Source organism: Callorhinchus milii, unplaced genomic scaffold (assembly GCF_018977255.1).
Source record: "Callorhinchus milii isolate IMCB2004 unplaced genomic scaffold, IMCB_Cmil_1.0 Scaffold2, whole genome shotgun sequence".
Taxonomy (NCBI): Eukaryota; Metazoa; Chordata; class Chondrichthyes; order Chimaeriformes; family Callorhinchidae; genus Callorhinchus; species Callorhinchus milii.
In genome coordinates this window covers 103,668,623-103,956,980 of record NW_024704743.1, presented here as the reverse complement: position 1 = coordinate 103,956,980, position 288,358 = coordinate 103,668,623, and the positions used below count along the sequence as shown (strand labels likewise).

Below are 288,358 nucleotides of genomic sequence, written 5' to 3'. Positions count from 1 at the left end.
CACCTATTAATATATAGAGGGCTAGTGGGAATACCAAACACTCAGGCAACTTTAGATGCTCTCTGTGTATGATCACACTTACATGCATCATAAGGTTCTGCTTCAGTTTACCTCGCTAACATTTTCAGGCCTGAATTATTTTTAAAGTGTCTGTTTCAGACACTTGTCGTAATAATAGTTTTTTTTCCCCAAACATAAACTTTACATATTTTGAAAAATCAGATTTTTTTTCCTGAGCCTTTTGTGGTCTGGAGCGAACAGCTTGTACCATGTTGACACAATCTGACACCTCTTCCCATGCCTAATTTATTTGCTCTAGGGAAGCAGGGGTGGTGGAGGGAGAGAGGAGAGGAGACCAAGTGGTCTGAGTAAATGCACTCTATTGTAAAGTCTGTCTCCTTTGGAATCTGCTTTGCTTCCTCATTACACTTCACCTTCCTCAGCTCCTGTTGCTCCATTTTTGTCTCCAGATGTGACTTGCGTCTATTATATAAATGTCATTTAAGGTAACTGAAATTTGTGTTCCCCCTGTATTGCACAATTTTCAGAAGCAATATTTAACTCACAGTTCAGAAAAGGCTTTGTCATGTTTGTATGAACCAATATATCATAATGGTACATGACAGGTCAGAGGTGAAGTCTCAGTCTTGATATTTATTAATTGCAGAGTGTGTTGAAACTGCTTCTGCCAAGACTGTTTTAGTTGTCGTGGTAGATACAGTGAGAGGAAGGTTCCAATGCATCTTGATGGCTTTTTCAACCAACATCCCAGAACAAAAGAAACTCTTAATGGTGAACTTCAAGTCTGACATCAATTAATTTTAAATCATATCTTTTATTTCACTGTAATTTCAGAAGTACTTTTGTAGTACTTTTTATGTACATATGAATAGTTGCTATTATATTGCACTAACTGTGGTTACTTTAGAAATATTAATAAACAATAGTCATACTGGCAATTGGATCCAACATAAAGTTAGCCTGAAGTCAAAAATGTGTCCTTGATGCTTGGGATGGGTTAGAAACCCTCATGCCAAGTGTGGGATCTGGGCTTCAATGCACCCAGATGGAAAGGATGAAAATGACGTTGCTGGCTCTATCCTATGTTGGTCGTTACATATTGTACAGAAGTACAGTATGTTAATGTGGTTGAGAGAACACTCCCTATAAAAATCTTACCACCTATCAATTGCAACAGTTTTCCACTCAAACATTTGGCTACCTCAGTGCTGTTGAAAGTAATGGTGAAAACTGAGCAGAGTCTAAAAACAATAGCAATATACACCAATAATAGATCTGTCAAAGAGATTAACAATCACATTATTAATAAAATAAAAAATAATGTCTGCATTTGATATTGCGCCTTTCATATTGCGCCTTGATATTGCGGAAGATGTCCCAAAGCACTTCACAGGTTTCACCGTGTGGTGTAATTACTGTGTATTTTGTACGGAGGATGTGGCGGACAATTTGCACATTTGTAATTTTGCATAAACAGCTATGAAATGGATGACCATTTTCATCTGGGGGATTGTTGGCCAGGATATTGGGAGAAACTCCCTTCTCTTTTCGAATAGTGCAGTGAGATCTTTAACATCCATTTGGACAGTCAAATGTGATATCTGTTTAACACCTGATCCGAAAGATGTCACCAACAATGCAGCCCCCTCCCCCTGCAGCTTCAGCTTAAAGATTTGAACCCACATCCGTCTGACTCTAGCAAGAGGGCAACCATTTCAGACAGGTTGATGTCTATTTATTGGATAAATTGTGCATGTTGCATGCGATTCAGATCTTACTTTGAAATGATAGAGGTAAATTTGTGAATATTTCATAATAAAGTTGATACAATGGTAATCGCAGTGAACATAACTTCAATGGGCAAAAATGTGTGCTATGTGATTCCATTTCACATTTGATAAGATCTCAGAGTTTGATTCTGGCTTCTTTAGCTGAGACCACAGGAGAGGTACCTGGCCCATTTGATCTCAATTTTCTCAGACAATAATTCTTTGTGAACTCTGAAGTAAGAGATTTTAATTAAGAGTTTGGGCAGTACTTTAGTAAGAGATTTAAGAAGTATTAAAATGATCTAATAAACTGGTGGAACAAGCTTGACTGGCTTGACACTGGCAAAGCCCATCTGCAAAACTCCTCTTATTTTGCTGATCAATTAAGGTGTTGGAAACAAATATTTTATGTGCTGATAGTTCACAATGATGCACATTTCACTCATAATTGTTTTTATGCTCCTAATTTCAAAGCATGCATTTACCATCTCGGTTCCAGAATTCAACAAAACCAGAATTTAGTGCTGTATTGATAGTGTCAATAAGAAAGGAGGCCAGCCATACGGTAAATGGATCTGGTAACATCGCTCTGCTAATGGAAGCAATGTTGTATTCTGCCCTGAGACTCCTTGATACAGAAATAACAAAAGACAAATTGATTTATTCTCCAGTGATGTCATTCACCTTGAGCACAATCCATCTTAGTATATTTTTTAAAAAGCACATCTTTCAAAAAAAAAAGTCTTCAGTTCCTTTCAAGGTAACTTGCATACACAGTAAAGTACTGGAGACAATAGAGTACCCAGTACAAATCAATGTAATGCTTCTATTGAAATATCTATTTGTATAGTTCATAACAGCTTTCATTAAGGATGTTAAAATGCTTTTGTTGCAGATGTTGGATTAATATATATGAGCAAGATTTCATGAAGCAACTGACAAAGCGATTCCATCGGTGATGTTAAAAGCTTTTATGTATTACTATGTTACGCAATAAATGTTTTACCTTGAACTTCAAAAATTGTGCGCAATGTGTGTGATACATTCAATTTAAATTCTTGGGGCTAATTTTCAAAAGGTTTCTGACAAAAGTATTTCATCCTCACAATGTGAGCTTTGCATTTTTCTTTTCCGCCTTCTTCGACTTGTACACCTCCTCTCTGAAGCTGGTGACTCATGCTGGGGGGTAACAAATGCAATAATGCAATGTGTGGGTCTGTGTGGCAGGCCTCTGATACCTCAGCGAAGTGACAATTCCTTGTGTATGAGGCTAGGCACGGCTCACCACTCAATATGTCCTCATTTGACTAGAAGTGCGTTCACAGTATGTCCAACCCTGCCCTTATCGCACATTCACATGCATCTAGTTCACATGGTGATACGAGAAGCTTGGATGTACCAGTTGATTTAATAATAATCCTTGCATTTGATATAGCACCTTATCACATCTTCATAGAATATACTGTAAAGTGAATTGACTATAATTTGTGGGCGAAACACGGCAGCCAACTGTGCATAGCAGTGTCCCACAAACAGTCGTGGATTGAGTGACCAATTTTTTTTAAGGAATTATTACCCTCGGAAAAGTGATCCACCAATCGACTAACAACTGGGTTCCAACTTACTGCTAAGTGAACAGAGGAGCGTGCAGTAAGGAAACTTGTCCAATGTTTCACCCTGCCAGGAATTGAATCCAGGTCACATCCTTTCAGAATACAAACCCTACTGTGTATCCATTATAGATAATTGGATAGTGATCAGGAGAAGAAACATAGATACCTTTTTCCCAGGATTATTGAGGTCAATTGTAACACTCTATTACTTGAAGTTGATGATTACAGTGCAGACCATAGCATATCCTATGGTCCATTTAATGACTGAACTTGTATCTATTTTCAAACAGTATATCTGCATTGTATCAACAGACTAGCAGGAGTCGTGGAGTCCTGTAGCTCAGTGGTTAGAGCATTCGCTTTGCAAGTGAGAGACTGAGTTCAATTCCAGGCAGGGCGAAACCTTGGGCAAGTTTCCTTACTCCACATGTCTAATAATAATCCATCCAAAACAAAACAATAATAAATTGGTCATTTTCAATCCACGACTCTTTGTGGGACACTGCTGTGCGCGATTGGCTGCCGTGTTTCGCCCACAAAATATATACGGTCAATTCACTTTACAGTCTATTCTGTGAAGCGCCTTGAGACATCGCGAAGAAGTGAAAAGCGCTATATCAAATACAAGGATTATTATTATTATTTATTACCGATTAGAAGGCTGGAATGTACTGAATTTATTTAGATATATATTTTACAAGTTTTGAAATTAGTCATTGTGTTCTATATCACTCAGAATAGTTGGAAATTCCTTCTATTGTCTTGAGAAAAATTCAATGAGTCCCAATACCTTGGTGATGAAGCTTTGGGAAAACAACTAGCTGGGAGATGCAATTCACTGGTGTTATTTGCGTTCATCTGGAATAATCTGTGTTTTCAGGGTGGGGGATGTACATGGAGTCCTGCAGCATAGCGCGCTCATATCACAAGTGAGAGGATCCAGGATCGCTTCCTGGCCAGGGCGGAACCTTAGGGAAGTTTCCTTACTTCACACACACGTCTCTGTTAACCTAGCAGTAAATAGGAGCCCGCTTCTTAGTCGACTGGCGGATCGCTTTCCCGGGGTAATAATCCTTCCAGAAAATAATAATAATAATTTAGTCACTCAATCCACGACTGTTTATGGGAAACTGTGCACAATTGGCTGCCGCGTTTTGCCCACAAAAGACACAGACACTACACTTTACAATATATTCTGTGAAGCATTTTGAGGCATCTCGAAAACGTGATAATGTGCTATATCAAATGCAAGGATTATTATTTCTATTATTATCTATTGTTAGATTTGGTCATGCAGGTGAGAAAAGAAAAACAACATTTCCAAATCACTTTCTCATTCCATCCAAGAGGTTAATTGGTCCAGTTGTCTCAAGCCTGAACTTAAGGGATGTAGCTGTAAAGTCTATAAATAGGATATAATAGTATCAGTTAACAATACGTCAAGGGTAATTTCAATATTTTAGTTGCAAATGTTTCCTTTTTTCTATTTTCTTCTATATAAAGGCATTTGACTCATTTTTCCTACCTGCTGGAGTGGGACATTCACAGAGCTGGCCATCTTATAGTAGCTTGGCTAAGTGGCCATTATCATTAACGTGTTGGTTGTTATTCAACCATTGGAGCATCACTGTTAAGTCTAATCTTTTCCTCAACTGATGTGACTACAAGTAGAATTTAGCTACAAAGATCCTGTATAGTAATCAGGAGCAGGAACCTCAGCTGATTTGCCCCTTCCTAACCTTAGGATCATATATAATTGCTCATCCTTAGTATTGGCTGGACATTGAACCCAGGTCCTCTCACTTGCGAGGTGAGTGTGCTAGCCACTATGCTATGGGACCCCATGAATGTGCAACCACGTTGCTAGTATTTTGTATGTGTAGAATACTGCCTTATGCAATGTGTACTGAGACAAGAGCTTATTTGCCTCTACTTTGAACCAAATGGCTAAATGGCTTACTCCTGTTCCTATTTATTTTGATGGCTTGGAGACCTGCCAATGTAAATGTGTTGGCTAAGATGTTCTTAAACAATATTAATTCTTGCATTTGATATAGTGCCTTATCACATTTTCGAGATGTATCAAAGTGCTTCACAGAATATACTGTAAAGTGAATTGACTGTATATTTTGTGGGTGAAACAATGGGTTGAATAATGGTAGAGATGGCATCCTAGCTAACTTGATAGAAAGTAGATTAATTGGTGACTGAATGAATGTATGAGATGGGCATTGGAGTGATGAGGACAGGATGCAGAAGCTGGCAATGTATATATTGGAGAAGAGACAATTGTGCGGTGATTTTATTGAAATCTTCTTGACTTGAAAGAGTACAAAGCAGCTAAATTCCAATATCCCAATATCTTATTCAATGTAGTCGGGAGGCCCCCATCCAGGGTCAATATCTCAAACTCAGAAATGAGAATGGTGAATAGACAGTTTAGATTAACTACACACTGAACAGTTAACATATGGAACAGCTTTCCCAGGGATATAGTGGAGGGGGAAAGCATTCATAGTTTCAAGGGGGAATTGGATATATTTTGGGAGCATCATTGAGTTCCAAATGAGCACACTGCTTATCAACAAGGAATATGAAGAAAAATTAGGACATTAAGCATAGTTATGTGTTACAGGCTTATTTGAATGATTTTCATGAGGTCCGAAAAAAGTTCGGAGCATTTATAAAGTCATTTAAATGCTAATCTTCTGATATTCCATCTCTGATCCCATATTTTATATAATATGTTTACATCCTTCAGATGCAACATTAATCCAAGGTCCTGCCTACCTGCCTGTTAATAATCCAATGACATTATTCGAAAAGAGAAGGGAGTTTCCCCTGGTATCCTGGCCAACATTCTTCAATATAAAATGAGTCATTCACTTAATGATCATTTGTAGCACATTGCTATGCACAGATTGGCTGCTGTTTTTGCCTTCAAGACCTGAAGACTTTTCTCTTCAACCATGCCTACAGTCACTTCTCCTTTCTCCCTGGCTCAGTGTCGAAGTTTGCCACCGTTAAGCACTCAAAGATGCTACTCCACGTGCTATATAAATGCAAGTTGTTGTAGTGTGAAAATCTCATTGAGCCCATTTAATAATATCAATGAAAACAATACATTGCCAATAAATCTCAACATCTCAAAGCTCTTCACAAGAAATTGATGTCAAAGTGAAATTGTAGGTAAATCTGGCAACCAACTTGTATATAACAATGTTCCACAAAGAACCATGAAGTGAATAATCAATTATCCGGAGTATTGTTGGCCAGGAGACCATGAGATGATGTCATGATATCCTTAAAGTATATCTGAATAGGAGGATGGGACCTTGGCTTAGTGTCTCAACCAAAGGAATAGTTAGTAACAGTTATTTTGCACACTGAGCCATCATTTCATTAATGGTGTAATCTCACTGCAAAATGAGTTTTGAAGTTTGACTAGTTAAGTAATCCAACAGGGCAGTGCAATTGGGACCTGGTCTGTCAAAGGAAGCTTAGATGTAAATTCAGGGTGATGATTTTCCCAGATGCTGAGTTACTAATCTTAGCTGGATTACAATAGGGACTCTGTGACCAGACACTAAACATTTGCTTAACAGGCCAAGGAGGAGCAATTAGCTTGCGAATCTGATGTGTTTACATGCACATCCAAAGTCCTGGAAGCAGGTTGTATATCTGCTCTGTTGGTTGCTGAATAGTGTGCGTACCGAGGGGCATAAAGACAGAACTTGAAATAACCAAATACATTTATGAGATTGAAATGTAAGGTAATGAAGGAAATAGGTGAGGAAACTATTGCATTAAAAGGAGGCAAATCATTGTGACACAACATAACTGGGGAGACCAGATTTTTGAGTACTATTTGTAGTGGATGATACATATAAACAAATACAAAAACAATTTGCATTTATATAGCGAAACCCCCCCACCAACACCCACCTGGGGTAGCATCTTGGAGTGCTTAACAACGGTGGAGTTTGACAACAATTGTATGTTCTAGATATCAATAAGACCCTGCAGTCATTAGAATGTTATCCCTTGATTTTTAAAAGATCATGTTATTCCTCTTCTTTAAAAAGAAGTACTCTTGCCGAAATAAAATTAGCAAAATATCATCCTTTGCCCCCACCCCACACCCTCATTTATTCTAATGAACAGACTGAAAAGACAGACAAGAAACCCTATCAACAGTTCACATCGGACATGGCACAGTGAGAGATTTTGCAGGGTCTCGATCATGTGAATGTTACGTTGACACAATATCCTCCAGTTGTGAAGCTGTTTATGGGAAATAAGCATTGCATATCATGTGAAAACACTGCCAGATGCTTAGTAAATCACCAAAGAATAATGAGCAGTGTATTACCAGCTTTAGCCAGATTCTCATTGTTATGATCTAACACATTCCTTTAAGTTGATATTGTATCCAAATTTGGGCACGAAACCTAGTCTCGATCAGTTGACCTGGCCCATGTGAACTATAACTAGGATCAGTGTGAGCATGAAGTAAAATACAACTCTGGTAAAGGTTTAAAAAAAAAGTGTTTTTTATGTTTAAAGATTATACATATTGTAAATTTGGAAGCACTGGTCCATGTCTTGTCTTCCAAACTATCTATCTGTTCATGCTTTAAGGACTAGTTAAAACATTTTATGTGTTAAACAGATGGATAAATCCTTCCATCTGGATTTGCAGAATGCGGGACAGACACTTCATCTTCCTCTCGTATCATCCTTTTAATTTAGACACTTATAAATCAAAAAAAAATCTAGGAAGTTCATCATGGCAGGAAAAGAAGTCCATTTGTGTACAAAGCGAGTTCTGTGACCGAGGACCAGATGTTTTCTCTGTTTCTTTGTTGCACATATTTTACTAATTCTTCTTTTTAAGTAAATCACTTTAGTGTTAGTTTTGCATCTTTGTTTCTTAGTACCAATAAATATGTTTCTGATTAAATTATGGAAATGGAAATGTTTTTTGTCCAGGGCTTCTCAATTTAATAACTTCCAGAACATTTTTTTACCAAGTTAGTTATGGTTTCTTATCCTCATAAGTGCCTGGAGTAGTGTGATGGCACTGCATTGCTAAATATGTAAAGAAAAATGTTGGTTTATTTAGAGATTTATTTTAGGGGAAAACCAACTCTTTGATTTGGTTCTTTCCTTTGTTCTTAAACCTCACTGTGCCGGGTGTAGGTTTAATCCTGTAACCAATTCTTGTGTTTTTTTCATTGGATGCAATGCTAAGAAGCACCTCAGGATAATATGTTTCCTGACCAGTTAGTAACATTGATATTATAGAAAATAATGTCCAGATGTTAAATAACAATAAGAAAAGCCTGCTCCATTTATTTTTTCCACAATGCACAATTTATGGTTGATATCCTACAGCTTCCCTTGAATGGAAATAGTGAGAGTGCTGGCCATGGACCAGCAGAGATTGAGAATTAATACACAGTGAACGTCTTATTAGATATCCCCCACCCATTCCCACCCCATATCAAACTATGTTCCCTTTAGCCAATTATTCATTCTAAGTATAGGCTATCAAATAAAATGTGCAACTGATTTCAGTTGGCAGCAAGGTGTCCTGTAAATGCCCAAGAGCTAATGCCGTTAACTCATCAATAGAATTAGACCTGCAGTAGTTATAACAAGATGGAAAATTGAGCCACGTAAAAAAAAGCCTCGAAAAAAGAAATGGCAGATTTTGTAAAATTTAATTAAACAGGTGTTGTGCTGCTTATAATAATAATCCTTGCATTTAATATAGCACCTTATTACATCTTTGAGACGTCTCAAAGCTCTTCACAGAATATAATGTAAAGTTAATTGACTGTATATTTGGAGGGAGAAACACGGCAGCCAATTGCACACAGTAGTGTCCCACAAACAGTCGTGGCCAATTTTTTTTGAAGGAATTATTACCCTTGGAAAAGCGATCTGCCAATCCACTAACAACGGGTTCCTACTTACTGCTAGAGGCATGTGTGTGGAGGAAGGAAACTTGCCCAACATTTTTAACCTGCAATCTAAATGAAGAGATTCTTCAAGATTCGATAATGAATTGCACAGATGGCCTGGAGGTGGATTCTCCCCTCCCCCATCCCCATCACCAACCAGCCACCCACCCACCCACCCAACACTATCCTCAACGCTGATCCCACAAATTCGCAGTCAGAAGGTGTAATCCATGAGCTGGAAGATGAATATGCTTCAGGATGTTGACAGTGAGAACGTTGTTGAGGAAGGGGGAGGGGGAACCACCAATGGCATGTCTGACTAATGATCTCTTAATTTAGACCATATGTTGGACCCAAATGCCTATAAGGTGGCAACCCTGGTCTGAACTGCTTTCAAAACCTATTGCTTTTTTTCCCCATTTGAACATCCAGTTCCCTTTAAATAGATGGCATCATTAACAGCGTATCTGGAGCTGCTCAGGCGTGAATTCAGTTTGAAAGATAGAGTGACAGAAACATTTCTTTCCTTTAGATTTTGTGTGGCTTAGAGAAAGGCCAAATAATCAGGGTTCTACAACAGCACTAAATCAAAAACAAATAGCCCAAATAACTGTGAAAACAAAGTGCCATTATACTGTTCAGCTGTTTGTTTTTATATGTGTCTAAAATCACTTCATGATGTGCTTAGCTACACATTGTCATTAATAGTTTGGAAACATCTGGGAGATTTCTGAATGTGTGGGGAGTTGCTTTTCCAACTGTGTTACCTGCTGTTCCCCATGCATGCTAGCTTGTTGTGTGCACTCACACAAGTGGCATAGTTTACTGTTGGGGTGGGTGTACTGTGTTAACTGGGTGATGTGGTGGCTGTAATTGCCGATGCGCCTGATTTTCCACGTTCAAGACTGCTGCAGTGATAAAGGTAAACAAAGACAGCCCAAAATCCCACCAGCCAGTAAAATATCTTTAACATTATCCATTTTTAAACAGTTAGCCTCTCCTCATCGAGACTCTATTTGTGTGAGATAAAAGCAGACATGAAAACAGGAATTTTTGGGGCAAGAAAAGGTCATTAGAGGCCCCAACACAGTTAGTTTCTGATAGTTCTCAACTCCATCTACTATGCCTACCTTCCCACCAATTACTTGTTTCTTTGGAAATCCATTTTGTTGCTCTCGTTTGGGTCCAATTTGTGGCATTCACAATAGGATTTCAAGAGACAGTCTTATAATAGGTATCCAGAATGGTCTTGCGATTACCCACTAGAACTCTGCTAAGATGGTCGTGAAAGTTTCAGCTTCTGTGAGGTGAGATTGTGGCTGTAGGAAGCTCCACACATCTAGCAGACATTGGTGGCTGGAGAGGACATCCTACAAAATAAACAGTAACTTTGCTTTGAGTCATCTACCCAATGCGAAAGGTGCTTATATCAAAAGGTAAGGATCTGATATTATTACTTTTCAGTAAATTGTGTGAAATGCTTTGAGACATATTCCCTACATAAAATGCACCATATCAGTTATTATTATAATAATTCCTCCATCAGGGAGCCTTCACAAGTAACTTATTTATTATGCCTACAACTCTTTGTGCTTAAAAACACAACACCTGAGTTCCCTTCTTTAATTTGTGTCTCGTACTGTTTGACACCTTCAACATGTTGAATAAACTGCCCAGGATAATCTTGTTGATCCACTTGAGAATCTAGAAAACTCTCCATCCAAATGTGTAGCTGTTCTATTCGTTGTTAACGTTCTATCAAGACATACCCCATTGCTGGGCTGGATGTCTCTTTCCCTCCCCCCCGTTTCCCCCTCCCCTTTCTCCAAGTGTGCAGGTGGTAGTGCTCAATTGTCAATGGCTAGACAAGAAGAAAAAGCGAGGGTAGAATTCTTAACCTCAGATCTGGTGACATCTTAGGACTGACTTGGAGTCCTGCAGCTCAATATTCAGAGCACTCGCCTCACAAGCGAGGGACCTGGGTTCGATTCCCGGCAGGGCAAAACGGTGGGCAAGTTTCCTTACCCCACATGCCTCTGTTTACCAAGCAGTAAGTAGGAACCCGGTCGTTAGTTGATTAGTGGATCGTTTTTCTGGGGGTACAGGGTGAAACCTTGGGCAAGTTCCCTTACTCCACACGCCTAATAATAATCCCTCCAAAACAAAAAACAATCATAAATTGGTCACTTCAATCCACGACTGTTTGTGGGACACTGCTGTGCGCAACTGGCTGTCGCATTTCGTCCACAAATATACGGTCAATTAACTTTACAGCATATTCTGTGAAGTGCTTTGAGATGTCTAGAAGACATGAAAAGTGCTATATCAAATGGAAGGATTATTATAATTCCTTAGAAAAAAATAATAAATTGGTTTCTCAATCCACAACTGTTTGTGGGATAGAAAATATACAGTCAATTCACTTTATAGTATATTCGGTGAAGCGCTTTGAGATGTCTCAAAGATGTGATAAGGTGCTATATCAAATGCAAGGATTATTATTGTTATGTACATGCCGACATGGGGTCAACTTCCACATGTATACAGATGACACCCACTCTATCTCTATGCCTCCACCTTCGATTGCAGAACCAGAACCAGGATCTGCAAGTCCTGGATGAGAGCTAACTTTCTACAGTTGAACAACAACAAGAAGATTCCATTTATAGAGCGCCTTTCACATCAGGAGGACGTCCCAAGGCGCTGTAAACGTCAACAAGACCGAGGCCCTCCTGATTGATTCCCATCAATGCCTCCATGCCTCAGGCACTGGCAGCATCATCATCCATCGATGCACACTTCACCTCAATGAGCCAGTCCAGAAACTAGGCATCTTGTTTGACCCTCAACTGTACCTTCTATCCCACCTCCATGCCATAACCTGTTCTGCCTTCTCCCACCTCGCAAACATCAGCCAGCTCTGCCACTGCCTCACCCTCAGGTCTCTGAAACCCTCATCCACGCATTCATCACATCTAAGCTCGACTACTCCAACTCCCTGCTTGTCAGCCTTCCCAACTCTTACCTCCACAAGCTGCAGAACTCCGCAACTCATGTCCTCTCCTGCACCAGGCACCGTGATCCCATCACCCCCACCCTAGCCTGGCCTCCACTGGCTCCCCATTCCCTTGAGGATACAAATTAAATCCTCATCCTTGCCTTCAAGGCCTCCACAGCTTTGCTGCTTTCTTCCTCTGTGACCTGCTAACCCCATATCAACTTATCCACTCCCTCCCCTCAGCAGGCTCTGGCCTGCTCCATGTCAACGACCTGGCCCGCCCCACCATCAGCATTTGGCCCTTCAGCCTTTCTACCCAACCTTTGGAACTCCATCCCATATTTCCTTCCCTCGCTCCCGTCTTCTAGGCAGGTCACAAGACCCTTCTCTTCGACTGCACTTTCGGCCACCAATTCTGCCCTTCTTGCCCTCCAACACCCACCCCCCCACCCTCCGATTCTAACATAACTGTTCGGGTTCAAACCCCTGACAATCCCTTGGGATGTCCTCCCAACGTGAAAGGCGTTATACAAATGTAATTTTGTTGTTGTTGTAGATTACTGTTGGCTTCTGAAATTTTGTTTTGTCTTCAGCTCGTTTGAAACAACCTCAAATGAGAAATCCTGCTTAGCTACATGATCAGTATCTCACATGGCATCTTTCAATAAATAGAATTTCTACAGCATATTTTCACGCTACTTGTTTTTCTTTTTGTTTCTAATGATCTGTTAAAATCTGAAGGAGGTTTTCAACAACAATAACAATTTGCATTTATATAGCACCTTTCACATAGAATAATGTGCCAGAACGCTTAACAATAATGGGGTTGGCAAGCAAGAAGGGGGCTGGGTAATGCACATTATAATGGCAGAATAACTTCCTTAGAAAATGATACCTTTCAAAAAATTTACTTGTCAGCACATTCCCCTGAGCTTTGCGTTAAAACCAACTTGTAACACTGAAATTTTTATAATCAGCAGAACTGCATTTTCTTTCTGAGTTGGATTCCAGGTATGATTGTATAATTACAACTTTGTAGTTGTTTATCTCAATTTTCCACAGAATGTTGGCTCATAGGTAGAACTTTTGTATTATGTGCGTATGTGGTGTGTCAGCATGTGTGTGTGTGTGTGTGCCAGCCTGTGTGTGTTTCAGCGTGTCTGTGTCAGTGTGTGTGGGTGTGTGGGTCAACAATTGTCTCTGCCCAACAGCATTTTGTAGAAATTAAACAATTGGATGATGGCAATCAAGAGGACACATTTGGAGCGTGGCTGTTCAATAACATTGGTGCCTCTGGGATCAGTCTACATAGAGATTAATCATGGGGCCATTACTTTCTGGTGTCTGCATTTAATTCAAAGTATTTACCCTTTGAATATATATTGAGATATTTTTGACAAAATAATTATTATTGATTTTTGAGGATGAATATATGGATTTAACTGAACATATTAAAATATGTTTACAATTACAGGATGTTTGCAAACAACAGTGACCCGTTGCACAGGCGGGCTAACCTCCAGACTTGGTGGGACATTAGTTCACACCCACTTGTCCCCTGACTTCCATGTGCTTGAAAGTGGCTGAGCTGAGGAAAATGAATGAACAACATATGTTGTTGATAAATAAATGAATAGCTTGCCTGATATATCGTATATTCAAATTATGATTATATGTTTTATGGCATATTGTTATTGTAATTGTGGAAATAATTTTTTTTAAATCTGATTTGTTTTGTTCCTGTAGAAACTAGTTTAGTTATTTCTTCAGTCGTGGATTACGCTGTCTATTATAGTCCCAATACATAGATAAGATCCTGGAAGATTTCCGAAATGTAAGTGATACAGACAGGGGATGCCAAATAATCCATGCTCCTCACTTCCTTCCCATTCACTTAAGAAGGTTTCTTTTAAAATGAGTTATTTACCGTCGAGAGGAAAAATAGACAATTTTACAAGTTTGACTCGGGGGATTTGGCTTTGGTGGATTATTTCATACAATATTCATATCTTTGTAGATCCAGTTTTAAATATTGAAGAAATACTGCGCTAGATGATATAAAGTCTGATGTCTTTAGTCTAGAAGAGTAACAGTATGTATGTAGGCTGAACAATCTCTATCTGTAGCACTAGCTTCATAACAAACTCACACTTTCTTTAAACCCGGTGTTGTCACAATGAGTGATTGCGATTTTTTAAAAGAGGTCCTTTAGTGAATGCAAAGAAGGCAAGAAGCATACAGCTGCCACCTGGGGAAACCGCTTGGAATGATAATAGGGATCAGTAAACTCTCTTAAATATAAATGAATAACAATTACCCTTACATTTCACATAGCACCTTCCACATCAGGGGGATGCCATAAACTACTTCATGGGATTATACTGTAAATTGCGGTAACTATATTTGTGGGCAAGCACGTGATGTATTTTCATATGCATCAAAATAGGTTGGGATTTTAAACAAAAATGAGTGATGCATATTTGACCTGGTGCTTATTGGTGAAGAAGAGATGGTGTTAACTATCAGCAGTAGTAGTAAGAATAAAGAGAAGCTGCAAACTACGCTGTTTAGGATCCAGTCTTAGGCTTGTTGCTGGATATCAGGGCTGATGGAATAAAATTCTGGGTATGAGAATAAAACACTGTGTTAAGGTACAGTTCATGTCCAGGGGGTGGTAATAATTATTCTATTATTGACCAACCAAGCAATGCCTACTGCAGGATCCAGCAATATCTACATTATCTAAGGCAGTTTTGTGGGTCACCTCAAACTGAATGAGGGCTGTTATACACTGAGCTGATCTAACTAAGTCATAGACGGATTGATGTGTGCTCTCCATGTGGAGCCAAGAAGGAAGTGGATTGAGAACTGAATATTGGGACACTATAATTCATTCAGTAAGATCATTGACTTAGGTAAGGAGGATCAAGCTCTGACGTTAGACAGATATTTTTACTTGAAGTCTGAGACATGGCCTGAGGCAAAGTCTTCCTCATAGACACATCAACCAGACTAATATTTTGGACTGTCTCATTTGGAACTATATCATCTAATCTGATTTACACTTAAACATATATCTTTTTTTTTAAAAAATGAGTATCTACATAAAGATCAGATGCTCTGTATTTATCTCTTTTCTCTCTTGTCGTTTTTCCCAATTACGGGATTCCCCCCTCTCCCACCCCAACCTCTCGCACCATAATAAGTGAGACTTAAATCATCTAAATTTCATATAATTCATAATGCATTCATCTACAACAGCAATCATGTAAAACAACCAACTAATGTATCTTCTTTTTACAATACAGGACATCATAAAAGACCACAATAGAAATATACCAATTGTGGTAAAAACAACTTACCTATCAAAAAATGGTTATTATAATCAAAAAAAACTATCCAATTCAATTATATCTGGCTTTTGAGCTCTGCAGCTTATTTTCTGCAGTCCACCTCTCTGAACATATTCTTTCAGCTTAAAAAAAAATTGACAACCACCTTCATAAACAAGAGATGTTATATTTTAATTACAACAACAACTTGCATTTATATAGCACCCTCACACAGGGTAGTGTCCCAGAGCACTAACAGTGGCGCAACACAATGCTGAGCCAGCAGGAAGGGGGGTGACTGTAGGCACGGTCAAAGAGGAAAGTTTTCAGGTGCGACCTGAAGATGGGGAAGGAAGGAACAAGACGGAGAGATAGAGGAAGTGTGTTCCAGAGTTTTGGCTGAAAGTGGCTGAAAGCACGGCCACCAATGGTGGAACAGAGGGCACGAGGCACATGCAGATGGCCAAAGCTAGTCGAGCGGAAGCAGCGGGTTGTGGGTTGGGGGGTAAGCAGGTCGGACAGGTAGGGAGGTTCCAGGGCATGAAGAGATTTGAAAATGAGTGTGAGGATCTTGAAATCAATCCGTTTGACGATAGGGAGCCAGTGGATCCTGGCTGGAACTGGTGTGATGGGGGTACGGAGTTTAGTGTGAGTGAGTATACGGGCGGCGGAGTTTTGGATCAGCTGGATCCTGTACATGGTGGAGCTGGGGAGACCGGCAAACAGGGCATTTGAAAAGTCGAGTCGGGAGGTGACGAACGCATGGATGATTGTTTCGGCTGCGTATGGGGTAAGGTACATCGAAGACTGGCAATGTGGCGGAGGTGGTGGAAGGCCTTTTTTTATATTATATTTTAATTATAATCCATACATTTAGTAAAATGGCAGTAAACGTAGTTCCTTATCTTGTCGGAAGAGACATCTCAAAGTGCTTCACAGGAATTACTGTGAAATGGGGTTACTGTGTATTTGTTGGTAAATGTGGCCATACAATTGCACACATTTTATTTGAGGAATTGTTGGACATGATACCAGGAAAACTGGCTTTTCCTTTCCAAGGGAAAAAGGTGATTGGTTCCCGGAGCTTGGTGATTTCAATCTGATTTCTAATATACTTATTGATCTGAAAGATGTATATTTGTGTTGGAATATGAGTCATGAAAAAGAAATGATCTTCACTATATAAAGAAAATAATAATAGTAATTTGTGCAGTTGGTATAGCACCTTATCACTTGTGAACTCTCAAAGAGCTTCACATGATTCACTGTAAAGTGCAGTGGTTGTATTTTGTTGTGGAAAGCTACCAAATGCACATAGCAAATGTCTTTGGGATAGGTTTTTTTTTACCTGACTTTAAGGGTTTGTTATTTTCAATTCAGGATTATTAAATTAAGTGGCTTCAAAATGTCCAAAAATGTAGGTGTTCACTAACGAAATACAGTTACTATCCTTTATAGTAAATCCTGTGATGTGCTTTGAGATGTCCTCCCGATGTGAAAAGGCGCTATATCAAATACAGGGATATTTATTATTGACAAATAATTTTCCATTCAGATCAATTTAATTTATTTGACTTTGTATTTAGTTTAAAATCAGAACTATCATAATTTAGCATCAGAGATGTAGGATTAGAAAGCTTGTCTTTTTTAAACCAATGGTCTCTACATTGACTGAAGCCGAAACTTTCCACTTGTCCAGAGTTTAACGACTGATAGCTTTACTCTCTATTTTTTCAATATGAACAGACAATTAGACAGGTAGTAACTCTTTACTCTCCAAAGCCTGAATAGTCATAGTGTAATATAATAAATAAAAGTGATTGCTGTGACTAAGCATTGAAGGGTAAAAACATTCAAGCAACAATTATTTAACTGGAGGCCAATATCATAATATTTTCCAGGATTAATCTTAAATCAGAATGGTTAACTATTTGATAACATTTTAAATGTTCGTCTTCAATACAAATGTCTCTGGCTCAGCATTGGTTCTGTCACTGTTAAGCGCTCTGAGACCCCATGTGCCGTGAAGGGCGTTACATAAATGCAAAAATCCCTCAAAAAAAATATTTGGGCACTCAATCCATAACTGTTTGTGGGACACTGCTGTACGCAATTGGCTGCCACGTTTCGCCCACAAAATATACAGTCAATTCACTGTATATTCTGTGAAGCACTTTAAGACGTCTTGAAGACGTGATAAAGCACTATATAAAATGCAAGGATCATTAAGTTGTTGTTGTCCAGTCAAAATAATTGAAGTCCATCTACTCTTGCAACAAATGGCACTTGTACTCTTCAATATTAACCCCATGGGGATATAATCAATGGCCATACGAACATTAAGTGGATGACCAGAAACACCTTTTCTCTGCAGGATTGCCTGGCATTATGATGGTGCATTGTTTATGTTTCTGGTCTCTTGTGACCTCCTCTTCGGATACCTTGACAGGCATTGTTTTTCTTTCCTGAGAGTTTCCAGGTATTTTAAACTTAAGGTGTTGTTACTCGAATTCTCTCTCTCACTCACTCTCTTTCAGTCTGCTACAAACTAGTCTTTCCTTTGTTTACTTTATAGGATAGCTTTAGACTTTCAGATTTCTTTATTTAGAGCAGTCTGTCACTTTAAAAGCACAGCTTTAATCTCTCACTCTTAAACTCACTACTGCTCTCTCTCTCTTTCTCAATAGCAGAGCTATACAGTTTCAAACTACATCTTCGCTGAACTGAACACTCAGCTGACTAACTCAACTCTATCCCATCTGAAGCCTGTGAGCAATCTCTTCCAAACCACCTCCCTTAACATTCGTGAACTCATATACCCAGCCGTAAGCATTAAGTTCTGACTCCTCCCTCTTTCTCTAGGCCAAGAACTATATTCCAAACAAACTGGTTCCTGCCCATAGCCTCTTTGTTTGAACTGGTCATAACACCATCTAATGGAATGTCATGTCCACATCTCTATCTTCTGGGAGAAGAGGCTTTACTTAAAATCAACCTAATTGGCCCCTCATAGGATAATTGTCCATTATTCTTACTCAGATAACATAAAACCACAATACTTTGCGCTGTTCCTGCCAACTTGGGCTTTGCCTGAATTTAACTCTGTGTATACTGATTTATACTGTATGTAGTAACCCATTTCTGCTACCTCTGCTTTAGTTCCTATATTAGGCTCCATATTTCAGTAACAACCTTAGATTTATCTAACGATGAACGTTTGGATTTGACAATAATGTCAGCTGCATTTATTAAACTTTTTGGATTTCTGAGTAGAGAATGAAAACCGAAATGCATTTTTCACCTATAGTTGTGTTATTTGAAATAGTTATTTACTAAATCTGTAACTCTAATTCACCCATCATAAGTGCTCTTCAGAAGATTCCCTCCTCTATTACCTCAATCATTCTTGATTCCGCAATAGACGCTTGTCGAGGTTATTGAATGATGAAAGACCAGAGCTTTTATTCATTACATGCACTATTACTATCCTCTTCATTCAATGGGGATAATACATCCCAAAACCTGTTGGGAACACTTTTCAACCAGCTTCACGTAGGGCAAATGAACATGTAACCCACTGGCATTTCTGTTAATCCTCTCAGTTTGATAAGTATAAAGGTAAAGCTCTGTCATCTCAACTCCTTGTAATCCTGCATGGGCGTGATCGTGATCATAGTCGCTGTCTTTTGATGCATCCTCCTCCTACTGTGGGAGTGAGAGCACCTCAGTGATGAAGTGCCATATCCTCAGGCAAGGCAAGCAGTAGCACGGGACTGTGTTCTTGGATTTTCAAGTTCACCAGATAGAGAAGAGTCCTTTTGCTCTCTTATGTTGAGAGACTTGGCTTTCTACATACATTGTGATGTTACAGAATATGTCATGACTTATTTCAGAGAGGCATTCCCATGATCTTGTCTATAGGCCCTGACATTTAAAGTCACATTTCAGAATTACCCTCTTCTCTTTTGCACATAATATCTAATTTCCCCTTTTTAGTCAGTGTTTTGCTTCTTGTCTGTGAGAGTATATTCTTTAGCAAAGGCTGTTGGATTTTTGATTCTATCCTCTGAGGGATGGGGAGCCAGTGGAGCCGGGTGAGGGTGATGGGATCATGGAGCCTGGTGCGGGAGAGGATATGAGCTGCAGAGTTCTGGGTGATCTGCAGCTTGTGGAGGGAAGAGTTGGGGAGGCCGACAAGGAGGGAGTTTCCATAGTCGAGCTTTGAGGTGACGAATGCGTGTATGAGGGTTTTGGCGGCCTGAGGGGTGAGGCAATGATGGAGTCGGGCAATGTTGCAGAGGTGGGGGAAGACATAGTAGGTCATGGCATAGATATAGGGGAGAAAGGACAGTTGAGGATCAAACAAGACGCTCAGGTTCCTAACTGGCTTGGTGAGGTGGTGCGTGCAACTGTGGATGCGAATACTGCCAGTGCTTGAGGTGCTGAGGCACTGGTGTGAGCCAATCAGGAGGGTCTCAGTCTTGCTGATATTCAGCTGTAGAAATTTGGCTCTCATCCAGGACTTGATGTCAGACAAACAGTCTGTCAGGACGTCAATTGTCCTGGAATCAAGAGTGGAGACAGAGAGATGGTGTTGGGTGTCATCCGCATACATGTGGAAGTTGACTTATGTCTGCGGATAATGTCACCAAGGGGGAGCACGTAGAGGTTGAAAGACGAGGGGACCGAGGACAAAGCCCTGAAGAACACCACACGTGATTATGCGGGAGCTGGAAGAGAAACTGTTGGTGAAGACAAATTAGGATGGACAAAACCTTGAAGGTTGAGGTGAGAGGAGAGGCGGTGGAGGAGGATGGAATGGTCCATGGTATCGAAGGCAGCAGAGAGGTCGAGGAGGCAGAGGGAGCCCTGGTCACAGATGGACAAATTGTTGTTTGTCGCCTTGACCAGAACAGTTTCCATGCTCTGTGAGCAGCACAGAAACCCGATTGGAGGGGTTTATGAAGTGAGTGGTAGGAGAGGAATGAACAGTCACTACACTTTACAGTAAATCCTGTGAAGCGTTTTGAGACATCCTCCTATTGCTAATACAAGCATTATTCTTATTAAACAATGAGTTGAATGATCCACTTTAGACAAAGTTTAAAACAGGTGCACAACTTTAAAAACAAACTTGAGTGTGGCTGCCAACTAAACATTTATATGTACTGTTGTAAAGTAAGATGAGTAGGTAGGTACTATGTATGAAACCTATAAACCTATACTGTATTATTATACTAAACATTGTTCATGTAAGCAAGCCTGGTTGCACAATTTAAACACTTCAGCTGAAATTAAGTATACAATCCCACAATAAAGTTAATTACTTAGCTTATCAATAGATATCCAGTATCTAAACGTTTAACCAAAGATGAATTGGGCGCCTCAGTTATCAACATTTGCTATTTTATCCAACTCCATATTTTATCAACATTTTGTTATCTTTGGACACCCACATCCAGCCAATGTGCGCACAGAGCTAAAGGAATTCACCACTTTTTAAAATCCATGCATTTTTTGGTGATTTTTCATGCTTATTAAAGCAAGGTATGTCTTCACCATTTAAGACACCTAAGAGTCAGGATTGTTTCAATAGGAAGAAAAACACAAACCCATTTTACAAACTTCTTCAACTCACATTGCTTGCGCACCCAGGGTGCCAAAACTCTATGTGCAGGAAATGCGAAGTCCATTAACTATAATGGCACTGTTGTGGACAATGAGGAGGCAACTTGTAAAGTGTATTTCTCAGTGGTCATGCGCCTTGATGATCCCATTTGGGCTTATATAAATGTGACCAGGAACTATGTGGAGTTTGAGTGAATCCTGAAGTGGTGCCAGGACATTTAGTGAGGAAGGTTGATCCCTTGGCATGAAGAGGAGATGGCAGGAATGGCAGGAGATGACCACCCCATTCATGCTGTCTCGGGCTTGAAAGATGGTCTGAGACACAAATTGCACTACCTTAAGAGAAGGAAAAAGACACAGGCTTAAACCTAATGCACAGTGGGACCACATGACACATTATACTCAGGAGAGAAGCCTACCTTTTTAAATGACAAGTATTTAATAATAATAATGCTTGCATTTGATATAGCATCTTATTGTATCTTTGAGATGTCTGAAAATGCTTCACAGAATATACTGTAAAATGAATTGACTGTATATTTTGTGGATGAAACATGGCAGCCAATTGCGCACAGCAGTGTCCCACAAACAGCCATGGCTTGAGTGACTAAATTATTATTATTTTTTGTTTGTTTTGAAGGGATTATTACCCTCGGGGAAAAGTGATCAACCAACTGAGTAACAATTGGGTTCCTACTTACTGCATGGTAAACAGAGGTGGGTGGAGTAAGGAAACGTATGTTTCGATCTGCTCAGGAATCGAACCTAGCTCCTTTTGCTTGCAAGGTGAATGATCTAACCACTCTGCTACAGGACTCCACTCTCTCACACTCTCTCTCTGTGGGGTGGGGAGAAAGGAGGGGAAGGGTTGTGTATCTAGAAGAAGGTCACACAGGTGGCAGATGGGGTCAAGGGAAATGAATGTACTTCAATTAAATTATAGCTGAAATTCAGAACTTATTTATAACACCAACCATCTTTATAATCTCTCTCGAACAGAGCATTTCAGCTAATTGTGGATGTCTCTTTCTTTTGATGGACTAGAAATAAAATTGATAAAGCTGGTAGACAGTTATCCAAATGAGCCCTTCCTAAGTGTAACAAAATGTAAAATCTTTCTACTGAAGACGCGTCTTTGTTAACCTCTGAAATAATTCTAGTTTTTGTATCTCACTCCCCCTCACCCAATGTAGTCAAACCTCTGAATCATGTCATCATCACCTTCAGAATTGTTTTCCCTAATGTTCTCCTCACCAGCCATCCACAGGTTCCAATTTATCTAGAACTCCCTCTACTACACAAACTCAGGCATACTACTGGGTGTTTGACATAGCAGAAAACCATCACCATACTTAAGAGTAACCAAAACAGGCTGAAAGTTCCACAGATGTTTGCTACCAACACATGGAAATATCCCTGTGTTACGCATACTGCTTAACTAATTCTAGAAAGTAAGGCTTGGGGACCCCTGAGTGTGCATCGGGGATCTGCTAAAGATACATAGCTTACCATTGAAAACACTGTCTGGCAAGCTTCCCCCTGCAAAGGTCTTACAAAGAGAGGTTGATAGGGTATGCAATTGGGCTGATAACTGGTAAATTAAATTCAATACAGATAGATGCAAGGTACTGCTTTTCGGAAGTAAGAATAGAAAACACATGTACTCAATGTATGAGACAGAACTTGCCAAAGGGCAAGCAGAAAGAGATCTTGGGGTGTTAGTTAACTCATCGTTCACCATGTCAAAACAGCATGCGGCAGTAACAAACAAAGCAAATAGAATTCTGGGCTATATTGCCATAGGAAATAAGCGACTGCGCAGGACTAGAGGCAGTGCGGAGGAGGGTAACCTGTTCCAAAACGTTCTCTAGCTAATAAAATACATTCTGTTGTCGGTCCTGAAATTGCCCTTTACAACCCTTAACATGTGTTCTTTTGTTTTGCTGGCTGACCTGAAGGTGTTATCCTGGCTCAGTTGGTAGCACTCTGATCTCTAAGCACTGCATTAGAAAGTAGACCTGGGCTGCAAGTTCAACAACAACTTGCATCTACATAGCGCCCCTGAATTGGACGGCTGTTTCACTTGATGCAACTTGGCAATGTTTGCTTTGAAACCCTCAAAAAATTAGCCGCAGATTCCTTTTCCATTCTGCAGGCCCAATAATAGTCTTCTCTTGCTAAAGATTGCAGCCTTGTTTTGAGGGAGGGACTCATTTTGAATTTGGAGATGTCTCTTCTGTGTTCAGTCCAAGTCTGGGTCGAAAAATTTCTTTCTCTTTGGTGACTTTCTCTGAAGATGTGACGATTGAGCAGGATTTTATTTCTTGGCACAGCAAAACCCCTCCATCTCTGCTGAGGAGGCAACAAAGATTGGCACACTCAAATATGCACGGGATTGTGGCTAAGTCCTCATGAATAATTAACCAGACTATTTCCTGGTTTTAGACTTTCATCCACCCAAAGTAAAAAATAACAAGGATTAGCGAAGACAGGATATGAATGATAAAGAGAACACTGTTCAATGTGGTACAGTTGCTTCATGTTTTTTGTTCAAATGTTAGCAAACTCCGATTGCTACACTGTGATGCAATGATAACACTTTTTTTATGCGTGTTTTTGACACATTGTGTATAATGAAAATGCGTTTGTGGCTATGAATGCTGAGAAGTCAAGTTACTAAGCAACAGTGGAAAGTAGAATTTTACAAATTTACAAAATTCACAATCAAAGAAAAGCACATTACCGATTAAAAATTGTTATTTTTTTGGATGGGAAGAAATGTGGACATATTTATATTCTGCTTCAGATATATAAGATCACAAATGCGTTTGCAGTGTAGCGCATGACATTTATCATTTTACAACATATGCACATTTGAATGGATCATTAAGTCAACAATTGTACTTTCTAGCCGAACCGTTCTGTGTATGTGAGCTTCTGTTTATATGCAATTACCCCCGTGGAACTGAAAATATAAAATCCTACTTCAAAGGAGAGGAATATTCATACTGGTAAGTTAACATTGAATTTCTTTGTCAACTTTCAGCCAGACTCGCAAATTGCTATATGTGTAATAAGTACAATTTTATACTGATATGTTAACATGTGGCAGTTCTTTCCAGTCTGGTAGGTGAAACAAAGAACCAGTTGTCAGACTTTATGGATCAGATGTAAATGATATTGCGCTGCTTTGTTGAGTCTGGGGAAAGCAGCTACTGCACCTAAAAGGGAAATTATTTCCATACCAGCTCCAGCCAAACTCAAATTGAGAAAATAGGCATTCAGTTTTAAATTCACATTTTGCAATAGGTTGTTGAATTTTTTAAAAAAAAAGACATCTGCTATGCTCCTTCATTTGCTTTTCTTGCTAGGTTCTTTTAAAAGAAGTAGGTCTGCATTTGTTACATTTCTATTGTATTTCTCTCCAGGTAATATTCAGGTAAAATGATCCTAAGGATTGTTAACTTTTTTTTATTAGGAATTGCTACCCTTTTTCTCCCTACTTTTAAATTTTCCTTTTTGCCTTTTTCCACCTCAATAAGATGATCTGCATCTTACTGACTCGAAAATACCATTGTTTATACAAAGAGGCATCTTCAGTAGAATGGCAAGCCCTGCCTGTTTGCACATAACTGCAGCTTTGCCACATCGCCTTAGTTAGCGCATTATAAGAACAGCATCAAATGATATCGACTGTTTTAAAGAAAATAGCATCATGTTTTGATTGATGGAAAGTTATGTGGCAAATGTGAAGAGATGAGAGCTGATGAATCGTTTTCATTCCTACTGCAGACCGCTGCAGTGGAAACAGCCAGTTCTTGTCTGAAAGGAGCGTATTATTCATAATGAGCATGCCCAGTTACAGACCTTGACCAGGAAACTAGACATCTCTCACTTTATCCAGGGAATAAATCTTCCACAGCACTCTCCTAAAGTTACATTGAAGGAAGAATTTGTTCTTTACATATGTGCTGATTTTCCCCTCTCCGAGCTATTCTGTTGATTAATGATATGCCATCATTTTCACATTTTCTAACTATCCATTGTTTTGAGAGGCAATCATTTGGGTGTCAGTCTGGCTCAGTTGGTAGCAATGTTGCCACTGAGTCAGAAGGTTATGGGTTGAAGCCCAGCATCAGAACATTGAGCTCACAGTCTAGGCTGGGGGAGCACTGCATCGTTGGGGGTGCTGTCCTTTGGATGAGATGTTATCGAGTCCCCATCTACCTGTTCAGGTGGACGTTGAAGATCCCATGGTACTATTTGAAAAGAGAAGGATTTTTTCCTGGTGTTCTGACTAACAATCCCCCAAATTAAATTGGTCATTCGCTTCATGACTATTTGTGAGACATTGCTGTGCAGAATTTGCACATTGCTGCTGCGTTTGCCTACTAACTGCACAGACACTACGTTTTACAGTGAATCCTGTACAGCTCTTTGAGATGTCCTCCGACGTGAAAGGAGCTATATCAAGCGCAAGGATTATTATTATATATTAAACATTAACCCTCGCATTTGATATAGCACATTTCACGTTGGGGGGATGTCTCAAAGTGTAAGCAAATTAGAAGACATATTGTTTTGCTCCGGTTGACTCCCCACCTCTTCCCTTCTGAAGGCTGTGTTTTAAGTCTGCTCCTTAGTTACTTTGCTCAGTAGATATTCTTTTTTGTACGTTACTAGATAATGATGATGGCAAGCTATTCAACCATGGGGATGTTACAATTAGTCTTAGCATATTTGGGCTGGAACATTTCAACCAAGGTTTCCATTCCTAATCAAGGTCCACTGTTTCTTGTTGGAAAGTGCATTTGTGTGCATGTAGAGAAAGGAAAGAGCTTGGCTCTGATGCACCCTATGTTTTGAATAGGTTGCCACGAATCAGTGTCTTGACTCACACATGACTAATGGCCACTAGGGTGAGGTGTTGGAGAACAGCCAACACATTGCAAAATCATAACCAAGCATGACTCACTGATTTCAGGAGTGAAAGCGAGTCGAATCCTTGATTATCAGTGAAAGTGATGGCAAATGAAATCTGAACATTTCATCTCAATCCTGTTTTAACTACGAACAATGAATTAATGCTGAATGTCACAGAAGTATCCTATGCCACCAAATAATAGGGAATGGGCCCACACTGTAGCTCCCTGATATTGGACATACATTTCTGAGGGAACTACTGAGCAGAAAATCAACACTTCACTACAGTGAGGAAGGGGGAAGAAGATCAAACAAGTGAGTTTGGTTGTTGATGTCTTTGTGATAGACTCGAATGGCATTGGCAGAGACCTGGGAGGACGTCATCTTCCCACTTCGGAGTCAGGTGAATGACAGTGGCATGCTTGGTCTTAAAAAGGAGACAAGTGATCAAGTGTTTTGAATGGCAATTAATCAGCTGCTTAGATGAATGGATTTGAAAGAGGCAATTTGATGAACTCGAAGAGATTTGAAGTTAAGACCTGTAACAAATCAAAAATGGATGGGGTGGTGGTACAGAGCATTATAGTACAAATTAGGAGCCAGAAGCAGTATGGGATGAGTGTAGGCATGCAGTCTTCTATGCAACAAGTTCCCAATCTCTACAGTCAGGGGAAGCTGGGTGGTTTTCCAAAGGGAGGGAAGTAAGTCAGAGAATAGATCTGAAGGCTTTTCTTGCACTATTCCCAGGAACTGGCTGTAGAACCATTTGAGCTAAGCACTCATTCTTATCTATTCTCTTGACTAGGTGATTCACACAACACAAATATTCCAGGAAATTTCAGAGAAAAATCAACAGCAACAATTTGCATTTATAACAACAACAACAAGATTACATTTGTATAGCTCCTTTCACGTCGGGAGGACGTCCCAAGGCGCTGGACAGAGAACAGCATTTCAGACCCGAGCTGGGGTTGGGGGGGTAAGGGAGGTGAGAGGAAGGGGGGTGGCCGATGGCATGGTCAAAGAGAAGGGTCTTGAGGCAGGAATTGAAGGAGGATAAGGAGGGGGCGAGGCAGAGTGACTGGGGGATGGAATTCCAGAGATTGGGGACAGAGTGGCTGAAGGCTCTCCCGCCAATGGTGGGGCGGGTGGGTCAGGGAACGTGGAGCAGGCCAGAGCCGGCTGAACGGAGGGAACGGGTTGGTAGGAGGTTAGGAGGTCGCAGAGGTAGGGTGGGGCGAGGCCATAGAGGGTTTTGTATGTGAGGACCAGGATCTTGAACTGGATTCTCTGAAGGATAGGGAGTCAGTGGAGTCGGGCAAGAGTGGGGGAGATGGGGTCACGGAGTTTGGTGCGGGAGAGGACATGGGCTGCAGAGTTAATAATAATAATAATAATCCTTGCATTTGATATTGCGCTTTTCACGTCGGGAGGACGTCCCAAAGCGCTTCACAGAACACACTGTAAAGTGAATTGACTGTATATTTGTGGGCGAACGCGGCAGCCAATTGCGCACAGCAATGTCCCGCAAACAGTCGTAGATTGAAAATGACCAATTTATTATTGTTTTTGGTTTTGGAGGGATTATTATTAGGCATGTGGAGTAAGGAAACTTGCCCAAGGTTTTGCCCTGACCTGCCTGGAAAGTTCTGGAGTTCTGGATTATCTGCAGCCTGTGGAGGGAAGAGTTGGGAAGGCTGACAAGCAGGGCATTTGCATAGTCGAGCCTGGAGATGCTGAAGGCATGAACAAGAGTTTCAGCGGCCTGAGGGTTGAGGTAGTGACAGAGTCGATGCTATTTACATAGCATCCTTCACACAAGATAGTGTATCAGAGCGCTTAACAATGTATAGTTTGATGCTGAGCCAGAGAGAAAGGGGAGGTGACTGATGAGAGGCAAGAAGGGGTCAAGGTGGAGGGATTGAGTTAAGGAGTTCCAGAGTCAGGATATTAGGGTTAGTGGCTGAAAGCACAGCACCGATGGTGGAGCAGAGGGGTCGAGAGCTGTGCACAACATCCGAGGAAAGAAGGGAGAAAAATCAAAGCTCTCTCTCCATTTTAAAAAAAACCAGCACAGAGCTCTAATTGAACCATTTTTTCACCAGCTGACTGTATTTCAGAGAATAGTATTTTGTTCTGCACTGATTAACATTTCTACTTGCAAGTGAATACAGCTTTTAAAGCTACATGTTCAGGTATTTTAAGAAATAGAAAATAAATTGTAGGATCAGGAAATAATAAACTGGGGAAATTAAGGAAAGTATTGAGAGCGATTTGAAATCACATCTGGATAAAATTCACCGTTAATTAATAACGTTCCAAACTACAGCCAGATAACTAGAAACGTCTCATTGGAATGAATGTATTTTCTATCACATTTTATTTATTAGTTTTCTCAGTGCCTAGATTGCATACATGACTGTTCATACAAGTTTCCACAAGTAATACCTTGAATATTTGGACTTGAATAAAGTGCATGTCTTTACTTTAGTGTAGTTTGTAAAGCCAATAGGAATACATTTCAACCATTGGAGAACTGGAACATACCAGTAGGAAAGTAACCTTATCAATTCTATTTTCCAAACTTTCTCAGCTTCGATGTAGCTGCAAATTATTCCAATAAGGTCTATGGAAATGATTTCCCATAAACATTTAGGGATGTCACAAACAACTCAGAAATATACATGGCCAAAGAACGTAATATATATGCATATCAATATTAATATATATATTAATATTAAAACAGAAATTTGCAATGGGACATAGGGATATGAGGCAAACGGGTGGAACTATGGCAGATGGAGTTCGACATTGTGAAGTGTACAATTTGGACATAAAATTGGCAGACAGAAATATATTCTAAATGAGGAAGTCCTGGAGGGGGTAGAGAGCGATAGAAATCCAAGAGCTTTGATAGATGTGTTTAAGATTATGAATGGATTCAATAAGATACTTACTATTAGGCTGTTTCCATTTGTTAAACAAAATGCAAAATACTGCAGATGCTGAAAATCTGAAACAAAAACAGAAGTTGCTGGGAACATTTAGCAGGTCAGGCAAGATCTATGGAGAAATGAAAGTGAGTCAATGTTTTGGGTCCACAACTCTTCATCAGAAAGGCTCCATAGATGCTGCTTGACCTGCTGAGTGTTCCCAGTGACTTTTGTTTTTGTTTCCATTTGTTGTTGAGTCCAAAATGAGGGGTCAGAAATATAAGGTAACCTGTAGCAGATCTAAAAGACAGTTCACGAGGAATGTCTTTATGCAGAAGGTGGTGAGAATGTGGAACTCATGGCTGGAAACTGAGGTTGAAGCAAAAATATCAATGTATTTAAGAGGAAACTTGGTGCATATATGAGGGAAAAGGGAATAGAGGAGTATAGGAGAGGGGATCAGAAAAAGCAGAGTCTTATGTGAAGTATAAACACCAGCATGGATTAGTTGGGCCAAATGGTTTGTTTCCAAGTTATAAAGTTCTAGATAATTCTGTGTAAGTATATGAAACGGTGATAAAAGCTAATTTGCAGCTGCAGAAAACAATCATGTAATAAAATAGTATAACAGGCTTCATGGATCAAGTGGTCTATTCCTGTTTCCATATTCCTATGTTTCTATGTTTGAAGTTTGGCCAAACATGGTACTGGAGGCTTGAAAGAGTTAATTGTATTGGCCATTCTTGTTGCATACAATACTTGTGCAAGGATTCTCCCTGCCTTGAGTTGTGCTGAATTTGCAATGTAAATATTCTCAAACTAACATTCATTTTACAACTATTTATTATTCTCCTACAGTCAGCGCTTTACTACAGAAATATTGAAATTTGAAAGTATTATTTTATAAGGAAACATTTCATTTGATTAAAGACATATCAGCCCTTTGTCTAGTATTGATTACTTTTGCAGTCGCTTTTGACAGCTGGAATAATTATTTTCCTGTGTATTGCAAAGTAAAGAGAAACAGGTGGAATTCGGGAGACTGAAGAAGTATAGTAGGGTAAGATTTCAGAAGTAAATTTGAAGCACAGAGCAGAAAATGGGGTTTTAGTGCACATGTAGTATAGAAATGTTGAACACCGAAAATGTAAACTGAATTGTACTGATCCGCCCCACCATCGATGGATGAGTTTTTAGCTATTTTACCTCTCTGTGGAATTCCATTCTGGTTTGCGTATCACAAACTGTCCTGTAAAGTTCCTCCCACACTGAAGGCAGAAGTCCATTGAATAGCTGATGAGGAAACTCTGAAGCCTGGCATGACAGCTGTTGGAAAGCATTACATGGAATCCATGTTCCTGAACCTCCAACACTCCTGTTAACTCTACAAGCCAAAAGTCTTAACTAGTAGGGTGGTCCTTACTGAACAAGCAGTGGAAAAGCTTGGCAGATGGTGCTCAATGGCAATGCTATGCATTTTTAGCTGGGTGAACTCCAACAGTACGCTAATGCACACTCTGAAGTTTCTAAGGGTTGGTTCTCAGTAAATTTGTTAAACAGGGTGCATCCCTCCAGGGAGAGAGTATATAATCTATATGCTACACATACATATGTGAATCTCTCAGTCTCATTTAGATACTCTTAAGCATGATGATGAGTTTACATATGTGTCAGACTGTCGGCTGACCCCAAAAAAGGCGAGAGTGCTACCAACTGAGCTAAACTGACACCTATTGAGCCCGGCTGACACTTCTTAATCAGGTCAATATTGCACTTGGAGAATTTCATTGTAACGCATTTAAAAAGATTGGCAGCTTCACAGCCTGCCATTATCTCTGAGTTTGGAATGATCGCCTAAATTGTTTACAGTCAGCATTCTGTTGTCCTCTGCGACAGTGCCCCTTTAACTTTGCGGCAGCATATAGTTGTCTTGATGAGCGAATCATTCCATTCACTGTGTATTTCAACGCACAAATGGTGCAGCTGCACAGAAAAAACATTTGCCATTGTTGGAGATACACTGGTTGAGACTCTCTGCTATGAATGATGGTTGAGACTCAGAATAGAATGCAAACATTTACATATTGTACAAAGTGCTGCATCTTAGTTTAATTCCTATTCTACTTGAACCTCAAAGCAAGATAAAACAAAGTAAAACTACGAAGATGCAGCTATTCCTAGTCAACCCAGTCTGCAGTATCTTCTGATATATGATTCTATCCATATTTATGTGTAAGAATTCTTGTTCAGCTAACTATTGTAAATGTACCCTGGTTTGGAATGTTTTTGAATTCTGGGCATTTCAAAGGGGAATTTTTTGTCTAAAATCTGCAAACTTATAAGCAACTATTCATGGGTTTCTGATGTTTATAGGACTTAGTAATCTTATAAGGGATATGTTTATTCCAAACATAGTTGGCGTGTTTTCTCCCATACTCTCCTGACTCACACTGGGGTACAGTTCCATTGGTGCGGGCAGCCTTCCAATACTTTGCCCAAGTGCAGGCCCAGACAATGAACAGTTGTAGGATATGTGCAGTGATAAACGTGAAATTTGTTAAGAAGGGGTATTTCTCCCAATTTGTTCCCTACCCCCATCCCCCTGCCCCCAACCTGGATAGTCTGTGAATCAACCTCTATATTCTGACAATCTTTGACGCATTCCCATAACGTTTAGAAATCATGCAAAGATTTCAGCTTTTGTTTGCTGATATTTGATTGTACAGCATTTTATCAAGGGTGTTGCTGTTTCAGAGTGCTGGAATGTCAGTTTGGATCAGTTGGTAGCAATCTGGCCTCTGAGTCAGATGTTTGTGGGTTCAAGCCCCATGGCGGGACATTGAACTCACAATCTAAGATAACACACTGATGCAGTGTTGGGGGAGTCTTGCAATATTGGAGGTGCCATCCTTTAGATAAAAACTGAGGTCTCATCTGATGGTAAAGATCCCATGACCGTATTTGAAAAAAGAGAAGGGAATTTCTCCTGGCATCCTAGCCAACAAACCCCTAATAAAATTTCAAACATAGTTGGTGTGCTTTGTCCCATATTCTCCTGACTCACAAGGTTCCATTGGTATGGGCAGCCTTCCAATATTTTGCCCAAGTATAATCTCCTGATTGGCTCCTGTCAGTGCCTCCTCACCTCAGGCACTGACAGCACACTCCACCTTGCTAAGCCAGTCTGGAACCTTGGCGTCTTGTTTGACCCTCAACTATCCTTTCTACCCCACATCTGTGCCATGGCTTGCTCTGCCTTCCTCCACCGCTGCAACATCGCCCGGCTCTGCCACTGCCTCACACAACAGGCCGCCGAAACCCTCATTCATGCTTTCATCACATCAAGGCTTGACTATGCAAACTCATTGCTTGTCGGCTTCCCCAACTCCTACCTCCATAGGCTGCAGATCATCCAGAACTCTGCAGCCCGTGTCCTCTCCCGCACTAGGCTCCGTGACCCTATCAGCCCCATCCTCGCCCGATTCCACAGGCTTCCCATCACACAGAGGATACAGTTCAAAATCCTGGTCCTCACCTTCAAAGCCCTCCATGGTCTCGCTCCCCCCTACCTCTGTGACTTCCTAACTCCCGGCCATCCTGCTCACTCCCTCCGCTCAGCTGGCTCCGGCCTGCTTCACGTCCCCTGCCTCGCCCGCCCCACTATTGGCGGGCAGGCCTTCTGCCGCTCTGCCTCCACCCTATGAAATTCCATCCCGCAGTCCCTCCACATAACCCCCTCCCTTGCCTCCTTCAAGACAGATCTCAAGACCCTCCACTTTGACCGTGCTTTCGATCACCCTGCTTCACCCATTGCCCTCCACCCTCCCTGATCCCAACTACCAGCTCGGGTCTGAAACTCAGTCTGTCTAGCGCCCTGGGACACCTTCCCGACATGAAGGACGCTATACAAATGTAATTTTGTTGTTGTAAAATTGATCATTCACGTTATGGTTGTTTGTGGGTCAATGCTATGAGCAAATTACAACAAAATACAACCAACAATATACTTTGCAGTAAATAAATTAAGCATGCTATATTAAATGCAAGGATTGTTTTCCTAACGCAGAATGTGATTAATATTCTAATGTACTGAACTCAATTTTTGCTTCCTTAATATATAACACTAACTGAAAGCATAGTTTATTTCATTGGAGCATTGATTATTGGGATACTGGGTCATGTCAGTTTGGCTCACTCGGTTGCACTCTCTCTTCTGAGTCAGAAGGTTGTGGGTTCAAGCCCTATGTTGGGATTTGAAATTCATATAGTTGAAGATGACATTCCAATGCATTGCTGGGGGAGAACTGCATTCCTCTCTTGGAGTCCCATAATACATAACATGGATTCAGATGAAATGTTAAACTAAGGCCCTGGCTGCCTGTTCAGATGGACGTTAAAGATCCCATGGCACTATTTGAAAAGAGAAGTGACTTTCTCTTGGTGTCCTATTTAATAAATAAAATTGGCTTTTCAAAAAAGGACAAGCAATGATAAATTTCTCAGCATTTTTTTTGGTGTGGATCAGGACATTTAAAAAGAGAGGTTAATCAACACATTGTCAAATCGATCATAAGAACATAGACATCATGAAACAAGAAACACATCTATTTCATCATCACATTTTTTCGTCATTCCTGCTCCACAAATGCTCAATTATTTGTAAGAATTGGTTCCATTATAAGTTTTATACCTTCACAATTTCACAAGATTGGTTTGGATGAAGAAGACCCTTCAGTCTATTTGATTTCATTCTTGCAGAATGCCCACCCAACCGTCCCCCCATCAACATCAAACTGCTTTTAAAGGGGATCCAGCACCCAGGCCTCAACCCCCCTTCCTAGCAACCTGTTCCAGGTATTAGTTACTTTCTGGGTAAAGAAATACTTCCTGGTGTCTGTCCAGAAATTGCTTGAAACCTGTCCTCTTATGCATCTGAAATTTTTGTTCTGTGTTTTTTTTCAATCTTATTTAAATTCTCGTCCACCTCCAAACTCTGGAACAATCTCCCCCAATCTCTCTGCCTTGCCCCCACTCTCCCCTTTTACAAGTCCCACCTGAAAACCTTCCTCTTCGACCGTGCTTACGGCCACCTCCCCGCACCCCAGCTCGGAATCAGGCTCCCCCATTGTTAAGCGCTCTGGGGTGCTACCCTGCATGGAGGGCACTATATAAGTGCAAGTTGTTGTTGTCATATAAGGTTACCTTTAAGTTATCTCTTTTCAGTACATTTTAGTTGTAATATTTGTATCATGAGTCCACAATTACAAAATGTTGGACCCTGCATAGCTGCTGTTGAAAGTGTAAATATATATATATCTTCATATGAATTTTAAAGAATTTTTGAAAAAGATTGAAAATGTTCCCTTTGTGTTGATCTCAACTGCAGCTGTAATCACTTTCCTGTGTGTCTGTTGTCTGCTTCCTGAAGACCCAAGCTCATCAGTCTAGATACTCATTCCCATTTAAATCCACTGAATTAGAGAATGATCCCAGTTGTTCAGGCCTCACAGTTCCAAACTACCTCTGTGAGTTGAATTTGCACGTACAATACACCTGCAATGAGCTCAGGTGGCTAAGTCTGAGAGCCGCAGTTCTGCTGTCAGTAGATTTGGAGCCCAAGTTTGATATAGATTATTCTGCCTGAGTGAATTATCCAAAGTAACATTCAGCATGGCAGAATTGATTGAGTAGAAATTCTAAATCCATTTGAATCAAAAGATAATATTTGGTATTTTGACAAGTTTTTTTAATCAGCTGATGTATTTAACCAAAACCTGTAAAATCTGCATGGTTTAAGTTTAAATCATGATTCACATTTAGTTCACCTCCACATCCTCACACTGCTCTATCTCTACTACATTTTTCTTGCAGTTTCAAAGTACTAATTATTCTTGAATCCATTAAGAAACAGAGCATCTATCACCTCTTGTTATTAACAAAAGCCTCCATTAGCTTTGAAGATTATTTTACTTCTTATTTTAATAATGTGGTCACTCAATCCATGACTGTTTGTGGGACACTGCTGTGCGCAATTAGCTGCCGCGTTTCACCCCCAAAATATACAGTCAATTCACTTTACAGTATATTTCTTTGAAGCGCTTTGAGACGTCTCAACGACGTGATAAGGCGCTATATCAAAAGCAAGAATTATTATTATTATTACCTTGCTGTATCCCTACTTCCCAGCTACCCCTTCCAGTCCAGAAACACTGCCTAGCTTTTTGTCTTCCTTCCGCTCCGTCCACTATTGATGGGCAAGATTTCAGCTATTTATAATAATAATAATATACTAATCCTTGCATTTGATATAGCGCTTTTCACGTCTTCTAGTCGTCTCAAAGCGCTTCTCAGAATATGCTGTAAAGTGAATTGACAGTATATTTGTGGGCGACACGTGCAGCCAATTGCGCCCAGCAGTATTCCACAAACAGTCGTAGATTGAAAATAACCAATTTATTATTGTTTTTTGTTGTGGAGGGATTATTAGGTGTATGGAGTAAGGAAATTTCCCCAAGGTTTCGCCCTGCCTGGTATTAAACCCAGGTGTCTCACTTGCAAGGCGAGTGCTCTAACCACTGAGCTACAGGACTCCACCTCTGTTCTACATCTGTTCTCTGGAACTTCAACCCAGAATCCCTCCAACTCTCCCCCTCTCTCCCCACCCTCAAACCCTGTCTTAAGACCTAACCTTTCACCAGTGCTTATGATTCTTTCCTCCCCCCCCATCCTCTCTTCCCTCCCCCCACCTTCTCGGCCTTCCAATCAACTGTGTCAAGTTCTTTTAGAGACACGCTCTTCCCCATATGACAGGTGTTATATAAATATACATGTTGATGTTGTGGTTGATTTCTGCTATCATTAATTCATGATTACAGGCTAGCAGAATGTCACGAGAGTGGTCAGGCAGTTCCTCATATGGAGGAGAGGAAGGTATTCTTCCTTCATACTCCATGGCTTCCTTCAACATCTTCACTCCTGCGGATTTGACCTCTTCAACCTCTTTGGGCTCCCTCACAATCACCAAACCAGTGCGCAATTTAGGCGGATGGTTCAATCCCCACTCCTCGCCGATCTCCCCAACTTCACTATTCGAAACATCCAGCCACATACTGACCCAGACCGAACGCCATACTCACATCTCACCAGTTCTGGCCAGGCTCCACTGGCTCCCATCACAGAACAGATCCACTTCAAGATCCTCACACTTGTGTTTACTCTCTGGCACCTCCCTATTTCTCCAACCTCTTGACTCTCCAATCCACCACCTGGCGCCTCCTGCTCATCTCTCGCACCCTTGGCCCCACAATCGGAGGTTGCACTTTCAGCCACTAGGCCCCGAAATTCTCCCCTTTTTCAAGTCCTGTCTGAAAACCTTCCTCTTACATTTTGAATTCTTACATTCGAACGTGCTTAAGGACTACATCCCCCACCCCTCCGCCACCAGCTTGGAATCAGGCTCCACCACTCTTAAGCACTCTGAGATGTACCCTACATGGAGGGCGCTATATAAGTGCAAGTTGTTGTTGTTTTCAAGTTCGGAGTGGAAGGTGTTGCTCATTTTATTTTAGTGGTGTCACACAACAGAAGGAAATAGTAGAGAGCAAGTTACCTTGACTGACTCCATCCATAACCCAACATGAAGAACCTGAAGAGGAGCACTGGCCAAGGACATGAAGAATGTTTTCAACTATGTATCTGTGAGCGTGTGTGAATGTGTAAGGAGCAACAAGAAAGGATAAAACTCTGTTACGGGAGAGAAGAGGCAAAAATTTAACAAAATGGTTCATTGTGTTCCTCAAATCACTTCAATATAATATATAATCCTTGCATTTGACAGCGCCTGACCACATCTTTAAGACGTCTCAAAGTACTTCACAGAATATACTGTAAAGTTGTAGTGATTCTATATTTTGTGGCGAAACACAGCAGCCAATTGCACATAGCAATGTCCCACAAACAGTCGTGGATTGAATGACCAATTTTTATTGTTATTCTTTTTTAAGGAATTATTGCTCCCAGAAAAGCGATCCACCAATCGATTAACAACTGGGATCCTACTTACTGCTTGGTAAACAGAGGAGTGTGTGTGGAGTAAGGAAACTTGCCGAACGTTTCGCCCTGCTGGGAATCGAACCCGATCTCTCGTTTGCGAGGCGAGTGATCTAACCACTGAGCTACAGGACTAAATGTATTCCTATAACGTGTACAATTAGGTACATCTGCATTTGAAATATCAAAACTCACAACAGAAGGTTTGAAGCACATGCGTATTTGGCATTTAAATAAGGTAATCACAAAGGAATTAAAGAGAAGGTTGGAAAATATTTCTTTTGACATAGAATGATAGTTATGTGGAATTCCCTGCCACAAAATGTTGTTGTTGAATTAGAGTCCATGATTTTAAAATAGAATTGGGTAAATGTTTGAAGAGGATGAATATGAAAGGACATGAGGAGTAAGCAGCAGAGTGGGATTATGTGGGGAGGCTCAGGTGGAGAAAAACACGAGAGCCAGGTTGAGGGTCTTAATGGCCTATTTCTGTGCTGTAACACTCTTTCATTCTAAAAATGATGATTGCACAGTCTAATTGCTTCATACAGTCTAAAGGGAGGCAACTGATTTGCTTTAAAACGGAACAACAATACCCTTAACACACGAATGCACTGGAACTCTGGCAGATAAAGGATAGCACTTTTAAGGGAAAATTGATCATCAATATGCACCTGCAGAGCACAGTAGATTGCAATGAGGATAGGTTTTTGATCATATTTATTTAGCGTTCTGTCCTTAATGTTTGAAATCTAAAATTCTCTATTAAATGCATTTATAAGACATAATAATAATGCTTGCATTTGATATCATGTCTTTCAGATTAGGAGGATGCCTCAAAGAGCTACATGTGATTTACTGTTAACTTTTTTTGTGACTGTGAGTCAAACCAGACAGGCAATTTTGTAGCAAACCCGACAGCCAATTTGCATACACCAATGTCCTACAATCAGCCATGAAGTAAATGACCAATTTTGTCTGGGGGCTTGTTGGCTGGGACATCACGAGAAACTGCCTGCTCTGTCGCTCTTGATATACATCATGAAGGAAGTTCAGTGCAGATCATAGATTTACAGCACAAGAAACCATTTGGCACTAATTACTTCATGGCACATAATTTAAAAGTGTAGAAATGAGAACTGGCTATTTTACAAAAATAAACATTTCATTTGATCAGCCTCTTAACTGCGGAGAATAGAATCTTGTAAAACATTAGTTTGCGTTTAGAATAAACAATGGTGAGAACTGTATAAAGCAGCAGAATAATTTGTTTATATGAAAGTTTTAAAAATGACAAACCTAAAAAAAGCAGCAGGAAATACTAACATCTCGGAGTTATGATTGACGTTGAATAAATGGGCATATAGTGCACTACAATTGAGGAGAGAGTCAGTTTGATTAATGTGATTCACTTGCCATCTCCTCCTGAAATCAACATGTCTATCCTCAGTTGCAACCCTCTGTACCACTTTTTAATTATAGTTTAATGAGATGAATGCGATTTTAAATTCCTATGAAATCTCGCTACAAATTCACGTGCAAATGATCCTCATCTAGTAGATTGCTGGCAATGTTATCAACTCCCATTCTGATTCCTTTCAAAATTGACTAATGTTATCGTGTTCTGTTGAAAGATAATGTTGCAGGTGTTTGCTCTGTTTGTTATCAGCATATTCTCCAGTCGGAAACTGTTAGCCATCATTACCATTATATTAAGCAAAAGTGGACTACAGAATTTGGCTCAAATTTAACAGCTTCTAAGGCAGGTGTTAGCCTGGCTCAGTTAGTTGAATTCTTGCCTCTGAGACAGAAGATTGTGGGTTCAAGACAACACGTGTTGGAACTTTGAATTCACACAATCTAAGATAACATTCCTTTTTTTTTGCTCAGCTCGGTATCCGACATATGCGGAAACCCATCACCATGCTCAAGAGTACCCAAACTAAGCTGAGATTTCCATGCATCCCAGCTACACATGGAAATCCCAGAGCTAGATTGTTGGAATGGAATGCACACACTCCCTGGAGGGATATATCCTGCTTACCTAATTCCAGAAAGTATTAGGCGCAGGTTGGCAAGAGCCAAGGCTTGAAGACCCCAGAGTGTGCATTGGGGTTCTGCTGGAGTCTAACCAGCTAAAACCGCATAGCTTGCCATTGATATTGTTGTCCGGCAATCTTTCCCGCTGCTTGTCCAGCTAGGACCACCCTACCGTTAGGGCTTTGGCTTGCAGGTTTAAGAGGAGCTGAGTGGGATGACTCTCTGCCCCCAGTGACTGGTCTGCCCTTCCAGGTCCTGCCGACATGCCAGGCTGGCTGTGCTGTCATCAGCAGTGCCTGGAATACTGCGGACCGGCCTGACTCAGGAACCAGACTACCGAGACCACCACAGAGGGCTCGATTCCGACATTCCATTGCCAATGCTGTGATGCATTGTCAGATGAGATGTTAAACAGAGGTCCAGTCTGCCTGTTCAGGTGAATATTAAAGCTCCCTTGGTATGATTCAAAAAGTAAAGAGAGTTTCTTCTGGCCAACAATCCCACAGATAACATGGTTGATTGTGGATTTCTGCTGTGTGAAAATTCACTGCCGCATTTGCCAACAAATACATTCACCACATTCTACAAGTAAATCCTGTGAAGTGCTTTGAGATGCTTCAGTGTTTAAGGTATTGTACCAAAAGCAGGGATTATTTTTGAATATGGTATTTTGCTTGATATAAAGTACGAATTATTCTACTCTACAAAGTGCGTTATGAATAACAGAATCAAAGCTTGTTGTTTTTGAACATTGTATATTCCAGAAAGAACAACGTTTTTAAAGTTTGTAGAGTTGCTCAACAGATATCGCAACATGTTTCCTTATTAATTGATAGATAGATAGGAGCTAGATAAAATAAGCTGTCTCCCGAGCACCATCCGTTAGCAAGGTATTCAAGTTTACGCAGCAGAGATCAATTTCAGGAACATACGATTTGTATCCTCCTTGCACTGACCTCCCCTCCCCATGGGTTCTGGCTCTTTAATTGGCAGGAACTCGGGGGGTCAACAGTGTAATTACACAAACTGCACTTTCCTCAAGTTGACCTCTGCTGGCAAAACTTGGATATCTTTATAACTGATGTTGTTAGAAAATGCTGGTTTTAACAGCTGATACAGCTCCTAGCTGTTTACTGCAAAATGCTAATTTTTATGACAACCATTGGTCACTGCAGCTCTAACAATGTTTTATTGGCACAAGCAGTAAATGGTTAAAGAGGAGATAGATTGCATTAACTTTTCAGGGCACGAATGAGAATAGAATCTACCTTTAGTAATCGGCATTATGCGAATTTCTATAACAAATAACGTAAACTAAGAAAGGGGCTGCAGGCCAGAATTGTACCTTTTATTCCAGTCAATTAATTCAGTGTTGGCATTAGGGGGAAGGATTTTACTGCCCATTCTAAATGGTTGCCAAGGTAAATCAGAGAGGATGAATGCCTTGAGATGTGAGCACAAAAGATGTTCTCGTGTGTTACTAGCTGTGTTCTACAGTATTAGGTCAGCTGCTGATACAATAGTTGACTTACAATATAGTGACTTGCACCTGTTCCTTCAACAGCAGTATTTGGTGTGAAAGGTTTCTGTAACAACCATAGTTTCTTTCTTAAGTATAATGTTAGATAAGAATAACATCAGCTACATGCCTCGTATCAGAATCCAGTACATAAAATTTTAGGACAGATAGTATTTTTATTCTACGCAGCACCGACTGTTGATGGAAGTAATCAATAATATATGTTGTAAACAAGGAATACCTTGAGCATATATCAAAATGCTGATTTTTATCCCATCGAAAATTGTAGCCCAATTTCGCTTGTGCACCCTACATAATCTTGCATTTACCTTATGGCTGTTTGTGAAATTTGCTGTCCGCAAATTGTCTACTACATTCATCTAAAGTATCGGTCATTATACTTTACAGTAAATCCCGTGAAGTGTCTTTGAAGTGGGACATCCACCTGACGTGAAAGGCGTTCTATAAATGTCATTTTGTTGTTGTTGTCATTCCCAACATGAAGGGTTTTATGAAAAACAAAGATTATTATTAGGACTAGTAGCAGTAGTATTTATATATGCCATGGATGTAGTATTCCCCTGAAATCAATAGCGCGGTCATTAATTAAAATTGAAAATGTGAAAATGTTGCAAATGTACAGTTAGTTGCAAATGCATTAGCATTTGAGCAAAAAGAGAGTCCTGATCAAGGGTCACAATTGAACATAAATCTATCTTTATTTTCCAAAAAGGCTGACTTTAGATGTCAGCCTAACTCAGTTGGTAGCACTCTCTCTTCTGAGCAAGGAGGTTGTGGAGTCAGGCTTTGAAATCATATAATCTAGGCTGACACTCCAATACAGTGTCAGGGGAGTGCTGCATTTAATAGAGGTGCTGTCCTTTGAACGACATGTTAAATTAAAGTCCTATCTAAATGTTCAGGTGGTCATCGAAGATCCCAGGACAGTATTCAAAATGAGAACGTATTGTAGCAAAAAATCCCCCTCATCCAACATCAAGGCTGTTTGTGGGACATTGCTGTGCACAAATTGGTTACCATGTTTGCCCACAAAGTACGCAGTGACTACACTTTATGCATCAATTCCATGAAGCTCTTTGAGACATCATCTTGAGGTGAAAGATACAACATCAAATGGAAGGTTTGTAATTATTGTTTATAATTGCTGATTCATTTTTTATTCATTTCTAGCATTTTATGTTTTTATTTAAAATCTCCAGCATTAATCTTTTTATTTATCTTCATAGTCATTATTTTATTTTTGTCTGCATTGAGGGTCATTAAGGACATGAATTGTTACTAAAATGTGATTACTCAAATGTGATGACTACATTTAAAGGAAATTTGAGGAGATACAATATAAAACGGAGATAAAATATAAAGAATTTTGGGTCCTCCCAAGTGAAAGGAGCTACATAATTGTAAATTTGTTTTGTATTGAATTAAAGGGTATGGAGCAAGAACTGGGAATTGGGATTAATTAACCCATCTTTTGGATGATATGTTAAACCGAGATTCAGATGGACATTAAAGATGCCATGATACTATTTGAAAAGAGAAGGCAGTTTCTCCCAGTATCCTGGCCAACAAATCCCCCAAATAAAATTGGTCACTCACACCATGGCTGTGTGCAAAATTGCAAAATTGGCTGCTGCATTTCGCCCACTAAATATCAGTCAAACCACTTTTACAGTATATCTTGTGAAGCACTTTGAAAGGATATCAAATGAAAGGATGATTATTTTTATTAAAGTTGTAACTCCAGTGGGGTAGCTAGCACCAGTGTGGGCTTGATGGGCCAAGTGGCCTCCTTCTATATTGTTATTTCTGTGATTCTATTATCTTCATGGGGTCTAGTAATGTACTGATCACTAAATGCAGTGATCTTTGAGTTACTTGTTTATAAAGTGTCTTAAATCATGCTTCAAAAACATGAGGCAAACTGAGTACTGGCAGTCTTGCCATCATTCTCCCTATTTGTGTAAACTCAAATAAAAATTACCTTGTAAAATTTAGAGTTCAGGTAAATATGGTAAAAAGGCTTGATTTCAAGATCATAATCTCTGAAGCCAGTGTCAGCCAGGCTCAGTTGGTAGCATTCTTGCCTCTGAGTCAGAAGATTGTTAATTCCAAGTCCCACACCAAGACTTGAACTCATATAGTCTAGGCAGACACTAATGGAGTGCTGACAGGGGTAGGTTCTGCAACAACAACAACAACTGCATTTATATAGCGCGCTTCACGTGAGTGCTTTAAGTTGCATTGTCAGAGCTGCCGTACTTTAGATCAGATGTTAAATTGAGTACCAGTCTGCCTGTTCAGGTGGTTAGTAAAGATACCGTGGCAGTACTTGAAAAGAGAAGGGAGTTTCTCCAAGTGTCCTGGTAAACAATCTCTCAGGTAAAATTTATCATCTTTTTCAGAACTGTTTGTAGGACATTGCTGTGCGCAGTTGTACTGCTGTGTTCAGCTACAAATACACAGTCACTTCACTTCACAGTAATAATAATAATCCTTGCATTTGATATGGCGCTTTTCATGTCAGGAGGACGTCCCAAAGTGCTTCACAGAACACACTGTAAAGTGAATTGACTGTATATTTGTGGGCGAACACGGCAGCCAATTGCGCACAGCAATGTCCCACAGACAGTCGTAGATTGAAAATGACCAATTTATTATTGTTTTGTTTTTTTGGAGGGATTATTGTTAGGCGTGTGGAGTAAAGAAACTTGCCCAAGGTTTCGCCCTGCCTGGAATTGAACTCAGGTCTCTTGCTTGCAAAACGAGTGCTCTAACCACTGAGCTACAGGACTCCAGTAAATCCTGTAAAAGCTACAGTAAATCCTGTGAAGCAATTTGAGACTTTATGAAGCACTCCCAGTATAGGGAGTTTTTTTTGCTTATATCATGTAAAGTGGCAGAAAAAATTATCATCAACAGCTTCTTAATCACAAGTTAACATCCTAAAACAAGCAAAATTACCTAATATGTTGATAAGGAGTATTATGGTTATATGACTTGCTCAGGGCAAAACCTTTTTGTAATAATAAATAATAATCCTTGCATTTGATATAGCACTTTTCACATCTTCTAAATGTCTCAAAGCGCTTCACAGAATATACTGTAAGGTGAATTGACTGCATATTTGTGCGTGAACCGTGGCAGCCAATTGTGCACAGCATTGTCGCAAGAACAGTGGTTTTGGAACACTGTTTGTATTGAAAAAGTGCATCTAATGTGTAGCTGTTTCTACTGGCAACTTAGTAAACCTTAGTCAAGCAAATCCAAGGGAATTCCACTCTAATGTACTTCAGAAACATAGTTCCTGTTGGTTCCTGTTGATTCATGTACTTCCAGTTATTGAGTTTAGGTGTCAGCCTGGCTCAATTGGTACACTCTGAGTCAGAAGATTGTGGGTTCAAGGCCCATGTTTGGAATTTGAATTCACAGTCTAGGTTGACACTCCAATGTACTGCTTTGGGAAGCACTGCATTATTGGAGATACCATCCTTCAGATGAGACTTTAAACCAAGGCCCTTCTGCCTCTTTAACTGTGTTAAAGATTCCATGGCACTACTCAAAAACAGAAGCATCCTGATGTCTTGGCCAGTATTCCCCCAAATGTATTTGGCAATTCACTTCATGGCATTTGTGGGACACAGCTGTGCACAAATTAGCTGCTGTGTTTGCCGAGATATACAATACATATTTACATTTATATAGCACCCTTCAAGTCAGCAGGATGTCCCAAATCCAGTGACTATACTTAACATCCCCAACAGAACACGGAGACGAGACCTTGGTTTAATGTCTCATTTGCAGGACAATGCAATGCTCACTCCACAATGGAGTGGCTTTTATTCTCTATTTTTCTTTCCCAATCAACTTTTGTGTAGCTCCCCGGTATGTGCTTACAATGTTGTTCTCCCTGATGTTATCATTGTCCTCTTATAACAAGTGCATATTCTTTATATCATGGCACCTGGAAGGAGAATTCATCTCCCAAGTTTACAATGATATCAGTGAGCCTTTGCAGTTTGTGAAAAGAACAGGTAATTTTCTATTGAAAGAGCTTCGGCTTTTAAATGCAAGGGGCGAGGTTCCATGTTTTGTCCGGAGAAAACATTGAGCAATGTGAAAATTTTCATGGGAGTAAAATTCTGCAAGGCAATCCGACTCTGACAGATAGTGAACAGAAAGCAGTGCTTGTTGTTTTTTCACCCAGGTATGAACAAATGTTTAGATTATTGGATCCAATTATGGATATGATGTGTACAGTGAGATTGACAGCTCATTACTACAAAAACAATCATTTACAATTATACATCACCCTTCATGTTAGAGGCCATCCCAAAGTGCTGACTCCCACACAGGTGACTGGGTGCCTGAGCTGGGAGGGGGAACACTAAGTAGGTCTGGGTGGTGGGAGGGGTGGGGCAAAGCCGAGGCATTCTGGGATAGAGTTTCAGAGAGTGGGGTCAGAATTTGCTTAAAGCTTGCCCATCAATAGTGAGGTGGAGTGGGTGGGAGACATGAAGCAAAAGAGTGTTTGCTAAGTGGAGGGTTTGACCAGGGCAGTATGGTTGCAGGATGCCCGACAGAGGTAGAGTGGAGCAAGGCTGTGGAGGCCCTGGATGGGCATCTTGAATTTGATCCTCTGGGGGATGGGGAGCCAGTGGAGCTGAGCAAGGAAGGAGCTGATTGAGCTCATGGAGCCAGATGCGAAAAAGAAATTAGGCTGCTGTGTTATTGATGCAGCTTGAGTAGGTAGGGAATCTACTAGCTAAGACATTGGGGAACCAGCAAATAGTGTTTAACACTTAAATAATTGGTATTTATTTATCTCACTACTTTTACTTCTCAAGACATCTGTATGAAATACTAGTTGGAACTGGAATCTCCAGAAGAGCTTCTGATCTGCATTGTATATGCAAGATGGATCGCCAATGAGTAAAACATACTCTAATTTGAGAGATTTCTAGCAGGACTCCTTAATAAGGGATCAGAATCACTCAAATGGGACCTCCTTCCGGCAAATCCAAGTATGTCCCACTGAACAGTGAGAACTCCCCTCCAAATGTGAACTATTTCCTTGCTAGTCTCCTGATGGCGCTCTGAGACTCTATACTGTGTGAAGGAAGCTATATAAATGAAAGTTGTTGTTCCTGTTGTATGAAGGAATCTTATTAGAAATCATGCATTTTAGACTCATTCCAAATTTGAGATCTCACTAGATTTATAGTTAGTACTTGCATAGCGCCAGAGTATCATGTTAAAGAGAAGGTTAAGGGATTGTATGGAGTAGCTACTTTGAGATTAAACTCTTTAATGAAATGACTTTTGGTTAGCAAGGGGTTAGCAGCCTGCCAAAAAAATACTGCGTGACCTTACTTTTAACTTGGGCTGTAAATTATCATCAAAATAAACTTTTTTACGAGTTTACACACAATCAGTTCCTCATAGGACCACATAAGGTTTTCAAAGGATTTATAGCACTTCATGACTGCACAAAACTATTTGGAAAATAAATTATCACGAGCCAGACTCTTTGCCTTGGAAAGCTGTAGCACTCTTCAGATTGTTGTCTTATCATTTTGGCTTTAGGTGGGTGGTAGTGGCTGTGGCATAGGGAACTGTTGAACATGAAAAATATTCTAGGAGTAAACTGACACTATAATCTGCAAGTGAGAAAGTCACGAGAGGTTTACGATGCTCGAGTCAGGCAATGAGTTAATCAGTTTGATATTCAGTGGAGGGTCAGACCCTGGGTAAACAGTTTATCACATGAAAAATGTGGCATTTCTTGGCAACTTTCTGGCTANTTTTTTCTATCACTCAACGAACACCAATGTAAGGTAGTTCTGAAAGAATCAGATCAAATGATGTTGGATGATGCAGTTAGAATCAAGCCATTGGCATGGTTAATTTAGCAATGTTCAAAGAAGCCCCTCATTCCATTGTATTCACCAGGTTCTGGGACCACTTTCATGGTGTAATATATATCCATATACGGACACATTGTGCTACAGGCCAAGAGGAAAATAAACCAGTGACACGTAATCTGCTTCAGTATAATGTTTATTTTAAAGCACAATCTGCAATAGATCACATTACCTGGCACTGAGAACAAGTGTGGGCTTCTGTACAAATGGGCGCAGGGCGATCATGTGCAACTCATGATTAAATAGACTCTGACCAAGGAATAACCCTGTCAATCATTTTGCCACAGACATAAGATACTGGCACATCAAAGGGACATTGCCTGCCACGAAGCAAGTGTAAACATATTTTCTTTTTATAACAGCGCACATCATCGCAGAGCATCTCTAAGCAGATTGTGAACAGCCTAGAGACAGCTTAAGATGGCTTGTGCTGTGCCATTCTGACTGAATAAGATTCTGAACTGAGTCGTGAATGAAATAGTTACACCTCCAAAGGCAATGCTAGCCTCTACCTCTTAATACACTGGTTAATATTCGACCTCTGGTTAAGTGGAAGAGACAGTAAATTTAAAAATGCAGCATTCGCAAAGCTTGCAAGTTGCAATTTTGCCTCGTGACTTATGGTTTGCGAATGCTGGATTTTCAATTTATTATCAAACCAATTTATAGGATTGTAATATCTCACCTATGTGGAAATATTGAAAATAAATCTAAATTTCTATCCATGATCTACATAGTTATCCATTTAATCAGCTGCAATTATTTAGATTCGTCCAGGACAATGTTTAGAATTGTGTGCTACAAGGAAACATTTTATTCAAGAAAAAACATTTCAACAAAAAACTTATTTTGGATTGGTCATTGGCAGAGATATTGAAACATGTACTGCGGACAACCTTTAAAGTCAGAAGTTGTTGTCTGGAAGTAAGAAAGATAACACAAACTTGGCTACGCTTTAGAATAAGATAATGTAGACTATTACCATGGTGATAAGGTCAGCTCAGTACAACCAAAGAGAGTTGTAGAAATCCAAGTGTAATACAGTCTTTATTATCAAGATGTTTGAAAACTGAGATTTTTATATTGAATACTTTTAGATGTTAAGCGTGACAACTAAAGACTTTGTGACAGCTGTTGATAGAAGCACAAAGATAGGCTAGAGACAGAAGTGCTTATTATTGCATCACTGCAGTTTTAAAGTGCGTGATAGCATTACTTTATTTATAGTTGTTTCTGACCCCTCCCATCCAAGAAAGGCTATGTGACAATTAAAAGCCTAGTACCACAATGATAGTGACTTACTGTGTGCACGGTTACTTGATTAGCTTCATCAATGACCCTCTGGCTACATGCAGTCTTCAGAGCCTCCATTCCCATAAACAAGAGTATTGGGTCCACAGTAATCCAGGGCACTGCTGCTGACAGCCAACCTGGCTCATTGGCAGGACTTGGATGGGCAGACTAGCCACTGGGGCCCAGTATTGTTCCCACTTGGCTTCTGTTAACCTGACTAGCTGAAGCTCTAATGGGAAGGGTGGTCCAAGCTGGACAGGCAGTGGGAAGCTTGCCAGACAGTGCTATTAATGGCAAGCAATATAGTTTTAGTAGATTAAACTCCAGCAGTACCCCAATTGTATACTCTGGGGTTCCTTGCCAAAGCTCTTGCCAAGGCTCTTGGCTCTGCACCCAATAAGCATGAGACATCCCTCCAGAGAGAGAATGTGTGCAATCCATTCCAGACACAGAAAACCTTCCTTGTGTATGTGGCACACATATTTGGAACTCTGATTTGGAGAATCTTAAGCGTTGGGGATTGATTTCCTTGTGTCAGACATCCAGCTAATTAAACAAAATTCCCATAAATGATAATAAATATGGATGCTTGGTTAGGATAAAGGGCCTGAGAGTCCTGTGCTCACAATTAGGTGTCAGAAGAGCTCAGTTGTTATTATTATAAATTTGATCAAGATTCAAATGTGGTTAATCAAAATGGTAGAGGAAAACATTAAATAGCCATGAAATACCAACAATAACTTGTATTTGTGGAGTCCTGTAGCTCAGTGGTTAGAGCACTTGCCTTGCAAGCGAGACACCTGGGTTCAATTCCAGGCAGGGCGAAACCTTGGGCAAGTTTCCTTACTCCACACACCTAATAATAATCCCTCCAAAAAAAAAATTGGTTGTTTTCAATCTACGACTGTTTGTGGGACACTGCTGTGCACAATTGCCTGCTGCGTTTCGCCCACAAATATAGTCAATTCACTTTCAGCATATTCTGTGAAGCGCTTTGAGACGTCGAGAAGATGTGAAACACTATATCAAATGCAAAGATTATTATTATTATTTATAAAGCACCCCTCATGCAGGGCAGTGTCTCAGAGCGCTTGACACTGGTGGAGCCTGCCACTGAGCCAGGGGGTTGGAGAAGGTGACCTTAAGCACAGTTGAAGAGGAAGGTCTTGAGGCACGACCTGAAGATGGGGAAGGAGGGGGCAAGGTGGAGAGATTGAGGGAGAGCTCCAAGATGCCCTCCTAGACTGGTCTCTCCTCTTCACACTTTTTCCTGGGATACATCTGCTCAAGGTGTGACACACATTTCCTTTGGAATTGAAAGAAATGAATTGGAAAAGTCAGTATAGTTCCTGCTGAAGCTGCATGCTTTTGGATGTTGGATAAGGAGGGGATCAAGTTTGACAGTCATACCCCGCACCATTGAATACATTAGTCTGATGCCACTTGTTCTATGAACAATCAGCACTTAGGCTGGTGATGAGACTGTTTGCCAGTAAGGAATCAGCAACTTTAGGAGAAAAGAAAACAGGAATAAAAATGTTTTCTCGGCAAATAATTGCGCTACTGAGCTTATGGAATGGTGAAAATGAAAGAGCATGGCATAATATACAGTCAATTCCCTTCTCTTACAGTATATTCTGTGAAGTGCTTTGCGATGTCTCGAAGATGTGATAAGGTGCAATAAGGTTACATGAGAGATAAACAAACTAATGGGGAGAAAATCCACCTGTGTCTAGACTGACTATTTATGTATAGTATTTTAGAGCATCCAATATTTGACCAATTGATCAATTCAATACTAACCTTGAAGTTATTTTTCTGTAGTTCTTAAATGAAATGTACGGAAACATGGCTTCAAACTTGAGGCTGAATTTATGAACTTGCTAATTTCTGGCCATTCTGACTCAGGTGGAATTTCTCCCCACAAGATGTTTTAGAAAAATAAAATTGGGTTTAAAACAAATACTGATATATCGGAGGCAGTTTGTTTTACATGAACGTTAGTATTTTGCAAGTCACTCATGACTGACAATAACTATACTTTACAAAAAAGAAAAAAAGGTGATTTATTCTGCTCCAGGACACACACAGAGCATACTTGTTGAAATTGACTAAACTGCTTTCTTAGCCATTCAGTGGGTTTTGTGAATTTGTTTCTGTTCGTTTACGAATAACTTAACAAAATGTTTATACATAAATAACACAAAGTTAAAGCTATCAAATTTAAAATTGCATCAAAATTACTGTAAGTGCATAGGTGCAGAGAAGGTTAAGGGGAGATTTAATAAAGGTGTTCAAAAGTATGAGATTTTGATAGAGTGAACAGGGAGAAACTGTTTCCATTGGCGGGTGAGTCCGTAACCAAAGTACACAGATTTAAGATAGTTGTCAAAAGAATCAGAGGGGAGATGAGGAGAAATTTTTTCACACAGAGTTGTTCAGATCTGGAATGCATTGCTTTAAAGGGTGCTGGAAGCAGATTCGATAACAACTTTCAAGAGAGAAGTGGATAGATATTTGGGGAGGACAAATTTGCAAGGCTATGGGGAGAGAGCGGAGGAGTGGGATTAATTTGGACAGCTCTTTCAAGAGCTGGCATGGGCATGATGGGCCGAATGGCTGTATAATTCTATGATTCTATGTGAAACTTACCAATCGGAAGAGATTAGCATTTAGCCCACATCAATGTCCTAGGAACGCAGGAGCAAACCACTCCCCTTAGACTTTCTATTGTAAAGAGATTTAACTTAAAGTTAGAAAGGTCACATTCAAATCCATTTATTTAAAAAAAACTTTAATGGGAAGTTACCTTAAATATTAAAACAATTTATGCTAGAACAAAGTTTTACAATGGTTACTCCCCCCTCCCCACCTCCACCACCATGACTTAAAATAGGATACAACTGAAACTTACTGTGCACTGCCTAATAGCAGCGATGACATATATAACTATTGGCCATCAATAAGGATAAAGCAGATTCCTAATTCAGGTTTCATATCTAATTCACACTCATTGGAATTGGCCAAAATAAACATTTTATCCTCCAATAAATCTGCTGAGCATATAATCCTATAATATAAACCTGAATATGAGAGTCAATTGTAAGTAGCTTGTCAGTCGATATAAAGAATCAGTTTTGTCTTGTTGTCAGTTAATCTTTTACAGTATTATAGATCAACAATACATTTGAGACAATATGACATTTAACTTTAAAATTAATAGATGAAAATAAATAAACAAACAAACAAATAAATAAATACAATCATGCCTTGTTACATTCAAGTTGACAATGTTTTGTAAGCAACCGATACGTTTGGTACTAGTTGGTAGCAATTGTTTCTGAGGGTCACAAAAATTGTGTACTTAAGCCCCACCTTCTGATTTTCTACAGTTTTCTACAAGACTTAGGCTCTCCTGCTTGGCTCCTGACAGTGCCTTCTTACCTCATACGCTCACTTCATCAACCTGCATAGGTGCTCAGTCTACCTCACCGAGCTGGTGCGGGATCTTGTTTGACCCCCAACTATTCTTCAAGCACTACGATTCGGGTCTCACTGACTCCGCTTTCTCTCATTTCTGTAATATTGTCTGCTTCTGCTATGACCTCTCTCCCCTGGCTGCTAGGGTCCTCGGCCATGTCTTCATCACCTGCAAGCTTTATTATTCATTTGCTTTGCTCACTGGTCTTCCCAGCTATTCCCTACACAAGCTCCAGACCATTCGGAATTCTGTAGCCTGTGTCTTCTCCTGCACCATTGGGGCGAGCCTTCAGCTGTTCTGCTACCGCTGGAACTCCATCCTGCAGTCTCTCAACCTCACACCCTCATTCCAAGCCTTCAAACGTATAGCTATGACCATATTTTCAACCACCTTCCACCTTTCCTCCTCAGGCCCCACCCCTAGTCTTCCCAATGTGAAAGGCACTAATTAATGCTCTGATGCAGTATTAGAAAGCTTTGCATTGCCAACGGTGCAGTCTTTTGGTTGAAATATTAGATGAAGGTCTAGTCTCTTTCCTCGGGTGGATATTACAGATCTTATGTGTTGACGTGAGTTGTCAATGGATTCAAACACGAAGATAATCAATTTCACAGACTGTTTGCATAAATCACAAAAGTGTTATATTAGTATCAATTGTAGAGAAAGACATAATTACCAGTCTGGAGAAAAAAATAAGTAGTTGCAGGAGTTTACTCTTCTTTTCAGGTCTCTTCTGAATAGCAACAACTACACTGGCTATATTTACAACAACAACAACTTGCATTTATATAGTGCCCCTCACTCAGGGTAGTGTCCCAGAGTGACAGTGGTGGAGCACGACACCAAGCCGGAGGGAGGGGGAGGTGACCATAGGCACAGTTGAAGAGGACAATCTTCAGGCACGACCTGAAGATGGGGAGGGACGGGGCAAGGTGGAGAGATAGAGGAAGAGTGTTCCAGAATTTTGGGGCATAGTGGCTGAAAGCGCGGCTACTAATGGTGGAACGGAGGGCACATGCAGAAAGCTGGAGCCAGTCGAGCGGAGGCAGCGGGTGATAGGTTGTGGGGTAAGCAGGTCGGAGAGGTAGGGAGGTGCTAGGGAATGAATGGATTTGAAAACGAGTGTGAAGATCTTGGAATTGATCCGTTCAGCGATAAGTAGCCTGACCATTAATACTATATTCATGACCTATCCTTGCTCCATCCATCACACAAAGCCATCCATACATTGTTGTGACTATGACCATAAGTCCATCTGGTTATCACAAATACAGATACAATTTCCTTATCTTTTGCATAGAAAGAAAGACCCTGTGGTTACAGATCTTATTATCACACAGCACATCTGTTTAGACATCCTTTTTTCACACAATGCAACCGACATGGTCAAGGATGTTCAAGTAGTTTACAAGACACATACACAAATGCTCATTAAAAATACTGATACTCACATTTCACAACAACAAAAATTATACAGAGGTACAAGTTTCCAGTAGTTTTCCATTGTACTACTTAGCAGAAGTTCATAATACATCATTTTATATGTCAAGAACAACCCATAATGCTTCACATGAGACTGATGAAGAAGAGATGAGAGATTCTCCTCCAGATTAAAACACTGACCTGTGTGAAGGGCGCTATATAAATGCAAATGCAAATATTGCAAGTTATTGTTGTTAACTCGCCATATGGCTGTTTGTAGAATCTTGCTGCCATGTTTGCAAACAAAAATGGTTACTGCATTGGGCAGCAGTTAGTTATAAAGTGCTTTGAGATGTTTCTACATGATGAAATCTGTACAAATGCGAATTCTTCCTTTATCTGATCCATCTGACAATTGTTTAGAAACTTAATTGCTACACATGTCAGTAGGAAGGCACCACTGATAATCTTGGTAGCCTCATTTCTTACAGCTTATCAGTGTACACTTGATACACAGGAACAGATGTTTGGTCACTTTCCTAGGGGCAAAATGTCAATGTATAATCATGACCAGTCCGTATCATGACCCGTAACTGATTTTCTAGACTGAATGCCACATGACTAGACTGCAGCTAATTCTGTCGTTAGTTCATTTTGTTGCACCACACTATTCTGTTTCAATACAAAAGAACGAGAGGGAGAGAAAAAAAAGGAAAAGAAAAAAAGAAAGAGAGAGCACTCTGTGACCTTTTTAAATCATGGTGAAATGTTCACTTAGAAAGCTATCTCATAATCTAAGCAAACACATTTTTTTAAAAAAAACACACTTTGCTTTTTGGAATGATTTAAGGCGCACTTTTCATGCTGCTTTGATTTGCTTGTCAGTTTTGTTCTCCTTTACTTCTCACCCAAGGCCTTTTGACTCAGTTTTTCCATCTACTGGAACACAATTCCACAGGTGCCAGATGACCTCTGAGACTTTTCTTAATACACAAATTGGAGATGATCTGGAAAAGATTTGACCCGTTCTTTCATTTTACTTGTTGCACATTTTAAGCTTGTGCATCTAAAATACTAGTTAAATAAAAACAAAATTGCTTTAATACACCCAGGCAGCGAACATGCCATAGAATAACCTACCAAACTGTTCATGGGTGTAGGCCTAGTTACGGGTAGTAATGAAGACTCGTCATGATTATATAGTCAGTAACCGTTACCATCTGCACTTTATTTCATACTCAGTCATTGAAATAACTTATACCATTCTTGGATTGTTTGACAGTGGACTATTGTATCATATAGAGTACGCTAATTGAGCTACACCCCAATTTTATAAAGTAAGTTATCAAAACACATAATTAGTCTCTCTCTCAGTCACTCTTTCTCATTGTGTTCTATGCTTCAGAGCTGCTGATTAAAGACATAACTCCCCTGTATGCAACAGGTATCTTCGCCCTTCACATACAATGAGAACCCTCCCCTCAAGATTCCTCTCTCCTTGTGCAGTGGACAGGACTAGGAATCCTCGCTCGCTTTCCCCTGACTAACCTGGGAAAGCTGGGGTAGTTTACTCTCCCCATGCTACCCTGGCTGAGACCAGCATATTCGGCACAGAATGAGATTTGAATCAACAAGCTGTTCCTTTAAGATGTAGCTTTATCCGTTGCACATTGAAGTTGCCCTAACCCAGGGAATCCTTGATCAGCACTTAGGAAATTACAAGCGAGATTTGGATGAAGACTCTTGGGCCTATTTAATCTCATTCTTCCAGTGAGGCAGCAGTAAAGAAGGCAAACAGGATGCTGAGCTACGTTGCCAAACTGTTGAGTTCAGATCATATTAAATCATATTCAATCTGTGCAATGGTCTGGTCAAGCTGCACCTGGAATACTGCATACCGTTCTGGTCACTGTGACATAAAGGCCTAAGTGGCAGTACAAAAGAGAGCAATGAGGCTGATCTCCATTGTTAGAGAGATCAGCTAGGAGGAATGACTAGATAAGGCAGGATTCTCTGCCTCCAAAAGACATGTCTCAAGGAAAACCTTATAAAGGTATAAATTGGACAAAGAAATTAAAGCCAGAAAAAATACATTAAGGCAAGAGGTCCCAGGTTCAGAGATTTATAGGATGCCTTTAGCTTGAATGGGTTACTAGGCAGAATAATTGAGGTCAGGGAAATTGGTAAATTGTATTTTGAAAGATGAGTTCAAATGGCTCAAGGGACTTGTTCATCTGAACCTCTTGCAATTAAGTGAACAACAATTCTAGCATATTACTATAATTGTATGAATAGATGAAACCGTTCCTGTTTAAACAGCTTTCCCCACCCCAGAATTTTGTCCCAATGTCTTATAAATTTGAAAGCCTCCTTCCTGAATCACCTCTCAAGCTACGTGTTGAATTATGAAACTTCTTTCTCTCTAACTGGCCTTGTGTGCCACCAGGAAGTCAGCGTGAGGTTACTGCTGAATGTTTGATGTTTTAATGTTCAGTGGAGAGCTAGCCTCCTCAAATTCTATCCTACACTTTCTGAAGTCTTTGTAAACCAAGCATTTTGACCGTTCTTCCCCTTTTCAGGATATTTTTCACCCTATTCGTTCTGTCATCTAGAAAGCAACATATTGTTCAGGACTTCCAGGTATAGCACCCTGCCTTAAAACCTGTCTTAAGTCCCAACTCTTTGACTACAATTTTGGCCATCTTTCCTCCCACACATACAGTTGCTTCAGCTCATCTCCCTCCTCCCAATCCCCCACCGCGATGCATCTGAGAATGCCCAACATCTGATAAGCACTCGCACAAGCCACAGGATAGGCAGGAGGCCTCTGCGATGCAAACGCCATTTTATAGGATAAGTTATCCGATCAATTTTGTGCTGTATTGGAAGCTTTCTAACAGTTGCATTGGAAGCAGCCAGGATATTGACAGCATGACGACTTGAGTGATGGTGACAAGTTAAGCCAGGTTCCAGATTTGCGGAGATTTCTGTATCCATATTGCAGACCCACAGAGGTTTCCTACATTGATTCCTCCATTCTCCTCCCTCTGGTTCATTATTTCCCTGAATCTGCAGAGTGACCACCTTCTGGAACAAATGCCCCGGAAAACTTCCCTGTTCATATAAATTGTGGATTGTAGCCAGCTGGTGCTCGAGGTTGGCATTTCTCTGCTAAAGCAACACAACGTCTGACACTTCATGCATGTGTATTCCTCCAGAATAGCACATATCATCCATGCCACACATATGTTAGTTTCGTTTCTGATCCTTCTATTTGTATACTCTGTCTGTTGTAATATTAAGAACAAACTAATTCTAGAACCCATTTTCAAACTTACCTGACCTTGGTGGATTCAGACCAACTGAGGCTCAAACTCTCTCTGCTAAACTCTCTTGGCACCAGCTCACTGTGTTGCATTGTCATTCAATTGGACTCGACCCACTTTAATTTATACTCTCATGATTCTACCAGTAACTCACTGTGAGAAGCCCTCAGGGCTCTGAACCATGCCCTTCATTCTCACAACACAATCAATGCTTGATTCTCACAGCCACCACTTATTCAAGTCAATCCAAACAAAGCCACAGCTTATATAGTTACCAATACTCACCAACTAACTACAACTTAGGCCAAGTCCCTCCACTAACCTTTCCGAGTATCAACTCATTCTGCTGACAATTCACTCAGAATTTTGTGGAACAATAAAATATAGGGGATGCAATACAAATTACATTTGTATAGCGCCTTTCATATCTGGAGGACATCCCAACGTGTTGATTTGCCACAGTGAAACTATTGGTTTTACATAACCTTTAATAATTACCATAACAAAAATCAACTGTCATGCAAAAGTTGATTACAGTATCAATAATAACTATATATAAACTATAAAAACTCCACATTTAGATGGACTGAAATATTTTGTTCTGAAATGTGTTGTTTCCAATTGTATCTCAGGATTAAAAGTGTACTGCTTCACAGAGAGGGCTCTGAGACTGTGGAACTCGCTGGCAGAAGTAATGGTTGAATCAGATAGTATAGATTCATTCAAGAGGAAGCAAAACCTTCACATGAGGGAGAAGGGAATAGAAAGGTGAGGCAGTAAGGAATGAGTAGCGATTCATGTGCATATAAACACCAGCGCGGACATGTTGGGCTGAGTCACCTGTTGCCATCGATTAACCCGGTATGATATTGGTCAAGTGGTGATGAGATTTGGCACATCTTATAAAAGATTCTACATGATAATCACAATGAGTTTGTTTTAAAATGTCACAAATTTTACCCATTTGTCTACATTTGTAGATCTATAATAATAATCTTGCATTTGATAGCATGACTTTCACAAAGCACGTTGCAGGAGTTATTGTGAAGTGCAGTGACTATGTATATTGTGGCAAACATGGCAGCCAATTTGTGCAACTGCAGTGGCCCACAAACAGCCATGAAGTCAATGACTAATTTTATCTGCGAGATTGTTCAGTCGCAAACTGAGACAGTCTCCTTTCTCTTTTTGAAAAGTGTCATTGGATCATTAATGTCTACCTGAACTGGCAGACGGTACCTTAGTTTAAAGTCTCATCCAATGAATGGCACCTCTAATAAAGCAGCACACTCCCAGCACAGTATTGGACCTCAAAATCTTGACACGGGGCTTGAACCTACAATCTTTTGACTCATTGGTTAAGAGAACATTTGTATCCAGTCAGTTTGGAGGGGAAGGTGAAAATGACAAGCCTGTCAACCAACGGAAAAGCTGAACGCTTTAAAAAGTGGTTCAGTGATTTACTACTACATTTGGGAACCGGGGTCAGCAATCATTAAGATGATGCTCAATACCACTCTGTTAAATAATAATAATAATATAATAATAATCCTTGCATTTGATATAGCGCTTTTCACGTCGGGAGGACGTCCCAAAGCGCTTCACAGAACACACTGTAAAGTGAATTGACTGTATATTTGTGGGCGAACGCGGCAGCCAATTGCGCACAGCAATGTCCCACAGACAGTCGTAGATTAAAAATGACCAATTTTTTATTATTGTTTTTGGTTTTGGAGGGATTATTATTAGGCGTGTGGAGTAAGGAAACTTGCCCAAGGTTTCGCCCTGCCTGGAATTGAACTCAGGTCTCTCGCTTGCAAAGCGAGTGCTCTAACCACTGAGCTACAGGACTCCACGAGAGAAACAAGAGAAACATAAAGAGCACTTAGAATAAAACTGACAAACGAAGATAGTAAATTGGGGAGTAAATGTGCTCTGTATAATAGATATATTCAAACTGAGTTTTCACAGCATTGCAAAGAAGATAATAGCTAAGCTGCTCCTCAATGGCAAGATCTTCAAGCAGAGCCGCCAAAGTTGGCCCAAAATTCCATTGGGAAAGCAGAGGAATTAATGATGGAGTTTTGAGAGTTCAGCAGCCTTATTTTTTGACAATGCAGCAAATTCCTTAGGCTTTTTTTAATGTACAAAGTATACATTAGCATATTGATCTTGTTTAACTGTTTTCTTCTGTCACAGCATTACTTTACTCTGTAATTTGGTCTTTTTATTTGTGTTGAGATAGGAGTATTTTTGCAGCTGTTTAATACGTTGCTTACATTATGGAAGTTCTTCATAGATGGATTAACATGTTGGTTTTGAAAGAATGTACAGAATCTGGGCAGTGCTTGTACAGTAGAAGACTTATTACAATGCTGCATCTGACAAACAGTCCAGTTTTTCACTTTCCACACCCTATAGGAGTTTAGATCAGTTCAGATCCACAAGTGATAAACAAGCTGTAAAACTCTCAATATCTGTTAATTAGTGCCCAGCATGAAAACAGTACAGCAAAATAAAGGCAAGTGAGGTTAGGTGAAATGCATCACTGTGAAATGACTGGAAAGGATATGTTTAAAAAAGTCATCAATCTGGAAAAACCTTCTACACATCATGGCAGGACAACACCCACTCATCCTCTGTTGTCAATATGATAGGAGTGGGATTACCCCATATGCTGCAACTGAAGAGGAACTTCAGGCTTTCCTTCAACAAGCTGGGAACTGCGATTGTTCTCACCCCTTAATGTATACCCGCTTTATGTAAAGCGCATGGTGTGTAGATTCTTCTCTGTGACATGCAAGTTCCCTTTCTATGTGAAACTTCACTATGTGAGAATTAACACAACATCAGGTAATTCCAATGTTTGATAGTGTCACAATGAGTTGCATCAATCGGACAGTTGACATCAGCAATAACCTGCTTGTGTATCTCCCTCCCTCCTGAATTTAGCAGAGACTCGAGATGCACTTTTTAGAAAAGGCAATGGTACTTTATTGGTCCTTAAAACCCTATGCCTCACTTACACTGCCCAATAATACAATAAACAGTCGCAATGTTAAGAAATAGAAAAACCCTGATACCATAACTATAACAATAACAGCTTTACCCAAAGTTGGTAAACAAAGAAAAAACAATCCTGACTAGGAGACAAGGCTCTCAGGTCAGGCACATATCTCCTTGATGACACTAAAGGCGAAGAGCGACCCCGAGTCTAATGAGCCCCTTCCTTTTATACGATTTTATCTCCTCCCTTTTCAATGTATCTCTCAATACCTGTTCCCGCCTTTTTTTGTTGCAACACTCACCCAGATCACAGACTTTGTGTCTTCAAGGCAGAACAGCTTTAAATTATATTTTCAGTCACTAGACACAATTGCTTAAAGCGAAGCGGCTTATTTTGACAGATTTTCTGTACACAGATTATCTACAGCAAATATCACTAGTATGAGGTAGAGCATTAATAAAAACAAGATGTCCGTGACAGAACCATTTGGCTGAAAATGGATATGACATACAGGAATATCACTACGGTATTATAGAGGTATACAAAATTTTTATTAGAATTGAGAAGGGTACAACATCACTGTAATAGGTTGTTCAGATGGATGATTGAGGCCAGGATCATTTAAATTACAGTTTGATGCTGTAATTGGAAGATTGTAGGGTTAGTATTCTGGAAGGATGAGATCAAATGGCCAAAGGCTCTTCATCATTCAAACTTCTTTTGATTACCTGAGAAACAGCCACAGGAGCTGGAAATCTTCATGCATAAAATAACACAACAAACATGGGCACTTCTTCTGATTCATTTCCAATGCAGATCAAGTTTAGATCTGTGATAATTCCAATTGTGCTACTGAGTCATTTTGCATCTGGGATTTTGCAATCATAAGTTGCCCTCAAAGGCATGCTTGTAACACCTGTTTAAAACTGGCACCAAAACCGACATTCACTCGGATGGAACGTAACATTTTTTAGAATCTGACAAGTAAATCCTTTGATGATATTAAAATTATTTATTTTTTGGATTATATTACTGACGCAGAACAAACAAAGTGGGCACAGTAAGAGAATCAAAAACTATGGCCGTGGAGAAAACATACACCAATTTATAAATCAAAACCTAAGTAACAGAAGAGATCAATAACAAGGAAAGGCCATCCAACATGCGGGATATTTAGGACCGATATTGGATCTAGGTAAACCATTTGGTTTCTCTTTCGTATTGTGATTCTTGTGTGGAATACCAGCAAATGCTTTCTGAAATTATGGGCACAGTTTATGATATCAATCACAGAAGGTTCTCTCATTTGGGTTATATTTTTCATGCAGAAGGTTATTAGAGCATGGAATGTTTTGCCACAAGTGGCCATTGAACCTAAGACCTTAACAACATTTAAAAGGAAATTGGATAAATATTTGAAAAAAAGCAATTTAATACGGAACAGTGAACCAGCAGGAATAGTGGGATTACAGTGGATATCTCCAGCATAAACTCGATGTGCTGAAAGATTTCCTTCACTGCTGTAGTTTCTATGATTCTACAAAATATGCAAAGAATACTGTAATATTTGCAAGGTATGACTTGCCTTTCTCGAACTCACTTAAGTTTTTCAATTTATTGTTTTTATGCGCACAGGATTCTCATGAATTGTTTACTTTATATTAGATGTCACCATAGATATATTAAGTTTCCCACCATAGATATTTAGATGTCAACCTAACCAGCTTATAAATCCCAGGATTATGAATATGACATTTTTGAAAGAGTGATATTACTTGAACTAGCCTGTGGCTACCACCCCTTGTATCCTAAATATCTTCCAGAGTAATCCCTGCTTTTACCCTAATTTCCTTTGGTACTCCATGGATGCATTCCATCTAGCCTAGTCTTTTAAGAGCCTTGAAAATGGTCATTGCTTAATGGTGATTACTTTATTCGCCACTATATTCACTCTCTTCTCAGTTGCATTCTCTGACAACCTGTGAACAGTACCAGACTAAGGTACATTGAATACATTGAACTTAGAATTGACACACAAATGATAGAATCCTGTGTCCCACGGTATGCCAATAACATCAAGGATTAGTGTACATTGTAACAGAGATATGAGGCATGAAGAATTCAAGAAAATTGACATTCCGGGACATGTATTATTTTGATTTCAAAAGGAGAAGTCAAGGTTAAGAAAGCAAACTGTACCGCACCACAGAATATAAAGAAGTATTGAAAGACTTGGATTGGAATTGTGCGAGAGAGAAAAAAAATTAACCATTAAAGAATAAAGAGAAAAAGAAGCCTGGGAAGAAAATAAACAGGGTAGAAAATAATCTTAGAAAATACAGTAATTACATATCTACCTCTCTTTTGAGGAGTACAATTACAAGCTCCAGCAGGAAACAGTATGTGGAAGGTTATTCTCTTTGATGACATTAAAATTACAAGTTTACTAAAAGCTGATTACAAGTTGCAAAAAAAATTGAGATTGCGACAATTAAAGAACAAAATGAGTAAAAAAGATTTTATTATTCTGTTACTTTCAGCTCCACTGGCCATGGTTTAAAGATTTATTTATTTACGCACTGAGACTTACAGTCTTTAAAAACATGAGACCAAGCAAGTCAACTGTAATCTGTAGAACCAGACATAAAGTAACCAGGACTTCATCTATCTAAGGAGATCTGAAGGGTTATTCCTCTGAATATTTGGGTTTTAACGTGGACAACAAATGGAATTTTCCCTGTAATTTTGAATGGGTATTTCTTAGTGATAATTCTTTGCTGAATTTGGAAGAAAATCAATAGCTGAAAACACCAATGGCATTGACAAGACTAGAGATTCCTATGCTTAGGCCTACTTTAAAATGATGGAGATTATTGAAAAAGTGTTTGACAAGCACTCTATGGTGTCTTGGCCTATCAAATGCTTATCCATAGTGTTCCACTTCTAAAACACATTGATGTAGAGAGAAAGTACCTAAGGCACAAATTATTGTTGAGGTATACTTATCTTGAGCCTGAAAGAAAGGGACTCTTTAGGCAATGAGAAACTAGGTTAATACAAGCAAAATCTTTCTTGCTCAAGGGATAACGAAAAAGAAAAACGGATGCTTGTCTTTAATTTAAAATGTGTTAGGATTGTCACAGCCTTGCATACTGCAACACTATTAACAGTTTCTGACTGGAGTACGTGATCAGAAACTTTACACCAAGTGTGGATTTAGTGCACAATAATATGACTTTCACCGGAACCAAACAAGCAACGTCCTTGCTTTTAATAAAAATGTGATTTTTCTCAATGTCACTTCATACCAGAATTAAGTGAATATGAACCACGAGTGAACCGCTTGGGAGAAGAATGAAATGGCTGCAGCAAAAGGTACATTGCTAGTAGTACAAATGCATATTAATGTGTCACACAGTCAGATGCTGGGATGTAAAATATGTTAATGCTGTGGTATAGAGCTAGGTGGCAATATCTCTTTGCTAGTCATGGTATAAATGCCTCTGTTTTCTCCCTAGCCCATTCATGTGGCTAAGGTGGGCAGGCAATCTGCTCCCAGAGCTCTGCCCAATATCGACAACAACATCAACAACTCAAAATGAATGTGATGCAGTGCCTGTCACTTAGGACAACTGTTTCAAAACTCTTCATATATTTTAAGAGAATACTCAAATGTCACTGGACTGTAGCTAAAACCATAGGTATAAATTCAAATATTGGCATAGCCCTAAAAAGTATTTCTGAATATGCTTTAAAGAAGTCTTGATCCAAAGTGCTTGGGGAGCCTTTTTAAAGGTATTTTTCTGGCGATTTAGATGTGATGATGTAACTCTGATTCAAATGCTTAATTGTGCTGTGAAAATGACATGATGTTGCTTGCATTAAGATCACTGTTGTGAAAATTGCATAGGGGTTGTTTGGGCATAGGGACAGCAGCCTTATACACACTGGACCTTATTGTGCTATATTGGGACTGGAGCATTTGTAGATGCTTATAAATGGCCACGTTGTGCAGACACAGAAATTGTGCTTCTATCATAGAGAAAAATAATAATAATACTTGCATTTGATATAGTGCCTCATCACATCATGAAAACGTCTCAAGGTGCTTCACATGATTTTACTATAGAGTGTTGTGACTGCATTTGTCTGCGAAAGCAACAGACTAATTGCATACATCATTACGCACTTCATGGCGCAAAAGCCATGAAGTGAATGACCAATTTTATCGAGGGGATGTTGGCCAAGAAATACCATTCTTAACATTGGCAGGCTGAAATGTCAGTATTAGTATTATGTTATATTATTATATTATTGCCGTTTAGCAACGTCAGCTTCTAATAGCGTTTTCCCATTATAATTACCAATCCTTGGAGGATGAGAATATCTTATTCTTCATTGGTCAGTAAATTTACCAACCTTGGTAATAAAACATGGACTAGGAAAATCTACTGCTTTCTCCACCAAGGTCAGTTAATGTGCTGACTGGCAAGAAAAGCATGCACTTACCATTAAACTTATTACATTTAGCAATGAGCAGAGAATCATCCCATCAATATTATTTGCAAATCTTTGGTCCACACCATTGTGTTGAAAATGTGTGTGTGTGTGGGGTGGGTGGAGGGGGGGGGGTGGTTGGCAGACCTGAAAGCATCTTAGAATTGGAAACTGAAGTTGTGCCATTTTTTAGTGGATTCATGTGGAGAAATTTCACCTGGATCATGATTTATTCTATTTTAGAGTGTCCAGAATTTGGCAAATTTTTAAACACGGTACTCATTTTCTGTAAGTTTCTTTTTAAGAACTATATGAAACAGATTTCAAAGCTGAGGTTAATTTCAATAATTTGCCAAATTCTGGATGGTCTAAAATGCTACATAAATAAAGTCAGTCTAGACATGGGTGGAATTTGCCTGCACCTTGTATTAATTAACCAGGGATATCGATTAGGAGTGGTTGGATTTGTTTCTCCTTGTAGTACAGAGGTACTGGCGTCTTAAAGTGCTTCAACAACAACAACAAGATTCCATTTATAGAGCGCCTTTCACATCGGGAGGACGTCCCAAGGCGTTGTATAGTTGGGTCAGGACCCGAGCAGGGGGGAAATGGTCAGGGGGAGGGAAGGGAGGGAGCGAGGAGGGGGTAGAGAGTCGAGAGGGGAGCTGAAGGCACGGTCAAACAGAAAGGTCTTGAGACCGGCCTTGAAGGAGGAAAGGGAGGAGGCAAGGCAAAGGCACTGGGGGATAGAGTTCCAGAGCCTAGGGGCTGAGAGGCTGAAGGCCCGGTCACCGATGGTAGGGCGGTTGGGGCGGGGGATGTGGAGCAGACCGGAGCCAGAGGAACGGAGGGTACGGGCAGGTAGGTAGGGGGATAGTACGTCGGAGAGGTTGGAGGGAGCAAGGCCGTGAGTGGCCTTGTAGGTGAGGATGAGGATCTTGAAATCGATCCTTTGGGGGATGGGGAGCCAGTGGAGGCGAGCGAGGGTGGGAATGATGTGGTCCCGCGGAGGTGGGTGGTGAACCAGGGGGAGGAGCGAGAGTAGGAGACAGTACGGGAGGTGATGGGGGCAAGAGTGTCAAGTGTGGAGGAGAGGGTGTTGTGGAGGAGGGTGAGAGCAGAAGAGGGGTCAGTGAGGGTTGAAGACCAGAGGGAGAGGAGTTCAGAGGATTCCAAGGCAGCGATTAGGGATTGTGGGGGTAACTTCTTCCAGGCTTCTTCAGCTCAGGGGCTGAGAGGCTGAAGGCCCGGCCACCAATAGAAGGGCAGTTGGGGCGGGGGATGTGGAGCAGACCGGAGCCAGAGGAACGGAGGGTACGGGCAGGTAGGTAGGAGGATAGTAGGTCGGAGAGGTGAATCCAAAAGTGGATTCCTTGGAGAAAGTACTATTTCTAACAATGTTGTGGAGCAGTTATTACCAAAGAGGTATTTCTAGGTGCCACCAAGGCCAATTGTAAAACCTCTATTGCTAGGATGAAAGAGATTAGCTAACTCATCATACACCCTCGATCAAACTTTATAATCCTCACATTTGATATAGCAGCTTTCACATCTCAAGGGCTTTACTGTATATTGTAATAACTGTGCAATTTGCATACATCAAATTCCCACACACAGACATGAAGGGATTAACCAATTTTATACAGGAGATTGTTGGCCAGAACATTCTTGTTTCTTTTCTAGATAGTACTATATGATTTTTACACTGAGGTCCCAACTATCAGATGGGACCTGAGTTTAGCCTCTCATCTGAAGATGTTCCCTAGCATTGTATTGGAATATCAGTCTAGACTGGGAGTTCAAAGTCCTGAAGTGGGGCTTGAACCCACAACTTTTTGAGTCAGAGGCAAAAGTGCTGCCAACGGAGCCAGGCTGACATCTAAATCTCTGGACTCTCGGGCACTCTATATTTCAGTGCGATACTAAAGCAACACATTTATCCATGGCGCCATCAGGGAGTCAGCAACACTATGCATTCCTATGAACAATAGCCGATGTGGAACAGACACAGATGCCATGCTTACATCTAATTTATACACAGCTTTATTTTGGTGCCAAACTGGACGTTAAAATATACTTTTGGATTGTGGGAATGTCAGACAAAATATGTGCTCAACTTTATTCCATGGCCAATGCATAACAAAACCATGCACATGCCGATGAAAACTATTTTAAGACTAGTATGTTCACCTGAATGATTTCTGAATATGAACCTTTTGCATCAAGTTTATGGGAACAGATAAACAAATCCCTAGCTTGAAAATCTAGCTTTTGGCAGCACTTGGCATGGAACAATCCACTCTAAAATTATAAAGCTACAGCAATTGTATTTAATTTATAGAGATTGGATTTGTTTCTTCCTGTGACACAGAGGTACTGCAGTCTTCAAAGTGTTTCAGAGCAGCATACGCATAATGTGGCTGCAGGCAAAACACCCAGTCTGTAAACAGTACTTTTTCCAAGAGAGAGTGGAGTGAAAGTGTACTCCTTTAGTGGAGTTCTGTAGCTCAGTGGTTAGAGCAAGCGAGAGGTCTGGGTTCAATTCCCGGCATGGGGAAACCTTGGGCAAGTTTCCTTACTCCACACGCCTGATAATAATCCCTCAAGGAAAAAAAAACAATAATAAATTGGTCACTTCAGTCCACAACTGTTTGTGGGACACTGCTGTGTGCAACTGGCTGCCGTGTTTCGCCCACAAATATAGTCAATTCACTTTACAGTATATTCTGTGAATCGCTTTGAGACATTAGAAGACATGAAAAGCACTATATCAAATGCAAGGATTATTATTGTTATATTTACTTTGGACTGACATGTGACAACCTGAATCTTTATGCTTTATGGCTGTTTGTAGGACAATGGTGTGTGCAAACTAGCTGCCACAATCATCTGCACAATAGGCAGCAAATCTCGTGAAGCACATTGAGATGTTCTCCTGATGTGAAAGATGCTAAATCAAATGCAAGGTTATTATATTATTTAAATATAGGCTCATTAAAAAAAGTCACCTTCAATAAATTAATCATGTACCACACTAGAAGCAACAAAAGGTTATCAAAATAATAAAATTATAAAAATGTAGCCCCTTATCACATTGTCAAAATGTCTCAAAGTCTTTCACAGGATTTTATTGTAAAATGTAGTTACTGTGTATTTTCCGGTGCTGCAAACAAAATGCTACCTTACGTGAAGGATGCTATATAAATGCAAATTGTTGTTTTGGCAGTGCATCATAGAATTTACGACACGTTTCAGCCGTAAGGTTCATGATAGCAAAAAGAGATACCAATTCAATACTACGTGCCTTCGCTTTTAATATTTAAGTGATGTTCTTTCTGTGTATTTAAGTGATGTTCTTTCTGTGTAGCTGTGTAGACTTGATGCAAAAGGTTCATATTCAGAAATCATTCAGGTGAACATACAAATCCAATCTCTATACATTAAATACAATTTCATCAGTCAGAAACAAAAGTACAATTGACAAAATTATCCTCTTGCTATTTCCCCCAATGGTAAGAATGATCAGACGGAATGAAAGCAATGCTGTCCAGTTGAGATTTATGCTCGTTTTCCCAGCATGAAGTTTTAGCCCATTTACACTTAAGCTTGGAGTGCTTCATTTAAGTCATGTGTCAAGTCATGGATGAAGTTTATGGTTAACAGTCCTGGAGACTGTTGGAATTGACTCACACAAATATACTGGATGGGTATCAGATCCCTTGTTGCCTAGAGGCGAAAAAAAAAGGATTTGTAATATGCCAACAGTAAAGTTGATTGTATATTCTAAAGCAGACAGAAGGGCTTCTCTATTGGCATTAACAATGGGTTCTTAATAAGGAAATGACAATAGTTTTCTGGTGAAAGTTGAGGGGATCAGCCTTATTGGGGGGAAAGTGATGTAAGGTGCTTTTATAAGAAAGATTTTAAATTAAATATATAAAACTCTATTTTATTTAATACGTGGTGAACCTGAAAAGGATTTAGGATTAGGTAATGCTGATTACTAAAGCTCCAGACCTCCAGTGTGATACCCCACAGAGTGTTAAATTGTGGGTGCATGTACTGAGATTTTATTTTAGCTATGGAATCGTGGTCAGATGGGAGGTAGAGGCCAGAGATTTCCCTAAATGGGGGGTGCATCTTGTTGCATCTGGGTTCAGAGTGACATGCATAGAAACCTGGGAGCAGAAAAACATACTTCATAGTATATTTGGTGAAGGGCTTTGGGACTTCTCAATGACATGATAAGGCGCTATATCAAATGCAAGGATTATTATTATTCCTCTTTCATTCGCCAAGAATGAAAAATGAAGAATAATGGCTGGAAAGAGTTGTTGAAATAGTAAGGTGAGAAATGCACTTTCAACAATGACAAATTATATTTTTATAGCATCTTTTGCATCGGGAGAGTCTCTCAAATTAAGCTGAGGGAGAGCAATTTGTATGGTATGGTTTGTAGGGAAGTGGGGGCATAATGGCTGATCACTCACGCACCATGGTGGGTGGAAGGGGAAGGTGTGAAGCCAGCTTGCTCAGAATAATAAGCGAAGATGATAAGCATGTGGTCCGTGCATAAAGCTTTTGCCCAGGAAAGTTTCCCTGGGACCAGCATCATTCCACAGTCCTATGTCTGATTTAAACATATGAGAATTAAATATATTTGTATCCAGAATTCAATCATTACTGAATAAAGATTCAGAACAAAATGTGCAGCGATAAATGGACCGCAAAGCAAAAGTTGGATCAAGTTCATCAAATTTCAGTCAAATAAGATGCCATTCAGTCAAAACAGAATGTACGAAAACAGTATGTCTGGCACCCGCAAAATAACACGAAACAAGGTAAATGTTCATTTTGTTTGGCAAATGTAGTTCCTTCCTGTAAAAGGAATAACACCTTTGGCACAAAATGTTATTCTTCGTTTAACAGAAATACATTGAAATATTAATGTATTCTATGGAGCACTCTCAACTGCAATGGAAAGATTTGTGGACTATTTGATAATGCTAACATAATTGTAACTTGTTCTATTTCAGTGCAGTTTCAGCACACATTTTTTCACATCTTCCATGCGTGACATGATGCAAAACATTATTGTAGCTAACGTTTATTGTGTGTAATCTGGGGATTGAGAAAATAATATTACACAAGAAATAAAAGAAAACAATATTAAATGATCAAAAGTGAATCTAGAACCCTCGTCTATTTAATTTCCACAGTGTAATCGGCCAAGCATGACTTTCTCTGCTCTTTTCAGTCACCTTCTAACTCCAGAGTCTATATCCTAGTGTATCTGCACTATATCAGTGTTTAGAAAAGTTACGGATCAGTGTTTGTGCTCAAGAGAAGGCAGCTTTTATTCTTAAAAGGCTGGACAAGTTTAGCAAAAACGTTTTTAAATGACAACAAAATGTCAAAAGAAAATTAAATTAATAGTACAACTGACTTAACATACAAAACTGCTACAGACAAAGAGAATAATTAATAAATACAGCGCGATAACACCATCTCAGAAAGTGAAGTCTTGAGGTCAAGCAATGCCACTCCTCTCTGGCTCTGCTTTTGTCAAAGCTGCTGCATCTGTCTGGATCTGTTCTGTCTGATAGCAAACTCTGGACCACAAGGTTGGTTTGGATGAAGAAGGCCCTTGGGCCCATCTGATCTCATTCTTCCAGAATACCCACCCTACAATCTTCCTATCACAGCATCAAGGTGCTTTTAATCTGTCACTCTTGTCTGGATCCACATTCATGAAGCTGTCATTCTTTTGTAGCTTCATAATTCCTGATCTGTCATCCTCCAGGATCACATGAACTTTGATTCTCCTCCAGTTAACCCAGTAATACAAAGTCCAATTGGGTAGCGTGGCCTTATCTGGTCAAACAGAGAGAAACTTACCAGTATTCCCACAATTTGACTGGTTACACTCCAGCAGTACCCCAATGGACACTCTGAGGCATCTAAGTCTTGGCTCTTATCAAACTGCACCTAAATGCACCAGGATTAAATAGGCAAGATGAGTCTCTCAGGGGAGAGAGTTGGACCCCCTATGAGACTAACAGAAACCGTAACCTATGTGGTTAAGACACTCTTAAATACCACGTTTAGTTCCTGTATGTGTCAGACACCTAGCTGAAAAATCACATCCCAGCATCTGTTAATCTTTTTTAGATCCACAATCCTCGTCACTCTGGATTGTATATTATATGATAGAAAAAAATTGAGAATAATGGCATGTAATGTTTCAGTTGTAGCTGTAGATATGGGTTAAATGAGATCCCTGAAAGACTAAATTCCTTCTTTTCTAATTCCACGTGTAAACACTCCTAACAGTGTATTAAGTGAGCAGTCAATGGAAGATTTATTTGCAAGATCTCTGGGTTTAATAAAGAACAGGCTGTTAATGATAAAGACCTACATTTCTCATGGTCTAATCCTTAAGACCATTAAGGATATCCTTAAGTCTTATCCTTAAGACCATTGTCTTAAAATTTAAGATTGTGCAGAATTATGGAAAACCTTGACCTTTAGTTTTAATTTGGAAACTTTTTTCTAGCTCTTTTTGGTTTCTACAGAAAATTAGTCTCAATCAATCAGTTAAAACTAAATAAGATTTTTCCAAAATCCTGTAAGATCTTAAATTTAAAAAAAAGATCTTAAGGCGAAGATTATAAAAAATTCAAGCCTCGGATGGCTTGTTAGCTAACTTCTAGATGATTTAAGCGAAAGTACCAAATGAACTCTCTTGTTGAATTTATTAATTCTTCTTGAGCATGTAATTCCAAAAGTTCTTAGCCTGTCAGATCATTTTGTCTTAAAGTCAAAGATTGCACAGCCTTGTGGAAAGTTCTTAAATAACTTAATTTGTAAGCCGGTATGCTGCAGATCTTAAAAAGACCTGTTCCAAAATTAAGACTGAATTTAAGAATATTTCAGAAAATCTGCTTTTAAAATTTTAATACAAAATGGTCTTGCAGGCTAAGACTATGTAGAAATTAGGTACTTTCCACTTGTTCTCTTCCTGCTTCAGTCTACCACAGAACTAGTTCCTACTGATCCTCTCGTTTAGCTGTGTTCACTTTGTCAACACATTGACTGTAAATAGTTACCTTGGAGATGGGAGAGGAACCAAAATCTTTTGTGTGAAAACATATATCTCTAATCTAGCACGAGAGTTAACAGCTCTGAATGATAGCTTCGGGTTATAACCAATGCAAGTGTTATCGTATCTTATTTCAACAACAACAACACCTTCCATTTGTATAGACCCTTCATCTCAGGTAGAATCTCGGAGCACTGAACAATGGCTTAGTTTAACACCGAGAAAGAAAAAGTGGAGGTGACCATAGGAAAGGTCAAAGTGGAAAGTCTTCAGGTGTGATATGAAGATGAGCAAAGCAGGGACAAGACAAAGGGATTGAGTCAGGGAGTTCCAGAGATTTGGTCATAGATTATATTTATATTCTTCTGGCTGTTGCCTCTACTCTTACCTGAACTGTTTTTTTGTGTAGTGGGGTTTTGAAGTCATCATTTTTACATTTCATCTTCAGTTCAATATCCCTTGTTTTTGACTATCAATCTAGTTAGTTCTGTGTTAGTGATAGATGCCACTTCTTTTGGGGTTATTTTGTTGTGCACAAATTGGCTGCCACATTCGTCTTCAAATACAGTCACTACACATTACAGCAAATCCTGTGAAGGGCTTTCAGAGGCTTTGACGATGTCATAAAGTGCTACATGAAATGCAAGAATTATTATGTTGATTTCATCTTAATTACATTCTGGATAAAGAAAAACTTCCTGGTATCTGTCCTGAAATTGCTGGTACTCTTGTTCCACTGCCTTGGTCCATCCAGCCTTCTGTTACATAGCACTGTTTTCACAGGACCATCCTCAGTGAAAAACAAGTTAATTTGTGATAGATACTGAAGATCTGTAATATATTTGAAGATGGAATAAGGAGGGCTGAGTGGGGAGAATAGTCAACCTCCTTGCCATATGGGGCAATGAACAGAAAGTATCTCAGTGGTAAGATAAAAGGACTCATTGTGGGGATTATTCATTCTCTTAATGTATCTGTGAGCTAAGCAATGAATTCTGGAAAGCTGTGTGGAACCTTTGTTTGGTGAGAATAAGATACAATACAACATATACATGTCACCTTATAGAAGGGCCGCTTCTTAAGCTTAAAGGATTCAATCAGTGCAGGAATTCAAATGTCCGTGAATATTCTTTGCTTGGTCCTGTTGGAGATTTCTGTTGCCCTACAATTGAGGCACTCTGAAACGCTATCCTGAATGAAGGGCACTATGCAAGTTGTTGTAACAATGAGTTGTGACTCTAAGTAGACAAAGGGCAGAGCAGAACCTGGAGCTACTTTAGAAATATAAAATATTGTGCTGCTTTGCCATCAATGACCAGTAGATGTGCAGTGCCATATCTGAGTCAGTGGATAATTAATGATGAATAAGTAATGTAAAATAATAAAACTGCTTCAAATTTTATTGAAATAAAATGAGCAATTAATGACTCATACCTGTTTGGTGGTATATCACTCCTAATTTGGAAATACTTGTATAATTATTGCAGAGTTAGGCACAATAAAGTATTTTTATTGCAAGACGATTACACACAGTGCAGCTTCGTCATAACAATTACAAATGTAGAAGCTGTAAAACATGCAGAATATTTCATTATAAATGTGATATCAAAAGAATTGAAGGCGGTAAAATAATCAAGTGAATCAGTATTACTCTAACAGGGATTCATGATTATTATACTTTCAATATGCAAAATGGCAACATTTCTTGCATAGATTAAATACAAATCTTGAACTTGTCCTGTAGCTCAGTAGTTAGAGCACTTGCCTTGCAAGCGAGACACCTGGGTTCAATTCCAGGCAGGGCGAAACCTTGGGCAAGTTTCCTTACTCCACACACCTAATAATAATTCCTGCAAAACAAAACAATAATAATTGGTCATTTTCAATCCACGACTGTTTGTGGGACGCTGCTGTGCGCAATTGGCTGCCGCGTTTCGCCCACACAAGTACGGTCAATTCACTTTACAGCATATTCTGTGAGCGCTTTGAGACGTCTAGAAGACGTGAAAAGCAGTATATCAAATGCAAGGATTATTATTATTATAACTTGGCGCCGCCAAATAAAATGTTCCTTATGTTGCCTGCAATATACAGTATAATAATAATTATAATTCTTGCATTTGATGTTGTGCCTTATATTGTCAAAACGTCTTTACTGTAAAATGTAGTGATTGTGTATTTATTTGTAAGCCAAACTCGGCAGACAATGTGCACACAGCAACTTCCCACAAACAGCCATTAAGTGAATGATCAATTTTATCTGGGGGATAGTTGTCTAGTTGTGCAAAGAAGAACAAAGTCAGTGCAGTGCAGACACATAAGGCCTATGGAACCTAAAGAACAGCACCAGCTGCCCAGTTTGTAAAAAGATGTGTGTGGGTTGTAAGGTGATGACAGATCTACTTCAGCCTAGGAAGAGGATTATCTGTTATTTTTGTGACTCCTTAAAGAAAAGCTTTGAGAAATTAGAAACCTTACAAGCTGCAATCTTTCAGGGCAAAATACCACCCCTGCCAGTGCAATGTGTCTTCACTCTTTCTGCTCCAAAGAAGTCAGAATCAGATCCTTTGGTCACTGCCCAAATGCTTGAGTGCTGATCTTTTCTCAGTGTGGTCATAATAGTAATTAATAATAATCTTTCATTTAATATAGTGCTGTATCAGTCAGGCTCAATTGGGTTCAAGTTCCAAGGCCCTGTCTGTGCCCGTTCAGGTGGACACTAAAGATTCTATGGTACTATTCAAAATGAGAAAGGAGTTTCTCTGTATTTGGCCAACAATGCTTCAGATAAAATTGCTCATTCATTTCATTTGCTGTTTGTGGGACATTGCTGTGCAAATATTGGATGCTGCATTCGCCTGCAAAATACACGGTCAATATACTTTACAACAAATCCTGTGAGGTATTTTGAGACATCCTCCCGATGTGAAAGGCCCTATATCAAATGCTAGAATGATTGAGATGTGTCGAAAATGAGATAAAGTGCTAAATCAAAATGCAAGGATTATCATTATATTATTATAGAACTATTAATATCATGCCATCGATATGTTTGAAAGCAATTCACAGGACTTACTATAAAGTGTAGCGGCTGTGCATTTCTAGAAAAACTGGCATTGTTGAAGTACAATAAACTCAAGGACAACTTTCAATCTGATGTTTAGTCCATTATTTTAGTAATAATAATAATAATCCTTGCATTTTGATATAGCGCTTTTCACGTCAGGAGGACGTCCCAAAGTGCTTCACAGAACACACTGTAAAGTGAATTGACTGTATATTTGTGGGCGAACGCAGCAGCCAATTGCGCACAGCAATGTCCCACAAACAGTCGTAGATTGAAAATGACAAATTTATTATTGTTTTTGGTTTTGGAGGGATTATTATTAGGCGTGTGGAGTAAGGAAACTTGCCCAAGGTTTCGCCCTGCCTGGAATTGAACTCAGGTCTCTCACTTGCAAAGCGAGTCCTCTAACCACTGAGCTACAGTACAAAGTAAACTGTACACAGTGAGGTTTTCTTCTTCTGGTAAATTTAAGGTAGCAGCGAATGTAGCAGTCACTAAGTTCAGCACTCTGAGGTGCTACCTATGTGAAGGATGCTATAATAAATATAGGTGGCGGTTGTAAATTTACCAACAAGGAAAACATGTTGTGTTCTGAAGACCCCAAAAGTTGATACCTCTCTGCTTTATATTTAATGGACTGTAGAATGCAAAATGTGAGTTGTGCCAATCATTTGTAAATGTGGAAGGAAGGATTTTACAGATGCTCTTAAATTTTCAAATGAACAAACAACGAAAATAATTACAGGAAGTTAATGTGAATCAGACCAGAAAATATGAGATCGAGGCTTGGATTCGAATTTTAACACTAACTCATACCCTTCTTCCACCTCTCTCCTAATTACCATCTTTTCCTTGAATACTAGAGAACTGGACAAGAAAGATTAAGTGACATGGAAGGAGGTAAAACAAGCAGTAAGACCGATGATGACAAGGAAAGAAAGCCTTAGGCGTGGACAGAAATAGTGTTTAATTAGTCAAACACAAAAGTGCTGAAGTGTTGAAAGAGCTTCACTGTGTCAAATAGTCTGGACAATGGAGAAAACGTTGTTTAATTTGCACCGTTCACAAAATGTTAATAATATTAATAATTCTTGCATGTCTTTTAGTCCCTTTCATATTGGGAGGATATCTCAAAGAGCTTTGCAAGATTTGCTGTAAAGTGCAGTGACTGTGTATTTTATAGACAAATCCGGCAGCCAATTTGCACACAGCAATGTCCCACAAAAAGCTATGAGGTAAATGATCAATTTCTAAAAGCCGCCAAGTATGAAAACGGCCAGAGAGCAAAAAATTAGACTGCGGGGAAATGGCATTCGTATCTCATGTCACACTTTGGCAGCTTTTGGAAACTGCAATTCACTGTCTCGAAAATATTGCAAGTTTGCTGAGAAAATGGCACAATTAGCACTTAAGACCCATTTTGTGAATATCACAGATTTGACCGACCCCAATATTCGGTTTAGAAACTGGCTCTAGTAATTTAATTAGACAAGAATAAAGAACTCCATTGCATTAGACTGTTCTGCGATGGGGTTGCTGGAGTGCTCCTGAACGGGGTGCAGGGACAATTGGATGGAAAGATATAGGAAAGTCAGTGTGAATTCTGATGAGGATATGAATGTGTTGGCCAGATTTTCATGATAAATCAGATGAGGAGTCTGTAGGGTAGTGGTTATCGCACTTGCCTCGCAAGCGAAATGACCCAGGTTTGATTCCTGGGCAGGGCAAAACCAAGTAGTAAGCAAGTTCTCTTACTCCACACATCTCTGTTTACCTAGCAGTAAGTAGGAAACTGGTTGTTAGTCAATTGGCAGATCACTTTTCTGGGGGTAATAATCCCTCTTAAAAAAAAGTGGTCACTCAATCCACAACTGTTTGTGGGATACTGCTGTGTGCAATTGGCTGCCGTGTTTTGCCCATAAAATACAGTCAATTAACTGTACAATGTATTCTGTGAAGTGCTTTGAGACATCTCAATGAGGCGATCGCCTCATCCTCCTTGACCTCTCTGCTGCCTTCGATACCGTTCACCACTCTATCCTCCTCCACCACATCTCCTCTCACCTCAACAGTTTTGTCCATGAATGGTTCAGATCCTAATTCTCCACTTCATATCCACAAATGGCTTCTCCTCTAGCCCCCGCACTGTTTCATGTGGAGTTCCTCAGGGCTCTGTCCGTGGCCCCTCCTTTTCAGTATCTATATGCTCTCTCGTGGTGATACCACTACACAAACAATTTCCACATGTATGCGGGTGACACCTTACTCTATCTCTCTGCCTCCACTCTCGACTCCAGGACCACTGCTGTCCTGACCGAATGTTTGTCACATCAAGTACTGGATGAGAGCTAACTTTCTGCAGTTGAACATCAAAAAGACCGAGGCCCTCCTGATTAGCTCCCATCTTCACTTCCACATCTCAGGCACTGACAGCATCACCATCCAAGGATGCACACTTACCTTATTAATCTACAGTCCGGAACCTTGGTATCTTGTTTGAGCCTCAACTATTCTTTCTACCCCATATCTGTACCATGACCCGCTCTGCCTTCCTCCACCTCCCCAACACCACCCGGCTCTGCCACTGTCTCACACGTCAGGCCGCTGAGACCCTCATATACGCAAACTGCCTGTTTGTCGGCCTCGCCACCTCCTCCCGATTATTTAGAACTCTGGCAACCCGTGTACTCTCCCATATCAGGCTACGCGATTCTATCACCCCATCCTTGCCTGACTCGACTGGCTTCCCATCACACAGAGGATACAGTTCAAGAACCTGGTCCTCACCTTCAAAGCCCTCCATGGCCTTACTCTCCCCTACCGCTGCAACCTTCTGAACCCCTAGCAACCTGCCCAATCGCTCTGCTCAGCGGGGTCCGGACTGTCGCCTGCCTCGCTCGCCCCACCATTGTCTCGGGCAGGCCTTCTGCCACTCTGCCCCCACTGGAACTCCATTCCGCAGTCCCTCCTCCTTGCCCCCTCCCTTGTCTCCTTCAAGAACTATCTCAAGACCCTCCTCTTGAACCGTGCCTTCGGTTACCCTGCTTCCCCTCCTGCTCTCCACCTTCCCGCCCCCTGCTCTCCACCCCCAACGACCCCCAGCTTGGGTTCGAAATACTAATTGTCCAATGCCTTGGCATGTCCTCCCGACGTGAAAGGCGCTATATAAATGTAATTTTGTTTCTGTTGTAAGAATAACAATAATAATATCCTTGCATTTGATATAGCACTTTTCATGTCTTCTAGACATCTCAAAGTGCTTCACAGAATATACTGTAAAGTGAATTGACTGTATATTTGTGGGCACACGGGAATGTCCCACAAGCAGTCGTGGATTGAAGTGAACAATTTATTACTGTTTTTTTTCTTGAGGGATTATTATCAGGCGTGTGAAGTAAAGAAATTTGTCCAAGATTTCGCCCTGCCAGGATTCAACCCAGGTCTCTCGCTTGCGAGGCACATATTCTAACCACTGAGCTACAGGACTCACCTTGATATAGTGCCTTACAGAATATGGCGTTATATCAAATGCAAGGATTATTATTTATTCTTATATGATGAAAACTTGTTGGCGATATGAAAAGGGATTGCATGTGTTTTGTGAACTTTAGGCAGATATAGATATCACCATCCTGTGATGGTATCTGAGAGTTGTGCAGAATTATGGAATAGCTGGAAGGATTACCTGACTGCTAATTGGAATATAGGAGACTTAGAATCATAGTATCATAGAACGTTAAAGCACAGAAGGAGAATATTCAATCTACTGTGCCTGTGCCAGCTCTTTGGAAGAGCTACCCGATGAGTCTCACTCCACCGTTCTTTCCCCTTATCCTTTTTCCTTTTCAAGTATCTATCTAATTCCCTTTTGAAAATTGTTATAGAATTGTGAGAAAATTGTAGGAAAATAACAGAATAGTTCTAAATTAAGACAGGGTAAATCAAGACTCTATCCTGGTCTACCTCATGTATGATAGATCATATCGTAAATGAGGTAGAGATGATAAAGCCGTGACTGTGAAAATGTAAAGGTCGACCAGAGCCAGACATGGAATATGTGTAGATGATAATACCATTCCGTTTAATCCGTGTTTATTGCCAATTGCTGGCACGGACTGGTTGGGCTATAGAAGTGTAATTTGTTTGTTTCTTTATGCTGAATGGCCTGCTTACATGCTGTATCATTCTATGTAATGCATTGAGAGCTGAAGGAAAGGAGTTGAGACTCAGCATTATTAATCCAGAGAGAATTGATATGTCCACAGTGTAAGGAAGAATATAACTCAGAAATTGTATCTTCAGAGGAGGATATTAGAAAGAGGTAAAGATGTGCATTATTTTAGTTGGAATTTTCCTGACCGAAACCATTCTCGAGAGGAGTACCATGGAAGTGAAATTGCGAGTGATGAAGATACATCCAGTTGACAGCTTTATATGGTCCTGAGTGTTGGAATTTTTAGAAGGCGTAGAAGCGGAAACTGCATGCTTCTGAAATGCTAGAAAGCTATTACATATTGAGTGAGATGACTGAATGAGCAATCCTGAAGTATTGGGGATGGACCTGTCTATGGTAATCTTGCCTAATGAGGCAGAATTGTGGTGGCAGGTTAGATGGTGGTTGGAAATTCTAACCACGTGTCCTTGATCCCTACTGCTGATGTTAGTTAATGATAGGCATTTCCCCGAGGCTGTTATGTGATCCTGTCTGTTTTTTTTTCTGAAGTTGAAGGCAGGACAGCCTGATCATTAACAACAGGTATGATACATCTGGGTATAGATATGGACCGCTGTGGATTTGGCAGTAAATAACTGGACAGGACATTGAAACATTTCAATGTTCTTTTTTTAAAACACACAGTCACTACACTTTACAGAAGCGTTTTGAGACATTCTTGATGTTTTAAGTGCTATAACAAGTGAAGTGATTATCATTATGTAGCTCAGCGGTTAGAGCATTCGCTTTGCAAGTGAGAGACCTGAGTTCAATTCCAGACAGGGTGAAACTTTGGGCAAGTTTCCTTACTCCACACGCCTAATAATAATCCCTCCAAAAAACAAAACAATAATAAATTGGTCATTTTCATTCCACGACTGTTTGTGGGACATTGCTGTGCGCAATTGGCTGCCGCGTTCGCCCACAAATATACAGTCAATTCACTTTACAGTATATTCTGTGAAGTGCTTTGGGACGTCTAGAAGACGTGAAAAGCACTATATCAAATGCAAGGATTATTATTATTATTGTTGTTATTATTATAGTCTAAGATGACTATGTCTAGGCTGTCTAGACTGTGTCACGTAACGGGGAATTGGGATTAATTAACCTGTGCTTTGGATGAGACCAGAAACTGAGGTCCCATCTGCCTATTCAGGTGAATGTTGAAGAGCCTTTGGCACTATTCAAAAAGAGAAGGGAGTTTCTCCCAGTGTCCTGGTCAACAATCCCCCAACTAAATTGGTCACTCTCCATGGCTGTTTGTGAGACATTCCTTTGCACAACTGGTTGCCACATTTCACCAACAAAATAAACAGTCAATGCATTTACAATATATCCTGCGAAGTGTTTTGAGAAATGTCAACAACACGATAAGGTGCTACATCAAATGTAAGGATTATTATTATTATGATTATTATTATTATTATTATGTTATTACAGTTTAAATCACTCAGTAGAGGTCATTTCTGGAGTCCTGTGGCTCAGTGGTTAGAGTACTCGCTTTGCAAGTGAGAGACCGGAGTTCAATTCCAGGCAGGGCGAAACCCTGGGCAAGTTTCCTTACTCCACACGCCTAATAATAATCCCTCCAAAAACAATAATAAATTGGTCATTTTCAATCTACGACTGTTTGTGGGACATTGCTGTGCGCAATTGGCTGCCGCGTTTGCCCACATATATACAGTCAATTCATTTTACAGTGTATTCTGTGAAGCGCTTTGGGACGTCCTCCCGACGTGAAAAGCGCTATATCAAATGCAAGGATTATTATTATTATTATTTCTAAATAGTTTTCAGTGATGGGTCAGCCAGACCAATAACATTGCTACGTTACATATGAATAGATGTTATTTTTCTTAGTATATTTGAGCTTCCTAAAATAGCTAATTTTTTGCATTACGTTGATATTTTGTTCACCCATTATTTTGTGAAGCCATTTTTGAATAGTCTTAATAGCCCCAGTTGTACCAATGATTATAGGAACAGTGGATCCCTGCAGTGTATTGGTTAGAGCACTTGCCTCACAAGCGAGTGGACCCGCGTTCGATTCCCGGGCAGGATTAAACTTTAGGCAAGTTTCTTTACTCCCCACATCTCCTAGCAGTAAATGGGAACCCGGTCATTAGTCGATTGGCGGATCGCTAACTGGGGGTAATAATCCCTCAAAAAAAATTTAAACCCTTAAAATTCTTTCCCATTGTCACAGTCACTGGCATTAATAGACATCCTAGCTGTGAATGTTAAACCAATTAAATGCCTCCCAGTATCTCCTGTTTGCCTTTGTTTCAAGAAGTGTTTTCAGATTGGCAAGTTTCCAATGCTGCCTTTCAATCAAAATGTCTGTAATAGTTAATCACCTGAGCCACTGTCCTTCTTTCCAGACCACACTAACTCCTTCATTTATAATCCGTGACTGTTTGTGAGACACTGCTGTGCACAATAGGCTGCCAATTCATTTTACGATATATTCTGTGAAGCACTTTGAGATGTCTCAACGGCGTGATAAGGCGCTACACCAAATGTAAGGAATATTATTATTATTCTTGTAGGTGTTTGACTTATCACTATTGGTTTTGAGGCCGGAATGGAGTTCAAATGCAAGGATTATTATTATTATTATTAACTATTAAGCATTCAATTTGTAGATCAATATATTTCATAATAATTATGATAGTTATTCCTTAATAATCGTGATAGTAATATTATCATGATTATCATGGAACAATGTATAGCCCAGAGATCTATTACAAAGGGATACACGATCTCTTACAATTTCTGTCTGGAGAATTTGTGCCCAAAAGGCACAAATGGAAAATGTACTGTACGAAGATTTTTGACTCAAAGTTGAACATTTCAAACACAGATTATACAGGTTCATACAGTGCATTCTGTGAGGCGCTTTGAGACGCATGGAGGATGTGGTGGGGCACTGTGTCAAAGGTAAGGATTAACATAATTATAAATGAAGGAGTTAATGTGGTCTGAAAGAACGACAGTGGCTCAGGTGATTAACTATTACAGCCATTTTGATTGAAAGACAGCATTGGAAACTTGCCAATCTGAAAACACTTCTTGAAACAAAGGCAAACAGGAGATACTGGGAGGCACTTAATTGGTTTAACATTCACAGCTAGGATGTCTATTAACGCGAGTGACTGTGATAATGGGAAAAAAGTTTAAGGGTTTAAATTTAAGATTCATAAATTTAAGCAAGTGGGGAATAAAAAGTTTGAGGAACCAAACAGGAGTTGAATTGCATTATTGGCAGTGTCTCCTGGCCAGCTCCCAGGAATGGCAAGTATTATTTCTTTATTATTTGTGTTGTCCTGTGTTTTTGTAACTACTGCATTAAGATTTCCATTGTGTAGTCATATCAGGTTAAAATAAAAACCCTTTTGAATGAGACACGTCTGGTCTCGGTATAAATTAAAGAGAACCCAACATCTCCCCCCTTAATTTTCTTTTCACACCCCTCATACCATACTCAGTTCTCAGTTTAATAGGCAAGTGTAGCTTTCCAGTAGCTCACTCAAATGACCATCTTTCATGTGTGAGTTGAGGGTTTATACTTGTGATCAATTCCCCTGCAACTTTGAAGTTTACACTATAAAGCTGGAGTGAATTGACTTATATATTTTAGAGATCAGCATAAAATAGGCCCCAGTGAGTGTCGGTGGCATACTCAGCCGTGGGAGGCATCAGAGCCAGGCCTGCTCCTGTCCTCATTTGATATTAATATATGCACACTTTCAGCATGAGTTACTAGTTAAAATTCAGGAGCAGGAACCATGGCGATTTTTTCCCCTACCTCACATGAGGAGACTGGGCCAAGCATTGCTTGCAATCAACTAATTCAAGAGAAACCAGGATTTGAGTAAAACATTTGTGACAAGTATGCCTTGATAATCCATCCACAACTTTCTATCGTTTTACATATTTATAGTACACTGAATGGTTTGTACAATAGTGAATTGACTATATATATGAACGGAGAAGCCTGCCATTAAAAACAATGAATAAATGTTGTAGGAGGATAGACATTAAAGGTTAATACTAATGCATTTCAGCAGCATCAGAAAATGTAAACTATAATGTAACTTCTGGATACAATGCATAATGTGCCATTTATAAATGTGTCATTGACAAGTTAGAAAACCTAAAGCATTAATGCACTTTCAAATTAAAACTTTACAAAACAAAGATAAGTTTCTTGTCATAGTCAAAATGAATTCTGGACAGCTAGGAGATACTAACCTGTATCATAATACAAGTATATTGGTAATTGATTCTGTCCCGTCAATTTAGACTGATCTAATCAGCATTTTAAAAAAAATACGTAGCTTGAAGGTTTACTTCCCTTGTCATACGTTTCCTGTTATATTGTTCTACACAATTTCATAGAATTACATAGGCCTCTGCACTGAAACATGACATTTAGTCCAATTCGTCCATTCTGATATTTATACACCACATGAGGCATTACCATTCCTAGTTCCCTTTCCCTATTCCCCTCCCAAACCTCTCGATTCCCTTCACCCTCATGTTCTTGAACATTTAATGAAAAGTTATTGCCAACAGTTTTGTTAATTAGATTTGAAAACTAGGAGAGACACCTGCTCTTTTATACATCTCCATTGCTAATTTCAGACAAGTGTTACCTCTCAGACAGCTATCATCAATTGACTGGTATGCAGTTCAGCAAGCTTGACTGTTTTCCCTGCTTCAAAACCTATGTGCACATTCTCAAGTGAGAAGTGTCATTGGAAATCATATTTTAAAGTTATGTGAGATCAGTCTCCATTGAACACCATGTGTGAATGCATGGTAGGGCGGGTCGGGTGGGAGACATGGAGCAGACCGGAGCCTGCTGAACGGACGGAGCGGGTAGATTGTAGGGAGTTAGCAGGTCAGAGAGGTAGAAGGGGGCAAGTACATGGATGGCCTTGAAAGTGAGGACGAGGATCTTGAATTCGATCCTCTGGGGGGGGGGATGGGAAGCCAGTGGAGTCGGGCGAGGGTGGGAGTGATGGGGTCATGGAGCCTGGTACGCGAGAGTACATGAGCTGCAGAGTTTTAGATGATTTGCAGCCTGTGAAGGGAAGAGTTGGGAAGGCCGATGAGGAGGAAGTTCCCGTAGTCGAACCTTGATGTGATGAATGCGTGGGTGAGGGTTTCGGCAGCCTGAGGGGTGAGGCAGTGGCGGAGTTTGTCAATGTTGCAGAGGTGGTGGTAGGCAGTGCAGGTCATGGCGCGGATGTGGGGGAGAAAGGACAGTTCAGGGTCAAACAAAACACCCAGGTTCCTGACTGGCTTAGTGAGGTTGAATGTGCAGCTGTGGAGGCTGATGCTGCCAGCGCCTGAGGCGCGAGCCAATCAGGAGGGCCCCGGTCTTGCTGACGTTGAGTTGGAGAAAGTTGGCCCTCGTCCAGGACTTGATGTCGGTCAGGACGCCAGTAGTCCTGGAGTTCAGGGTGGAGGCAGAGAGGTAGAGTTGGGTGTCATCCGCATACACGTGGAAATTTACCCCATATCTGCGAATGTTGTCACCAAAGGGTAAACTTCCACATGTTTGCGGATGACACACAAATCTACTTTGCCTCCTCCAGTACCAACTGCAGATCCGTCGATGCTCTATCAGCTTTTCTGACATCAGGGCCTGGATGAGTGCAAACTTCGTGCAGGTGAATGTGGACAATGTGGAACCCATGCTCTTTGTTTCCCATCTACGTCTTCACTCCTGCGGATCTAAACTCCTCAACCTCCCTGGGATTTCCCTCAGACTCACCGAGCAGTGCACAATCTAGGCATCCTGTTCGACCCATGGTTACCCTTACTCCCCCACATCCGGCCCCTCACCAGGACCACCTTCCTCTACTTCCAACACATTGCCTGCCTCCAACCATACCTTATCCCAAATGCAGCCAAAACCCTTGTGCACGAGTTTGTCACTTCCCGCCTGGATTATCCAAATGCACTCCTCCGCAATCTCCCCCGCTCCACTGCTCAAAAAATCCAGCTCATTCAGAACTCTGCATACTGACCCAGACCAAACTCCATGCCCCCATCTCACCAGTTCTGGCCAGGCTCCACTGGCTCTGTGTCATCGAACAGATCGACTTCAAGATCCTCACACTTGTGTTCAAATCGCTTGATTCACTGGCACCTCCCTTCCTCTCCGACCTCCTCACTTCCCAGTCCACCACTTGGCACCTCCGCTCGACTGGTACTGGCTTCCTGCTTGTCCCTTGCACACTCCGCTCCACCATTGGAGGTCGCACTTCCAGCCACTACGCCCCAAACCTTTGGAACACTCTCCCTCACTCCCTCTACCTTGCCCTCTCCCTCCCCTTTTTCAAGTCCCGCCTTAATACCTTCCTTTTCTCTTTGACCGAGCCTTCAGCTCCCCTCTCGACTCTCTTCCCCCTCCTCGCTCCCTTCCTTCCCTCCCCTCACCCTGACCATTTCCCCCCTCCTCGTTCCCTCCCTTCCCTCCCCTCACCCTGACCATTTCCCCCCTGCTTGGGTCATGACCCAACTGTGCAGCGCCTTGGGACGTCCTCCTGACGTGAAAGGCGCTTTATAAATGGAATCTTGTTGTTGTTGTTGTTTTCGACCATGCTTATGGTCACCTTCCCCCGGCTTGGAGTCAGGCTCTGCTATTGTTAAGCGCTCTGAGATGCTGCCGTGCGTGGAGGGCACTATATGAGTGTAAGTTGTCGTCGTCGTTTACATAATTAATAAATCATTATCATTGGTTATTGATTGCAGGGTTAAAGGCATTTGGGTTCTCCCTAAACATATGCATTTGCACATGGTTTACACAAGGTGCAAAATGAACCAAATGACCTCATGAACGAGCAGAGTGAGACAACATGGGCTGAACTTCTTAAAGATAACAAACAGCTGATGGTGTTATATAAAGTTTCCACTGACTTCTCTTTATAATGTGCCACAACTTACACCAGTGAAACGTCCTCCTTGACAAACCTCTCAAAATACATTCCCGATCGATCACGTCTAACATTACCAGAACCAACGATTGATCAAAATCGGTCCCCAATTATGGTGTGAGTCACATTTTCAACTGATCTGGTAGATAAATAGTACAGTGCAGCGTTAAAATGAGTCCAGTAAACACACACACAAAAACTTTTTCCAAAGGGTGAGCACGTTTCAAATTAACTTACTCAGCAAATAAGAAGTTTAACCGCATTCAGCACAGATTTGCTTCCCATTTTAAAGCAAGTCTGGATTTGCCCTCTGACAATTAGCAGAAGGACAACGGTTAAGGGAAAGTTGAAACACGAAAGGAATTCAAATACAGTCAGGAGTGACACAGGCTTTTTAATTTTTTTTCGATTTATTCCCCCCAAAAAATTAAAATTGGGGAGTTGTTTGGCTTCAAACTGAAATGAGTGAGTGAGTGAGTGATTGAGTGAGTGAGTGAGTGGTGCAAAATTGAGGAAAGAGAGCAATAATGGAGAGAGGAGAGAGTGAGTGGATGGATGTTGGGCGTCGCTGGAATTATTGTATGCAGATCGTCTTCAAACACCTCCAGGATTCCCAGGTGACGCCGTCTTCCTGACAAGGATTAACATCCCGAAAGGAAACGGGAACGTTGCCATAACCATAACCCAAAAGGATCCGCTCATCTTTCTCGAACCGCCAAAAACACAAAGAGCTATTTTTTTTTTCGCGGATAAAATACAAGATTGGGGGTATTTTTGTTTTCTCAATAGTTAATGCCATTGAGAGAGGGGGGGAATGAAAGAGAGAGATAGTTCACTGATCAGAAAGATCCGTTCTGTATCTTGGGAAGGAAAAGATGATTGATGTCTGCGAGTGTCATACGGCAGAAAGCTTGGAACTGATGTGAAAGTTTTTTTCAAGATTTAAAAAAAAACTTTGTGTGTGTGTGTGTGTGAAAAAAATATGACCTAATGATGTGACATCCAGTACTTGGGGCTGTGTGTTGGTTGACTGGCGTTCGTTCGCCTTGTGTGGGAGATTAGAGGTGTGGATGAGTTGTTGGCTGTGCCCCACATGACATCTCTGCGGATCAGTAGAGTCTGGGAAAGCGACCTGTGGGATTGACAAGACACTGGGCACAGGCGGACGGCATCACCAGCACAAGCACAAGCACAAGCTTGTCCTCCCCTCCTCGCTCATCGACTCTCACCCATGTGTTGTTGCATCGAGAGCCAACGAAGGTAAAGCAACGTGTCTGTAGGACTTGATGCCACGTTCCTCTGAGTAACACAGAGTAACCGGGGTACCACAACGTACAGACTCCGATTAGCTCCACTTTAACGTGGGTGGAGGGGGGGGGGGCAGCAAACACACCAACCTACAGGATCTCTCTTAAGGAAGCAGACTTATTAAGAGCTGTAAATCATAGGTTTGAAAGGGGGTGGGGGTGGGGGTTCAATGCCGGGCTGATAGGATATAACGCATAATTTATTTTATTATTATTATTATTATTATTATTCTAACGTGATCTGATCAGGGATGACCTGGACCAGGGCTGACTATCCCCGCACTCTGATCGAGTGGCTGCGAGACGCTCAGACACAGCCTCCGACTTTGCTTCTGCTGTCAGTTTCTCGGCGTGAATTTTTTTAAAAAAACCATGTCACTGATTTGAGACCGATTTAAAGCCGTTTGAGATGAGAGGGACACACTGGTCTCTCCAGACAGTATTTGAGTGGTTAATGAGGCGGCGAAAGAAGGGGGAGAGAGAGAGAGAGAGAGAGAGGGAGAGAGAGAGATAAACGCTTAAGTTGAGAACAATGCTTCTTTTCTTATGGCTCAGATCTTCCCCATAAGCAACTGTTCAGACGTGATTTCCACACAGAAAACCCGCCAACAGCTCTGGTTGCTTAGATCGACCAACTCTCGACACCCCCACACCCCCCCCCCCCCCACACACACACACCCCCCCCCCCCCCCACACCCCCCACCCACACACACCCCCCCCGCCATCCCCTGTCTCTCTCTCTGAGTTCTTTTTAAACCCATCTCCTCGCCCCTCTCTCTCTTAAAAAAAAGTGCTATTCTTCCTCTCCCCGTTTATTCGCCAACACAAAACAACAACAACCACCACCACCACCACCACAAGCACAAGCAGGACAACAAGTCTGTTTGTTTGCCTGGAAGGCTGTCTTGTGTAAGAGAGCAGAGGCCCTGTCTGGCGGTGATCAGCCTGTGTTGGTTTGCTGGCTGGTGTGTGTGTGTGCTGGTGTGTGTGTGTGTGTTGGTGTGTTGGTTTGCTGGCTGGTGTGTGTGTGTGCTGGTGTGTGTGTGTGTGTTGGTGTGTTGGTTTGCTGGCTGGTGTGTGTGTGTGTGTGTGTGCTGGTGTGGTGTGGTTGGTGTGTGTGCTGGTGTGTGTGTGTGTGTGGTTGGTGTGTGTGTGTGTGTGCTGGTGTGTGTGTTGGTGTGTTGGTTTGCTGGCTGGTGTGTGTGTGTTGGTGGGTGGGTGTGTGTGTGTGTTGGTTTGCTGGCTGGTGTGTGTGTGTGTGTGTGTGTGCTGGTGTGTGTGTGTGTGTATGTGCTGGTGTGTGTGTGTGTGGTTGGTGTGTGTGTGTGTGTTGGTGTGTGTGTGTGTTGGTGTGTGTGTATGTGCTGGTGTGTGTGTGTGTGTGGTTGGTGTGTGTGTGTGTGGTTGGTGTGTATGTGTGTGTGCTGGTGTGTGTGTGTGGTTGGTGTGTGTGCTGGTGTGTGTGTATGTGCTGGTGTGTGTGTGTGTGTGCTGGTGTGTGTGTATGTGCTGGTGTGTGTGTGTGTGTATGTGCTGCTGCTGTGGGCATGTCCGCTCTTTCTATTAGTGTTGAATGGTGTCTGGCAAATGACGTAATGGTTGAAGCCGGGGTCCTGACAAGCGATAACATTTGTGATAAAGGGCCGGATTGAGCTGGTGCCCCTTCTGTCTCAGACATATTAAACACACACATACATACACACACACACAGACACACACACAGACAGACAGACAGACAGACATAGGCATCGCGTTTGAACAACGAGCTCAGCCCGTTCCTTCCCCTCATTCTCTCTCTCTCTTTCTGCCTCTCTCTCTCTCTCTCTCTCTCTCCTCTCTCTCTCTCTCTAAAATCTCACTCTGCAACAACTCAGACGGTTCATGGCTCTCACCAAAGCTCCACCATCTTTCGAGCTGCAAAGATTATTACCATCAAATCAACAGGTAAGAAAGGGAGAAGAGGGGGAGAGAGGGAGAGAGAGAGAGAGAGAGAGAGAGAAAAGGAAGCCTGAGATTAAAAGCAACAAAGGTCTCAGCGATTTTTTTCCCCCCCATTCTCCCCGCAGAGGCTGTGTGTGTGTGTGTGGGTGTGTGTGTGTTGTGTATATATGTGTGTGTGTGTGTGTGTGGACTGCAATCGCTCGCAGTTTGATGTTGCACTTATGTTTAATGCAATGCGTTTGTTGTTTGTGTGTGTGTGTGTTGCTAAGTCGAAAAGGCGATCTCTTACGGTGGGGGGTTGTTTCCCCCTCCCCTCCCCCCAAAAAAAGAGGGCAAGACTTCTCAGATTTCACATGCGTTTGTATTTCCCCTATTTGTTGGGTCGGGAGGTCACTCGGGCAGACTTGACTTGAGAAATGGTTCCTTCCCGTACGTGACAGTAGCCTCCAGTAGCCTTTAGGGTCAAGTTTACCAGAGAGAAAGGATGATCTCAAGTACGTTTTGGATTTCCTCGCGAATTGGCGGTGTTTGGTTGGGAAAGTGATTTGCTTTGCGGGAGAGCCGTGTGTGTGAGTGTGTGTGTGAGTGTGTGAGTGAGTGAGTGAGTGAGTGTGAGAAAGAGAAAGAGAGAGAGAGAGAAAGAAAAAAAAATGGATCGTGCTAAAAGTGGCTTTTCAGTTCAAAGATGTCACAGAGTGAGAGATCTGGTTCTCGATGCATTTAGTTAGCGCCAAGAAAGTTTCTGAATGACGTGGCCGGAGTAGCGCGATGTAGCACATCCGAGTTGAGTGGTCTGTTCTCTTTATGTTGTCTGCAGAAGGCGCGGTTCCACGCTTTTTTAATGTGATGTCTTTTTAAAGATCCTCGAGAACAGAGAAAGCTCATTGCTTCCAAACCTCCTCCTCCCACACCCTCCACCCCCCTCCCCACCATCACCACCCCCCCCCCCCCCACACACACACCACCCCCACCATCACACACACACACACACACAACACAACCCCTCACCCCTTTCCCTTCCTCCACTTACTTCTCTCCAGACTACAAGTGGCGAGTGCTCTGCGGCCCAACCGGCGGGACCTGGAGGAACATGGTTGGGACTAAACTTTTTTTTTAAAAAAAAAAGTTGTGCTGAGAGTTTTGTGCGCGCCTGTTGTCTCGAGTGGAGTGAGTGAATGAGTGTGTTATGCGAGCGAGCGAGTGAGTGAGTGTGTTAACGCGGCTACTAGACACCATCCTCCAATGCAGTGGCTCAGCTCAGCTCCTCCAGACAGGAGGACTTTCAGTTTTTTATCTCCTGATGCGATGCCAAGTCAAGTTTTGAAAGTGCAGACAGAAGTAATTGTAGCTTTTGACTCAGAGAGGGGGCTCGCTGGGCTGACAAGGACACGGGAAGGCTGTTTGTTTTACGTTGCGCTTTCCACAGTCAGTAAAATATGGCCATCAGCAAAACGCGACTTATTACGGCAGTGAGTTTCGGACGTGTCTGAAAGTGCTATTAAAATGTTTCCTGCTGATCTAAACTGGATCCAACCACCGTGGTCAAAAAGCCGCCTTGCACTAAGGTGGTGCGTTTCATCTCCTTGCAACGTTTGACACATCTGGTCACTTTAGCCTTAACTTTGCAGCTCGGATACAGCTTAAAAATAAGCACTCGTGTTTCTCTCGGGTTTTTTTTCTCTCCATCCCCCCCCACTCCACCACGCGTGAAACAATGCGCATTTGTTTTCTGTTCGGCGAACAGTTCGTGAAACTTTTTAATCTTCGGCTGCACGAGCGAAGATGTTTTTTTTCTAAAAAAAAATGTAACCTCGCAATCCCGTGCGTTACTGTGACTTTGTGAACGTTTCAGCTCAATAAAGAGCTGGACTGCAATCTGCTGGAATTTATCGTTGCTGTTGTGGTGCCCTTTTTCTTTGGAGCATTTAATTAATAAACCGGTGAGAGAGTTGGCCGCACACTTGCGATCGCTTAACACATTCGTTTTAAAATGGGTTTCGTCCCTCAGATTTGCATCCACAGGTTTGATTTGATCAAACAATTCCTCGAAACCAGGAACACTGGCTCGAGCATGTTGATAACTTTTTTTTAAAAAGAAAAAAAGCCTCGAATATTTATTTCATTGCAGCATTTCGCAGAGGCCCGTCCTGTTCCCCGCTTTAAAGTAGTTTGGATTAATTGTGGGGGAAAAAAAAACTTTGTGGAAACTGAGAGCTGATGAAAGTGTGCATTGCTTTGAATGGGCCTGTGGGCTGGAAAGTGAATGTCACGTTTGCATTCACACGAATCACAAGCCCTATTGAAGTCTGATCTCTTTTGCAAGTCTTTGTGTCTTATCACAGGAAATGTTGCGGAAAGCAGTTGTTCAGTCGAGTTCCCAACACGTGTTGATTAACGATTCTTGTCTCCCAGACGTGATCGCTCCTTCCAGCAGACTTTCATTTTGGACAGAGAGAGAGAGAGAGAGAAATCGCAATAGCAATAGCAATAGCAAATTATATTTGAACACCTTGACATTTACAGCTGGGGAGTGTGGTACTATTGGCAGAAACAGATAGGTGTGTTAGCTTGGAATATTAATTCTGCTGTATGTAAGGAATATTGCGTAATGTTGATGTGATGATTAATGGCAGTTTGTACAGTGTTTAATCAGATAATGAATAGAGGCATCGCTGGGCCAATCGTTCGTGTGTGGAATGAGCAAGAAGTTTTATTGATTTACCTCCTGAAATCTGTATTCAACGGCAGTAGTCTATTAATAGTGTTGCAATAACATAAATAATATAGCCAAAATGTAATAACCGAAATGCGACCATATTTAAAATCCTTATCCACTCTGTTACAGAGATGTGACGTTTCGTTGTCTCTCTATTTTTTTTCGTGTGGGAGAAGTGAAAAGTATCGTTTCCTTAATTTAAGGTCCCAACTCTTGACTCATTCCCTTTTTTGGGGGGTAGAAGAGGGAAGGACATAACAGCGACATACAACTCGCTCTGTAGGATGAGGAACGGAGAAACTTTTTACTGAACACGATCGATTTTTAATGCCCATCGTGACTCGTCTGATCGTCGTTGATTCATCTGCTTTTTTTGTAGCAAAAATTAACACACGAGTCAACTAAGCAGTCGGGGAACCATCGTAAATCTTGGAAACAAGCTCTTTTTACGCCGTTTCTGCACCTTGTTTTCAGTGTGGTCTATGCGGTGAAATGATGCACTAACTTGGTAGCTCTGCACACATGGGGAATTCTCCTCCACTCTCCCATTCTCAGACAACGAGGGGGTTTGCTCTCACAGAGCTCAGATTTGAGTCCCACTCCTGGCGACTTGGTTTAGAAGCAATTAAGAGACTCGCTTAAGATTTGCTCCCAAACAGGGCATTGTCGGGAAAGTGCTCGTACGACACACCAGATTATTTATAAGTGGATCTGCCTGTGTATTTAATAAACACTCGACAACACTTGTGATAAACACAGTGGATGTATTGTTACTCTCCAGTGCCATAAAAAATACTGCGTATGTACATTCCAGAGCGCACTGTTGCAGAGAGTGTCAAAAGCAAAGGCCATGTCTGAGTGACTGGAATGATCTGTGTCACAAAAAGTGGAAAATGGCAGTTGTTGTTTTTTTTTCCGACTCGACACTGGAGAGATTTCCCACTTCAATGATCTTGACTTTGGTTCTCAACGTGTGCCGACTTTTTCAGTGGCAAATAATTGCAGCCACAGCGACTACGGCCAACATTCAAGCGAAGTCTGTGTCAGTTCCACTCTCAGAGGGTCGGTTTGTAAGACAACCGTAGAGAGAGATACAAACGAGGGGTTTGTGTCCCACGTTCAGTGGAGACGCGAGAGATGTCGAGGAATATTTTCAGAAAAAATAGCAAAACGCTTTGGAAGTTTGATCCTGCTTTCATATTTTTTAATGCTTAATATTAGTCGAACTCGACGTCTTTCGGAGTCTGTATTAAACTTCTTACACTGCAGATAGTCGCCGCTTATCTCATGCAACGCGCTCACTCTGATGCCCACGACGTCCTTTTTAGAAGGCTTTGCTGGAGCTTTACCAAAGTGACCATTTCTTTGCAGTTCAGGCTTGCTGTCAGGAAAGGTATTAAAGGATAATCACGAGCTGAATTCCTTTACTTTTTTTTTTGCAGGGGTACTTTCCCCCTAGGGTGTGTGTGGGGGAGGGGGGGGGGGGGGGGGGGGATGAGGAAACGTTGCTCGGGTTTAATAAATCATATTCTGTCATAATCAATACCTTGGCTTTGCAGCAGAAATGTTGCACGCCAGCTGAACGAATCTGCAGCAAAAATACGATGCATCAGTGAAGGAACGTTGATTCCATGTCACATAATGTCTGTGCCATTGGTCCCTCTTTAATTAAATGTCTTGATTATTTCGAGCAATGAGCGAGAATAAGGATTCCTGCACTGTCCTGGCGTTTCAGGGATGGAGGATGTTATTCTGCACATGTCCCACTGATTTATTAAAATCAGTACAGTAGCTGGAATATGTTAAGCACTCGCCACCATTGCTCTTGTTGACCCACTGAGCAGACAGTAATTGTTGAGGGAGGGGATTTAAATCAAAACTTGCAGTTAAACATATTGTCGAAATCCCTCCCACTCAATTTAAGAAACGAGAGCAAACAATGCAACAAGAGAGGGAGGGAGAGAGAGAGAGAGTTTTAAGAGTCAGCGAGGTATATAACAACAGTCAAAATTAAAACAAATAAAAGTCATGTTATTTTAGAGGTGTACTGCCCTCCTTACAACGGGAGATGTAAAATCAGCCAAACTGTCCAGCCTTGGGCAGCCCCTTTGCATTCTTTGTAAAATGCAAAGCTTTGACGTTCTTAGAAATCCTGCAGGTAATGCTGTGATCTGCTGCACTCTCTAACCCCCAAACGGACGCTGTCGCCGATTTTTCTGCTGAAACCTCTTTAATTCTGCTTCAGTTCTTCGAAACAATACAACCCTAAGCGATCACTCTCCCGGAAACTTTTACACGTGTAACAACCTTTTACAGTGAAGAGTCCCAGTTTGTATTTCAGTAACGGGGTTTGCTCAAACCTACCTTTAACGTATGCGTATTCATTATATGTACGTTATGCTTATGTATTCAAGAGGAATGCACCTATCTAAATGATATGTATCAATACATGCAAATATGCAAGGCTGTATATGTGCCTTTGCACTATTGGCATTTATTTGTACACCACATTATGCATGCGTTTTCACCAATACTTTTACAAATGAGTTTACTTTTAAATGTGTGTGTGTGTGTGTAAGAGAGAGATCGGGAGAGAATTGATTCTTAATGTGTGACACTGATTTAAGATTGACAGGTACAAGACTGAGAAGGGCACCACAATTAAAATGCTCTCAAGGAGACTGAAGAAAGTAAAACAGATGTGGTATAAGCTTGATTGCTGGTATTTGAAAGCTGCAGTATCATTTTTCTAAGGACTCCCTCCCTCTCATCCTCTTATGTTAAAAATTAACAATCGACTGATCCGAATATGCCTGGGCGGTGCTGTCCCTAAATACATAAGCATGAAAATATGCAAATAACCACAATAAAAACTTTAATACATTTAAAAAAAGATTTGGATGAAGCTGGAACACAGATTTAAAAGGGAACATACTTTAAGTATGATAAAATATGAATCCATGATTACAGAGGGTCTGTGAAAATAGATACTGCACTGCTTAACGTTTAACCACAAAGGGGATAGCATGTACTTTAAACAGTCTCAAATAGTTCAGTGATCTTAAAGGGATGTGTATCTTTTTTTTTAATATAGATATGGTCCGGAAAAAGAATCCACCACTGAGAAATCTCGTGAGCCAAGGGGAAGGTGAAGTTTGCCAGGTTCCTCAGTCAGAAGCTGCTGTGAACAAGGAGGCTGCTGAGGGCTCAAGACACCCGGATCCCATGCAGGAACACAACAACCAACAAGATGCACTAGACTCAATCAACAAGGAGGAACATTGTCTGCGTGTCACAGACGCAGCCGGCATCAAAAGTGACTTGAAAAGCCCCGCACTGGGCGAAGGGACTGGCTTCAATTATGAAAGCCACAAAAAGGGAGGAAATGTTCCATCCTTCCCGCAAGATGAGGTGACAGACAGAAATATGTCTGCTTTCTCATCTCAGGCTGCTGGTGGAGTCTGCGAGGCCTGGAAGTCTCCTGGCAGATCAGAACCAGATGATGGCGATGGCAGGAACTGCAATGCATCTGGGAACTTCTCGGAAACAAACCACGCGATCCAGGCGTCACCTAAGAGTGGGCTTGAGAAGGTCCAGCTGCTTCAGGGTGGGCCACCTGACCATCACACTTCAAATCCCAGCTCCGTGCCTTCAGAAAACTCTCAGGTGCTTTCAGGTGAGACTGATGCACTTGAAAAATCAAAAGCAGAGGAACTGACTGATAATCCAGATGAGGCGCCTCTGACTCCAGAGCTGCAAGACTTCAAATGCAACATTTGTGGTTATGGCTATTATGGGAACGACCCAACCGATTTGATCAAGCATTTCCGCAAATATCACCTAGGTCTGCACAACCGCACCCGCCAAGATGCGGATCTGGACACCAAAATCCTGGCCCTGCACAACATGGTACAGTTCTCCCAGTCCAAAGATTTTAAGAAACTGAGTCGAAACGCGGGCCTGCTTACGGGGATGTTACAGGATCTGAATGTCCAGCGGTCTACCATGTTAAATGGGACCTATGATGTACATGTAGGTATTCTGTCAGCTATTGCCATTGGATCCAACACCGCAGACAGAGGTGGTAACCATTAAAATATGACAGACGCTAGTTAATCTTAAGGAACCAAAATAAATCTGAGAGGAAAATCAATTTGTGTAATAGGAAATTAGGTCTACAATAAAAATTTGAGTCAGTGAAAAGGAAGATTATTGTGGGAATGATCCTATTAGAGATGGTCAGCAAGGGCTTTTCCTTATTCCCCGTATTTCAACTATGCACATATATATAATTCTGATAGAGCACAACAATAAAAGTAATTAATTTGGCTTTTCCATTTATAATTTTTACAGTAACAGAACAGATATATATTCTATTAATACACTTTTGTTTCAGCCCTACCATCAGTCTGCATTGAAATCAGCAGTCAATTAAATGTACATATTCATATATGAATTGTAGTAATTATTCAGCCTTGATCATTTTCAGTTAAATCCCATTTGTGTTTTATTGCAATAATTTGTTTGCTGAGTGCGGCTATTTGCACATTGGTAAAAGGCAGCATTAAAAACCAGTTCAATCCATTATTGTTAATGAAAAACTATCTCTGCTTGATTAATTTATTCTTTAAATATCAATTTCTCCGTGAGCTGCTTTTGATGTTCACTGCAGTTGGACAAGGCTGCCTATTACAAGATTTTAAACAGATTATCCAATGCAATTTTTTAAGGTTTCTGGCATGCCTTGTTGCAGCAGTGACCAATAGGTTACACGTCTCAGTTAAATAAATTAGCTAAGATATTCCAAATACAAAGAAACATCACAATGAAAGTAACTAACCTAACAGCCATTTAGATTTATCTGGAGCAAACTGCCTACTTTGGGAGGAAATTATTTTCCTGAGCCTTTGTGTCCTTTTGACATTAGTAGGTTTTAAGAGCAGCCTCTTAAGTTACCTTGTACATTTTATACACATGGTTTCTTCATAATAGAGTAATATTCTCTGAATCTCAGAAAGATTACAAACAACGGCAAATCACACCTATTTGCTGGATAGTAGTTCCTTAGTTATGGTTCGTTTTTCTGGCAATCTTCTGTTTCAAGTGCACATATTCCTGTTTGGCGTTTTGATTGTTTGTCTACAAAATAGTAGTTACTACCCTTTACAGTAAATCCTGTGAAGTACTTTGAGATGTTATTCTGATGTGAAAGGCGCTACACCAAAGGAGGGATTATTGTTCATTTGATTGTAATTTTCTCACTCTTGTTTAGTACAGTTCTAATTAATATATTCTACCTCCCTTAGACTTATGTTATGGCTAATGGGACCTGGAGACCAATTTTGAATATTGGCAAATCTTTTCATCCTATTTTAGAAATTGGAAGCGTGAGGAAATTCAAACATACTTTTAGATTTTTTTGCTTTCAGTTTTGTATATCCCTTAAATGTCTGTCCAAAATGTGTTTCAATGCAGTTTTCAGGGACAACACTGAAATGTCTCTATTTATGAAATTCTGCTTATTCAAACATACAAATTATGCAAAGAAATATACAAGCAATTTAGTCTTTACAAAGGGAGCCTGTCTTGAACACAATTATATGGGTATGGAGGTAAACATTTAAAATGAATTAATATGGAACTGATACCACTGGCTGAAAAGTAGTTTAAAGTGTACATTTAAAATGATTTTTCTTTGCTGATATTACATTTAAGTCAAATTAAGTTGTCCCAACTACAACATTTTGTCTCCCCACTTCCTTCTTAGTTGGTGAAGCTGTTTTAAGTAGACTAAATTATAAATTAATTGAATGCAGTTAAACAGAACTTTTTGAAAAATCTTTGCCCTGTATGCTACCACTGTTTTTTGTTAATGGCTGCAGGCACAATTATAAGGTTGCTGGTGCAGTAAAGGGCATCGTTAGCATTGCTGTTCGAATGAGAACTTTAACACTTTCCATGCCAGTAAACTAAAATTTTTGCATTGGAACAACGAATGCCTATCATATAGTAATGGAACAGTTAAACAGCGAATAAAGACATTTATTTTGTGAACTAAACCAAGTTGTTTACATTTATTTTGGCTGCACACTTCTTTCTTAGTCGGTGAAGCTGTGCCACTCTTATGTTTTTGTTTGCACATTTAAGAAGTTTAAATAGATAACAAGTGGTAATAGCAGTGCTATATATTAGACATATGATGTACTAGATCAAATGACTGAATAATAGGTGACATTGGTGGGTGGATGTAAACAGTGAATGTATAGGGTTTGAAGTTTTAATAATTGCACAATAACAACTTGATCTGTATTAAACCACTTGGCTTTCTTCTTCCAAGACATAGTGGAAAATACAGGTTCCTTGGAACTTGTGATACATTTTGGTTAAATCAAGTACTGAAATGGAAAACACATTTGTTTTTTATTTACTTTCAGGTTACATTGGGAGGAATGTTCATTGGCATTGGACGCAAAACACCAGACTGCCAAGGCAACACCAAGTATTTCCGGTGCAAATTCTGCAATTTCACCTACATGGGCAGCTCTTCTACTGAACTAGAACAGCACTTCATGTCAACTCATCCCAATAAAATGAAAAGTGTGCCTTCTGCTCTGGAATCTGGGAAAGATGCCAACAAATCCGAGAAAAACGCTAGTAAAGGCACCCCTGCAGTTGAGCGCTATTTACCTCGTCCATCAGACCCAGAGGATTTGGGGAAATGGCAAGATAAGTCTACCATCAGGGCAGAGGATAACACCCCCATTGGCTACTCTGTACCCATCAAATCCATGGACACCTCCAAACAAAATGGCCTGGACGCTACCTGTTACTTCTGGTGTAGGCTTTGCAGCTTCAGTTGTGAGTCTTCAGACAGCTTAAAGCTCATGGATCATTATAACAAGCAGCACGGAGAAGATCAACGCACTAGTTACTTTAACAGAGATTTTTCTGACAAAATTGCCAGCCAGGGACCTGTACTTAACCAGAATGACTCTTCGAAAGAAAGTGAGCTTAATGCAACTAATAAATCGGATGGGGAATTCTCTGCTAAAGCAGACAAAGGAATAGGCTCAGTCAAAAAGAAAGAAGCCACCAACTCGACTGAGGAAAGCATGATGACCAGCTACAACTGTCAGTTGTGTAAATTCAGGTACTCATTGAGTCATGGACCTGACGTGATCATTGTGGGACCTTTGCTGAGGCACTACCATTACAGACACAACGTTCACAAATGCACCATTAAACACTGCCAGTACTGCCCCGGAGGGCTGTGTGGCCCAGAAAAGCACCTTGGGGAAATCACCTACCCATTTGCTTGCAGGAAAAGTAATTGCTCCCACTGCGCTCTGCTGCTCTTGCACTCGTCCCCAGGGGCGGGAGGGAGTGCAAGGGTTAAACACCAGTGCGATCAATGTTCATTCACAGTTCAGGATGCAGATGTGCTCCTGCAGCATTATGATAGCACGCATAGCACACCCCCCCCAGGCAAGGCTGAGGAGGCCAACAGCCAGGGAAGTGATGGACAGGTGCCCGGCAAAGAGACTGAAGAACACTGTTGTACCAAATGTGACTTTGTTACCCAAGTAGAGGAAGAGGTCTTCCGTCACTACAGGTAAACAGACACTCACAAGCTAGAGCACTAGATGGTTAACAGGTGAAGCCACAATCTCAATCAAGAGGGAAGGTAAACTTTTAAGTGTTCAATTGAACCGCAGCACTGGACAACACAGTGTATTTAACAGGTGGTGAAAAGCAGTCGTTTCATTGGGTTTGTGAGAAAATATCTAATGAGGAAAGTGAGCAGATTTGTGACACTGGGCATTGCAGTCGGTTGTATCATGAGTAGCTCCAGATGAACAAAACAATCTCAAGAAAGTTTTATTTTTTTTTGGTGGGGAGGGAGGGAAAGGACAGACAGTGAATGAAACTGATTTGCAAATCTGTAGATGTGTTAATGAACGGTTTGTTCCAATTCCATGGTGTGAATTGATCAGTAAATTAGCTGTAATTTAGCCAAAGGATGAAATATTGCTCGCAGACAGCTACAGCTCCAAGTTGCAATTGCGATTCAGTTTGTACTTTAAAACCAGGAAACAGGATAGCAATGAAAAATGATGCGAGTCTAAAGCTTCAAACAGTTAGTTCCCAGTCGAGTATAACTTGACCCACATATAAATCGCATTTATGTGTTAGTTGGGTTTTGTTTTTAAAAAAATGCACACACTCAAACAACAACAATAATAATAAAGGAGGTGGGGAGGGAGGAGGGATTGCACTTGTTAATTTTGTTGATTATAAATGAATTGTTACTTTTTATTGATTTAATAATCAAGACATTGTTTGCTTCAGGAGGGCTCATAACTGCTACAAGTGTCGTCAGTGCAAGTGGACGGCTCCCAGCACACAGGCTTTGCTGGAGCATTTCAACGCGGCGCATTGCGCTGCCCCGGAGCCAGGCAGCGGCTCCACTGACACGGAGACCCCCCCTGCAACAGCCAACAGCCTCGGCCACGGCGGGGAGGGGGCCACGGTCACAGTGGAGCTGCGGCACCGCACTCCCACCCCATCGGAGAGCCAGCCTCACCCCCCCGCAGCGGCAGCAGAGGAGAGGGACGGGCGCAGCTCCGACAAGCGCTGGTCTGACTCCTCCAAGGAAGAGGCGAGGAAAACGTCCTGGAGCGTCAAGGAGAGGGCGGCCCCCGGGGAGCTGCACCCAGGGAACAGCCCCTTCCCCGGCCAGAGCGCGCTGCCTCTGCTCAGCACCAGCCTGGCCGCCAGCCAGCAACAGGAGACCCTCAAACCCCCCGCACGCAGGGCGATGGAAGAAGTGTTCGGGCTGCAGACCCCAGACTCCAAGAGCTTTCCCAGCGGGGCGTCCGTGCAGCCTCTCCCCGGAGCAGGAGCAGGAGGAGGGGAGAGGGAGAGGGACAAGCGGGCTCTCACCTCACAGTATCCCACAAGCACAGAGCTCAAGTCCAGAGAGGAGTCCCAGACACTGCTGCGGGTGAGGCTTGATTCTCTTCACACACTTATTTAACCTGTTGTCGCATGCCATCTCGTTTACAGGCAGCTGGACACTTACTGTAGGGTCCACAGGCAGGTCTCAAAACAGGAATCACAGCCCTGGCTGTGCCACCTTGGTGTGGAATGTCTCTTCCCCAAAAGAAGTCCCATACCTAGGTCTCACCAGATAGTTTGCTGGACTCTACCAGGTTCCTGCACAGACTAGGGAAAAGTAGGGAAGGCTCCTACTTTGGATAATTTTATTACTTGGATAAGGTGAGTCATTGGCACACCAGCCCCTGAGTTAATGTGGGATCCTCCTGTTCTGCAAACCTTGGCGGCACAACGGGTGACCTGTTGAGCTGTGGTGAGATATCTTGGCCTTGGCTTCTTCTCTAATTCCTCTTCTCTTTCTGGGTAAAATTGGGGTAGAGTTTACTATCCCCTTCTGACCCAATGTCTACAAACAGGTCTTGAGGACAGAAGCAATCGCCTTGTAAAATGAAAGGGATGTGTCATTGTGGAGGAAAGGAAACCAGAGGAGTCCTGATCACTGTACTACAATGGTGCTTCTGTCCTGTGTTAATAAGCAATTGTAAACCAATTTAACTAGCCTTTGTCATTTCAATGTTTGGAAAGCAAAAAATACCTTACTTGTTAAATACAGTGTTGCACCAAGTATCTAGTTACAGGAGTGTGAAACGGGAAATCTGGAGACAGTTTTATTAGAAAGTACAGCAGGAGAGTCCTTTCAAACAAATATATACCTCATAATTGGTACCTAGATGAGAAATTAGTCAATTTGGTGGAAAATATTGTTTCCAATCTGGCCTCTCTTGCTGAAGAACTGTCTTTTGTGACTATTATAGGTGCAAGTGACTTCTAATAGCTCTTAACAGAAGTGAAAGAACCTTTGTATTATGCTGTGGGATTGCTGTCACGTTAAAACTTATTCTGACATGACTGGTTCCGTATAGATCTTCAAACGTTAATTAACTACAGATGGATAGTTTTGATTTCCTTGTCAATTTGGACATCAGTACTGTAGTTATAATATAGGGTTAAACCGAATGTCGTTCATTCATAAAGTTTTTTTTTAAAAAAAAGCTCTACTCTTTACTGAACTCCATTGGGAACATTGGTCATTTGTTATATAGTGACCAATTTTTTATAGGGAAGCACGTAGCACCCTTTATTTACGGTACTTATGTGATCCTGCAATTGTGGAAATGATTCTTTTTCTAGTCATTTAACAATGCTGAATCCTTGTTTGTAGTTAACACTCTTGTTTGGGTCTGCAACATATCTCATCTATGGAACTCCTGCCTAAATCCTTATTCTTTACCAATGGAGTTCAGAAAAGAATAGAACTTTTTTAAAAAAAAAAACTTTATGAATGAATAGCATTCTGTTTAGCCCTATATTATGTGCAGGATCACCCTCCTTCCCCTTGCCCTCCACCCTCCCCAATCCCGACCGCCAGCTCAGGTCTGAAACACTGACTGGCCAGCAACTTGGGACATTCTCCCGACGTGGAAGGAGCTATACAAATGTAATTTTGTTTTTGCTGTTTATCCGATTTGAAATCCTACCTTAAAATGTGATAAAACTTTGACTGCACCTTTGGTCATCTCTCTCTTTCACCTTTCTCTCTTGGTCGGCGGCCAAACCCCACCACTGTGCAGTAATCCAAAACACCATCTTGTATGAAAGGCACAATATAAATGGAAGATTGTGTTGTACACTTTTCATTTATGATGCTGACCATGTTTGTCATCTCACTCATCGGCAGGCTGCTTGATCGAGAACATACGTCAGAACAATGTGTGTCAAATTTGTGCCTTGTGGTAAGGCATGGGTGGAGAGAATCATAGGTCTTTAACACGTGGTTTAATAATAGTTAACATTGACTTTACAGATTGAGTCTTATGGATTTGGACAACAGATAACCAAGCTCCGAATAGCAGTTCAGTTCAATTAATCTTTATTATCGGGACGCAAAATTACAGAAAAAAATATAGTTAAAGACATAGTTACCTATTCTGGAGAACAGAGATACAGTGGCTTCAACACTTTCTTCCCCATTCAGTTCTAACAAGCAACTGCTACACTGGCTGCATTTATACCTGACTTGTTTACTCAAGCCTTCCTTCAATTCTGACCACAAGGCCATCTGGTTTGTCTCACAGATACCGTTTTCTTGTTTTACTTCTCACATAACAAAGACCATCTATTTGCACATTCCTTTTCTACATGACTGCACCAGGAAAAACAAGGACACTAGATAAGGAAAAGACAGCACATATTAATCAGGTCTAGCAAGATTACATAGGTTATCAGCAAGATTTACAGCAATACAACATTATAATGATCAACATAATCAAGTTTCATTAATCTACAGTTATTAATCATCCTTTTGAAATAACGCTTTAAATTCGGGAGGACTTTGCAAAGTGCTTCATAGGATTTACTGTAAAGTGGAGTGACTATTTTTTGGGTGAACAAGGCTTGAAGGATTATCAATTCACCTGTCATAATATTCAATGGTTTTCAATTAGATTTAAGGACTCGGGTAATTGCTTCTGTATGCATAGTTTACATCACTTGCAAATGAAACCCCAAAATACAACTTTTTACTGGTAAACTGGTAAAAGTCAGATTTTAATCAAGGTGGATTGAGGTTCTAGCACTCATTAGAATTTTATGATGCATGACAAATGTGGAAATTATAGCATGTTTATTTGCAGGAAGCAGTTAGTTACTCTTATAAAGTCCAACAACAACTTGCATTTATATGGCACCCTTCATGCCGGGTAGCGTCCCAGAGTGCCTAACACTGGCGCAGTTTGACACCGAGACAGAGGGAGGGGAAATGTGACCATAAGCACAATCAAAAAGGAAGGTTTATAGGTTGGGATTTGAAAGTAGAGGGCAAGGCAGAGGGATTGAGGGAGAGAGTTCCAGAGTTTTGGGGCATAGTGGCTGAAGGCACGACCACTGATGGTGGAGGGGACGAGGGGTAAGCAGATCGGATAGGTAGGGGTTGCCAGGGCATGAAGAGATTTGAAAGCGAGTGAGAAAGTAGTTGGTTTACCTTGATTTGTCTTAATTTAGCCCATGTCAGCACTGCTTGCTGTGATCTCCCAATTATTTAACTTGTAATTAGTTAAATTCATCAAGAAGATAGTTGTGAGTTTTATTGTTTTATTTTTCTGTCCCTTGGATGAGGAATGCATCATTTATGAAATTGTTTCACTGTTTTGTAAGTTGTGAAACAATTTTGGGGGGAAATGCTGTTAAAAGTGCTAATCTTTGAAATGGCAATTTTCACTCAATGGGGGTTCCTCATTGTTTTTCTCCCTGCTTCTTTTGGTTTGCTTGAAAATTTGTGTTAAAGCAAATAGTGAAATAGAAATATTGTTAATTTGGACAATTAAACCCAGCAGTGTGAGGGAGCTGAGTTAACATATTTAATTCCTGATAGATTTGGGGAAAATGTCTCTAGATATTGATTCATCTCCTGTGCATTGCCAGGCTCAATTTCTGTAAGATTGTTCTATGACAGTAACACTTCCTGCTTTAACAAATGCTAAAGGAAAACTTAACAGCGTTGGACAAAATAAACTGACCTTAAAGTTAAATGTATTTTTTAAAAAAGTGAGACTTCTTGGAAAATCGCAGAGAAGGTAGCTGCTAATGTTCAGTTAGAAACAAATTTGAACTTACCTCCCATTTCTTTCCAAGATCATGGAAGAGATACATAATCATAAAAACACACTGTCTGTAGTGAGGGCAATGCATTGTAATAAAGTTTTAGTGAAGCATCCAGCTCAGTGAAGAAGTTTTTAGAAAGAGAGGGGTATTCTGAAACTATTTCCTTGTCATTTTTCATTGTAGTGTTTTGAAAATGAGAAGGTGAATCTTATTAAATGGAGACGAGATTCAGGGGAAAAGCTCCCAAGTATAATTGTATTTTATTAGAACTTTCCTTTGCTAGAAAATTTCTTTAGCCATGCTTTATAATAATAATAATAATAATCCTTGCATTTGATATAGCGCTTTTCACGTCGGGAGGACGTCCCAAAGCGCTTCACAGAACACACTGTAAAGTGAATTGACTGTATATTTGTGGGCGAACGCGGCAGCCAATTGCGCACAGCAATGTCCCACAAACAGTCGTAGATTGAAAATGACCAATTTAATTATTGTTTTTTTTTTGGAGGGATTATTATTAGGCGTGTGGAGTAAGGAAACTTGCCCAAGGTTTTGCCCTGCCTGGAATTGAACTCAGGTCTCTCACTTGCAAAGCGAGTGCTCTAACCACTGAGCTACAGGACTCCACAAAGTGGAGCTGTGGGCGAGGGGGGTGGGGTTTCTTTCTAAACCCTGAAAAGTGTGAATCTTGTTGAAAATAATTTGTGAATTGGCAGGAACAGGATGTGCAAGTCTCTTTTTTATTGCCTGTCATTATAAGTGTCACAAGAAGCAGCATGGAGAGAAGCCCATTTTCAGAAAAATTCAATTGTTTATTGCAGTCACTTTATATCCAGCAACTTAAATTTCTGCCAGTGACAAATTAATGATTGAAAAGAGTCTATGCTGACAAATAGCTTCTCATTAATGATCACCTCCACTTAGTTACGATTATTTTTTACTGTTACACTTTTTATACTTTAACCAAAGAATATGGGTAGGAAAACTTATTTTGGTTAGAAACGTATAATAAACTTATTTTGGTTAGAAACGCATGGCTAAAATTTCTATCTGGGTCCAGATTTACTCTATTTTTGTAGCATTTCATAGCATCTAGAATTTGGCATTAATTTTGAAGCTGTCAATATTGCTCAGTTGGTGACACTCTTGCCTCTAAGTCAGAAAGCCATCGGTTCAAGCCCATGTAGGTATTTTGAACTTGCTGCCTATGCTGACACTCCAGTGCAGACAAGGGGATGTGCTACTTTGCTGGAGATGCTGTCTTTCCAATGCAATATTCAATCAAGTTCCCGTTTGCCTGTTTAGGTGGATGTTCAATTCCATTGCAGTATTTAAAAAGAGAAGGGAGTTTCTCCTGGTGTCCAAGTCAACGATCCCTTACATAAGTTTAGTCACTCACTAGCTGGCTATTTTTGGGACATTGCTGTGCACAAATTGGCTGCTGCAATTGCCTACAAGTACAGTCACCATACTTTACAGTACATTTTTGAAGTGCTTTGAGATGTCTTCTCGATGTCGGTCGCTGTATCAACATCAAAGGTTATTATTTTAGAATAAGCATCACACCAAATTCTGGATGCCCTGAAATGCAATATAAATAAAGTAAATCTAGAACCCCCACGCCTTGTCATTTCACAAATAGGGTGCATTTTTTAATGAAAAAGTTTTTTTAGTGAAAAAGTATCAAACTCTTGCTGCAGTGGCACAGATACTGCTTATTGACGTGGATTCTCCCAAAAGGTTGCCACCTGATGATCCGCATTCTTCTGTGTTGTGTTGAAGAGACTCACTTTGTATTACAAATAAGTAAAGCATTGATGGTTTGGCTGGAATCCCATCCTGGGGATTGATCCTGTACAAGATGATAAATAACTGTGTTATGGTGTCTTGTCCAGCGAAAATTGCATCATTCACACTATTTGCTGCCATGGTGTCTCTTATGGTTTCAAATAAAGATGGGAAAAGTTCACACATCACTTTACTGGTTGTTGATATTGTTTTCTAAAAGCAGGAGAGAAAAAATAATTTCCTGCAGCTCAAAAGTCAAACTGATTTTTTGAGACTGATCGGATAATATACTTAATGCATTCTGAATAGTTCATCCAGCTTGGTATTGATTCACGGAGTAAAACTGTGTAACAATAGTTGTGCACTTGGCCTTTGCAGTTGGTCCGAAATAGCTAAAAGTTGATTTTTAACAGCGTGGGGCAAATTTGCTTTCAGCTGGCTTGAAACTAGGAGGTCTTAACTTGGATAACTTTGGCATCATGACTCACTCCTTTTTCGGTAATATACCAGCAATCTTTAATCTAACTAATAATTAAAATTTCCATTTTTTTAGAATAAATTCAATTACATATGCATTTGTGTTCAGGGTCATGAAGCCCTCAGTTAGCAGTCAAAGAATGTCTTTTGGTTAGCTTTCAAAAGGATGTGGAGACGTTTCACTGTGTAGTGTACAAAGCAAGAGGTAAAATTGCAGATTTCAGGATCAGATTCCTGCAGACGTGTAATTAATTTAACCACACCTCCATATACTTTTTGACTGAATTTACAGTACAGAACCACCCATGCATGACTCAAAATGCCATTTTTTTTCACCAAAAAAGCTTTCATTTTAGTTTGAGATAATTGGTACTCTTAAATAAACTGCATGTATAAATTTACATGTTGCATCATATTTATGAATACTTTGTCCTCGGAAGCTTGACATAGACACAAGCCATTCCTTTGGGTGTGATGGTGACGCCTCCTGAGTATTAAAAGTTCATTGTGGGTGGAGATTGTCACAGTAACTTTGGGAGAGGCTGAATCTGCAGCTGAGCTTTGTATCCCTTGTGCCCAGTTTGTTTTCCCAGCTCTCAAGGGCAACTTTGATTACCGTAAAACTTTACAGAACAGAATAAAGCCAATTGACTATCGTGTCTGTGCCAGGTCCATGAAAGAGCAATTTACCTGCATCTACCTCCATACCTCTACAAATTACTTTTATTAAAAAAGATACCTCGTTCCCATCGGAAACCTAATATTGATCCTGCTCCAACCACTTCTCCTGACTGCACATTCCCACATTGTAACAACCCCATGTGAAAATGAAGTCCTCCTAATCTTTCCCCTTTCTCTTTTGCTAATTATTTTGAATTGATGTCCCCTAATCACTAACTAGAAATAACTTCTCCTTATCTGCTCTATTAAAACTCCTCGTCATCTTAAAAGGACGAATCGTGTCTCTTGGCCTTCTCTGTTCTAGTGAAAACCATCCCAGTTCCCCCAGTCTCTGCTCATGGGATAACAACTCATCACTAGCATCATCCTAGTAAATCTCCTCTGCACCCTCACTGACACTCTTATTAAAACGGGTTGGCCAAAACTCTTAACACAATAATTTAACTGCAAGCTAACAATTTACACAAGTTAAGCATCATCTCTTTGGTTTTATTACGTCAAGATTCCAATTACCATTTGCCTGATTTGAATATTGATACAAGTACGTATATTGGCCTGTCCAAATAGTCACTATATTTTGCAGTGAATCTTCCTGACATGAAAGGCACTATATCAAAAGCAAGAGTTATTTATTTGAATAACATGGCAAACAACTGAATATTTATCAAGGAACCATGCTGTTGTCATTTCTTTGAAACCTTCATCTGATTGTTTGAGGGTAGCATGCTATCATACCTTTTTATTGGTTTCGGCTGATAGATTTCTATGTGAAATAAGTAAGATAAATGCAGATAGTGCAGCCTGTTGACTCGTAGAAAACATAAATCTTCTGACATATTAAAGTTTCCTAAGACATTAATACCTTGTAAAATGTCTTTTCTGATGCAACTTAATTGCTGTTAATGAATTGTCTTGCAGTGCAATAAGTGATTAGAGATTCATTTGTGTTCTGAGTCCTTTTATCTCTGTTTCAAATGAAGTACAAAAACACATCAGAACGTTTTAAATTACTGGATTAGTGTATAAATGTTGCTTAGTGGTTTGGTTGCCTGAATTATGAATGCTCTTGGACTGTAAAGTTAATATTGTTGCATTCTGTAGCATTTTAGGACAACATTTATACTCCGTCCTTTGTAATTCATTCCAAAGCCTCAAAATGTTAGTGCAAGGATTTTTGTTTTGTTCTTCAAACAAATACACATCCATTCCTATTTCTTTGCAGTACCTATATTTGAAAAGATTGTTTGCTTTGTAAATGTAAATGAGGTAATTTATAAGAAATGGAATGTACTACTACCTGTTCCTGTCAGTGTTGTGGCCTGTTGGTGTGCCAATATGCTTTCAGGACTGTGTGAGGAGTGATTGAGCTCAGGGCTGATAGTTTTTGGATAAGGTGCTTTCATAAAGAGAATTTGAATATTTATAGTGTCTTATCATGTTGAACATTTCAAAACATTTTGCAAGTAATTACTAGATATAGTGACTTTTTCATCTGGGTGGGGAGTGAATTGAAAAGTGGGTGTTTTAAGTACAGGATTAGCAGCTGCCTTGTGATTTGATCACCGGTTGTCTCTTCTTTAGTTGAACTAATGTGCATCATATCTGAGGAAGGGGTGAATAGTTGCATCATAGGAAAGAATGAATTGTAATTTTAAAAAGGCTTTCAGGTCTCTTGTCAATCCATCCTGTTTCTCCCTCCATTGGAAGTGTACATGCTAATGTTGCATTGTGTGGATTTACAACCTCACCCTCCGAACTGAGAGAGCACTCCTATATTATTACCAATACTTCTGCAGATTATAGTTCTTTTGTTTCTGGAGATTTGGCTTTGTAATATGCTGTTTTGGAAGTATGCTGTTTGCTTAGTAAATGATCAGAACTGGAGTTTGTGTACCCACTGTCGAGATTAATTTGTGCACAATAGAAATGTGATTATTGCATTTGACTGCAAATTACTCCCAATTGAAATATCACATTGGCTTAGTGGTGGCACTTGACTAATAATTATGTCAATTTAAAAGAAAAAAATCACTTTAAATGAATTCCACAAAATAATAATAATAATAATAATCCTTGCATTTGATATAGCGCTTTTCACGTCGGGAGGACGTCCCAAAGCGCTTCACAGAACACACTGTAAAGTGAATTGACTATATATTTGTGGGTGAACGCGGCAGCCAATTGCGCACAGCAATGTCCCACAGACAGTCGTAGATTGAAAATGACCAATTTATTATTGTTTTTGGTTTTGGAGGGATTATTATTAGGCGTGTGGAGTAAGGAAACTTGCCCAAGGTTTCGCTCTGCCTGGAATTGAACTCAGGTCTCTCGCTTGCAAAGCGAGTGCTCTAACCATTGAGCTACAGGACTCCACAAATAGTAAACACTGCTAAAATAATATTTTTTAAAAAATAAGATACAAGCAACATTTGTAGAAATAAAAACATTCTCTAAGCTTGCATAGTATTGGTTAAAATAAATTTGAACAGGATTCAATGTTTATCAACAATTTACTATTGTTGATAAAGTACTTAGGCTGCTGAGATTAAATACATTGTTCACTGTAAGGATTATTGGTATCTGGGTGGTTTAGTTTCTTTGCCACTGCTTAGTAGGTGCACTAACTAACTCATCCTGAGACATATTTCCATGGGCATTCATAGTTCTGCTGTCTTACCTGAGTGGTCATTCTTTGTATAAGATGGCAAAGTGTTGGCGATGAGCTTTTTGACATTGGAAGCTTTGCAGCTGAACCAGATGTTGTCACCTGATAGCTACACTTGTGCACTTCACAGAAAGATTTAGTGGATAATTGTACACAGGGAAATCCTAGCCTGAGAGTAGTAAGACCAGTATGCTGTTGAAAGTTAGTGCGTTTGTTAAAATTTTGCTTTGTTACATATTTTAGTCTTTTGGCTTGCAGAGAGGTTAGCAGCTGCTGCTTAAGCTCTGCACCTCCAACTGTTGGATCTATCGCTCAGTAGGAAGGGGTATGTGTCTGAAATGCAGACAGGAAGATGGTGGCAATGCTCTTGCGGATTTCACGCTGAGTTGTGTTGCCCACTAGGAAGCTTGCAGTGAGTTCTTGATACCTGCCGTCCAAATGAAGGCTCAGATGTCAAATGATCAACTAGTGACTAATCTCACGGGTGGGGGTGTGGAGCAAGTAAGCAGGGTCTCCTTCTAACTGAACTGGCTCCAACGTGATGTGTTTTGCAACTGAATGTCGGAATCAAGCTCAACATCCAGTTCCTGAGCCAGGTGGGTCTGCAGTATTCAGGGTACTGCTGATGGCGGCACAGTTGACCTGGCTCATCGGCAGGACCTGAATGGACAAGGAGTTGTCCCACTCAGCTTCTGCGAACCTTGTAAGCCAAAGCCGTAACCGATACGGTGCTACATTATATTGTCCGGACAATGTGATGTAACACCCTAGCTGGACAAGCAGCGGGAAAGCTAGTCAGACAGTGCTCTCAATGGTAAGCTATGTGGCTTTAGCTGGCTAGACTCTAGCACTACACCAATGAACACTCTGAGGTCCCCAAGCGTTGACTCTTGCCAACCTGTGTCAAATACTTTCCGGAATTAGGTAAGCAGGATGCATCCCTCCAGGGAGAAAGTGTGCATTCCACTCCAAAAAAACAGCCCTGGAATTTCCATGTGCAGGTGGAATGCGTGGAACTCTGTTTGGATTGGATACTCTTAAGCATGGTGATGGGTTTCCACATGTGTCAGACACCCAGATGACCAAAAAAAAATTGTACTTAAATCCTTGCTCAAGTTACTTTTACGTTTGTCTTAAGATATTATTCTTAGCGTTAGTGGCAACTGCACGCATTAAATACACCATATTCTGTGGCTGTATAGGAAACGTATGTTTAGATGAACTCTGTATAGATTTAGTATCAAGCGAATGACTAAGGCTTTCTGCAAATCCTTTTTGAGGTACAGCTGCAGAATCACAGACCTTCATACTGAAGTTTATTGTAACTTGCATCATTTGTTTTATTCATTTAGATTGTATGTTCCAGCTCTGAACTTTGGAGAAAGCTTTGAAATGTGGACTTGGTTCTATAGGGAGTTTATCTTGGATCAATGTGAACTTGTTCACTTAGTACCTTTAACAGCTGCAGGACAGAGGGAGATTTTTTTTTATCCCTTCTGGGTTCAAGTTCTGGGTTCAGTAGTGGAAGGACTGCATTCTAATCCATGGCCCGGTCGGTCCAGCCCTTTTTTGTACATTTGTACAGTTGAAGTTTTGTTTCAAAATTATCTTAGTTATATTTTTGCCAGTTGGATTTGGTTTGTACTAGTTTAATGATTAAATTAGTTGGCCAATAGGGATGAGTGCATCCATACATTTGTAGTACTGTAACCATCTCGACTCTAGTATTTGGTAGTGGAGTCTTGTGTGGATTGGGTCTAATCCTGGGAAGAAAACTCTGTTCTTGGATGATGTTTCATTTCGATTCCAAGCTATGTTGAAAACCCAGTGTTGCACCTGACAGTGTTGAATCCTGATCGGAATATGTTCTGTTCTTCTGTACTTCTCTGACCTTAGTGAGCACAAATTGTGCTACAGTAGTATAACACTCGCTATGAGCCACAGAATTTAGTGTTCTGCAGCTTTAACCGACTGTTCAGCATTTGCCAGCCTAGAGGGTATCCAATTGCCATCTGGAATTTGGTTTGTTAGCTAAGGGGCTGTGCTGATCTGTTAGTTTAGCACTCAAATTTAGGTGAAGTTGTGTTTGAATAAGATGCTTGCGATGTATGGAGTGATTCACCTTTTTTAATCATGCTGCAAAATCAGGTCACTAATCTCATGTCAGTTCTAATCTGTTATTACTTCCAGCCCTGCAGAGATTTGGGTTTGGTGCTTGGATGATTAGGGGTGTGGTGGATGTTAAAATCCTAAATGCAGCAGTTGTGATGACTTTGTAATTTTCAAGTAAAACAAGAGGGACTTTTTTGTCTTGATTGGATTTGAGCCTTGATTATTGCAATTTGGAGACAGGATGGGGAAAGGGGAGGAGAAAGTGCAGCCCAAAATCTACTGTAATTTTACCCTCCTCCAAGCTTCTGATGTCCCCACAATGCCTGTGGCAATGTAACCGCTTGCCAGAAGTGAATATGAGTAATATTATTTCACAAGTGCCACCTTTCAATAATTCAACAGGAATATTTCTGTGTACAAATTGGCTGCTACAAAACAGTTACTACACTTTACAGTAAATCCTGTGAAGCGCTTTTGAAACGTCCTCCTGACAAGAAAGACGCTATATCAAATACAAGGATTATTATTAATTATTATATAAAATACTTATGCTGATCGAATTAATCACACACATAAAAACCTGCTTGGTCTTTTATTGTGCTGAAGTAGATTCCAAATTGAAAACCTAGATGTTGGATGAGAATAACTGAGAGCAAGTGTAACACAATAACAAAGTTTAGGTAAAGGTTTAAATGCAATTTCAGTTCCTAGATTGCAACATTTTAACCTAATTCTAATTGTACTTTATTTTGGGTTGCTATTCTGGAATTACAGTAAACTCTAGATAACTCAATCCAACCTGAACTCGTCATTATGACTTAATTTGTTACACTGTCAATATCCTGGCTGCTTCCCATGCAAAATATTAATAAGGGACTTTGTTTCATTTGTCACTTGGCTTAACATATAATTTGTCCATTGTAGAAATTCTTGTAAGATTTACAGTGTAAAATGCATGGGATAACATGATGTCTTGCATCACAGAGACTTCCTGCCCTAATCTGTGACTAGTGCGGGTGCTTGGTGGAGGTTGGGCACGCATAATCTGATGCTGTGTCTGCGGGAAACGGGTACCGGCTGAGTGAGCAAGAGAGCGGCCCTGAGCAGCCTGGGAGGACCTATGGCGAACTTGTCACATGGGATAATTTATCACTGGGCCTTTTCCTTTGGAGTCACTAGTTATCCAAAGTTTCCTGTATGTTCACTCATGGTAAAGTGTTGTACTGGGACTGAGATTGCCAATGAGGTATAAATAATTACATGTTGAATAGTTGTGTTGGAGTCGGATAACATACTGCATTATCAGATGATTCATTGCAGTGTCTCACTGTGTTGCTGGGTTACGTACTGCCTTTCATGTAATGCAATATATAAAAGGTAATGAGTAATCCCATCATTTTCTCTGAATTTTGTTTTAACCTTGAAAAATGGACAGTCTTTCTTGCTCCGTCACAGTTGCTGAACCATGCTGGCTTACTTTGCTATCTTACTCAGAACTGGTGTCTGTAGGTTGGGTCTCGTATTAACATTTCCTCATCCTCTACCCTCTTGAGACCAAGTAGCACGCTAGGGTAAATAGTATCATCAAGCAGCCTGGCTGAATCTACACTTTAATAATAATCCTTGCATTTGATATAACGCTTTTCATGTCTTCCAGATGTCTCAAAGCGCTTCATGGAATATACTGTAAAGTGAATTGACTGTATATTTGTGGGCGAAACGTGGCAGCCAATTGCACACAGCAGTTTGCCACAAACAGTTGTGGATTGAAGTGACCAATTCATCATTTTTTTTCTTGAGGGATTATTATCAGGCGTGTGGAGTAAGGAAACTTGCCCAAGGTTTCACCCTGCTGGGAATCGAACCCAGGTCTCTCGCTTGCGAGGCGAGTGCTCTAATCAGTGAGCTACAGAACTCCACTTTGAGGGAAATCCACTTTGAAACGTTGTTGGATCACTTTTTTGGGGGAGAAACACTTGTGTAATTTGGGAGACCCATTTTATTGTGTTAAATTGTCTTGTCACCCAATAATAATCCTTGCATTTGATATAGCACCTTACCGCGTGTCTCAAAATGCTTCACAGGATATATTGTCAAGTGAATTGACTGCATATTTTGTGGGCAAAACGCAGCAGCCAATTATACACAGCAGTGTCCCACAACAGTCATCAATAGAGTGACCATATTATTATTTTTTTGAAGGAATTATTACACCCGGAAAAGTGATCCAATAACCAGTAAAGGCTGAAATCTGAACGCCCCTCTGGTCCTCTTCCTTCAAGTCCAACCTTCTGAAATGAGAGCGACCGGGTATTTTACTAATTTGGAATATTAATTCCCTTTAACAGAGCAATTTCTCTATAATTTTTATTAATTGAATTGCACCTGATCATTAACACGACTCTGGAACTTTTTTCTTTCCAGTGTTCTGAGTGAAAGCAACAGTTTACGTAATGAATGTTTTATTTTTTCCTGGTATGCTGAATCACACTGGGCTTTAGGTTGTTTTTAGGGGTGGGTGGGTCACAGTTTTTCAAACTATTTTTGGAAACCTGTTACATTGGTTAGAATTTAAAGTTGCATTCCCACTACTTCCCTGAACATAAGACTTTCGGTTAACTTTCAGGAAACAAAGTATCAACAAGATGTACGTTCAACACAATGGACCCACTGTAAGACTGTTTGGGAAAGCTTTACTGCAGCATGTTATAGTGAGAGGCTTGTTGTCTTATATGGTTTCTCTATTAGTGAGGGAGCCAGTTACCATATGTGTTGTATCAGAGGTCATGGTGCACAAGCCACACCGTGTACATCTCATGAGAATGGATTGTGTCCCTGTACAGACTTTTCTCATTTCCTTGTCACGGCATTTGTCTTAGAACAAAACGGGTTAACATTTTCTTTATTTGCTGGTATTTGCTGTGTTCCGTGATCTGAGGTGGCCTTGCACCACTTTTGTCCTGCAGTTGGTCATATTACCCATTAACGTTCCACAGTCATCTAACAAAAGCCTCAGAATGCATTTAACAAGCTGTTATGCCATCTTACTTCAATAACCCGTATGGTATTCGTTTGATTTTCCATTTGTGGTTTTTGAACACTGTCCTTTGTTGTGTTTTTGTATTTTTTGTTCTGAGAGATTTACTCTAACAAAAATAGCTAATAATTAGCAATAACGGAAAGTGAATGCTTTTTAGATCAATAATTATGATAATCCTTACATTTGATATAGTGCCCTTTACAGAGGTTTCAAACTGCATCATTGTCAAGTGCAATGACTGTATTTTTTATGCTGCCAATTTGTGAACAGCAATGTTTCAGAAACAGGCATGGAATAAATGACCAATTTTATCTGTGTGTGGGGGGGTTATTCACCATTGTGTGCTAAAGAGCAATCGTTTCTGCGGAGAACGATTTCGGAGGTGGGGGGGGGGGAGTATTTTAAATAAAGTGTTCCACCCGTGTTGCCAGAACGCCTTGCAGTACCTGTCCCTGGATTCTTCTTATCTGAATTTCCCAAAATGGCAGGAGAATAGGGCCAGTCATGGAACCATTTAAGCAATGCAATTATGTGGTTAGGGGCATGTGCTCATAGCAACGAAAACCGGGCAAAGCAGAAAAGGAAAGAAAAGCAAGTTGCCAAGTCCCGGGCAGCAATATTCTATCGATGTGTTCCAAAAGGTTTGTGAATTGATGCCACCAATAAGGTTTTTCTCAAATAAATAAATTTTGCCATCATCTAACTCAGAACACAACAGGAATCTGATTTTCATGCCTCAGTAATGTAATGTGTGGATGTTTGCCCGCTGATTTTTAATTCTGTTTAGTTTTATGCCTGTGAGGGTATGTCCTGAGAAAGAAAAGGTAATATTTAATTACAGTGTTTGTTGTATATTATGTTTCTGTAATCGCTAACTAGGGCTCCTTTCTCTCTCCGTCTCTCTGATTGGCAAGATCAGTGTGTGTTGCATGAAGGAGAAAAGAATAGAGGGGTACGTGAGAGGGGATTGGTAGGGGCAGAGCTTGAGTGTAGTATGGACTAGTTGGGATGAATGAGCTGTTTCCGTGCTGAACATGTTCGATGTTCTATGTCATTTTTTCTCTCTTGCTCGCCAATCCACATGGTTTGTTTGGAGTGACAGGCAAAGAAGTTAATTTTTGTGTCTGACGCTACAATTCGTGCTGCTTCTGTGACCGAGGTTGTCGGTGGGTGGAGGGACATGCTTATTATTATTATTATTAATCACAGCACAGAGCTGCCTGAAGTGGAATAATGATGCCCAAGTCTCTGCTGGTGAGAATCTAGCAGCATTTATAACTGAGTCTCGGCATAATGGTTCTTATTAAGAAATACTAATACCGTTGAACCTCTCAAGTATGGATAAAAAGAGTCCTGTGATCAGGATTTTCATATGAATTATGAATTCTGCACCAAAGCTTCTAAATCCCCACCTTGTTGGGTTTTTCTGAAAATACAGTTATTGTCAATTCCTCTTTCTTGTAGATGCTGACAAGTGTTATTTCAATTCGCTCAGTTGCTTCTTGGCACCTTGAGTTAGCAGATAAATGGTTTTCATTTTATGTTTCCACAACTGTCTGATTGGGATTATTGTTTGTTGGCTTTAATGGATGCACTTCAGCATTTGAGCAAACAGTTTGCTGAAAGCTCTTGATGCGTACAACTTTTGTTCTTGTGATTTGCACAGCTTTAACAACAGAAAAATCAAAGTACTTTAACCTAGATAAGAAATTGCACTTTTTAGCGCCAAATGTCTCAAAGCAGATCACAAGAGATTCTCAAGTACAGTAGGTCTTTTTAATGTGGTGTAAAAAGCCAGCCATTTATGCTAGCAAGTTACCTCAAATGCTTGCCTGGTGAAGGATCAATCTGTCTGGGGGATTGTTGGTCAGGAAATTGGGAGAAACGCTCTTCACTTATTAAACACTTAAAAATACACAATGACTGCACTATACATTATTACAACAACTTGGATTTATATAGCGGACGGCATCTCAGAGCGCTTCACAGTAACGGATCCCGGGGCTGAGGGAGGGGGAGGAAGGCGACCAAAGGCGCAGTCGAAAAGATAGGTCTTCAGCCGAGACCTGAAAATAGGAAGAGAGGAGGTGAGGCGAAGGGAGTGAGGAAGGGAGTTCCAGAGCCTCAGGGCGTAGTGGCTGAAAGCATGGCCGTTGATGGTGGAGCGGAGGCTTTGTGGGACAAGGAGGAGGCCAGACCCGGTGGAGCGAAAATCTATGAAGCACTTTGATATGTTCTGACTACATAAGGTGGTATACCTCACTCCAAAAGCCGCTGAAACCCTCTTTGTCACCTCTCGGCTGGACTATTCAAATGCCCTCCTCGCCGTTCTCCCCTTCACTACCATCCATAAAATCCAGGTCATACAAAACTCTGCCACCCGCATTCTTACCCACACCAAACTTCGCTCCCCGATTACCCCAGTCCTTGCCAGACTGCACTGATTGCCTGTTCCAAAGAGGATCGACTTCAAGATCCTCACCCTTGTCTTCAAATCCCTCCATTCCTCTTCACACCCCTACCTCTCTGACCTCCTCTCTCCTCACTACAGTGCCCACTGCCTTCGTTCCACCAGGTCTGGCCTCCTCCTTGTCCCCTGAGTCCTCCGCTCCACCCTCGGTGGCCGTGCCTTCAGCCACTACGCCCCGAGGCTCTGAAACTCCCTTCCTCACTCCCTTCACCTCACCCCCTCTCTTCCTATTTTCAGGTCTCTGCTGAACAACTTTTTGACTGTGCCTTTGGTCACCTTCCTCCCCCTCCCCCTGGCTCGGCCCCGGGATCCGTTACTGTGAAGCGCTCTGAGATGCCGTCCGGCGTGGAGGGCGCTATGTAAATCCAAGATGTTGTCGCTATTACATAAAATGCAAGCATTATTAATACATTAATGTTGCAGAATCTGAAGAGCAGGTACATGGAACTTTGTTTAAAGGTCTCATCTGAAGGGCTTCACATCTGACTACGCAATTCCGCTGCCCAGCCATGGCGGCTTCTGAAGTTCTATCTCTTTCTGCAGCGTCCATCTGAAATGCTGCGTGTGACTGCACAGAGTCTGAGCACAAAGGATCTCCCATTGGGCACAAGTCCAAATTAATGACACTGTATATCGCTGCATGACTTGGTGCATTCTATACTGAGAATGGAGACATGGTTTAGGAATGAGTTATCCCAGTGCACCTGGAAGCAATTAGGAGTAGCTGGATTAGGGAATAATTTTCATAATTATTGTAATATTAAAGAAACTCACAAGGAATAGGGTAGGTTTAAAATGTTCTGAAGTACTCCTTTAATTTCTGACAAAGCAGCTGCTATCTAAATGTAGTCACATACCAAGGATTTGGTTGCATGAGTAAAAAGCATACATCTGTAGCATCCTGAAGGCAGAGTTTGCTGGAAGCTGGCATATAGTTGAAATTTCTGTTGATGGCTTCAATGTATCACCATCAAGCAGAGATATGCGTATCACAAACCTCGACAAGCTAAGCCGTTGGTGGCAACATTGCATTCCTTTGGATGAGAAGTTAAACTGAGGCCCTTTTGCCTGTTCTCCAGCTGAATATCAAATATCCATTCCATGGCACTTTTCAATATAATTAATTAATTCACGGAATTCTGACCGACCATTCTCAAGATAAAATTAGTCATTTACCTCATGGCTAAGTGGCATTTGTTTGTGCAAAATGCCTGCCTTGTTTGCCTACAAAAGACGGTCACTGCACTTGACAATAAAATGAGACACTAGAAAGCACTTCGAGTTGTTTCAATGTGATGCAGTGCTATAAAAAGTTCTAACCTCTTTATTTGGGTGCCACAGTGGTGTTGATTGTGACAACTCAGGATGGGACTTCCCAAATCTACTTTCTAAGGAGAATGATAATGTTTGCATTTTTATCTAGTGTCTTTTCATGGCATTGGAATGTCTTGAAGCACTTCACAGGCTTTACTGTAGTCACTTGATTTGACTGCATTGTACATGCAATGTACAAGTATCACTGCAAAACTGTTGCATGTTTTTCAAGTTATGCTTCCAATCAATGTGATATTATGGGACTTCAAGAAAGCAAAGATTTAGTTCAGTGCACTAGAATGTTTTCACATCCTTGAAATCCTTGCATTAATATAGAATGCTTCACTGATTTACTGCAAAGTATAGTGTTTGTTGTATTTTATAGGCAAATGTAGCAGCCAATTTGTGCACAGTAATGTCCCACAAACAGCTATGAAGTGAATAATCAATTTTCTTTGGGGGATTGTTGGCCAAGATCCCGGGAGAAATTCTTTTCTTCTTCTGTTTTGAATAGTGCAATGCTATCTTTAATGTCCACTGAAGAGACAGACAAGACCTTATTTTAACATCTCATTTGAAGGACTGCATCTCTTGACAATGCAATGCTTCTTCCCACCGCCCCCCTCCCCCATAGAGCTGCATTGGAGTGTCAGCCTTGACTGGAAGCTCAAAGTCCTGATGTAAGGCTTGAACCCACAACCTTCTAATTGAGCCAGCCTGACACCATCACTGCTGCCAAGGTCTGGTCACTTAGGAGCTCTGCTGGCAAGCGAACAACAACAACAAACTAAGCCTTAGCATTGGGGTTAGGAGGGGAATTCATGCCGGTGGTCCGAGCACACTTTGAGGTGGAAATAAAGGGGATTGGCTTGCTGCAGTTGTATAAGGCCTTGGTGAGACTGCACGTAGAATATTGTGTGCAGTTTTGGTCTCCTTATTTACGAAAGGACATACTCGCCTTAGAGGTGGTGCAGCGTAGATTCACTAGGTTGATTCCTGGGATGAGGGGGTTGACCTATGAGGATAGGTTGAGTAAACTATTCTCTAGAATATAGAAGAATTAGAGGTGATCTTATAGAAACCTATAAGATTCTTAAGTGTCTTAACAGGGTAGGTGCCATGAAACTGTTTCCTTGGTTGGAGAAACTAAAACTAGGGTTCACAGTCTCAAGATTAAGGGTCAGTCTTTTTGAACTGAGTTGAGAAAACATTTCCTCACTCCAGAGGGTAGTGAATTTGTGGATTTCTCTACCCCAGAAGGCTGTAGATGTTCAGTCCTTGAACATATTCAAGACTGAGGTTAATAGATTTTTAAAGGATAGATGGATTAAGAGATATGGGAATAGGGCGGGTAAATGGAATTAGGTTAGAAGATCAGCCATGATCTTATTAAATGGTGGGCAGGCTTGAGGGGCCGAATGTCCTACTCCTAAGTCTTATGGCTGCATTGTAATGACTGCTGAGGACCAGAATTTCTAAAGACCAGCGGAAGGGCAAGTACATAATTGTTGCTGGTTAATGAATCAGTTGATCAATGAAGTGAGCGTGTCTGGGACACTTGTGTGTACATGGTCACTTGAATCCCAATTAAAAATGTAGGATAATTGGTCCCATTAATCACAATTTCAACTTTCTCTCAAGGTCAACTTTTCACTTGACCTCGACAGGGAAAACCTTTTAAAGATGAAAATTGGGTAACCAGAGTAAACAGAATTATTTGCAGGCCATGAAATTAAATGCAGGAAACACCTTGCACATTAAAGGCCCTGAAAATGTGAGATCCCAGACTTGCAGCTGCATGGCATCTCTTCTGTGTGCATATAAGGGATAAAATTCCTCCTGCCACTAAGTGTAGCAACTTTCACAACATGTGATTGTAATGGGATTTTCTCAATTTAATCACATCATCAGAGCCACTGCACTGTAATATTTTAGTAGCAAGAATGAATTCCGTGTCCCTGAATGTACAAGTATCTTGCTTGACTAAATGAAGTGTATCAGAAGGAAATCATTTACAGAGCTGAATGGCTCAGGCCAAAGGCAGTAACTTGCAAGCTTCTGCAATGGCTCACTTCACAGCCCATAATGATAGGCACGTCAGGTTTTAATTTCCATCAAGTAACCTGATGACGTAAAGGCAAATGTTTGAAGGTCTTTTTTTGAAAAAAATTACCCTCTGATATGGTGTAATGGCTTCTAAAAACAGATTTATGGAACTTTTTTTAAAAAAAACATAAAAATGTTTGCCTTGCAAGCCAACGTCTACTTGTTTATTTTGTACTTATTGCAATTATATGGAATAGTGCAGGAGTAATCGGATATACTACAAAGGGGTTTGTTTGGTTGATCTTAAGATCATTATGCTGTGCCATTCGTGAATTGTAATCAGAGATGAGAGAAGTCAGTATTAGTGACTTTGAATAGGGCTTAGGGTTGGTGAATGAGATGCACCTGGTTAGGACTTCAACCATTTTGGCGGAATAAAATGGCCGCCTGGAGCTTGTACAAACATGCAGTGCACAGAATGGATATCGCTTTCAAACTTCTACTACTTTAGTGCTGCAAGCCTACATCGAACATTCCCATATTAGATGTATTTGAATGCCACAATTAGCCTCCGCTTGAAGAATCACCTGCACTTTTTTTCTTGGTAGATTTTCTCTGTGAGTATTTAATCTGAAAAGCGAGATATACCTGTTTTCTTGATTTTAGGGTGAACTAACCTGACGTCAGTTTGGTCCTGACCCAAATTAAGGAGGGTTGCTTGAATGGATGAAATTGTATGTAAATTGATATAATTATTTGTGAATTCATGATGATTATTGGATGGTTGTTACAAAACCCCAGCCTTTTTTAATTGTTAGGAAATGGGCTAAGATGATTAACTCTGATCCAACCACCTCTAGAGGCGTCTCAGAGTTATTTGTGCTACCTCACTTAATTAAACTGGGCCAGGTGGTGTTATGAACAGTTGTTTTGTTGTTGAACACAATAGCTTATAATGGCACTGCTGGCATAATCTATAGATAATATAAAAAACACAACCAGTAGGTTGCACTTCTGGTTTCCTCCCATTCTTCCGTCATTCTCCTCTTTCTCTCCCCACCCTGCCCCATCACAACCAAATTTAACCAATAACTGGCTTATACAGTATTGTATCAGGACTTGTGTTTCATTCCACGGTGCTGAGGCAGCTGATGTTTTGTTGCTTTCAAATTAGTGGAAAGTAGCGCTTGTGAGTATGTACATGTTCCCATAGTTCCCAGGCTTCATTTGCTGGAGATATTACTATGAAAATACAAGGAGCTGATGGGTTAATCAGATCTTTTTTTCTGGCTATCAATGACCAGGTAAAATTGGTCATTCGGGTCATGATTGTTTATGGACTATTACTGTGTGCAAATTGGCTGCCACATTTGCATACAAGTAAAACCACACTTAACAGTAATATCTGTGAAGCGATTGAGACGTTTCAACTACATGGTAAGCCACTATATCAAATGCAACCATTAATATTATTACCATTAGTCACTTTAGGGGTGATTCTTGGTAAACTTACCAACCTTGGCAGGTGAATATCCTATTTTCTTTGTACAATTTCCTATCACTATGTGTGGTAACTTTTATTGATTTCCAAAGAATCAACCCTAATAAGGTGTATCAGCAGCCGGCTGTTTTGTTTTTAAAAAAAAAATGTTTTTTTATTGCTGTGGATTTATTGGTGGTTTAAGAACAGCTCCCTTGCACTGAATGCCAGACTGCCAATCTTTCAGAATTGCGATAGGCTATACGCTTGTTGATGTAAAGTATTGCACAGTACAAAAGCCAAACCCCCAGTATAAATGTTCTATAGCTTGAGAGTTGGAGGGCTGTTGGGCATTAATATAAAATACCCTTGCATTTGAATCCTTGAGTTTCCAGCTTGCAGGGCAAAAGGCAGCATCTTGGGAACTGTTGGCCTGGAAACTGGCAGAAACGTTTTTTCCAAATAGGGCCAGGGGATCTTTAACTTCTATGTTACGTGGCAGATGATTCCTTGGTTTAACAACTCATCCAAAGGATGGCACCTCCAACAATGTAGCACATCCCCAGCACTATATTGTAGTGTCAGCCTACACTCTTGAGTTCAAAGTTCTGATGTGGGACTTGAACCTACAACCCGCTGAGCCAAATGTTCATTTTTTTAAAAACACAAAATTAATTTATTTTTCACGTTCGGAGGATGAACCAAGGCGCTGAATTTACTTGATTTATTATCTTCTATGTCTAAATGTTCCAAAAAAATTAAATCAATAAGTGTACTTAATATTAATAAATCAAAACAAGTAACGGATTGTTTCCATTTTTCACATGGGGAGCAAAAATTTCCTGCTGCAGGAATGCTCAATTGCAAAGATAAATACATGTTTAACATTTGCCTTTGTGCGAGTTTGAATATTTTGCACATACCTTTGCTAAACTTGTGAGATAAGCAGGTTGTACATATTGCATTTGTATTTTGTCTGAAAATTGTGTCTCATTCAAAAAAAAATCCAGTAGCATACTCGCATATCAAACAATCTAACATCTCCATAAAGGATTTGTTCTCTATCTGTTGTTTTGTTTCCCTCGGGTGGAAGATCTGTTGCCTTCCAGCATCCCAGGCGTGGGTGAGTTAAGAAAATCTCTCCTGTGAAAGAGCATTGCTGTGTGATCCTCATCTGCATTTGGCTCTAAAATTGTTTATGATTCCATCAAGGACGTAGATCATTTTATGATAATCACAGCAGTGAAATGAACAGGTCACCAAGCACTGAAAATACTATCAAAGAGAAAATCTTCTTATTTATTCAAGATCGCTTTAATATTGGCTGTTATCAAGACTCGAATGCAAAGGAGAGCAATAAGATCCATTGGAGATGCATTCCAATATTTGGAAGTCAGCTAGATAACAGTATTTGCAAACTGTAGTCGGACACCTTGCATGAATGACACTTTTAGGATTTATTAAAGACTGTTGGGGGTGGGGGGGGGTTGGAATTCCACCTGATGGAATGGGATTCCAGACAAACCATCAATGCTTCACTTACCCTTAATGCAACATCAGGCTCTTCAATATGAGGGAGAAAAATGAGGTCATCACATAGTGAAGCCATGTAAATAAGTAACAGGATTTGTGCCATTGGAGCAAGAGTTTGATTTTTTTAAAAAAAAATTGCACCCTATTTGGGAAACGACTGGAGAGGGAATTCCAACTGGGCTTAGATTTACTCTTATTTACAGTGCCCAGATTTTGGCAAATTGTTGAATTCGGTCTTAATATTAAAATCTGTATTCTGTGGCTTTTAAAATAAATTTACCAAAACCCAGATTCAACATTAAGGCAGCATTTAAGAACTTGCCAAATCCTGGATACTCTGAAACACTACATAAATAGAGCAAATCTGAACCCAGTTGGAATTTCTCCCTGTATGTTTGTTAAAGCACATCCATCACAAGTTGTGTGAATTGTTCCTCTGAGTATGTTATTTTACAAGTTGACTTTTGGCTCCAACTACATAAAATGTTTCAAAAATACGGTTTTACAACCATAAGAAGCTTTACTTTAAAAACATCTAAACACTTCATTAGATTAAAAAACTTTCCACATATATTAATTCCTTCCTACGAAAGCCACCTCCAGTTTTATAATTGGATGGATCTTTTCCTTCCTATCTGTATTGCTTCCATGTGAGTGTTGTGCAGGCATAATATTAATCTTTGTATTCATAATAATAATAATCCTTGCATTTGATATAGCGCTTTTCATGTCTTCTAGACTTCTCAAAGCGCTTATTTGATATTGAACACAGGATTTGCCTTAGAATGTAGTTATTTTATCTTGTAGGTACAGTAATTTGAGATACATCATCATGACTAAGAATATTTAAATGACTGAAGCCATCCAATAATTTACTATGAATCACTAAAACAAGAAAATTAGTGGCTCTGTCTTAGGCATCTGAAGTGAGGCAGTCTTGCCACTAAGTTCAGTAACAGATGATATTTTTGTGTCGAGTGTATGATTAAATAACTTGATTGTTACAATAACAACAACCACAAATTGTATTTATATAGAGCCTTATGGTCAGTTCAGGAGTTTAAAGGAATTATGAGATTTACAACTGAGAGCATCAGTTTAAAAACATCGCGTTTTGATGTTTCAATAATATATGATCACAACTAATAAGCTTGACTTTTTTGTATTTAGTCGCGTGTTGATCAGTGAAAATATTGTTGGTGTTTCTCCGTTTGCGTGTTCTCCAGGATGACGTCCAATCTTCTTTCTCAATCCCAAAACACACCAAATGATTGCAATGATGGCACAAACACTGCAAGAACAAAGCTTGAGTGGTTTATCAATGTCATCTCAACCTGGAGATGTGTTACTGCCTTGGAACACATTCTCGTACGTGTTGCTCCTTTTTAATATATAGAAATATAACCCTTTTCCTTGCTTGTTCACAGGTTTGGGATTTTTTTGTTCTTGGCAAGCGGGAATGTCACGCTAATTCAGTAATGGCTGGCAGGTTCCTACTTTGTTAGTGACTAGCATTGTTATGTATGATGTTACTAATTCAACAGTGAAGTTGGTACTCTAGATTATTTGAACAGCTAATGAAACAAGCCATCTTTAATCTTCCATATTTTATACTGTGATAGTACATAGGACAAATTTATTTAAGGAATGCATTTTGTCAATCAAATGGGTCTTTTGCTATAATGCCTTTGCTTGTTGTAAAGAAGTGTATTTGATTGTAGTACATTTCCACTTAATTTAAAAAAAGCATTTTGTTTTTGGTCAGTCGGGTTTCTGACAAATGTAGAAACCCATCACATTTGTATTCACACCAGACAGAGTACCACATATGTATGTCGTCACCACCACATGAAATGTCCCTGTGTATGGATTAGAACGCCCACTCTCCCTGGAACGATGCACTCTGCTTACCTAATTCTGCAAAGCATTAGATACAGGTTGGTGAGAGCCAAGGCTTGGAGAGTATGCATTAGGGTACAGCTGGGGTTTAATCAGCTAAAATCGTGTAACTTGTTATTTCGAGGACAGTCGGGCAGTTTCCTGCTGCTTGTCCTGCGAGGAACATTCTACCTGTTAGGACTTTGGCTTGCAGAGTTAACAGGAGCTGAGTGGGTTTGCTCCGCCAAGCTGGCTGCTGGTGCAGTGCTTTGGAATACTGGAGTCCTGTAGCTCAGTGGTTAGAGCACTTGCTTTGCAAGCAAGACACCTGGGTTCAATTCCAGGCAGGGCGAAACCTTGGGCAAGTTTCCTTACTCCACACGCCTAATAATAATCCCTCCAAAAAACCCAAAAAACAATAATAAATTGGTCATTTTCAATCTACGACTGTTTGTGGGACATTGCTGTGCGCAATTGGCTGCCGCGTTCGCCCACAAATATACAGTCAATTCACTTTACAGTATATTCTGTGAAGCGCTTTGGGACGTCCTCCCGACGTGAAAAGCGCTATATCAAATGCAAGGATTATTATTATTATTATTATTACTGCAGACTTGCCTGGCTCAGGAATTGGACTACCAAGATTGACTCAATTCTGACATTCTGTTGCCAAGTTTGTCACCTTGGAGTCATCTCAGCCTAAAGGAGACCCCACTTGCCTTTTATTTTCCTCTTATTTCCCCCACCCCCCACTGGTTGGTCAAACAAAATTGACAAACTGGAGGAGTATTGGAGCTTGATAATTTTTTTTACTGATTTCTAGAGAGACCTTCACAATTAGTCTTCTTCGGTTTTGATGGTTCATAAGATATGGATTACACTACAGCTTGTATCTGACTAGTCCTTGCTAATACCTTTAAGACATTTTGGAAGTTTCTATCCTAATGGTGTTGCTTCCCTTTTTGTTAATATTTTGCATAAAAATATCATATGTGGAAATATCAAATCAATTGAATTCACAAGCTGTAAAATTCTTATAAAATTGTGCATACCACAATTGTGTATGTCTCTGATTTGAGTTACTGCCCAAATATTGTGTTAAAAATGTTCCCAGTGTTCCTTTATCTTTCCAAAGTCAGTCGTTTGGTGTTTTGCTGCTGGAGCGCATAATTGGCCCTTACTGTTGCCCTTATGGTCTGAAGTTTTCCATATGGCCCAGAGAGATCCTGTGACAGGAAAGGGGGTGTTTTATGACACTGAGCCAGTGTGATAATGGTGTCAGCTGACTTTAGAAGAGTTTTGTTGGAAATTGATGCCCTGTTCTGCTGTGGTATTAAACTGCTGGCTATGTTCTAAGGCTGTAAGCATTACAATTTACGGTCTTGAGCAAAACTCAAAAAACATCAAAATCAATTATATATAATGCACCCGTATTTTGAATATTTGGGAAAATTACAGTTCCTTTGGTACAGCTTATTTTATTTGAACAATTGTCCTATTGTGTTTTTTATTGGGGGGGAAGGAGTAAGATCTGCAGGTACCATTGGCCCAGTCAGCAATGTTTAGACAAATTGATGTATACAGTTTGTTTGAAGTTGGTGTCTGTTGACCGTATAGCAAAGTTGATTGTTTTTTTTAATGAGATTGATTATAGAGCAGGACCACCATCCCATTTGCCAACTAACATTTGTTCATACATATTTAAAATATATTTACTCGCTTGTACGAATTTCTCAGATAATTAAAAGTTTACTTTGGTGTTGAACAAAAAGTATGCAAGATCGGATGGCACAACCTGTTACATCTTGGTCTTTTGCTTTCTTGTACTCAGGTGAAAATTCAGCCCAGACTGATATGATGTTTGGTCAGCTCTGATGTATAACTGAGTTCAGTTTGGGCAATCGCTCTACAGTTCGTAGCAGTTGTCGGCTTGCTTTAATTCAGACAGAACTTATTTTTCTATTTAAAAGAGAATAGAAATTGCAAATTGATGGTAGTTCTTAGGAGGCTGAGGCACAGAAGACAGAGCTGTAGGTAGCAGCACCAGCTTCACCACTGAGGTGTTGGCGATGATAGAGCTAATGTCCCTTTCCCCCAACATTAATGTTCCTTGTCTCGGTGAGCAAAAAATTGACAGTGTATCTAACATATGTCACAATTTTAGTAAATTCCCTGAGATTAAAATTGAGTCTTGCAATTATGATACTTCTTAACTTGCTAAAGTTACATGCAATTTTTGTGAAATTTTGTCCATGGAATTATGTATCTGCTTTGTTATTTTTCTTATTTTGCTCATGTAAATATAGTATTGTTGCAGGTTTAAAATTAGTTGGAACATGCACAAATTTTGCTTCTTACATTCGCAACTTTTAGCTTGGGTTACGAGTGTCTTGAAGCAATATTAAATTAAGTCTTCTTTAAATGGATTCCATATTTCGTGAAACTGATCTCGATTTTTACTCGTTTCCGTTCCTAAAAAAATAAAATCCGCTTTTCCATTGAACGAGCGTCTGGCTTAGAAATCAACCAGTGATGAAATGATAAGCTGTGTTTGTTTTTCATAGAATTCTGGAAGCAGCAGCCATGACAAATAGGACCGTGACCACAACAATGGCCCTGCACGCAAAAGTGAGGGAGATAAAGTTAGTGATTGCATTCCTGGTCGGACTGGTCTGTTCTCAACGAGTGGGACTGAGGGTGCAATCCATTGCTCTGCAGGGCTTGCCAAATACAATAATCCGTTCACCACTTGGTCCCTTGAGATCTTCCCAGAATGCAATTGTAATACTATATGTGTTTTTCAAGGGCCTGGTTTAGTTCACGTTAAGTGATGCACAGAATTACCCCAATGCACAACATACAGTGGATGGAACGAATCCAAGGGCTGAATACAGAGCAGAAATTCGTCAAGCTGCTCCACTGAGCTTAGCAGGCAGAATAACTCGAAGGCAACAGTTAGCAATCTAGATCTGAAAGTTCCTATGTTCCTATTCAGAGGTTGCTTAGAAATCCAAGAACATTAGGAGGAGGCGGGTGTGGGGGCAAGTGAAACATTATGACCGAATACAGCAGAATAATACATTTGAAACGGTAAAATCTGGTGTTAATCGGAAATGGATTTCTCTTCTGAATTCAGTTAGTTTACTTGAGAGTTAACTTTCAGCAGTGCACTGCAATTTAAACTTCTTGCTAGAGCCCCTTGTTAGTGTAAAAGATAATCACTGTTAACTGAAGTATTGGCAGAGTAGTAAAACGACCGCTCTATGCACCATTAGACCTTAAGCTTGGTCATATAACTTTCACAGTCCCTTAAGGGTTATTGATTGTGCTTTTACATTCTAAAGTCAACTACCGGTCTCAGGGGATTTGCTGGCATGAAGATAGTTAATTCAATTTTCATTCTGGTTGTCCAAATTAAACCGTGCCTCATGGAATTTTAAAAGGCAGTAGAAGTATGATTTTTAAAGAAAGCAAAAAAAGCTTTTTGTCACATACTTGGGATGCAAATACCAAGTGAGTTATATTTCTAGAGGTGCATTGATGTATTGACAATTTTCAAGATTATTGATTTTTTTTCTCTCTCCCTTTCATAACTGGCGTGCTTGCAGTGATGGTTTTGTGATGGATGGCAAATATAATAAAATTAGATTTACTAGCAAAAGGCTGTTGAATGATCTCTGCTGGTATCGATTGAACCGCAATAATATCTCTTCTCTTCCCCCACACCCGCTTGCGTTTCTTTTAAATGCATTGATACCATGCAAATGCACCAGACATTTGAACTTCTGGTGAAGTGCAGTAGACTGTCAAATATAATGTGCAAGTTGGGAGCCAGCCAAGTAACACGTCGCATCAAGGCAGCTTTGCAAAGAGGGTGGCCTTCAAGCGCATTGCTTGAGCAGAATCCTGCAGTCACAGCATCATATGTTTGTTTGATATGATCAGATTGAGTTTGGTTGGATATTTCAATTCTGCAATTTGATTTTGATTTTGTTTCCCCAGCGATTTATAATTTAAGAAAGACAGGCAACCTGACCCAGCCACATATGTTGCTGCTTGCTGTGTAGTTGCTGGCATCTTTTGTCACCTGATAAGGAGTAAAATTCCCAGAGGGAGTATTTTCCTTACCTCTCGCAGAATATTAATTTCCAGCAGCAATGATATTTCTCCTTTGTTCAGCAGAGGTGTGATTTCAACATTCTTTTTGACTTGTTTCTGTTTTCAAGTCGGTTGCATTTTCCCCCATTTCTTTCCCCCACACACACTCGCACAACACTTGTTAGAGTGTAATATTAGGACTGGTTACTTTTCACATTCTGCTGGATCTTGTAACCACAAACCCCTATTCTCCTTCTCTTCACTCCCCCCCCCCCCCCCCCCCCCACACACACACACACACACACACACACAAACAAACACATAATAGAGCCAGGTTTTCAAATCAGACCGTCTATACTAGTGCCGAAAAAGTCTCCCTCATGCTGAATGGAGTGAAAATGTTTGAGCCCAAGCCAATTTTTTTTTAAAAAAAGCTTCCAAACTTGGAAAAGCAGCAGAGACTCAGCGTGAGACATTGACAGGACAGCACAGTGGCGAGGACTGTTTGTTTTATACTAAGTTCCGTATCTCTCTGGGTATATGGTGGGGGATACTCTGAAAATTGACGCTAGGGAAATCGCAAAACAGGAGGTACAGTAGCATACTTTGTCCTAATCTAAAGGTTGGTGCTGTAAGAAGACAACATTGTGTTAAATCCACTAAATGAACATGGGGGAGATTCAACATGGGTAAATTAAGACCTGTAAAGTGTCGGGTTCCAACCATGGTCTGTGCTTAGTTAACAGATCTTGGGGTTCATGAATGGGAAGGAGGAGAGGGCAGGAGGGAGAGAGAGGTACATTTGAGATCACTGATCCTGGGTTATGTAAAGACAAAATAGGAAGAAGTTCTGCTCCTGATTGCAGTTTAACTTTCATGCAATTCCCTGCTCCCCTTTCCTAATCCCATGTTGTTTGATAATGTCAAGAGAATGATTTTGTGCTGTCTGAATTTCCTCAGCAGTGGTGATTTCCCCACTGGACAATAAATTTGGCCTGGATGGGAAAATCCTATTCTTAGCTGATTAATAATTATTGCATATAATACAACTGCCACCATCACTCCCACTTTTGAAAAAACCCTCCCTTGATGCATCGCAGCTATCAAGCTACCGGCCCATCTCCAACCTCCCCTTCCTGTCCAAGGTCCTTGAAAGAGTCGTGGCCTCCCAGCTGCGCTCTTTCCTCTCCACCCATGCATTATTCGAACCCCTTCACTCGGGTTTCCGTACTGCCCATAGCACGGAAACCGCCCTGGTCAAGGTCACCAATGACATCTTGACCATCTGCGACCAGGGCTCCCTCTGCCTCCTCGACCTATCGGCCGCATTCGATACGGTTGACCACCCTATCCTCCTCCACTGATTGTCCTCCCACCTCAACCTTCAAGGCCCTGTCCTTGGGTGGTTTAGGTCCTATCTCTCCCACCGTCTTCATTTTGTTTCCACAAACGGCTTTTTCTCCAGCCCCCGCACTGTTTCATACGGTGTCCCTCAGGGCTCTGTCCTCGGTCCCCTCCTCTTCACCCTCTATACGCTCCCCCTTGGTGACATCATCCGCAGACATGGGGTTAACTTCCACATGTATGCGGATGGCAGCCAACTCTACCTTTCCTCCTCTACCCTCAACTCCACGACCACCGATGTCCTGACAGCCTGCCTGTCCAACATCGAGTCCTGGCCGAGAGACAACTTTCTTCAGCTCAACGTGTGCAAAACTGAGGCCCTCCTGTTTGGCTCGCGTCAGTGCCTCCGCACCTCAGGCGCTGACAGCATCAGCATCCAAGGCTGCACTCTCCACCTCTCAAAGCCAGTCAGGAACCTCGGTGTTCTGTTCGACCCTGAGCTGCCCTTTCTTCCTCATATCCGTGCCACAACTGGCACCGCCTTCCATCACCTCCGGAATAGCGCCAGACTATGGCACTACCTCACCCCCTCACGCTGCCAAAACTCTGGTCCGTGCCTTTATCACCTCAAGGCTGGACTATGGGAACTCTCTCCTCGCCGGCATTCCCGGCACCTCCCTCCACAAGTTGCAGGTCATTCAGAACTCTGCAGCTCGTGTACTGTCCCGCACCAGACTTCGCGACCACATCACTCCCACCCTCGCTCGCCTCCACTGGCTCCCCATCCCCCAGAGGATCGAATTCAAGATCCTCATCCTCACCTACAAGGCCATTCACGGCCTTGCTCCCTCCTACCTCTCCGACCTACTATCCCCCTACTTACCTGCCCGTACCCTCCGTTCCTCTGGCTCCGGTCTGCTCCACATCCCCCGCCCTACCATCAGTGGCCGGGCCTTCAGCCTCTCAGCCCCTAGGCTCTGGAATTCCATCCCCCAGTGCCTTCGCCTCGCTTCCTCCCTTTCCTCCTTCAAGGCCAGTCTCAAGACCTTTCTCTTCGACTGTGCCTTCAGCTCCCCTCTCGACTCAACCCCCTCCTCGCTCCCTCCCTTCCCTCCCCTCACCCTGACTATTTCCCCCCTGCTCGGGTCCCGACCCAACTGTCCAGCGCCTTGGGATGTCCTCCCGACGTGAAAGGCGCTCTATAAATGAAATCTTGTTGTTGTTGTTGTTCGAATCTGGAACGCATTGCCTGAAAAGGTGGTCGATAACTACCTTTAAAAACGCGGTGGACGGGTGTTTGAGGAGGACAGGTTTGCAGGGTTATGGGGAAAGGGCTGGGGAGTGGGATTGACATTAATTGCTCTATTCAAAGAGCCGGCACAAACTCGATGGGCCGAGTGGCCTCTTTTTGTGCTGTTTGATTCTATATGATTCCTTATCACATGTTGAAATGCCTCAAGCAGGATTTTACAGTGCAGTGTCATGATCGTGTATTTTATGGGTGAATGTAGCAGCCAGTTTACACACTGCAGCAATGAAGTGAACGACCAATTTTTATCTGGTGGATTGTTGACCGGGATGCCCAGAGAAACTCCTTTGCCTTTTCGAATGGGGTCACTGGATTTTTAAAGTCCATCTGAACAGGCAGACAAGACCTTGGTTTAACGTATGCACCATACGTACACAAACAGACTTGTTACAGCTCTCTTTGGTAGTTCAGGGCAAGGAGCAGACCTGGTTCTTGACTAGGAATCCATATACAGAGAGCAGGGCGGGTGGAGTTGGGGAAACTGCCTATACACACTGGCACCTGCACTTTTTTTTTGGCAAAAAAAAACTTCACTTTGCTACAAAGTGAAGACGGTCTACACCTGAGCCTGAGGGGGTCTGATACTGGCACCCCAAATGGGAGAGTGTTCCAAATTTTAGAGCTGAAATCCTTTACCTTGATAGATTCAATTTCTTTTAAAACAAACAGTGGTTTAGAAATCTTGGTCGTGAATTATAGCACAGCTGGCAAAGGCTTGTATTGCTATGAGGTTACCTCTTGGAGGTGGTCTTGACTGTCGCACTTCCATTATGTTAGCCATGCATTTAGAGATGTCATGCTAAACCTTTTGGGAGATGTTGTCTTTATAAAAAGAGTGGCCTTTTTTTAAAAAAAGCATTCCTGACAGTACAACACGTGTGTTGCTGATCTTCCCTGCTGCTAAAAGTTAATTGTTTTAGAAAAGGATACAATTCTTTTTAGCACAAAAAGTTTCTTTTTTTCTTCCGGTTTGATTGGGGTGGGGTGGGGGCTACACTATGGTTATCATTCTCTGCTAATGCCGACAAACACAACATCGCAGCAAGTGAAGGATGGTTAATGAAGTGTAACTGCTTAACTTGGTTCAACATGATTATAGCTTAATGTACAATTTTCATTTAAACAAAGAAGTGAAAGTGGCATGTGGCAAATGGCACAGTATGTAGGAGGGGTCCATTAATTTTTGTTTTTGCTATTTTAGTGAGGTGATTCTGAACGTTGGTACAAAGGACTCTCTATGCACCTCATTTTTGAAAACGTTGCATACTTTAAAGTACAGTGAATGCCTTTGTGTGCATTTTCTCTACTATTGAAATCTTTCTGATAAATCCCTTCACGTCCTCGCACCTTCTATCTTGCTCTGGGACGCTACCCTGCGTGAGGGTGCTATGTAAATGCAAGTTGTTGTTGTATCCCCATCCCACTTTGCTGCTCGCTCCCTTTGCTGCGCATCCCTCGCCCTATCTGTGCCACTATCTGTGGCTGAGTTTTCCAATTCTATGCCCCTAACATCTGGAGCCCACTCCCCCACATCCTCTATCTCACCCCTTTCTATTTATCTTCAAGTCCTGCCTTAAAACCTATATCCAACTGTGCCCATGGTCACTTCCCTTTCACTTCTCTCTGCTCCCTGTACTCGAGCTTCCATCCCTGCCACTGTAAACTGCTCAGACATTACGTGAAGGGTGCCACATCAATGCAAGTTGCTATTGAACCTAATGGAGAACACTTCAAAATGTTAAAGTGTGACTGCACTTTTAACTAAACTTTTATTTTACTTGTGAAAGGCGCTATACAAATGTAAGTTGTTGTGGTTCAGCATCGTCTGCTCACGCATCACCTTAAGAGTTGAATCTAGACACGGTGCATTCCTCATTGTAGTTTAGTGTGTGCGTGTACGGTTGGTTACAAAATGCGTATGCTGCCTGGAGTGTGGAACTGAAATATATTTCTACTTGACTAATTTTTCCAATGACTCCGCAATGTCCCCACATGGCTTTCTCCTATTTGAGAGGCAATATATTAAGAATACATTTCAGGACTTTAACAAAAAGCAAGGTACAGACCACTTTTACAGATGTAAAAATGACTCGCTCCCTGCACAAAGCAGGCTTTGTTCGTGCTGGTGAGACTGATCGTAACTCACTCATACCGCCGCTCTTGAATTTATACATTCAGGCTGGCCTGCGGCAATAAAAGCTGTGCGACTTATGGAGACACCCGATACCCTCTGTTTAACTGGCAGACAATGGGAGCAGTTTCTGTTTACTTAGTGATCATTGTTGGGCTGGAATTTAAAATGGTTGCACAACACTTTGTGCTGTGATAATTCATCCCCCTGTGTCGCTCTGCCTTGGGGATATCCTCCCCCAAAGACTGGTGTTAACTTTGGAATGGTGCGAAGGTAGCGTTTGACCTTGTCAACTAAAGTATTGGCTGGGTAGCTGATGAGAATGATTCTCAACGCTTTGTATGGCAAACTGCCCCCTCGTTCTCTTTCTCTCTCTCTGTTTTCTCCCCTGCCCAGCAAGACTATTCAGCTTTTCATACAGTGCTTTTTTAAAAACTCTTAACTGCCCCCACCCTCAAGAATTCCATCCCAAGGTCCCTCCGCCTCGCCCCCTCCTTTGCCTCCTTCAAGACCTGTCTCAAGACCCTCTTTTGACTGTGCCTTCAGTCACCCTCCTAACCCTACTCTCCCTGCCCTCCACCCCTCCTGATCCCAGCCACCAGGTCGGGTGTGGATCCCTGACTGTCCAGTGCCTTTGGACATCCTCCTGACTTGAAAGGCACTATACAAATGTCATTTGTTGTTGGTGGTGGAAGAGATGTGGACCAGCACGCAACAATATTCCGATTGTTTAAAAAAAACACACATTTGGAACCCAGATGCCTGCCTGGTGTCACTTTCATTGCTGCAAACCCGATGAAAGAATACCACAACAAGCCCCAAACAGTCCCTCATATACAATCCTTAGACAAACTATGCAAAGATAAAAGGTTAAATAAAGCTGCCTCATTATCCACTTGTGTCTACAAGGGCAGCACTTTAATTTGTACATTTGTTTTGAAGTCTTACTGCATGCATCATCACTCAAAATACTCTCGTCTGGAAGTCAGAAGATTGTAAGTCCATTCCCCATGTTGGGATGTCAAAGTCACAGTCTAGATTAGACCGACACTAGATCAGTGCTGGAGGAGCAGTGCATTGTCTGTCAGAGGTACGTGCAGTGAGTTTATGGAGTCCTGTAGCTCAGTGGTTAGAGCACTCGCTTTGCAAGCGAGACACCTGGGTTCAATTCCAGGCAGGGCGAAACCTTGGGCAAGTTTCCTTACTCCACACGCCTAATAATAATCCCTCCAAAACCCAAAACAATAATAAATTGGTCATTTTCAATCTACGACTGTTTGTGGGACATTGCTGTGCGCAATTGGCTGCCGCGTTCGCCCACAAATATATACAGTCAATTCACTTTATAGTGTGTTCTGTGAAGCGCTTTGGGACATCCTCCCGACGTGAAAAGTGCTGTATCAAATGCAAGGATTATTATTATTATCCAGAACTTTGCATCCCGTGGCCTCTCCCGCACTAGGCTCCGTGACCCTATCAACCCCATCTTCACCCAACTCCACTGGCTTCCCATCACACAGAGGATACAGTTCAAGATCCTGGTCCTCACCTTCAAAACCCTCCACGGTCTTGCTCCCCTCTACCTCTGTGATCTCCTAACTTAAACCCTTACCACCCTGCCTGATCCCTCCGCTCAGCAGTCTCCGGCCTGCCTCATGTCCCCCGCCTCACTCGCCCCACTATTGGTGGGTGGGCCTTCCGCCACTCTGCCCCCACCCTTTAGAACTCCATCCTGCAGTCCCTCTGCCTCGCCCCCTCCCTTGCCACCCTCAAGACCCTCCTCTCCAACTCTGCTTTCGATCTCCCTACTTCTCCCCCCCCCCCCCCCCCCGACCCCAACCCCCAGTTTGGGTCTGTAACGCTGTCTGTCCAGCACCTTGGGACATCCTCCCGACGTGAAAGGCGCTTTACAAATGTAATTTTGTTTTGGGTGAGATTTTAAACTGAGGTTCTGTCTGTGCCTGTTTAGGGGACGTGAAAGATCCCATGGTACTACTCAGAAAGAAAAGCAAATTTCTCCTGGAGTCCTGGCCATCAATTCACTTTACAGCTGTTTGTGGGACAAATTGGCTGCTGCATTCAGCTAAAGAATACAGTCACTACACTTTACAGTATTCCTGTGAAAGGTTTGGAGACATTCTCCTAACATGAAAGGTGCTATATCAGATGCAAGGATTATTATTCACCTATTGACTCGTTTTTTCTAATGGTCCCCAGATTCGTCGCCTCAGCTCCATTTAACAAAGTCCAAATGATCCAAAACCACTTCGCCTAATCCCTCACCATCCCATCACCCCAGTTCTTGCCAGGCCTTTCTGTTGCAGAATGGTTAGATATCGAGACACTCACTTTCAAACCTCTCCACACCCTGGCACCTCCTTGTGGGATTGACGTGTGTATCGGTGACAAAAATGAGGATTGCAGAGTTAATGTACGGAATGCATGAAATGAGACTTTTGCTGCACTGGCTCTGAAATCTATCCTTGCTATTTCCGTCGCTTCTTTTCAGGCATTTGGCTACAAAGTATGCAGTCACTACACTTTAAAATAAGTTCTTTGAAGCACTTTGAGACCTCATGACATGAAAGTTGCGATATCAAATGTGATTTTTATGATTTTTAAATGTAAAAATATGTAATTTTTACTTGTATAATCTACCGTGTTGCACACCTTTTCATATTTATTGTTCTTGATGTGTTCTCGAACTCTATATGTTAGGCAACGGGCAGTAAGGCAGTTCAGAAGAGAACGTACACTTTCTCAAATGCAGCGACAGGACATTTTGTCAAGCTGACTTATGTAGCAGTGAACCACTGCTCGAAATGTGTAGAAGAAGTATTTGAAGTAAAATTTGGCAACGTTTGCAAGAATTTTATTGCTGCCAAATCTTTTTTTATGCTTTAGTATTGCTCTGTTCTGTGACAAATTACAGATGGATTATTGGCTCTGATTCCATACTGTACATTTAGTGCAACTCCCCCTCCCACTACCATCACTTTTACCATTACTTTTGCACAAGAACAGCAGTTGATGGTTATGAACATAGGTGTATTATGTTTCATTGTCAATTACAATTTTGATACTGTTACGTTTAGTCTGACCCAGCAACTCCTCCTGTTGGTAATAATTCAGTGCAGTTGCTACTGGTTTAGTAGTGAAGTGCTTGGACCTTTGGAGACTCCACTGTGTAAAAATGCCTGAGAGCTAAATGTGCAGTTAATGAAAACTAAGGTTAATATTTAGTTGTACTCACAGTTGTTACTGACTTAACTCTCATTCAGATATATATATATATGCATGCATATGATATACAAAGTAAATTGGTTTGTACGTGGATTGTTGAGAAATATTATGGATATACTGTAATGTTGCCCTTTATTTTAAACATAAGAAGTATTGATGCAACATTTGCTTAATTAAGCTTTACAGTGTTAAACCCTGTTTTTAAAAAAACATATACGTGTTGCAAACTTATCTAATTTCATGATTAAGAATAAGGATAGGAAAGAAATGTGTGTTGCACAATCTATTGCAACATTATTGTACAATCAGCTTGGACTTATTCATAGTCATACTTGTACACTTTTTTTAGTGATTTGACAACGTTGTTACGTAATTGCTCAACCTTCCCTTGAGTCTAGCTGCTTTTCTCTACAGGTTTTTTGGTTATTTTTCCTGCTGTTATTGGAATTGGATTGCATGATAACAAATTCAATCCGTAAATTGTGATGCAGAGCAAAACGTACTTTATGCAATTCGCATAATTCTCCTGCAAAATGGAAACCCAAATCTCGGAGCTAAGTGTGAACCACATCATCATTTTTTGTACCTTTATACTTCCATGCAAACCCCATTCATGAAAAGGGAACTGATTCATTCAAAGACTGTCTAATACGGCGTGCCAATGAAAACAACACAGTTTCTCCATGCTCTGCTACTATTCTCGGCATCTCTCCTGTTTTTCTGTAAATTACTCTGCTTCAGGTTAAGAAAGACGTACTTGTGGAATGCTGTAAAACTGCCATTAATATCAGCAACTGAAACCTTGTGATGTTGTCTGGTTTTGGCTCAACGTTTAAGGCAAACTAGGACGCAACCTGATTGGAATGGTGGCTGAAAAAAATATACTGCTTACCAGAAATGCTCTTTAATAATTTCTACCAACAAATGGGTTTGAGATGACAGTGTTAAGGTTAATGGGTGTGTATATCTTAGCACATTATCTGATAAGTTCAGTCTTGTAATGTTGGGTGGAACTAGGTTGCACCCACTGTACATGCAAGTTGCCCGCCCTTTTTCAAATACTATAGTACACAGATCACAGAAGAAGATTGCAGTATGACCAATGTCAGCCCAAATCAGTTGGTAGCATTCTCGACTCTTGAGTCAGAAGGTTGTGGGTTCAAGCCCCAAGTAGGGACTTTGACTTGTAGTGTAATTTTACAGTAAATCTTGTTCCGCGCTTTGAGACATTTTGACAATGTGAAGGACATATAAATCAATGTAAAAAATATTTTAGCAATGATAAATGTAAGGCACTGAATATAGGAAGTAAATATACTCCATTGTGGATAGAACCAAGAGAGAAATTGAGAAGACTGTGGGGTGTTAGTTGAATCATTACATTGCTTACAATGTTCATTTGGTGTGAGGCAACAATAAACAAGGTGAAAATGATGCTGGGTTACATTGGCAGATCAGTTTAGTTCAAATCCCCAGACATTATATACAGTTGTACAGTGCTCTGATTTAATCTGCACCTGGGATATGAGCACAGTTCTGGTCACCATAACATAAGGGGCCAGAAGAGAACAATGAGGCTGATCTCAGGTATTAGAGGCATGAGCAATACAAACTGGATAAGTAAGATAGCGCTGTTCAGAATTGATAGCAAAGTCTCAGATGGGGGTCTTTGTATGAATATGTAAGATGCTGATTGAGATAGAGAAAGTATTAATACCTTCAGATACATCAGGGCAACAGGATAAGGGATTACTCAAACTCACTCCTCGCCAAGACTCCCAGCTCCACTATTCAAAAGATCCAGCTAATTCAGAACTCTGCTGCCCGCATACTGACCCGGATCAAACTCCGTACCCACATCTCACCAGTTCTGGCCAGGCTCCACAGGCTTCCCATCACCGAATGGATCGACTTCTAGATCTTCACTCACACTTGTGTTCAAATCCATTCACTCCCTGGCATCTCCCTATCTCTCCATCATCCACACCTCTGAGAATGCTACAAGGAAAGTTCCAGTTGTTTTAGGGCTAAATTTAAAACCGAGAGAAATAAAGTTGACTCGCAAAGAAAATATCATGTGAATGTGATGTGAAAGTACATAATTGAACCATATGACTGTCAGGTTTAATGCCATCATAAACCCAAACCACTCAAGGAGCAATACAAAATCATTCATTTAACCTTTCAGTTCAAATGATGCAAGATGCTAGACTAACTTAACACAAATTTGTTTTTATGCTGTCCTTTCTACTAAACTAGGAATAATAATTCTAAATAATACTTGCATTTGATGTAGTCCCATTGAACAACGACGACTTGCATTTATGTAGTGCCCATCAAGCAGGGTAATACCCCAGAGCATTTGACTGTGGCAGACACTGAGCTGCGTGGAAAGTGAGGTGACTGTAGGCTCAGTTGAATAGGAAGGTCTTCAGGCGTGACCTGAAGTTGGGTAAGGAAGGGTCAAGGTGGAGGGATAGAGGAAGTGTGTTCCAGAGCTTCGGGGCGTAGTGGCTGAAAGTGCAGCCGCTGATGGTGGAACGGAGGGCATGAGGGACATACAGAATGCTGGAGCCAATCGAGCAGAGGTAGTCAGTGGCAGTAAGCAGGTTGGAGAGTTAAGGAGATGCCAGGGCATGAAGAGATTTGAAAACAAGTGTGAGGATCTTGAAATTGATCCGTTTGGTGATAGGGAGCCAGTGGAGCCTGGTTAGAACTGGTGCGATGGGGTATGGAGTTTAGTTTCGCCCACAAATATATGGTCAATTCACTTTACAGCATATTCTGTGAAGCGCTTTGAGACATCGAGAAGATGTGAAAAGCGCTATATCAAATGCAAGGATTATTATTATTACGGGTAAGTATCCAGGTGGTGGGAGTTTTCTGTGGGGAGCCACTGACTGGAAGTCTGGTTCCTCCTCATGGGGATAAAGGAAGAGCAATCTTTGACTTTAGAAACTCATACAGTGCAGTGTTGCTGGATCATATTGTGCAAAATCAGGGAAACAAAATTGAAGAGAGAAAGACAAGCAGTTCAGCGTCCTCAATTATTGAGTGAATTCCAACTTGACAGAAAGTGGGCATTGTGACTGAAACCCAAGCCTTTTCCTGTGCAAGAGATGCATCTTATCTGACAATGTAGGAAGGTGGGATAGGGAGTTATTTGTCAATATAGTTTATTGCTGCTTTTTCCTTTTTGTACTGTGCAGCATTAAGAAAGTTATCTCCACATTGTTTGCCAATGTTTGGGTCCTCCTGTAGAGGCTGATGGTGTGAGATCTCTATTTTTTCTCCTATGGACCAGGTACTTGGGTCTTCATTGGGTTCACCTCTGATAACACTGTTGAGGTCAGTAAGAGAAAGGAATTTCTCTTGGCATCCAGACAAGCAAACCTCAAGCTGAAATTGGTCAATCGCTTAATGGCTGTTCTGTGGGACATTGCTATGTGTAAATTGGGTGCCACATTTGCCTATAAGTAGTCACTAAACAGAAATGTTGTAAAGTACTTTGAAACATTCTTGACAATTGCATATGCTATTACTGTATTATAACTAGAGGTGGTGAGAGACTTCAACCTGAGCACCTCACGATGTTAGCGCACATTGTTTTTTGTCTTAATTCTTCAGCCTGTCTGGGCGAAGGATGATTTTAATTTGTTACAATATACCGTATATAGGTTTCTCAATTGAATTAGTTTGATAGCAATGAGCATCAGCATTTACCTCTCGAGACCTGCCAAGTTTCAAGTTGCGGAGGTGACTTTTTGACTTCAACAACGGGTGTATTTTTTTTTCTCCAATTGCAAATAGAAACTATCTGAAGGTCTTTTAAGTAATCCCATGAGGTATGTAAATCACAAACCAATCTGCAGCTGCAAGAAAGCTTAAAGATGGAACCTCACGTGTGCTTGAGCAACAAGTGGGCACAATATCCAATGCACAGAACATCCTGTGAACAATGTTTTACCGACTTTAAAGGATCTCAGATTTGGAACTCGCTGGCTATGTGATGTACACATAATTTTCTTGACTAGTTTTATGGCAGAAACAAAACCACTTTTATTGTTAAAATTTTAAGACTTTTGAGCATTTTTAGGGAGGGGGGAATAATGGAAACTTATTTTTATGTGTTTTTGTGCCTTGCATTTTATTTACAATTTTGTCACATTCGGTATTGGCTGGGCCTCTTTGTTAAATCATCAATTTTAGCCTGTATAAATATTTAATAACTTATGTAATGCGTTATAAACTGTGTATGCTACAGATTTCATTTTTGGCTAAAACCGATGAGTTTAGTTGAAGTATCTGTGAAACTCTGGGATTGAAAAGTGTGTAAAGAGGTATAAGAGCCTCTTGTGTGCTGTGCACAAGCCTATGATATGGACAGTGTGTCGATGACTAATATGGTACTTTCTGAGGTTTAGATGAATTCACATTGCATTCGTATCTTTGAGCAACAATGAATTTTCCTTTCAAATATTATTTTACCATGACCTTTCTTTGCTGAATTTAAAGTTAAATGACTTGTGTGGGTTTTTATACATATATATGAGGTCTTGCAGACGGGCGCTGATTGAAAACCTTGTCAAAATGGCCACTTGTAATAACACTCTAACCTGTTTTTACTGGTACCGCTGCTGTGCTAGCTGGAACAAATGTTATTAAAGCACAAAACCCAATTCCCATTGCAGACTGCCTCTCTATAGCTGATATAATTCTATTGCACCAGTGCAAGGGTTGGTTTAAGTTTTTTTTTCATTTCCAGCTAGGTTCCCTATTCTTAATTAGTGTAAGTATGATGGAAAGAAAATTATGAGGAGGATAGAAATGTGCTTATTTTTATTACACCACGTTGAGAGGCTCAAATTAACAAGTAAAAGGTAGAACGGGAATATTATACAAATACTCTCAGGTATTTCCTGATTCGTGCCACGGCCAAGAGCACAAGAAGCATCTTCAGTCATTTTCTTTTTCCGATATTACTCATTCCTATTATTAACAAATCATTTGAGACTCAACCATATTCTGAGAAACTGTTCTTTTAAATGTTTTGGTTCTGGTTTGACAGTTTCTCTTGTGGCTTTGTGGTTTGATCATTGATAATGAATAACAATAAGACTTGTCAAAACCAGCCCTTGATGATTCCTGTAAAGCCTCGTTTGGGCCCCTGCTATCTGTTTGGGGAGGGTTTGGGGTTGGTTCACTTCCGGGAACAACCAGCATTATACTTTTGCCACATTGGTCTCTTGTGGAAACGCACAAGCACAGAAATTGCATCTCTAAACTCTTTCCCAAGTGTTGAACCAAAAATATCCCTCTTCATCCTTGAAATGGATTCATTATAGCACATCCATTAGGTGATTCTGTAATCAAAGAAGTTTCCCTCGGTGTCCTGGCCAACAATAGCTCCAGATAGAATTGGTCATTCACATCACGGCTGGTTGTGGACATTGCTATTGCAAATCAGCCATTGCATTTGCAAATGACCAAATGACCATATCTTCACCAGAAAATTTCCTGTGCAGTTTCACACAGTGATATTAGGCAGTCAGGCAAATATTTTCAAAAAAGGAATTACTACTCCATACAGTTTAAGTGCTTTTTTTTAAAAAAAAGTCAGAGCTAATGATTCTCTTTTTACGCTCCCTAAATTTTCTCATCTTACTTGTTCCTTTGTGCCGGTCAGTCTTTTAATTACAGTGAGAAAGGCTGAAATCTTGGGGCAAGATCACCAAGTTGTTTTAGAAAAATAAGGGCCTTTGGCCCATCTGACCTTCTCACTGAATACCCACTCTACTACCTTCACATCACAACATTGAGCTGTGTTTTTTTAGTTTCAATCACCCTTCCTAGCAACCTGTTCAAGTTGCTTATTAACCTCAATATAAAGAAATGCTTTCTGATGTCTGTCCTGAAATTGCCTTTTGTAACCCAAAACTTTTGTCCTCATCTGCTGTCTCAGTGAATCTGAAATTGTTCTGGGCTTACTCTCAATCCCATTTAAAATGTTATATACTTGTCTAAGGTCCCCTCTGAGGCGTTTCCTTGTTGCTGAACGATCCTGGGAATGGGATCTGAAAGCAGATGTTGGCTTTCAGGGAATTTATAAAGTTGCAAAGTGGGAAAATTGCCCTGGACCCCAGTGAAATGGAACAAATCTTACAGGGTAAAAGACTTTGACCATATTTGTACATCATGTCTTCATATAAGCTCTTTGTGCAGTTTGCTAAATCGGTGGACTTTACGTACTGATATATACTGGGTTAAAGCGAGACATATAAAAGTTGACTTAGCGCGATAAGGGTTAACATTAAATTGCAGTTAACAAAATGGGGGCCTGAAAGGGAATGCATATTATATAATATCCTCTTATGCCCTATTAATTGTATTTATAACCAAAACTTATTATGCATGAACTTCCTTTTTCTCCCTTCCAATAATTTAACAACCATAGGACCCCTCTGAAAAGCGCTGCAATGTTTCCAATTGCAATGGGAATGTACAGACACATAATATGGTAATATCCTTCTGTTAGATTGTTCTAAGTTCCATTTCCTTGTCTGATCTCATACTTTGCCTGACCGTGGTCACTTTGTCTGCTATTGACAAAGGTCAGTAGCAGAAGGAACTTTGATCAGTACCTGTTGAAACCATCCTAACTCAGAAGAGTTCCTCCCCAGGGGAGGAAGAAGGAAAGAATCTGAATGCAACTTAAACTGCACACTAGCTTTAGAGCACAGAATGTCTTTAATCATAAAAGTTACATTTTAAAGAATGAGATCTGTTTGCCCGCACCCTGTAATAGATACAAAGCTTACAGTTTTTAATATACCAATTTCTAGAATTGGTCACAGAATTCTCCACTTGTGTTACAAGAAAGCACCATGATTTTATAAAGGAGGGATCTGTTATTGCAGCATTGCGTGTAGATGAGCAGTTGTTCGCTATGCCTAAGTACAAATGAACATCTGGATTTCATATTACTTCCATGTGTGAAAATGAGATCAGACCAAATAATGAGCAGAATCAATCAGGCTGCAGAGCCTGAGTAAAGTGTAATGGTTCTGATTTGTTAGACAAGCAGAATTGGCAGCACCTTCCATGATTTGACAGCAGTTGAGTAAAGTATTCCCCGTTTGTCCTGTGACTGTTCATTAATTTTAACTCTCCCTCCCCCGCCTCTCGTCCTCTGAAATGCCTGTAATGCATTTGTTAAAATGCCTTTTCTTACAGACTGTAATTGTATTAGACAATCAAGCAAGCTTGTGGCCTACTTACTTTATACTGAAAGACATGCGTTCTTTGTTCCAGTCACTTTTTCTGAGTTTAGCCTTTGAGCGATTTATTGAACAGACCTGTTTCTGGTTGGGCAATTGTACAGATGCTGCTGACTGACAAAAGAGAAGCACAATTAATTGTAAAGGTTCCTGTGGTTGTAAACAGTAGTGCAGTTGAATAATTACATATATTGAAGCATGACTTTAGATGGTGCTGGATTCCCGAGTATGACTGATTGTCTTGTCGGGATTTTGGTACTTTGTATTTTCTACAGTTTTATTATATATTGAGAAGAGCAGCGTAAGAGGCTCATTCATTTCATTGTCAGAATTAAATATTTGTCTACTTATGCATTTGATTTTTTAAGAAAATAATGAAACCAGATTTGTGATCTGTTTCGAACATATATATTGTCACTCTATACTGTGGGTGAACGTTACTGTGTGCATGATAGGCAAAAACCAACATGGAGCATGGATGCATTGCAGCGCATTAATGGGGAGAGGGAACCCTGCAGCTATTTATCAATGTAGATTTACATTATTGTGCTCTGATATTGAGAAGGATACTGAATGTGCAGAAGCCCATACTAGCATGGATGAGCTGTGAAAAGAATCCCTGACTGGGGACTGCCATTGTAAGTCGTAAGTGTCTATCAGACATGGATTGTTTCCCCCCCCACTCCCATGTTTCAAAGAGTAATGTTTTTCAATTGAGCTCATAGCGCAGGTTTTTAGTTGCACTTGTTGGTTGGGTGTCCAACAGTATCTGATTGAGTCACACTTTCCTGGGTACTGATGGTTCCAATAAGTTGCCTACGTGGCTGTTCTTCCTGTTAAGCTTACACAGTAAAAGTTGGCAGGTTATTCGACTGTGCGGAGCATTGCAACTGAACCTGATCCAGAGCTCACCTGATGTCAGCACGTACACTTTCCAGCAGAGGTCACCAAATAGCAATTAGGAGTTGTAACGCTGGCTATTCTCTTTAGACATATCCCACTTTCTCCATCTCTCTCCAATCCTAGAAGACTGAAGGTAATTGAAGCATTATCCCAACAAAAGAAGCTGACTCAGCAGAGATCATAGTTCAAACCTGCAACCTTCATCGTCTATAAGGGTCCGTATGATTCTTTGTTACCTGTGTTTTAAACTCCATTTTTGTGGCTAAGTGCATCATTGATGCATATTGCATGATCCCACCTGACCTGTCATTAAATAAATGTTGGGCAGGTCATTTGTGACAGTGTTTGCTTTGGACTCCGTCGTGCATGTGTTTCTGTTGTGTTTTGCTCAGGGATTGTCTTTTGTTGAGAAATAGAACTTGAGTTTGGAGAAAATAGTGTGCATTTATTCCCCATCCCCTCCCATTTCTAGTAGGAGGTGGTGTAACCAGCTTATGTGTTTTTGGTCTTGTTTCAATGAAGCTCTGGATCTTTAATGTATTCAGTGTGTTTGTATGTGAACAGCCCTGTAGCTCGATGTTAAAAGGTAATAAATGATCGAATGGCTTATCTTTCAGCCTGACTACTATTTATGTCTTCTGAACAGCATCAATTTGGAACCAGGTCTATGAACAGACTTTCCTACCTGGAAATCGCTGATAACTTTGTCTCTTTATTCAAAAACAGAAGGGAGAAAAAGTATTATTGTTGACAGATGCTGGTGTCTTTTGAGTCTTGAGGTTTCTTCAATGCAGTGTTTCTGAGCAAACCGATACTCTTCAGAATATTCATATTACTGCTCTTTACATTTCCTAAGCTTGTTGCAAAATTTGTCAGATTTGATGTATTTATTCTGCGGCCCATCCCAAGTCACACAATTCCCTGGCTAAGTAGGTGGATGAAAAGCCTGCTCCTGTGCCAAAGCAGTCCTTTGTGGTGTGCATCCATGTAATGGCATGCACAGAGCAACTCAGGGTAACTCCCCTGTTGCTTTTTCTTGCTTCTATATGGCACTGACTCTACCAGGTTTCTCTCTGAGCCATTTGCTTTCAAGGCTGAAGAGCCCTGGTTTGTCTAATGGTGGCTGATAGATTATTTCTCTAACACCATTCTCGTTACTCTCCTTTGCACTGCTTCTCAGTGAAAGTGAAGTGAAGCTGATTTGGAGCAGCTGGTGAGCTGACTACTATATTCGTTGGGAGTTCTCAAGAATATTGTACCATAGCAGAACGCAACTCATTCAGGCCACAATTTGTCAGTTTTAAAAAAATATTTTAAAAATTCCATGATTAAAACCTAGACAGTAATGTGCTGTTAGTAGGAGTGATAATTAAAAGTATTTAAAAGCTTGCAAGTTCAGGCTCCCCCCTCCCCCATGCAGCAACAATGAACAGGTAGCTGAAAACTACAAACCAGCAGGGCGTTTTAAAGAATTAATTCTCTGCTCTTCTGTGCAATGCTTTCTTTGGAAAACTGCCCTTGGAATGTATTATTGAAAGGTCATGTAAGAAAACCCACTGTTGCCCTGGAATGTGTGCATTAGCCTTAGATTATTTCCTATTACCAGATTATCAGTGTGACCATTGGCTCACAAAAGGTTTATGAAGTATGTTGCTTTGCAACCGACTCAAACTGTGGGAGAGAAGTACTGCAACAGTTTGAAAGGAAGAGTTTGCTTGTGTTGCTATGGTTACCCCTATTGGAAAAAGTATTGTAATACAGAAGCACTCTTGACTGAGGTGCCACAGTGTGGGTCAATGCTTTGTGTGTGAATCTGCATTGTAATTGCCAGAGAGTCTGTCAGAATTTGTTTCGAAAAAAATCCCTTTCACTTGGAGGAGAATTAAATGTCATTAAGGGTTTATAAATCTATAAAGGACTGATGGGCCTCAGACTTGTGTGTGTTGAGATAGATAAGAATCGAGTTTGACCTCAATATAAAGTTGACCTAAGAAATATATTTTGCTAATTCTCTGCTGATTCTTCAACCCACAAAAACCCAGCTGACTAGATGATCTACCAGAATCTTTATATTTTGATGTGATGTGATGAAATTTGAAACAAACAAAAAGAAAATCCATTTGTTTTCGGCCTATTTCCCCTCCCAAAGCCAATGGAGACCAATTGTATCTTGCCGAGTGGCCATTCTATGTGTGCGAGCCTATATATTGCCAGCGGGTTATTCAGCCATGCGGGGAGTAGAGTAAAGAGTGTTCCCAACTTTGCTTTAATCAATCCTGTCACCACCCATATATCCATATACGTGTACCCAGTCCAGCAAAGGATAGCAATCAGAAGTTGGAATTACAGTTGAATTTCCTCTGTGTAGACCCTCACTCTCTCCCGGTCTTGTGTGACACCTTCAAATAAAACAAACAACACTTTCCACTCTGAATTTGAAAAGGTTTCAACTTCATTCTCTGTTTACAGCTTCCTCTCTCTCCCAGTCCTCTGGACTTTTTAACCCTCCAGGTGTTTTCCATTGGATCTTTATGACCTGATTTACCTCTAACAACAATCACCTGTTTTATCTCTGAATTTGTGGAATCCTGGATTGGAGACACCTGTAACTCAGCACAGACCAGGAGTTGCAGGAGGGACCTTTTGAAGCTGAATGATTCCATACCACACCAGGCTGTTTGGTAATATATATAATTTTAGTAGAGGCATAAAGAGGGGGACAGAGTTGTAAAGTGAGGGAATAATGTCCGAGCAATGCATGGAGACTAACTGAAGCCTAAGACTCATTTGTAATCATAGTGTAGTTTAAGGCATTAGGCCTACATTTTGCTCACTCCTACAAACTTCCCTCCCTCTTCCCTATTGCCTGTACTGGGATGGCCACTTCTCGTGAATTCAGAATCGTTTGTGTGTTAATAGATGACCGACTATCTGTGAGGCTGAATTATCACCAGGTGAGGCCTTTGAAAGAAATTAAATTCTACTAGAATTATTGTGTGGGGTGTAAGAGGGAAAGAGGTGGAAAGAAAAACAACCTCTCTTGAGTCCCATTCTGCTAGAGAAATGGCACTGTGCAGGGGTGAGGTTGAATGTTTGCAAGAACAACATTGCTGCAAACCTGACTCATTTTAGTTTAGTTGCTCTGTTCCCCAGTTATTACAGTATTGTGGTTGGAGGTGAGGGAAAAACAATGTCATCCAAAATGTATCAAGTGTCATGTGGACCAATTTAACACTGGTATCTTATAACTCATAAAGGGAAACGTGCAGTCATATGTTTTCATCCTGCTTCATAGTGTTTAGGAACTAAATTTTAGGCGATCTATTTTTTGATGAGTTATGTAATGTAGATGTGTGGTGGTAGCTATTAGTCACTGCAGTGCTGTTTCATATGGAGAGCAGTGCAGTAAGTGGCAGCACTTGGTATCAAAGCAGATTTTTTCATCCCACAGATTAGGGGAAATCTTCCAGTTTCACAAGCAATTGCTGGATGTTTTGTTCATTGGAGACCAAAACTGGTCAGTCACATTTCCTTTTAACTTAAGGTTTTTTTAATTTTACAGTTTTTAATTTAATTTTTTTTTACAACTTTTCAGATTAGAGAATTGATGGGCTGGTAAACTGTGAGATCAATAAGTATTCATTAATTGATGTATTTTTTCCAATTAAACTTTTAATCTTATTTGTTAGTGAATAATATGGTATTTTTCATACGATGAATATTGTGCACATTTTATGCCAATTGCTCAGAATAATTCACAATCTTTCTATGAGCGATGGCAGTGAAATTAAAGTTGGGGTTACATTTCGGGTTGCATAGGGTGTATTTTAAACTAGTTAAACTGCCTTAGATTTACTGTGTGTTGGACATCTCCATTGTATGTTCTGGTATTGAGCATCGTGTTCCAGGGTTTAATACCAGACCTTTGCTGCAATAACAGTTCAACTATGATCTTCGCGTATCAGTTAGTCTCTGTGACCTTGTGTAAGAAGTTTACCTGAATTTCAGCTCTGAATTGTTGTCCATTATTGGCTATTGGAAAGTGCATACTTGTGAAGGAAGGATCAGATATGGGCACATAGCCATTTAGTTCAAGTGCTGGGAGCAGACAGTCTTCAATTGAACCTCATTCCATCACAAGTCAACTTGGGAAGAAGGTGGTTGAAGGAGGAAAGAAGATAATTTCCCCAGAAATATCAATTTGATTACTCCTTTCACTTCCCTAGACCTCGTGGACTGTTACCTAAAGACATAAATAGTTAACAGTACAGAAGAAAGCCATTTGACCCATTGTGCCTGTGCTGGCTCTGAGAAAGCTGCCTGTTTAGTCCCATTTGTCTGACTTTTCCTTAATTCTACCTTCTGCTTGAACCTGCAAAGGCAATATGATCTCAGTCTCCACTTCCTTTCGCTCAGAAATCATGTCCTGTGTAGAATTTGCTTGCCTCAGTCTCCACCTGTCCCCATCTCCTCCAGTACAGCTGAAAGTTAATCGGAATGGCATCATCCGCTTTTATTGGGAGTCTGGTTTGTAAATCAGGCGCTTCAAGCCTGAGATTTTCATATTTCTGTTAAAGCTACTCTTGTACTATAATACGTTGCCAAGTATCCATTTCATGACTTTCATTGAATGACTATTTTCAATCCACTTGAGTTCTAGGGGTTTGAGGGGAGGTGCCCCTGAAGGAATGTAGGCTTAAACTCTGAGCTGTTTTCACCCAACATTGAATTTATTGGAGAAAGAAGCTACGCTTGGCTATGATACAAAATTAAGATTGGATCATTATAGTTTTCAGTCCTTCACAACATGAGGCTGTTATCCACATCGTTTATGAAGCACTAGGTTGAATTTCTAGTACTTTAATTACTAGTTGAAAAAGGTTAATTCAGCACTCAGCAACTGATGGGCAAGATAATACAATTAGTCAAATTTGCTGTATTTTTTAAAAAAGATTTCTTATTAAATTACATCAAGTCCTGTAGAATACACATAATCTGCTCCGGCTGTAGATTGTGTTGGAACAGTGTTCTGACTGGCTCTGACGATACATGAAAAGATCCCCATTTGAGCAACTTGTTGCCTTATTAAAGAATCTTGCTAAGAAGTATTAAATATCAAGACCCTCCTCTTCGACCGTACTTTCGATCTCCCTGCTTCCCCCCTGCCCTCCACCCTTCCCGACTCCCAGCTTGGGACCAAAACTCTTGTCTGTCCAGGGCTTTGGACATCCTCCTGACGTGAAAGGTGCCATACAAATGTAATTTTGTTGTTGTAAACATTTAATCCCATTTTGTGTAGTTTAACCACTGTTATCCTTCAAAATAGAATGAAATTTACATTTATATAATGTCTTTTACATTAGGAGGATGTCTGAAAGTGCTAGGTAATGCTGGATGGGTACCCGAGTTGGGGATTAGAGCCAAGGGAGGGGAAAGATGACTGAAAGTAAGGTCAAGGAGGTGCCTTGAATGAGGTGAGAGGGGAAGGGAATCAAACCCCTGGATAGAGTTCCAGAGCACGGGGGTAGAATGGCTGAAAGCCTGCCTACTGATGGTGGACAGATACCGCGAGGGACAACAATAACAAAATTACATTTGCAAAACGCCTTTCACATCGGGAGGATGTCCCAAGGCGCTGAAAAGTCAGGGATCAGGACCTGAACGTGGGGGGCAGGGTTGGGATGAGGGAGGGCAGAAGGGGTAGGAGGATGGCTGAAGGCATGGGCCAAAAGGAGGATCTTGAGTCATGCCTTGAAGGAGGCAAGAGAGGAAGCAAGACAAAGGGATTGTGGGATGGAGTTCCAAAGGCTGGGGGCAGAGATACTGAAAGCCCGGCCGCCGATGGTAGAGCGGGTCAGGCAGGCTTCCCTGCCTTCCCCTCAGCAGGCCGGAGCCTGCTGAGGGGAGGGAAGGGACAGGTTAATGGGGGTCAGAGATGTAGGAGGGGACAAGGCTATGGAGGGCCTTGAAAATAAGCACAAGGATTTTGAATTCTATCCTCTGAGGGATGGGGAGCCAGTGGAGCCAGCTGGGGTGATGAAGTCATGGAACCCGGTGCAGGAGAGGACATGAGGTGCAGAGTTCTGGATGATCTGGAGCTTGTGAAGGGAAAAATTTGGGGAGGCAGATAAGGAGCTTCAGTAGCTGAGCCTTGAGTTATGAGGGTTTCGGGGGCCTGAGGGGTGAGGCAGTGGCGGAGTTGGGAAATGTTGTGGAGGTGGGGGAGGGCAGAGCAGGTCATAGCACAAAATGCCAGGTTCTTAACTGGCTTGGTGAGGTGGAGTGTGCAACCGTGAAGGCTGATGCTGTCAGTGCCTGAGGTACTGAGGCGCTTGTGCGAGCCAATCAGGAGGGCCTCAGTCTTGCTGATATTCAGCTGTAGGAAGTTGGCTCTCATCCAGTACTTGATATCAGACAGACAGTCTGTCAGGAAGTTAGTTGCCCTGGAATCAAAGGTGGAGGCAGAGAGATAGTCATCTGCGTACATGTGGAAGTTAATCCCGTGTCTGTGGATGATGTCACCAAGTGGGAGGTTGAAGAGAAGGAGACCGAGGACAGAGCTCTGAGGACCACTATACAAGACTGTGCAGGGGCTGGAAGAGAAACCACTGGCTGAGACAAATTGGAGACGGTGTGAGAGACAAGACCTGAACCATTCAAGGACAGAACCTTGAAGTTTGAGAGGAGAGGCAGTGGAGTGGGTTGGAGTGGTCCATGGTATCGAAGGCAGCAGCGAGGTTGAGGAGGCAGGGGGAGCCCTGATCACAGATGGACAAAATGTTGTTTGTCACCTTGACCAGAGCAGTTTCTGTGCTCTGAGCAGCATGGAAACACGATTGTAGGGGTTCTTGAACTGAGTGGTAGGAGAGGAATGAGCGAAGCCTGGAAGCAACAACTCTTTCAAGGACCTTGGGAAGAAAAGGGATGTTGGAGATGGGCCGGTAGGTAGAAGGCTGGGATGGATCCAGGGAAGGTTTTTTCAGAATGGGTGTGATTGTAGCTGTTTTTAGGGAGATGGAAATGGTCCCAGATGAAAGGGAGACTTTGATGGTGTCGAAGATAGTGGGGCGAAGAGGTGGAGCTGGGAGGTAAGGAGAGGGATGGGGATGGGATCACGGGACCAGGGGATGTGTTTTATGCTGCATATGGTGGTGATGAGAGAAGAGGGGGAGAAAGATTCGAAAATGTGGAGTGATGGATGAGTAGGGGTCGGAGTGTGGTTGGGAGGGCAGAGGCCGCTGAACGGATCCCCTCAATTTTGGACTCGAAGATATTCAGCATTTCCTCACAGTCAGAGCTTGAGGAGAGAATGGGCGAGGCATGGGAGAGTGGATGGAGGAATTGGTTGGTGGTGGAGAATAGGAGCCTGGGGTTGTCCTTCACCTTGTGGTCGTGGTGGGCATGGGCAATGTTTTGGTGATGAGGGAAAGCCGAGTGGGAAAGAGCACAGATGTGGAGTTGGGACATTTGGGGGTTAAACAAGACAGTGAGGCTCCGAGAGTTAGAGTGAGCATCCATGGAGGTTGAAGCTGTCAGAGCCTGAGGTGAGAAGGCTCTGATGGAGGTCTAATAGGTGAAGCCTTGGTCTTGTCAAAATTCAACATGTAAGTACCTGATTTCCTGCGAGTACTGAGCAAGAGGCTTAAGCGATCTTACAAGGAATACGTTTCCCTGCAGATTACAGCAGTGGGTGAATAAGTAGAACAGACCTGGTGCTGCATCAATTGATCTCTTCATGAAACAACAGGATAAGTAAATGAGTGACAGCAATGTTGGATGTTTGAGGGACGGATGTACGCTAAAGTGGAGTCCTGTGGCTCAGTGGTTAGAGCACTCGCTTTGCAAGCGAGAGACCTGAGTTCAATTCCAGGCAGGGCGAAACCTTGGGCAAGTTTCCTAATAATAATCCCTCCAAAACCAAAAACAATAATAAATTGGTCATTTTCAATCTACGACTGTTTGTGGGACATTGCTGTGTGCAATTGGCTGCCGCGTTCGCCCACAAATATACAGTCAATTCACTTTACAGTGTGTTCTGTGAAGCGCTTTGGGACGTCCTCCCGACGTGAAAAGCGCTATATCAAATGCAAGGATTATTATTATTATTATTATTATTGCTAGTTGGTGTGATTGTCTGGATGAAAAAATCTGGATGGACATCTGGTTATCAATAAGAATGCAGGTCATTAGCATAAATATTTGATCAAATACCTTTACTTGGAAGAGCATTGCCTTTGCGAGGCGGGGGGCTGTGGACTACTTGGTTGTGGATGCAGCTGAATAATGTGTTTTTTTTAATATCAGGTTAATGCTGCTGCTGCTGTTCAAATGTATTTTGTATATTGGAGAAAACAATTTTGTTTAATCTTCAAGATGTAGAATAGATTGATCCCGTTGACATAGTGATTTGGGTCCATAAAATCAGACCCCACATGCTAATAGATTGTTATAGAGCAGCCATCGGTTTTCCCGCTACCCACTTCCTCCTAGCTCAGCATCCAACCCTGCACTCAGAGGCTATCCTAGAGGGTGCTATGGAAATGCAAGTTGTTATTGTTTTCTCCTCTTCCCCCCCACCCCCCAAATTCATGTTACTGAATCATGCTGTGCAAGTGCTTAGATAACTAGCAAACACTGTTGTGAATGTTTCCAGTGGTGGTTGGGACTCGGAAAGGTTTTCTGCATGCCGTACAATGGAAGTGTACTGTGCTGGAAGCCCCGTGTCAAAATCAAGTATACCAGCAGGTTTACTCATTTGTTCAAGGAATTAACTTGCATTTCTTCTACGATAAAACATTCTTCAAAGAAATCTTGCTTCTGAAAGATGTGATGAACTTGTCTGTAGTGTTTGTTTAGTTACAGACAACTAACCAATTTGACATGTGTTCGCATCACATTAGTTGGTTTTATTTAAGCCCCATGTTGTCCTTTGAATGAGATGTCAAGCCAAGGTCTTGTCTGCCTGCTAGGGTGGATGTTAAAGATTCAGTGTCACTATTTATGAAGAGAAGGGAGATTCTCCCAGTTTTCCTGGCCACTGACCCACATTGCAACAATGTTATAAACAGACCTGTAGTAAACTGAATGACGTCTGACTATTACTTGCATGAATTCTGTGACTGTATAAGTGGCAATTTATTGCTACACTCACTAGTGGTTTACAGACTAATAACTTGCAATCCCTTATTCACAATCCAATTGTAATCTGAAAGTAATGATCAATAAATGCTGTCAGTATAATTTATACAACGGAAAATCCTTGATTGATGGTGGGCAGGGATTCTTCCCATTGGGAGCAGGGTTTTATTAAACTTAACTCTGTTAATTCTGCAAGCCAAATTCATTAAGAGTAGACTGGACAAGCAGCGGCAAGCTTGCCAGACAATGCACTCAGTGGCAAGCTATGCAGTTTTAGCTGGTTGGACTTCAGCAGTATCCCAAAGCACATTCTGGGTTCCCCCAAGTCTTGGCTATTGCTAACCTGCTACTAAAACTCACTAGAAATAGATAGGTAGGATGCATCCCTCCAGCGAGAGTGCTCATTCCATTCCCAACACAGGATTTTCCATGTGTAGGTGGCATGCACAGACCCGTTTGCTTTGGATACTGATAAACGTGGTGATGGGTTTCCACATACGTCAGACACCTGGCTGACAAAAAAATTGGTGGTGGGGCTGCTGAGAGGGTCATTGAATAAGAGAGCTTCAATATTCCGCTGTCTGACAAGCAATGTTCTTTCTAAACTCATTGTTACAAACTTTTTCCAGAAGCCTCCTGAGGTTGATGTTTCTAGCAAGTTCCATGGAGCAGCTCCCGAAAAGATTTTTTTAAAAAATCTCTGAAGTACCAAATATCTGGGAAGTTCATGACTTTTTTTAAAAAAAGCTGTCATCGGGTTTTGAATCAGTGACATTGCATATGATACAGGGCTCGACTGCTTGCATTCTTCTTGCAATATAAAAGGAAAAATATATAACCAGCTACTGTGATGCAAACTCTTGTTGAACTGGTCAGCTGTCAGCATCTAAGCAAACCACAGATGCATTCATCCAAGTCTTTGTCAGTGTTTCAGAAACTTGACTATTGACTCATCAAATGGTGGGAGGTTTCCATTTTTTTAACATTTTAAAAAAGGAAAGTGCACAACCATTCCTTAAACCAAACAAATGTGAAAATGACCATGTTTGCTACTGGTATATTTTGGAAATGGGAGTTTCGAACAAGGGGATGGTAAGTTTATTTATCAAAGGATTGAGCTACTCCTGTAAGAAGCCTTTCACCCAAAGGCTCCATCTGCTTAACAAGAGTGGCAACAGGTGATCATTCGCCTTATCCTTGGTTGTGCATCTTGGGACGTTCTCCTGACATTACAGGCTCTATATCAATGCAATTATATTGTTGTATACAAATGATGATCCTTTAAATTGCTATGTGCGAATTAGCAGCAAGTTTGCACACAGCAATGTCCCACACGTGGCCATGATGTGAACAACCTATTTTGCCAATTTTGTCTGGTGGATTGTTGACCAGAGCACTGGGAGAGTCTTCTCTCTGCCATTAGTGCCACGAGATCTTTAATGTCCTCTTCAACAGGCAGGTGGGACATCAGTTTAATGTCTTATCCAATTAAAGCTACTTTCAACAATAAAGTAACCCCCAGCACTGCTTTTGAGTGTCAATTTAGACAATGCGAGTTCAAAGTCCGGACATCGAGTTTGAACCCACGACATTCTGACTTGGCGGAGAGGGTGCTACTAACGTAGCTAATCTGACAGCAGATGTTTTATGAGATGAGATGAGTAGAGTCCTGTAGCTCAGTGGTTAGAGCACTCACTTTGCAAGCGAGACACCTGAGTTCAATTCCAGGCAGGGCGAAACCTTGGGCAAGTTTCTTACTCCACACGCCTAATAATAATCCCTCCAAAAACCAAAAAAAAAACAATAATAAATTGGTCATTTTCAATCTACGACTGTTTGTGGGACATTGCTGTGCGCAATTGGCTGCCGCGTTCGCCCACAAATATACAGTCAATTCACTTCACAGTATGTTCTGTGAAGCGCTTTGGGATGTCTAGAAGACGTGAAAAGCGCTATATCAAATGCAAGGATTATTATTATTATAGATGTGATGAATCCCTTAATCACAAGAGACTAATCATGTTTGGGCTATCCTACTGGAATTATTTGTCTATTATGTCTATCTAGCTGCCTTTCATTTGCATTATTATGTAGCGTCCTGTAGTGTAGTGGTTAGAGCACTCGTCTTGCAAGCGAGAGGACTTGGGTTCGATTTCCTGGCAGGGCGAAACCTCAGGCAACTTTCCTTACTCTGCATGCCTCTGTTTACCTAGCAGTAAGTAGGAATCTGGTTCTTAGTTGATTGGCGGATCACTTTTCCGGAGGTAATAATCCTCCAAAAATTATTAACAGTCCTTGCATTTGATATACACCTTTCATGTCAAGGAGAAATCTCAATGCACTTCATAGGATTTTTGTAGGTGAATGATTTAGATAGATTTAACATCTGTCTGAGTTTATTTTATGCCTTTTACATGCTAATATACTAGGTTCTATTTGATCCCCGTTTGTGCCTTACATGTGCCAGTGCTGACTACTACAGAATTGTGAGTTACTATAATGGGCTGACTGCTATCTTGCACCGTCAGCAATAATGACTTGTGTATATGGCTAAAGGTTTATGTAGATGGGTTCAGTACCCAAATAAATTTCACAATCTGTGTAGTTGTAACGAACAAAGAAAAACAAGGTGTGTTGAAAGCTTTATTAGATGTTTTACTGTTCTTTTCTTGATTCAATTTTATTGTAGTTCAGTGACGAACTAAGACGTGTTTCACAAGTGGTGTCTTGCTCCTGTGCCAATATCCTGGGTAATATGCAAGCATTCACCTTGTGGCTGGCTGTGAGGTCTTCCTGTTATGATGCCTGCAGAAAGGGTCGCTAAACAGTCCCTCTTTGGAGTTGCAAGGTGTCTTTAGACTCTCATGTTTTGGTCTAGTTTGCAAAATTTTCAAAATAATTTGTAACAATCAAATCCTTGATGTGTCAGCAAATACTCAAGAATACTGTTTGGATTTTGGAATCAAAATCAAGAGGATTGCTGGGCAAAGTTCCAGAGTGTCAGCATGTGATGCATTTGGCATTCGTAATTTACGAATCTCACAAGCTGGACACCACTGCCTCTTAGGTTCATTGCAAGCTGCTTCTGATTCAGTTTGCTCTATCCCATGACTATCCAAAGATAAGTACTTGATCCTCCAACCTTCCAATTGAAACTGCTCTGCTCAGACATTGTAAATATGCGGCAGGTGACCTGATCGTTAGCTTCTCATTTGCAGAGCTTGGTTCCCAAGACTAACTGACAACATGGTGGCTCCTGAGATTCACACACTGACCTCCTCTGGCTCCATTGACTAACGTAGTGTAGCTCAGTCTTCGAGTCTGCATGCCACCTTTTAGCATCAAAACCGTGACGAGTGTTGTACTGAACTTACTGACCCCCATTTCATATGTTCTGTCCTTGTCATATGGGTCTTGCAATTCGCTTTCCATCTACTTTCACGCCCCCTATCTTCTTCAGTTTCCCCCTCTCACTATGGTACCCACTCATTTGTGTGAAGGGCTTTGAGACCTCGTCCCAATGTAAAAAGCTCTGTATAAATTTGCCTATGGAATGCACTTTGTAGTATTTTGTGAATTACTTTGAAATGCCCTTCTAACATGAAAGTGCTATATCAAACACAAGGATTATTATCATGAATATAGGTGGTTTGTGACTGTCGTGACTTTTTGTTCAGTTTCAGGAGAGCATTTCATTGGTTTGTTCCTTGAATTATTATGTATAATCTGTTCTTTATGATGAGAATGGAAATTGTTCCCATTAGACTGCTGTGCACTTGAGTTTTCTCAGATTTACCATTTAATGTCTTTCTGAGCACGTGAGAATGACTGACTGGAAAATTCTCTTTTTTTGCAAGCTATTATCAGCAGTTTGCGGGTTTATTTTAGTCTCTTGGAACAAAATAAATGAATGGTGCTGTTAATGCAGCATCTCGAAGAGTTTCTGTTCGGCTTCACTGGAGCAGGCACGACTGAGACTGGGTTGAATTGTGCTACTCGTTTCTTTCAATACCACAAATGGTATTTTCGAACGAGAGGAGAGAGGACGAGAACCAGAGAACAGAAGTAACACAGAGTTGGGAAGGTTGCAGGAGTTGATCTCTAAAGCACTGATATCTTGTCTGATACAAAAAGGACTGGAGTTTTTCTACATTCTCTCTCTTTATTTATATATATATCAAATATTAATATATATAATACATATATTTAAACAACTTGATATGGTACATCTCTTCATTAGGGGCTAATTTTCAATATTTCTTAAAGAAATAAAAAAATATTTTCTCAATATAAACCATTAAATACACAGATACATTGTCACCAGATTTCTGAATACTGTCTTTCCCCCAGCTTCTAGCAGTTGTAGAAAGCCGCAGGGCAGAAGAAGCAGGATTATAAAATTTGGTGTGGGTGCTGTAAAGGGTTCTTCATTAATGTCTCAACAATTTGATGCAGACTATTGATGGGTTTGATTGTTCCCCTGTGCACGGTTGCACAGAGTACATGATTGACCGTATGCATGAAACTGTATTCTGAACATCTTTGCCATAGAGGAGCAGTGCAAATAAGGTATTCCAGCACAAGTCATGCCAATATTCCATCAATGTCCATAATTGGATGCAGAGTATGTGTGTTTATATTATCAGTGTAAGCGCTCTGACAATCCATTGTACTGAAAAGATTGCTAAAACAGTCACTGCAATAGCACGTTTATCCTAGTGTAAAATCCTGGTTTCTAAATATCAGGCTCCAATTCCATGTGATTGAAGGGAAGTGGGCAAAGCACAACTGGACTTGGAGGAGCAGTTGCTCATTGTATGAAGCCTGTTCAGAATTTATTTGCTACGTTTTTGAAGTTTGATTCTTTTTGGTGGGGGGGAGAATGGCTGGGAGAAAGGAAAGAAAAGTACAAAATATGATTAGATGCAATTAACTTTGTATCTTTCACATCTTTTGAAGGACATACTGTAAATATTGATCAAGTGGCATCGCGGGGCTGTGTGCTTACTGCATATATACAGCTTGCATAGTGAGGTCTCTAATCAAGGATTATTATAAGTATCCATTACCTACCTTGATGAGTGCCAAAGCTGGGGGTACATTCCATTTACACGCAAATGTAAATTGAATAGCCACTGACATTTCTTCTCATTGACATTTTCAGTGAATTGGGAGTTACTAAAATCTCCTTCAGTATTTAGAAGGCTTTGTCTAAAAATTACTTGCTTGATTCCATCAGAATTAGATGTTTTTATTCTGATGGGTCTTAATATATTTTTGATGAAAATGTGAATTTTATGACTTATTTGGTGATACACAGAGACAACTTAATACATGCCGAGAAACAGCAGGCAGTTGCAGACATTCAATCTGTAGTGCACTACATTTTAATTTTGGCATTTGTATCAATTTGCCTTTTTTTGTTTGTTTTGATTTGAAACGTGTGTTAGCTAAGTCCCTCTGTGGGTGAAAATGAAAAGTGCACAAGATTAGTTTGCGGCACACCTTTTAATGTAGCCAAGAAATAGCGTTCTTTTAGCAAACTGAGAATAGTGATGCACGGCCTTTAAATTGGATTTGAAATTTCTTTGGAGAAAAAACAGCACTGTTTACATGACAGTTAATGCCCTTTGTGTAAGCTTAAGTCATCTAATTCCATTGCGGATCCCAATGTAAATAACCGAGGTCACACACTCGCTCTCGTATTGAAGGTAATGGGGGTGGAGGCAAGAGAAGAGGTCATATATCTGAGTAGATATAGTTAACATGGCCCTTTTGGTTGGATAATGAGCTATATTTGTTGTTTCAGTGTCAGAAATAATGTTTAGCAAGTTCAGATTCAGATTGGAAACTGTAAACCTGTCAAGTTTATTTTTATACTTATGTAAATTTAGTTTGGGATGATTGATTTGCAGCCCAGCTGTTTATATCCATGTTGTCCCATTTTGTGTGTGTGAGTTTCATGATGGGTCTCAGCCAGATATGTGTCCTGAGACCTCATTGTCCCACGTTCTCACCTTAAGAAATAAACCAAATGACACTCTTAAATTTTGAGATTAGCCAACTAATTAATTAATATTATTAGTATTAATACCAATAATAATTCTTGCATCTAGAATAGTGTCTTTCATGCTGGAAGTACATGCCAAAATGCTTCACAGGGATTCACTGGAAAGTGACAGTGCAGCTTTTATCCGAAACGATCATCCGAAATTCTGCAGCTCGTGTACTCTCGCGCACCAGGCTTTGCGACCCCATCACTCCCACCCTTGTCCGACTCCACTGGCTCCCTATCCCCCAGAGAATCGAGTTCAAGATCCTCGTCATCACTTTGAAAGCCATCCATGGCCTTGCACCCTCCTACTTCTCTGACCTGCTGACTCCCTACCAACCTGCTTGCTCCCTCCGTTCAACGGGCTCTGGCTTGCTCTGTGTCTCCCGCCCGACCCCCCCCCCCCCCACCATCGGTAGCCGGACTTTCAGTCTCTCTGCCCCCACAATCTGGAACTCCATCCCACGGTCCCTTCGCCTCGCTTCCTCCCTTGCCCCCTTCAAGGCCAGTCTCAAGACCCTTATCTTCGATCGTGCCTTTGGTTGCCCTCCCACCTCTCTGCCTTCCCTCACCCCTACACCACCCCTCCTCCATACTTGGGCTCCGACACCTGACTGTTCAGCGCTTTAGGATGTCCTCCCGACGTGAAAGGCGCTCTATAAATGTAATTTTGTTGTTGTTGCTTTACAACATCTTTGAATGCATCCAACTCGTTGAGAATTTGTGAATTATAGCATCAAAATGTTGACTTTCCAAAGCTTCTCCTATTCAAACCTTGAGATCAGTCAAAGCTCTTACCGTTTGCTCACAAAATAAAATAAAAAAAACCTACTCCTGGTTCTGGAGGCCTCCTTTTAAAAATGTTTATTCCCCCCTCCTTAATTGTTAACTTGAAGGGCACTAGTCAGTGTGTAGTTTGAGATGATTGCTGCCTGTTGATATTGGGTACTTGAAAGCCAGGAAAGTCAGAGCCACTGATGACTATACAGCTCTGTACTTCAAAGACAGGACAGTCACTGGTGACGGTCTCTTACAGCCAGGAAGTAGGATTTTACCTTAGCGGTGGGAAGAGCTGGACTAAACTGAGACCAGTGACTGGCAGCCCAGCTAGGATTTAAACTCGTGATCGTTTGCTTGTGAGTCATACACTGAACACATGACTGAACAAATAACCCTGCTATTTTCCTTTTAAATGAAGATATCTCTTCTGTTTCTCGTTGGTTTCCATAGTGACTGGCCTAGTGAATAACATGGTTTTAAAAATAGGATTTTGCAAAATAAATTGAGGGTTAAGGCTTTGCATTTTGGCATGAATGTGGGTGCAGAGCGCCATTCTGCGTACTATATTACGAGGTGCAGAAATATTCCAATAATCTTTAAAGTGGAATTTAGAATTTATAAGCCATTATTGCAATTTGCTGGAATCTCTGCCAGAAGGAAGTTGCTTTCCGCTGCTCTGCCACTCTTACTGATTCCTGTTTTAACCCTTTATGAACCACAGCTGCCTTGAAAGATTGGAGGGCTGAGTGCAACCCTTACTGCCCTGTAAGTATGCAACTGACTGAATCCCGAGAGTGCTCTTTCTAGAGATGCGAGTCTCTTGTGTCCGCTGAGAAATGACCAATGTTTTAAAAACGGCAAAGGACATAATAATAATAATACTTCCAATTGATCTAGAGCATTTCATGTCAGGAGGACATCTCAAAGCTCTTCACAGGATTTAAGATATAGTGTAATGGCTGTATTTTGTAGACGAACGGACGTAAAAAAAATTATAAAATGCTTTTGAAGCGTGACCCGAACAATGTGCATTGAAAAGAAAACTTGAGTTTCTCCCAGTGTCCTTACCAACATTCCCCCAAATAAAATTGGTCACTGCCTCCATGGCTGTTTGTGGGACATTGCTGTGTGTAAATTGGCCGCCGGGATCAACCACAAAATACAGTCGCATCACTTTACAGTGTATCTCAACAACGTTTTAAGTATTAACACCAATAAGTATTATTATCATGGGATAAGTATTTGATGAAGAAAAAGGACTCTTGGCTTTGAAGCAAGTTGGCCATTTACTGATGCAGGAAGCCAGAACCTGGCGCACTGTGCTCCTAGTTTGGTCTGGTCCACAGTAGATCCATGCTCAAAATAACTACCACATTTCCCTGCAAACCAATCGCTTGACAATTATCGTAAATAGCTTTGAGACATCTGATGTATAAGGCACTAGAAAAAAATGTTTCTTTAACAGTGGTGCATGAATAGGATGTAGTTTGTAATTCATGGAATGTCTATTCCTTAAACTGATCTAAGACAGAGACGCTGCAATATAATCTCTTTCTCTCTCTCCGACACCCTTTTGTGCACACTATTTTTTGCGATTTTAAATTACAATGAAGATGTTAAACTGCATACTAACCTAACATTGCACTGTTTTGTTCTGAAATGTTTGTGCTTTGATGTGCATCATTATTAAGTGGGAAGTAATTATGGCAAGTGAATGATGTCTAAATAATTATCTTGCTTGAATCCAGTTTTATGTCGACCTATTTACTCTTACCCAAATCCTTAGGGCTTTGGGCTTAACAAATGTGATCCAAACCACGTTCATTAAAACAAAATGTACGCGTCAGCCAGGCGTCCGATGCATATAGAAGCCCGTTACCATTCTTAAGAGTATCTAAACCAGACCGAGTTCCACATATGCATACCACTTACACATGGAAATCGCTTTGCGCATGGGATGAAGGAGGCCCTTCGGCCCATCTCATCCTTCCAAAATACCCATCAGCATCACTATCATAGCATCAAGTTATTTTGCAACAGAGTCCAGTATCCTTGCCTCTGTCAGCTTTTCTGGTCACTTGTTCCATCATTACTGATCCTCTTAGTAAAGAAATAAAAAGATTTTTTTAAAGAAAGGTTTTACTCCAACACTGAACCTTTACTCTCTTGTTCTGCTGCCTTGGTTTATCTGAAAATATTGTTCTAAGTTTACCTTCTTTAGCCCGTTTAGCGTCATATATATATACACTGAATCCGAATCACAGATTCCGAAACTCTGTCTGTCCAGCGCCTTGGGACGTCCTCCCGACGTGAAAGGCGCTATACAAATGTCATGTTGTTGTTGAATGTAGATTTGCTTGTTTTTGATAGCCTGTGAATTATTTGTTTTCCCTCACTTTATTGTTGTAAATCAGGTGTCATTGCTGGCAGGTTCTCTTTATTGTTTATGGGACTTTGCTGTATGCAAACTGGCTGCCATGTTCACCAACAAAATTCAGTCACTACATTTTACCAAGAATTCTGTGAAGCATTTTGAGATATCCTCCCGATGTGAAAGGTACTATGTCAAATGCAAGAATTAGCAGTAGTCAATAGCGCTAAGTCATTTTGAAAGTGGCTGTTGGTCTGTTGAATGACTGAATTGTTTCACAACCCTTGGCACGTTAGGAGTGTTTGATTTAGTTTACAACTTAAATCTATTGATTTGCATATTTGGATTACAAGCGTTGCCTTGATTTGCTGACTTTCTGTGCAAAAACATGCTTCTACTATTACTTTCAGTCTCCATGTTTCAAGCATCTAATTGCTGAGGCTTTTCTGTGTTGTCTACTCTACTCATCCTGCATTTTAAAGANTTTTTTTGAGAAATTCTTAATAGTGGTTCCAACCGAAGTTTGAGGAGCAACAACAGTCTACAGATGCTTGCACAGTGCATGGTGATGTTAACTGTAGCTCTTGCAGCTCGCATTTGACGATTCTGTGGGAAAGATTAAACAACCAAAGAAAGAGAACAAAGACGAGACGGAGAGATTGAAGGGAAAAGTACAAAACTGTGTGATTCAACCTTGATCTATCTCTCAATATATTATTCTTTTATATTTTGTTCTTATTGCTGAGAGACACGACCTTGCAGAGATTCTTTTTGAAGGAAGTATCTTTTATTTTTTTTGAATTTGAAATCCTGCTTCTTCTCTCCCTGTGGGAGATGGTAGTTTTCACATCAATGCTATGACTGTGGCTCTGCTCTGTATCGAACACCAACAGAAAAACTGAATAAACTAATGTGGATTGTGCATACTTGCCAGTTGGTGATCTTGTTTGGTGCTTGAATGTTTGAGAGCTGTTCATGTACTGGTGATTCCTGGAGAATATCCTCTCTTTTTGAAATTTGCAGGGTTTTAATATTCTAAGATTCCTTTAAACCGAAGAAAGGAGAAACCTTGGAACATAGTACATTTGCTCCTCTTCCCACTCCTCACATGTTTGAGTACTTCTGCTGAATGAGAGTGAACCCAGAGCCCTATTCAATCTTCCATGTTTAATTGATTCAATTGCTTGGATCCTGACAGAGAGAATAAACAGATTTGAGAGTTGTTCAGTGTATCAGTGAAGTGAGCATAAAGGATGTTATCTTGCCTTGGGCCTAGGTAGGGCATGAGGCAAAGAATGTCACACTAATGTCAGCCTGGCTCAGTTGGTAGCAATCCTTGCATTTGCTATAGTACCTTATCACATCGTTGAGACATCTCAAAGCGCTTCACAAAATATACTGTAAAGTGAATTGACATTATTTTGTGGGCTAATCACAGCAGCCAATTGCACACAGCAGGGTCCCACGAACAGTCATGGATTAGTGACCACTTTTTTTAAGGGATTATTACCCCCAAAAAACAATCCGTGGATTGACTTTAACAACTGGATTTGTATTTACTACTAGGTAAACTGAGACGTGTGGTAAAAAGAAATTTGCTTAAGGTTTCACCCTGCCAGGAATCGAACCCAGGTTTTTTGCTTGAAGGTGAGCGTGCTAACCACTACTTTGTCAAGTTGACACTCCAATTCAGTGCTGGGGTGTGTTGCAATGTCAGAGGTGCTGTCTTTGGATGAGACATTAAACCAGGTGTTCGGTTGGACACTACAGAACAAGTTATCTAGACTTAGGCGAATGCTCAGGGGTGGATGGAGGGATCTTTCCAGATGACCCCACGAGTCATAGTTAGTCCAGCACTGGCCTAGACTGAGCTCAAAGTCCCTAAATGGAGCTTAAACTCATGACTGTGGATGCGAGAGTACTACCAACTGAGCCATGCAACTATAGGAGCAAACCCATTTAAGGTGAAATGTATGCAAGAGTTTTTCACTTACAAAAAGAACATTGTAGCTTTAATCTCTCCCCCCCACCTCATATGTTAATTTTGAATGTAACAGTTAATGGTAAATGATAGGCAGAAAGTAAACGTATGAAATAAATAAGTGATGAATCATTTTTGACAGAGTCTTTTGCACACTGTCTCTTGTCTGAGGATTCTCTCTTGCTGTCTTCATTAAATGTGTCCCTTGAGCCTAAATTGCCTTTTTATTCCTGGTGAATTGGTTTCAGCTACCTTGGGGAAATTGTAGTTCAATCAGTCAAGATTTTGTATGCAGCAATGAATGAAAATCACTTTTGCAACTTGCACCAGACGTGGAAAAAACTGGTCACAGTTCAACCTGAATCTCTACTGGAGTACAGATATGTTTTTATTGTGACTCAACACAAATACTACCTGCCTACATTACAATTTTTTGCTTAAAGATGTACTCAGCAATTCTTATAAAGATAAAAGCCCAAATGTGCTATGTTGAATTTGGATATGTTTTATTTATTTTGCGAAGGATGTCATGAAAGAATATCCAGGTTATTTTCAAACAAGTGGTTTTGCAATTTTATGTATGGATTTTTTTGTTTGTTTTAAGGTTACAAAATTCCCCATCTATATCTTGGTAAAATCACTATCAGAGAAAGAACTTTCATTTTATCTCGGCTTGGCTTATCGCAACAAAGCGATTTGCAGCAATTCGCATAGTAACTGTGTTTTAGAGATAACCACAGCTTCCAATTTTCACACAGCAAAGTCCTGCAAACAACCACAAAATGAATGACCAATTAATCTGGAGGATTGTTGGCCAGGACTCCTAGAGAAAATCCTTTCTCTTTTTGAATAGTGCCATTTGACCTTTAATGCCTACCAGAGGATGGGCAAATGTACCAATGTAAGGATTATTACTTATTCTGAGCTGAGCCATAATGGAGAATATGAAAACATAAATCTAGCAAATCGGTTTGATAACCCTCTGAAATATTCTTGGTATCCCTTAAAATGCAATGGGAATAACCTGAATAGTAATAATAATAATAATCCTTGTATTTGATATAGCACTTTTCATGTCTTCTAGATGTCTTATAGTGCTTCACAGAATATACTGTAAAGTGAATTGATTGTATATTTTATGTGTGAAATGTGGCAGCCAATTGCGCACAGCAGTGTCCCACAAACAGTTGTGGATTGAATGACCAAATTATTATTGATTTGTTTTTGGGTGGGGGAATATTATCCCCGATAAAGCGACTTAACAACTGGGTTCCTACTTACTGCTAGATAATCAGAGCCGTGTGGAGTAAGGAAACTTACCAAACATTTCGCCCTGCAGGGAATAGAACCCAGGTCTCTCACTTGCAAGGCAAGTGCTCTAACTACTGAGTTACAGGGCTCCACGTATCTTAACTTAATAGACGTCATTCAGACTTCTGAGTAGATTTTTCTTTGTTGAGGGTAAATTGTACCACTTTATTAAGTACTCGGACCAAAAATAAAGTACATTCCTTATTAGGTATTTGTATCAATCTGGTGTCTTGCCTGTAGCAGCTCCATTTTATCCCTTGTTTTAATTTAAACGACTCAGAAATTTTAAGACAGCTGCACTCAAACCACCCGCACATTATCAGCTTGAATCCGTACTCCCAGCAAGTATTTGCATTTTAAATACTTGAAGTTTGTGGATTCTTGATGCTGTCTCGACCTCCCCAAAACCACCAGAAACTGTCTGATAGAATAGTAAAAATCGTGCATCAAACTATAAAATAAATGAATCACAACTTAATTGGGCTGAGTGCAAATAATGTTTACTGTAAAACGTGAATGTTTTAGAAGCTATCTCGTTTTGTGGAAGATATCGGAGACTGAAAGCTTTACTTTCAGTAAATTGTTTAAGATTTTATTAGGTCGATTTTTTTTTTTCCCCCGGCTGCATATTTATTAACCAGTCCATTACAATATTTTAGCTTATTGCCTGAGCGCATTGATTGAACTGTATTCAATTTTGAGCACCTCACTTTAGGAAGGATGTCAAGAATTTGGAAGGGTGCAAAGGAGATTTCTGAGAATGATACTGGAGATGAGGGGCTATAGTTATGAGGAGAGACTGAAGAAGTTGGGTCATGGCAGCAGAGAAGAATGAACAGGGCCTTGTTTCCAAAATTATGAGGGGTCTTGACACTGTGAATAGGGAGACGTTATTTCCATTAATAGTGATCGTCAGTGAATCTAGCCACTGTTAATGACTAGGAGACATAGATATAAAATAAGTCACAAAAGGAGAGTTTAGGAGAATGCTTTCACACACAGTTATTGGGATGTGGAAATGTTCGCTCATGTAAGGTGGTAGAGGCAGTCAATTGTGAGTGGTTCAAATTAGACAGGTATGTGAAAGTTAGAAGCTTGAAGGTGTATGGGGAAAGGGCTGGGATTGAAATTCCAAACTTGGTCTAAGAGCTAGCGCTGACTTGATAGGCCAAATGGTCACCTTCTGCACTGTAAATTTCTATAAGTCTTCAAGATGCATCTACTTTTTCCTTATGTTGCTTCCAATAAAAATCTTTGTGTTTGATAAATAGTAAATAATTTATATACAGTGTTTAATATTAGAGCCTTTCATGTCTGGAGGATGTTTCAAAGTGTTTCACAAGATATACTCTAAAGTGAAGTATTTTATAGGCAAGTTTACACACAGCAATGTCCCATAAACAGCCATAAAATGAATCACCAATTTTATTTGGCGGATTGTTGACCAGGATATAGGGAGAAATTCCCTTTTTTGAAAAAAAATCATAATTTAACATCAGAACAGGCAGATTGTATCTCGTTTATTGTCTTCCAACAGTGGAGCCCCCCCCACCAAGCACTGCATTGCAGTTACAGCCTAGAGTTCAAAGTCCTGGCTTGGGGCTTGAACCCACAGCCTTCTGACTCGGAGCAAGGGTGCTGCAAACTGAGCCAGATTGACGCACATTTATTCATTGCCTCATCAAATCCCAGCACTTTGCAGGAATAATTGTTCAGTTCAGTAACTTATTTTTGAAGGCAAGCCTAGTAGTTATTTAGTGTGCAGCTAATAAGTGAGTGAATCATCAATTTAATTTTGATGTTATACCAGGCTGAGCATAGTAATGCAATAATATTACAATTCAGATCTGTTCTTTTCCAAGAGTTCTGGAGATAAACTGTTTCCACTTCAGGTTTCTATCAAAGTAATTTTCTACCTGCAAATTTATTCAATAACATTTCCAATTGGGATTTCAAAGCTAGCTTTTTCTTGTAAAAGAACATTTTAAAATGATCACATTTTCTGTGGTGCATGTGAATTTCTTTGTTCCAAAGTCTCCTCACCTTGTGCAATAATCTTTTTAATGGCTAATCAGATAATTCGATCTCTAACTCTTTTATTACGATTTTTCATTGTTATAAACCAACTCAGTCTCAAATTTCCACCTGGCCAACAATCCCCCAGGGCTATGGGGAGAGAGCGGGTGAGCAATTTACACACAACAATGTCCCGAAGCTGTTCTGGGACATTGTTGTGTGTAAATTGGCTAACGCCTTCGTTCACAAAATCCTCAATAAATTTTACAGTAAATCCTGTGAAGCAATTTGAGACATCCTTCCAATGTGAAACACGCTAAAGCAAATGTAAGGATTATTTTATTTTAGGTTTCAACACTGATCTTGTTTGAGTGTTCTAATGGGCAAATTTTTGAAACATAAAAATTCAAATCCATTTCGTCACTTAGAGTAGCTTTTATTTCTGTCTTGCCCATCATTATTATTTATGATTATTATTAATAATTACATGATTTCTATTCTGTTTCTGGTTCCTTGTCCTGATTTAACCCCTCACCCCCCAAACATCACCACCTCTTAATTCTAATCGAGTCTAATTTACTTAAGATATCCTTCCCTCTTAACAACTTAAGATACTGTTTATTAAATGCAAAAAAAATGCAGATGCTGGAAATCTGAAAACAGAAATCGCTGGGAACAGGTCAGGCAGCATCTATGGAGAAAGGAAAGTGAGTCAACGTTTCCACCTGGCCAACAACCTGGCCACGAAATGTCATGGACGCGAAACGTTGACTCATTTTCCTGTCTCCGTAGATGCTGCCTGACCTGCTGAGTATTCCCAGCGACTTCTGTTTTTGTTTTCATACTGTTTACTATATTGTCAACTTATAATATCACCTTTTGGATAGAAGTATCTCAAAGCTTTTTACAGAACAAGATTAAACAAAATCAAGTGTTCATTATGGAGCAATTGTAGGAACTGATCTATGGCAGCAAACTATGAGATCTTTCGCCAATTAATTCACATTTTTGGGAAATCGCTCATTCACCAGCATTCTTTCCTCTTTAACCTTCCTTCCACATGTAAGGAATATTCTACAAATGAGACTTCCTCTTACCACGTAGGATGACACTAACAGGGTTCCTGTGTGAATCTGTAATGTGAGTCAGAGGGCTGTAAGTGCAGAACCAACTAGCAAGGAACCTGTTGTGATCTCTGTCTCATTGTGAAATAAATATTGTAAGAATATATTGAAGCCTTGTTAAAGGTTACACAGCAGTAATTTTATTTTTGCAGTTTGTTTTCATTCCCCAAAATGAATATTTTATCTTCTGTTTCTCACCCCCCAAAAAAAAACCCTGAGGAAACATCCTGGCAGCTAATGTTCATTCAGAGTTACTGGTGAAGCAGTTACAGATTCAGCGAAAACATAGTATGCGAGCTTTAAATGCATCTCGTTTTCTGTAAATAAGCAGTTACCTCTGACGAATTCCACCAAATTAATGTTTAATGCCTTGTGCATCTACATAATAATTGTAGCAATTGGTCTCTTAATGTTTAGAAGGTATAAAAGTGCACACAAAGATATACAGTGGATGTTCTAAAAATTGAGCCCTGCTACCTTTTGGATCAACTAATATTGGAAAGACTGCAGGAAAAAGTGTTTTTGCGTTACAAGTTTATAAACCTAAACTTATAATGATCATTTCATTTGATATAATGTCTCAATGACTCAAATGTTTCACATGATTCACTATAAAGTGCAGTATCTGTGTTTTATAGGGGAACCTAGCAGACAATTTAGGCACAGAGAAGTCCCACAAACAGCTATGAAGTAAATTATCAATTTTATCTGGGAGAATTGTTTGACAGGACACAGGGGAAAACTCCTTTAACTTTGAATGGTGCCATGGAGTCTTTAATGTCCATCTGAAAAGGCAGACAGGACCTCGGGTAACATCTCATTTGAAAACTGGTACACTCCCCAGCACTACACTGGAGTCTCAGATTAGACTATAAAATCAGAGTCCTGATTGAACAGACATCCTTCTGACTCCGAGGTGAGAGTGCTATCTGCCGTAATAAATGGTAGCAATACATTGAAACTGAGCAGAAATACCGCTTGCTCGTGGAACCTGCCACCACTTGTTTAAGTACTATACCAGGAAGCAGTGTCAAGGTTTACTATCTGTGATATCAATGAAGTGCTTTTGGCTAATAAAGCCAAGTAAATGACTTCATCATAGTCTGTTCTGCTTTCTTTGAAGCAGTTTCTTTCATCTCACTGGGAATTGACACAGCCCGTTGTGAATTATTGCGATTAAACAGCATGAAAAAAGATAAAATGCTTGAATTGCTAGTATTGTGATGCTGCACTGTTAGCAAATCCTCCGATCTAAACACTGCATGAGTGAAGCATTTTATTCTCCCAGATACAAGTTTACTGCTCTATAAATATTTCAACATTTTTTAACAGATGCTTAATATCAAATACTTTGGATTTGCAATGGTCCGCTTTATCTGTTTTAAATCATCTTCATGGACATAAATAGTGCAATGAAATTTTCTTAGAAAAAAAACACTTGCAGTACAGTTATGGTTTTAAACTATTGGCTGTTGTGGGTCAGATTTAAGTCAGCCTGGCTCAGCTGATTGCACTCTCACCTTTGAATCGGATGGGGAAGGATTCAAGTCCCACATCAGGACCTTGAACTCGGTCTCCAGGCTGACGTTCAGTGTTGGGGTTTGACCATTGGAGGTGCCATCCTTCGGATGAGAATAAACCCAGGCCCCGTTTGCCTGTTCAGTTAGACATTAAAGATCCTTCGGCACTATTTAAAAAGTGAATGCAGTTTCTCCCGGTGTCCTGGCCAACAATTCCCCAGATAAAACAGGTCATTTACTACATGGATGTTTGTGATCTACAAAATACACTCTTTAGAAGCATGAATCTTGAGCAGTTAATAAAAAAAACTTCAAGTAGCACTTCCAACATTCTGAGCTCAAACCTTCGTCTTGTCTCCTGAATTTGCACAGCTGCATACGGTGCTCCTGATGAAAAAATGTTTAATTTGCAAATATTTGGATTTGTTGGTCACGAGTCAATTTTGTAAGGAAGAGGAGCTAAATAAATTTCCTGCTGCTCTTCCTCTGAGGCACAACTGATGTAAAAGGTATTTGAATCAGACCCACTCTAGCGTCTGGGCATAACCTCATATAGGGCCAGTACCTTCTGTTCTGATCTTCTGCATCCTTAGAAGTGTCTACAAAATAGCAAACAACCTTTTTGCCCTTTGATGTAATCCTGTAGGTTGAGAAACTTCAGGTAATTTGGACTTATATTGTACTTTTTAATACTTTTATTCTATAATTCAGTCTTTCTTTGAAATATAAGTTTTTTTGTGACATTTCTGCTGTATTTTTACTTGAGTAGAATCAGTAAGTTTGCTTGCTATGAACTATTCTTTAAAATCTGCTCCCGTTTTACTCAGTGCTGATGTTTCATTTGCAACAATGGGGCATTGCATTTTAGTCTATGATCCTTTAACCTGTATTTGGTCAGTATTTCTTCTGGAATTTTTCTTATTTTAGAATTATTTGGATGCAATTTTCAGTTATTTTCTGGTTGTGTTTTATAAGGGTTTATTTTGATCTTTTATTTAAGGATTCAATTGTATGTGTGTCTTTTCTCACACACTTGCATTCTGTAGCAATTTCTCCTCTCTCTCACTCACACTCTCTCATCCTCTCAGAATTCCATTGTCTTTTTACTGTCTTCTCATCATAGCGTCAAGCTGTTTTTTGAACGAGTCCAGTGACGTGGCTTCAACCATCCTTCCTGGAAACCTGTTCCAGTAAACAATATTTACTGGTATCTGTCCTGAAATTATTTGCCACCCTAAACCTGTGTCCTTGTTCTGCTTCTCGGTGCAGTCTAATGTACTGTTTGTTGCGTGTTTACTTTCTCAATACCGTTGAAAGTCTTGTATATCTCAATAAGGTCCCCTCTTAGATTTTTTTAAGACTGAGGAGCCCTAGTTGTCTAATTCTTTGTTTCTTTATCTGTGTGTGTGTATCTTCGTTGTTTTTTCTTCTGCCTCTGGCTTGTTTTGATCTCTGTTGCCTCCGTTCAGTGTTTCCTTCCCTTATTAACTGTCAAGCTCTCACTTTGTGATGAATCGTGGCCACAGCTGCTAGTGCACCAGGATGCAAAGACCAGTGCAATGTTTGACAAATGGTTTATAAATTGTAAACGGCTGGGCTTTTGATAAATAGAACAAGTATTATTTAAAACAATCCATCAGACAAATATATATATATATTTAAAAAAGGTATGAATCAAGCTACAAGCATTCACTATGGGAATGAATTTATTCTCAGAGATTGAAAGCTTTTCATGTTCCCCACTTGGAATCTCCTTACTTCCTCAACTGAGAGGTGGGCAGCTTTGAGTTACAGCCCCGCCCATGGTTTGGAACCTCTGCATTGTGTGAATGAACACGAGTGTTGGGTTTATATCTTGTCAAAGAGCCATTGCGAGGATATGTCAGTGCAAGGGCAGGTCTGGAACAGGAATAGGTGAAAATCAAATGAGGGCAAAGCAGTAGGACCATCAGACATGCTGATGTGATAGCTGTGCTGAGAGATTACAGAGAGCCAGTAATTAGAGTTCTGTCTGTGACTAAAACAGAAGTCGCTGGTAACACTCAGCAGGTCAGGCAGCATCTATGGAGAAAGGAAAGTGAGTCAATGTTTTCGGTCCACGATCCTTTGTCAGAACTGGGGCATGTTGGGAGGGAGAGGCTTTTAAGGGGTAACAAAGAGGGTGGGGGAGGCAGGGCAAGGAAGACAAAGGAGAAAATGGAGTAGAGGACAGGAGATGATGGGTTAAAGCAGTGTTAATGATGCAAAACAAAGTGGGGGCAGGGGGAGATTACAACAAAACAAGGAAATAGAGGTGGTGATATTGCAAAGCAAAGGGGGGGTTGGAATTGCAACAAAACGGGCAGACCAGAGAGAAAAGGTGTTTCTGGGATCCAGATGATGTGGTAATATTCTGTATGTGCCAGGTCTGGGAAGGAGGCGGAGGGGAAAAGTCACTGAACTGTGTGATTGGCATCTCCACAAGTGGAGTAAGCATTTCCTTTTTCCATACTGTCTCTCCCCAGCCCTCTGGCCTGCTCACTTCTGCCAACCTGGTCTGTTGTAGTTGATTGCACCGAGACCCCTTGATCTGCAGTGCTTGTTCTCATTATGTTGAAAGTATTGTCTGTAGACAGTTCCTATGATTTAGATCTCACGGAACACAATCATTCTAACATAACAAAGCATTGTGCTTTTTTTTAAAAAAGAAAAAATTCAAACTTGCTCTTAACCAATCTCACATGTGTTGTGTGTCCTGATAATGAGATCTGTTTTGCAATATCCATCTTTCTGGGATTCTCTAATAAGGAATCTTAAAGGCACTGTTTCTGATACACACTGACCTGCACCATCACTGTTCCGATACAAGTTACTTCCAAGCAGAGTTGCTCTAAGGTAATAGGAATTCAGTTAAGAGATTCACAAATCAGACTCCACTCCTATAAGAAATTGCAACTATTTTATGTTGGAAATGCCTGCCTACACTTTCTCCAACTGCTTTCTTGAAGGTACATTTGATATTGTGACTTGTATGTTAATGTCTCAAAGAGCTTCACAGGATTTTAATTTTACCTTATGGTAAATGTGGCAGCCAATTTGTGCACAGCAGTGTCCCATACACAGCCATAACATGAGGGATTGCAGACCAGATCCAGAAGAAGAAACCAGAAGAAATTATTTTCTATTTCCCAATAGTGCAACAGGATCTTTTAATGTCCACCCGATGAAGTAAATGGGATCTTGGTTTAACATCTCATATAAAGGATGGCATCTCCAACAACGCAATATACCTGCCAGCACTGCACTGAAGTGTTTGCCTACATTATGAGGTTAAAGTTCTGACTTGTGGCTTGAACCCACAATCTTCTGACCCAGAAGTAAGAGTGCTACCAATTGAGTCAGACTGACACTTTGTCCAAAGAGTGTTCTTGATGTTAAACTTTAAGATGAAGATGGGCAATACTTAATGAAGTCTTAATTTAGAAGCTGTTTTTCTGCATTACTTAAAGGAATTGACTTCCAAATGAAGAGTAAAGATTTTCCAAAATTTTCTTCTGTATTAAAGCATAAGACAAAATAAACTTAAAGACGAAGTAAGACTAGACCAATGGGGGGGGAAATGAATGAGATGGCAAAGTGTAAGGACAATGCTGGTACCAGCAGTTACCAGCTGTTTACAGTGACGATAAATGCCTAGTCATTGAATGATTCAAATTGAATCAAAGTCGATATCCTCGGCTACTGAAGTTTAGCAAGCATGGTGAGGTGGGGCCCACAATGGGAGCGTGGCTGGCAGGGGTCTACATTTGCATGGGAACATGGAAACTTTTTAAAAATTTACTTTTGTGCCAGGTCCAAATTTCGAATACTTAGATTCAGTAAACCAGGATTTCACTCTGTATGTTCTGTGATAATGAGGTTTATAACCTAGCTGGAAGTAAACTGAGTGCAAGCTTCCAAAGAGGTTTGACTTAAAAAATGTTTTATTCTTTCCTGTTTCCCTTCTTGTGTCAGTCACTTGGTTCATATCTGAACTGAGTGAGTTGTGTATTTTGGAGAGGCGATGTTGAAGAGAGACTAGGCTAAAGGCTGAATTCTATGAGCACAACAGTTTGCAACTCAACACAACTGGGACAACAGTTTGTCAGTCTCTTTGTTTACAATACTCCAGCCCCTCTACATCGTTGCCGTGTGTGGTTTCCAGCTCCTGCACTAACACAGAAGCTCTATGATGTGTCTTTGCTTTGGCTTTTTGTGTGTGCACGGTTCCAAAAACATTGCTTGATGGAAAGGGCGTACTGCGTGAAGTGAATGGAGAACACATTTTTGCTTTTATAAAGGGAAAAAGTGACACGTTAAAGTACTCCAAAGCTTCTGAATTGATGTGAGCTGTAACCTGTCATTTGAGAAAGCACTTCATTAACACGAGTGCCATTAAATAGTAAAGCGTGCATCGTGAACCACGTTGGTACAAAAGTGCCCCAGTCAGAAAAGCATTGTCGAAACCACATAATGGCTAAGTATGTTTTAGTGAGGGTTCGAAGCTTTCTGCCTTTCTGGAAACATCTGTTTTGAATCGACCTGTAAGGCACATTCATCTGATTAGTGTTGTGTTGCAGGGGGAAAAAAGGGCTATTGTGCCGAAGAGCAGAGGAAAGAAACCGAGTTTCAGGAAATCTTAAAATCAAACACTTTGCAGCACAAATAGGCAGAGACCCTCTTTTTTTGCAACTGCCCGATTTTTTGGTGTGCAAGAATAATGAATTTTTATCATCTTTGATCCCATAAACGGATAATGTATTGTTTAGGAAGTGTTAAAAGTGCATCGGGTTCAGACGATAAAACCATAAAACCCCCCTTTATGGTGAAGTGTTTGAAACATCAAATGCCATTTAATAAGAGCACTTTTACTAGATTGGGGTTGGTCTGAACTCCTCCAGATGTGCTCAGCGTTTGTGCATATTTTTTTCACCTCCTGAAGCGACCGTCGTTAATAGAATGTTCTATATATAAGCATTTCAGACTACTACTGCTAATAATCCTTGCATTTGATATAGCGCCTTATCACATCTTCTAGACATCTCAAAGCGCCTCATAGAATATACTGTACAGTGAATTTACTGTATATTTTGTGGGCGAAATGCAGCAGCCAATTACGCACAGCAGCGTCCCACAAACAGTCATGGATTGAGTGACCAAATTTTTCTTATAATTTTTTGAAGTGATTATTTTCCCCGGAAAAACGATCCGCCAATCAACCGGGTTCATACACGAAGGTTGGCTCTATTTTGGGGTGCTGGTAGTGATTACATTACAAAGCGTTTGCCTACAAATCCACAGTCGCTACATTTTAAACATGCAAGGATTATTATTAATTATTGCCCTACCCCCCACCCCAGCCACACAAATTGCAAATCGATGTAAGGTCCAAAAGAGAGCTACTTACAAAGTAAATAAAGGGAGACAGTGAGTTGAAATTAATTAAATAGCATAGAAAGTTGCCGAGGTCTAATTATACGATGATGCCAAAGTTTTCATGGGCCGAGTGGTCTACTTGATTCCTAAGATTCTATTTGACACCACACTACTGGGATACAGAAGACAGTTCTTGCAAGCGTGCTAGGATTATGTGTCAACAAGTTGTTGAGCATTTCTTGTATAAATACATGTCAATTGTTTAATTTTATGGACTGTTGAATCCATTCCGTGCCTCCTAAGGCCCAAATGTACTTTGAACCTCTCACTGTATGGTGTTCTGTGCCCCATTGACTGGGATTGTTTGCTGCAGTCAACTGTGGGTTTATCACGACAGAGAAATTTGTCATTGTTTGGGCCCCATTTCAGTTTTTGTTGTGGTAAATCAATTACGCGATAGAATGAATTTTTCTTCCTTTTTTCTCAAACAAGAGACTCCCATTTCCTCTTCAGAAATGTAAAATATATTTTTTTTGTTTGCTGAAGAGATAGCGGTAAAGTGATAACATCTGGCTTAAAGCAGATCACTGCCAGCTAAAGAATGGTTTCCTCTCTGTGGGCCTGACCAGAGCCTAATGTTGTGCAGATGTGCAGCCAGGCCTGACTGTAAAAGTTATAAACATTGTCATAACATTGTTTGACTTCTCTAGTATTTCCTGTCTTCTGCTTAGCACTTTATTACTCACTGTGGCCAGCTGCCAGAAGGATGCGGGAGAGGGGGTATTTGGCTGGAAAATTAAAACAAGTCCAGAATTCAGATGGTTTCATTTGAGATGTGAACTTTGATAACTCTCAGATGGTGAAATGTAACAGTTTAACTTCTACAAGCATTTGTGAAGTGAATGGAAGTTGGAGGGAAAACGGTACCAACATGTTTCATAACCAGGGCTACTGGCAGTAAAGCTTGAGAACAAAAGGGAGGTTTGAGTTAAGGCGAGTTGATTCAGAAGCTGGAAAGACTTTTAGAAACATGTCTTCATTTCCTGTATTGTATGTAGTTTCTGGGCAGAGAATAAAGCCTTTCTTTCTCTACTTTTAAGCACACTCGTTCCGCTTGTTCAGCCTGCAATTAGCTAGGACCATACGGTCCAATACCTGGATTCACTAGTTAATAAGGGAGGGAAGTAAAACTCATTTAGCATCTGGCTCTTTGTTTCTTTACAAATCAGGAATAAACGTGACCATTTTTTTCATCCAATTGCTTGATGTTAGAAAACATTTTCTCCCTGATATTTTTCCAGCACACGTGTGCTGTTTTTTTGGCCTATGTGCTTTGCTTACAGATTCCATCAATCAGGAAGCAGTAACTCATGACAGACTTCCCTGGATATGGGCTATTGCTAATTGACGGTGTGAGTTTTTTTTGCTGTCTGGGTCGTGGGTCTTAAAATGCAGTGAATCGAAAAATTAAAAGTTCCTTGTCTGATCTCCTGAATCTAATACAGCTAGAGGACAGAACAGCTTAAACAGCAGGTTGTTAGATTCTGCTCAGGAGATGAGTGATGTGCTTGTGTAATGGAAGAAATTGTGTTGTTCATTGAGTGCATACCTAATCACACCAAAGGTGTCTCACTTAAAAATGGGCTGGGGAGTACAAGATGGGGGGAGGGAGGGAGGGGGTAGGTATGGCTTCTTGCACTTCTGGGCTTGTAAAAGTGTTCATAATTTTCTTTTGCAATTTCTAACTTTCTTTATCCCCTTCGCATCACTATTAATCTTCTTGACTGCTACGAACTGAGGCATTGGAATGCAAGTACAAAAGTGCAGTGAAAGCGCTTTGATCTGCTGTCAACTCAGTAAGATCTTGGTAATATTTATGACCCATTTTTTAAAAAAAATTCAGTGACACTCCTTCCCCGACCTGCTTGCTTTCTTCCGATCATCCAAAACTCTGCAGCTCGTGTACTCTCGCGCACCAGGCTCCGTGACTCCATCACTCTCACCCTCGCCCGATTCCACTGGCTCCCCATCCCTCACAGGATCGAATTCAAGATCCTCATCCTCACTTTCAAGGCCATCCATGGCCCTTCCCCTCCTACCTCTCTGACCTGCTGACTCCCTACCAACCTGCCCACTCCCTCCATTCGGCGGGCTCCAGCCTACTCCATGTCTCACCCCCTCCCATCGGTGGCCGGGCTTTCAGCCTCTCTGCCCCCACACTCTGGAACTCCATCCCACAGTCCCTTCACCTCGCTTCCTCTCTTTCTTCCTTCCAAGGCCGGTCTCAAGATCCTCCTCTTCGATCGTGCTTTCAGTCGCTCTCCCACCTCTCTGCCTTCCCTCACCCCTCTCCCATGCTCTGGTCCTGACCCTCGACTGTCCAGTGCCTTGGGAGGTCCTCCCCATGTGAAAGGCGCTCTATAAATGTAATTTTGATGTTGTTCTTCCTCTCCTTTTGATATTATTAATACAAATAATGAACCTTGCACTTTTCACAGGGTGTTTCAAAGCACTTCACATTTACTGTACTATGACTGTATTTTATAGGGAAATGTAGCAACTAAATTGGGTGTAATAATGTGCCACAGGTAGTGGTGACTGATTTTGTCTTGGGGGGTTATTGGTTAGGACATTAGGAGAACACCCCCCCTTTCTCTTTTCCAATAATGCCATGGGATTTTTAATACAAACAGGACTTTGGTTTAATGTCTAATCCAACAATGTAACATTCCCCCAGCAGTATGTTGTCAGCCTAGACCGAGTTCAAAGCCCTTTCGTGGGGCTTCAACCCACAACCTCAGAGGAGAGCATGCTACCAACTGAGCCAGACTGACACTTAAGCTACTCTCACATTACCTTGTTGAAAGAATAGGCAAGCAATCTTTCTATGTAATTGACTCAGCCTTGATTCCAGGGGTATGAAAATTAGAGTAGGACCTGATTTTGTTTAAACGTTAAGACCGAACAAATAGACATCAATGGTCATATCCAGCTCTCTATATTTTTTTTTCCCTACTGACACTACATGCTTAAATCTCCACACAAACCTGCATGTATAGGGGCCAGAGGTGCCAGTGACTGAAAACTGGTCCTTAGCTCAGCACAGACGGGTTCAGACTTGGGGCCTTCCTGGTTCATGCCTCAGAGCTACATTACACGGTGCATTTACCAATTGAGCTATTGCAGACGCCTGGCAGTGTCAGAAATGATTGGGCGAAGGTGGATGGGTGATTGCAAGCAGTGAACACATGAGAGCTGTGCCATTAAACAACTCCTGCTGCTACAGTGGAGGTGGTGAAGTCAGCAGGAGGGGAAAGTACTTGGAAGTGCAGAGCTGCTTTCTGAAGTAGCTCTATACTATCATCTGGAAACACTGTTGTACATGTGGGGAAGTATTGCTGACGATGCAGAAGAGATTCTGCACTTCTACTGTTCACTCTCATCACAATGGTGGGGGAATGCACAGCTCTACATGTGCAAACCTTGTACGAAGCTTGGTTTTCCAGTTGCCAGCGACATGTCACAGCAAAGAGCTGATGAGTCAGTCGTCTTGTGTGTTACTCGAAATGAAACGGCAGCTCAACATGAAGGTTTTTAAACATTCCAATGTGCACTTTGAAAAGTTGACTGGCTTCATCTATGCAGCAGCCAGTGTGCAGCAGCAGCACTATGAGACCACCTTTCTCAAAAGAGTCCGCAAGTACTACTGTCATGGTGGTTTGCTTGAGGTGTGTGCACTGAACTTTGATATGAGAGCAGAGGAATAAGGCTGCTGCTTGAGCACCACCACCTGTGGAGAGTGCAATGTAGCCGTGTTAACACTGAATGATACAGAAGTGCTGTGTCTGAGACTTCAAATTCACATACAGTGGTGATAGTTTTGAAAAAAACCCGCAGAGTCCTATTTGCTGGAGCAACCAAACCATTTTATCAGTCCCATAAAATAGTCCCCAGTTTTAGTTGAGGTAAAAAGTTTTTTTTAAAAAAAGACTTTCATCTCACAGACTTTTGAAACTGAAAACATCCAATTGAAATAAACCGTTTCACTCACAAAGACTGTGTGTGCTTAAGATTTAATTTATTTAGTACTTTGTAAGAATCCAACTGCTACTTCGCTAGAAATGATAGCAAATTGGATTAGTATAATGTAATAATAATCTAACAACCTTTCACATCAGGAGCATGTCTGAAAGTGCTTCACATGATTTGCTGTAAAGTGTAGTGACTATTTTGTAGGTGAACAAGTGCACAGCAATGTAATACAAACAGCTATGAAGTGAATAACCCAAATTTTATCTGAGGGATTGTTGGCTGGGATACCAGGAGAGACTCCTTTCTTGTTTCAAATAGGACTATGGGATATTATTGCATCGTTGTTGTTTCTCATAAAGGTTTTTTCAGTACTATTGGCATGCGGTTGGTTATATGGTTATAAGAACATGCACTTTCTCTCCCAAATGTACAGTTGAAAGTGTCTTTAAGGTATTATAATATAAAACACATTTGCTGGTTATACCCTTGGAATGGCGTGATGCCTAGAAACTGCCCTGAATCATTCTTGTCCAGAGATTGAGGCAAGCTCTGATAACGGACACCTTACTATTATGAAAGAGGCCAGGGTAAGACGGGCTCTCAACTAACCTCAAAGCTGAATTGAACCACACAAGAACTTTTTAACTTAGTTTGTTTGAAAAACAGTTTAATAGTTGGTTTGAAACTGACTGCAGTATAACCAGATTTATACTGGAACTGATGGTTGTTTCGGGAGTGGACCGAGCACTCATAATTGATCCGTATCGGATCAACGCTGCCTGTGTTTAGAAATGAAGCATTGATTGCTGCTGGAAGCCAATTCTGTAGGCTCATCCCTGTCTGAAGGGTCCGGACATGGGCGTATTTAGTTACGGTCAGAACAGGCGAACCACAGCCTGCTCTCAGGAACGCTGCAGCTTTGGCAGAGAGGGCTGAGAATTCAGTGACAGTGCTGCTGGAGTTAATCATTCCAAGTCATCACCGACTAAGAGAAGTTGATGGTTATTACAAATATAACCTAATTATTGACAGGGCAGTCCCTGGGAACACTATAACACTAATAACCTACACATACAATTAATGTACTTTATTAGATGAAATGCATTGCATGCAATGAATCCATCATTATCACTCAAACCAATTACATATAATATAGTCGGGTACTAAAATGTTATGTTAAAATTGATGATTTACAACTCAGCAATTATGTACATGATTTCCATTTACAAATATGAATTGAAATTTATCATAGTTTAATATAATGTGAAGTTAAAAATAATACAACTACTGTATAACATATCTAAGTGGTTAAGACCTTGAGAGACCAAGGTATGTAGGAAGGTAGGGGCATATCAAAACATACCTCTTTGACACTGCTTTCAGTCATGTTCCCTCCCAGCTCAGGTGTCTATCCAGCATTGTGAATACACTTTGGGACGTTCTTACGCATTAGGTGCTATATACATGGAAATTGTATTGTCCGTGTAATAGAGGATATGAATATTGAATTTATTCATGAGATTTATATCGACACTTCAAGCTATTCCTGCATGTTGAAATTCTTTATTTTCAGATGGATTATATGGGGGAAATAAGAGATCAGTGACTGTGCTGTTGTCAGCTTTATCTGATTATTTAAATTCAATATACACCTCTAAAACTGCCTGGAAAGTGCAAAATATCTATTTTGCTGCCATCGCTTGACACTGAGAGATGCACACACAGACAGTGCAATTTTGAGTGAGTAATATTCAGGGTAAATAGCAATAAAATAATCAGGTGACAAGATGGCAAAACTTCATTAAAAGGTACAGGTTGGGTAGCAGAATGTTAAATTGCCATTTACTGCCATCCAATCCCACAGTTGCAATAAGCTTTTTCAAGACAGATACCAGGAAGTTTTTTTTGCCCAGAGGGTAAATACCAGATTGTCAGAAAGGATGGATGAGGCCTGGGCACTGGGAGGACAGTAGGATGGGTATTCTGGAAGGATATTATCAAATTAGTCGAAGGGCCTCTTTATCTGACCCACTGTTGTGATCTTGTAATTAAATTCCTGAAAAGAGCCCTCAGCTTTTATAAGCTATTGCTATGCGAGTATTACTTACAACTACTTTACCCATCATCAAGCCTCATTGGCGCATCTTGGAGTTTCTGACTGAGTGGAATTGAGTGCTACAAATTAAATGTGATGCATCTGGAACCTTGCACCTTCCTTCTTATGCACTGCAGATTGGATTGCTTGCTTATTACAAGATTATTTAGTGCTCCAGGGTTGCTGTGATGCCTTTAGCACCTTAAACTGCATTTTGGCTAAGGTCAGAAGGCCCAAACATCACATTGTATCCTATGTAATGTAATTGAGTACATTTGCTGCACTATTTTAGTGAAACTGATTGTAAGCCCCAATGGGGGAAACCTTTTTTTTTCATGCCTTTAGTCTGGTTGGGGGATGGGGAAGGAGTATCTACCAAGTGATGTTAAACTGTTGTCTTTGATTTAGGTTTCTTCTATCAGTCATTGGGACTTAAAAATTACTTCTCATTTCATTTGTATGAACAATCTGATGCAGTTAAAACGAAGGGATGAAACTCGTACATTAAGTGGGATTTTCTCCGACTGTGATCTGATTCACCAAGGCAGTCAAATCTTTTTTTGAAAAGTGCCATGGGATCTTTAACATCCACCTTTATGACTATGGTTTAATGTGAATAGGCACTCTGGGACTTGCATTTATATAGTGTCCCTCACGCAGCATAGCCGCGTGAGGGGCACTATATAAATGCAAGTTGTCGTAAGCACAGTGTCAAAAAACATAATGTGGGAAATTTGAGGTATACTGTGCTTCATCCATACTCTCCTGCAGAGAGTGGAAATGCTTTGCGCAAGACAGTTACCTGTACGAGTGGGTTCTTGCATGCAGGAAAAAAAATGGTGCCTGCAGTTCCTCAAAGACCGCTGGCTGCAACCCTTTACAACAACAACTTGCATTTAGTGCTGTCTACACTACTGCTGGTGGGTTAGGGTGACCTGGAGTATGAATATTGAGGATGTTGGACATTTGCTTTTCTTCTCCCTTTACGTTTCAGAACTGCTGCATCAACCAAAGATTTTAGTTTTTAAAAAGGCAGAGTTTTATACCCACTGTGTAGGCACTATCAGTGGGGACTTGTGTGCCTGTAGTTATTTTAGGAAAGATGGGTCTCCGGTGACTCCCCAGTGGCTGGGGATGCATGTACAGGCAAGTGATTGAGACTGCTTTGCTCCCTGTACACGGATGGGGATGGGAGGTGAGAGTGCTTCAACATCCAGCCAGTCAGGGTTGTGTTACTTTGCTATATCTGCCTCCAGTGTCAAAGCTGTTTGTATTAGTGGAGGTACATTGATGATGTGGGTGGAGTTGACCTGCTTAGGAGCTGCACAGTGAGTGAGGGAAAGAGAAGGGAGGAGAGGAGAGAAAAACAGGGGTTTAACGTTACCAGTTTGCTGCCAAATTAAGTTGGTTTGAATTTTTGGCAGTAAATTAGCAAAGTAGATGATCCATTATCGGTGCATTATGTTAGTTATTGCTTTTTGTCATCTTATGTACGTCGACTTTTTCTGTACATATTCATTCCTCTCATGTGGAAAGCTTCTCCCTGTAGCTCTTAAAAAAATGGGGCGAGGTGGATGTGCAATCAGTGTCATCTCCAATTGATTCTGCTCACGGTGTCCTACTATTATTAACAACATAACAAGAGGTTTGGATTATGCGGGAATCATGCCCATTTTAATGGAAGCTCAGGATTGAATTACAGACATTCTCTCCACATTGTCTGCTACTTTATATAACTTACTCCAATTTTGAGTTGGAAATCAAAATCTTGTACCTTAATCATGCTGTTAAGGAGATGGCGACTGACCGTCAAGACCGGTAACACAATAAAACTTGCATAAGTGGTATCAGTTCAGTCCGTAATATTTATTATGACTTCCACAAAATATTTGTTATTCTCCAGTATAACTAGTATCTGAAAACTGATACTACAGCATCTGAAACCGATCCTCAGCAGGATAATATTGCATTTATAAAAATAAGAATGGATTACTGAGTATGAATTATAAAATGAATGCCTATTCGAAGCGTAATCTTTTGGAGCTTGGTGCAGATTCTATATATCTGGGACCAATTGAAATATAAAATTACATTAAACTGAATTGTAAAATCTATTGCTCCGATCTCTGATTTTAGACGAATTGAAGGTGCATCCCTCCGGGCAGAGAAGACGCACTCCACGCACTCTGTGAAATTTCCATTATTCGGTGGCATACATGTTTGGGACTCTGTCTGGATACTCTTAAACATGATCATAGGTTTCACACCAGACACTCGACTGACCCAAAAAAGGTTCATTGCTCCTATGACTGAATTTACTATAATTGTGAATGTAATTCATAGTACACCATTTTATGGTGCTATAATAGCATAGGATTATATAAGGGCGAATGGAGAAAGACTGTACTTATCCCTCTTTTAGAAAGCTAAAGTGGACGTTAACATAAAGTTACTACCGTGGAGCTTCGGGATGAGAAACTGTGGTTGACATTAATGCGAGTATTGTCTTTGTACAACAACAGCCACTTGTATTTATATAATGCCCTTCACATCGAATAATGTCTTGGAGTAATTCAGAAAACGAGGTTGCATGCCAAGCAGGGGGAAGAGGGAGGGGACCATCGGCAAGATCAAAGGGGTAGGTGTTAAAGCGTGATTTGAAGACAGGGGCGAGGTTGAGGGGATAGAAGTAGGAAATTCCGCAAGTCAAGGGTGTAGAATCCGAAGGCTTTGTATCTGATGGCGCCATTGCCACACCTGCTCTTTACCTGGCCATTTAGTCTCCCTGAGGAACACTCTGGGTAAAATCCTCTCCGACTGCTAAAGTTGAGTGAGCAATATTCCAAATATGGACCTACTTTCACATCTCCACCTTACAGTACAATATGCTGCCCCTTCCCTTTCTTTCCACTCCCCCTGCCCCGCATAGGCATTTCCTTCCTCTTTCTCAGAACTGATGTTTCATGGATTATTTGATCATATTGATGGATAAGTTTTTATATATATATATATAAATATATAATAGAATTTAAAGATTTGTTTTTCTATTTGAGCTTTGAACGCTAGGCTGAGTTCAGAATCCCTGAGCTCATAACCTTCTGACTCAGAAGCAAGAGGATTGCCAACTGAGCCAGGAGGACAGGAAGGCATATATGTTTTGCAATATTTGGAGGAATAATTTATATTGACTGAAAGCAATATGGATAATTGAGCAGTCTTTAGCGTTAAAAAAAGTTTAGGTCCTAAGGCCTTTTTATACATATTTTCTGGACACTCCTCTGGTGAGGAAAGGGGAAAGGAAACCAGTCCTTGATCTAAAAGCCTGTACAATTTGTGACCCTACATTTCCTGTGTAAATCTATCGGGTAAAGGCGAGTTGCGTATTATGGTCGTGACTATGTCAGAAGCATGGTTTTAATTCACAATATGTACTGAGTGTGATCCAATTGTAAAATGCTGGATTCTTCATGTTACTTTGAGATGAGGAGAGTGCAGTTAGTCATCTGTTTTCAGTAGCTTTCAGCTGTATAATGAGGACCCTTGCCCAGCAATTCAGAACTATCGACTCTCACTGTTTCCAGTTTGAATGTTACGAAGGTAACACATTTTGAGATGTCTTATTCTGAGCAATAATGACAGCTTTGAATAGGGTTTTGTGCAAACTGGCTGATTCTTTTAAATCATAAATCTTGCTCCTAATATCTTCCCGATGTTGACGTTTTGTTGTGGCGTTTGAAAGAATGGATGGAGGACATTTGTTTAAATGAATCCTTTCCTTTCAGTGTTCCATCACTAAGAGCAGCTGCTAAAACCAGAAATGTTCCTAACAGCTGCTCATGGCGTTTTTGAGACAAGCAGTCCTGACTAGGAGCAATGTTTATGTAGAATTGTGTGTTTATGCTAGTTTGACGTGCTGACATTCAAGATAATGGTGACGACTTGTTAAAGAAGTTCAGTATTGCATTTTTACCTCTTATCCATCCACCCAAAGGCAATTAACAGTTGTGTGAAAACCATGATAATTAACACATTGTTGATAAGTGGATCAAGAACTAATGAGAGTATTTTCTGAGAGTAAAACCTACCCTCTCCTCTCCCCAAACTTGTCTGAATACTTGGCCCAGTGATGGACATTTAGCCTGGGGTGGGAATTCCATCTCTGGAGATGGCCAGTTGGAACATCAGTTCACTCTTTGCACACTACAGCTGCCTTGATGTCTATTCGTCAGGTAGATGTTAAAGATCCCATGACCTATTTGAATAGAGAACAGACTTTCCTTTAGTGTATATTAATTCTGCCAGATTAGTCATCTCTTGGTGGTTCATGGGGTCACGTTGTACGTAAATAGCTGCCAAGATTTACAGCCATGACACTTGGTAATTCCTGTAAAACAAACAGTTATGTGAAAAGACTGTATGAAAGTGCAGTTTTTTGTTGTGTATCAGTTTACAGTTATAATTCATGCTACATTGCACCCGTGTTATAACGCTATTTGTAGCGTAAGTTTGATTATAATGCGATTGCTCTGTGGAGATTTGCCAACCTGTCCTCACACAGTAAACTGGAAGTGACGCTGGTGGCAGCCTGATGACTCTGAAGTCAGTAAACCAATTTTCTTTTAGCATAGGAACCAGTTGACTAAAAGTTGCCTCATGATAGCACTGGTGAGATTTTATGGATCCCAACCACCGTTTTAATGTGGCTCCACTGTATAATCTGTATAGTATATTGGCATCACAGCTATTCATTGCTTAACCACCTCCCCCCCCACCACCATCACCCCCCAAAAAAAACAGCTCTAGAAAGGATAAGCAGTGTTGCAGAATAGACAGAACAGAATAAACTGTCCACAGTTCTGATTGTTCAGTGTGACTAATGGATATGTTTCTTGAGCACCCTATTTCAGGCTCTCACTGATATTGAGTCTCCCCCCAAAAAATCTTTATTGAAGCAGTAATGTCTATATAACTGTCCTAACTTAAAGCCTCTAATTTTCATATACCTGTCTGCTCCCCTCTTGAAATCCACGTAGTGCCATTTGTTATGAGATTGCAATTAAACATTAAGTCAAAGGGTACGTGACCTTTCAAGGGTGGATTTTGGGCCCTTGTCTCTGCACTTGGTTTTGCTGATGTTTTTTACTAAAACGGTCACTGCCAATAATGAAGATATTGGCGTATATTTTGGAGACACAATCCAAACACCAGAGGTAAAAATAGAGCACGAAGAGCATTCACAATGGGAAAGTCTTTTAAATCGTCACTTTTCTCACGTGAATCACAGAGTTAAATTGTGACTGTTCATTCAAGGGAGCAGTTTGTACAGGCTCTCAGTATAAAGCAGTGCCTTGCGTAAACTTTTACAGCTTGGCCTGAGATGCATTTTGCTTCAGATTTGGAACATTGATTTTTTTCCGCCTGTTTAACAAGGCTATTAGATTAGGTCACCCAGGGAAATTGGATCTCTACCGGCACAAATTAACCTGATTCCTTTAACAGCAATGCTGTTAGTTAAGAGTGTTTGAATATTTCAAGGATGGAATTGCTGAAGAGAGAATTTTTAATCTTTTGTGTGAAATTTTAAAAAAAAGTTCAGCTTTATTCTGAACAAATCATGGAATTTGAGCAAGAATAATCCTTGTGTTCAATATAACTGCCTTTTTTGTCAGGAGGCGGTCTCAAAGCGCTTCACAGGATTTACTATAGAGTACAGTGACTGCATTTTGTAAGTGACCGCTGCAGCTAGTTTGTGCACAGCAGTATCCCATTAAACAGCCACGAAAGGAGTGACTAATTTTAACTGAGGGCTAGGATACTGGGAGAAACTGCCTTTTCTGTTCGACTGGCAGCTTGGGTCTTTAACATCATTACATTTTGCAGTAAATCCTGTGAAATGGTTTGAGATACCTTTTCGATGTGAAAGGTGTTGCATCAGATACTATTTTTATTATTAATTTCATTAGGAGGCCAGAGGATGTGTCTGGAAATCAGACTTTACTCGCAGGCCTTTCCCATGATTCTCTTAAGGAGCCGAGAGCATGAATAAAAAGTTTAATAGGAATGGTTGTACAGTGAAGTTAAGGCGGTCAGTCATGTACAGAATGACTCGTTTCCATCCCTGGGCCCAGTTACAATTAGTTATTCACTTTGTGGCTGTTTGTGAGATATTGCTGTGCAGAAATCACCTGCAGCGTTTGCCTATAAAATGTCTAATGGCGATGGTTACACAGTGAAGTCAGGGTGCCCACTCATGTACAAAGTTACTCACTCCTATGCCATTTTACATTATCGAGTCCAATTTCCTGTATGTCTGTAAATTTTAGAGAGTACAGAAATAAGTTGTAGTGCCTTTTTAATTTAAATATTTCTCCATGTATTGAAACCGAACACAATGATGTAATAAAAAATCATGGTATTGCAATTTCCAAACTCTGACCTTAGCTACGGTTATACAAAAGTGGTCCAATAAAAAGTTTATCACTAAAACAAATTGATTGTTTTTTTGTAAACGATATTCAGTACTGGTAGAGTTGCTTGTAGAATAATAATAATTCTTGAATTTGATATAGTGCTTTTCACGTCTTCTAGATCTCTCAAAGTGCTTCACAGAACATACTGTAAAGTGAATTGACTGCATTTTGTGGGCAAAATGTGGCAGCCAATTGCACATAGCAGCGTCCCACAAACAGTCGTGGATTGAAGTGACCAAATTAGTGACAAAGTGACATCTTGCACTTGCTTTGTTTATTTTGCTGTGGAAACCAGCAACCTTTTGTTCCTACTTTCAGCAATGTTGCACTGATTTATTTTTGAGTACATTTGTACGGACTACCACAGGAGAGGCACTGTTTACTTCCATTCCCTGCCAGTAAGAAAAAAACAGAACTCTGCAGTGCTCTGCAGAAGCCGGCAATGCACTACCTTGGTCATGAGTGGATTACTGCTGAGAGCAACAAACCCTGCAAGTAGATATGTATACCTCTTCCTGTAGCTCAGTGAAGTTCTGTAGCTCAGTGGTTGGAACGTTCGCCTCACAAGCGAGAGACCTGGTTTCGATTCCTTGGGCAAGTTTCCTTATTCCACACGCCTGGTTTTAAAAAAAACACAATACTAAACTGACCACCTCAATCCACAATAATAATAATCATTGCATTTGATATAGCGCTTTTCACGTCTTCTGGACGTCTCAAAGCGCTTCACAGAATATACTGTAAAATGACTTGACTGTACATTTGTGGGCGAACCGCGGCAGCCAATTGCGCACAGCAGTGTCCCTCAAATGGTCGTGGATTGAAGTGATCAAATTTTCATTTTTTCTTCTTGAGGGATTATTATTAGGTGTGTGGAGTAAGGAAATTAGTAGTTGTGCAAAATTGTTCTTTGTTCTGTTGATTCTACTGGCAGGGCTTCACTGAAATATAAGTGGCATTTGCACATTAGTGGCCACTAGCTGGGATTCTAGCCACGCTCCAATCTATCCTTGGGTCAACAAACCAGCATTGTCAATTGGTTGTCTGAACAAGCAGCTGGCTGGGAGCTCTGGCAGACTTATCAAGTTTGACTCCAGATTGGTTCTTGTCACTGCCAAGAGTCAGATGCTTGACCACAGAGGTGTGAAGTAAGTGCTCTTCCGCTGAGCCATTACTAAACTACAGTGTTAAATTGCTGTTTATGGGTTGTAGCTCTCTAACACCAAATCGCATCTGAAGCATAACCGTACCAGAAGAAAAAGCCATGCATGTTTATCTTTTCTGGGAGTTGAACCTACAAGCTATTCTTCATATTACAATACAATACAAAGTTACATTTGTATGGCGCTTTTCACATTGGGAGGATGTCTCATGGCACTGAACAATCAGGGTTTTCGACCCGAGCAGGTAGTGGGAGGGTTTGGGATTGTGATCAGGGAGGGTGGAGGGCAGAGAAGGTAGCCGAATTCACGGTCAAAGAGAAGTGTTGAGATGCGCCTTGAAGGGGCAAAGGAGGGTGCGAGGCAAAGGGAATGTGGGATGTGAGTTCCAAAGGGTGGGGGCATAGAGGCTGAAGGCCCGACCGCCGATGGAGTGGGCTTGGCGAAGACCTGGAGCAAGCCGGGGCCTACGGAGAGGATGGAGCATACAGGTTGATATGGTGTTTACAGGCCACAAAGTTTGGAGGTGGCAAGACTGTGGAGAGACTTGAAAGCAATGATGAGGATTTTGAACTCTATCTTCAGGGGGATGGGGAGCCAATTGAGCCGGCTGAGGGTGGGGGTGATAGTCACAGTGCCTGGTGCGGGAGAGGACACAAGCTGCAAAGTTCTGGATGTCTGCAGCTTGTGGAGGAAAGAGTTGGGAAGGCTGACAAACAGGGAGAGAGACACTCTCCATCTCTTATAGGCACAGGCTCCACATAACTTGCATATTCTCAGCTCCTATTGCAGGAACTGTACTGCATCATGCAGTCGAAATGAGAAGGCATTATGACTGAAGAGAGCGAATCTGGATGAAGAGAAGGGAATTGATATGAGGGTGAATAGCTCTAGTGTTAGAACACCAGCAGAGGTTCAATTGGTTGAATGGCCTCCTGTATTGTAAGTTCTGATTCTAAAAAGTGAGATTTGGATCAAGTCCACATTATTAGCACTTCTTACAAATGGTTGCACAAATAGGTTCAACTGTGTGATTGACGGTCACAATTTGGTAACTTTTTTAATTGAAGAGAAATACAGTGGAACCCTGTTATACTGCAATAGTTGGGGGTTCATAAAATCCTAACCAGTGTTAAATCAGGCAATATGATTGCTGGTCAGCACTTCTGCATCAACTGTGCACTTGAACAGAACACTGGGTTGCTTTGAAACGCTGAATATCTTCTCCTGTGCTAAATGATGGTCGACTTTCGGGTCATCGCAGTCACTGCCAATAGAAGTGATGTTGACAGTGACCTTAGGTGTGAAAAGCCAGCCGGCATCTTGAAGGGAGGTGGCTGATGTTCTGCATACATTTTGTATTTTTGGATGAGTAAATATTGGGGATTGCGAGCAAACCCTGGTTGTAATGAAACAGGTTTTAAATGGGTTCCCTTGTACATTGACTTTTATTTCAATGTTAACCCAAACAAATTAATCTTGATCACATATTGACATCTAGGAATGAGATTCAATCTTAATAGCACAGGGAGAGTGATTCTGGAGAGGCGACAGAGTTAGCTATCTTCTCGATTTACAGCTGCTCATCTAGATTTCTCTTTGGAAAAGGGTCAAATGAACCAAAACAAAATTGCAACATTTTGACAAAGGACCTAGGTATGGTACTTTAGTAAGCTTCTTTAATAAGTACCTCATTTTCACACAGATTCTTATTAAAGTATGATGCCATGTAGCAGACTGTTTATTTTTCAATTTGTCTGAGGTGTAAGTTTTTATTCATGCACAAATGTAACAATTGTGAAAAGTTATTGTAGAAATCTGTCTCCTCGCTCTCATTCTCCTTCGTAATCTTTTCTTGCAACTGCATTGAGCTGTGAATCAGAAAGGTAACAGCGGCATCTTTCTGAAGGAAAATATGATGTAGATGATCTTTCCCTCTCAATCTCCCAAGTAAAATAGATTGAGTCATCATTTGTGCACCGAGGCCGAAATTCCACCCGGTCTTGGCGTGTGAGACTATTTTCTCTTGAATGTTTTGCACAGAACTGTGGAAAATTGTTAAAATTCTGTTTCAATTTGGAATAATAATAATAATCCTTGCATTTGATATAGCGCTTTTCACGTCGGGAGGACGTCCCAAAGCGCTTCACAGAACACACACTGTAAAGGGAATTGACTGTATATTTGTGGCCGAACGCGGCAGCCAATTGCGCACAGCAATGTCCCACAAACAGTCGTAGATTGAAAATGACCAATTTATTATTGTTTTTGGTTTTGGAGGGATTATTATTAGGCTCTGTGTGGAGTAAGGAAACTTGCCCAAGGTTTCGCCCTCTGCCTGGAATTGAACTCAGGTCTCTCACTTGCAAAGCGACTGCTCTAACCACTGAGCTACAGGACTCCACGTGGCAGTTGGAGGAGGAGAAGGAGGGAGCAGGAGGAGGAGGGAGATGGCTGTAAGCATGGTTGAAGTCGTAGGTTTTTGGTGGTTTTTCAAGACAGTTTGAGAGTGGGTGAGACATAGGGGTGGAAAGAATTTGTTCGAGAGAATGGTAGCAGTCTCTGTAAGGTCAGTCTATGTATGGTGGGGCAGAGGTAGCAGGAGACAAGCCGCAGGCCCCAATTTGCCAACAAAAAGAGTGAGCAGAAATGTGGGGCTAACAGTAGAGTGAGGTTGGAGAAGATCATAGTAATTTTTAAGATTATTTTTATAATGTGAAATCTCCTGTGAATTAAAGATTGAGCACTTTGGTGAAATACTGTAGAAATTTTCTTCATTTACCCGAATGGGAATTCTGCTAATCAGTCCAAATCCAGGGACTAAAAGCTATACAGTACTTTGAATGACTATTACCAGGGAAATCTTCTTGCATTATATAATCCTAATTATACAATGTTCAATTAACGATATGCAGTAAAAAAAATCCATCTATTCAATTAATTTTGGATGAACCTGTAATTTCTATTCTTTAGTACCAGCACATAAATGCTCCAGATGTTTTTCTAGTGGAAAAAGAGACTGTTTCTCCAAAGAAGTTAAATGACAGATTGCCAGCAATGTACATAGCACGTGAGAAGGTAAGACAGTGTGTAAAATTTTTGGATGCCAAACCTTTTCAATCAAGATCAAGTTTTTTCACTGCGAAATTCTTCCTTCGGAACTTTTGCCAATAGCTATCCGCAGTATGACTTCTGAAAGTCTTTCTTTCCGTCCAAGTTCTATTTTATATGACTCTCCGTGTTACAATTTCTTCATGACATCCTTTAACATTCTTCACATCTTTATAATTAATTTTGAAATACAAAATTCATGAGTTGTCACAATTTGCAACAATGTGTGAATAACAATCTAGTAACATAAGGTATATTTATTTAATGGTAATGGAAAATGTATGTACAAATCTAGCACAAATAAACAAAAGGTAGCAAAACATGTAGATTGTTTGCTTTATTGCCATTACTTTTGTAGGGAATGGGTGCACTCACACTTAAATTAACTGAACATGAATTTTCATGTTTTCTTTCTGAAGAAATGAAGCAAAGTTTAAGCAAAATATGTATAACTCTAATATGCCTAGTCCTGCTAAAATATGAGTGCACCAGAATAAGCCAATTTACAGTATTCAAGAAAAAATATTCAAGGAAGACTGTTTTCTGAAGTTAAAAAGTGTCGTTGGTGTACTACATTATTGTTTTGTCTACAAAATAGTCACTGTGCTTCAGTGAGCATTATTTACAGTAAATTCCATGATGTACTTTGAGTTGTCCACTTGACGTGAAAGGCACGATAAGAGGTATCATTGCTTTTAGTCTTGAATCCCAACCTTTTGCTCCATCTGCTTATTGGGGTGTTGGTGAGCAGCGTGGGTGCTGGCAGCTGAGATGGTGTGATGCAACTTTATAACTCTGTGCCGAGCTTCCACAGTGAGCAGACTGAGTCACACCTCAAAGGTCAACTGCGTTGTGTTGAATGATCTGTTGATTGGTCGTCCCTTATACTATTTCCTTTTCCCCTCTATTCATGTGAGGGAATTTCTGAATTGTCCCCAACTGAACATATCCCCACAATAGTTTAGCTGCGATTGAACACCTACTGAGTGGTGCACACAAGTTGCTGTCATACTACTCTGCCATATCCTTTGCTCCTGTGCACTGTTGCAGTGTTTCACTCCATTGTGTCGTTACATTGGTGCCAAATGTCAATCTGGCTCAGTCCTTTCATCTTTGAGTCAGAAATCTTTGAGCTCAAACCCCAAGATGGCACTTTGAGCTCACAGTCTCAGGCTGACATTCCAATTCAGTGTTGGATTGTTGGAGGAACTGTCCTTGGATGAAATATTAAATCGAGGTCCTGTCTGCCTGTTCAGTTGGACACTAAAGATCCCATGACACTGTTCCAAAAGAAAACAGTTTCTCCCAGTGTCCTGGCCAACAATTCCCCAGATAAAATTGGTCATTTGCTTCATGGCTGTTTGTAGTATACCTCTGTGTGCAAATTGCCTGTGCTGTGTTCACGTGCAAAATACAATTACACTTCATTGTGATGTGTGTTGAGAAGTTTCAACCATGTGATAAGCCACTGAATTAAATGCAATTATTATTTTCCCGCTGTTGTATTGTTTACAATATGCTGCCTAGTTCACTATCTTTTCAAATAATTAGATGAATGGAATACTTTTCAGATGAAAGATTGAGGTTATTGCCATTTGTAGTGGCCTTGTTTTTTTGTTTCAATAAAACAAAAATTGTAGATCATTATCTGATTTTTGTTTTAACGAAAATATTTCCCATCAATATCCATTCATGAAACTAATTTTAGAAACAACCTTTTTTACCAATTTAAAAATGCTGCCTCAGAATGTTCAGAAATACAACAAGCACACATTAACTGACTGCACCATAGGGCTGTCTGTAATGGAGTAGTGATAGCCTGGCTAAGAGTAGATTGTATAAAGTCGGATCTGCACTTCACAAGAGAGTATTTGGCAGTCAGGTGCACTCATGCATATGTTGAGCTGCAACCATTTGTTTCATTTGATTTCATTATCTGTTTTTTGACATTTTTGTTGATCGCAATCAAATTCCTAAGTGAAGATATATTTTGTAAGTGGACTTGGCTTTCAAAGGTCCCTGAGTACATTGGCAAAGCAGTGACTGTTTTCGTTCCATCTGCTAAACTGAAAAATGGTTACTTTTCTCAAACTCTCAATTCTCAAAATTCCCCATCCTTTCCCCTCGGGGAGTTTGGCTTCCACTCTCTGCATATATTCTGGAGCTGATTACTCACCCTTGAGCCCAAGAGTGCCAGCACACATCCTGTGGTGAGCTGACCAGGCAAATATCAATTCTGACAATTCCTCCTCCTACTCGAAGAAAATGAAAACACATTTAGTAAGATGATTTTTTAAACCAACAAAACTGATTGCACAATATAATCCGTAGATGTATTACAAAATTATAATGCTGCAAGCGATTTGAAAATAGAAAGGAGTTTCTCCCGGTCCCTGGCCAACAGTCCTCCAGATAATTTGGTCATTCACTTAATGTCTGTTTGTAGTCTTTTGCAGTGTGCAAAATTGGCTGCTACATTTGTCCACAAATACCTAGTAACAACACTTAACAAGAATTACTTGTGAAGCCCTTTATGATATTTTAACAACATAATTTAATGATGGAATAATTCTTGCTACATCAAATGCAAGGATTATTTTTACAATTATTATAATTATTTATTCTTCTGAGTCATAGACAGATTTCAGCAGCTAAATTGCAGCAAAGAATATACTTATTTAAATTTAGTGATGTCAGCTTGGATCAGTTATAGCACTCTCAGGTCTGAGTTAGAAGGTTGTGGTTTCAAGACCTATGTTGGGACCTTCAATTCATACTTCAACACACTACTGGGGGAGTGCTGGATGTTTGAAAGTGCAATCCTTCTGATGAGATGATAATGATGAAGTCCCATCTGCTTGTTTAGGTGGACATTAAAACTCCTTGGCACAATTCAAAAAGAGAAGGGAGTTGTGTCTTTCCATTCATCACTGTTTGTGGAGCTTTGCCTTGCAAAATTGTCTGCTGTATTTGCCAATAAAATGCAGTTACTATGTTTTACATTTGAGTCTTCCTCCTGACATAAAAGATGAGAATTGCAGGAATTGGTAGTTGTAGATTTTTGTGGTTGCACATGTGCTGCGTGTCCATGTAGAATTGCATAGACTAGACTTTTTTTCATCAGGTGAGAAATCAGAAGGCAAATGACTGCTGTAGTGTGACTGAATGCAAGCAGGGTGATTTGCTAATCTCCTATGGTTATGACTACAGTAGCTGTTTTGTTCATTCTGTCAGTGGAGAATAAGACCCATTGGTGCCACAAACAGATTACACAGTGGAGGGCAGATTAATGTGTATTTTGTTTCCGTGACTGAGGCAGACCTAATAATTATGGTCCATCTTGGGAGCGACAATAAAAATTCTACTGTACTGGTCTTTTTAGAGTTTCCTGTTCTAATTCTCGTGTGGGCTTATAACTAAGTAACTTCAACATTCATTTAACTTTTTACTTTTATTTTATTGTGGAGTATGATGAGGCTGGTGCAGTGTTGCCTCAAACTAAACAATAAGTTCCTGGTTTTGAATAAAAACTTTTCAAAGAACCGTCTCATTAGACGATCTCTCGCAAATACTACTACTAATAATAATAATTTGCTGGTTAGTTGTCTAATGATCAACTCCTGACTATCCTTGGGGTGAGGGGAGGGAAGGGGTGGGAGAGGAGGTTAGTGGAATATCCTTGAAACTGACTAAGGTGATGTAAGGTAAGCAGGGTGTGTTCCTCCAGATACAGGGACATTTCCATGTGTAGGTGACATGCACGTGTGGAACTCTGTCTGGTTTGGATACTTTGAAGCATGGTGATAGGTTTTTGCATGTAAAGTGAGTGAAGAGCATGGTGTCTGAGGCAACTGTCACTGGACAGACTGTCTGCAGGACCTGGGAACCGTGCCTGCTGGCGTATTGGCTGATGATGTGGCAACCATGGATTTGTTTATTTTTTCTGTCGTTGCCAAACCACATGAGAGTTAAGACCATAACAATAGCTGAAAGTACAGTGGAATCTATTATGTGAATTGTATAAAAGCATATGCAAGATACATCATGTGTAAACATGTACAGAGCAACTCGAGTGCGCTTGTAATTATGGGATGTCTTACAGCACTTCTGCCATTTTCAGGGAGTGCGGCGCTGTTGCCTGAAAACAGAATTAGTTTTGCAGTGAATGATTGGGTTGCGATGCCATTTTAGTAATCTCAGATTATACTCTGCAGGATTTGAACAAAGGGATACCCGAGTAAAACAAAGGGATAACCTTTCCTCAATAGAGGAAAGGACATATCAAGAAATGTATATTATAATTCAGTTGTGAATTTAAATATTACATTAAGAGTGTAAGTAATAGTCATCCTTGCATTTGATATAGCGCCTTCTCAGGCCATCGAGACATCTCAAAGTGCGTCACAAGATTTTACTGTGAAATGTGGTGACTGTATTGTGGAAAATGTAGCAGATATTCATGCTCAACAATGTCCCACAAACACTATTCACTGTGGGTAAGTGATCTTGAAAGAAACATGAATATCTTCCAACCAAATGTGAATTAAATCCTGTGAAATGTAATTAGGCTCTGACACATTGCCCGTCTCTGCCAATACCTTTCCCCAAAAGCCGCTGAAACCCTGGTCCATGCTTTTGTCACCTCTTGGCTGGACTACTACGCCCTCCTCGTTGGTCTCCCATCCACTACCATCCATAAAATCCAAATCATTCAAAACTCTGCCGCCCCCATTCTCACATGCACAAAACTCCGCTTCCCGATCACCCCAGTCCTTGCCAGACTGCACTGGCTGCCTATCCCAGAGTGGATCGATTTCAAGATCCTCACTCTTGTATTCAAGTCCCTGCACTCCTCTGCACCCCCCTACCTCTCTGACCTCCTCTCCTCAAAACAGTACCTGTTGCCTTCGTTCCTCCGAGTCCTCCACTCCAACCTTGGCGGCTGTGCCTTCAGCCACTATGCCCCGAAGCTCGGGAACTGCCATCCTCACTCCTTTCGCTTCGCTCCCTCTCTTCCTATTTTCAGGTCTCTGCTGAAGACCTTTCTTTTCGATCACGCTTTTGGTCACCTTCCTCCCCCTCCCCCTGGCTCCGTCCTGGGATCTGTTACTGTAAAGCGCTCTGAAACGCCGTCCGGCGTGGAGGGCGCTATATAAATCCAAGTTGTTGTTGTTGTAATTTGTCATTTTAGGCAGTCTCAGAGCATTATATGTTAGTTCTTTGGAGATCAAACTTTTGGAACGAGACATTGTCTAGAAGACATGAAAAGCGCTGTTTCCTGAATCGTGAACTATTGACCTGTGAAGTTTTTTTATGTACTTTGAAATCCTTCCCTTATCTCACATTTCTAGTTCCCTGTTGCATGGTGTTGCACAATGATCTGATCCATTTATTGAAAATCACTGGCTTTAGTTTCCCTAATTACATTTGCAGAAATGACACTTTCTTGTTTGAACTTCTCCATTGTTAGTTTCAAACCAGTCTTATCTCTTGGATGGCTTTTATCACTGGATGGGTGGGCAGCTTGGTAAATTAGCCTAAGTCTGTATTCATACCCTTGGAGGAGAAGCATTATTGAAAGTCTCAATTTAAAACTTGTGACAATAGCTTTGTTTTAAATACTAATTGCCTTTTTTGGGTCAACTGGGTCACATGTGGAAATCCATCACCATGTCGAAGCATATCCAAACCATACTGAGTTTCACATACACAGGCCACCTTCACATGGAAATATCTTAGTGTTTGTAATACAATGCACATTTTCTTCATTTTCTTTTCCTGGAGGGATGTACATTGCTGATTCTGGAGTATATTGGGCACAGTTTGGTGATAGCCAAAGCCTGGGGATCCCAGAGTATGCATTAGGGTACTGCCAGAGTTAAACTAGTTAAAACCTTGTAGGTTCCTGTTGAGAGCACTGTCCATGAGTTTCCTGATACCTGTCCAACTAAGACCACCTTATCCATTAGGGCTTTGGCTTGTAGGGTTAAGAGGAGCTGAGTAGGAAGAATCCCATGGGCAATATTCCATTGCCAAGTTCATTATCTTGAGGCCAGTTTAGCTACAAAGTGTCCCAGCTTTCCTCCGCATTCCCCCACACCAAGTGAATGGTATGAGCATCCTCGGTTGCTCTTGCTGAGAGCAGAGTAGCAGCTGACCACATTATATGGATGTGCAGGTCTCCTGACACCACTTTCCTCTCTGAAGCCTAACAGTCTCATAGCAGTGATTGTTCAATCTTCTTAATGGACCTCACAAAACAGATTCCAATCTCATTGATTACATGAACTGCTGCTAATTCTTAACATTGGGTTTCAGTCCAAATGCTTTAAATTGAACAGTAACAGGTAGATTGTATACAGAAGCTTGAGCCTGTGACAGCTAATGTGGTTCTGAATATACCCCACTGTGCTGATAATGCCTCTTGCATAGCAATATATTTTGCATTTCAGTCACTTTACAGTAGATTTCTTAAAGCGTGGAATACTGAGACTTACATTAGAACAGTTTTATAATTGCCCTTCATAGATTGAACGACCCATTGTGCAAGTCACAACATATTTGACAACCACAGAAAACCTTTTTTAAGAAAATTCATTTTTTAAAAATATTATTAATAATAATCCTTATAATCCTTGCATTTAATATAGTGCTTTTCACGTCAGGAGGACGTCCCAAAACGCTTCACAGAACACACTGTAAAGTGAATTGACTGTATATTTGTGGGCGAACGCGGCAGCCAATTGCGCACAGCAATGTCCCACAAACAGTCGTAGATTGAAAATGACCAATTTATTATTGTTTTTGGTTTTGGAGGGATTATTATTAGGTGTGTGGAGTAAGGAAACTTGCCCAAGGTTTCGCCCTACCTGGAATTGAACTCCGGTCTCTTGCTTGCAAAGCAAGTGCTCTAACCACTGAGCTACAGGACTCCACGAATATTGTGCTGTTCCTCAATCTGTTATTTATTTCACTATCTTGGGTCTTGCATGATTGTCATGGGTTTGAAATGCAGAATAAATCTGCCTCAGAAATTTCCCACATTCTGCATATGTAAGATCAAGTGATAACATTTTTCTGATTCCCTTAGCTCGAAGACGCATGAATTCTCTGTAGCAAATCTTAATTCTGTGACTTTCAGAAAGTGATCCGGTCGTTGTACAATAACTTTTTGGTTCATTGTTAAATAGTCCTTGCATTTTATAATTGTTCATTTTCTTGTACTGGTTTTTTGGTTGAAAGTACTGGGGAGAAGTAAACAACAGCAGCAACAACAACATTTATACAGAGCCTTTCACGTCAGAAGGGCGTCCCAAGGCAGTTTTTTAGTGTGTGGTGGTGGTAGTTGTTATGCTGCTGGCTGTGCTGATCTTGAAATTATCTAAATCCAAAGATCTTGATGTAATTGTATTCTGAAAAATAACAAAGATGCTTATGTTAGCTTTCCTGCTAAAATATTCTGTTTAGTTTAGCTGTGTATATTAGATGAGAGGAACTCATAATGATCCTTGCATTTGCCATAGCAGCTTTCATGTCTGGAGGACATCTCAAAGTACTCCGCAGGATTTACTGTAAACTATGCTGACTGTAGGCGTGAAGCGAATGGCCAGTTCTATCTGGAGGAGCGTTGGTCAGGACACTGGGAGAAATTTCCTTCTCTTTCTGAATAGTGTTGTTGGATCATTATTGTCCTACTGAACTGCAGAAGGAACCTCAGTTTAACATCTCATCTGAAAAATGGTACTTGCAACAATGCAGAGGTCTGCCAGCAGTGTGCCTCAGTATCAGGCTGAACTAGTGGAGCTCAAAGCTGTGATGTGCGGCTTGAACCGACAGCCTTCTGACTCAAGAGGCGAGAGTGCCACCAACTGAGCCAGTCTCACAGCAAACTACCTTCTGGCTCTCAAAATTCTTGCAAAAAAAATTGTAATTTGGCCAAGCTCTGCTTTTCATTCCTTATCACTCGGTAGCTTGTTCCTGTTGCCTTGAATTACATTTACAGCTATTTCAGTATTTAATGTACTAAATCCTTCCAAGTTCCATCTTCCCTTTCCTTTACAATGTGACTTCTCAGCTCTGCAGAGAGATGTCTTGGTGTTCTTGTGTTTTAGGGATGTTTGGGGAAATATCTATAATAATATAATAATCCCTGTATTTGGTATAGTATCTTGTCTTTGAGACATCTCAAAGCACTTCACAGAATATGCTGTAAAGTGAATTGACTATATTTTGTGGGAGAAACACGGCAGCCAATTGCGCACAGCAGTATCCCATAAGCAGTCGTGGATTGAACAACAACAACAACAAGATTCCATTTATAAAGCGCCTTTCACGTCAGGAGGACGTCCCAAGGCGCTGCACAGTTGGGTCATGACCCGAGCAGGGGGGAAATGGTCAGGGTGAGGGGAGGGAAGGGAGGGAGCGAGGAGGGGGGAAATGGTCAGGGTGAGGGGAGGGAAGGGAGGGAGCGAGGAGGGGGAAGAGAGTCGAGAGGGGAGCTGAAGGCTCGGTCAAAGAGAAAGGTTTTGAGACCGGCCTTGAAGGAGGAAAGGGAGGAAGCAAGGCGAAGGCACTGGGGGATGGAGTTCCAGAGCCTGGGGGCTGAGAGGCTGAAGGCCCGACCACCGATGGTAGGGCGGTTGGGGCGGGGGACGTGGAGCAGACCGGAGCCAGAGGAACGGAGGGTACGGGCAGGTAGGTAGGGGGATAGTAGGTTGGAGAGGTAGGAGGGAGCAAGGCCGTGAATGGCCTTGTAGGTGAGGATGAGGATCTTGAAATCAATCCTCTGGGAGATGGGGAGCCAGTGGAGGTGAGCGAGGGTGGGAGTGATGTGATCGCGAAGCCTGGTGCGGGACAGTACACGAGCTGCAGAGTTCTGAATGACCTGCAGCTTCTGGAGGGAGGTGGCGGGAAGGCCGGCGAGGAGAGAGTTCCCATAGTCCAGCCTTGAGGTGACAAAGGCGTGAACCAGAGTTTCAGCAGCGTGAGGGGTGAGGTAATGCCGTAGTCTGGCGATGTTCCGGAGGTGATGGAAGGCGGTGCCAGTTGTGGTGCGGATGTGAGGGAGAAAGGACAGCTCAGGGTCGAACAAAACGCCGAGGTGACCAAATTTGAAGTGACCAAATGATTTTTTTAAGGGATTATTATCCCCGGAAAAGCGATCCGCCAATCAATTAACAACTTGGTTCCTATTTACTGCTAGCTAAACAGAGGTGCATGGAGTAAGGAAACTTGCCTAACGTTTCGCCCTGCCAGGAAACAAACCCAGGTCCTCTCGCTTGCAAGTCGAGTGCTCTAACCACTAAGCTATAGGACTCCACATAATTGTAAATATCTTTGTAAATACTCTTTCTTCATTTTTTTTCCCTCCTGGTTGAAATTATTGGCTTTACTCATGTCAGTGCTTTGATACCAATCAAGGTTGTATAAAAAATATATAATTTTTAAAAATATACCTTTCTTCATATCTAGCCAGTGCGAGTTGGATTGAGGCTGTCTTATTCTTTCCTTAGCTTACTCAAGCATAGTCTGCAGACACAGTAATTTGACTGCAAATTAGACCTTCATTTTCCAGTGACGAGGGAAAGAGAAAACTGAGACAATTGCTAAAAATCCTGTTGCTTGAGAAACTATATACAATTAACATCAGTTTTGATTAAGTCCAGTATTCAGTGAAAATCCTAAAGATGGTTTGAACTTTCCTAAAGCAAATGCTGTACATTCAATTGTGTAAAGCAATTCAAAACTAGAAAACTGCAAATATATTAATTTGTCTGGTCAGTGTCAATTTGTTTAAGCTTTTAGGTGAATATTTTCTTGAAATGCAGAATTTCCATTAATGGAATTTGTAATGTTAGGGTGTGCTGGGATGTGTTGACAGCTCAATATTGATCAGTTTTACACACAGACAGGCTCCTGAGCAAACTGAGGCAGATGCTACTTAAACTATGTAACTGCTGTGGTTTCAACAATGAGGTTGAGGATCAGAGCAAATGTTATCTGAGAAATGGAATCCTCATTTATGAATGGGGAAGTCGCAGTGCAATAAAAGAGAATATTTCAATCTTCAGTAAACCCTGTCTTCTTACTTCATCCCTATTTAAAGTGTTCCATTGAGATTTAGAGAGTCATCCTGGCTCAGTCGATAGCACTCTTAACCTCTGTGTCGAAAGGTTGTGGGTTCAAGCCCCATGTCAGGACTTTGTGGAGTCCTGCAACTCAGTGGTTAGAGCACTCGCTTTGCAAGTGAGAGACCTGAGTTCAATTCCAGGCAGGGCGAAACCTTGGGCAAGTTTCCTTACTCCACACGCCTAATAATAATCCCTCCAAAACCAAAAACAATAATAAATTGATCATTTTCAATCTGCGACTGTTTGTGGGACATTGCTGTGCACAATTGGCTGCCGCGTTCGCCCACAAATATGCAGTCAATTCACTTTACAGTATATTCTGTGAAGCGCTTTGGGACATCTAGAAGACGTGAAAAGCGCTATATCAAATGCAAGGATTATTATTATTATTTGAATGCACTGTCTAGGCTGACACTCCAATACAGTGCTGGGGGAGAGTTTCACTGTTGGAGGTGCCATCCTTCAGATGAGACATTAAACCGAGACCCTGTTCGGGTGGACAATAACGATCCCATGGCACTATTCAAAAAGAAAAGGGAGTTTTGCCCAATATTCTGGGCAACAATCTTCCAGATAAAATTAATAATTTACTTCATTTTTGTTGGACATAGCTGTGTGCAAATTGGCTGCTGGATTTGCCTTCTAATAGTCACTGCACTTTATAGTAAATCCTGTAAAGACTAATTCAGTGGTTATATACACTTAACTCTATGAGGTTCATTGCAATTTTATTTTAAATCCTGTTTTGGATTTTGACCTTTTATGTCGGTTATAAAATAGCAACAGTAAATGAGATGCAAACTAACGGGTGAATAGGCAGGAACATTTGTTTCACTTCCTTAAGTGGTTAATCATTGCAAAAAAAAGCTCGTCAGTAAATCATTTTTTAAAAAAATATTTATAGCTCAAATATCTTTTCATCTCACAGCCTCATCCTCACCTACAAGGCCATTCGTGGCCTTGCTCCCTCCTACCTCTCTGACCTACTATCCCCCTACCTACCTACCTGCCCGTACCCTCAGTTCCTCTGGCTCCGGTCTGCTCCACATCCCCCGCCCCAACCGCCCTGCCATCGGTGGTCGGGCCTTCAGCCTCTCAGCCCCTAGGCTCTGGAACTCTATCCCCCAGTGCCTTCACCGCCTCCTCCCTTTCCTCCTTCAAGGCCGGTCTCAAGACCTTTCTCTTTGACCGAGCCTTCAGCTCCCCTCTCGACTCTCTACCCCCTCCTCGCTCTCTCCCTTCCCTCCTCTCACCCTGACCATTTCCCCCTTGCTTGGGTCCTGATACAACTGTACAGCGCCTTGGGACGTGCTCCTGACGTGAAAGGCGCTCTATAAATGGAATCTTGTTGTTGTTGTTGTAAAGGTACACTATCTACATTAATTTTATGAAGGACAAAGGTGCAAGCAATCTGGTTTTCTTGAGCTTTTATTCAAGTCCAGAAATTTGTTTTGTGTCAGTAAAATCTTCTAGTGAAGGGTGGTGTATCAGTGGGGATTTTGTAAAAATACGTTGTTACCTTTTTACACATTCAGACTATGTGTCAGCTCGGCTTAGTTGTCGGATTTTCTCCCCTGAGTCAGAAGGTTATCTAGCCTGCCACTCTATAGCAATGCTGGAGGCATTGGAGGTGCTGTCCTTTGGATGAGACGTTAAACCGAGGTGCCATCTGCCTGTTCAAGTGGATATTAAAGATCTTGTAGCACTATACAAAATGAGAAGGAAGTTTCACTTTCTGGCTAACAATCCCCCAGATAAAATTGGTCACTTACTTCATCGCTATTTGTGGGACATTGCTGTGCGCAAATTGGCTGCTGTGTTTCAACTACAAAATAATCATTGCAATTTACAGTAAATCCTGTGAAGCGATTTGTGATGTCTCCCAATGTGAAAGGCGCTAGATCAAATGGAAGAATTGTCATAAGTGCTTTGCTTGGTGCCAGAACCATTCACATTTGCAGTGCTATTGTCTGCATCATCGCAGAATGATTTGAAAGTTTACTTTTTGGTTTACTGATGCACAAGTAGCTTAACAGGTAGCACTATACTGTAAAGTGCCCCAAGATATTATCCAGCTGAAGGTATGATATAAATGCTGTATATAATATAAAAGTTGTGGTTTGCTGGACTGTCTTCAGTAGGGTAACTTTTTATTTTGAAGGCAGCCCTACTTACTTAATGCACTGTTTACTTGAAACTCTCACACAGACTGACACCTGGGGTAGAGGAGCAACAATTCAATTCACACTCAATAAATCACTTGTTTTCATTTCCCCCCTCTACCGTCCTCCCCCCACACCCCCCAATGAAGCGTAGTCAGATTGAAATAAATTCACGTATAATATCGGCACACTTTACAGTAAACCCTTGCACAATAGTTGTTTTATTATTAAAACCTTCTTTGAGCTGGAGCATAAGTAATTCTCTACCTTTGTCTTAGGAAAAATTCTTCCACAGATATGCTGACTTGCAGGGCATATCATTCTCCTGTAATACTGCAGCATTTTCACCTGTACAGCATTGCTTGACTAGTCCTGCTCAGACTCTGGTCTGTTTTTCTCAATATTCTGCACATTCTGGGGTGCATCTCACCTTAATTTACAGCATTACTAGAGAAGAGCATCGCAGGAAATAAGAAAATCAAATTGAAATAAGGAAATCTTGGGCTGAGGCCAACAGTCCTCCAGCTTCCTGCTTGTTTGTAGGAGCAGCTTTGTGCTGTTGAGATCAGCTTCGATGAGACACTGGCAGCTGCTCCGAAATAGATACTCGATTTATTTGTAGTGAGAGATTTGTTGTATTTTTTTACTACGGGCCTACTGGGTTGTTACGCTGAATAAATGTCAAGCTTTCGTGGAGATTTACAGATAAAGTTAACAAATTGCTTGCACGTTAACTGTTTGCAGCAGAAAATCAATTTTCCCATTTGATTTCTGACCTCAGAAATGGTAAATTCACAACAGCATTTCTTTTATTGCGAAACTTACGTAAAGTTGTGCATAAAATTGATATTGTACACATTTTTGGTAGGGTGTGAGATGGTATATAGATCTTTTTGTATGGATTGTTTTGAATTTCAGCACTGGATGCACAAAACTTAAATATAGCAAATAAGGATGCATGACTTCCATGGTAAAGAATAATAGCTTTCCGAGGAAATATCCAAGCATTGGATGCATTGCAAAACTCTCCTTTCTGGTGGCTGTATATGTGCATGCTAGCTCCTGTCTAGACCTTCTTGGGTCAAGCACATGGACACCACCTACCACCCTGCTCGTTTATAAATTGATTGCAGTCGAGTCCCATTCCCTAATGGCTAAACAATACTAAAATAATAAGATTCCATGTTTGTTCTAGTGTCTTTCATATCAGAAGGAAGCCTTAAATTGCTTTGTAGAATTCATGAAAAGTGTAGTGACTGTATTTGTATGCAAATGCAGCAGTCCATTTGCACACAAACAGTGCCCCACAAACAGCCTCGAAATAAGTGAGTGACCAATTTTAATTTGGAGATTGTTGGCCCGGGACACTGAGAGAAACTCTTCATTTCGAAGTGGAATATTTAATGTCTACCTGAATAGGTGGGCGGGACCTCAATTTAATGTCTCATATAAAGGACAGCACACGGATTGGAGACTCAGCCTGGACTGTGGGTTGAAACTCTCTGACGTAGGGCTTGAACCCACAACTTTCTAACTGAAAGGCGAGATTGGTATCAACTGAGCCAGGCAGCACCCATTTGTGCATCTTTAATTGTCGCTTTGTCCTGTAGCTGAGACTGTAAAGTATAGATTGCAGTCCATGATGAATGTGAAACGTACTTGTCTAGTGAGGCATTTGTTACCAGGATATCAGGTATAAAACCCCAGCAATGCCGAGAGTTTCTATGCTACTACATTGCAAAGAAATAATAATCCTTGCATTTGCATTTTAATATAATAATCCTTGCATTATCATATCTTCAAGACGTCTCAAAGTGCTTCACAGAATATACTGTAAAATGAATTGACTGTATTTTCTGTGGGTGAAAAGTAAGCAGAGTGTTATTGTTTGACAATCCAAAATACAGATATTGGTATTCAAAGTGTTGAGCGGGGAGGGGGTGAAGCTTGATATCAGGTAAGAGGAAAAAGATTGCATACCAGAAAAATGGTGTCAGAAGTTAAAAATCTTGAGAGATGATGGAAACCTTTCAGTCCTTGCACTATTTAGCATTCCTCTTGTGCTGCACACAATAGCTATTAGTTAACATTCTAAGCACGTAAGGCTCAATTCAAGAATAAAAAATACAGCATTCAAGCACATCTTGCACTTGCTTTGTTTATTTTGCTGTGGAAACCAGCAACCTTTTGTTCCTACTTTCAGCAATGTTGCACTGATTTATTTTTGAGTACATTTGTACGGACTACCACAGGAGAAGCACTGTTTACTTCCATTCTCTGCCAGTAAAGAAAGTTAAAAACGGAACTCTGCAGTGCTCTGCAGAAGCCAGCAATGTACTACCTTGGTCACGAGTGGATTACTGCTGAGAACAACAAACCCTGCAAGTAGAGAAATCTATACCTCTTCCTGTAGCTCAGTGGAGTCCTGTAGCTCATTGGTTGGAACGTTCGCCTCGCAAGCGAGAGACCTGGTTTCGATTCCTGGCAGGGCAAAACCTTGGGCAAGTTTCTTTACTCCACACGCCTGATTTTAAAAAATACCAATAATAAGTTGGTCACCTCAATCCACAATAATAATAATAGTCATCCCTGCATTTGATATATCGCTTTTCACATATTCTAGACACCTCAAAGCGCTTCACAGAATATATAGCAAAGTGAATTGACTGTATATTTGTGGGCGAATTTTGTTCAGTCACATTTTGCCCACAAATATATAGTCAATTAATTTTACAGTATATTCTGTGAATCGTTTTGAGACATCTAAAAGACGTGAAAAGCACCATATCGAATGCAAGTATTATTTATATTATTACCTCTTCACTGTAGCAGGAAGAGCTGTAAGGAAATGGCACAGAATTGATGTTCCTCAATACGCTTTCTCATGCAACACTGGTCCAGTTCTGTAGCCAGAGACCAACCAATATATTATCCCCATTCAGCAGATCGAACAAATGTCACATAGTTCTGTTTATAGACCTCCCTCCAAGACGTTTGCAGAGGTAATTTGTTTTTTTTAGATTTGGGGGTCTGTTAAGGAAATGTAACGTTTTGTACACACTATATAATCTCCTGATATCACAGCTTTCTCTCGACATTATCCAGGCCTTAATCTTTCACAGTCTCGTCACATTTAAAAATAACTTTAATACATTTCAAACTCGCTTATGTGGCCACTTTTTTAACTGTAGTGTAAACAGGAAGCCTTTGGGAGCATTGGCAAATCCATTTTACTTCACTAATACATTACTTCTGCATAAACTCGTCTGAGAACTGCCAATTGTAAGTTATGAGGTCCATCCACTGTGTGTCCTGCTATAAAGCAGGCCCAGACTGAACCTTTCTCTCCTGAAGCATGTAATTTCTGTGGGTTCTTTCTCTCCATATTTAATGTTGATCTCCTACCCCATTTCTCTGCTTGGGAAACTTATGCTTGAGCTGGCAAGCCTTCAGTTTCTATGCTCCTAACCTCTGGAACTCCCTCCGCCTGAAAATCTATTTGTCTTTAAATCCTGCCTTAAAGTCTCCCACTTCGACTGCACCGATGGCCACGTTTCTTCTCTTCTACCCCCTTTACTCGGGGTCTGACTCAATCTTTATAAAGCACTCTGATGTTACTCTATGTAAAAGGTGCTATATAATAATAATAATCCTTGCATTTGATATAGCACCTTATCACGCCTTCAAGACATCTCAAAGCTCTTCACAGAATATACTGTAAAGTGAATTACAGGGATAACTGTAGGTTGTTGTTGTTAACGTCTATCAAATGGGAACGTCACTGAGGTGAGATCATACTTGTTGGAGGGGAATTGGCATTTGGGAAGTGGTGGGGGAGTGGGAGGAAAGACTCAGATCAATTCAGTAGTCATAAACTGTTAACCCTTTATGTGCTGTCAGATTTATCTGGATTCCTAGCACCAGTTGCGACTAACCAACCAATTCTGCAAATTCTTACAAATGTAAAATACTCTTGATAGCTTTATTGCTATAATAATGAACTTGAATACAATTTAAAAAAAAACTAAATCATTTCAGTGGCTGCCCTTGTCACTTTCTTCTCTGTTTCTCATTTGTAACCTCAGATTTTAAATTTTTTTTAACTATTATAATTTTTCAAAAATTCTGAAATTTCCTCATCCAACACCATCTCCACAATGACTGTGGGTAAAAAGGCCTCACCAGTTGTATTTACAGAATAAATGGTAGTTCTTTAGCTGAGTAAAGTTCATGTATATGACCCTGTCCGTGCTTAAACCTTAGCCTGCTGCCAGATTGAGCAGCTCTGTAAATCGAAGCTTCATTCATGGTGATGATAATAATAAACAATCAGATATGAGAAGCAGATTTATTACTGTAATATAGTTCTAAATTACAAAATTAATGTTCCACGTGGTGTTTAAATACTGTAAAAATTTCAGGTTATGATGGCTATGTGTACTAGGTAGTCCATGTGGAGTCCTGTAGCTCAGTGGTTAGAGCACTCGCCTCGCAAGCGAGAGACCTGGGTTCTATTCCCAGCAGGATGACAAGTTTCCTTGCTCCACATGCCTCTGTTTACCTAGCACTAAGTAGGAACTTGGTTGTTAGTCGATTGGTGGATCGCTTTTCCGGGGAGATGAATACTTTTGGTCACTCAATCCACGACTGCTTGTAGGACCTGCTATGCGCAATTGGTTGCTGCGTTTCGCCCACAACCATACAGTCAATTTACTTTACAGAATATTCTGAGACATCTAGAAGATGTGAAAAGCACTATATCAAATGCAAGGATTATTATGATTACATGTGCCCTTTCTTTAACAACCATTACAAGCCATTGTGATCTTACTTTCAGATAAACCAAGACAGTCGATCACCTGCCCTCCTACTTGGCACTCCCTACGAAAGTGTGCCTGGGAAAATGAGGGGAAAATGAACCGTGTATTTTAACCCCTTCACAGCAATTTCAATTCACCCCCTTTTCAATCTGTACAATTCTATCATAATACGAGGTTACATTCTCCCATGTAGAGCCTTTTCAAATGAGCTGTTGCCCATTTACAGTTTCTTCACACGGACTTGCACAAAAGTTCCCTGAGCCACAGTGCATCAGAAACCACACTTATGCACACACCCGATGCTACCTCAAAAACCAGAATTCTTTGCATTATATTTGAAGGAGAGGTGTATGCGCCTTTTGACATAAGAATTATCAATAATGTAACTCTACAAAGAACAATCTGCTGAATGAATTAATATTATAGTTGAACATAAAGGTCTATTCTCTGGGCAGAGTAAGAGGTATGTGACAGATGTGGTGTATAGTCCTGATGTCACCTGTCATTTATACTTAAGATGGAAATTGAATGGTAGGAAGCAGACAATTGTTTAATAGGTGGTCATACGAAAACAATTTTATTTTTAAAAATGTATCAGTTTTATTTTAAGTTTATTTTAACTTCACCCTCCAGAGAGATGATCATTCATCGTATTCTAATTTATTAAATTAGATTAAATATAAAGCATATTGAAACTTTTTTAATAGTCAGTGTAACTTGTCCAGTTAGAAACACCCTACCTGTTAGAGCTTTGGCTTCAGGACATTTCTATACATCTCCGCCTGTCACAAATTACTGGAAAAGTATGTGGCTTTGCTAGACATGTTTCCTTAGAACCAATTCATCCTCGGAACATTCCCTACCCTACCCAGGATTTGAAAGGATTTTCATTTTATCCAAGATGACGTCTCTTGAGTCAGAAGGTTGTGGGTTGTATGCTCAAGCCCCATGTCAGATCTTTGAGCTTAGTCTAGGTTGTCTTCAAGGTTTTTTTGCTGAGGGAGTCCTGCATTCTTGTTGGTGTTGGCCTTAATTCGAGGTCCTGCCTGTTGCTGTTCTGGTGGAGGTTAAAGATCTTATGGCATAACTTGAAAAAATAAAGGAGTTGAATGAATGCAGCAGGATTCAAACTCCAAACCTTCTGTACCCAAGTGCAGTGCTTGATTTACCTGCGATAATAATAATCATTATTATTGTTATTACCTGGGATGGATTAAAATGAATGTTGAAACATGTTATTGCACACATAGTATTTCCAATTATGTTTTAAGTTAAGATTGGAGGAAGGTTGCTTCTGACTCTAGAGACTATAACCCTCTGCAGAGAGTGGAGTACAGATAGTGTATAAAGGCTAATGATAAGGCAACCCGTGCTGTAACCTACACATTCTTAATCGTGTGGAACTAAACTAATCAGTAGAGGCCAGTGGCAGGAGCTAATGAAATGTTTAGAGCCTTTTTCTAACTAACGCAGAGTAGTTTTCTATGAATGCTGGAGCAGATTTAGCAGGTCATTGATTATTGAACTGCAGGCTTCCTAACAATGCCACAACTGGCAATTCAGTAACTGGAAGCAAATCAGTTATTAAATTTGTCATTGAGTATCCAAGGCCCTGAGTTCACTGTAATCTCAAACAGAATCCGTAGTGAGTATCAATGGCAATTATTCAGATTTATTTAAAGGATTTTCTTCAAGGTTTTTTTTTGTAAAGGATTGAGATGGTCTGGATTTAAAATGGGAAATGTGTCCTAACTAAGGATGTTAGTGCTGGATATGTTGTGTCAGTCCATACACATGTGCTTCCTATATTTCTGCATGTCCATCACTGTAAATGCAGCTTAAATAAACGACTATCACTATGATATTTGGTAATTGAATCCCTTTAATTCTGACATGGAAATTTCTCCCCTCTGCTCAACAATACATAATTCTATTAGCCATGAATATTTAGTCTACCTAAATATCACTGCTGGGGCCTGACTGTCCAGACTCTCTGTCCTTAGTTTCTCCCCCTTTGAAGGTTACTCTAGACTCCTAAGGCTGAGGCAGGTCTTTGGTTTCTTGAACATTCCCAGAGTTTTGTAAAATGGAATATGAATTCTTCTTTCCCCTGAAGCGAAGGGGTGGGATGTGAATTAATTTCTGCTTTACTTTAACCTTTGTTTTTCTTTTCTCTTTTTCCATCATCTGCAGTTGTGACGTCTGGAAAAAGAGCCAATTCTTTGAAGCAGTAAATTGATCATTTTCAGTGTTAATTTGGATCAAACAGTAATTCCATATTTTGAACATACCTGTAATTTGTGAAAAAAATGCTTTGCGCTATCCTTCTGACTTGAAAGGTGATATATTAAACGCTATTATTATAATTTATTATTATTATTATTGCAGTTTTATCACTGCACTTTCGCACAGGGTAACTGCAGGTGCATCTGAGCAAAATCTGCACAACTACATTTGTCTGTTAAAAATATTCTTTCTGACACCTGCTTCATTCTTTCAGCACATGTTTCATAAGGTACTTTATTTTTAACCAGAGCAGTTTTAACCACTGCAAGGGGCATAGAGAGTTTCCTCCTTCAATTAAGGAATTTGGCTATGATCACATGTGCCCAGCTATGAGAGAGCTCTCAGATAGAGATACTCTTAAATCAGTTAGACACTTTTTGTAATATCCCTTGTTCTCCAACATATTCCTTAAAGTGTTGTAGCTGGAGCAGCGTACATGTAAGCAGCATAAAAATGTCTCCTAAAATACAATTTATACCTGGCGAATACACTGCTCAGAGAACATGAGCAGAGTGAGAGCTTTTGGATAGAAATGAATTGCCTTTTTGGTCACCATTTCCTGTTTTTTGCACCCTCTTCCTCTGATGATTTATGGTTCTTGCTGCCTTGTCTATCTTGAAGGATGGAAAAGTTGCAGTGTTCATGTGGGGTGCAGAGTTCATTCCGAAAATTTAAAATTTTCCAATGAAAAATCGCTCTTCTCCCCCACATTGAAGAAAAATGTAATCATTGACTTTACAGTACATTTCTTTTCCAAAGTCTATTTGTGTCATGCAGGGTCTAATCCCTGGTGCAGTGGGAAGACCTTAAGAGAACAATAGGATACATTAAGTTAGTTTGGAGTTTGAGTTTTGCACATTGGAAGGATGCAGGGTCATCATGTCTAGTCACACAAGGAACCTGTAACCATTGACATATGGTCACAGAGGATCCCTGAATGCCAAGGAACACAGAATTGATGAGACTCATTTGGTTTTTGCTTTCGTTGTGCAAAAAAAAACATTAACATGCAATCCCCAAAGTTAAATGCATAATTTTAAAGTTTAAGCTTTTCAAAATTCCAGCATAAAAAATTGATCCAAAGTGTGTGGGGAATTGAATTGATTTTTTTTCTTATGGTAAAACACATTTCAATGAGAGGCCTAGAGGGGAGGAGGTATCTGTTCTCACTCAGGGAGAGGACCCCAAGCAAAGAGCCTAGATTGGGTGGACATTACACCTTTCAAGAGGTGAGTTTCAGGAGCTCTTGCTTGGGGAAAGTGTATCCCTCAATCCTTCTCTCCAGGCTGTGTCTCTTGTCAGACAATGACTAGAGTGAACTGTTAGCTGTGCATCGGTGACCAAGATGACTCTACCCTGCTCGATACATCTCTTAAAATCGGAGGGGAAGTTCCTCCACTTTACCCTAAAATCAGAATTACAAGTTATTTGTGTGGAATTGTATCATTTTTGGTCATTGAATTTTTTTTTTAAAAAATTGCTCCCATACATTTTAGACACATAAAATCAGGTATGAAGGTTTTCGTGATGGCTAAAACCATGATCTGGAATGCAGCTGAGGCTTGCAGACTGGGAAGGTTGCTGGTTTATTCCCTGACCTCAGCAGTGGGACATTGACCCTGGGCTGGGAGGGAATTAAAAAGCGGCCAGGGCTTCTGCTCCTGATTATTGTTTTGTTAACCTTGCTGGAAATTGTCCATGTGCATAGAATTGGTCTTGGCTGGGATCATCCTCACGGTTGAACAGCTTGCTAACACTCGCTATATATACTCAGTCATCAAAGTAGGCTATTCAGCCCATCAAATCTGATCTACAATCGCATCTAATAATTCACTGATTCACTCCATTCAATCATTCACTTCATGGCCATTTGTAAGAGATTGCTGTGGGCGGATTGACTACTGAGCCAGTCCCCAAGTCCCTTCACTTTATAGTGTATTCGGTGAAGTGCGTTGCAATGTCGCAATGATGTTATAAGGCACTATTTTGAATACAAAGATTATTATTATCTATGGCAAAATGGTTTTACTTTTCTGCCTTTTCTCCTTATTACTCAACCTATTTGCTTAACAAATCGTGTCTCTTGAAAGCCTCTGTTGAATCTGTCTCTATAGCCTTCTGAGTTTATTATTTTCACAACCCTTTGTGTAAAGATTCTGGCTCTCTGGTATCTTGCATGAACAACTATCCAGTTTGGCAGATGAAGAATGACCACTTGTGTGAGGTAGCAGAGGATGTCTGGCGATCCTAGAAGCTGCGCCTTGGTATGATTTGGTAGCTTTAGCAAAGTAAGCGGGGGGAAAGTCAGTGGAAAGAAAATGGGTATGACAGCCAGATTTAAAGTCTGAATGTTCTCAGTATACAGGGAGGTAAAGCTCTCAAATTATAAGTTTATACATGGGAGCGCATGGCTACATGTTCAACAGAAGAAGATTGAAAACAGGGTACAAAAGAATTCAGAAATTATCAAAAGGGAATGTGATTACTGTAGAAAGTAAGTCAAGTTGATGCGTGAGTTTCAGCAGCTTTTGGACAGCCTAAAATAACTATCTCAATCCGACTACCCCAGACTGTCTCCTGCCAGCTCGTGACCAGAGTGGCATTTATGGCAGATGCAGTTTTGGTACAGCAAGCTGTAGAGACCTGTTGTTTTTGTGCAAGGTACAAGTTGAATAAGGTACTCCGCCCGTTTTATCTCATCTTTCCACAATGCTCATGGTTTTCATTGATTCGAGTTGTGCAGTTGAAACTGTGCATTAAAATTCACATACCTACAAATATGCTTTGGAGATGTCGAGCAGCATTTGTCGTTAATCTTCACCAACCTATTTAAAAAGTGGTGAAACAGCAAAAAACCCTAGGGTTAACAACCATCAAAGCCGTGCTGTAAGCAAACCCAAACCACAGCTCATTAGTGGGACACCTACATGAGTTTGTTTAAAAATGGGATATTCTAAACTAAGGAGCTGCAATGTGCAATAATGTTATACAGTGTAAGGGGGGAGGGGAAAGAAAGACTGTGGGGAAATTTGGACACTGAACATCTGGAGTCTGGAGGTTGAACATCTGACATTTGACTTGGAGTCTGACATCTGTTCATATCTAACAGATATTGGAATGACATTTCAGCATACCATGCCGTAATGCTAAAAGCAAAGATACGTGCTTTAAGGAGGAAAATTAGAAGAGTGAATCATGCACAAACCATTCCCAGGTGAAAGGATTCGATGGCTGAAAACTGATATCCAATATTGTAGCCAGATGTTTGCAGCAGCCACTTCAGTTTGAACGTTTCGATATTTTCTCTGGGAAAAAAAAGTTATAAGTGGAAGCTATCTGAGCTTGTATAAAGAATATTTGGAGAGTTTGCCAGTTTTATAAACTGCCTCTAATCTGACGCTGGCGAGTCAGCAGCCAGTGGTGTTAATGTGGAGTATAAACTGGAGTGTAACAGACGCACTGTAGCACTCGGCTCAGCTGGACGGCAATGAGTAAAGCGGGGTCAAATTTAACAGGATGCTGTTACTTTGGTCTGCGTCCTGGTAAAGACAATACATTACCTTGAAATGATGTGCGTGGCAGGGAGAAAAAATGGGCCTGCACTCGGGGAAAACAAAGACAATCGAAGCTTTCTTCTCCAGCAGCTGCAGTCAGCTAATGAAACTGCAAATGCAGAAACTGGCAGAACAAGATATGTATTAGTTTTTGCAGATGGCACTGCAGACAAGTTGGTAATTGAACAGGAAGTCGTGTACGTGAGGTATTTGATGGGGGGGTGGGAGAGACAGCCTATTACCTCACTTAGCTAGTCTAATCACTCCAGAGACACATACTTCTATACAATTGGAAATTATGCATTTTCCCTATAACTGCTTAACCAAATTACCCAACTGTGTGGGACGCACACAAAGCCGTTCTGTTGCAACAAAATCTGTGTTTTTCTAACAAAGAACACTCGTATGTAAAAAGAAAGTTCTACACTGCTAGGTTATTAAATTAAACAATTTTCAGGTTTCTAAAGCTTTGTGTTTGATGTTCTAAATATTGCCACAAAAGCATTTAATGTTGATGTTAATCCAAAATCTCTAGTAACCAACATTTTCAGATTATTTGTGGTATGTTAACTATAAGTTATTATACATAACAATACAAAATCTTTACATTTGATATTGTGCCTTTCGCTTTGGGAGACCATCTTAAAGCACTTCACAGGATTTTACTGTTAAAGTGTAGTGACCGTATTTTGTAGGTGAACCGATGACCAATTTGCTCACAGCAATGTCCCACAAACAGTGGAGAGAGAGACCGATTGTATCTGCAGGATTGTTGCCCAGGGAGGAGCTCCCTTCAATGGTGGTGGCTATTACTATTTCTCACAAAGGGGCATTCTTATTTTTTTCATAGCATGAAACACTTGTGGATTAACTATAGCTCATTGCAGACACACACCACAGATGAAAGGTTAACAGCTTTAAAGGCTTAATATGTTTCAACAAGTGATTACGCGGCTGCTAATATTGTTGCATGTGATATGCTTATTTCACTTAGGAATTTGACTTGCATTTGGCTGCATTGTATCAGTAGGTCTGTAATTAGAACTGCTGGAGATTTATTCAATACATTCCTTTTTACAAGGGAGGGAGAGAAAAGAAGCCAGCAGGAAGTTCTGCATTTTCCCTTCAATTGTTTAAGCGTTAAATAACTCTCAAGCAAATGGTCATTTTTTTGTACTTTGTCACGGCAATCTTTTGTTAGTCAGCAAGATTAATAATTACCATGGCAGCAACAGGAACCTGATTGGATTACTTGTGCTGTTAATAATGTGATTTGTGAATTTCATGTATTACAATTGTAAATCGACATCACAATTTGTTCAAATTTTAAAAAAATTGGACTTTGGGTGATATCAGAACGGACACTGGCCAGAATTGCAGAGATGATAATCCTTGCATTTGATATAGTACCTTTCACATCAGGAAGAGGCCTCAAAATGTTTCACAGGATTTACTGTGAAGTGTTGTGGCAGCTGATTTTACGCACAGTGGTGCTCGACAAACAGCCATGAAATGGATGACCAATTTTATTGGGGGATTGCTGGCCGGGACACTGGGAGAAACTCTTTTCAAATAGTGCTGTGGGATCTTGAACATCCACCTGAATAGAGTAATGGGACCTAACATCTCATTCGAAGGATGGCACCTCTGACAATGCATTGCTTCCCCAGCATTGCGTTGGATGGTCCACTTGGGTCGTGAATTTGAAGTCCCTATCTGGGGTTAGAACATATGACCTTCAGACCTGCAGGAGAGAGTGCTTCTGACTGTGCCCAATTAAGTATAGGGTGGGGGGGTGGGGGGGGGAGTATTCTTGTTTTAAAACTGTAATTGTGTCTTTCAAACTGTTTATTGCTAACTGAAAATATTTCTGGAATCATGTTAAATTATTACAGTCATTTCAGATTTTATGGCTGTGCAGTCTACCAGCCCTCATTGCTTTTGGCTACATTCATTTTCCTTGTATCAATGATTAATGGGCAATGTTGAATGTTGGAGTGAGCAGGCATCAGCAAATGTAAGATCGTAATTAGTTTAGCTGACGAGTCTTTCAATGGCGCTTGCATCTGGTTGGAAAAATTACCCTATAGGGAACTGGCTGCTCACCAGGTTTTTTTTGTGTAATACATTGTGAAACGCCAGATGAATCAAGTGCTTTTTTGTTCCAAGAAACTGCTCTAGTCTTGAAGGCAGAAATATGTCTATAAAATCCTTCCACTTTGAATATATCAGAATACAATTATTAGCATTATATTCTCCCCAGCTATTTTGGTGAGCGCTGCACTTGTAAAGGAGAGCTTTCAGAATTAACTTGTGCTCTTTCCATGATGGATTATGAACGTGCATCCGAGTTTAAGTTGTATTGACTCATAAAGTAATACGTTGTTCATGGCAACTTTTTTTTGCTTTGAGAGTTGCATATAATTTTTCCAAAGATTTGTGTGAATTAAGGGTTTGATTACTTTTTGCTTCACAACGAAAATAGGAATAGTGGACTAATATAACAGCAGATATTTATTGTTCAGTTTAAAAGGCTGAACTAATGTTGCATAACTCCTTTCTCTGGGGATGTGAAAGTCATGTCAGCCTGATGCAGTTGATAGCAATCTCGCTTCTGAGTCGGAAGGTTCTGGGTTCAAGCACCACGTCATGACTTGGAACTCGCATAGTCTATGCTGACTCTTTAATGTAATGCTGGGTTTGCCTCATTGTTGGAGTTGCTGTCCTTTGAATGAGATGCCTAGAACCCATCTACCTATTCAGGTGGATGCTAAAGATCTTGTAGCAGTAATTGAAAAGAGAAGGGAGATTCTCTCAGGGTCCTGGACAACTCCTAATTTTAGTCAATCTCTTGACTAAAATTCTTCATTCACTTTGTGGCTGTTTGTGGGACATTGCTGTGTACAAATGGACTGTCGCATTCACCTACAAATAGTCAATGCTCTTTACAGTATATCCTGTGAAACACTTTGAAATGTCCTGTTGGCATGAAGGTACGCTATCAAATTTAAGGATGATTATTTATTATTCATTTGGTTTTAACTATTTACAAATCAAACTGCATGTTATATTTGATGGCATTTTGCACATGTGTTTTGTTTTATCCTGCATCTGAAAATAATTCACATCATTGTCAGAAATTGCAAAATAAAGGTTTGAATGGAAATGCTTTGACGGATTGTTTCAGGATATAATATCACTGTGTTTCACAGAATTGTGAATCAAGGGGAAATGCTAAAACGTCTGGATACAAAACAAATTATGTAGTTTTTAAAAAAAAACTTGCTTTAACGTCTTTCTTGACTTAAACTTTAAGGACGAGAATCTAGAAAGCCTAACAAGTTAATGAAATTGCCTTCATAATGTTCTGAATATTCTGCAGAAATGATTTGATGGATTTTCTCTTCTTAATGTCTCACTGTTTGCTTAATTATAATGGGATTCAGCAACTGCGATTAGTCACAATTAAAAGTGACCTTACTTTGAGCAACTTTGTTTGCTACGGTTATTTCTGCCAGAATAGAGACAAAACTCTTGTGTTTGATTTGCCCTAACTTCACAAATCACATGATATACCTTTGACCTTTTGCTGTTTCAGAGACGAAGAGGCTCTGGAGTGTTCTGTGCCAACTGCCTGACCACAAAGACCTCTCTTTGGCGAAAGAATGCAAACGGTGGATATGTATGCAACGCATGTGGGCTGTACCAGAAGCTGCACTCGGTAGGAAGAACCTATTGGTTATTCAGCAAAATGCTTGTAAAGCCGTGTTCGAGTAGGATAGATATGATGCGTTCTTGTTTGATCAAATTCAGTAGTCTGCCTAATTAATTTCCCTCAGGGGATTCCCAGTGTGATCATTCAGAGATCAGAGGTGTTTCATTATTACAACATTGAACGCTGGTGGAGCTTAATGCTCTCTCCACTTTTTTGCTAGACCAGGGAGGGGGAGGTGTGTGTGCAGGTATACACTCACACACATACACACACACAAATGATTCATTGTAAATCATTTTTGAAGACTTTGGGATTTAAAATTCTTTCCTTCACCTTTGAAGATGCTAATTCAGTGTTGGTGGCTGATTCCTGTATATCACCCAAAAGACCATTCTTCATCTCTGAGCTGGACAGTGGATATCTGGGGTGAGGTGGGTGGATGGGAAGCATCTTTAACTGATATCCATACATGTACCTTCCAGCAGGGAATAACTTATCGAGCAGGAGTTGTGAATAATATTTTGTTTCTCGAGCCTATAGACACTGCGGTCAAAGGTGAGTTGTTCAGATCTGGAATGCATTGCCTGAAAGGGTAGTGGAAGTCGATTTGATAACAACTTTGAGAGAGAAGTAGATAACTATTTGGGAGGACAAGTTTGCAGGGCTGTAGGGAGAGAACGGGGAATGGGATTCATTTGGATAGTTCTTTTCAAAGAGCCAGCACACACACGATGGGCTGAATTCTGTGCTGTATAATTCTATGATGTCAGCTAACTTACTTAATAATAATAATAATAATACTAATAACAATAATTCTGGTATAGCTCCTTTTACCTCAGGAGTATGTTCCAATTCGCTTCACAGGATTTACTGTGAAATGGAGTTGCTGTGTATTTGTAGGCAAACATGGCAGCCTAATTGTGGACAGTCATGTCCCACAAATAGTCATGAAACGAATGACCAATTTTATTTTGGGGATTCTGGGCTACAGCGCTGGGAAACACTCACTTCTCTTCTGAGTAGTGAAATCTTTAACATCCATCTGAACAGGCAGGCAGGACCTTGGTATAATGTCTCATCCAAAGGACAAGACCTCCAACAATGCAATACACCCCCAGCACTGCACTGGAGTGTCATCTTAGATTATCACAATTCAAGTTTTGACATGGTGCTTGAACCTACAATTTTGTGACTCAGAGGCAAGTGTGATACCAACTGAGCCAACAGGACACATCTTCATTTAATGAGGATGAAAAACAGTGACTTTCTGGTTTGTGTGCTTCAGTTTCACATTGGCTAGTGGCTTTACAAGTTAAACTTATGGGGGAAATGTTATTCCAATGTTAGCTTTTAATTGAGGCTGAAAAGAGTCGAGTGGCATTCGCTTAGGCTTCTGGGGAAATGCCAGGTTTATTCCATGCATGATTGGCATCAGTCCTGTAAACAGCTAGCCCCAAAGGAAACATTCATTCAGGCCTTCACTGAGGTCATTCAGCACCTTGATAGCATGTCTATGCAATAAAACCCTTATCTTTATAAATCGTATAATTACCTAAGTCGTACATGCAACCAAATCCCATTCCGTTTCCTACCAAAAAGCACTTAGATTTCTTTGCACTAGTCATTTTATACAGCAAATATCTTCTAACTCGTAACTCTGCTACCACACTAACTGGCTGCATTGAAGTATGCATGCACAGTGTAAATTATTGATTAAATCGGATTTTGTATGACTTGCACAAGTTTGTCTAACTCATACTTTGCATGTCATATTCAATGTTATGATGTGATTTATGTGAGTTCTGCTCTACAAACAAGTCCCCATGTGGCCAGCAGCTTTTATTTACAAGCAGATCCTGAGTATACCAACATCATTGCTGAACTGGAGAGAGACCATTGTCTCATAAAAAAGGCTGATTGATGGTGGGATGTCCCTAATGATTAAAGTTTGGTTTCAAGATTTTCCTGTGATCAAAACTAAGATGCCGTGCAAACCAGAAACAAAGGGGAAAACAAAAAATGGTATACAAAGCAATAATTCCCAATGGTGCTCACAGCTGTGATTACTGAACAATGTGACAAACTCTATTTTGCAAGGAGAGATTCGTAGATCTCTCTATGCCAAGAGCATATGACTAATGGTTATCCAAGTAGGCTGGAGTAGACCAATATATACCCAGCTGCTTTTTGGAATCAGTAAACAAAATCAAAACAACTAAAACTAGGTTCAGCTCTCTAAATGACTTTCCTGGGACTAACCCATTTCTACAAGGGATTTTTTGTGTCGATCAACCATCCGAATAATTGCATGGGCAAAACGTTCACACCTGAAAAATCCAGCAGAGATAGCAGTGGCAAATTGTAATCAAAGAAATAAATGGTAGTCTTGCCTTTTTTTAAGAAAAATTAAGCATAGTTTTCCCCTATTACTCAGTTTGTTACTGTATGGGTAGTCTACAGAAACTGAATATTAATCTGTGCTCAAAAAATAACCTTTTATCTGTTTGATCAATAATGTTGAGTTGGATTTCCTGCAAGCTGTTGACTGCAGCATGCAGAATTGTTTCGCAGCACAGAAGGCCATTCGATCCATTATTCTGTGTTAGTTTTCTGAAAGAGCTATTCATCTAGTCCAACTCCTCATTATCTGTTCTTTTTCAATATTTGGAAAATAAAAAGGGAATCTGGGAATCTTATTGGGTGGGTTGGGGGGGCGGCGGGGAATGTGGTGTGCATTATCACTGACGATGATAATTCTCACATCAGCACACAACATACTTTGTGTGTATGGACAATGAATGCTGTAGCATTGATCAGTGATTGTATAGGGTGGGTAGGATTTCCAGGCGCACCCCTCCTCCCTCCCACTTTAGAACAGGTATCCACTGTATAGAAATTTGAATCAAAACCAAAATAATATTCCTTGCATTTGATATTATGCCATTCATATCAAGAAGACACCTCAAAGAGCTTCACAGGATTTACTGCAAAGTGTAGTGACTGTATTTTGTGGGCAAATGCATACAATGCAGCAAAATGTAGGAAAGGCACAACAGTTTTGGTGAAGGGCAATTTCAAAATGTTAAACCTCTCTCGCTCTATGAGATGCTGGCTGACTTGCTGTGAATGCCCAATGCACCTGTTTGTGTTGTTGCTAATAGATGCAGTGTTGATGTAGGGTGTCTCAGCTGTGATTTTTCCCAATTCTGGAGGTGTCAACAGGCTGTCTTAACTTATTCACTTAGGATGCATCTCCTATAACTCTGGCAGCCACCTGGACAGCTGTCTACAATGTAGAGCATGTGTTCAGCAAAGCAGATAGTAAGGCTCAGAGCCCATTGTGCAATTATAGAATTATTATTTGAACCATGGGTGAAACCTGCTGTCTTAACACTAAACTGCTGTGTAAACTATACAAGCTAGTCAAATTCCTTGCATTTCCAAAAACTTGTACTCATACATTCTTTATTTTCTTACGATTTTTAAGCCCTGCTATTATATTCCTCATGTTCAGCTGCTCATCACCTCTCCCTGAATGGAATTCCACTATTTTGTGTGTGTGTGTGTGTGTGTGTGTGTGTGTGGGGGAGGGGGGGATCAAAACAAGCATAAATATATGCTGCTCATTGCACAAAGTTAGCAGATAGTCATAGGAGAATTAGAGAATCATTTATTGGGCTTGGGCTTGCAGATACCCGTGAGGGCCCCATACCAGCTGAGGACATTGTATTAGTCTAAGATTCCTGACTCATTAAGCATTAATCTGAGTACAACTGCACAGCGTTATGAAAATTATAATGTGCCTTATGGATTTTTGTGTTATAGGTATAATTTTTTTTCTTTTGTTCTCTCCTAGACTCCGAGGCCTTTAAATATCATCAAACAAAGTAACGGGGAGCAGATTATTCGACGACGCACAAGAAAGAGGCTTAACCCTGAAGTCCTCCAAACAGATCAAGTAAACAAACAGCAGAGGGTGAACAGCGAGGAGCAATCGAATGATGGTTCCCTGGAGAGGAAACCTGATGACCACCCTGCTGACGGTCAACACCGAGAGCAGCAGCAGCCTAGCCTGAGCAAACTTGACATGTATGGTTCAGTCAGTAAACCGCACCATGGCCAAACAGCATTGGTGGTTGGCCAGACTGCAGACCTTCACAGGAGGATGCAACCTCTTCACATCCAGGTGAAGAACCCTCAGGAAAGCAGCGGCGATTCAGGAAATTGTTTGCCTGTTTCGGAAGGAAAAGGAGGTTCAGAACGAGGGAGCCCTATAGAAAAATACCTTCGACCTACAAAGCACCCAAACTACTCTCCTCCAGGAAGCCCTATTGAGAAGTACCAGTATCCATTATTTGGTTTTCAGTTTGTGCATAGTGATTTACAAAATGAAGCTGACTGGTTGCGGTTCTGGAGTAAGTATAAGTTGTCTGTCGCTGGAAATCCACACTACATGAGCCATGTCTCTGGCCTCCCGAACCCCTGCCAAAACTTTGTGCCTTATCCTGCCTTTAACCTGCCTCCGACTTACTCATCCCATGGACCTGATAATGACATTCCTTTGGATCTGGCGACAAAGCATTCCAGATCAGGACCAACCGCAAACGGTGCCACAAAGGACAAAATCACAGCGTCGGTATCCACGAAGGAGGAGTGTGGGGAGAACGCGGTAAAAACGCCGGACAAAGTTGACAAAGGCACTCAAGATGAATCGCTGACAAAGTGCATCCACTGCAGCATTCTCTTTATGGATGAAGTAATGTATGCATTACATATGAGTTGCCATGGTGAAAACGGACCCTTCCAGTGTAGCATATGCCAGCATTTCTGTACAGACAAGTATGACTTTATGACACACATTCAGAGGGGCCTACATAGAAATGTGCAATCTGATAAAAATTGCAAGCCTAAGGAATAGAACTCTAGTACTGTAACCCAGTGAGTACACGTTGCATTTTAGAATTTGGGAGAACAATCAGAATATTATTTTTCTAAAAAAAAGGAAATGTAAAACATTTGAAAATGATGGTGCCTGACACATTGTATAATTTTTTTCTATAAAGTATGCAACAAAGATATTGCATTATGCTTCAGAGTCGGAATAATGACTCGTTCCTAGCTGTTTACATGTGCAAATGTAGCAAAAAGAAGTAATGAAGCACCTATTTCTATTTCATTAGAACTCTTTCTTTCACGTAGTGAAATATACCAACATGAAACAAATATGGTTGTTGCTAATGCAAAGTACAGAAGTAGCTCAATCTATTTTCATGCTTAAATAGGGAAAAAAATGGGTAGCCCTATGCATTCCAGTTAATGAATATTAATGTACCTTGTGTTATCTATCAAAGCTCTTAATTCATATTGTTAAGCTTGAAAAGACTATATGCACATTGTTATTGCTTTTCAATATTATGTTTCAAGTGAAACCGTTTGAAAGTTGACGGTTCTTAACAAGTGATGGTGGAATCACTATTCTGCTGTTGACTTTGTTTATCGCATTTTTCCAGTGGCATCATACATCGGTCTTATAATGAAATGCAGTCACTCGTTTCAATGCATGGGGCAGCGTTTCTGGGAGCTGAAATGGCTAGTGTGCGATTTTTAAACTGCAATTTTTTTTTAAAAAAGAAAAGATCAGTTGGAGTAACTACCGACATTTGTAAATCAAAAGTAGCCTCTTTATATCTTTATTAAAAAAATATTGTTTTCCAATCCATCAATACTTCACAATATTGTTTCTCAGCAAGCCGTCCAAATTCATAAAACAAAAAGCAAGGAAATTGCTGCCTCTGCCTTGATCTCATATGGGGATTATTCCTGACTGTCATCATGCATGTAATTTTGTGATTTTTTTTCTTTTTTTAATCGCACCTACACATTCTTTCTGTATCCTCCATGAAAGCTATTTCAGACAGAACTGAGGTTATTTACATCTAAACTTGAATAATAAAGTTTTACCAAAAGTATTAAGTGAAGTTTTCTGATACAGTGAGAGCAAACTATGTTTTCTAAATTCTGGGTCCCCTTGTGCCTGTGTTTAAATGTTGGTGCTTCAAAACTGCTGTGAGTGCAAAATATGGAGTACTGTGTGTGGAAAGTGCGAAATCTTTATACAGGAAATTTAAATATGTACACTATTAGTAAAAAAAATGCAATCATATTCTTGTGGTGGGTGTTACTGATTATTGCAAACATACTGAGGCGTTTTGCAACACAAAGCTTTTCACGATTTTGGATCTTCAGCTGCAATAAACCTCAAGACAAGTCAACACCCTATTAATTTTGCATATTTTTTAATATTCAATGAGAAACTATGGACAGTGTTGGTGAAGATGTTCACTATGCCTGGGTTCATCCTCTCTGCTTTCAGCATTCCAGTTAAAATTGTTTTTTGTAAACCTCCGTATGATTCTGCAACAAATGAAACTATACGTGGTCACCCGGAGGATGTGTTGCAGGAGCATCAGATCTTTTTTCTAAGTTACATTGGTGTAGTCAACACTAAGCCTGCAAACATAGTGGGAACAGCCATGATCAACACTTTCTTAAGGTGATTCATGTAGATGCATAAGAACAGCAACCAGGTTTTTCCAATGGTAGGCACAGAGATGGAGGGTGGACGTAATGTTCACAAAGCCTCTCTGTAGTCACAATACAACTATTAGTCGGCTATTGATGACACATAACCGACTATTGATCACAGATAGCTAACCATTGATTATAAATGGCTGGCTATCGATTTGATAATATGTAGCCAGCTATCGATTTGATTATACATAGCCGGCTATCCATTTGATTATTGATTTGATTATAGATAATTGGGTATTTACTCATTTTAGTGTATTTTTGAATAAATACTGTGCACATGAGGGAGGAATGTTACAAAGTGAAACTATAAAAATACTGGCAATGTGTAGCTTTTCATTTGCAATCTGTTTTGAAGAATAATCCCTCCAAAAACTAAAAACAATAATAAATTGGTCATTTTCAATCTACGACTATTTGTGGGACATTGCTGTGCGCAATTGGCTGCCGTGTTCGCCCACAAATATACAGTCAATTCACTTTACAGTGTGTTCTGTGAAGCGCTTTGGGACGTCCTCCTGATGTGAAAAGCGCTATATCAAATGCAAGGATTATTGTATTATCATAAGGTTAACAAAAAAAACACAAAATTTAACAACTGCTCTCAGACAGTTAAACACTAATCCCACATCCCATTTCAATAATGACTCACTTTTACAGGAAGTCTGCATCATCAGTTGTTCAACACTTGGAGACATATCAGGAACTATGAATTAATTTGTGAAGTCCTCAATCAAAGTTCAATTCATGGGAGAAGACATTCATTTGTAGAATTTACTGCACTACAGAGACCCAGGGTGGAATCTTATTTACAAATTATGATTGATGGATTAATCTGATGGGCTGAGATGCTATCAAATTTTTAAAAATCTTTTTGGCCTTCAGGGGTTTGTAAGATAATTGTTCTTAAAAGAGATTAAAATGCATTTTTAAAAAGCTCTACCAGAATGAAATGATTAGTTAATTTTTATGAATTGTCGAGCACAAGTTCCTTGTGAAGAGAAATGGTTTGCTGTGACCTCTGTTGGGTCTCATCATTCAAGCTTTGAAACCAAGGCCATGTTCCCACATGACGCATTATGTTTGTACCTGCGCCAGTTAGCTGGTTCTGCCCTTAACTCTGATGATGACTATTCTTGCTTTCCATCATTTATTTAATGCAGACCTTCATTTAGCATTGTCTCTTTGTGTGTTCTGCCCAATTACTTGAGTTTCCAATGGTACTTCTCATTTTGCATTGGTCTATTAGCTCTGGATCATGGCTTCCTTAACTGTCTTCAGACGTGCTCTTTAAATCAGAGCAATTATTGCATGAGATCTCGTTGCATCTTCATAGCCCTTGGTGCTGTTCAGCTCGCTCATTTTTCTTTCACAATTGTATTCTGTTGCAATAGATGCAATAATACCATGCTCATGGCCAACACGTAAAACATAAATACATATTTGCATGTTATTTAGCGTCTTTCATATCGGGAAGATGTCTCAAATAACTTCATAGGGTTTTTCATAATAATCTTAACATTTTGTATAATGCCTTTCACATCAAGAGGAAGTCTCAATGTGCTTTATAGGTTATACTATGAAGTGCAATGACTGTATCTTGTGGGCAAATGCAATGACCCATTTGTGCACAGCAATGTCCCACAAACAGCAGCATCAATTTTATGGCGGCAGGTGGGGTGGTGGAGAAAGGGGGAGGTTGCTGGGACACTGATTAAGAACTCCTAGTGCCTGTGTATTCCAAAATCCTGCATTTCGACAGCAGTAATTCCCAGACCATTACCCATTGACAAAATGCTGTTAACGTTTGCTCCAAGGCAGACAATAGCTGTGCCCAGGTGAGTGGAAAGCATCCACTTTGAAAATAGTTTTTAAACTGCCATACGAAATGATCAAACTGAATTAGTGTTAGAAACTAGGTGCTGGTTTCTCATGGTTCTGTGCAATTTCATCATCCCTTTGTGACTTTGTGATTCATTTCGCTCGTCTCTGCAAAGGTTTTATTTGGAAACTTGCTGCAGATGTCTAGAACTATTTGGTTCAAATTAAAAGTGAAAGACCATGATTTTCTGAGAGTGGTCTCAAATGGGCTGCACATTAAAAGTATCTGTCACACACATTAACACATGCGCTATGTATAGGGAAACACCTGCTTTATCTGCTGGTTTATCCTTGAGAATGGGATGGGGGGGATAGTGCAGCAGAGTTTATTTTGGTGTGATCTGGCTCCAAAGTCAAGTGCCTGGAAATGGAATATCAAAACTGTGTCAAGCTTCTGTGGTAGTCTCAGTAATCCGGTTCCTAAAGCAGGTGGGTCTCCAGCATTTGAAGATATTGCTGATGACAGATCAGCCTCAGTAGTGAGACTTGGAAGTGCAACAACAATGAATTATGTTAATATATCACCCTTCATGACAGAAGGACATCCCAAAGTGCTGAACAGTTGAGGGTTTGCACCCGAGCTGGGGATTGAAATCAAGTGAGGTAGTGGGGGTGGGAGGGTGAGTAAAGCCCGGTCAAAGAAGGTGTTGAGATAGGCCTTAAAGAAGGCAGGAGATGGAGCAAAGCAAAGGGATTCCAGGATGGAGTCTCAGAAGGTGGGGGCAGAGAGGCTGAAGGCCTGACCTCCAATGATGGGGCAGGCAGGGTGGGGGTCATTGAGCAGGCCAGTACTTGCCGATTGGGGGAAGCAGACAGGATGGTATGGTGTTAACAGATTGCAGAAGTAGGGAAGAGCATGATCTTGAAGGGATTTAAAAGTGAGGACGAATGTTTTAAATTTGATCTTCTGGGGGATGGGGAGCCTGTGGAGCTGGGCGAGGAGAGGACATGAGCTGAATAATCTGCAGCTCGTGGAGGGAAGTGGTGGGAAGACCGATGAGAAGGGAGTTAGCGAAATCAAGCCTGGATGTGATGAATGTATGAATAAGGGTGGAGGCAGTGGCGGGCAATGTTGCAGAGGTGGGGGAAGGCAGAATGGGTCATGACGAATGTGGGCTTCGTAGGACAATTGAGGGTCAAAAAGGACAACGAGGTTCTGCACTGGCTCTGTAAGGTGGAGAGTGCATCTGCAGACTACATGATGAGGTAGGAATTCTTCCCACTTGGTTCCTGTTAGACCTTTCAGCTAAATGCTGAACAGGTAGGTAAGTCCACGCTGGACAAGCAGCAGCAAGAGTTTTTCTCTATTTGAACCACCCAACCTAATTCCTTTCAGCTGCTCACGCTTCATACCATTAACTTAAATATCTTAAATTGTTTGTCTCAACAATAACTTGTAACAGAGAATTTCACATTGTAACCACCCACTGTCTGAAGCATTTTTGTCTTAACTATAACTCTTTCATTCCTCTTTTGGAGATCTTTTTTTCTAGCTGTGATGGTTTCTAAGCTACAAAATACGCAATCACTACATTTTACACTACAATTTACTGCAGTGTAGTAGTAGAAAGTAAATACAACAACAATTTGTGTCCCACAAACGGCCATGAAGTGAATGACTGGGGGTTGTTGGGCAGAACACTGAGAGAAACTCACTTCTCTTATTGAATAGTACAATGGGATATTTAATGCCCATCTGAAAAGCCGGATGGGACCTCAGGTTAACATCTCATCTAAAGAACAGCACCTCTAACAATAAGGCAACCCTCCAGCACTGCATTGGAGGGTCAGAGTAGATTGTGGGTTCAAAGTCTGCCGTGGGGATTTAACCCACAATTTTCTTACTAAGAGTCAAAAGATCTGCCAACTGAGCCAGGCTTAGAAGCAGCATTTAAAATATTTGCTTATAATGGCCAGAGAAATTTCACAACCACCTCCTCAGGATAAGGTGGCAAAGCTTTCTTAATCACAAAATTATTGAAATAATGTCTCTCTTCAATCCCAAAGGAAGACTGCTAGTTTTTCATGCTGATAGCTACACTTTAACGACAACACATTAATATGATTTATGTTACATACTATTCACTATCTCATCCTTCTGTACTGCAATTCCACTTTTATAGTCCTTGGTTTTCCTTGGCTTGACTTAAACAAAATTAATGAAATTGTTCATTTTTGCCCANTTTTTGTAATAACAGTAGAATAAGAAACACAAGGCTGAACGTAACACTTTTATAATGGTGTGAATTCACTTTTGCGATGGCGCTTGTCAAAAATATAATAAAAATCTTTGCATTTGATATAGCACCTTTTACGTTGGGTTGAGATTTGGGTTGGGGTTGAGGTTTCACAAAGCGCTTAATAGGATTTACCATAAGAGTGGAGATTTACATTTGTCTACGCCTTTGTCACTTCCCGGCTGGACTATTCCAGCTGGTCTCCCCAGCTCCACCATACACAAAATTCATCCAAAACTCTGCCACCCTGATACTCACCCATACAAAACTCTATACCCCCATCACACCCGTCCTTGCCAGGCTCCACTAACTTCCAATTACCAAACGGATCGATTTCAAGATCCTCTCACTCGTTTCTAAATCCCTTCATGCCCTGGCACCTCACTACCTATCCAATCTGCTTACCCCCCACTCCACCACTCGTGCCTCTGCTCGGCTAGATATGCATCGTGTTTGTCTCTTGTCCCCTCTGTTCCACTATCGGTGGCCGTGCCTTCAGCCACTAAGCCCCAAAATTCTGGAACTCTCTCCCTCAATCCCTCCGTCTTGCCACCTCCCTCCCCACTTTCAAATCCTGCCTAAAGAGCTTCAATTTTTGATTGTGCTTATGGTCACCTTCCCCCCTACCTGTTCCCCTAGCTCGGTGTCAGACTCCGCCACTATGAAGTACTCCGGGACGCTACCCCGCGTGAAGGGCGCTATATAAATGCAAGTTGTTGTTGTAGTACTGATTGTGGTAAGTGAATAGAGCACCATCACCCTTTTATTTGCTGAAGAGATCTGCAGCTACCTTATTATTTGAAGTTACGGTTGCCGGCAGTCAGTAAATGACTGACCAAATCCTGCACCAGCTCAAATCTGTGGCTTTGTGACTAGCTAATGAAGTAGTCTGTAAGCAATTCCGTGCCTTCTGTGTTGGCGAAGGGATGGACTTTTTGGAGCATTATACTTCTTGATCAGAGAAGACAGGTGTACTATGTCATTAGGCCTGAACATTGCAATCTTTAGAAAGAAAACAAGTGGTTGTCTCTAATGCATTTCTATCAGACATGGCTGCCCAGTAACTGATGTGCTGATTGGAATCTGGCAGAAATTTCAAGTATCTGGAAGTTAATGTCCATCTCCCAAAATTGAGGCTGAGCCTCATCATTCAAGTTAATGGCACCTTACTAATCCAATCCTAAATCATTACCGTCATCTCCCAGGATTAGAGATGACTATCATGGTATTAAAATATGTCATCTGCAGAACATTGTAAATTAATTTCTCAACAGGATCTTTCAGGGTTTACTTTAATAAGACAAGTGTACATTAACTTAAAGGGACACTCTCTTGATCAAAAATAATTTGGCAAATCTTGTTTGTTTTCCAAATCTCAGTGTGGTGACTCATGTATTTACATTGTTCGAGTATAATACCATGACTAATGGAATGATGTAGTTCTCAGGCTTTTCATTTTCTGTAGATATGGCCTTTTTTTTAGAAATATATTTCAATAAGATTTAAGAATTACTTGTGCATTAATAATAATTTGATATAGTGGCTTTCATGTCTGGATGACATCTCAAAGTGCTTCACAGGATTTACCGTAAAGCGCAGTGACTGTGTGACGTCAACAAGATGGAAGCCATACTCTTTGGCTTCCGTCGACGTCTTCCGTCCTCTGGTTCCGACCTCCTCAACCTACCCGATCTGTCCTTAAAACTCTCTGAACCCGTGCACAACTTAGGCGTCAGGTTTGATCCCCAGCTATCCTTCCTCCCCCACATCCTGTCCCTGACCAGGATCACTTTCCTCCACTTCCGCCATATTGCCCATCTCCAACAATACTGCACTCACAAGCTGCTGAAACCCTTGTCCACGCCTTTGTCACCTCTCGGCTGGACAACTCAAATGCCCTCTTTGCCGGTCTCTCCTCCTCCACTATTCACAAAATGAAACTCATCTGAAACTCCGCCGCCTGCATTCTCACCTGCACTAAACTCCGCACCCCAATTCCCTGAATACTTGCCAAACTCCACTGACTCCCTGACACAGAGCGGATCAACTTCAAGATCCTCATTCTAGTGTTTAAACCCTCCACACCTGGGCACCCCCCTATCTCTCCAACTTTCTCTCTCCTCGCAGCAATACTCATTGCCTTCGCTCTACTGAATCCAGCCTTCTCCTTGTTTCTCGAATCCTCTGCTCCATCATTGGCAGTCATGCCTTTAGCCACTATGCCCCAAAGCTATGGAATTCCCTCCCTCAATTCCTTGACCTTGACCCTCTTCCCCATTTTCAGGCTGCGCCTAAAGACCTTCCTCTTTGACCATGCCTATGGTCACCTTTCCCCTCCCACTGGCTCAGCATCGGGCTCAACCATTGTTAAGAGCTATGGGATGCTACCCGGCATGCAAGTTGTTGTTGTTTTGTAAGCAAACACGGCATTCAATTTTGCGCAGAGCAATGTCCCATTAACAGCCATGAAGCAAATGATCAATTTTATTTGTGGAATTGTTGGCCAGGCACCAGGAGATACTCCCTTCTCTTTTTGAATAGTATCATAGAATCCTTAATATCCATCTGAACAGGCAGACGGGACCTGAATTTAATGCCTCATCCAAAGGATGGCATCTCCCAACAATGAAGTGTAACCCCAGCACTGTAGTGGAAGGTCTGCCTAGATTATGAGCTCAAAGTCCTAATATAGAGTTGGAACTCACATACTTCTGACTGAATTTCAGATATAACATGTTTCCGATCATTATTTCTCATCATTAATTTAAACGGGTTCTGGTGTTGAAGAAAAGATCAGCAATTTAATTAACTTTAGCTAACGCATTTAAAACATTGTGCATTTGACTTTGTAACGAGATATCTGTGAAGATCAGTAATGAGGGATTGTCACAAATGAGCTGTGAAATGTAACATTTGAGTGGATGGGGAAGCAAGTGAGGTTGGGAGGGAATGGAACTGAGATTTCCTTCAGCAGAAAAACTCAATTTAATTGTTGATCAAAAAGAACTAAATCATCTGCAATTGGTTAAAAAAATTAAAAGCTAAAATGTGTAACATTGCTAAGGGATACTCATGTATCGTGTAAGTCAGTGCCCAACAGCAATATAACATGTCTCGCCTATGGTATTGGATTGTCGTTATCTAGAAGNAAAAAATTGATTGCTTCCTTTAGTTAAGACAATAAATCTCCAGTTTACAAGATAGAATGTGTCCCAAAATGGTTTTGTGTCTTGTTACTTGAAGGTTATTTTTTCAGCAAAAATACGGTCCAAGACTCTTGTTCTGTGTGTTGCGAGGAACAGTCTCAGTGGCTCCAGTACAGTATTGTCCTTCGAGTGTATGAACCTATATAAATTAGCTCAGGAACTCATTTATTGGACTCTATACATCAAGATGATGTACATTCCTCAAAGTCTATCCTCGGGCTTTTGTCTGCCTCTGAACATTCCTCAAACCAAGCACGCCCTCCCCCACCCCACAACACACATACACAAATGTGCAGAACCACAAGTATCGAGATGCTTGTCAGCCAACAGTGATGGACTGCGCTGTGCACATCATTGAGCTCCTCACATCACCTCTAGTGGGTCATTCCTACCACGAACAGAGGAAACAACAACAACAACTTGGATTTATATAGCACCACCCTCCACGCCGCACGGCGTCTCAGAGCGCTTTACAGTAACGGATCCCGGAACCAAGCCAGGGGGAGGGGGAGGAAGGTGACCAAAGGCGCGGTCGAAAAGAAAGGTCTTCAGCAGAGACCGGGAAAGGGGACAGGGAGAGAGTTCTGGAGTATCGGGACGCAATAACTAAATGCTAAGCCACTGATCACGGAGTGTGCACAAGCCTAAGTTAGCTGAGTGAAGGCCTGTTTTCTGCTGGAGGCAGTGTAGAATGCTTCACCTGCTCTGAATCATATACTTAATATGGAGCTATGACCTGCCACCTTAATCAGAAATCTGGTTTCTATAATTATCAAAGAAGCTGTCTATTAATGCAGGACTTGCAGTACACGTCCTTAATAACCATATGATGTCATCTGTTTTCTGGCTTCCTGTTAAAAGTTGTTTTCTGCTTTATCACATATCACATACACTTCCACTTCACTCTGCCAAATCCTGGGTGGGGAATACTTAGATTTCGGTCTTAAGATGTTACAGGGGACTGTGCCTGTGAAGCAAATAATTAATTCCATGTATGACTTATGGAGATGATAAGTATCATCTAGCTAAAAATCTACTTTTCATGATTAATAGGTTTGTTTGAAGCCTTTTTCCAACAATTTACCATCACCTTGGATTCCCGTTAAGTGGTAGTAGACCACGATTCCTTTACTTGATCTTGGAGACAGCATCTGAATGTAGCTTTAGTTGAGTTAGGCCAGATATTTTTAGCTGCGCTTAATAACTGTTCTCCATCATCAGAAACAACAAACACAGAAACTTCAAGATCAACCATTGTGCCAAAGTTGCGGTGGTGTGTGGGGCTTGTTGGTGTTCACTCCCAAACCCATTGATAATTGCAGCAATGTTTTGAGCCAATTGATAATTTATTGTTGTCTGGTAATAATTATGACATTGGATATTTTACCCCAATTTTCAATGAGTTATAAAAGGAATACCATTAAAATATAACAACTATAGCTAGCTCGCAACTATTTTACTGCCTCGGATGCCAATATAATGAGCGGTTTGGCTGCGCCTGTTTCCGTGGACAGATGGCCAGTGGCTCAATGGACTTTGATACACAAAGATTGATCAGTTTGTCCAATGATCCTTCCAAGACTTGTTCTCTATAGTCTGAAATTCACTTATATTCCAACAATTCGAGACACAGCACCATAAATTTTATTTTCTCCTGGCACTGAAATGATTTAATGCATGGCAGGAATACAAAGGTTTATTTTAAATATATATATATTCATATAGAAATGGAGAAGTTTGAAATAAAAATTCCACTAGTATAATATTTGGGAAATAGTGGAATTATAATTGAAATAGTAAAAGCAGAAGAGAGAGAAAGAGCAAGAACGAATTGAAAGTTATCTCATTGAGGAAGGCAAGAGTGGAGCATTTTCATACAGAAATGGACCACTGAATATTTCGTTGTGAAAGGAATGTACATCAAAATGCATTCTAAATGTGAGCTTTAACTTTCAGCTTCAGTGAAATTATCTTTTCAAGTAACAATTGTATTCCGTTCACAGTGCTATTAGAGCTGGGGTAACTGAATTGCAGTCGACGCTTGGAGCCGGTTCTCTGAGCTGCAAACAGAATATTAAAGTAGAACCTTTATTATAACACAATTCGACAGCTATGCACAAAGCTTGTTGCATATATTGTGCTTCATGAAGGTGTTGCTTTATATTGGTTTTCTTGTGAGTGAGTGGTAAACAACATGTGTTGTATCAGATGTAGTTTCAATGCAGAGCTGAATAATGTGAGTCCATTGCACCACTGAAATTAACATTACTTTTAGGCTTTAACAGTTAACTGTGAGAAGAGTCCAAAATTAATTTGTTTCTGGTCTAAAGGTTGCTTTCTAATGTGGAGCTGTGTCTAATTTTGTGTAAGGATGAATGGAGAAGAGGATCCAGAGTAAGAGTCTTACAACATATTGAGAGAAATCTACGCCAAATAAATCTCTGAACTACAGTAAGCAAAGGGCTAAATAGTGTTCAGTGGAAGGGAGGACAGATGAATCTGAGCAACTATGGGCAGACTAGTACAAGAAAGATTGAATAAGAGATTTCAGATGTAGGAGGACCGACTGACGATTATATATGCCCAATTGAATCAATTGGCACCTATGACATATTTCAACCTGTCACTTAAGTGATTTAAGACTGGGTAGAAATCTGTTAAAGTCTGTGTTTCATTTTTTTTCCCCATTTGCAGAAAATACTTGGAAAATGCAAACTTTGAAGTAAATGATTAAAGTCATTAATCTGTTTGTGGAAGTCTGAGAACATGCTTGAGTATTTTTCTCTTTGAGAACATTTTTGGGAATGTGTGGTTTCTGGGATTACTGTAGATTGGAATTGACCCTTTGAAGACTGCAGCTCCATTTGTGAACCAGATTCAATTATACTGTACAACACAATTCTCCACAGTGAATCCCATGTTTTTTAATAGGATTGGTCCAACTGAATCAGTCTTTGGTCAGGTGGGCAGGTAGCCAGAGGGCACAGATTTGAGATGATTGGCAAAAGAACCAGAGGGGAGATTAGGAGATTTTCTTTTACGCAACGAATTGTTACAATCTGGAATGCACTGCCTGAAAGCATGGAAGCAGATTCAATAATAACTTTCAAAAGGAAATTGGATATATACTTGAAAAGGAAAAAAATGCGAGGCTTTGGGGAAAAAGTGGGGTAATTGGACTAATTGGCACATGCACAGTGGTCTGAATGGCCTCCTGTAGGATTCTATGTACCTCATTTTCATACAGGTAATCGTTAGTGGTTGGTGAATATCTTGTTCTGGCTCTTACAAGGAGGAAAGCTCACAAGCAGGGGCTGGTTATAACAGTAAAACAAACTTGCATTAATACAATAATTTGTGCATTTCATGCGGTGCCTTGAAACACCAATTTAGCATATGGTTAAATACCCCCAGATAAAATGGTCATTCACTTCATGGCTGTTCGTGGGACATTGTTGTGTGCACATACATTGCTGTAGTGTTTACCTACAGAATAATAATAATCCTTACATTTGATATAGAGCCTTTCACAATAGAAGTATATTTCAAAACACTTCAGGATTTATTGTAGAGTGACTATTTTGTAGGCAAACGCAGCAGCCCTAACGCACACAGCTATGTCCAACAAACAGCCATGAAATAAATAACCTATTTTATTTGAGGGAATGTTGGCAGAACACCAGGAGAAACTCCCTTCTCTTCATGAATAGTGCCATGGGATTTTTCTCATCCACCTGAACAGGCAGACCGGTCCTTGGTTTAACATCGCATCCGAAGGATGGCACTTCCAACAAAGCAACAAATCCTCAGCACTGCATTGGAGTGTTAAATTCCAAGTCCCGATGTGGGACACATAACCTTCTGATTCTGAGGCAAGAGTTCTACCAACTGAGCCAGGCTGACACACCATATACAGTCTTACACTTTACAATAAAGCTGGTGAATTGCTCTGAGATATCTACCTGACGTCAAAGGTGCTATATCAAATGCCAGGATTATTATGATTCTGTTAAAAGCAAAGATTGAAGAAAAGTTTCATCTGTTTGGTAATTTTGTTTAGTTTGTGACTCACCGGGCCAGATAAAACTATTTTGCATTTGCCACCTACCATGTGGGAAGTAGAACAATAGGGGATTTTCAGGCCTATTTTTGGACTGCCAGGCCTGCAGACCCATCATTCAGACATAGCTGCAGCAAAGTACAATTAATCCTGTACTTTCCAAAGCTTTGCATGTACACTTAGTGGCTTTGACAAACTACTGTGCCATCCACTCTGTCTGAATGCTCTGACTGGAGCTCACAGTGACGGTACTCACAGTGGGGAAAGTGCAAACATGAATATGCCATCAATATTTAAACGTAACCCTTTCCTCTTTTCCCCCTAGGGTGGCTAGGGCTGGGAGGGGTGGGGGGTTGAAATCAGCTCATAAGATGGGAAGCAAAAGCCCTGAGGAGGAGCACAGCCAGTCATCGCTTCTGAACTTGTCGGTGCGCCCACCCACTTCAATCCGGGGGACTGCTCATCAGTGTGTCCTCGCCTCTGATTGTCCAATGGAGTCCACGTGGTGAGGAGGAGGGAGGGGAAGATGGTTATCTTTGATACTGATACGGAGGCAAATCTTAAAGGGGACCAACCACTCAGCCCTCCCCACCAAGAATATTTTCACCCACTACCTATATTCTTCACCATGGTCGAGTCATGCTCTTGCTAACAGGAGGAATAACAATAACAACTTGCATTTATGCAGCCCCCTCATGCGGGATATGTCCCAGAGCAGATAAAAAGTTAAAAAAATGTTGAGCTGGAATCACTCGAAATTTTAGTACAGTAAGACACCATTCATTGGTAGGATTGATACTCTATGTACTGACCTTGCCCACAGCTCCAACACAAATGGAGCAAATAGATGAAACACGGACACATTTTTCTTTTGGCCATGGCTGCCCTATTTCCTCATCAAGCTATCTGGGCCCTTTTTCCTTTGACCATCTTGACCTTATCCCCCAAACATGTGCCCTGATCAATTCAGTCTTAACTTTGAAATGGGTTACGAGAAAATTACAGAAGAAAACAGCTTCAAAATTAAATTTGGATTTGAAATAATGTGCAACGAGAAGTTTACATTTGTATAGCGTCTTTCATGTTGCGAGGATGTCCCAAGGTGCTGGACAGTGTACAAGCATTTCAGACCCGAGTTGGGTCAGGGAGGGAGAAGGGACGGGAGGGGAAGGGGAGTGACCGATGGTATGTTCGAAGAGGAGGATTTTGAGGCGGGACTTGAAGGAGGCTAAGGAGGGGGTGAGGCAGAGTGTTTGGGGGATTGAATTCCAGTGTTTGGGGGGCAGAGTGGCTGAAGGCTCTCCCGACAATGGGTGGGTTGGGGGACGTGGAGCAGACCGGAGCCGGCTTAGCGGAGGGAGCTGGCGGGTTGGTAGGGGATTAGGAGGACGCAGAGATAGGGAGGGGTGAGGCCATGGAGGGCTTGTAGGTGAGGACCAAGATCTTGAACTGGATCCTCTGAAGGATAGGGAGCCAATCGAGTTGGGCGAGAATGGGGGAGATGGGGTCACAACGTTTGGTGCAGGAGAGGACACGGGCTGCAGAGTTCTGGATTATCTGCAGCCTGTGGAAGGAGGAGTTGGGAAGGTCAACAAACATAGTTTGCATAGTCGAGCCTGGAGGTGATGAAGGCATGGGTCTGAAATGCTACATCAATCCAGTAAATCTAGACCCGGGTGGATGTTTTCCATTCCAGTGTTTTGTTTCAAATGCAATCTCCCAATGTTTGATTTCAGGTTATAATTTATGAAGACGAAAATTCTAATACTCATTGTACAATTATCAAAGACACAACCTTTTAGACACGTTACCAAATTAAAGCTTGCATTGAACTTGTGTTCTACTAATACAAACCATTTCTCAAAGAGGGTTAATACACTCATTATCTACGTTCAGCTCAGCAAGCACAATTATGCTTCTTTAATACAAACAGCTGCAAAATTTACATTTGTCCCAAGTTTGCAGCTGGTTTGCATTAAATTGCTGCTGCAAATAATGCAAAGTTATTTATTCTAAACTTGGTGCAGAGGGGGAAACAAGCTCAACATCCTAATGCACACTGATATGATTTGACTCAAAACCAGTGTAAACCTGATTTGAGTCCCTGTTCTCTTACTGCCCTGAGGAAAGCCACAATGCAGACAGTGGCTGCTGCAATTTAACACCATCTGGCACAAGAACAAGGTTGGGGCAGAGGGTAGTGTAAACATCAAGGTATCACGTTCAGTGCAAACCAACGATGATCCAACTGAAAGTGATCTCCCAAAGGTAAATGGGATTAGGAGAGAAGGGATTATTAGAATAAAAGTATCTGAAAAACAGCTAGAAAACCACTCGCCATCTGGGTCTCTGAATACATCAAGATCAGGTATAATGTGAAGACTTGGGTGGAACAACGAAGGACAGGATAGGTGATGGGATAGAACTGTTTCTTAACATTCAATAATTAAGATTACAAAAATACATTCAAACCTGCTATGAAACATCTCATTGTTCACCCCAACATTTCATTAAATATAAAGTTGGATTACAATACAATAATGTATTAAGCATTCTGAGACGCTGCCAGCATGGAGGGTGTTATATAAGTGCAAGTTGTTGTTGTAATACAATAATGTAAAAAAAGAAGGTAAAAAAAAAAATGATTCCTTTGTAAATGAATGGAGCTTCAGTGTGAATATTTATGATATGTTATAAAACCAGGAGTTCTTTCAGTTTTTATTATTGTGGAGCTTATAGTTTGTAAGGATTAAATAGGTTTACAGTGGGTTTATGGCCGGAGGCATTTTGAACTCTATAAACTCTATTTTCCACATTCACTATTTTCCAACACTTTTTTCTTCAATCATGATGAGTGCTAACAGAAATGTTTTAAGTTACAGTGGAACTATTTGGCAGCATAAGATTGTTGAGGACTAGAGACCCCTAAATAGAGTGAAAGCCAAATAATGAATGTGAAATTAATTTTGTCACTAAAAATCCTGATCCTTTAGGAAGCTGTTTGCACCCCCGATTTCTAGAACATGTCATTTTAGAACCTGGCTCGGTTGGTAGCACTCTCCACCCTGATCAGAAAGTGGTGGGTTCAAGCATCGCAAATTTTAACTCTTATATTCCAGGTTGACATCCAATGCAGTGCTGGAGATGTGCTGCATTCTCAGAGGTGGCGTCGTTTGGATGAATCCAATAAAGATCCTATTTGCCGCTCAGATCAGATGTTAAAGATCCCAGACCATGATTCGAAAAGTGAAGGGAGTTTCTCCCAGTACCCTGGCCAACAATTCCCCCCAAAAATTAGTCATTGACGTCATGGCTTTTTGTAGAACATTGCTTGTATGCAAATAGGTTGTTTTGTTTTTTTACAAAATACAGTTACTACACTTTGAGACCATCCTCCCAATTCAAAAGGTGCTGTATCAAATGCAAGGTGTATTATTATTACATTACCTGTACCCTCCAAAACCCAAACTGTAACTTATTTGTTAGTTATTAATGTGTTTTAATATGTATCATTGAAAATAAGTTGAAGCAGAATGCTTTCCGCTGCATACAGTAGTAACCTTGACTTACAACAGTTTTGTTAGAAAGAATTAAGCCAATCCTGTGTTTTACATCAATTTATAGTTAGCAGCAAGGCAAGGAATTGGGTTCTTTGATTTTTTTATTGATCTCACATTATGTCAAGGTAATAGCATTGATTCTCAGAATGGAAAATATTCCAAAACAGAGAATGCATAGGATGATTGACATTTTGCTTCGGTATAATAACTGAGGTGGTAGCAGAGCTTCAGGTAACAAGCTTGTCAGTAATACATACATTTATCCTTTTGACAATGGGTTTGGTTTCCAAAATCATGGATGTGAAACAGCAAGTTGACTTAATTCTTTCTAAGAAAATCACTGTGAGTCCAGGTAGCAGAAAGTATTCCATTTAAGCTTTTGTTCTGTTTGATTTCATATGCTTTAGAAATCCAGGACCACTGTTTAGTCAAAGTAAGCCTACCTTCAAGCTATTGAAGAATTGGATCTGTTTCCAAAGCAAAGGATACATTGGGATGATACAGATACATAGATGAGTCTCCACTTATTATCACATTCACTTTTTTTTGGTCAGCCACGTGTCTTACACATGTGGAAGCCCATCACCATGCTTAAAAATATCCAAATCAGGCTTAGGGTATTCTGTATCTGAAATGGAATATACATTCTCTCTGCTTAACTAATTCCAGAGAATGATGGGCACCTCATTGATGGGCGAGAAATCCTCTCAAGGTCCAGATTGTATAAGTACCGGAGACAGAAGAACTTCATGTGCATCTTCCAATCTACCAATAAGATCATCTTGTGTTAGCCCACAAAACACACAGTCACTGGACTTTACAGTAATAGGTCAGTTGAAGATCGAACTCTCCCTCCCTGCAGTCATTTCCCTTTTTTAAAAGTAAAGTAGGAAGCTAACACATTTGATCCATGGTCTGTGCTGATCTCATGTCAGACAGAGTGGTAGAACTAGAGAAAGTACAAAGCCGAGCAAATTACTGCCAAACAAATGGAAGAGTGAATCGAGCAAAACCCTGCAGAGGAACTGACAAACATAATCATTTAGACAGGCTTCATCATCTGAGACGACTGGGACCACATTTACCACAGCCTCTAACAACTACAGTCTGGGTCATAAATTCTTTCTTCAGCATAGGATGCAATAGAAATACATAACATGAAACGGGAAGATGGGGAGCCAAAAACAAAAGTTGAACAGAGTATAGACAAGATCAACAAAGAAAATACAGAGTGGCAAATAACCTAAGGGAAACAAAAACAAATAAACACTGAAAAACTGGTTTTATTTTTCTCAACAGTTGGATGGAGAGACCTTGCTCTGATGTACAAAGTCCAAAAGTAAAACAAAAACTTCTGTATATCCAAATTTCCTTTTAGAGAAAACACTTGATACGAAGTCCAGAGTAGCACCCAACTCAAGCCTCTCCCCTCTAGTATGGATTAAGCCACTGTGGAAGGTGAATTCAACACGTCCTGCAAAGTTGGCAAATTAAGCAAGTCATGAGGATTAAAGACTAAAGGGCAAGAGGCCAGGGGGCTCTGGCCTAAAGTGAAAAATATGTTGTCATAAAGTTAGTCACGAATGCTCATGGTTGGCATTGTTTAAGATAGATAAGCAGATGTCTGGTATCAGTACCGCATTCTGGAATCATGTCTGAAATCGGTTCTGGGTTCAGATAACGTTTAGCAGCATCGGCATTTTCGCATTCTATAAAATGTCGTTTTTCTCTATATGTATCTAATCATGAAGGACAGAGTGATTGTCTCCTAAAAACAGACACCCTGTCACGAGGCAGACTATGTCGAAATGTAACCAGTTTAGAGGGTCCCCTCGTGATTATTGATTGACGCATAGCTCGATAAGATTTTGTATAAAGGTGAGGTGCTTGCTCCCATTTGGTGTGCAGAGTAGGGAGCAGCACTCGAAGAAAGTCGTTGCTACTGCTCTGCACCCCCTATATATATATGTGAAATAAAGCTTGCTAAGTAAATGCCGCACTGACTCCGTGTTGAGCTTCAGGTCATCAAGAGCAATCGCACATCGCAACTGGGTTCGACACCACATTAGGAAACTGGTGCAAACAAATGTATGAGAAAGTAGACAACAAAATGATTAACAAAATGAAACACATATAAGGGAGTGAGACATAACATTCAATGTCACTATTATTGTCACATCATTGGACATTTCCCTCCTAGCAAAGTCCTTGTTGATAATCACCCCCTTTCTCCTCTCGATTTGGTGAAAGAAAACCATAAAGCCGCTTTGCAGTAGTCACTGAGCCGACCTTTAGCACCTTTGCTGCTCTGCAGATTAGAGTATGAATGTACAGACTGGAAAAAGGAGTAAGGGAAAAGGGCAGGTAAATGGGACTGAAAGGATTGCTCTTGAGGACGTCCCCTAGACATCTCAAAGCGCTTCACAGAATATACTGTAAAGTGACTTGATTGTATATTTGTGAGCAAAATGCGGCAGCCGATTGCGCACAGCAGTATCCCACAAACAGTCGTGGATTGAAGTGACCAATTATATTATTGCGTTTTTTTTTGAGGGATTATTATCAGGCATGTGGAGTAAGGAAACTTGCCCAACGTTTCGCCCTGCCACCAAACCACCGTTGTTAATCATTGGATATCTACCTGGCACGAAAGGTGCTATATAAATGTAAATTTGTGTTGTATTTGTGATGGGAGAACAGTAGGGTATGTATTCTGGAAGAGATCTGATGGGCCGAAGGGCCTTCTTAATCCAAACTGATCTTAGTATCTTGTGATTTCCATGCCAGTTCATGGAAAATTGGCTAAACTCAACTTTAAGAGTAGAATTTTCTGGGTCTATTGACTTTTCTGTTCCCTTTTCTGGGATTACCGACTTTTCTGTTCCTGTTGTTTGTAGGGAAGTCACTGGCAATGTCAATATCAAGGAATTAATAGCACTTGCTATCAGTATAATTTGGCTTCCCACTTAGTGACAATTTTTACATCATCATCAACAACAACAACTTGCATTTATATAGTGTCCTTCACGTGGGGTAGCGTCCTGTAGCACTTAAATCAGTATAAATAGTGAATAATACATAGCAAATGAAGGGTATTTTGCTATTGTGGCATGGCTGAAATTTTTTTTAAGGAAGAAAGAATCAGCAGCTGCAAGCTAGAAATCTTATCTGCTAAGTGAGGACCACTGCAGTGTAATAGGGGATATTTAGCAATGGTCTCCTGTTGATGGTATTGGGCTCTTCTGGAGTTCCTTTGAGTGCTTTCAGCTGTAAGTGAGGAATTTTCTAGGTAGATATCCAGTGATTAACAACGGTGGCTTGGTGGCAGGGCGAAACCTTGGGCGTGGAGTCCTGTAGCTCAGTAGTTAGAGCACTGGCCTTGCAAGCGAGACACCTGGGTTCAATTCCAGGCAGGGCGAAACCTTGGGCAAGTTTCCTTACTCCACACGCCTAATAATAATCCCTCCAAAACACAAAAACAATAATAAAATTGGTAATTTTCAATCCACGACTGTTTGTGGGACACTGCTGTGCGCAATTGGCTACCGAATTTCGCCCACAAATATACAGTCAATTCACTTTACAGCAAATTCTTTGAAACGCTTTGAGACGTCTAGAAGACGTGAAAAGCGCTGTATCAAATGCAAGGATTATTATTACTACTATAACCTTGGACAAGTTTCCTTACTCCACACGTCTGATAATCCTGGAAAGCTTCTCTTCCTTAAATTAGACACTTTTTTCTCTCGGGTTTCACATCCCCTCAAGGAAGAAACTGAGTGACAAGCACCAGGATAGATGAATGGATGCATATCGATAGGTTAGATGAGTGGAGTGGAGACAGTTTGGGTGGAGGTGGGAGGAGGTCTATCCCAGGGATAAATTTTTCTTGGGCCTCTAGGCATTGTTTGGCTCCTCCAATCCTTGGGCGTGGGTCTAGGTATACTTTCTGAAGCATTTCTGAGCATCCAGAATTTTGGAAATTGTTCAATTCACTTCAAACTCTGAAACTGGTTTTCTATAGAGAATTGGTCTCAAAATTAAGGCTACATTTAAGATTGTGCCAAATTCTGAATGCTCTGAAATACTGCATGATTATTGTTTGGGTGAAAGAAGGTTACAATCTAAAATAATCCGAAAGAACATTATTTCCCAATAGTTTACACTTAATTTAAGCAGCACTGTTTATCAAATCTTTAGCCCAGATGGAATTTCTCCCTGTATCTTTGTACAGTGATGCTAAATTCTGTATTCTGTGCTAAACATGCAGCTGGGAATTAGTTTAGCATGTTGTGTGTTTGTGAGTAATAGCGTCTTTTAAATCAGCAAATCCATAATTTGTAGAAAAATCTTGGGGGGAAAATATCACATGTTAACAGAACTATAAAAGCTTCATAACGTGCATAATAAGATGCATATTAGTAAACAAAAGGCATGTAAGAACTATTCAATGAACTGGAGCTCCAGCTTAGTACTGAACTCCGTTCTATTTATTTAAAAGTGAATCTCTGTACTGACAACGAGCAAACACTATAACATGTTTAATATTCTGCGGGCAACTCTTTCTATCAGTTTGTAACACGCCACGAACAATTGAAGTATTTCTGCCAATTTATGGTTAACTTTGCTCCAAAGGAAGTCAGACATAAATCGTAAGCATAAAACAAATGTATACTATTGGAATATAACATTCTCTTGGATTATTTTAGATTTTAACCTTTCACCCAAACAATGATTTCTACTTTCCTACAGATGCTATCGCTTCTTCGTACAGCACTACTAGACTTAACCCTATCCTATATTAAATACAAGTTGTTGTAACTTTGAACTACAAAATTCAGGTTGATTGGCCGAGGACATTTTATTCCCATTGATGGTCTCCCTTTTCATAACTCCTCCCTACACCAGCTGCAGACCATACAGAACTCTGCAGCCCATGTCCTCTCCCGCAGATACTCCAAGAGCCCATCACCCCCCCATCCTCACTCAGCTCCACTGGCCCCAGAGGATTGAATGTAAAACCATGGGGTAAATTTGATACCTATTGTGGGTTAAACTGACATTTGTTTTAACAATTAAAATGCTTTTTCTTGAATTTGGCCAAACATGGCCAGCGAAACATAGTTAATTGATATCTCACATAAGAAGTCATTACTTCTTTAACTAAAATGTTTTGATCAGTGCTGTTGTGATGTTACAGTATTGTAGGATGTGGTTCAAGCCTACAGTTCTCCGGTTCTCAATATTGTTTAATGCCATCAGGACAAGGTACTTACTGTAGCTGGGTACTTTTCCACCGGTAGACAGGACAAAGTGTCAGGCAAATATCACGTAGGTCACTTGTAAAATCATTCAATAATGTTCTCTGACCGAGAGTGCAAAAATACTCCTCCCACATAACAACTGACCAAACACCTGAAAGAGTAAAAGAAAAGTTGACTTTCTGGTTTCAAGACTTTCTTCTTCATGAATCCACAAGATTACAGGACTAGTTTGGATGAATAAGACGCTGATCTGATCTCATCCCTCCAGAGCACCCATGCTACCATTCCTAATTCTCTAACAAAAATTGTGGCTCTTAACTTAGAGGAGTAAAACAGACAAAAATCAATTTGTGCATGGTAAGATCCTACAAATAGTATTTCAAATATAACCTAGACCAGGCAACACACCACTGAGATCCAATTACCAAGAGTTTTTGAGAGTAAATTATTATGAAACAGACTCCGTAAGGAGAAAGTGGAAGCAGAAAATGTCATTTGTTTCAAGAACAAATTAGATAGATTTCTGCTATAAAATAATATCTCAGGATACAAGATATAGTTTGGGACATGACATGTCAAGTGACTTCCAGGACGGTGGAAGGCAAACTAAATGGACCTTGGTCTTCTTTTGCCTAGCAAATTCTTATATTCTTATTTTATAGATTTGCACAAGATTAAGGTGGATTGTCTTCACATTGTAAATTGTGCAACTTACCACCAACTTGTAGAGTATACTGAAATGTCTGTATCAGATCTGATAAACTAAACGTGTTGCTGATGAACGCAAAACAATTTTTAAAGAAAAATCTCCTTGCATGACAGTTTAAATGTGCAAAAGAAAAACACGGGTAAGGATAACACATAGTCAAATTTGAAAATCATTGTTAACTGAAATTAAAAAAATAGTTGCAATATTTACATCACTGATAATGGACCTGAGTTCAGTATCTTATGTGGCTTGTTTTCTATTTCTCGCTCCCAACTTGATCGGATAGGGGGCAGCAAGGACAAAATTCAAAATGCCCCTGGTCAATCAGCAGAGGCTTTGATTGTCCAATAGTCCAACCAGCACTGAGTGTCAGCAAGGAAATTACAATTGTTGAACTCAATATTAAGCTCAACATTTAAGATTATGAAAGGAATTAATAAAATGGACATTGGTAGCCTGTCTCCATTTGTTGTTGTGTCCAAAATTAAAAGATATTTCATAAGATAGCCAGTAGCATATCTGAAAGAGAGTTTAGGAAGAACTTATTTTTACAGAGGGTGGTGAAAATGTGGAATTGTTTGCCAGTAGCTGTGGTTGAAGTAAAAATCATTGATGTTTGAAGAGGAAACCTGATTCAGCCATGAGGAAGTAGGAAATAGAGGGGTATAAGAGGAGGGGTGGAAGCTTGTGTGAAGTCTAAACACCAGTAAGGACTAGTTGGGCCGATTGCCCTGTTTCCTTGCTGTAATGTTCAATATAATGTTCTAATTCTATGTAAAAGGCAAGTGTAAAACTCCAGCAAAATTTCCCTGGACAATTGAGATAACAACTGAAAAGCTTGCACATAGAGTATCTAAGCAAAAATCGCCTACACTTCCAGTAATCTTTAATTAGAAAGAATAAAGGCTGGTGAAAAAAAAATCCACAGTTTACGCAATGGATCTCAACCCACTGGAAAATGTCAATCTCACCACTGCTGCCGTCTCCAAGAAACAAAACTGACTGGAATCATTAAAGTTTCCAAATAAAAACTGAGTACTATTAAATGTTTAAAGCAGTTTAATTCTGTCTTCAAAGAGCGGCAATACTTCTCAAAGATAGCAGCTGCTATTATCCCTCCTCACCATGGATTTATCTATTGGTATCTGATGCTTTAGATCTGCCAAGCAAACCACATGAAACTAGGCAGCTAACGGGAATATATTTTGCAGGCAATACCCTGACCAGCAGAAAAATTGCACAATGAACGTTCTTCCAAAACATTCTAAAAAGGATGCCAACACTTCAAAAGGAAATGAATTAGTTACTGAGAATCTAAAGCAAACAGCTTACAAGAAATAAAATAAACTCAGAGGAGCAGAATTGAAATTGATGAAGAGGAGGAACCTTGGTGCAATTTGAACTGATTTAAATTAAAAGGTAATGATAACATTAAACAAAATGATGTAGATATCTAAATTATGCTCTAGTGGCATCACCTCAGTGTGGCCATTGTCAGAAGTGCCTAAGACATAAATTATGTTTTCTTCTGGGAACCCCCTACACAGCAGGCAGACACGTGGCTTTGGTTTAGATCGGATGTCCATTCAGACCTTAGGAGCTGGAGTCTTGTGACTCTGAATGCTGCAATGGGGATTTACTGGAGAAAATGCTCTTTGGGTCATGTGGACTACTGCCAGGGATCTCAAAGTAGTGACACTTTTAAGATTGCCAGCATATGTATGTATCCTACCTTAAAATCTACCTCATCCACTGCGCTTTAGATGGGCTCCAGCACTGCATCTAGACTATGAGCTGAAAGTCCCAATGTGGGGCTTGAACCCACAACATTCTGATTCAAGAGATGATAAACTACTACCAAACTGAGCAAGACTGACACCTGAGGCAGGTAATTTGAGTTTCATCTTCCTTTGAAAAAAAACACTATGCCTCAGTATTCTTAAAATAAAGTAATTATACCCATCTTGTACCAAACAAATAAGTGAAAAAACTAAATTGAAGCAGATACATCATTCCAGACTTCCACACCCCAATTAAGAATGATGATTACTCATACTCCACTAACCACTTACTGTCATATCTGAATCCCTTCTGGTTCCTATTTCTCAATTACAAGCAAGAGCCACTAATTATGAAGCCATAAAAAGGAACTAAAACTTCATGATCCATTGCATCTTGATTATACGCAAAGCAGTGGATCACTGGCTGTCATGACTAAGTACAGTGATCGGAACTTCTAGTTTTTAGCTTCTTGATTACAATTCAAGGGATTAAAAGAAACTGACTGGGTTTAACTATCTGCAATTTAAGGTTGCCAACAACTACCATTTACCATAAAAATACCAGGAAATTAAAGGAATATGTTGACAGCATTTAAATTCGAATCAAATGTGCACTAACAGGCTGCAGCGAAATAAGTTGGTTCAGTGCCCACTTTATTGTGACTTGGACCCTGTGACTAATTCAATATATTCATAAGTGTCTTCTTATTACTAAACTGCACATGATCTAAGAGACTAAATCTGGTTGTTAAACAGTGATATTTTAAAAAGAGCTATCAACTGTGAGGGAATGTTCATCTGTGATCAACAATTATGATAGATTGCAAAACCATTTAAATATGTGGAGCTGTGTTTTTTTTATGCATCAAAATAGGTTGCATCTTTAAAGCAGAATGATTGTCACTCCTAATGAGTGATAGCTGGCAGGTTTTTATAGAGAGGTTGAATCACTGAATTTGAATCATAATACTATAGGAAATGCTGAGGGCTGCCTTCCTGAATTCAAAAAGGGAAAACAATATACAGGTCTGGATTTACAGCAGGACATTATTAATTATTTGAAAACGAGTTAAAAAATCCCCTTCTCTTTTCAATTAGTACTATGGGATCTCAAAAATCCACCTGAACAGGCAGACTTTAAATTAACAGCTCATCTGAAGGTCGGCATCTCTGGGCAAATCAATGGAATGGTTAGCGCGCTCATCTCACGAACAAGACGACCTGGGTTCAATTCTCGAGTGGTGTGAAACCTTTGGCAAGTTTTCTTACTCCACACCTAGTAGTTTACCTAGCAAGAAGTGGGAACCTGGTTGTTAGTTGGAGGATCACTTTCCGAGGGTAAAAATTCCTCCCCCAAAAAAGTTGTTCACTCAATCCACGCTGTTTGTGGGACACTACTGTGCAATAATTGGCTGCTGCATTTGGCCCACAAAATACACAGTGAATCCGGTTTACCTACAAAATACACAGACACTACACTTGACAGAAAATACCTGTGAAGTTAGAGAGGTTTCAACACTATATCAAATGTGAGTTTTATTATTATTCAGAGTTGATTTATACACTATCCATCTGGATCATATGGAACCTATTTCTCCCCATGTGGAGTGCTTGCATCTATTGAGAGAGAAGATTGACTTGGGCCAGAGATGGGGCCAGTTGTCTCTATGTACTCCCTATGCCCGCAAGTATTCCTGGTTGTAGCATCTGTGAGCTTGCATTTAGAAACACTATATATTAAAGCATAAAAACACTTTAAACTATGAATTAATGCATCTATTAGTTTTGCCAACAAAATATTTAGTCAATTCATTTTACAGTATATTCTGTGAAGTGTTTTGAGATGCTTCAATGATGTGATATGGTGCTACATCAAATGCAGTGATTATTATTTATTAGTATTGAACTTAAAGAACAAATTCATAAATCCACAGCAATGTTATTAAATGCAAATATAAATGGTATAATATAATGAGAGCTGTTTTTCTGGGTTTATTGCCAAATAATGTGTCCTCGTCCAATTACACAACCAGGAACATGCTTCCACTCACTGTCTCCAGCCTCCAAACTTTTCTGTTCCTTATTAAAAAATACAATAATCATTCCATTTGTTAAATCACCTTGTAAGATGTCACTGTGAAGTATAGTGATTGAACGCAACAGCCAATTTGCATAGAGCAATGTTCCACCATCAGCAATCAAGTGAATGATAAATTTTAACTGGAAAATCTTTGGCCATGACACCCGGCGACACTTCCTTCACTTATTCAATAGGATCTCAGGATCCTTGATGCCTACCTGAACAGGCAGTTAGGATCTAGTTTTTACAGTTTATTCCTTGAACATTATTCATTTTATTTTTTTAAATGGAAAAGTATCAAGTTGAACTTTAATGTCAGCTAATTTAATGCATTCATTAACCCATGTATGTTTAATATAGAAGAATTTACCTGGGGGGCCTGACCTTTAAAATGATGCATTGGTATCAGGGCGAACTGTTTTACTCCCCACTTTAATGCTGGAATCCATATGTGCACATATTTATGTAATAACTAACAGACCAGTGTGCTAGTTTGTATTAACTCATCACAGTGAATACAACACCCATGATTATAAATCATCATCCTGGCCAACGAATCCCCCAAATAATATTGGTCACTCACTCCATGGCTGTTTGTGAAACATTGTTGTGTGCAATTGGCTGCGCATCTTACCCACAAACTACACAGTTGCCCAAAAACTACAGTCAATCCACTTTGCAGTATATCCTGTGCAACATTTTGAGACGTCTTGATGACGTGATAAGGTGCTATGTCAAATGCAAGGATTATTATTGTTATTATACAATAGAATACAATACAAAATTAGATTTGTATAGCACCTTTTTCATCAGGAGAACTTCCCAAGATGCTGGACAGTTAGAGATTTGGACCTGAGCAGGGGTGTGGGATATGGGAGGGTGAAAGGCAGGGAGGTGGGAGTGTGGAGGGCAGGGAGGGTGGCCAAAAGAGCGATCGAAGAGGAGGGTTTTGAGATGTGCCTTGTTGGAGGCAAAAGAGAGAGCGAGGCAAAGGGAATGTGGGATGGAGTTCCAAAGGGTCGGGGCAGAGGGGCTGAAGGCCCAATCACCGATGGTGGGGTGATGAGGGACGTGGAGCAGGCCGCAGTCTGCTGAGCAGATGGAGTGGACAAGTTGATATGGGGTTAGCAGGTCACAGAAGTAGGAAGGAGCAAGGCTGTGGAGGGCCTTGATGGTGAGGACAAAGATTATGAACTGTATCCTCTGGCGGATGGGGATTCAGAGGAGCCCGGCAGAGAGGGGGTGGGGGATTTTGGGGTCGCGGAACCTGTTATGGGAGGGGACATGAGCTGCAGAGTTCTGGATGATCTGCAGCTTGTGGAGGGAAGAGTTGGGAAAGCTGACAAGCAGGGAGTTGGCGTAACAATCATTGTTATCATGATAGATGTATATTACTTAAATTAGCTTGTATTTGTGGATTAGATTCTAGCCCATATAATGACTGGGCCCAGATGTCACAAACTGCTGTGAGATGAAACCCCGCAAAATCTGTATTTAACTATCAGCATAATCCTCCTGTGAGTTACATGCGTCATTTGCTCTTGCGTTTTGGAAATAGATTTGAGTATAATATCTAATCTGCTCAATTTTATAAATCTTTTATAAATCACCTTATTGCAAAGTGTATTAAATGTTTAGGACTGCATTGGATTCAACGTATGGAGTAAATATTCAGTTTAAGAATGAGTTAATAATCACAACTAGGATCACGTCAGGACATTGCAGAATATGGAATGGAATGGTTACTGCAAAAAAGGGAAGCTAGAAAGAGGGAGAAAGACAAAAAAAATAAAGAGAGTTTGAGGTCTGAGTCCAATAAATTAGAGAATAAAGTATTTTATACTTTTATCTGAAACCTGAAACTCAATCAGTTGAGTATTATCAAAACAGCATTTGATAAATTACTTTGTAAACGGATGTGGATTGTGATCTAAAAGTTTAACCTGTGAGAACTTGGGAATCTAAGAAAAAGAGAATAATAAAATTAATAATTCTTCCATTTGGTATGGGTCATTGGGAGGATGTCACATGGGATTTTCACTGTAAATTGTATATTTATAGGTCATTATAGTAGCCAATTGGAACGCACCACTGCCCTTCAAACAGCCAAGTACTGAATGACTAATTGTATCTTGGAGGCTGTTGGCCAGGACACCGAGAGAATCTCTTTTCTCTTTTCAAATAGTGCCAGGGGATATTTAACATTCACTTGAACAGGCAGATGGTGCCTTGGTTAACATCTCATCTGAAAGATGGCACCTCTGACAAAGAAACCTACCCCCAGCATTATACTGAAGGTAATTTAGAACAATGACTGGACATTGATAAATTAATTGAGTTGTTAAAGCCAACAAACTATCTGCATGTTTTCACCAGGGGAAAAAAATGTTACTCTTCTTATGGCATATAATAAAGAATATTACATGCAAAGCATATGTCCATGGCAATACAGTATCACCATTCTTCATGTCCTTCCAGTGAGCTCCAGAATTAAATTTCTAAGACAGCTGTGGTTGTTCCTGTTGCCTCTGGCCTCATCCTGTTGTTATGTCACCTAATACAGAAACAAATAATTTACCAAATGCTGTTTTGATAACACTTAACTGGTCCAGTTACAAGTTTCAGATGTTCTTAAAGAATAAAATCATTCCTCTGTTCTCTGATTACTTGGATTCCAAGCTTAAAACCCCTTTTTTTGCTTTTCTCCCTCTTTCTAGCTGTAAAGGGAATACGAAAATGCAGATTTAATGATGTGTTACTCAATAAAGAGCACATTGCCTCATCTGGAGAGACTACTGAACATGAAAAGCAGAAGTCTGTTGAGCTGAGAATATTACAGAATAAGAAATGTAATATTTGTCTGATTTCAATTGTTTTTTGTTGTTGAAAGCAATGCTCTGGCTTATATACAGAATGGACTGTGCTGTGTTGTCTGCCAACCCGCTGTCGTTGGGTCTAAATAAAGTGGCTTTTCCTTTCTAAAAAAAGAGACAAAAGAAAGAACATTCTTAAAGGGATCATTTTAAGAAATTATCAAGTTGGAAACATAGACCAAAAGATTAGGAGAGGTATAGAGGGGAACTCCGTTTCCCAAAGCTGCTATTGATGTTTGGGAGAAAACAAAGAGAAGGGCACTGTTGTGAGATCTGGAATATTGGTTAGCTGCAGGACTGGTGCCATGGTGATATAATTGGAATGGCAAGGGAGCATTCAGTTCATTCATTGCTATTTTATATCAGAGTAGCTGCGCTTTCAAACTGCATCATGCAAATTATAACCCAGACACATATGGAGTGGGCTGACATAGCTATCAGGGCCTTACCCCAGAAACTGAGGCCAGTCATGATAATTGAATGTAAGCCAACAAATTAACTCCTACTGAGGATAGAATCATTCAAGAATTTCACACCCCTTGTTAAAAATAGGTTAAACTTTTGACCATTCCCTAATGACTGGTTAATAAACAACTAATACTTGTCCCTTCATGGTCCAGTCAGCTCCGACGACAAATCGATGTTAAATATAGTTTGCAATTTTGTTTATACATTATTATCATGAGCCGTGACTGGTGCTGTCCCATGACTTCAGTATATTTAACAGAGATAGCAATTGAGAGCAGCTGAAATGACCTTACTATCTTTAAAACTCAACTTGCTGTTATTGCCACGTAGAACTGTTTGGGCAGTCAAGGGCGGAACATAACCACACCAGTGGTGCTGTGTGAAGCAGCTATTTGATGAATAAGCAGAGAAAGATGGTTTGAATATAGATTAAAGCATTGATCCCATTTCTGAGGTTTCTTTGCATATAAATATAGAACAGCTTGACGATGCTGAGAAAAAAATATTTATGTGAAACCAGCTTGACTGAATTTTGCATGATAACTTGTAATTAAAGGGTTATCTATGTAGCTCTTCCCCACTGAGCAGCCCACTTGAGAATCATTTGATGTGATCTGCAAATTAATCGCGTGTCTAAAATGGATCTGGAATTCAGAGAACGGAACGTCTGAGGATAGAATTTTATGTAGAAAGTGTTGTCAAGCCTTCAATTCCACATAAATAGCACAATGTCATAGATTTCCATAACACTGGATTGTGACAGGCACCATTAAGATAATTCCAGATTATTTATATAGGGATTTTTGATGGACAATGTGCACAAGATTTGTGCGTCTGGACAGTTAATATTAATTTGCTACTGATAATCATGTCATAAATGATGTAGTGGGATACTTCTTAACAGCTACATGAAGGTTAACAGGAACAAAAGTCCAAATAAAAGTGCCATCTTTGCAATAATGTATTTCAATAATATAAAAGAACTTTTTGGAATCTTATGGTTTCTGGTCCTACAAGGCTGGGATGGAACTCATCAAGAAAGATGAGTTCCAGATTTCCTGGCATCGTTTATATTAAAAAAAACTGAAATGATAAAGAGGCTTTTAATGGTCCTGTGGTCACATGGAAAAAAAAGGCACACCAGTATTTAAAGGCTCAGTCTTATCAATGCAGGCCATATTTCTATTGGAATTTAAGGCATCTACCTGCCTTGGAATACATGGAGATGTTTTATTTGGTGTTAAGTGCATATAACAAATTAGTAATGCTGAATATTTATGTGGTCTGCAGTTAGAACAAGACCGAGGCTCCCTGATTGGTTCCTGTCAGCATCACCATCCATGGATGCGCACTCCATCTCACTGAGCCAGTCCGGAACCTTGACGACTTGTTTGACCCTCAACTGTCCTTTCTACCCCACATCCATGCCATGACCTGGTCTGACTTGCCCCACCTCCGCAACATCACCTGGCTCTGCCACCTCCTCACCCCTCAGGCCGCCAAAATCCTTATCATCCCGTTCATTATATCTAAGCTTAACTACGTCAACTCCCTACTAGTCGGCCTTCCTGACTCTTCTGTCCACAAGCTGCAGATCATCCAGAATTCTGCAGCTTGTGTCCTCTTCCGCACGAGGCTCTGTGACCCTATCACCCCACCCTTGGCTGCCTCCACTAGCTCCCCATCCCCCATATCAACCTGTCTGCTGCCTCCGCACAGCAGGTTCCGGCCTGCTTAACATCTCCTGCAAGCCCGGCCCTGCTCACCATTGGCGGTTGGGCCTTCAGCCTCTCTCCATCGCACAATCCCTTTGCCTTGCTCTCTCCCTTGTATCCTTGAAGGCATGTCTCCAGACCTTCCTCTTCAACCCACCTTCGGCCACCCTCCTATCCTTCCTGCCTTCCACCCTCCCTGATTCCAACACACCCCACCCACCTCTCTTCCGCTCAGGTCCAAATCCCTGACAGTCCAGTGCCTTGGGACATCCTCCGGACATGAAAGGTGCTGTACAAATGTAATTTTGTATTGTCTTGTATTGTATAACTGTATAACAACACAGAAAAATACTGGTAATGCACACCACATTGAGCAGCATAAAAACGAAAGATGCTAATGTTTCAAGCAGAGAACTAATAAGGACAAGTTAGGAATTTTCTTGGAAAACTATGATGGGAGAACACAAGTATCCAAAGATAGTTTTTATCTGTGTTAGCAATGGATGTTATGTTATATATCAGCAGAAAGGTCCTTCTAAGAGCTAAATTTGGAAGAGATAATGGGTTCCAGCATGCTTTTAAAGTTTAAAAATTTGTAAGTTATCGATTAGAATATGTTGCTGTGTGTCTTAATGCCTTTAATACAGCCAGGTAATTCCTTATCAACATGTTACAGAATCAAACACAAATTTTACAGGACTACAAATTTAGTTAAGCTGATATCCCATGAATGAACATTTAAATATGTGGAGAGGTATGTTTAATGGCAATAGAGGCTGAATCAAGTGGCTTTTCAGGTCCAACCATTTTTGTAATGCTAGGCCGTGATTGACTGGGACATTGTCAGAAACAAAGCTTCTGAAAACGTGACAGTTATCACTAGAACATTTTTGTATCAAATCCCGCATTGTTCCACCATTGTGGGCTATTTTGGGCACATTTGTAAAAGAACATTGGCATTGCAGATAATTTATTGATGAACAATGAATGATGAACCTTCATAAAACACTGGTTAGGCCTCAGTTAGAGTACTATGTTCAGTTCTGGGCTCCACACTTTAGGAAGGAGGTCAAGGCATTGGAGATTTACCAGGATGCTACCAGGAATGAGGGACTGCAGGTATTAGGAGAGGCTAGAGAAGCTAGGATTATTTTCCTTGGAGCAGAAAAGGTTAAGAGGAGACTTAATAGAAAATTTCAAAATTATGAGGGGATTCGATAGGGTGAACGAGGAGAAATTATTTCCACTGGCAGGTGGATCGGTAACCCGAGGACACCGATTTAAAATAGTTGTTAAAAGAAACAAAGGGGTGGTGAGGAGAAATTTTTAACACAGTGAGTTGTTCGGATCTGGAATGTATTGCCTGAAAGGGTGGTGGAAATCGATTCGATAAGAAGTAGATAATTATTTGGGGAGGACAAGATTGCAAGGCTATGGGGAGAGCGCGGGGAAGTGGAATTCATTTGGGTAGCTCTTTTCAAAGAGCTGGCACAGACATGATGGGCTGAATGACCTGCTTCTATACTGTATAATTCTATGGTTCTGTGTTTCTAACAGCAAGGATGATTTGCAGAGATAACTCATGTTTTTATTTATCAATAACATTCCTTCATGCTCTAACACCTCCCTATCTCTCTGAGCTGCTCGTACCCCAACTCCTCTGTCAGCTTCTTTCGCTCAAGTAAAAGAGTCCTATTGTGCCTCCCTGAGCCCTCCGCACCACCATCGGTGACCATGAATCAGTCACGACACGCCCAACCTCTGAAACTCCCTGCCTCAATCCCTCCGCCTTGCCTATTTTCAATTCAATCTGAAAATCTTATTGACTTTACCAAAGGTTACCTTCCTCTTCTTGTTCTCTCTTGCTTGGCAACCAACCCTGGCAGTGTATAGCACTCTAAGATGTTATAGTACATGAAGGATAAATGCAAGTTGTTGTTATTGTTGTTGGTGTTGAGAGACATAGATGGTACAGATGTAAACAAGATATTTGACTTAATCTGTGAGAGCAGAACTAGAGACAGGGGTTTATAAGAAAAATTGAAGCAAGGCTAGACATCAGAAAACAATTCTCACACAGCAGTGAATACCTGAAACAGATTCATAACAAAAGTTGATGAATGTGAAGCATTATGGGTGAGTTGTTTTAGCCTGAATTGATGCTTGACATAAGTTTCTGATGCTCTATTGGGGTTTTTGTTGTGCTACTATGCATTTTTACCTGTGATGGAAAATAACTGAACATTTGTACTGCTGTGCCTTTAAATAAGATTGTATTGATAACTTTGTGACATTGTGACTGATTAATGTTTGTTGTTATACCTGACTGATGCTTGTAATCCTTTCCTTTCTTGCTTTGGTATGTTAATGAGGAGAAAGGATGTGTCACCAGATGGTCCTTGTCTTATGTGAGAATTAAAACAAAGAAGTTGGTGTATAATAACGAGGTGGCCTTCGGGGCATGGCTGAAAAAAAATTAAGTCTCCTTCTCTAATGCCCTTGTTTTTACTCGAGAAGTCATGTAGAGAAGGAATGCTCAAATGAGATGGTCTTTGTTAGGTGAGGTCGTAAAAACAAGAAGATGGCATCTGTCAGGCAAACCAAATGATCTTGCAGCTGGAGTTGAAGGAAAGGCTAAGCAAACAAGTTGGGTATAAGTGTAGCTGGTGTAGCTGCTAGAACAGAAAGATGAAAACAAGAGAAGACAAAAAGAAAGGAGAAATTCCTGCAACTACTTCTTCTCTGGATCGGTAACTATACCTTTCGGTAAAATTGATACTGATATTAAACATGTGCAACTCACACAACCATCTTATGGTTATCTCAGTGTCTGAATCCACTGACAATTTACGTCAACAAATGCATCATCGATGCAGAGAATTGTTGCAAACTATGTGTAAATTCGTCAGTGGTTGCTCCAAAGATCTATTGAGATTCCTTTCCTGACCCAACTGTTGCTTATTGCCTTAATTGCAGGCATACATTTTCTGCTAAGCATTGAGCTCAAAATAAAGATTACAAGCTAAAGATTCAAGTCTAACATTTGTAGAGTTAATGATGGAATTTGCAGAGTAAAATACTGTACTGCCATGCGTGCTAAATTCCCATCAGCTTTCTGTAGGTCTTTTTTTGTTGTATTAAAAATTTTATACTGTTTGGGCATCATTAATGGGCGAGCTTCAGCCCAGATTAATTTTCCTCTGTGAATTCTATTATTTCAGGTTGCTTTAAGGCTACTGTTCATTTATGGAAGGGTCCAACATAGCGGATTGGACAGCAGGTACAGTAAGCTAACTAGCATAAGCTAACTGGACGTTATAGCATTACTGTTGGATACTTTACAAAGAATGTTTGGATCTCATGAGCAGGTGGAAATTTCCTTCAAAATGTGTGGAGTCATTTGGCAGCAAATGATTCCGTTGTAATCCCCGAGGTGGGTCCCTAACCTGCCACATGTTGAACTTGTGAAACAACTTTGAATGCAGCCCAGCATCTCTTGGCTCATCAACAATTGGATTCTCTGCGTAGTAACATACCCCCAGGAACCCTTTTCACGTCTGCTGATCTTGTAGCCTCCAGTTTGTCTGCAAGATTCGTGGTGCTTGGAACTGTTGCTTTCCCTCATTGATGTCTGTGGCATCACCTGGTGCTCTAACCAATGTCATTTTTTCCATGGGACAGATGGGCACATTCAGAATGAATACTCAAAATGGACAGGCTTCAGTAGAGGTGGCAGGATAACAAGCAGGCTGAAAGTAGACTGGTAGGAAGTATCAGAGGAAGCCATGGAATACATCACGGACTTCTTGGTCGAGGCTTGGAAGACATTTTTTCCCAACCATAATGGTTTTGTGGGAAAACTAAAAGCGTACAAGAGTATATAATAATAATCCTTGCATTTGATATAGTGCCTTATCATGTCTTTGAGACGTCTCAAAATGCTTCACAGAGTATACTGTAAAGTAAATTGACTGTGTATTTTGTGGGCAAAACGTGGCAGACAATTGCGCACAGCAGTGCCCCACAAACAGTCGTGGATTGAAGTGACCATTTTTTTAAAGGAATTATTGCCCCCGGAAAAGCGTTCTGCCAATCGACGAACAACCAGGCTCCTACTTACTACTAGGTAAACAGAGGCATGTGGAGTAAGCAAACTTTGCCCAACATTTCACCCTGCTGGGAATCGAACCCAGGTCTCTTGTTTGTGAGGCGAGTGCTCTAACCACTTAGCTACAGGACTCCAGATACAGATAGCATAAACTATTGTATAAACTGTAAAGATAATATTAACTATCTTACATGATTCTTTTTCTCCCAGGTCATGGCTAGCCCTTCATCTATTTGAGTAACAGCCATCTTCACAGAAGAACGTCTTCAGAGCTCAAGTACTTAGATATCTTTCTATGACTCTAGTGGAAAAAGAAGCTGCACCTACTATTACTCATCGGTATCTGCAGTTTAACTGTGTCCTTATGATACTGATGACCACCCAAGTCTGTTGTGAAAATGCTTTGGTCACTTATTGGGGCAAGTTTCTATCTATCTCTGTAATGTCTTCACTTGGAATACATTATAGATCGTGAAGCAAGCAATTTTTGAGATTGATGTTTTGTGCAGCTTTAACATCCTTTAAATCCTTCAATTTGTATTTGATATTTTGAACCTCTTTTTGTTCGTTCACAGGGTGAATTTAACCAATGGAACTGTCTTCAAAGTGTTGCTGATCCCCCACAGTGAGTAACATCGAGTTGACATACACAGTGGGTGGTAGTGCAGTGCTGTGTGCTCGTCACACTGGGGATAATTATTTAGTCAGTGGGTGGCAGTGCTTACCAGTGAAGGGAAATAGTTCCAGTCTCTGTTGCAGTTCCAGTTTGAATTCCCAACTGTAAGGCACTAATTAAATATGTAAATGTTCTACGAACATTATACAGGTTGAGATCTAGATGCTGCAGGGTATAGACTAAAATGTTTGTGATTTGAAAAATGATGGGAAATTTACATGCATAGTGACAAAGGTTAGCTAAAAGGATCATGTCCCCACCAATTTCTATTGGTCTACTAAGGAACCCAAGATTTTAAGTAGGCATGAAATTCCACCTAGTGTTTACAGCCATTTTGTCTTAAAAGATCGTGTAGATTTTCACAATTTTTAAAAAAAATTCTGCCTTAATTTGGAAGTTACTTTTCTACACTTCTTAAAAAGTCCTGGCTTCCATCTACTGTGTACAAGTAATAATAATAATAATAATAATCCTTGCATTTGATATAGCGCTTTTCACGTCTTCTAGACGTCCCAAAGAGCTTCACAGAATATACTGTAAAGTGAATTGACTGTATATTTGTGGGTGAACGCGGCAGCCAATTGCGCACAGCAGTGTCCCACAAACAGTCATGGATTGAAAATGACCAATTTATTATATTTTTTGGAGGGATTATTAAGTATACGTATAATTGGAGGTACACATAAGTATACGTATAATATGGGATTATTGCATTTGTCTCTTCGAATGAGGGGGCAAAGTTCCAGGAAACAAATTTTGAACAAGATAATGTCAGTTCGGGCTGTTTGTTTTTGCATTGATTCCACTTCCATCCTGAAATTTCCTGAAAGATGGACATTAGAATGGTCTACTTGCTATTAGAATAGCAAAGGCTTACAAGCTGACATGCAATAGGGCTCTTGAGGGAATGTGAGGGAGTTTTACAAGGTCATGTCACCTTGCAACCACGTGGGAGGGATCGACTCAAGGCAGGAGCACAGAGTGAATCACCCTGGCCCATATCTAGTATATAATTGGAATCTGGACATGCTCTATTACCTTCAGGAGCCATGGCTATTTCTCCTTTATTTCGCCCACAGTCAATTCACTTTACAGTATATTCTGTGAAGCGCTTTGAGATGTCTCGAAGATGTGATAAGGTGCTATATCAAATGCAAGGATTATTATTATTATTATTTATACCGTGTATTATGTCAGCCCTGTCAATCTCCTCACAATAATACACAACATGTTTCTATTTTTGTTAAAGATTATTAAATGTCAGACCAGAGTAAGATTAATCCATGCTGGGCACTGTGAAAATGCTTTGGGATGTCCTCGCGATGTGAAAGGAGTTATATGAATGTAAGTTGTATTGTACAGCTAGCTATTCTTCAAAATGGAGATTGTGTACCTTGGGAGTAGTATGATAAAAGAATAATGAGATTCTGCCCTGTAAAATGTTTAGCAAGTGTGAGCTGGTCTCAGATGTATGTGATCAATTGTGATTTTGTTTGTGAAGAGAGAGACCATTATTAATAGTACCTGCAGGACCAGGTGTGATCGCTTTGTGGCCAGGTGTGATCCCTCTGTGGTGAGGTGTTTTCAAAGCTATCAAATTGAGTGAGGGATAACAGGCTCTGTGATAGCTTCAGAGGAAGATCTGGTAAGAGGAGCTGTACCTCTCTGTACAGAACTGACTTATGTCTAAGAGACAGAGATTTATAGCAAAGGCAGAAATATCTGAAAATATTTCATATTGAAGTTTCAATTCAAAGAATATGTTCCTCTTTTTACCAACTGTCCAATTTGCCATTTTGGTCCGAACTGCAGGAGGCTGTAGCATATTTATACTAACATAAAAACAGAATGTCGCAATTAAACCCACCTTCTGTGGTGGTCTCATTAGTACAGTTCCTGAGCCAGGATCCACAGGATTTCAGGCCACTGTTGTTGACAGCACAGCCACCCTGGATCATCAGGAGGATTGAAATGGCAGGCCAGTCACTGGGGCCAGGGGCTCTTCCCACTCACCTCCCTTTAACCGTACAAGACAAAGGAATAAAAGGCAGGGTGGTCAAAACTGGACTAGCAGCGGGAAAGCTTACCAGGTAGTGCTCTCAATAGCAAGTTAGGTGGTTTTAGCTGGTAAAACTCTAATAGTATGCCATTTCACACTCTGAAGACCCAAACCCTTGGCTTTGGCTAACCTGCACCTAATACTTTCTGGAATTAAGTAAGCAGGATGTGTCCCTCCAGAGAGACAGTGCACATACCATTCCAATAAACATCTCTGGGATTTCCGTGTACAGGTGGGATTGTATGATTGTTAGTCGATGAGTATATCGCTTTCTGTGGGTAATAATCCCTTCCAAATAAATACATTTAAAAAAAATTGAAAGTCATCACTCAATCCACAACTATTATTATTTTTCAGTACTATCTTTAGTTTGGAGGGGGTAATTCCACATCATAAAATCTCCTCCCCAATTATCTTCTTCAACTGGAACACCAATAAATGCATACCAGTCCTGCTGTAGCTGTGTGTTCAGTAATGGCGTGCATGTAATGGACAAACAATATTATTTGGATGAACTGAATAGCAGGATTGGCATCCGACTACAGTTATTATGAAGCTCAAATGATTTAGTCCATATACAATACTATTTATGGTAAAATGACGTCAGTCTTGATCTTTCTGCCACTATGTTTCATATCACTTAACATAAGCAGACAGGAACAGTAACAAAGAACTGACATGAAGCAACTGTAACATGGGGCTAAAAAAAAGGACTCTATAGCTTTGCACAAATAGAAAACTCCATTTCCTTGTCACAACAAGTCTCTCTCTGACTGTAGAAGAATGGAGGCTGTGCAAACATCAATTCCTATGACTGACTTACATTTATCGCAACAAAGTACTTTTTATATTCTGTTGCCTGCTAATCGTAAGACGTTGAGCGTCAAAGTTTTATTCAACTCCAAAATAAATAAGGTTGTTGCCAAATTAGATTTGTCTGATGTGTTTCATTTCCTCCATTTGGATATTTTCAAGTTCAGATAGTGCCCATGGGCACTCTGGATCAGCAGGAACTGCTCTTGGAATCCTCTGCATTGGGATCTGACCAGCGATAATCAAAGCACCAGTTCATATTACTGTTAGTAAATATTGAAAACAGTCAAATTTGCAATATTCCCCAAACAGCGAACAGCAAAGGGCGAAACAAAACAAATTTCACTCATGCTTGCTCTTCAAAACTATTTTGCATATATGACAAATTAGTTTTTTGGATGAGACTTTAAACTGTGGCTCCGTTTGCTTGTTGAAGTGGACATTGAATATCTCATGACACTATTTCTAAAAGAGAAGGGAATTTCTCACAGTGTCCTGGCCAACAATCCCTCAAATAAATTGGTCCTTCATGGCTGTTTGTGGGACATTGCTATGTGCCATGTGGCTGCTGAATTTGCCCACAAGCACACACAATCGTGCAACGTTACAGTATATCCTGTGAAGCACTTTGGGACGTCCCCTGAAGAGAAAGGTGATATACCAAGTCAAAAATAATAATTGGTATAGAAATTATTATCATTTTTATTATTATTATAAGTGTCTCAATCAAAGTTCCTAAACCAAAGTTAATAATGGAATAATGGGGCAGAAATTCCACCTGGGTCTAGTAATTTAATAATTACTCCATTAATTTATCAGAATCCAGAATTTGGCAAATTCTTGAATTTGTTCTTAATTTTGAAGATGTTTTCTGTAAGTTTATTAAAAAAACTACAGAAAAATAACTTCAAAGTTAAGATTGAACAACAATTTATTTAATAAATTCTGGGCATTCCAGAATGTAATACAATACAAATAATGTTTGTGTAGTGCATTTCATGTCAGAAGGATGTCCAAAGGTGCTGGACAGTCAGGGATCTGGACAGTCAGGGATTTGGACCCGAGCTGGGGATCGAGATCAGGGAATGCGGAGGGCAGGGAGGGTAGGAGGGTTTTGAGATGCACCTTAAAGGAAGCAAGGGAGGGAGCAAGGAGAAGAGAATGTGAGATGGTGTTCCATAGGGTGGAGACAGAAAGGCTGAAGGCCCGGCCACCGATGGTGGAGCAGGGGAGGGCTGGGGACATAGAGCAGGCCAGAGCCTGCTGAGTGGAGGGAGCGGAAAGGTATTTATGAAGTTAGCAAGTTGCAGAGGTAGGGAGGGGCAAGGCCGAGGAGGGCCTTGAAGGAGAGGAACAAGTTTTTCAACTCTATCCTCTGAGGGATGAGGAGCCAGTGGAGCCGGGCGAGGGTGGGAGTGATGGGGTCACAGAGCCTGGTGTGTGAGAGGAAACAAGCTGCAGAGTTCTGGATGATCTGCAGCTTGTGGAGGGAAGAGTTGGAATGACTGACAAGCAGGGAGTTGGCGTAGTCGAGCCTAGATGTGATGAATGCGTGGATGAGGTTTTGACGGCCTGAGGGATGATGCAGTGGCAGAGCCAGGTGATATTGTGGAGGTGGTGGAAGGCCGAGCGGGTCATGGCATGGATGTGGGGTAGAAAGGATAGTTGAGGGTCAAATAAGACACTAAGGTTCCGGACTGGCTCAGTGAGGTGGAGTGTGATTGTTGGATATGTCTAGACCTGGATGGAATATAACACCACACATACGCAGAAAGGAATTGTTGCAGAGGGGATTTTACAGGAACTATTTCTTTGCACAGAAGGTAATCAACACTAGTGGATTACAAAAAACAATGAATATTAGACTTATTCAAGAGGCAGTTTGCTGCTGTAATGGGAAGACAGGTGCAGTAGTATTCTGATGGGATGGGATTAAATGGGTTGAAGTGCCTTTGTCATCCAAAACTTTCTTGTGTGATGTTTGCATAAATCACACATATCTTTGACAACCATCAGTCTGGAGAGGCAAAGTTGTGTAGGATTCTGTAATTAATTTGTTAAATAATTTCTCAAATTAAATTTGTGATGTTTATATTTTTGAGACTTATAATTAATCTCATAAGATATGGTGGGAGCTGGTTGTGACTAGCTTCGCAGAAGATCCTTTCTCAATGGAGATCAACAAAAGACTGTTTATAAGCAACAAACTATTTTCATTCCTTATCAGTCATTTTCTCATGGAAAAATGCTCTGCAGCTGTTTTAACACGGGAGAGAGCTATGTTGTATTTTTTTTCACAAAGGAACCATCTTGCAAAAGACAATAGATGAAAGGCTACCTGCCCAACTGTATAAACAGAAATTGATTCAAAAAGAGACTCCAAAGGAAAAATTGTGAAGAAGAAATAAAGAAATTGGAACTTGAATTCCCGAACCATATTCCAGCTTCTAAAGAAGGAAGATCAAGACTATGATTTAAACAGCCAACATCAAATTAATAATTGGATACCTTTGGGTGATCGAACTGGGAAAAGTGCAATAATACCTAGATACTTTTGGGTGATCGAACTGGGAACCATACAACAATACTTGGATATCTTTTGATGAACATGAAAAAGGACACATTAAAATGGAAAGTAAATTGGACATTGCTCCTCTATCTCTTCCACCTTGATTAACTGTACAACATTTGTGCCAGTCCTTACTTCACCGCAGGGTCACAAATTTAATTAACCCTTACAGTTGATGAAGCAGGTTCGATCTGCAGTTTATCTCACCAGATTGATCAGAAATCTGAAAATGTCCTCTCTTCAATATGTGAATCTTTGCCTTTGGTTCAAGATCTCATTGGAGCTGATGTCTCATGACTTGAAGTGATGCATGGCGGAAATTCTCTGTTGAAAACCGAGCTTAAATCGGGAGGCACTTTTTATATCTGGAGGTGCCAATAACATTACTGCTTTCATCAGCAGAGCTGTTCCAGCCCACCCCAGAGAAATTCAGTAGACTTTGTGTGTGTGAAATATTACTATTATAATTTGAAATGCGAGTATGTATATTTGACAAAATAATTTTGTTTTAGCATTGCTTGCGTCCATTACCTTTAACTCTTGCTCCAAGCCGACATTTTCTTCCGATTTCATTGTATTGACACATCCCTTCACTCTCCCCTGTGCAGTTATGACAGTCTTAGGAATCATTTCATCATGTGGTGCTCTTTTGTCCTCCGGGTCCTGCTTTCATCAATATATATTCATGCAGAAACTGACTTGGCTCATGTCAGTTGAAACGCAGAATTTATTTGCTCCGCAGGAATGCTACAATTCCAATCTTTTCCTAAGTGTCCAGTCAGAACATTCCAGTAATGTAATGTAATGCAAATAGGTTGGTTGCAAATGTTGTTTCAGGTTGCAATGTTGGAAAAAAAACATTAATAAAACTTCAAGACCCAGCAAATTGCTTTAACCGCTCATTTTATATCAGACATTTTAAAACTTAAAAATAAGTAATGCTTAGTCTGTAGATGGTCATAAAGCCATTTCAAATGCAATTTGTATTAGTGTGGGAAAAAGGTGTTTAACCCTTATATGCTTGTGGGTCCAGGGAATTTCCAGCCTCCTTGCGTTGACCTCTTTTTTTCGCTAATTATTTTTCATTACGCCATCCCTGATGCTGAAAATAATCATAATATTACAACAATAAAGCTACTCAAATATGAGATAACTGGATGATATAATTACTGGAAATTTGAATATCTACCCTAAATTTCATGGAAGTAGAAAGCTCAGCAATAGAATAAGTTACAAAATCTGAATGAGCTTTTAACTTGAAGTTCGAAGATTCGTTCTCACCCAAGTGATGGTTTACTATCTGGGAATCTGGCTTGAGACAAGTCTTTAGAAGGCATTTTTACTTCTACAGACATTACGCTCACAGCACGATTTAACCAACCAATGCTGAACAAGTACAGAGTTTTGGCCTTTACAGAGATTACAAGCCCGTGTCCCAGTATTTGGATGAAAACCACAGACAATCAATCAACTGGAACATCAGTGGGTGAAAGACAGCCAAGGCATCTCTTATTTTCCATGTCTTATGGACTCAGTGAATTTATTCACTGCCAACAATGAAGCAATTAAGCTCCAGTCAATTTTAACTAACCACAAAATCTAATGTGCTGTCAGGGAAGAGTGAGCAGAGGGGAAGAGATGGATAAAGGAGGCATACCTGTCATCCAAAGTGCAGAGACAAAATATAATCCTTTTTATTTAACAAGCAAGGGCATACAGAGAGGTGCCCGAGGGTCTGCTTTAAAGGCCAACTCTCTCTTAATATATTTTTAAACAGGCTCAGCAACATCAGGCAGTGCAAGTAATTACCCATAGATAGGTAGCTACTTAACAGATCTAGTCTTCAATTTTATTTCTGAATGTCTGAGGAAGTCAAGAGGGGAAGGAGACAAAACTGGGGAGAAAATTTCCAACTGGGTCTAGATTTACTCAATGTATGTAACAGTAGAGTATCAGAGTGTGCAGATTTGGGCAAATTTTCAAATACAGCTTTCATTTTTAAGCCGTTTTTGTCTATAAGTTATTGTAAGAACTGCAAAAAAAACAACTTGCAAAGTTAGGGGTTTATTCAATGATTTGCCAAATTTTGGACACTGTGAAATGTTGCATAAATAGAGTAAATCTTGAGCCAGATTTACTAACGAAACGTTTGCTAAAATAATGTCAGATTTTGTCTTAACATGCAAGGGTGATGAAAAATTTGATATTTGATGTGATAATTTTCATATTGCTGAAAGTTCCAGTCAAACCAGTCGAAAGCGATAATTATCTGTGGAGTGAAGGGACATGTGTCTGTGAATTCCTACATGGCAGAGCTTCTGATTTCTATTATTTCACCATGGGCTGTTGCCAAATAGTAGTCAGTAGGGAGAACCTACAGCATTGATGATAGAATAAACCTGTCTATTAATAGCATTCTTTCCTTTTCCTTGCTGGACATAAATCCTAGTTCTGGTAACATACGAAGGTCAGGCTGGCCATGAATGAAGGGCCAGAGACCATGGAGTAGCAGGTCAAATCTGAAGGGGAAGTTACCAGCAAATAGCCATAGTATGAGTTTTCCTTCATGTAGACCAATAATCCTGGAGATAACTGAACCTTATTTACCATTCAGGAGTCCTGAAAACTGGAATATCAATATACTTTAGGCAGATGGAAAAAGCTAAATGCTTAACTGTGCTGGGACTGATATGATATTTTCATTTGAGCTTTGACACTGAATAATAATAATAATGATAATAATAATCCTTCCATTTTATTTGAACACTAGTTAAAAACGTCCTTAATAATAATGCTTGCATTTGATGCAGCTTCTTATCACGTTGTTCAGATGTCTTAAAGAATATATTGTAAAGTAAATTGACTGTTTATTTTATTGGTCTCTTCACTCACCTTGGCTATTAACCAATGGAAGTACCTTACAGAACCAAAGCAAACATACGTTGGATGCAAAGATCTCTTAATTAAAAGCTAGTTTTCGTAATTGGAGTGAGGAAAGTAGCAGAAAAACAATATTTGTGTCCCACAAAAATGTTAACAATCTGCCCTTTTGAGTATTAAGATATTCTAACCTGTGATTTTGGTTACAAAGGCCTAATTAGGCTTTATTTTAAAAGCTTAATGACAGAGAGATCGCTTAGATGTGGAACATAACTCTAAATACTGAACTCAGCATTTCTTCAATGGTAGACAAGAGCAAATAGTTCACATTTTAATACTGCTTCCAGTTTTACAGAATGAAAACAAAAATTCAGCGCATTTGTCTAATTCTACATTATACTATTTGTGTATCAATCATCAGAGTTATAAATTTTAGGTGCATTACTGGGGTTGTGTTGCATTGTTAGATGTGCTGGCTTTCGGGTGAGAGATTAATGAAGGTCCTTTCTAATTGTGGATGTTAAAGATGGATGTTAAAGATCCTCAGCCACAATTAGAAAAGAGAAGATTTTCTCCTTGTGTCCTGGATAACAATCCTTCAGATTAATTGTTGATTCACTTTATGGCTGTGTGTGGGATTTTGATGGCACAAATGACTGTGCTTACAAAGAGTCACTACACTTGACAATAATTAGCTGTGATGTACTTTGAGACATCAAATGCAAGGATTATTATTATCTTGATGGTAAGATTGTCAAAATTTATTCTCTGGGAAACAAGTTAGTGCTCCTGAACATAGGGTGGGGCGAGACCGTGGAGGGACAACAATAAGAAATACTTGCATGTATAAAGTACCCGCAAGCGAAACACCTGGGTTCGATTCCCATCAGGGCAAAACCTTGGGCAAGATTCCTTATTCCACACACCTGATAATAATCCCTCAAGGAAGAAAAGCAATAATAATTTGGTCACTCAATCCACGACTGTTTGTGGGACACTGCTGTGTGTAACTGGCTGCCGCATTTCGTCCACAAGATATACAGTCAATTCACTTTACACTATATTCTTTGAAGCGCTTTGAGATGTCTAGAAGACGTGAAAAGCACTATATCAAATGCAAGGATTATTATTATGAATATTATTATTATTATTCCTGTAGGAAAATATAGCAGAGTACTGTCCATTAACCCATGAGCAAAATATCACATTTCTTTGCTGGTAAAGAACCCTAATAAATAAAAAGCAAATAATAGTATATTACAGTTGATCTTATATCCATTTTAACTGAAAAGATTTGTTGTAGACTATTTTTTAAAAGGCGATGCTTAACTTTTGTTAGATTTTTGTCTGAGACAACAACAACAAGATTACATTTGTATAGCGCCTTTCATGTCGGGAGGACATCCCAAGGTGCTGGACAGAGTACAGCATTTCAGACCCGAGCTGGGGTCAGGGAGGGGAAGGGAAGGGGGGTGGCCAATGGCATGGTCGAAGAGGAGGGTCTTGAGGCAGGACTTGAAGGAGGTTAAGGAGGGGGTGAGGCAGAATGATTGGGGGATGGAATTCCAGAGGTTGGGGGCAGAGTGGCTGAAGGCTCTCCCGCCGATGGTGGGGTCGGTGGGTCAGGGGACATGGAGCAGGCCGGAGCCGGCTGAGCGGAGGGAGTGGGCGGGTTGGTAGGGGGTTAGGAGGTTGCAGAGGTAGGGTGGGACGAGGCCATGGAGGGCTTTGTACGTGAGGACCAGGATCTTGAACTGGATCCTTTGAAGGATAGGGAGCCAATGGAGTCAGGTGAGAATGGGGGAGATGGGGTCACGGGGTTTGGTGCAGGAGGGGACACAGGCTGCAGAGTTCTGGATTATCTGCAGCCTGTGGAGGGAGGAGTTGGGAAGGCCGACAAGCAGGGCATTTGCATAGTCGAGCCTGGATGTGATGAAGGCATGAACAAGAGTTTCAGTGGAGTTTTTCAGTGTAGAAAAAACATCTGAGCCCAAGGATGCAGCAACCTCAGACTAAAAGAGAGAATTCAGGAGAGAATACAGGCAGGTATTTATTAAGCCACACTGTATAAAAGGCATAAAATGTGACATTTTAATGGAATTTCTCATTTGAAACGTTGTCAATGTGAGGGAACTCTGCTCTGGAAGAAAGTCATATCTGTATAGATTTATGCATCGACCTGGCTTAGTTGTTAATGCTCATACATCTGAATCAGAAGGTTGTGGGTTCAAGTCCTATGTCACAACACAACTTTGCACTTACACTGTTGGCTGACACACAGTTTCATACAGTGAAGGGGAAGCACTGCGTCATCAGAGGTGTCATCCTTCAGATGAGTCATTAAACTGAAATGGACATTAAATATCCCGAGGCATTATTTGAAAAGAGAATGAAGTAAAAGTGTGTCATGCGGGTATGAAATAAACATCCTTGCACTTGGTATATATAAGTGCCTTATCACATCATCAAAATGTCTGAAAGAGCATCACAGGATTTACTATAAATGGTTGTGGCTGTATTTGTAGGCAAACCCAGCAGCCGGTATACTGGCCAACAATCCCCCAGATAACATTGATCATTGATATCATGGCCATTTGTTGGACACTGCTGCAAATTGGCTGCTGGGTTTGCCTACAAATACAGCCACAACCATTTATAGTAAATCCTGTGATGCTCTTTCAGACATTTTGATGATGTGATACGGCTCTTATATATACCAAGTGCAAGGATGTTTATTTCATACCCGCATGACACACTTTTACTTCTTTAAATTCTTTATCAACTGACCCTTTATGAAAGCCCCCAGTTTACACCCTCATATTACAATTCTGTACAGTCTAATAATTGTAAACAGAATTTGCCATGCAGCTCATAATTAAAGAAGCTGTCATGGAAATATTTTCAACTGATCTCTGCTGAACATGTGAGAAGCACAATAGCGTTAAAATACATCTTGTTGTAGGATTTAGGGGTTTCTGGAAGTTGGCTGTTTGCCAAATATTTCTTACAAGGTACACTCTGCATTTCTAGCTGATTTATCCTTTCTACTGTTTCATAAAATAATGATTTGGTTAATCACAAAGAAAATCGTTTTAAGATGTAAATCTTGCTCTACACTACGTGAAATAAATAATAAAACTTGCATTTAATACAGTGCACTTTACGTCAGGAGGATGTCTCACGGTGCATCACAGGATTTACTGTAAATGTAGTGACTGTGTGTACTGTGGGAGAATGCATCAGGCAACTTGCACACAGCAATGTCCAACAAACAGCCATGCAGTGAACAAGCAATTTTATTTTGGGAGATTGTTGGCCAAGACACCAGGCGAAATTCCCTTCCCATTTAGAAAAGTGCCATGGGATCTTTAACATCCATCTGAATAGGTAGACATTATGGAAATGATAAACTAAAAGTGAGATTGGTTTTCTTCATGATACACGCACTGGTAGACTGCCAGAAAATATGGTTTTGGATATGGAAAAGAACACGTAGATGTCTCTGCTGTCGATAAATAATTATTTCCACAATGTCTATTGCTCAATAATTGGGTGATAAATTGCAGAATGCAAATTCCTAGCTGAGCAATAGGAAGCATTGGGTGATGATGAATGGAAAAAAATATCTGTGTCTGGCCCAGTCAATGATGTATAAGTTATGAAAGGTCTGAGCATGTCTTCATTAGAAACAATAATATTAGAGGGTGCATGATTCAGGTCCTTAACATGGTGGGGGAAGGGGGTATAGAAAGGGAGATTTGAGGGGTTATTTGACTCCATTCTTACATTTGAGGACATGGACTGTAAGAGCAAAACTACAGGCCATGCATTTCAAATGGAAAAGCCTCAAGATTCCTTTTGCCTTGGGTCGATGGATATGCTATATTCCCAAACAATCAGTTGATGTTGTGTTGAGTAATCTCTTCAAAAGTAGCTGGATGGGATTCTGTCTCAGAATAGCAACAGATGATATAAAGGAAGATTCAGACCGAGAAACTCAATGGGATATCATAATTTCTGTGCTGCTGGAGAGGTTATTAGAGGTAATGCAGAGAAGGAGGTCAGATTTGGTTGGTGAATATACAATAGAATTTGCATTTATATAGCACCTTTCAAATTATAATATAATAATATATAATAATAATATAATAAATAATAATATAATATAATTGGGACAATGTCTCAAAATGCTTGACAATGCTGTTGAAATGATAGAAATGCAAGAATATTTTCAAGTTTGTTTGCTTGATTAAGGTTTTGTGGATCAGAAAGTCAGAGGTGTCTCCCATGACTCAGTGTGGAGGTGATCAAGAGACAGATAAGGCTGCAGCAAATGATCGTCTTGTTTGCTTATAAAAAAAACAGTCACTGCATTTGACACTAAAATATTTTGAAACAATATCAAAATATAACATTTTTGATTCTCTCTTGCTTTAAGTTAAATAGGCTTAAATCTACATTATCTGTTCCTGGAGTCCTGTTCGTTGCTCTTCTCTGAATCTTCTCCAATGCTTCAATGTCCTCTTGAAGGATTGATGTCCAATCCTGAAACAATATTCCAATTGTGGATGACTGAATATGGCATTTGTTTTAATGGCTAAACTGAGATTAGATCTTTCAGTTTGGAGATCTGGCCTGCTTTTGAAGTTGAGATGGTTTATTTTAAAAGAAGAAGAATGAATCTGCCCACAGTCCACTGTTTAGCCAAATGCCATGCAAAATTCCACTCTTTAATCACTTATTGATATAACTTCATGATAATTTTATCAATGGTGCATGATCAATGGAGGTAAAATAAACAGTTTGAGTTATAAGGCATGTAGGATGCAGTAAAATTCTCTATAGATTCAATGAAGTAATCCCTTCCAAACTGATGTAAAGCAGTGACATGCTGAAGTAAATAACTTAAACCCTGGGCGCTTTTTATACAGATTTACAAGCTTAACATATGTTCCCTGCAGCACCGTGAAAGAAGCAGAGGCCACACAAAGTGTTACAGGCCTGAACTGTTCACTCCTGCAATGCTCTTTGGCAACAACCATTACACTGTAAACAGTAATAATTTGAGATAGGTCAGTATCTGTTCTCTTGCCACACACTAATAAGATTAGGCTCATGATAACTCAGTTTTACATTTTCTGCAAGGGTTCAATTTTACAGCCCTGATTGAGATCATTCTGCTCCACTGTTTCCTATGATTGAGCCCAAAAAATGAAAATGTGGTTCAAAGACAGCAGTTTTATAAGAATGGAAAGTTTTTTCCAAAGATGAGTAAATGGTTTATCGTATTTTATTCACGAGAAAGAGCAAGAGCCTCAAGCTTCACGGTGATACACTTATGATAAAACATTGCTGACTGTCATCTGTTTTCCATTAGGAATGAGATTGTGGTACCGATGCATATCATGAGATGTAGTGTTTACAGTGCCATATACACCTGATCATGTTGAGTTGGTGCTTTGCTTTATCAGATGGTGAAATGTCACTGAAACTTAGCTAAGGACAAAGATTGCAGAGAAGAAACTTGATATTTTCTACATCAATCACCTTTGCCAGATACTCAAGATCAGCAGAAGAAATAAAATGATGAGTACAATGGTTAGACAAATAATAACGCAGCTGCCAGAAATCCAACTCACATACAAAAAAAGGTTCAGTTTAACCAGGTCATGTGCTCAGGATGACATATTCCAGACTATCACATCAAGCACTGAAAGTGCAGCCAGATGGTCATGGAAAACCAAGAATAACCTGGCAAAGTATTGCAGATGAGGACCTCTTAAAATCTCGCATCACCTGGCAAAAAATCTCGTAGCCAAACCAGGGCTGAGGGAAAGCCAAGAGCGCAATAGGACCTTTGGAAATCCAATGCTATGAATTTTGCTACTCCCTAAACATTGCAATAATTTGGCCAAATTAGTAAAAGGGATGCAAAGATCCCGTCTGCCTTTTCAAATGCACATTAAAGATCCTCTTGGCACTATACTAAAAGTGGAGTGTCTCCCAGTGTCCTGCCCAACAGTCCCCCAGGTAAAATTGGCCATTCACTTTCATGGCTGTCTGTGGGACATTGCTATACATATATTAGCTGCCACATTCCACCAATAAAAGGCAGTCATTACGATAAATTATTGTGATATTAAGATGCCATATCAAATGCAAGCATTATTATTATCACAGTTAATAATAAAACAACTTTTGATACAGTTATGGATCTAGGCACACAATATTGATAAATATATCTTTATTGCTAATATGTTAATGGTATGTATTCTTATTACTTTCTCTCTATGTAAAATAAATTTTGCAGCACTCTCTCACTACTCTCCAAATACATTTGATAAATGCAGGATTCAAAGTTAAACAATCGCCCAGGTTTTTAAAATACAATTTAAGACATCCTGCACTGTGAATATAATTAAATTGTTTATGACTTGCCCAGATCAAGTTTGAAACATCTCTATTTCTCTTGTCGGTCTTTTGACTGCTACGTTCACTCACAAAAATATAGTCACGACCCTCTATGGTAAATCTTGTGAAATGCTTTGAGATATTCAGACAATGTGATAATAATAATGATAATAATAGTCCTTGCATTTGATACAGTGCTCTTCACATCTTCTAGACGTCTCAAAGCGCTTCACAAAATATACAAATATATGTATACAAATATACACAATGTAAAGTGAATTGGCTGTATATTTGTGGGCAAAATGAGCAGTCAATTGCACACAGCAGTGTCCCACAAACAGTCGTGGATTGAAGTGACCAATTGAGGGATCCTTATTAGGCGTGTGGAGTAAGGAAACTTGCCCAAGTTTTCGCCCTGCAGGGAATTGAACCTAGATCTCTCGCTTGTGAGGCAAGTGCTCTAATCACTGAGCTACAGGACTCCACAGATGCCATATCAAATGTAAGAATTATTATTATAATATGTATAATATGTATGACAGAAACATAACTTGAAATGACCTGAGGGAGAAGGGAATAGAGGAGAATGGGATATTAGGAAGGATGGAGACTCGTACAGAGTACAAACACTGGCTCGGATTAGTTGGGCCGAATATCCTGTTTCCATCCTATATAGTCGGAGTGATTCTGTGCAATTTTATGAAAAGTTGAACATTATCATACTTTGGTCAATTATATTCATGAAAAAACAATCATTCAGAGTTTAGTTCTCTTACTTTATTAAGAAAGCTCCATGGACCGATCACTCCCATCCTCGCCCAGCTCCACTGACTCTCCATCCCTCAAAAGATCGAGTTTAAAATCCTTGTCCTCACTATTAAAGTCCTCCACCGCCTTGCTCCTCCCTACCTCTGCGACCTCTTAACATCATAACAACCTGTCCGCTCCCTCCATTCAGCAGGTACTGACCTGTTCCATGTCACATGCCCTCCCCACCACTAGAGGTTGGGCATTCAGCATTTCTGCCCCCACCCTCTGGAACTCTATCTCGCACCTTCCCTCGTTTCCTTCAAGGCCTATCTCAAGATCTTCCTCTTTGACCATTGGCCACTTTCTCACCTCCATCTTCCCTAATCTCCACCCCTTTCCACATCCCTGAATCGCCACCCTTAACTCTTTGGTGCCTTGGGACATCTTTCTGTTGTAAAAGGCGCTATATAAATGTAATTTGTTGGTTATTGGTAGCTGTTCTGTCAAAACACAGAAATAGGTATATTATAGTGTTCAGAAAATCCTAGTAGAATTTAAGATAATACCAATGACATTTCAGAACCATGCGTTGGATCTATTAAAATCACCAGTCTTTAAAGAAATTGTTTAACTTACAGCTGCCTGACAATAAAATGTTAGGGCCTTTCCTTTGCTCCATTCAAATGCAGATTCCAGCTCAACATCAACCTGTCTTATAGAAGTATGATGTGTTATGGTTACTCTTACCTCCTCTGTTGAAGGATAAAAGCTGGCAGGAGCTCTCCCCAGTATTTCATTGCACTTTATAGTGCTCTTTACCTTGGGTGGGCAGTCACTTGCCTCCCTACTTATAGAATTACACAGAATACAGCATGGAAACAAGGCGTTTGGCCCAATAAGTAATTTGGCTGTGCCAGTATTCAAACTTCACACAAGCCTCCACCCTTTGTAAATGTCCTTTCCTGTACTCCTCTATTCCCTTCTCCCTCATTTATGTATCAAGTTTCCTCTTAAACATGTTGACAGTTTTTGCTTGAACCACAGTTTCTGGCTGTCAGTTCCACATTCACACCACCCTCTGTGTAAATAAATTCCTCCTTAACTAGTTTTTAGATACATTACTGGCCATCTTATTTATGCCCCCTGGTTTTGGATTCGCCAACAATTGGAAACAGGCTATTAACAAGATCATCGTATCGAATTAATGTTAAAATCAGAGATATGGGAGAATGATAGATGTACAGGAACATAAAAAGAATCATTGTTGTTTATCTGGCTCAAAGAAAGGAACAAAATCTATGATACTCTAAGTCTTATATTCCTGAATTGATTCTGTTACCAATTAGCTCGCTAAATCTGATACAATCTACCTACATCTCAACCCTGGTTTGTAAATTCCACGTATTCACTGTTCTCAGGATGAGGTAATTAACTCTGAGCTGTCTGTCCCCAACAGCTCTCTGGGCTTTCACTTCTCCAGGCTGATCATCCTCATAATTCATATTTCTAATTCAGGATATCAATTTACTTGTCACTCACTTGTACCACTTCAATTCCAAGATGTCCCTATGATGACTAGAATGTTGCACAGATTTCTCAGATCAGAGCTCTGTCTGCACAAATTATAACAATTTGTTTGGAGGACGCCTCAATGCACTTCACAAGATTTACTGAATGGTGTAATGACTACTTTGTAGGCATATGTAGCAACCAGTTTGTGCACAGAAATATTCTACAAACAGCCATGAACTGAACGATTAATTTTATCCAAAGGAAACCACCAGGAAACTCTCTCTTTTCCTTTTCGAATAGTACCACAGGTTATTTGACGTCCACTCAAACAGGTAGTTGAGACCTTGAATTAAAATTTCATCTGAAGAAAACCTCTGACTATACAATACTTCCCCACCATTGCACTGGTATGTCATCCTGGATTGTGCATTCAAATGTGATGTGGGGCTTAAACCTACAACCTTCTGACTCAGGAGAGCGCAATGAACTGAGCCAGGCTAAATCCTGAATTCAGTACTGCTATGTTCCTTTAGTTACAACAACAATAACAAGATTACATTTGTATAGCGCCTTTCACGTCGAAAGGACATCCCACCTTCCAAGATCTTATTTTATCTTATTTATTTATATTTATCTTATTTGCTCATTTTACTACTAGCAGATGATATGCTGATGTTTTTTTCCCTCACCAGCATACTCAGAAGGGATTGGGCTGAGTGTGGTTTGTGTGGTTTAGTGTTACTGAGTCTGATAAATAATCATGAATTTTATTTGATTGACAGGAATTTCATATGACTGACATTTGAGTTAAAATCTAGGCTGAGACTTCAGTGCAGGACTTTATTGTTGGATATGCCGTTTCTTCATAAGGGGTTAAATTGAAGTTCAGTCTGTCTGCTCTGGTGGACATTAATAATCCCATGGCACCATTTTGAAGAACTGAGAATTTTCCAAGTGTCTGGTCCAATAGTTTTTCCTCAGGCTCTTTTTCCAGCAGGAGAAAACCCTTTTTATACTGTTGTTTTGCTTTTTCAGCCTCATTGCTATCAAACAATGTCGCAAGATGCAAAGTTTGTCTTTCTAGTGTATGTGGACCATATGCACCAGACAAGGAAAAAGTGATAACATCTATTATCATTTACTCAAAAAGGGTTTAAGATGGAATGACACCATCATACCATTTATTGTAACCACTGAAATAAAATGCATAATTATACATTATAGATAACTGTGCATTTTATTTCAATGATTACCTTAAATCTTTTTAATATATTTTTCTCCTCTTCTCTTAAGGTCCTCGTGGGTCACCATTACCATAATGTGGAGCGCAAACACTCTATCTGCTCTCAAGCCTCTGCTGATGCTCTTGTATATGTCCACTAGATGGCACACAAGAGTAGAAACAGATGTTTTTTCCCTTCTTTATTTCCCCTTTCCCTCTGGATAAGACTTGGCAGCCTACTATTGTTCCTATGTTCCTAAATCCTTGACATATGCCCAGGATCACCGCCATTATTGCAGGTGAGATAAAGAACGCAGTGTGAATTGTGTTATTGTTCCACACCACCCCTTGTAACCCTCCAACAAATAGTGAAACTTTTCCAGTCACTTTACATATTTATAAACTCTCACACCTGGCATCATCCAGTGAAATCTCCACTGTATTGTCTCCTTGTCAGGCTGTCCTTTCTAGAATGAGGTGCCTAGAACTGGATACATTCCTCTACCTGCAACCCATCTTTTATACAGTTAACAATACTTACCTGCTTTTGTTTGCAATACCCCATATATAAAACCATTTTTGTTTCACATTTTATGGTCGTGTCTGTTTACACTCCCACCATTACATAAATGTTTGAAGATGGTGGCAATGCTCTTACCATTTCGTTCTGAGCTGCGTGGCCCGCAGAAAAGTTTGCAGGGAGTTTCTGGTAACTACCATCCACCTATTGAGGGCTAAAACCCATGCTTGTCAGATGTCGAATGATCAACCAGTGACTATACTGCTTGGGGAGGAGGTAAGCGGGTTCTCCTTGGAGCTGACCTGGCTCCAAGGTGACATGTCTGGCAATGGAATGCCAGAATTGAGTCAGCCCTCTGTGATGGTCTTGGTAGTCTATTTCCTGAGCTAGGCTGGTCCGCAGTAAATCAGGGCATTGCTGATGACAGAACAGCCAGCCTGGCTCATTGGGAGGACCTGGAAGGGCAGACCATTCATTGGGAGCAGGTAATCATCCCACTCAGCTTCTGTTAACACTGCAAGCCAAAGCATTACAATTGTCAGCTTGGTTTGGATACTCTTAAGCATGGTGATGGGTTTCTGCATATGTCAGAAACCCAGCTATACTCCTAAGCTCTAACAGGTAGGTGGGCCTAACAGGGTATTCAAGGCTGACCAAACCAAAACAATTCTGATCATCGAGAATGGAGCTTCAATGCTGCTTCGCAGAATGCGTGGAGTTCTGTAGCTCAGTGATTAGAGCACTCGCCTCACAACCGAGACACTTGGGTTAGGTTCCCGGCAGGGCGAAATGTTGGGCAAGTTACCTTACTCCACATGCCTCTGTTTACCTAGCAGTAAGTAGAAATCTGTTTGTTAGTCAGTTGGCGGATCGCTTTTCCCGGTGTAATAATTCCAAATGCAAGGAATATCATTATAATACCAGCTCAACTCGATCATTTGTTGTGGCCTTCAAAGCGTAATGCACCATTAGTCAGAAAACATTTATTTCAAAGAGCAGTAACCTGGGTAAGTCTGAGTGTTGGACTTTTGCTGTTTGTTCCACAAGCCTCACTATTAGCATTGGGAATGTTTTTCTGAAATTGCATGATACACTGCAGGCAACAGATACCTCCAGCTTCACTCCATGCAACTTACAACACTGCTACCCACAATATGCATCATTGTTGCTGGAACCAACACAGAGGCTGAGGTGGAATTATGTAATAGGAATGATAGTGTAGGAGGCTTTTTGGCTCAACAGGCTTAAACTGATGCCAGCTCCTCCACCAGATTAGCCACTCAAATTCAAATTCCCTATTTTTTTCCCCTTGCCCTTTTATATCTTCAAATATGTATCAAAGTCGCTTGAAACTTTCTGGTCTTAGCTTCAGTGGCCACTTAGAGCAAAACGTTCTATGTTCCAAACACACTCTGAAGGTGGAAACAACATCAATTATCTTCAGATTTCTGAAATATGTCTGAGTCAGATGAAACACAATTAGAAACAGAGTAAACTTGCACTGTGTATTCTTGGTGTTGCCACAATGTGTTTCAAGCAAAAATCTGTGAAGTATCCCCACTGTAGCAGACAAGATTTTAACTTTCTCACAACAGCCAATATCATGGCGCATGCAAATACGCAGTCACTATATTTCACATGTATACAGATGACACCCGCCACTCTCTCTCTCTGCCTCAAGGATCACTGCTATTGTGACTGATTGCTTGTCAGATATGAAGTCCTTGATGAGAGCTAACTTTCTTAATTTGAATGTCAACAAGACAGTCAAGGTTTTCCTGCTTGGCTCCTCACTCAGGCACTGACAGCGTTAATCTACATGGATACACACTCCACCTCATGGAGCCAGTGAGGAACCTTGGTGTCCTGTTCAACTCTCAACTGTGATTTAAACTCCACATCTGTGAGTTTAGAAAAAGTCTTTTCTTTCAAAACTGAGACCATGGGGTGTTATAATCGGTAACAATGTGGTAAAGTTCTGTAGCAAATGCAAGGATTAAGAAATATTAATATTGGTAGCACAAATAGATATTTCGTGAATCGATTCAGACTATGCTAAAATATCGACCAGTTAAATATTTGAGGTGGGAGGTAACGTATGTGGGCCCATTTCTGATGTTTTTAAAGATTTAGTGATTTGGTGATATTTTTCAGGCATACTTGAATAACATTAAAAGCTAACCAGCCGGTTCGATGAATGTAGGGCTCTCCCCAATCATATATAGAAGATACTCACTGCTCCAGATCACTTTAATGCTGGAACCGATTTTAAATCACTGTCAGCGTGAATTGAACCCAAATCCCAGAGGTGAAATGATCATGTGCAACACATGGTGCCAACCAACCACAGGTTTCCTGAACTGTAATGTATTTTCCTTGCACATTATAATGAATGCAGTGTTTTGAATTATGTTAGACATATAGACACAGACAGGCTAATTGATTTTAAATAATTAAAGAGACAAGAGGACATGCTACAACACGCTCTTGAAACAGACATGTAAAGCATTTCCCCTGAAAAATATCTGGGGAGGATGGGGGTGGGGCTGAAATTACTTAGGCTTAAGATCATTGCCTTAAAATTTAAGATTATGTGGAATTTTGGAAAATAGTCTTATATTAGTTTTAATTTAGAAGCTGATTTTTCAGTGTGTTTACTGCACTGTGGTAAATCACCTACAAAGTAAGACCTGAATTTAAAAATGATTTACAAAATTTCCAAATTCCATATAATCTTTATATGTAGGATAATGTCTTTGGCCTAAACACATAAGAAAAATATGGGAAATCACTGCTGACATTTTTAAAAAGAGGTGAAAAGTAGGAATTACTGACAGATTTATTTTTAATATCGTGAAATTGTATCACCCTAAGCAACGCAGTTTAAAATGTGCAAGCTCATGCCATCAGTCTTACAGAGGTGCAGCAATCTGAATGCATCCTGGACCTCCAAAACCATGAGATGGATCATAAATGTCAAGGTTAATGTCATTGTATTTGAGAATTGAATGCCATTTAACTCTGGTGTAATATTATCATCATTGCCTTGTGAGCAATAATCATTTAGAAGTTACCTCATTTGTGATTAATCGAGGCCAGAACACTTTTAGAAGTAAGGTATTCCGTATGCACTTCACCTTGAATTATATTAATCACAGATAATGTTAATCTTTACCAACTAGTATTGCCACCATGCAACACTTTACATCAGTTTTTACAAAGAAATGGCATCAACTTTATGACATGTAGTGATCCATTATTGTTGCTCAATCAAATTTCAGAAAATATCAGCTGGCATCACATAATATGTCACAGCTGTGTCTATCTCTGCCTGGTACACTTTGAGGCACTACCGACTCTTTTATCTGCCTGCTATTACATAATCTTGCATAGAATTTTCAGCATTCAGCCATTCGGCCAAACTAATCTTTGCCAGTATTTGTACTCCACATGTACTCCTTTTTCCACAAACTTCTTATTCCTTCCCATACCCTTCTATCCTCTCTCCCTCTGTGTATATCTATTAAGACTATGAATAATGAAAGAAATGCAATGATGAATCACAACACATATTTCTTTATTTGTTCAGTGTACACATAACATGCAAAGCCAGGTACACATTGATATGATATTAATACAGGTAATAATTATTTCATAGTGTCTACCCTTTGGGGAGTGGCAGAGGGTAAGCTGGGTTTCCTTGGAATCAAATCAACCCTCTGTAGCGGTCTTGGTAGTCCAGTTTCTGATCCACGTGGGCACTCCACGGCACTGCCGCTGACAGACCAGCCAACCAAGATCATCAGCAAAATCTTGGAGAGGCAACAACAACAAGATTCCATTTATAGAGCGCCTTTCACGTCGGGAGGACGTCCCAAGGCGCTGTACAGTTGGGTCAGGACCCGAGCAGGGGGAAATGGTGAGGGGAGGGAAGGGAGGGAGCGAGGAGGGGGTAGAGAGTCGAAAAGGGAGCTGAAGGCACGGTCAAAGAGAAAGGTCTTGAGATCGGCCTTGAAGGAGGAAAGGGAGGATGCAAGGCGAAGGCACTGGGGGATAAGCAGACTGATCACTGAGAACAGGAATACTTTCCACTCAGCTCCCATTAACCTGCAAGTCAAGCCCTAATGGTGGGAAAGCTTGCTCCAGGAACAGAATAAACATTCCATTCCAAAGAAAGGGAAATTTCCTGTAGCTGACAAACAAATGCGGAACTCTCAGTTTGGTTTGCATACTCTTTCGCTTATACCTGGCTGGCACCCATCTGGCAAAAAATAATTAACGATCAAAAATGCAGGCAAAAGCAGTCAGTGATTATCACTAAAATCAGTAATACCTAATATTACATGCTCCTGTTTACCCCATATATTATAATTTTCTCCAGCTACCCACATGTGCATCTGTATCCAATCACACAAACACATACATATGTCTACTGGCCATTGGGACTGTTCTACTTCCTTGTTTATGATCCACAAATACTCCACTGTACAGCTGGATTAGTAGATCTACCACCATTATTACAGTCAATTGGCTCATTCAAGTAACTTAGTATTCTGACACCTTTATTGGTCAGCCGGGTGTTTGACACATGCGGAAACCATGCTTAAAAGTATCAAAACCTTACTGGGTTCCACATATGCCACTTACACATGAAATTCCTGCGGCTTGAAATGGAATGCACGCTCTCTGATTGGCTTCTGCTTTGTTGAGACCAGTGATTTTGAAAATCACACGGACGACACAAAGAACGACAACTTGCATTTATGTAGCGCCTTTCAAGCAGGTTAATGTCTTCAAGCACTGGAAGAGTCTGGAAGAGATTAAAAGTGAATCTGGCAGAGAATAAGATTCTCTTCCAGACTCAATTTATATTCAAAGACTCATTACTGACTCAGAGACAGGAGCACTACTAAATTAGCCAAGCTGGCTCTGTGGGGTCAGGTGCCACCAGTGATGATGTTACAAGCAAGTGGGATTCTCTGGTTCTCTGGTGATCCAATGAAGCTAGAAAAAAAAATGTCACCAAGTGTCTTCAAACTCAGTACTTTTAATAATCAAAAAGCAATGCATAGGTGAGTTAGATTTAACATATATGCCACTTGAAGGCAAATAATGTCCAGTGAACCTTATCCATTGCACTACCATGGGCTCTGAAGGTGATATCTGTCCTTTAATTTTTCAGTCACTGAGAGCTTCCAAATACCACCTGGGAAGATCATGGGGAAGATTCACTGGGAATAAATCAGATTAGAAGGATTAATTAAGGCAAATAGAATGCACTCACTCCCCTGAGCCCCATTCAAAGCCCAGAAATGCTGAATGGAACACTTTTAAGGTTATTAATGAAGCAAGGAGTGCAATGTACTGAATGTTAAAACTGTATGTTTGTTTTCCAGCCTGACTGAAAGCAATGTGGAGTGAGCAGTGTAAGTAGTCCACATCACTACCCGAAACAAAGCTGCTTCATTCCTAGCAGTGTAACTGTACCATTAAATTGCATTATTCTGTCTTGAATCCAGGAAAATATGCTGAAGAAAAAATGCATTCGGGAATATTTATACGATGAAATTAATTCAAAAATTCTGTAGTTGCAAACACTGTGATAATGAACGCAGTAACCAGAAAAGGGATGGGCACCATAAAAAACACACTATAAATGTTAACGAAATACAAAATACTGCAGATGCTGGAAATCTGAAACCAAAGCAGAGAGAGCTGGGAAAACTCAGCAGGTTAGGCGGCATCTATGGAGAAAGGAAAGTGAGTCAATGTTTCGGGTCCACGACCCTTCGTCAGAATGCAAGGGTCGAAGAGTCGTGGACCCGAAACGTTGACCCACTTTCCTTTCTCCATAGATGGTAAATTTCCGCAGCTCTCTCTGTTTTTATTACACTGCAAATGTTCATGTGATCCAACGAGAATCTAAATAACTTTTACAATGGTCCTTATTGGGTGGACAGAAGAAACCTTGACAGAAATCAAATCGCAGATCCTTAAATCTTTGCTTGCATGACCGTGTTTAATTTGCAATGTCAGAATGAAACAGTAATTGCGTTATTTTGTCTCATTTAAATGTCAGTGCTCTGCATGAATAAGATTCCATATACCATTTTTGGAGAAGGAGGGGGTGGAAGGGATGTGTCTGTGAGAAAACTAGGATTATTTTTTATGGTTCATGGTAATGTGACCGTGAGCTGTCAGCACACATGATTCAAATAAAGAGGTAGTTTGACTTCATCTGACTCAGCAACAGTTATAACAGCCAATAAAACTGGATTCCCCGCTAGAAGTCTTTTTGTCTTGCACAACAAACCTAGCAACACCACAGGAAGCACAGGGACAAAGAAACAAAGAAAGAACTTTTTTTTTTAACTCAGGTAAATTATAGTCAGCAGTTGGGATTGTATTTAACTGTTCGAAACACGAAAGGCATTTGCAAATGCTGCAGTACATTTGCACCCTGCGCGTTTTGCACAGAGCAGCAAAAGGAATTCTGCATCTGAAAAGAAATCCTCTAGTCAGCAACCGCACCAAACACATGCAAGTTTTTTTTAAACTGCAGGCTCATTTTAGATATCTTGGAATTCAAATTGATGATGACATTTGTAATTGAATGAAATCAGCCTCTTTGTATTTCCTTTGTATATTTATGACAGTTTTTTTTAAGTCATTGAATTTTCTTGCAGTATCTCTGACAGTCTGGCTGCTTCTTCAGTCTGAATGCATCATTGGTACTGCCTAGTGGACAAGTGGGAAACCGATAGGGAGGTCAAGCTAACTTCACTATAATATTCATATTCCTTTTTTTATAAATTTATATTTATTTTATTCAGTTACTTTCAAGCAGCTAGCAAGAAGGGGATTTCTGGGCAACAATGACCAGATAAAAATGGTCAATCATTTCATGGCCATCTATGGAACATTGCTGTGTGTAAATTGACTACTGTGTTCAACTAGATGTACACAGTTATATACAAATTCACAGTCACTACATTTCACAGTAAATTTATGAAGTGCTTTGAGATCTACTCCAGATGCCGTATATAAATACAAAGATTATTTTGCTTTTGGGCCTTCTATAGCTGTCTTTCAGTCACCTCCCCACCTCACCCCCACTCCTCCTTAGCTCCCCTCCACCCCCACCATCAAGTTCAAGTTCTTGGTCAGTCGTGTGAAGAGCTTTGAGATATTTTGATTTGAAAAGTGCTGTATAAATGTAAATTGTTGTACCCCATTCACAAGGTCTATTGTAATTATGTATCATGCCTGAGAATGATAAGGAATTCTACTGCCTCTGGGGACTGTGTCTGTCTCCATAAACTGTGACTGAATTGTGTACCTTGTTATAGGTTAACAGGGTAGCCATATTCCCTCCTTATAATTCCAGTGCCTAACATAATCACCATCACCTGAATGTTTAAATGATGGAGAGCTGTCAAGGAACCACAAGAACAGCTGTGTCCCAGATACTGGCCTTCATTGTTACCATATTATTACTAATAAGCAATTCATCATTTGTTCCATTGAACATTGACATTTATTTTATTTGATAAAACCTGACAACAACAACTAGAGTGACTTGGACAAGTACCTAGTTTCTGAGAGTACATTAAGCGATGTACTGCAC

At 40.4% G+C, this 288,358-nt stretch overlaps 1 protein-coding gene across 3 annotated transcripts; it reads left to right on the top strand.

Moving 5' to 3' along the window:
* Positions 1-87,928: 87,928 nt before the first annotated feature.
* On the top strand, positions 87,929-225,816 carry trps1 (trichorhinophalangeal syndrome I). 3 transcript variants are annotated; one of them, XM_042331765.1, is made up of 6 exons: positions 87,929-88,348; positions 94,156-95,093; positions 97,496-98,673; positions 99,411-100,065; positions 220,673-220,795; positions 224,646-225,816. In XM_042331765.1, exons 2-6 carry the CDS (start codon positions 94,158-94,160, stop codon positions 225,705-225,707), a joined length of 3,954 nt encoding a protein of 1,317 aa, XP_042187699.1. In that variant the 5' UTR covers positions 87,929-88,348; positions 94,156-94,157; the 3' UTR covers positions 225,708-225,816. The 3 variants fall into 3 exon arrangements, with proteins under 3 accessions (XP_042187699.1, XP_007895697.1, XP_007895696.1); XM_007897506.2 differs by lacking the exon at positions 87,929-88,348 and adding an exon at positions 88,496-88,839 and having other exon boundaries at positions 94,156-94,970; XM_007897505.2 differs by lacking the exon at positions 87,929-88,348 and adding an exon at positions 88,496-88,839.
* The last annotated feature ends 62,542 nt before the right edge of the window (positions 225,817-288,358 follow it).

Bases quoted from the DNA above. Each gene is read 5' to 3' on its own strand.
- trps1 (XM_007897505.2), top strand. The intron at 98,674-99,410 runs GTAAACAGACAC...TGTTTGCTTCAG, and splicing joins GAGGTCTTCCGTCACTACAG to GAGGGCTCATAACTGCTACA. The intron at 100,066-220,672 runs GTGAGGCTTGAT...TTGCTGTTTCAG, and splicing joins AGTCCCAGACACTGCTGCGG to AGACGAAGAGGCTCTGGAGT.